A 232,612-nucleotide genomic window follows, 5' to 3' on the forward strand; every position below is an offset into this window, starting at 1 on the left:
CTCCTGAGGCGCCGGACGGTTTGCCAGAATTTCTTCGAGGCCTACCGATAGTCCTTCTACATGGCTTCCCCGAACTCCTCCCAGTTCCGAGTTTTTGCCTCCGCAACTGCCCAAGCTGCGGCACGCTTGGCCTGCCGATACCCGTCAGCTGCCTCAGGAGTCCCGGAGGTTAACATGGCCCAATAGGACTCCTTCTTCAGCTTGACGGCATCCCTTACTTCTGGTGTCCACCACCGGGTTCGGGGATTACTGCCATGACAGGAACCAGAGACCTTGTGGCCACAGCTCCGAACAGCTGCGTCTACAATGGAGGTAGAGAACATGGTCCACTCAGACTCAATGTCCCCTGCCTCCCTCGGAAGCTGGGAAAAGCTCTCCCGGAGGTGGGAGTTAAAGACCCCCCCCCCCCGACAGAGTGCTCGGCCAGACGTTCCCAGCAGACCCTCACCATACGTTTGGGCCTGCCAGGTCTGTCCGGCTTCCTCCTCTGCCAGCGGATCCAACTCACCACCAGGTGGTGATCAGTTGACAGCTCAGCCCCTCTCTTCACCCGAGTGTCCAAGACATAGGGCCAGAGATCAGATGAAACGACAACAAAGTCTATCATCGACCTCCGACCTAAGGTGTTCTGGTGCCACGTGCACTTATGGACACCCCTATGCTCGAACATGGTGTTCGTTATGGACAAACCGTGACTAGCACAGAAGTCCAATAACAAAACACCACTCGGGTTCAGATCGGGGAGGCCGTTCCTCCCAACCACGCCCCTCCAGGCGTCACTGTCGTTGCCCACGTAAGCATTGAAGTCCCCCAGTGGCACAATGGAGTCCCCAGTCTGAGCACTTCTCAGTACCTCTCCCAGGGACTCCAAGAAGGCCGGATACTCACTCTATACTGCTATTTGGCCCATAGGCACAAACAACAGCAAGAGCCCTCTCCCCAATCTGAAGGCGCAGAGAGGCGACCCTCTCGTTCACTGGGGTAAACTCCAACATATGGCGGCTGAGTTGGGGAGCTATAAGCAAGCCCACACCAGCCCGCCACCTCTTACCATGGGCGACTCGACTCCAGAGAAGTGGAGAGTCCAGCCCCTCTCAAGGAGCTGGGTTCCAGAGCCCAAGCTGTGTGTGGAGGTGAGCCCAACTATCTCTAGCCAGTACCTCTCAACCTCCTGCACAAGCTCAGGCTCTTTCCCCCCCAGCGAAGTGACATTCCATGTCCCAACAGCTAGCCGCTGTGTCCGGGGATCAGGTCGTCGAGGCCCCTGCCTTCGACTGCCGCCCAATCCACATTGCACCGGCCCCCTATGGCTACCTCTGTGGGTGGTGAACCCACAGGAGGTCGGGCCCACATCACCTCTTCGGGCTGAGCCCGGCCGGGCCCCATGGGCAAAGGCCCGGCCACCAAGCGCTCGCATACGAGCCCCAACCCCGGGCCTGGCTCCAGGGTGGGGCCCCGGCTGCGCCTTACCGGGTGACATCACGGTCCTTGATTTATTCTCCATAAGGGTTTTGGTGAACTGCTCTTGGTCTGGCCTGTCATCTAGGACCTGTCTGCCTTGGGAGACCCTGACAGTGGCGTAATGCCCCCAACAACATAGCTCAGATCACCAATCCCCCTAATTCTGTGCCGACAAATAGTGGAGCAATATCAGAAAGGAGTTCGACAGTGTAAAATTGCAAAGAGTTTGAACTAGGGTGACCAGATTTCCTGAGTCTAAAACCGGGACACTTTGCACATGACCGTGATACTCGTGCACGCACACGCATTTTGATGTAAACATGCGTCAGCTCAAACCATGGCTCAGACAGGTGCTTTTATCATTTTGTAGAAGCTCACTTTTATCAACATTTCAGAGAATAATCAATTATTTTCTTGTTATCTACATGTACTTCTATTACAATTCAGTTAAAGTAAGAAAATAAGACAACAGATGTGGTGATAGAGAATAGGCCAATAGCCTAAATTTCAACTGATTTATTTCACCTTTGTGAAAATGCCAAGAAAATGCATTGCTTGCATATTAACATCAACATTTTATGCGATTAATTTTTTTTAAACAATAGGCTGTGCATTGTAACAGGAACGAGCACATGAGCCTAATCGTTGTCACCTCCGAACCTTTACCCAAAATGCCTCTGTTTAATCTTAACCAGTGTTGGCTATTAACTATTTTGAAAATGTGAACCCTGAGTTGACAACAGCATCAAACAAGTCAAGACAATCTGTGATACAGATTAAAGACAGATGAAACAGATAAAAGACAACAAAAAATGTTTCAGAAACACAGCCACCCAACTCACCCACCCTAAAGAAGATGCCATTTTATTGCATATATTTACATGATGAGTGAATTTGCTCCAGTAGCGCTTTATTGCCCGAGAGCCTGCTGGGAAACTGCGAGCAAGTATCGTCGAAATTGGCCTGGGTAATGAGCAAGGCTTCGAGAGTAGGCACGTTCATGCGATTCCTCTCGTCAGTCCAGGTGTTGCTCATGAGTGAAAATATTCGCTCAGCTGGAGCATTGGTGCCAGGTAGGCACATGGCAAACTGGCAAAGCTGGCTGACATTGCTGTAAGGAATCTCCCTACTCTTGAAGTGCGCAAACATCTCCGCCCAGTGCTCATCCGTTCGGCATTGTCGCGAAAAAAAAAACGTTATAACGCAGCCTCTATATTGCAACATTGTACAAATAGATACGTTGTAAGGTTGACTGCGCACACGCACCGCCATCTGCATGTTTCAAGATGGCGGCGCGCACACACGCAGCGGCTCCTCTCTGTCCCGACAGAATGGTGTTTTCGTGTTTTTTGTGTTTTAAAACAGTGTGTATCTGTTCATCTTTGTCGCGTCCATCAGTCTCAAGGCGCACATACTCCCGTGAGTTTCTGCTTGACATCCGCAGAACTATATTAACGGATATAAATCCAGCGGACGCGGAAGTGCTATGCAACTACGGTTTGCTCCGGAGGCCTGCTCAATCACCGACCCCCACTCCTGCATCCAGCCCGCAGTGGAAGTGCCACAGGCGGAACATGCAGAAGCAGAATAGGGGCAAGCACGGAGGTATCTGAGCTAGGCTAGCGGCTAGCCCTCACCGGCCGGCTATCCCTACCATCACTCTGGCCAACGTACGCTCACTGGACAACAAGCTGGATTATGTCCACCTGCTCCACTCATCTTTTAAGTCTGTGAGTGAGTGCTGTGTCCTTGTGTTTGTGGAAACATGGCTTAACGACAGCATCCCGGACTGTGCCATTCAGCTAGCCCGGCTAACATGCTACCGGTCAGACAGAGCGTTGAGGGGGGGAAGACTCGTGGCGGAGGACTCTGTGTTTACATCAGTGATGCCTGGTGCCGTGATGCTGTTGTGGTCTGCAAACACTGCTCACCACTGGTGGAGTTTATAATTATTAAGTGCTGGCCATCCTATCTGCCGAGGGAATTTACAGCCATATTGCTGGTAGCATTATACATCCCTCCCGGCTCCAATAACAACAGGAGTGAAGCACTGAATGAACTCTATCAGCACATCAGTGAGCAGCAGACAGCCCACCCAGATGCTTTCCTCATCCTGGCTGGGGATTTCAATCATGCAAACCCCAAGAGCGTGTTTCCAAAACTCTATGGACATATCAACTTTCCCACACGTGGAAACAATACTCTGGACAATGTTTACACCATGCATAAAGATGCCTACAAAGCCCTACTCCTCCCCCACCTTGGGGCCTCAGATCACTCCACTGTTATGCTAATGCCAGCATACAGGCCGCTGGTTAAAGTCACCAAACCAGCTACAAAACAGATACGTGTGTGGCCAGAGGGGTCCTCAGAGGAACTCTAGGACTGTTTTTCCACCACTGACTGGAGCATGTTCAGACAGGCGGCCACCTACAACAACTCCACAGATCTCCAGGAGTACATGGAGACCGTCACTGCCTACATGAGGAAGTGCATGGATGATGTTACGGTCACCAGAACCATCTCCATTCGGGCCAATCAGAAGCCATGGCTGACAGGGGAAGTCCACAGGCTCCTGTGGGCTCGGAATGCCGCCTTCAGAGCTGGGGACGAGGTGGGCCCGAGGACAGCTAGGGCCAATCTGTCACAAGGCATCAGGGTGGCCAAGAGACAGTATTCCAGGTACATTGCTGACCATTTCAACGACAGCAGAGACACCAGGAACCTGTGGCGGGGGATTCAGACCATCACAGACTACAAGCCCTCACTGCAGACCTGTGACAACTCCACATCTCTGCTGAATCAGTTGAACGACTTCTTCGCTCGCTTTGAGGCAGACAACAGCACCATGGCACAGAAGACCCCACCACCTCCCGGTGACCAGGTGTTGACGCTGTCCCCAGACAGCGTGAGGAGAGCTTTCAGGACGACAAATGCACGAAAAGCCCCGGGTCCTGATAACATTCCTGGTCGTGTCCTGAGAGACTGTGCCGAGGAGCTCACAGATGTCTTTACAGACATCTTCAACATCTCGTTGAGCCAGGCTGTTGTCCCCACGTGCCTCAAAACCACCACCATCATCCCAGTCCCGAAGAAGCCGTCTCCCTCCTGCTTCAATGACTACCGCCCTGTCGCACTCACTCCCATCCTCATGAAGTGCTTCGAGTGGCTAGTCATGCGGCATATCAAGTCTGCCCTCCCCCTGCCCTGGACCCTTTCCAGTTTGCATATCAGTCCAACCGTTCGACCGATGACGCCATCTCCACTGCCCTCCACTCAGCCCTCACCCACCTGGAGACAAAAGGCTCGTATGTCAGAATGCTGTTCACAGACTTTGTGTTGAATGCTGAGCTAATCATTCCTCAGCAGCTCATTCATAAACTGGACCAGCTGGGACTCAACACCTCCCTGTGCAACTGGCTGCTGGACTTCCTGACGGAGAGACCACAGGCTGTACGGGTCGGCAGCAACTCCTCCACCACCATCACATTGAACATGGGGGCTCCCCAAGGATGTGCGCTAAGCCCCTCCTCTTCACTCTGCTGACCCATGACTGCACACCAACATCCAGCTCTAATCTCTTCATTAAGTTTGCAGATGACACGACTGTGGTGGGTCTCATCAACAATGGCGATGAGACAATCTACAGGAGTGAGGTGAGCCGCTTGGCCATGTGGTGCAAGGACAACAATCTCCATCTGAATGTGGAGAAGACAAAGGAGATTGTTGTGGACTTCAGGAGAGAGCACACTCAGCATGCTCCACTGTCTATTGACAGTGCTGCAGTGGAGAGGGTGAGCAGCACCAAGTTTCTGGTTGTGCACATCTCTGAAGACCTGTCCTGGAGCAACAACACTGCATCACTGGCCAAAAAAGCCCAACAGTGTCTGTACTTCCTCCGCAAACTGAGGAGAGCAAGAGCCCCGGCCCCCATCATGCACACTTTCTACACAGGCACCATCGAGAACATCCTGACCAGCTGCATCACCGTGTGGTACGGCGCCTGCACCGTGTCCTGCTGCAAGACTCTGCAGTGCATCGTGAGAGCAGCTGAGAGGATCATTGGTGTCTCTCTCCCTTCTCTAATGGATATTTATAACTCCCGCCTCACCCACAAAGCCATCAGGATTGCAGGTGACCCCACCCACCCATCTCACAACCTCTTCAGTCTGCTGCCGTCGGGGAGGAGACTGTGGAGTCTCCGGGCCAAAACCAGCAGGCTCAAGAACAGTTTCTTTCACCAGGCGGTCAGGAGGCTCAACTCCCTCCCTGTTCTGCCCCTCCTCCCCCCTCTGCCCCCTGCCACAGATTCTGCTCGCACACCCCCTGCCCCCCCTTCAGCATCTGACATGTCACCCTCACAGTCCCCCCCCCAACACACACACATACATACACACATACATACACACATACAGTGGTGCTTGAAAGTTTGTGAACCCTTTAGAATTTTCTATATTTCTGCATAAATATGACCTAAAACATCATCAGATTTTCAAACAAGTCCTAAAAGTAGATAAAGAGAACCCAGTTAAACAAATGAGACAAAAATATTATACTTGGTCATTTATTTATTGAGGAAAATGATCCAATATTACATATATGTGAGTGGCAAAAGTATGTGAACCTCTAGGATTAGCAGTTAATTTGAAGGTGAAATTAGAGTCAGGTGTTTTCAATCAATGGGATGACAATCAGGTGTGAGTGGGCACCCTGTTTTATTTAAAGAACAGGGATCTAGCAAAGTCTGATCTTCACAACACGTTTGTGGAAGTGTATCATGGCGTGAACAAAGGAGATTTCTGAGGACCTCAGAAAAAGCGTTGTTGGAGCTCATCAGGCTGGAAAAGGTTACAAAACCATCTCTAAAGAGTTTGGACTCCACCAATCCACAGTCAGACAGATTGTGTACAAATGGAGGAAATTCAAGACCATCATTACCCTCCCCAGGAGTGGTCAACCAACAAAGATCACTCCAAGAGCAAGGCGTGGAATAGTTGGCAAGGTCACAAAGGACCCCAGGGTAACTTCTAAGCAACTGAAGGCCTCTCTCACATTGGCTAATGTTAATGTTTATGAGTCCACCATCAGGAGAACACTGAACAACAATGGTGTGCATGGCAGGGTTGCAAGGAGAAAGCCACTGCTCTCCAAAAAGAACATTGCTGCTCATCTGCAGTTTGCTAAAGATCACGTGGACAAGCCAGAAGGCGATTGGAAAAATGTTTTGTGGACAGATGAGACCAAAATAGAACTTTTTGGTTTAAATGAGAAGGGTTATGTTTGGAGAAAGGAAAACACTGTATTCCAGCATAAGAACCTTATCCCATCTGTGAAACATGGTGGTGGTAGTATCATGGTTTGGGCCTGTTTTGCTGCATCTGGGCCAGGACGGCTTGCCATCATTAATGGAACAATGAATTCTGAATTATACCAGTGAATTCTAAAGGAAAATGTCAGGACATCTGTCCATGAACTGAATCTCAAGAGAAGGTGGGTCATGCAGCAAGACAATGACCCTAAGCACACAAGTTGTTCTACCAAAGAATGGTTAAAGAAGAATAAAGTTAATGTTTTGGAATGGCCAAGTCAAAGTCCTGACCTTAATCCAATGGAAATGTTGTGGAAGGACCTGAAGCGAGCAGTTCATGTGAGGAAACCCACCAACATCCCAGAGTTGAAGCTGTTCTGTACAGAGGAATGGGCTAAAATTCCTCCAAGCCAGTGTGCAGGACTAATCAACAGTTACCACAAACGTTTAGTTGCAGTTATTGCTGCACAAGGGGGTCACACCAGATACTGAAAGCAAAGGTTCACATACTTTTGCCACTCACAGATATGTAATATTGGATCATTTTCCTCAATAAATAAATGACCAAGTATAATATTTTTGTCTCATTTGTTAAACTGGGTTCTCTTTATCTACTTTTAGGACTTGTGTGAAAATCTGATGATGTTTTAGGTCATATTTATGCAGAAATATAGAAAATTCTAAAGGGTTCACAAACTTTCAAGCACCACTGTACATCTCAACGTTCATCAACACACTGAACTCAAGGACCGCACATCTCACTTTACCTCACTCATTTGCACTATTCCGCACTACCTCATCTTAACAGCTGCTAGTTTGTTTATACTGCTTATTTCATGTTTACCTGCTATACCTCAAGTGCCCTTGACTGTTTGTTTATTTGCACCAATTTACGTGTGTGTGTGTGTGTGTGTGTGTGTGTGTGTATATATATGAGTGTTTAGTCTCTCTAGTTCTTATCTACAGTGTTTATACTGTTTATATTGTTTGTTTATGAGTGTTTAGTCTAGGTCTAGTTCTTATCTAGAGTGTTTATACTGTTTATATTGTTTGTTGTTTTTTTCAATTATTCTATTTTTATTTATTGCATTGCCTGTTTGCACCGTGGGTCAGAGAGGACTGAAATTTCATCTGTGCTGTATGTTGAGCATGTATAGCATATTTGACAATAAAGTTGACTTGACTTGACATTGATGCTGAATTGTTAGAAGCTTTATTGACATTGCATTGGCTATATATGATCACTGTAACCGGGACAGTTTGTTCATGTTTGGTGTAAACCGGGACATTTCAGCGTCCTGACGGACCTTTGTTGGGACTGGGGACACGCAACTCAAAATCAGGACTGTCCCGATGTCTGGTCAAGTTAGTTTGAACATATCATCATCTACAGTGCATAATATCATCAAAAGATTCAGAGAATCTGGAAGAATCTCTGTGCGTAAGGGTCAAGGCAGGAAAACCATACTGGGTGCCTGTGATCTTCGGGTCCTTAGACGACACTGCATCACATACAGGCATGCTTCTGTATTGGAAATCACAAAATGGGCTCAGGAATATTTCCAGAGAACATTATCTGTGAACACAATTCACCGTGCCATCCACCGTTGCCAGCTAAAACTCTATAGTTCAAAGAAGAAGCCGTATCTAAACATGATCCAGAAGCGCAGATGTCTTCTCTGGGCCAAGGTTCATTTAAAATGGACTGTGGCAAAGTGGAAAACTGTTCTGTGGTCAGACGAATCAAAATTTGAAGTTCTTTATGGAAATCAGGGACACCGTGTCATTCGGACTAAAGAGGAGAAGGACGACCCGAGTTGTTATCAGCGCTCAGTTCAGAAGCCTGCATCTCTGATGGTATGGGGTTGCATTAGGGCGTGTGGCATGGGCAGCTTACACATCTGGAAAGACACCATCAATGCTGAAAGGTATATCCAGGTTCTAGAGCAACATATGCTCCCATCCAGACGACGTCTCTTTCAGGGAAGACCTTGCATTTTCCAACATGACAATGCCAAACCACATACTGCATCAATTACAGCATCATGGCTGCGTAGAAGAAGGGTCCGGGTACTGAACTGGCCAGCCTGCAGTCCAGATCTTTCACCCATAGAAAACATTTGGTGCATCATAAAACGGAAGATATGACAAAAAAGACCTAAGACAATTGAGCAACTAGAATCCTACATTAGACAAGAATGGGTTAACATTCCTATCCCTAAACTTGAGCAACTTGTCTCCTCAGTCCCCAGACGTTTACAGACTGTTGTAAAGAGAAAAGGGGATGTCTCACAGTGGGAAACATGGCCTTGTCCCAATTTTTTTGAGATGTGTTGTCATGAAATTTAAAATCACCTAATTTTTCTCTTTAAATGATACATTTTCTCAGTTTAAACATTTGATATGTCATCTATGTTCTATTCTGAATAAAATATGGAATTTTGAAACTTCCACATCATTACATTCCGTTTTTATTTACAATTTGTACTTTGTCCCAACTTTTTTGGAATTGGGGTTGTAATTTATTAGGGATAAAACTGGTTCATATGTTTAAAGTCTTTGTCACAGCCCAGCCCAGAACATCTTGGTCCTGATCCAGGTCTTACACTCAACTCCTTGTTTTTCCCCAAGCCCTCCCTGGGCGGCACACCTGTCTCTCATTGGCTCATCTATGGCTCTATATTACACCGCTTGGAGATTCTCTCAATGCGGAATTGATTTTGCTTCATGTCAAGTTTTCGCCTGTATTTTTGCTCTGGTTTTCCATCAGACTCGACTCTTTTTGCTACTTTGCCTTCCCTTTGGATTATCTCTTTGCTTACTGTTTTCTGGACTGCGAGCTCATTCTCCTGCTGTGGTTTGGACTCTTTTTTAAAAATTTTTTTTCTCTGCATCTGTACTCACTGAGGATTATTTATTCTCCATGTTCTGAACTGGCACCCTTTCTCATCATCTCTGTTTCTGATTTTTGTGTGGCTGCTGCACCTCTCTTTCTGTGCTTCGTGTCAGATTCATTAAACACTCTTTTCTATAACTTGTCCACGTGATCTTTAGCAAACTGCAGATGAGCAGCAATGTTCTTTTTGGAGAGCAGTGGCTTTCTCCTTGCAACCCTGCCATGCACACCATTGTTGTTGAGTGTTCTACTGATGGTGGACCCATAAACATTAACATTAGCCAATGTGAGAGAGGCCTTCAGTTGCTTAGAAGTTACCCTGGGGCCCTTTGTGACCTCGCCGACTATTACATGCCTTGCTCCTGGAGTGATCTTTGTTGGTGGACCACTCCTGGGGAGGGTAACAATGGTCTTGAATTTCCTCCATTTGTACACAATCTGTCTGACTGTGGATTGGTGGAGTCCAAACTCTTTAGAGATGGTTTTGTAACCTTTTCCAGCCTGATGATCATCAACAACGCTTTTTCTGAGGTCCTCAGAAATCTCCTTTGTTCATGCCATGATACACTTCCACAAACATGTGTTGTGAAGATCAGACTTTGATAGATCCCTGTTCTTTAAATAAAACAGGGTGCCCACTCACACCTGATTGTCATCCCATTGATTGAAAACACCTGACTCTAATTTCACCTTCAAATTAACTGCTAATCCTACAGGTTCACATACTTTTGCCACTCACGGATATGTAATATTGGATCATTTTCCTCAATAAATAAATAAATGACCAAGTATAATATTTTGTCTCATTTCTTTAGCTGGGTTCCCTTTCTCTACTTTTAGGACTTGTGTGAAAATCTGATGATGTTTTAGGTCATATTTCTGCATAAATATAGAAAACTCTAAAGGGTTCACAAACTTTCAAGCACCACTGTAGCAATATTGCACTAATAAAATACTGGCGACTTAAATAGAAACTGAAATATTGCACCAGGTAACGAATATTATCGCATAGCATAATATAACTAACAAGGATGGAATATGTGAGTAAAGTAAGCAATAAATGACAAAAAGCACAGGCTATGGACATAACTGTACACAACAATTATGAGAGTGAGACATGAATAAGAAAACACTTGCAAACAAAAAGGATATTGTACCAAATAGTAATATTGTTGCACAGCATAAGTAGAAGATGGCGATGAGATGCGGAATAAAGTGACAAAACGTGATAGTGACTTTGAGAAACAGTGCTGCATTACACCAGGCTGTCATTGAAAAGTCTGGCAGCAGTTGGGATGAGAGACCTGTGGTAGCGTTCCTTCTTGCACCGTGGGTGCAGCAGCCTGCTGCTGAAGGAGCTGCTCAGATCACCAACAGTCTCGTGTAGGAGGTGCGAGGCGTTGCCCATGACTGACATTAGCTTAACTAACGTCCTCCTCTCACACACACACACACACCTCCTCAGTGGAATTCAGAGGGCAGTCCAGGACAGAGCTGGCCCTTTTCACCAGCTTGTTCAGTCTCTTCCTGTCTTTCTCTCAGAGCTTCCACATCCCCAACAGACCACGGCGAAGAAGATAGCAGATGCTACCACAGTGTCGTAGAATGTCCATTTAGTATCCTCAGATCCCACACGATTAAAAAGTGTTATTAAAAGGAAAAGTGATGTAACACAATGGTAATAATGTCTCTGTCCCAACTTTTTTTGAGTGTGTTGCAGGCATCAATTTTTAACTTTGGTTTATACTGTATTTGCAAAATACAATTTAGTTGGTCAGTAAAACTACTGAAAATCTTTTCTTTGTCATTTTGACAGTTAAATACAGGTTCATGTGGATTAACAAATCACAGATTTTTCTTTTTATTGCATTTTGGAAAACATCCCAACTTTTCTGGAAATGGGGTTAGTAATTGCTGGCGTTGTATACACAGTATGTTGACGTGCCCACTTATGTTTCATCACTCTGTGGCCCTCTGAAGCCACTGCAACATCGTGGCCTTCTCCTTTTCTGTTTTTCTATCATGAATTAAGCCAAGAAGCCTTTATTTGTCACACGTACGCTCAAGCACAGACTAAGCACACAGTGAAATTTAACCTCTGCATTTAAGCGAATGCATGTCGCTAGTAAGCCTACAGTCTACTCAACAGCTAGTGTGCATCAATTCATACTTTTTAAACATAAATATCTGTATTTTTGACTGATGTTGTAAGAAAGATACTTTAAAATAAAAGAAAATATGGTAGTAGTGGTAGAAAGAGAAGCAATAATAGTAGCAGAAGTTGGTAGGGAGAGGAAGATGAAAAGGGGGAAAGGAATTGGAGGAAGAAGAGTCGTAAGAGTGAGGGGGAGGAGGATTAATGGTAGGAGGATGAAGAGGTGGGGGAGGAGGAGCAGGAGGAGGATTAGTAGCATACTCCCTAATTAACATCCTCACTTAATAACACGAGTTAAAAACAACTGCAGCATTCTGTCTTTTTTTTATGTGATGGCAAGTAGCTAACATTTGCTAATTAGCTAACTCTTAAACAAATCAGGGGTTTATTCAGGCCCAGTTTTTTGACCCACGTTGCCCTCAGTAGTGTCATCAATATGACCAAATAAATGTATTTTTTGTTCGGCTTCAGTATTTTAGATGTTTTAAACATTTTGTATTATTACTGCACTGATGTATAGTTTTAATATTGACACCCCAGCTTAAATTCAGATTGTGTATTCAGGTAAAGAGGGCTGATCCTCTGTAGTTAAAGAAATAAATACAGTCGCTGTATATTTGTGAGTGTGATACGTTTTCATGGTCGAAACAGTTTGTCATGAAGAAATCAGTTGCTTAGACTGTATCAAGTCTTAACTGTAAGCTGCTTTGCATGAGACTTGTTTTCAGTTTAATCAGTGGAATGTAACATGCTAGTACAAACAGGTCAGGGTTTAAGAATATGACTAAGCTAAACCCTGTCAGAGAGGCTGTAGTATGGGTTAGAACAGCAACCAAAGCAAGGCGAGGGTATTTATTTATTTATTTATTTATTTATTCATTCATCATCTGTACAGTATTTATAGCTTGGTAATTGTATAACTCTATTTTTCTGAGTGTAATTGGAGATCTAACAGTGCAGTTTGACTCCAGACACAAAGCTTCAAGTTGGATGACTTTATATACAGCACTGTCCTCTCATGGTCAACTTTATAATTACAAGTTAAGCAACATGAATAAAATGTGCACACAAACCATAGCATAATTTAAAAAAACAAAAACAAAAAAAACATAGCATACCTATAATCAGGATTTATGCTGGGCTGCCAACTCTCACGCAATGAGCGTGAGACACACACATTTGATTGTCTTCACACGCTCACACGCCATACCTCCGATTTCTCATGCTAGAAAAAAATCTAGTTTATCTATCTGATCTAGGCTACCCATTGCGTCATGCCAACCACTTGTGATTGATCAATTACGCCTTACGCACGGCTAAACAGGCAGAGAGGTGTTCCCTTCTGTACACACTCCCCTATGGTAGGTGGCGCATCTAATGATGCTGCACTCACCGGAAGTTGGATAATTGCCTACCGTCAATTTAGAGGAAGAGGAGAGAGAAGAAGGTATCCGAGTTGAAGACGGGTGTCTCAGACAGGTTTGTACATATGCACGCCGATGTGTGGCGTTACTGGCGTAATTATGAACTTATATAAAGTTTCTGAATCGTTTTAGCCTATAAGTGTTGTGAGAATATTTAATACCATATCGAGAGCTGTGTACTAGGCATGCTAAATCATTATAGGCCTACTGCCGTGCCACAGCCTCTATCTTCCCCAACAAGCAGCACAGGAGAGCACCTCCTTAGCACACGGTTATTAAGGCGCATTTTTAGTTTGTTTACTGTATGTTATCATACTTTATGACTTTATTTGAAGCCATACTGGAAATGTTGTAAAATAAAGCAAGTAAGAGATAATATTACAAATGCAAGAAGAGCCATTAGCCACCATACCTATTGTTTATTTACAGGGTATTTATTTTTAATTATTTATGATGTATGTAATTGCTCAGTTATAGTAAATAAAGCATGGTCACCTGTAATATCAAATAACTTGAACTTGTGAATAATTAAAAAAAAGAAAGAGAACAATATACTGAGGAGACAGGGTTTCAAAGAGGGCAAGACAGGTAGAGAATATTTGTCAGATAACAGGCCCTGACGAATGCTCTATTACTAATAAGAAACATAGATAAGAAATAAATTAATAAGAAATATATTAATATAGCTTATTTAAGTTATAACCCTATAACCCTAACCCTAACCCTGTTGACCTCCGGGACTCCTGAGGCAGCCGATGGGTATCGGCAGGCCAGGCGTGCTGCAGCTCGGGCAGTTGCGGAGGCAAAAACTCGGAACTGGGAGGAGTTCGGGGAGGCCATGGAGAAGGACTATCGGTCGGCCTCGAAGAAATTCTGGCAAACCGTCCGGCGCCTCAGGAGGGGGAAGCAGTACTCTGCCGACACTGTTTACAGTGCGGGTGGGGAGCTGTTGACCTCGACTGGGGACATTGTCGGGCGGTGGAAGGAATACTTTGAGGATCTCCTCAATCCCACCGTCATGTCTTCCACTGAGGAGACTGAGGCTGATGACTCAGAGGTGGACTCGTCCATTACCCAAGCCGAAGTCACTGAGGTGGTTTGCAAGCTCCTCGGTGGCAAGGCACCGGGGGTGGATGAGATCCGCCCTGAGTATCTCAAGTCTCTGGATGTTGTGGGGCTGTCTTGGTTGACACGCCTCTGCAACATCGCGTGGCGGTCGGGGACAGTGCCTCTGGAGTGGCAGACTGGGGTGGTGGTCCCTCTTTTTAAGAAAGGGGACCGGAGAGTGTGCTCCAATTATAGGGGAATCACACTTCTCAGCCTCCCAGGGAAAGTTTACTCCAGGGTACTGGAGAGGAGAATTCGACCAATAGTCGAACCTCGGATCCAGGAGGAACAATGCGGTTTTTGTCCTGGTCGCGGAACACTGGACCAGCTCTATACCCTTCATAGGGTGCTCGAGGGTTCATGGGAGTTTGCCCAACCAGTCCACATGTGCTTTGTGGATCTGGAGAAGGCATTCGACCGTGTCCCCCATGGTATTCTGTGGGGGGTGCTTCGGGAGTATGGGGTTCGGGGCTCTTTGCTAAGGGCTGTCCGGTCCCTGTACGAACGGAGCAGGAGTCTGGTTCGCATTGCCGGCAGTAAGTCAGACCTATTCCCAGTGCATGTTGGACTCCGGCAGGGCTGCCCTTTGTCACCGGTTCTGTTCATAATTTTTATGGACAGAATTTCTAGGCGCAGCCAGGGGCCGGAAGGAATCCTGTTTGGGAACCACAGGATTTCATCTCTGCTTTTTGCGGATGATGTTGTCCTGTTGGCTTCTTCAAACCAGGACCTTCAGCATGCACTGGGGCGGTTTGCAGTCGACTGTGAAGCGGCTGGGATGAGAATCAGCACCTCCAAGTCCGAGGCCATGGTTCTCGACCGGAAAAGGGTGGCTTGCCCTCTCCAGGTTGGTGGAGAAGTCCTACCTCAAGTGGAGGAGTTTAAGTATCTCGGGATCTTGTTCACGAGTGAGGGAAGGATGGAGCGTGAGATCGACAGGCGGATCGGTGCAACCTCCGCAGTGATGCGGTCGCTTTACCGGTCCGTCGTGGTGAAGAAGGAGCTGAGCCAAAAGGCGAAGCTCTCAATTTACCGGTCGATCTACGTTCCGACTCTCACCTATGGTCATGAGTTTTGGGTAATGACAGAAAGAACAAGATCGTGGATACAAGCGGCCGAAATGAGTTTCCTTCGCAGGGTGGCTGGGCGCTCCCTTAGAGATAGGGTGAGAAGCACAGTCACTCGGGAGGAGCTCGGAGTAGAGCCGCTGCTCCTCCACATCGAGAGGAACCAGCTGAGGTGGCTCGGGCATCTTTTTCGGATGCCTCCTGGACGCCTCCCTGGGGAGGTGTTCCAGGCATGTCCCCCCGGGAGGAGGCCCCGGGGAAGACCCAGGACACGCTGGAGGGACTATGTCTCTCGGCTGGCCTGGGAACGCCTCGGTGTTCTTCCCGAGGAGCTGGCCGAGGTGTCTGGGGAAAGGGAAGTTTGGGCTTCCATGCTTAGACTGCTGCCTCCGCGACCCGGTCCCGGATAAGCGGAAGAAGACGAGACGAGACGAGACGAGCTTATTTAAGTATGACCAAAATTTTTAAGCCCAACTTTGTGTGCACATTCCCACCTATGGCCAAGGTTCAGCTTTTTGTGTTTCAATACTGTTCAAACTTAATCATTTTAATGTTTCTTGTAGCACATGCACATTTTGCTTACTGTTTAAGCATTTTATTTGTTCTTTTGCTGTTGATATTTTTCCCCATGCCAATCTTCTGCTGAACCCAGTGGTGGGGAAAGCCCTTAAATGCATAATGAATAGTCAGTGAGGGACAATCTTATTTTTGCAACAGTTATTTAAAACTTAACATTTAGTTTCAATTCAGAAGGTGTTTAGGCTTAGCTGATGAAATATTTTCAAACATGAACTTGCCTTTAAATCTGAAACACAGGTCTATAGGGCTACAGGAACATTGGCAGTCATCTGTAGTTTTCTAGTGAGGGGGCTTTTAAGCCAAAACTTGGTGCTTTTGTTGGCCACAAGCTGAAGGCCTGGCAAGTCAGGGTGTGTAAGAATGTAGGTATGGCACAGCAGGCCACTCCAAAAATCCACCAGAATGCAGGAACATCTACTAAATCCAAAATCTCAAACACCCCCCCCCCCCCCCCCCCCCATTGTCCATCTCCAGCTGGACGACCCACAAACAAAACACCAGAATGCAGGGGGACAAGTGAATATCAAACTGAATACAAAATTCCCACTTACTGCGTGGTGTGCGGAAAAATTTTGCTGTCGACCCCCCCCCCCAAAAAAAATCTCACTCCAAGGAATTTTGAAAAGTTGGCAGCCCTGGTTTTACTCCTTTTCTAACATTGAAATTGAGGGTATGGAGAGATTAGATTATTCCAAATTAGACTTTATATTGAATTCACTTCAATCATTATTAAAGGGCATTTATGAAAAGAGAAGTACTTTAAATCAGAGACACCAACACTCAGGTGTAATTCCTTTCCAATAAAGCCACTGGATATCAGAAATAATGTTATGGTGTTTAGCATCACAGGGCACCATTAAAACACACATTCACGCCTTTAGGGCAATGTAGCATAGCCAGTCCACCTATAGTGCTGAGCGTAAATGAGTGCACCCCCTTTGAAAAATGACATTTTAAACACTATCTCAATGAACACAAACAATTTCCAAAATGTTGACAAGACAAAGTTTAATATAACATCTGTTTAACTTATAACATGAAAGTAAGGTTAATAATATAAACTTAGATTACACATTTTTCAGTTTTACTCAAATTAGGGTGGTGCAAAAATGAGTACACCCCACAACAAAAACTACTACATCTAGTACTTTGTATGGCCTCCATGATTTTTAATGACAGCACCAAGTCTTCTAGGCATGGAATGAACAAGTTGGTGACATTTTGCAACATCAATCTTTTTCCATTCTTCAACAATGACCTCTTTTAGTGACTGGATGCTGGATGGAGAGCGATGCTCAACTTGTCTCTTCAGAATTCCCCATAGGTGTTCAATTGGGTTCAGATCAGGAGACGTACTTGGCCACTGAATCACTTTCACCCTGTTCTTCTTCAGAAATCCAACAGTGGCCTTAGATGTGTGTTTAGTCATGTTGGAAAAGTGCACGACGACCAAGGGCACGGAGTGATGGTAGCATCTTCTCTTTCAGTATAGAGCAATACATCTGTGAATTCATGATGCCATCAATGAAATGCGGCTCCCCGACACCAGCAGCACTCATGCAGCCCCACATAAGGACACTGCCACCACCATGTTTCACTGTAGGCACCAGGCATTTTTCTTTGTATTCTTCACCTTTGCGACGCCATACAGTTTTGAAGCCATCAGTTCCAAAAACATTTATCTTGGTCTCATCACTCCAGAGTATAGAGTCCCAGTAGTCTTCATCTTTGTCACCATGGGCCCTGGCAAACTCTAGGCCGGCTTTTTTGTGCCTGGGCTTTAGGAGAGGCTTCTTTCGTGGACGGCATCCATGCATGCCATTCCTCTGCAGTGTACGCCGTATTGTGTCACGGGAAATAGTCACCCCAGTTTGGCTTTCTACTTCTTTAGATAACTGCAGTGAACTTGCATGCCGATTTTCTTCAACCCTTCTCATCAGAAGACGCTCCTGTCGAGGTATTAGCTTCCGTGGAAGACCTGGACATCTCTGTGAGATGGTTGCAGTTCCATCTTTCTTAAATTTTTGTACCACTTTTGCTGCAGTATTCTGACTGATAAGTAAAGCTTTGCTGATCTTCTTGTAGCCTTCACCTTTGTGGTGTAAAGAAATTATTTTCTTTGGGGAATTCTGAAGAGACAAGTTGAGCATCACTCTCCATCCAGCATCCAGTCACTAAAAGAGGTCATTGTTATTGAATGGAAAAAGATTGATGTTGCAAAATATCGCCAACTTGTTCATTCCATGCCTAGAAGACTTGGTGCTGTCATTAAAAATCATGGAGGCCATACAAAGTACTAGATGTAGTAGTTTTTGTTGTGGGGTGCAGTCATTTTTGCACCACCCTAATTTGAGTAAAACTGAAAAATATGTAATCTAAGTTTATATTATTAACCTTACTTTCCCGTTATAAGTTAAACAGATGTTATACTAAACTTTGTCTTGTCAACATTTTGGAAATTGTTTGTGTTCATTGAGATATTGTTTAAATGTTACTTTTCAAAGGGGGTGTACTCATTTACGCTCAGCACTGTACCTGTATGTTTTCAAACAGTAGAAGGAAACCAGAGAACCCAGAGGAAACCCACATGATTATGAAGAGAACATGGGAAACTCTGCACAAACAGTAATCCAAGCTCAAGTGTGAACCAGGGACCCTGTGATACAGAAACACTACACACTGCACCACTGTCTCGCCATTTCTCTGTATTAGTCTTTTTTTCATTTTTAAATGGTCTCTTGGTTTTACATTAAATTCTATTACATTTGACAGCAACAGCAACAACAACAAAAAACCTATCTCCTTCTTCAGTCCACATTTTCTGTCCATTAGAGCTTGTGGTCTAGATGCTACTGAAATATCTGAATACCAGTAACTTTACCAATGTGGATATTGCAGAGCTGGACAGTAACAAAGTACATTTACTTGAGTACTGTACTTAAGTACACTTTTTGAGTATCTGTACTTTACTTGAGTATTTTTTTTTTTTTGCAAACTCATGACTTTAACTTCAGTAAATCTGAAAGGCAAATATCGTACTTTTCACTCCACTACATTTCTATCAAGGTCCTCGTTTCTCGTTACTATGAAGTAGCTTTAAAAGTGGATGTTTTTTTCTTTTCTTTTTTTCTAAAACGTGAGTGTTTTTTCACAGGTGACACTGAGACAGCCGATCAGTAATCACTAGGGTCATGTCATGCCCATCCATCCATCCATTATCTGTAGCCACTTATCCTGTTCTACAGGGTTGCAGGCAAACTGGAGCCTATCCCAGCTGACTGTGGGTGAGAGGCGGGGTTCACCCTGGACAAGTCACCAGGTCATCGCAGGGCCGTCACGTTCATAAACTGTATAAAATCAAGATCGATGATTTCTCAGCATTATTTAACATGATCAGTTGATGGCAGAATGGAAGGAGGCAGTTCTTCTGGGGAACACACACTCATAGCTATAGCTAGAACCCATGTTTCAGTTTTCTGAAAGGATTAAAGATTCGTTTCATTTTAAACGTTTGCTTTGTTTGCCTAAAACAGAGAATATCACAACCTATAAAAACTTGCCATCCAACCTGCAATGTTTTATTTCAAGAGAAAGCTTGTAATGAAGTTGTCTGTGCTTTTAGAGCTAGCGATAACGTTGCAATAGCGATGCAGTCTGGTTAGTCAAATGACTTTCTATGGATTTGCCCACCAAGTTGCCATAGCCTTGTCCATGGCTAACACTTACACATGGCTAGTTAACTTGGACACTGTTAGTTAGCATGTAAAAATGCAGTTACTCTAACATGAATAACGTTAACTTATCTGAAGTGCTTTCAGAAATGTTTTAGCATAATCTTGCCAAATAAACAAAATGTAGAAATCTTTCTTTTCTAGTAATGTTACCTACCCAATATGATTTCGAGTTTGAAAAGCGTTTGCTAGCATGTCAGGTGGTGTTTCACTGACTAGCTAGCTTAAAGCATATATGCAGAACCATGGCCTCACTTTTTGTTTATAAATGCCTTGAGACCTCAAGAATGGCACAGGAATAGTTTTAAGCATTAACAATAAATCTAATATAGTAATTTTTACGATTAAAGTGATTTATATAGGTAGCGGTCTGAGCAGTGGCGGCTCCTGAATTTTTTTTCAGGGGAGGCAATTTTCCCCCGCTATGTCTACATGGACCATAAATGTCCACAGGACTGAAGTAAATTGATAGGTAGCAAGTCAATAGTCAACCAAACCCAGAAAAACACCACATTGACTGGAGCCCTCAGTTTCGTCTTTGCCTCGTAGAGCTAACTCGAACACTCCACAAAATTTCACGCATTGGGTGAGCCGGTTTAATATGTGCCTGTTCTTGCTCACCTCATCGTTGCGGCAGTGAACTGCTAGCCTGTAGCCCTCATCCGGTTGTGTAGCGATGTTCACTGTCAGGACAAACAGACGAGGACCCAAGAGCGCAAGTTAAATGTTGAATTTATTGATAGCAGGGGAAAGGGAGTTGGGAGGATGTGTGTGTGTGAAGTTCAGTGGCAGGAGGACTGAGAGACAGGGATGGCTGGTGGGAGCGTGGTGGTGACATCTGAGGTCTCCCATCCAAGTACTAACCAGACCCAACCCTGCTTAGCTTCTGAGATCAGATGGGATCAGGCATAGTCAGAGTAGTAAGCTGACAGCACTTGGTATTCAGGCGGTCTCCCAGCGAGCAGGCTCTCAGCAGACAGACAGGACAGCATGACAGACAGGAGTTTGGGAACAGGCTGAAACACAGAGTCACAGGTCAGGTAGCAAGAAAGGGGACAGAAATGCAGGGTCAGGTTACCAGGGCTGAAGAGTAGACGGAGTCAATGCCTTGAAAGACGATCTGACACTGAAGCTTGGGAGGACTGCAGTTTAAATATACACAGGGAAGGGAGCAGGTGATAGGAACCAGCCAATGACAGCCACTGAAAGTCAAATGAGGGTTAATGATGGTAATTGACAGCAGGTGAGCCTGATGGGGAAGGAGCATGTGGGCGTGGCAGGTAATACAGAGTGGAGAGGAGTGGAATGTTACCTGAAGAGAGGAAACCACAGGTAGGACCATGACAGAACCCCCCCTCAAGGGACGGCTCCAGAAGTCTCTAGACATAGATCCACCAAGACGGGCGGGAGGAGGGGGAATACCAGTGGAGGGTCAGAATTCCTCTGACCGGTCAGTGTCCATAGCCTCCGCACCATCTTCACTGTCGGAAGACTTGTCATCCAAGGGCCCCTGCCCAGGATTCGGTTCAGTGTCAGACTCGGACACTGGAGCAGAGGCAGGGTCCGGAAGTGGATCCGCATGGTGAGAACCCCTACGTCAACCCCGTCGGATGGAGGGCTGGTCAGGGTGTAGTCGATGGAAGTCGGCAATGAGGGCCGGATCCAGAATCCTTCCAGCAGCGACCCATGCCCTCTCCTCAGGACCATAACCCTCCCAGTCTACCAAGTATTGGATGCCCCTACCCCTTCGTCACGAGTGGAGCAGTCGCCGGACCGTGTAGACAGGTCCACCATCAATGAAGCGTAGGGGAGGGGGTGGTGGTGTTATCGGGACCAGGGGGCTCTCGTGCACCGGTTTGAGTTTGGAGACGTGGAAGGTGGGATGTATCTTCATGGTCCTGGGCAGCAGCAGCCGGACTGCCGTTGGACTGATGACCTTCTGTATGGGAAAGGGTCCAATGTAGCGAGGCGCCAATTTGCGTGACTCCACCCACAGTGGTAGGTCTCAAGCCGACAACCATACCTTCTGGCCAACATGCTAAACAGGTGCAGGGGTCCTCCGCCGGTTAGCCCCAATAGCATAGCTGGTACTGGATTTCAGGAGTGCGGTGCGGGCCTGGGCCCACGTGCGGCGGCAGCGGCGGACGTAGGCGAGAGCAGACGGGCAGGTGGCTTCTCCCTCCTGGCTGGCGAACAGAGGTGGTTGATAACCATAGACACACTGGAAGGGGGAGAGTCTGGTGGCAGAACTGGTGAGGGAGTTGTGGGCATATTCCACCCAGAGCAGATGTTGAGCCCAGGCGTGGGGGTTGCATGAAGCCACACACCTAAGTGCCTTCTCCAGTTCTTGGTTCATACACTCTGTTTGGCCATTTGACTGGGTGAAACCCAGATGACAGACTGGCAGTGGCCCCGAGGAGGTGGCAGAATTCCTTCCAGAAACTGGCGGAGAACTGCGGTCCCCGGTCAGACACGACGTCCCTGGGCAGGCCGTGGAGTCGAAAGACGTGTTCTCAGACGACCCGGGCAGTCTCCTTCGCAGCTGGCAGTTTAGGGAGAGGCACAAAGTGGGTCATCTTACTGAAACGGTCCACAATGGTGAGGATGACCGTATTACCTTCCGACGGAGGAAGCCCAGTAACAAAATCCAGGGAGACATGGGACCAGGGACGCATGGGTACTGGCAGGGGCTGGAGTAACCCGGCTGGGGGCTGACTGGGGGATTTGTGCTGGTTGCAAGTGGGGCAGGCTCTCACAAAATCCTGGATGTCCTTCCTCATCAACGGCCACCAGAACCTCTGAGACAGCAGATGGAGGGTGCGTGTGACCCCGGGGTGACAGGCCAGGTGGGAGTCATGTCCCCATTGAATGACCTGAGACCTCAGACCGGCTGGGACATAGAGACGGTTGGAGGGGCAAGCGCTGGGGCTTGGCTGGTCCCTGATGGCCTCTCGAACCTGCTCCTCGATGTCCCAGGTCAGGGCAGCAACGACACAGGGGCTTGGGAGGATGGGTGTAGATTCCTCCTTGGATGCCTCATCCCTCTGAAACATCCGGGAGAGTGCATCAGGCTTGATGTTGTGGGAGCCAGGATGGTAGGAAAGGACAAAGTTGAATTGGATGAAGAATAATGACCACCGGCGCTGGCGGGAGTTTAGCCTCCTGGCTGTCCGGATATACTCCAGGTTTTTGTGGTCAGTCCAGACCACAAACGGAACCCTAGACCCCTCCAACCAGTGGCGCCACTCCTCGAGGGTGAGCTTGACAGCCAGTAGCTCGCGGTTGCTGATGTCATAGTTGCTTTCTGCTGGGGTCAGTCTTCGGGAATAGAAGGCACAGGGGTGCATTTTGCCATCTTCTGCTGCTCGCTGGGAAAGCACAGCCCTGACTCCCATGTCCGAAGCATCTACCTCCACCACAAACTGCCGCTCGGTGTCAGGCATCCGGAGGATGGGAGCTGAAGTGAAATGGGCCTTGAGGGTTTCGAAGGCTTTGTCAGCTGCTGCAGTCCATTGGAACGGCTGTTTGATGCTGGTCAGTGCGGTGAGTGGGGCTGCCACGGTGCTGTAGCCCCGGATGAATCTTCTATAGAAGTTGGCAAACCCCAGGAACTGCTGCAGTTTCTTACGGCTCTCTGGAACCGGCCACGATGTTACTTCAGACACCTTCGCAGGGTTCATTTGAATGCTGCCCTCAGTCACCACATATCCCAGGAATGAGACAGGCTGAGCGTGGAACTCGCACTTCTCTGCTTTCACAAACAGCAAGTTTTCAAGCAGGCGGCGCAGGACCAACTGGACATGGTGAGTGTGTTCAGACAGGGTTTTTGAGAAGATCAAAATATCGTCCAAGTAAACGAAAACAAACTTATTGAGCATGTCTCTGAGGATGTCATTTACCAGTGCCTGGAACACTGCTGGGGCATTGGTGAGACCGAATGGCATGACAAGATATTCATAATGTCCCGTCGGGGTGTTGAACGCAGTCTTCCACTCGTCGCCTTCTCTCACTCGCACCAGATGGTAAGCATTCCGAAGATCTAGCTTGGTGAATACTGTGGCCCCTTGCAGCAGTTCAAAGGCGGAGGAGAGTAGTGGCAGAGGGTAGCGGTTCTTAACCGTAGTGTCGTTCAAGCCCCGGTAATCTATGCATGGGTGAAGAGAACCATCCTTCTTACCCATGAAGAAGAATCCAGCTCCGGCAGGAGAGGACGATGGATGGATTAGGCCAGCAGCCAGAGAGTCGTTTATGTAGTCCTCCATGGCCTTTCTTTCCAGGGCTGACAGGGAGTAGAGACGGCCCTTCGGGGGTGCGGTGCCTGGCAGGAGGTTGATGGCGCAGTCGTATGGTCGGTGTGGGGGCAAAGACGTGGCCTTGGACTTGTTGAACACCTCTCTCAGGTTGTGATAGCAGACAGGAACCTTGGATATGTCGGGGGCGGAGCTGGTGATCTCCTGGTTGGTTGGCAGGACGGCTCCCTTTAAGCAGGTCTGATGGCAGCCCCTTCCCCACTCTCGTATAGTGCCAGTCTCCCAGTCAAGTTGGGGGTTGTGTTGATGGAGCCACGGGTAGCCTAGGATGAGTGGTTGGCCGGGTGAGTGTAGGAGGTGGAACTGGATGGACTCCTGGTGGTTTCCTGACAGCAGCATAGTCACGGGGGTTGTGATGTGTGTCACTGTGCCGAGACGATGTCCACCCAGCGCTCGTACAGGAATGGGTGGAGTGAGATGGTGACGGCCCACACCCAGCTGCCGTGCGAACTCTGTGTCCATGATGTTAGCTTCGGCTCCAGAGTCCACCAGGGCGGCCAGGGTACGAGTGGTGTCGGGAAGCTGAAGGCAGAGCTGAAGCAGGGGTTTTCGGATGGAGGGAGACTGGATACGTGTCGAGCTCACCAGGATCTCCCCTACACCTGGTGAGCTCTGGCTTTTGCCGGGCAGGTGGTGACACGGAGGCCCTTCTCTCGTCTGCGGATCTGGATACGGTGATTGATGCGTACGGCAAGGACAATGGCCTCATCTAGTGTCGGGGGTTGCTCATGGGAAACGAGCTCGTCTTTGACGTAGTCCACCAAATTGTGGAGGAAGGTGTCCACCAGTACCGCCATGTTCCACGAACTGCGCCTCGCCAGGGTACGAAAGTCGATGGAGTAGTCCGCCACCGTCCGGTTGCCCTGACGGATACTCATCAGTGCTTGTGACGCCTCTGTTCTTGACAAGCCCAGGTCGAACACCTTTAACATCTCCTCGGCGAAGGCACTGAAGGAGGCACAGGCCGGGGTCTGCCGGTCGAACTCTGCTGTCCCCCACAGCCGAGCCTGGCCGGTCAGGTGAGTGATGACATACCCCACTTTGGCTCCCTCCGTCGAGAAGGTCCTGGGCTGCAGAGAAAACTGGATACGGCAGCTGGTCAGGAATGGCCGGACCTGGTTTGGGTCACCATTAAAATGTTCCGGATTACCAATCTTCGGTTCCGGGTCACCGGGAGCTAGAGGCTGTGCCGCCAGGACTGGAGCAACCAGATTACGAGGAGAAGCCACGGCAGAGGGGCTTGGTGGTGCAGAAACGGATGGAGTGGTGAGGTTGGTGAGTACTTGCATGACTTGAGTTAGCTGATGCTGCTGCTGGAACAGTTGTTGCTGCTGGTTGAACTGCTGTCATTGTTGGTGGTCAAGCTGGAGCAGAGATACAATGTCGCCGGACATCCGGTTTATGTCTCCCTCTGTGCGTTCCAGTCGCTGCAGGGCGGTCATTTCGGGTTCAATCCCCATACTGGTCGGGAAGGGCGCTGGGTCCATGATGGTCAGATCGTTCTGTCAGGACAAACAGACGAGGACCCAAGAGCACAAATTAAATGTTGAATTTATTGATAGCAGGGGAAAGGGAGTTGGGAGGATGCGTGTGAAGTTCAGTGGCAGGAGGACTGAGATGGCTGGTGGGAGTGTGGTGGTGACATCTGAGGTCTCCCATCCAAGTACTAACCAGACCCAACCCTGCTTAGCTTCTGAGATCAGACGGGATCAGGCATAGTCAGAGTAGTAAGCTGACAGCACTTGGTATTCAGGCGGTCTCCCAGCGAGCAGGCTCTCAGCAGACAGACAGGACTGCATGACAGACAGGAGTTTGGGAACAGGCTGAAACACAGAGTCACAGGTCAGGTAGCGAGAAAGGGGACAGAAATGCAGGGTCAGGTTACCAGGGCTGAAGAGTAGACGGAGTCGATGCCTTGAAAGATGATCTGACACTGAAGCTTGGGAGGACTGCAGTTTAAATATACACAGGGAAGGGAGCAGGTGATAGGAACCAGCCAATGACAGCCACTGAAAGTCAAATGAGGGTTAATGATGGTAATTGACAGCAGGTGAGCCTGATGGGGAAGGAGCATGCGGGCGTGGCAGGTAATACAGAGTGGAGAGGAGTGGAATGTTACCTGAAGAGAGGAAACCACAGGCAGGACCATGACAGTTCACTCTCCCAAAAGCTGAAAATTTCAGGCAGCTGCCCATGTGAATCTTTGATGACTCATGTTTTTTTATTTTCTCCGACAAATGATGCATGTCCGAAACTCCAGTGACCGTCCAAGCAGTGTTGTCCGTGGAGCCACCTCCAGCGTGGAAAAGTAAGCAGGGGGAGCAGAAAACCGCTGAGGCGTCCTTGCAGCCAGCTCGCGAAGATTTGCGCTGGGACCATGTTGAAGTAAAACCTTGAGTATATGATTCCCCCCATAGACATATAAACATAGACGCCGCATTGAGCTGGTGGCCCCGTTGCTGGGATACGTCAGAGTGTCCGCCATATTTGATGTGGCAAATCTTCCCTGTAAACCAATGCAAGTAAATGGACTGAACTTCATAAAGCCCCTTTCTACAATAATATTTAACTCGATGCCTTTTATTCACCCATTAAGACACACACGTATATATTTGGGAAACAAACAGGCATCAAAACAACACATATAACTTTTAATGTGATGGTTATAAATAGTGTGCGAAATACCCTGTACACTGCAAACTAGCGACAGATACGCGATAGATAGCTCAAGTAAGCTAATCAGTCAGCATACCGTAGCAAGCTACCAAAACCTGAGGCCACAATAACCAACCTACAAGACTGAATATGATAAATGATGGAAATAGTGGAAAAAATGGAAATAGTGAATGAAAATAAAAATTTACTGTTTTATTTATTGAGTCACCACACAGACCTGCTCTCGCTGAATAAAGTGAGCTGAATGAGCGCCAAACTGAGTTCGGCCAGGTTCTAACGTCATACCAAAACAAACTACATCACTGATTCCTTCACATTCAGAAAGGTTAAAAACATTCATCATACGTTCAAAAACGTTCATCATAGTGTGGCACTGTATTCTCTAATTCTCACTGCTTATAACTCTACACCTCCCCGGTGGAGATGAGCTGGGAAACTGAAGACTGAAGGAACAGCTCCCTCTCTGATCCTGACTGTCTGACCTGTTCTGTCAAAATCCTTCATATTAGCCACAAAGTCAGAAAAATCTGTTCGTAAAATTACGTTATAATGACCAAATACAATGAAAAGTATTTTTCCAGTCTCACCTGTGAAAGGTAATCCCATGTGATCTCGTTTGGACGGTAAACCTGTTGGTACAGTTAAACGCAGCACATGAATGAGGCATCTTTATTCTCAGCTACTGTCTAGACGCTATACCAGAGACGGTTGAAGAATCTCCACTTTGCCACATCCAATATGGTGGTGAGGATGATGTATGATTCTACGCAGAATGCGGTGTCTATGTTTATATGTCTATGATTTCCCCCCCGTCGAAATTTGTTTTATGTTTAGATTTGGTCAAGGGGGCTCCAGCTTGTTTTGTTGCCAATTTAGCTCGATTTGATTGCTGACTAAATGGAACTTCTTTTAAGGACCACACTGAATTGCTTTCCTCATCCATCTCACCTCAGAAACTGAGCGGATCGAACGCAACTTTGCCGCACTTCGCAGTGACGTAAGCACGTTAGGGCAAGCCCCCCCGGAACCCATAGAGATTGCATTGAAGTGTCAGTCAGGAGAAAAAAAAAAATTAACATGGGACTCTATCAGTGAACTCTTGGGCGATTTTCAGCGTGACTGAAATCGCCCCAAAAGGGGCGGTACTCTAGAAGCAAGACCACCCTGATTGGACAATGATACCCAGAGACAGATTAAAACGGCCTCGAGCAGCGCTGGTGAAAGTTTGTTTTAAAAAAAAGAAAAAAAACTTTTTTTTTTCGTTTTGGCAGTGCGTCGCCCAATCGCCCTTATGCACCAGCCGCCCTTGGGTCTGAGTGAATGACCTTGACGTCCGTAACGTCACAGCAGGAAGTCTATCGGTCTCATCGCCATTTCCGCTATACTAAAACACAGAGCTGACGGCAACTCCGATCCTCCATTTTGAGCTAATTTATCGCCATGCCACGTAGATGTGTTGCTGGAGGGTACAGCAACATGACAGAAGGTGGATTTGCGTTGCATTCATGGCCCAAGAATGTTCAAACTGCAAAGATCTGGGCGCGTTTTGTGAGAAGTTCACGGGCAAATTGAGCGCCTATGAAGTGGTCTCTCCTCTGCTCTGCACTGCACATTTTACTGAAGACTTGTACGACCTCTGATCTGTTGAGGAGTGTTGGCTATAAGCCCGTATTGAAAGAGGGTGCAGTACCAACAATTAAAGGAAGAAAGTAAGTTCAGTTGCACCAGTTCTCCCGGAGTGTGAGCCGAGGGTTGTTGCTAAAACCCAGGATGGAACGGGACGTGACATATTATCGCTCAGGCAGTGACCTCCCTGCAGTCATTGCTAAAACCAATGACGTCCCGTCCCGGGTTTTAGTAATTGCCTGAGCTGAGCAGTAATGGCTGAGTACTCAGTATGAAGAAAAGTGAACGAGTGGAGCAGCAGTCTGATTTCTAAACTGGATATCGCTGCCATCTCGCCCTTACGTGGAAGAAGCGAATGAATGGAGAACTGAACGAACAACTGAAAGTCAGATTGTTTCAAAACAATCGGCCACAAGATCGGCCTTCAAGAAGCGAGAACACAGACGGGTAAGCTCCAACTCTCATTTGGATATAAAACAACTCGTTGTTTACCTGTATTTAGATTAATCCATGTAACTTGTATTGTGTGTTTAAGTTAGCGGTATAAGATTATTTAATTTGCTTCAGAATGTGATTGTCTCAGTTCATCTGATTATTTAATGAGCCTTTTACGTTTTATCAGTGAAAATGCATGCATGTACATGTACGTTGCATAAGTTATAACACCCATCCTGTTTTAATGAGAGTCAACCCACAATCAGTGAAGTCAAATCAGTCTTAGTTGAGCGAGTCGGTAACGCTATTTCTTACTTTTACCATAAATTTTTATTTATATGACTTTGGTCTATACCTGTAAAAGGCCTCGGCCTTAAAACCGGTTCCCGCTGTGACATCACACACTCAGGGCTGGCTCAGCGGGGCAGCTCCAATCACAACTTAGCGGTCGATTTTAACTCTCAAAAATATATATTTTTATTCCCATTTATGCAGCATACAAGAGTCAAGGATGGAGATACTATCCATTCAGAAATTTATTTAAAAATAAAGGTTCTGCGTATCTGCTTTAACGTTAAACCACCATGATGACACAGCACGCGTTCATTTTGTGAATTCACATTTCTGTCTTGGTAATGGCGTTAGGTTTTGTAAGCGTTGTGGCAATAATACAACAATGCGTTGACAGAAAATGTACTTTTAATACTTAAGTATTTTTAAAAGCAAATACTTCAGTACTTTAACTTAAGTAAAAATTTGACTGTACAGATTTCACTTGTATTGGAGTAACATTTAACCCGTGGGATCTGCACTTTGACTTAAGTAATGAAGTTGGGTTCTTTGTCCACCTCTGGAATATGGACACAAATTCTGGACTCAAAATCACCAATTCTGAATATTCATAGACTAAGTGCTATACTTAAATATCATACATAACTGGATTTTTGTAGCGTAATATCTTTTGAAACGTGCATTTAAAAATCACTGTGACTTAATAAAGTATTTGGTGGAAATATTACAATGGACCCAATGGTGGCTCTACTAGGTCTATTACCAAGAGGCATCGAAGGAAGAGCCAAAAAGTATCTTTTACAGATACTGCTAGCAACAGCAATTAAATGCATTACAGTAAGGTGGTTGAAACCTGACCCTCCAACATACAATATGTGGACGGAAAAAAATAAAGGAAATATATCAAATGGAACAAATAACATATTCCCTGAGACTTCAAAAAGATATATTCACTAGAAGGTGGAGCCCTGCCATGGGTATACTGTTATAGTGTGGAACCCATACAATATGAATCCGATCTGTATTATTAATCTGATTTTTAAAAAATTCTATTTCTTTTATCTTTTTGTGGCAGCGGGGGCGTGGTCAAGCGCCGGTCTGTGACAGGAGGGCGGAGTCAGGGAAGGTGAGTGGCAAAATCACTACACCTGAGAGCAATTAACCTGTGTTTGTGTCTTCCCAGTGACCGTGCCCTACTTAAGGAGGGAGAGCGAGAGCAGAGGGGCTGATCCCTGAACCAGACGCCGGTTGTGTGTGTGTCTATTTGAGTGTATGAATGATTGTTAGACTGAAAAGTCTAGCAATAAAATACACTGTCAAACCTGATCTCTGTCCTGCCGTCCTCTGTGCTCCACCCACGAACGCTGAACTGTTACAGTGGTGCCGAAACCTGGGACCTGGAGCACAGCAGCCTCTCAGCCCCATGGAGTCCTCCCTGTTCGCTGAACTGATCCACGCCCTCGCCACGGCCCAGCAAAGCCAGCACCAGGTGCTACTCACCCTCCGAAAGGAGCAAGAAGAGCGGTTCGAGGCCCTGGTGTTGGCCCAACAAGAAGATCGCCAGGCGTTCCGGCACCTCCTCGCGTCGGCGGGGCCCACCAGCGCTCCTACCGCGGGCCCGTCTCCCCTCACCGTCACCAAGATGGGCCCGCAGGACGACCCCGAGGCATTCATCACGCTCTTTGAGCAGGTCGCCGAAGCCTCGGGGTGGCCGATGGAGCAGCGCGCGGCGCGCCTCCTCCCCCTGCTCACGGGAGAAGCACAGCTGGCCGCGCTACAGCTCCCCGCCGACCGCCGGCTGGCCTACGCGGACCTCCGCCGGGCTGTCCTTCAGCGCGTAGGGCGCACCCCAGAACAGCAGCGCCAGCGCTTCCGCGCGCTGCGCTTGGAGGAAGTCGGCTGGCCGTTCGCGTTTGGCCAGCAGCTCCAGGACGCCTGCTGGCGGCGGCTGAGGGCCAACAACCGCGACGCCGAAGGAATCCTCAACCAGGTGGCGCTGGAACAGTTTGTCGCTCGCTTGCCAGCAGGAACTGCGGAGTGGGTCCGGTGCCACCGCCCGGCGTCGCTGGATCGAGCAGTCGAGCTGGCGGAGGACCATGTGGCGGCTGTCCCGGTGGCAGGACAGCAGATGGCATCTTCTCTTCTCTCCTCTTCTCTCTCTCTCTCTCCCCCTCCTCCTGTGTCCCGTCCTCGCCCCATTCCCCCTCCGCGGAGGCGGGGGCCAGCACCCCCCCAGCTGGCCCGCCACACCCGCGGTGCCTTCCCGTTTCTCCCTTCTGTGTCTGTCTCTCCCCCACCTCAGGTGAGTGAGCCCCAGATCACCGGTGCAGAGGGAAAGCCCGGGCTGGTTTGCTGGCGCTGCGGGGAGCCGGGCCACCTTCAACAGCAGTGCACAGCAATGGAAGTGGGCACGGTGGTTCGGATCCCCGATGCGCCAGAGGCCGCCCTCGATCGGGCCGGAGCGTATCGCATACCGGTGAGTATCCAAGGGGCTACATATCAGGCGTTGGTGGATTCTGGTTGTAATCAGACCTCAATTCGCCAAAGCCTGGTTCAAAACGAGGCATTGGGGGGAGCACAAGGGGTGAAGGTGTTATGTGTGCACGGGGATGTTCACAGCTACCCTTTGGTGTCGGTCCACATTATTTTCAGAGGGGAAAAATTTATAGTGAAGGCGGCGGTTAATCCTCGCCTTACCCACTCTCTAATTTTGGGGACTGATTAGCTGGGATTTCGGGGTTTAATGACACACCTAGTCGAGAGTGGGTCCTGCCATTTGACAGGGGGAGGTCCCGGTGTCGCTTTGGCGGGAGCAGCTGTCACAGAGCCGTCTACGTCATCTCCGCGTCAGAGTGAGGAGCCGCCGGCTCCTCCTCTCTCTATTGGGGAATCCCTCGCGGATTTCCCATTAGAGCAGTCGCGAGACGAGACTCTGCGGCATGCGTTTGACCAAGTGAGAGTAATCGATGGTCAAACGCTCCAGCCGAACGCCACCCCGTCCTTCCCCTACTTCAGGATAGATTATACCAAGTGACGCAGGACACTCAAACTAAAGAGCGCATCACGCAGCTTTTAATTCCGAAGAGCCGCCGGGAATTGGTATTCCAGGCGGCTCACTTTAATCCCATGGCTGGACACTTGGGGCAGGATAAAACACTAGCCCGAATAATGGCCCGATTCTATTGGCCGGGGATTCGGGGCGATGTCCGTAGGTGGTGTACGGCATGCCGCGAATGCCAGTTAGTAACCCAGTGGCCATTCCAAAAGCACCTTTGCGCCCTCTACCGTTAATCGAGATCCCATTTGAGAGAATTGGGATGGATCTCATCGGGCCATTAAATCGGTCAGCACGAGGGTACCACTTTATATTAGTTTTGGTGGACTATGCAACACGATACCCGGAAGCAGTGCCTCTGCGCAATATCTCAGCACGCAGTATTGCAGAGGCACTCTTCCGCGTCATCTCCCAAGTTGGAATCCCGAAAGAGATTCTGACTGATCAAGGCACTACGTTTATGTCACGAACACTGCGCGAACTGTATGGGTTATTGGGGATTAAGCCGATGCGCACCAGCGTGCATCACCCACAAACGTACGGTTTAGTGGAACGATTCAACCGCACCCTCAAAAATATTATTAAGAAATTCGTAAGTGAGGACGCACGTAACTGGGATAAGTGGCTTGAACCCTTGCTGTTCTCAGTGCGAGAGGTCCCCCAAGCCTCCACGGGGTTCTCCCCGTTCGAATTATTATATGGGCGTAAGCCGTGCGGCGTCCTGGACGTGCTGCGGGAAAATTGGGAGGAGGGACCTTCACAAAGTAAGAACGAAATTCAGTATGTTATGGACCTGCGTGCAAAACTCCACACGCTCACCCACCTAACTCAGGAGAATTTGCGGCAGGCCCAGGAACGGCAAGCCCGCCTGTACAACAAGGGCACGCACCTTAGAGAGTTCACACCGGGAGATAAGGTACTCGTACTGTTGCCCACGTCGAGCTCCAAATTGATCGCCAAGTGGCAAGGACCCTTTGAGGTCACACGGCGAGTCGGGGATGTCGACTATGAGGTGAGGCGAACGGACAGGGGTGGGGCGCTACAGATTTACCACCTCAATCTGCTTAAACTCTGGAACGAGGAGGTCCCCGTGGCGTTGGTGTCGGTGGTTCCGGAGAAGGCGGAGCTGGGGCCAGAGGTTCAAAAGGGGACATTGGCATCACGTACCTATCCAGTCCCCTGTGGAGACCACCTCTCCCCGACCCAACTCATGTAGGTCGCCCAGTTGCAGGCCGAGTTTTCGGATGTGTTCTCGCCCCTGCCAGGTTGCACTAACCTCATAGAGCACCACATCGAGACGCCCCCGGGGGTGGTAGTGCGTAGCCGCCCTTACAGGCTACCCGAACACAAAAAAAAGGTGGTTCGGGAAGAACTTCAGACCATGCTTGAAATGGGCATCGTCGAGGAGTCCCACAGTGACTGGAGCAGCCCGGTGGTCTTGGTACCCAAGGCTGACGGGTCGGTCCGGTTTTGTGTGGACTATAGGAAAGTCAACGCGGTGTCTAAATTTGACGCGTACCCAATGCCTCGTATTGACGAGCTGCTCGATCGACTAGGCACGGCTCGCTTTTATTCAACACTGGATTTGACGAAGGGATATTGGCAGATCCCCTTGACTCCACTATCCCGAGAAAAAATGGCCTTTTCCACACCATTTGGTTTACACCAATTCGTCACACTTCCGTTTGGGCTGTTTGGGACGCCCGCTACGTTTCAGCGGCTGATGGATCGGGTCCTCCGCCCCCACGCCACCTATGCGGCCGCCTATCTGGATGACATCATCATATATAGTAATGACTGGCCGAGGCACTTGGAACACCTAAGGGCCGTCCTTGGGTCGCTGAGGCGGGCGGGTCTCACAGCCAACCCAAAGAAGTGTGCGATTGGGCGGGTGGAAGTACGGTATCTGGGCTTCCACTTGTGCAATGGGCAGGTGCGTCCCCAAATTAATAAGACCGCAGCGATTGCGGCCTGCCCGAGGCCCAAGACCAAAAAGGGGGTGAGACAGTTCCTGGGGCTGGCTGGCTATTATCGTAGGTTTATACCTAATTATTCGGACATCACCAGCCCGCTGACTGATCTCACTAAAAAGGGGGCACCAGATCCGGTCCAGTGGACGGAGCAATGCCAGCGGGCTTTTTCAGAGGTAAAGGCTGCACTGTGTGGGGGGCCACTTCTACACTCCCCTGACTTTTCTCTCCCCTTTATGTTGCAGACCGATGCGTCGGACAGAGGGCTGGGGGCGGTTTTGTCCCAGGAGGTGGAGGGGGAGGACCGCCCCGTCCTGTATATAAGCAGGAAGCTGTCGGTGCGTGAGGGGCGCTACAGCACCATAGAGAAAGAGTGTCTGGCCATCAAGTGGGCGGTCCTCGCCCTCCGGTACTACCTGCTGGGGCGCCCTTTCACCCTCTGTTTGGACCACGCGCCCCTCCAGTGGCTCCACCGCATGAAAGATGCCAACGCGCGGATCACCCGTTGGTATCTGGCACTCCAACCCTTTAATTTCAAGGTGGTCCACAGGCCGGGGGCGCAGATGGTCGTGGCGGACTTCCTCTCCCGCCGGGGGGGGGGGGGGGGGGAGTCGGCTGCAGGCCGGACGGCCGCCCGGCCTGAGTCAGGCGGTGGGGGTATGTGGCAGCGGGGGCGTGGTCAAGCGCCGGTCTGTGACAGGAGGGCGGAGTCAGGGAAGGTGAGTGGCAAAATCACTACACCTGAGAGCAATTAACCTGTGTTTGTGTCTTCCCAGTGACCGCGCCCTACTTAAGGAGGGAGAGCGAGAGCAGAGGGGCTGATCCCTGAACCAGACGCCGGTTGTGTGTGTGTCTATTTGAGTGTATGAATGATTGTTAAACTGAAAAGTCTAGCAATAAAACGCACTGTCAAACCTGATCTCTGTCCTGCCGTCCTCTGTGCTCCACCCATGAACGCTGAACCGTTACACTTTTGTTTTATTCTATTTTGTTTTATATTTTTCTTTGTCATTATAGTCTCCGTCTCCCTTGTTGTATCATAGTTGTTACCATGTGTATTGAAAAACAGCAGTTATGATAAATATGATTCTGTATATATGATTTTGAATGAAACTGAAATAAAAACTAAGTTAAAAAAATCACTGTGCATTCATTTATTACAATAATGTCATTACAGGTTCAAAACAATATACACACAATACACACCATTAATGCATACATGTCACGACTGATGCATTTTGTGAAAGTTAAACTTATTCAACATTTACAATTATGGATGTCTGTTCATTTCTCTGTTCATCAGTCACTGATCAGTTTACAGACGAATCTTTTACTCAGAGATTGTAACTAATTAAAAGAGCAATTTCACAATCTAAGAATGAGAAATGCATGAACATTATCTTTTGAAATGCAATTAAAGTCAGTGATAAGGCCGTAGTATGATAAACTCACAAAACAAAGTACAGGGATATGATAAATACAGGGTGTGGCTCAATATTATTGTTTCTTACCCCATCAGTGGAACATTTTCTCTTGAAGGAATCCCCATTTCCTTTTAAAGCTTTTCTTTGTTAATTTGTTATTTAAAGGTTTTACATTGTTCAATGGCAGTGCTATAAAGAGCCTTTCATTTGTACAGGACTCTCAGAGGCAAGACGGTTCCAATCAACCTGGATCTTGACTTCATAAGCAAGACTTAATTCGTAGGAATTGCAGTCTGATGTAATTTCCTTTTATGAAAGGCAAACTGTGTTTTAAATGGGATACTCTGTATGCTTTATGTTTGTAAGTAATGTGCTCACATGGGCAAAATCTACCAGATTTGTGCAGACATCAGAAAAATCTAGGGTTAACTTTATTAAATGGGGAAGCCATAGCCTAAAGGTTAGAGCAGCTTTGGGACCAAAAGGTTGCTGGTTCAATTCTCTGGACCAGCAGGAATGGCTGAAGTGCCCTTGAGCAAGGAACCTAACCCCCACCTGCTCCCCAGGCTGCTCTGGGTGTGTTGTACGTCACTCTGGATCACTCTGCATCTGCTAACTGTAATGTAAATTATCTCTACAACATGAAAGTTGGAACTGGGCGTTTTTAAATTGGTGGCTATTTTTGCAGAAGCTGGTTTTTATGTACAGTATATAGTCAGGTATTCCATCTCTACATGACAGATGACATGTAAGTAACTTAGCTGGATAGTGATGATGGTATTTATGATAGTAGTTAATTCACTTAGTATAGTGTAGTCTGAAAGAAAGATCTGTTCCAGTCACAGAGAGTCCTTTTTAATACTAGATCCTGAAGGTTTCCGTGATGAAATCATAGTGATGCAAAATGCTAAATTCCTCCCCTCATACCTCAAAAGGTCACTTGTGTGATGTAAGACAGATACAGTATTTATTCCATATTTATGATCTCCAGATCATACAAACTCATTAAGAATAGCTGACAGGACAGAAGTATAAAGAATACACTTAATGTATGTTGCTGTAGATGGTAACAAGGCCTGTAAGGGTTAAAAGAGTCCAGATGACTTGCAGATGGTTTGCAGAGGACAGAGCTTTGGGTTTGGTATATATGTAAGGATGCTCCTGTGAAGGAAATGCAGATAAATGTGAACATATTAACACAACAGAGGTTTTGTGGTGAAGATTCAGAAGCACTGTTGCTCTTACCCTACCTCTGATGGACAGATGAGTTTTACAGGCTCTGAGAAGGTCTGGATTAACTCTTTCTTATCTGCAGGTTGAAACTATGAGAGATAAAGACTGAAGGTCAGTTCTGGCCAGGATGTACATGGATTATGTAAGAAATAAACTTGTAGGAAATAAACACAGGGCTGCACTATTTTAGGAAAATAATCAATGACGGAGTGGTGCAATAGACAAGACAGTGTTTTATTGTTACCACCAGTCTGAAGGGGATTTGTTTTATACAACAACACATTGTAAATAAGTGCTCTTCTTATTCCAGAGCAATTTACTAATGATTCAAGTCAAGTTTATTTGTATCGTGTTTTTAACAACACTTTACAGAAAATTAAAGACTTTAAACATGTGAGCTAATTACATCCCTAATACATTTCTTTATTCCTGATGATGAAGCCTGTGGGTGATGATGGTGAGGAAAAAAACTCCCTCAGATGACATGAAGAAACCTCGAGAGGAACCAGACTCTAAATGGAACTCATTCTCATTTGGGTGATAACAGATAGTGTGATTATAAATAACTCACTTCTACAGTGGTGCTTGAAAGTTTGTGAACCCTTTAGAATTTTCTATATTTCTGCATAAATATGACCTAAAACATCATCAGATTTTCACACAAGTCCTAAAAGTAGATAAAGAGAACCCAGTTAAACAAATGAGGCAAAAATATTATACTTGGTCATTTATTTATTGAGGAAAATGATCCAATATTACATATCTGTGAGTGGCAAAAGTATGTGAACCTTTGCTTTCAGTATCTGGTGTGACCCCCTTGTGCAGCAATAACTGCAACTAAACGTTTGCGGTAACTGTTGATCAGTCCTGCACACCGGCTTGGAGGAATTTTAGCCCGTTCCTCCGTACAGAACAGCTTCAACTCTGGGATGTTGGTGGGTTTCCTCACATGAACTGCTCGCTTCAGGTCCTTCCACAACATTTCCATTGGATTAAGGTCAGGACTTTAACTTGGCCATTCCAAAACATTAATTTCACTCTTCTTTAACCATTCTTTGGTAGAACGACTTGTGTGCTTAGGGTCGTTGTCTTGCTGCATGACCCACCTTCTCTTGAGATTCAGGCTACATCCACACGACAATGGCAACAAGATTTTTTTTTTTTAAATATCGCGTCCACATGGGCAACGGATCAGTAAAATATCAGGTTCATATGGCAACGCAACTCTTGCTGAAAACGATGCAATACACATGCCACACCACTACGTGCGCTGTAAGACGGTCCCATCGGAGACACCAGAACAATAGAAGTAGATGCATGCGCACCTGTCACTGTCACACGCACACACTTTCTCACTCCCTATCCTATGGAGTCCCTTTAAATCACGTGCTTGTTTTTTGAATGGAGACGCGGAAAGAGGAATGAACGGGGGTAGATGGAAGCCGGTACGCCAACATTCTGATATCCTCCAGAATTCTTTAATGGTCCGGAATAAACATCTGAAGAGGTGAGATCGCTCCTTTTTTTCCCTATTTTTGCTGGCGGGATTGACTCTGCCCTAAGGGCTATTCTCTCTCTCTCTCTCTCTCTCTCTCTCTCTCTCACTTTGCACCATTACACAATAAATATTCACAGTGAAAATATTTTGTAAGCGCGTTTCATGAACCAAGGTATAGGATTTGTTGACAACTCGCATCGAGTTCATTACACTTCTACCCGGCGTGAAGCACATGTGGTTGTGACGTCATCGTAAACAAATCCGTTCTACTCATCCAGACGATTTCGCAACGGCTCCGTTGCCAGATTTTTTCACTCTGGAACCCGTTCTCAAAAGATTTCGTTTTGGGGCACCCAAAACGCCAGTGCCGTGTGGACGCCAGGCCGAAACGATAAACAATTTTATCAGATTCACCTGAATCCGTTGCCGTGTGGACAGGGCCTCAGTTCATGGACAGATGTCCTGACATTTTCCTTTAGAATTCACTGGTATAATTCAGAATTCATTGTTCCATCAATGATGGCAAGCCGTCCTGGCCCAGATGCAGCAAAACGGGCCCAAACCATGATACTACCACCAACATGTTTCACAGATGGGATAAGGTTCTTATGCTGGAATGCAGTGTTTTCCTTTCTCCAAACATAATGCTTCTCATTTAAACCAAAAAGTTCTATTTTGGTCTCATCCGTCCACAAAACATTTCTCCAATAGCCTTCTGGCTTATCCACGTGATCTTTAGCAAACTGCAGACGAGCAGCAGTGTTGTTCTTGGAGAGCAGTGGCTTTCTCCTTGCAACCCTGCCATGCACACCATTGTTGTTCAGTGTTCTCCTGATGGTGGACTCATGAACATTAACATTAGTCAATGTGAGAGAGGCCTTCAGTTGCTTAGAAGTTACCCTGGGGTCCTTTGTGACCTCGCTGACTATTACATGCCTTGCTCTTGGAGTGATCTTTGTTGGTCGACCACTCCTGGGGAGGGTAACAATGGTCTTGAATTTCCTCCATTTGTACACAATCTGTCTGACTGTGGATTGGTGGAGTCCAAACTCTTTAGAGATGGTTTTGTAACCTTTTCCAGCCTGATGAGCATCAACAACGCTTTTTCTGAGGTCCTCAGAAATCTCCTTTGTTCATGCCATGATACACTTCCACAAACATGTGTTGTGAAGATCAGACTTTGATAGATCCCTGTTCTTTAAATAAAACAGGGTGCCCACTCACACCTGATTGTCATCCCATTGACTGAAAACACCTGACTAATTTCACCTTCAAATTAACTGCTAATCCTAGAGGTTCACATACTTTTGCCACTCTCAGATATGTAATATAGGAAAATTTTCCTCAATAAATAAATGACCAAGTATAATATTTTTGTCTCATTTGTTTAACTGGGTTCTCTTTATCTACTTTTAGGACTTGTGTGAAAATCTGATGATGTTTTAGGTCATATTTATGCAGAAATATAGAAAATTCTAAAGGGTTCACAAACTTTCAAGCACCACTGTATAACTGTGTTCTGTAGAGTCACAAAGTATAAATGTGTCACCAGGAAATTCATTATAGTTTAACATGAAGTCTGTTTTGTTGAAGTTATAAACTGAACATTTTTTCTGTTGTTCAACTGTTCCAACTGTTCTGTTGTTCAATTGTTCCTATTGGTTAATGAATGTCATGCTGTAATCTTGAAAAAAAGTTAGCTCTTGTTATCACTTACATTATAGCAAGTATAAAGAGTCATTCCTTCACCAGCTTCTCTTTTTCTTCTCTCGATGTTAATAAGACAAAAACTGCAGCTTGTCACGTTACAGAGAAACTTTTTCAAAGTGCTGAAACTGGAGACTCCTTCCACAAATAAACTAAATTAAATAAATATTTCTGAACAGAAAACATTACTCTATTGACAACTGGATGCTTTGTTATATAACGGCACATTTTTAAATGAGTTAATTATCAGGCTTCGATTATGAAGATCAGCCATCAAAGAAGTCTCTGCGAATGAGCTCTTACTACAGAAACAAACAGTGCATTAATATTAACATGTGACTTGAATTATAACGGATTATATTGTCCGAGCTGCTGCTATAAGGCCGTTACCTTCTGACCAACTTCATGCTGCAGTATAAAAGTAGTTAATAACAGATGAAATGTACCATGTTGTTCCAGAGACCCTTGGCGAGCTCCTCGTGACCCTTTATGGTGAAATGGAAACAGTCTGGAGCGAAGTAACTAAAATCGATTTTGCCATCCTGTAAGAAACCCCAGAGGAAATACATCAGGAGACTAATGTGCAAATTTAAAACCGGAAACAGCTAACGGCTGTTACACCATTAAATTATGATGACAGATTCTTTAATTGATTTGTTCCATCAATTTCTGACGACAGATTTTTATATTCAGGCTTAAAAATTTACTCACAGCCAGTCTGGGAGGCTGGGCGTAGGTTGCATACGGCTGCAGAACCACAGCAAAATCCTCTTTAAAGTAGCGATCATTGCTGTTCAGCAGCTCCTCCAGTCTCCTCTAGCAAACCACATCACACACACACACACACACACACACACACACACACACACACACACACACACACACACACACACCAGCTGCTAACTGAACTGTGGTGGGTTTCCCAAAAGCCTCTTAACGCTAAGAGCGTCTTAACTAGGAGAGAGAGCGTTCATTGTATTGCTCGCTCTACCATTTAACGATGATCTTTGTGCTGCGATGCTTTTGGGAAACTCAGGCCTGTGTGTTGCACAAATTGCTCCTCACTCAGAACAGAGGCTTTCAGGGTCCCGTGTCCATGAAGTGCTCTTACTGCTACTTTAAAAATACACTGACCCACCGGAATTCTCATGACATCTCACTCCAGAGTCTATCCTGTCCTTGCAATAAAACCCTCATGTGTTCAGCTGAAAAATACTGAAGTGTGACTTTTGTGTTGATTTTCCGCCAGAGCATGAGTGCCATGATGTCCAAAGAAAACATGGGCACACTTTCACTGCAAGAAATTATATCTTAGCAAGTAAAAATATCATGAACCTCGGCTAATTCAGCAAATATTTCTCTTTATTACATTATTATGCCTACATGTGTGCAAGCTTGAAATTGCTTGCAAATCTATTTTTTTTTGGCAGATCATTGGTGTTTATTTCTAGAAAGAACCCAAATGTTCTTCCAAGAGACCAAGACATTTCTGAGCCTGACATCAGCAAGCATGTCTATAAATAGGCTTAAAGCTGTATTGCCTTTCAGATTTTTCAAGTGTAGGTCATAAAAAGAATTTTCCCCGACACCCAATTATTTTTGTTTAGTGACCGAAAGCTACTGAATTTGGATCACAGACTTCCAATTTTGTTAGTTTTTTTTTTTTTTAAATAGAACAATTAACGAGTTGTGACGCCACGTGGCCCTAAATTCTCCGCTATTTTTTCCTGCTTCACCATGACCCAATTCAAGATACTACGTCATGCATCACGTGGTGGGCTTTCCCCATTCACGCAATGCGTTGTGGGATATTAATTTGAAATAGGAGAGAAAAATGGAGGGCGTGAATGTGCAAATGAAACGTGAAAGACCGACTACAGTAACGGAAAGCGAGAAGAAAAGACGTCATGTTATATACGAAGGAAAGGAAACGCAGGACCAAACTAATAAATATGGGTGCTCAGCGAGCACCTCGGTGTGATCAGCTGTTCGTTTAGTGACAGAATGACGGAACTGTCAGTGCACGCTCAAAGGGAAACCTGTAGATGGCAGTAATGCAACACTGTGGATGCCAGCTGCCGTAAAAACCAAAAGAAGAAGGTAAACCTGCGCATGCGCACACGGACTTCCTCTGTCTGCTTGACTGCGCCAAGCGAGCTATTTCATGCACATTATTTGCTTTAATCCCCTCAAATTAAATAACTTCCCAGCCACAGAATGGCCTGATATTTTGTGAGATATTACAGAAATAAACAGATATCACAATCACCACATTTCAGAGGGAAATAAATTTCACCGAGTTTATGAAATCGAAAGGCCGTCTAGCTTTAATGGTCTTATATTTGTTAAATAATACTTTCATAAGGAGAAATATCTGGTAACTTTTCCTTTATTCAAGATTTTTTCACATGCTATCATTTTTTTTAGTGTTGTTTGTGCTGTCTGTACGAGAGTACTTCAAAAAGTTCTCAGCCTCCCTCACCCAGAAAACGTCATAGGAGGAAGATTATTTTTGCGTTATTTTTCAACATCGTCTCCTTTAACTTCAATGCACTCGGTCCACTGATGTTCAAGCTTCACTGTACCTTCATGGAAGATCACATCTTGAGCCTCCAGTTCCTCCTCTACAGCACAGATGACTTCATCATTACTCTGAAAATGGCGACCACGTGAGCGGGATTTCAGTTTGGGAAACTGATAAAGTTCAGACAGTGCCAGGTCGGGTGAGTAAGGTGCATGGGGCAACAGTTCAAAGCCACATTTCTGCCCCCTGTGCTGTGTGGATGGGAGCATTGTCCTGGAACAACATCACACGAGCTCGAAGCGTTCCTTTCCTTCTTTCTTTGATCGTGTCTTTCATTTGAGTTTTTGTGGACAGTGATATAAGGCTTTATAATATACAGTTATGACCCAAAATGGGAGTTTGCTGGTGAGGCTGAGAACTTTTTGAAGTACCCTTGTATTAACTAGGGGGCGCTGCGTTAAATAATTCTGTGCCTCAAAATGCATTACTTCTCAAACGAGACCAAAAACCAACCAACCAAAAAAAAAAACCGAACAAAAAAACCCCCACATTTGTCCAGGGAAAAAATAAAGCCTTTAAATTCTGTTATGAAAAGTGTAAGAAATGTTATTTTGTAGAAAAAAATAGTCGTTGTGTTCACTGAATTGACAATCATTTTACTCGTGTACACAAAAAGGATTACATCATATAAGTCTCAGTTTGTAGATTTGTACATTTACATGTACAACAAATGCAGAATATACTCTCATGAAACAGCCAGTTTGTCCACTTGTCATGGTTTTGCTGTTTACAAGCTTCTTAATCATCTTTATTAGGACATAATTACTAGAGTATATTACAGTAACTCACACGTGAACAGGTCTGTGACTGAATAAATACATACCTGGAATTCAACATTGACTTCACTCAGCTCTGCCAGTTCAGTGGAATTCTCTTCAGGCAAGACCAAGCACGAACAGAAACTTCTACAGAGTGAGAAAGAGCACCAGACAGACAGACAGACAGACAGACAGACAGACAGACAGATTACAGACTGATTAGGGGAAATCTGTGGGGGGGGTAAAAGAGTTAGTGAAAGAAAACGCAAAAGAGGGAAAAGCAGAGAGAGAGAGAGAGAGAGAGAGTCATATCAAGGGAGAAAAAAGAAGTTTAAAGAGTTAGACAAAAAGAGGAGAGAAAAGATGGACACGAAGTGTGTGTGTGTGTGTCAGAGAGAGAGAGAGGGAGAGAAAGTCAGAGAGAGAGAGAGAGAGAGAGAGAGAGAGAGAGAGAGAGAGAGAGAGAGAATGAGAATACCTTTGGAGCTGGCAGCCAAGGCTGGGCTTCTGAACTTCCCTCAGAGGTTTCATCGTAAAAATCTGCACCATGTTCACAATCAGTCGAGGAACCTAACAACCAAAAATATGATAAACTCCATCCATCCATCCATCCATCCATCCATCCATCCATCCATCCATTATCTGTAGCTGCTTATCCTGTGCAGGGTCGCGGGCGAGCTGGATCCTATCCCAGCTGACTACGGGCGAAAGGCGGGGTACACCCTGGACAAGTCGCCAGGTCATCACAGGGCTGACACATAGACACAGACAACCATTCACACTCACATTCACACCTACGCTCAATTTAGAGTCACCAGTTAACCTAACCTGCATGTCTTTGGACTGTGGGGGAAACCGGAGCACCCGGAGGAAACCCACGCGGACACGGGGAGAACATGCAAACTCCACACAGAAAGGCCCTCGCCGGCCACGGGGCTCGAACCCGGACCTTCTCGCTGTGAGGCGACAGCGCTAACCACTACACCACCGTGCCGCCCCAATGATAAAAATATCTATTTTATAAATATAATAAAACATAAATGGCTCTATGATCTATGTGCATGTAACATCAATAAATCTGTTATTAGCGACATTTCCATGAAAGTGCTTCAGAGTAAAATAAAAGAAAAAAAAAATGAAGCACATCTCAAAACAATTGATTTTACTGAATTAAAACTTCAGCATGACAGAAAAATAAACAAAAATGAATATATAAAAACGAAAAACATGAAATTATGAAAATCTGTGCTTAAACATTTTAAAGGACTTAATAATTAAATTTTAAATTAGTGTATTCTTCTGTAAAATGCTCTCTCAAAATTACTGGCACCCCAAATTAAGAGCATGATTCCCAGTAAATTAATAATTGGTGAAGAAAGAATAACAGCCCTGAGTCTTGTCGGTGTTTTTAACGCGTATGAAACCACATGCAAACATCAGCATACGAGATTAACAAGCTCCAAGCAGTGCAGCGTGTTTCAGAGTGTTACAGAGATATGGTACTGATCAATACGGCTTGACATATCTCCATCTTACTCACAAATCCAATAACTCTCCCAAAATACAGAGATGCTGTGGTGTTTTTTATATATAATCACGTACACAGTCATGATCATTAATTATTCACGTTAAACAAAACAATGATGTTGATCTTATTCAAAGTAAGTGAAGTTGATTCTATTCAAAGTAATAATGATCATAATTACAGTAAACAAGTAAAGACAGTAAAGAAATTGAGACTGATCTTACTGAAAGGTTGTTATTGCCAAATATGATTTTCTGTGAAGTCATTCTGAAGTGTGTATTGTTCTTGTGTTGTGCTGAGCTGCACACCTGCATCATCTAGCTTTTTTTTTTTAATCTTATGTTATGCAGGTTTGGCCAAAGTTGTTCTGAATCATGTACTGTACACTCTGAATAGTGTGTTGTTCAAGATGTATCACTTCTTATCATGTGTTTTAACTCCTCCTGAAGTGTGCATTCATGTTCTGGAATGTTTGGCCCAGTCGATTAAAAATATGAGAAGTGTGAGATGTACTGATGAGGTTTAGTGAAACACATTAACCAGTGAGATTACTGAGAATAAATGGTGTTATTTTGAAACTGCATAAAATGAGAAACACAATGATGTTATTTTTTATTTAATATTTCCTTCATATCTATTAATTTATATTCCATTCTAATCAAGGATCTTTAATTTTTTTTGGTTGAGAATAACAGTTAGGATTCTCTTTCTAAGTTTTATAGTATACATTTAAGATTTATCGTTTATATTTAAGATTATAGATAGAAGTATATATTTCAGATTTTATTCATATTTATTTATTTATAGCTAGTGTCCCCAATTAGTAGGCTACTTGTGGCCAGCTACAAATTTGACACTTTAATAGTCTTGTTGATCATATCTGTTGATTTGGACTCATTGTCTTGTTAAAAGATTCACCCATAGCTTAGCTGTAACCTCCTGACAACCAAGAGGCAACCAGGAGAACAAATGTTTTTGGTCTAAAACATCCTGTTATTCAGTAGAATTCATGAAAGAGCTCCTGAACCACAAAACAGCCCCAAAACATCATTAGGTTGTATTCAGTCATGTGACTTTTGTTTGCGAGTTTCCTTCCGGTGAATGAAGTGATGGTCAGGGGAACCGATTTGGCCGCCGTTATATAAAGAGCGAGTGAAACCGTCTCCAATTATTTTCACAGTTTAGAAGCAATTGCACGGTCAAGATCCCTTCAGAAAGTTGCTCGTCGTGATGGGATTAGATCCTTACACGTTAACGAAGAAGGATTTTTTCCTACAAGTTGGAAAATTATCCATCTGTTGAGTTCCCCGACATCTCAGACTACCTGGTGCTGCAGACATCGTTCTACACGGACACATAGATGAAAACCTCAAAGAGCCTGCAGAACAAATTTTAATGTGTGTCTGGGTTAAAGATCTGAGGATCAGGACACTACAAGATAAATCTTGTATCGTTTTTGCCTGGGTAAGGAGGAATTTCTGGGCTTTTTGTACGTGTCTTTGCGATGGTTGCTAGGATGCTACAAGTTTTAGTATTGTGTGAAAACAAACCACTGCAGCTTGATTCCCAATCCTCCCTGCTCTTCTCTTCCAGCTAAATCATTCACAAAGATCCACAGAAACCCCTTTAAAGTCCTGGGGATTGGTGAAACAGGATGGAGAAGTGATCACGGTCCTCTGTAACTGCACAGCCGGGGAAGCAGTTTCATGCTGTTAAAGCCTCACTCACAACCTGCCATAAATGTTTTGGATACGCAAGGTAGGGGTTTGGTAGCTCACAGCCGTGCCGCAGGGTCGCGGTGAACCCGGGGGAAAGTTTGGGGGAGGAGTACGGGTAAAGTGCTTGTCAAGTACAGGTTGCACACCTGACTTCCTCAAGGTGTGGGAAAAATTGTGCCGTTAGCCCGTGGAAAGCGTATGTCTGATGCACGTGATCAGTGTGTGTTCAGTGAGTGTGGAGTGTGTGTGACTTGCATTTTACCAGTTTCCTGCGCTACGAGTTCGGGCCGCACTTGTGAAGCGTGTGTGACGCATGTGATTAGCACGTGACAATCACTCATAACTTGCGTGTGACACAAGCCAGGAGTGGGTATAAAACCAGCATGTCTGCAGCACTCTGCATCTGTCTTTCAACTGAAGAACATTGGATATTTTGTGGGAAAAATTTAAAAATTTTCAGTTTAAAGTTTAGAAAATGGGACCCAAGAAGAAGCGAGCAAAAGTGAAATAACCCAGCCTGAAACAGCAGAGGGGGAGGAGGAGGAAGAGTTTGATGATGATGGTAGCAGCACCGGCGAGCCCTGCACGGACAGGGAGAAGTTTGCCTTCAAGCCAGCAGAAGGCACAGCAGCCCGCCAGAGGGATTTCCACAGGTAAATACACATGCTTTAAAACATTCATTTCGGTATCTATATGCTTATGTAATTAATATTATATATGCTGATTTTCGGCGGCACGGTGGTGTAGTGGTTAGCGCTGTCGCCTCACAGCAAGAAGGTCCTGGGTTCGAGCCCCGGGGCCGGCGAGGGCCTTTCTGTGTGGAGTTTGCATGTTCTCCCCGTGTCCGCGTGGGTTTCCTCCGGGTGCTCCGGTTTCCCCCACAGTCCAAAGACATGCAGGTTAGGTTAACTGGTGACTCTAAATTGAGCGTAGGTGTGAATGTGAGTGTGAATGGTTGTCTGTGTCTATGTGTCAGCCCTGTGATGACCTGGCGACTTGTCCAGGGTGTACCCCGCCTTTCGCCCATAGGTCAGCTGGGATAGGCTCCAGCTTGCCTGCGACCCTGTAGAAAGATAAAGCGGCTAGAGAGATAATGAGATGAGATGAGATGAGATGCTGATTTTCATGTAAGTTTCAGCTAACGACACCCGGACGTGAGGACACTGCAATCCCATCATCGCTGTCAGGCCATTGTGCCATGCTCAGTGATGAGGACAAGGACATCCCGACACCCCGTCCCACCACTCAGCAGGAGCAGGACAGCAGCTCGGAGTCAGAGTGTGTTTCAGTGCTCAAACTGTTGGGCTATTTAGTTGGGATTTTTTACAGTGTAATAAAATGCGTTATTCCCTTATACTCATGTTTTATTATTTGACGTTTGCATGGTAAATTAACCTATACTCAAATAAAAACAGCAAATGAGGTGGTCTTCTTCCTTTCTACAATGCTACACACTACATGATTGGTTCCTTGGTTCCTCCCCAATATATAGACCCAGAGTCTTGCCCCTCGTGTTGTGTACGGGTCGTGTGCAGGTCGTGTGCACTGCTTGCACACCACACATAGGGGTAGAAAGTGAGATGTACTTCTGTCTTGCGCGCCGCACAAATAGCAAGTGTGGAATACTTGTGTAGGACTTCTGAGGCACGTCACTCGTACAATGACCGTGTTTCACTCATGCGTCTTACTGTCATCACAAAAAGCCCCTACTAGCCGCGCTGCTGACTTGGTTCAGGCGTACAAAAGGAGTACGGATCCTGCACGTAGTGTATGCGTTCTTGATTTGTTGCAAGACCCGTAGAATTTGCATGTGCAGGACCAAAAGTCTCCACAGGCAGTCTGCGACCTTCTAGAGTGCTGAACACACGCAAGTGTTGCACAAGTCTCAAGCACGGTTTTGCCAAATTTTTTACCATAGATCACCCTTAGCAGCCCATACAGCAGGTTGTGAGTGAGGCTTAACTCGTGAGCTCTGCTTTTGTGTTTCTGTGGATCGTCTTGATTATCTTCTCTCTAGTTCAGTGTAGGAGCCCAATCTACATTATCGTCCCTGTAAAGATCGCTCAGACATCCTGATAAAGTGAAAACACATGCATTAGTTTACAATATGGTGACCACGATCAAACAGGAAACAAAAACACATCTGAGAACTGAAGCGTCTCCTGAACTTCAAAATATCACAAAATAACAGAAAATGGCGAGAAAAGTGATTTTGTGAATCCAAATGAAATAAATCAGAGGAATTTACAAACCTTTCCTGAAGTGATCACTGCAAACTTAAGTGTTCTTCGACTCGGCTCACTTCCATCACAGAGAAAAGTTCAAGAGCCACCTCTCTCATCGTCTTTTGGTAAAATCCTTTACCTTTTCACCCTTTTTTATCACTTCACAGGGAACCCGGAAGAAACTTTTAGCAGTTTGACGGTTTGATCGATTTGAACAGCCCAAAACAACACAAGTGTAGGGCAATTTAACGACTAGCGAGGCGCCCCAGTGATAGTAACGCTTGGTGAACCGTGAGCTCAGCTGACCACCACTTCATGTCTTGTATATCTCATGTGATGTTGGATGCAGCCCACCTATAATCTATCAGCATGTTTTACAGTGGGGTCTCGGGTGTTTTTCCAGTCTACCTTTTTCACCAAACATGCAAATGCTGTTCTTTGGCAAAAAGCTTGATTCTGGTCTCATTTGACCATCATATAATATTTTAAATATAATTGAATGACGCTTGGCGAAGCTCAAGTATTCACAATTCACAAAAAAACACAGCTGCATGGAGCAGGTTAATGTGGGTATCTATGGAGGGAAAAACAGAAGTAAATACATAAAGAATCACCTCATTCTTCATCATATCGAGCGATTCTGTGAGGTACTTGATGAAGTTGTCAGGTGTAAACAATTTCTGCAATGAAAAAAAAAGCACACATCAAATGAACATATCCTGAAATATTGTGGCATTTTTGCTTCTTAATGAGTTCAATTCATTCACATGGTTGATTTAAAGTGACCCATTTCAATTATTTGTGTACTATCCACTTACGAGTATGTAATTTGAGCTGTATTTGATTTTATTTTTTGTATTTTATTGTGGTTCGTGACAAAAAGATGCATAATTACAATAATTAAAATGAATACAACCCCCCCAGAATTAAATACAACCAAACACAAAACAATAAATAGAAAGCAATAAACATGGTGGCAAGGGACAATAACAGGGCTCACGCCCCAACTGAAAATTGCCCCTTATGCTAAAAAGGGAAAAATATATATTTTAAAAAAACACATAAATATCGAAATACAATAGTACAGAAAACTAACAGTATTAATAATAAGATAATGCTGCAATGAGTGGAAGAATGGAAGAATATAACAGGCTGATGTAAATATATTTTATATTATTCTATCCACATTCACTGGATATGAGCAATTGCGCGCTCTGATTGGCTACTCTACTACTAGGATATCAGCTCATATACCATGAGTAGAGAAAAACAAAATGGCGGAGCATGTTGCTGAACCAACTGAGGATGAAATAAAAACTCTACTCGAAAACAAAACCACAAAAATACAAAAAAGCAACAAAATATGGAATGAAAATATTTGATGCTAAGAACATATCTTTTTTTATTTTTAAAGAATTATTATAGGATTTTTCACAAATTGCTCCTGTCATTTCGCTGGTTTGTTTACATTCTATGCGGAAATGATTTTGTCGGATGTTTTGTATAAAGTTTTTATTTATCGAATTTGCAAAAAATAAAAATGCTCTGTTTCTCAAAATCCAGCGAATGTGGATAAAATAAAACAGTTATTCCACTCAATCTCATCGTACATGGATTATAGACAACTCGGTGCTACGCGCTTCATCACCCATCAGCTCATGTACGACTCGATTTCATGGAATAACTGTTAATTATACTTTGAAGTATGTAATCAAGTGTTTTAAAAAGTATAATGATAACAGTAGGATTCAGGAGGCTGATAATTCCGTTGTTTGTCTTTCGGAAACTGCAGTAAGGCAGAATTCAATGAACTTAAAGTTGTACTACTTTTGCATGAAGTCGGCAGATTGTTTCATAAGTTTACAGCTCTGGGGAAAAAAACTAAATCTAAAGTAATTTTGTTTCTTGTGGTTGATGATGCATAAATTATTTGAATTATGACTCCGAGTGTTTATAGTGAGAAATTTAAAATACTTGTCACAGTTAATATGCATCATAACAGTTTTAAATTTGAAAATAATAATCGTATTATTTCTGTCTCTGTGATATTCAAGAGGCAGCAAGTTCAATGTCAAAAGTCTTTCTTGATAAGAAACATTAGCTGGATGATTAAGGATGAATTTTGTCGCACGTCTTTGTACATTTTTTATAAGACTGCGGTGCTATAGTGTAATGTATTGGCTTATCAGAATGATTCATCTAATATTGGTCTAATTTGCCTTGCATTTGAGCTCCCTTACATTTTGCACCAATAAATATAGAACAAATAAAATAATTAACAGTTATTCCACAAAATCGAGTCGTACATGAGCTGATAGGTGACGAGGCGTGTAGCACTGAGTTGTCTATAATCCATGTACAATGAGTGAGTGGAATAACTGTTTTATTCTATCCACATTCACTGGATTTTGAGAAACGGAGCATTTTTATTTTTATTTTTTGCAAATTCGATAAATAAAAACTTTATACAAAGCATTCGACAAAATAATTTCTGCTTAGGTGGACTTCTTAAAACCCATCGATGGCTGCATTTTTCCTCCATGCTCTCACGGAAGGCAGTCGCATCTCTGCTCTCCTCTCCTCTCCTCTCCTTTTTTTCCTGCTTGTGCTCTTTGTTCATCTCGTCTGCCTATACCTTTTTTTTTTGAGAGACTCTCTCCGCATTGAATTTCCAAAGTAAAAAAGCATGGATTTGATAAACTGGTCTCCCAACGAAATTGACACAGTTTCTGGGTTTGGGGGAACCCACCTGTCCTGCCGGAACGTCTGTGGAGGACATTGAAGATATCTACCTATTCGGAACCATGATTACAGGACTTTTGCTGATTGGATTAGGCATTTCCCTGGTATATGGAGGAAATCAGACAACGGTGACAGCTGTTCAAAGCCCCACAAAGCTGCCCGATGATTGGAGCGGTGGGCAAAGCTGTTGGCACTTGGACTGTGGACATTCAGAACTTATCCACAAAATGGTTGTTATCTCGGAGCAGCTTTCAGCTTTGCAAGGAATACGTATTTCGGAGACCAAATGGAATTGAATTGAACAGAATGGACGTAATGGACAGATATGGACGAGTGGTGTGGATGTGTAAAGACTGCGTCTGTTTGAAAGACTAAACAATCTCTATCTTATCGACATTCGGCTCCCTGAACAGCACCGACCTCAATCAAGGCCGTTGCTGGGGTAATATTTCCCCCAGAAGGTCACTGCTGGGAGACACTCTCGCATTCCTTCCCCAATTTTCTGCGGTCGCCGTTTTTCACCCCCAGTGTGATGAGCGGGTGCGTGACCAGCGCCGTTTGCATGGCTGCAGGAGCGGACGGCTGCTTGCTTGCACTGGGTTACCCCTACCTCCCCCCCTCCCCTCCTCCCCCCCTCCCCTGATTACCCCCTCCTTCCCCCCTTCCCCCCCTCAAGTCCCATGTTTCAAAGTGTACTTGTGTTATTGTGTGCTTTTGCGGAGGTTTTTAAATGTTCCCACACTGTACTCCTGATAGGAGCATAGTGGGGGGTGTTCTTTTTTCCTCATCTTTCCTTTTTTTTCTTTTATCCCTGTCTTCCTGTCCTGTTCCCCCTCTGTAAGGACAGGTTGATGGTCAATTTCACTGGTAACAGTGACAATAAAGGGTTCATTCGATTCAATTATTTCTATTTAATGGTTTTTGCACTAAGGGTTTATTTCTAGTTCATGGTTTTTGCACTAAGGGTTGATTCTAGTTCATGGCTTTTTGCACTAGGGGTGTTTTCTTGTTTTTAGTTTCTTGTCCTAGCATTTTTTGTCCTTGCCTGTTTTGTGTTTTTATCTAGTTTTCTGTCTCTTGTTATCTGGATTATTTTTGCCATTTGTTTTTGTCCCGTTTGTTTACCCTTGTGCCACGCCCTTTTCCCTGGATTAAATCTCTCTATTTATTTGATTACTGTCTGTGTTCTCCTTGTGGATCCTTATCTCACCATACCTCCACCACCCCTAACAGTACATTCTGGCCAACATGGATCCAGCAGAACTGACCCATCTGAGAACGGCTATGCAGCAGCAAGGGACTCTCTTCGGGACCCACCAACAAGACCTACAACAAATTACCCAGAACCTCACCACCCTGTCCAACGCACTCAACCTTCTCACCATGCAGAAGCCGTGCCTGTCAAGCCGTGCCTACCCCTTCTCAGCCATCTCCTACTTCAGCTCCTCCCACCGCCTTTCTCCATGAACCGAGACTTCCAGCACCTCAGCCCTACAACAATGGAGAACCAGGTACTTGCAGATTGTTTTTGTCTCAATATTCATTGACCCTAGAACTGCAACCTCTGGCCTTTCCCACAGAATGCTCCTGGGTAGCATATACAATAACGCTCCTCACTGGCAAGGCCAGAGAGTGGGGAACAGCGGTCTGGGATGCCAATGCACCCTTTTGTTCCAGTTTCAAGGATTTCTCCGAGGAGATAAGGCGAACTTTTGATTAGTCTCTGTCCGGACGGGAGGTGGCCAGAGAGCTCATGGAGCTGCGGCAGGGGTCCCGGTCTACCTCGGATTACGCCATTGAGTTCCAGACGTTGGCGACTTCATGCGGTTGGAGCGAGAATGCCCAGATCGACGCGTTCCTGCACGGCTTGTCCGACGCCATCAAGGACGAATTGGTATCGCGGGAACTGCCGTCAGACCTCTCCAGCCTCATGGACCTTGCCAACTGCATCGATGCTCAGATCCAGCAATGGAGGAGAGAGAAGAACTGCCCCAGATTCACCTCCTCTCCACCTCCCGCCACGTCCGTCGAACCCATGCAGGTAGACCAGGTTCGGGTGTCAGTGGAGGAACATCACCGGTGGAGCACTGGGGCCTGTTTCTACTGCGGTCAGCGAGGACACACCTGCCGAGCCTGCCCGCTAAAAGGACGAGCCCCACCAGTGAATCGAGGGGCCCTAGTGGGTAACACTCGGAACCAGTGCCCCGCTGATCGACCGTTACTCCCTGTCATCATTATCCACGACAACCAGCATCACCATCTCCAGGCCCTTGTCGACTCAGGGGCAGACAGGAACCTAATCTGCTCCGCCACTGCCAAGCGTCTGGGAATTCCGCTACTTGCCTCGACGTCCTTCTCACAGTCCTGACACTTAATGGCACCGGCTTGACCACCATCACCCACATTACTGCCCCGCTCACCCTGAGGATTTCTGGTAACCACTCAGAAACCATCCAGCTCCATGTCATGAACAACCCCCACGTACCCATCATCCTAGGATTACCCTGATTAACGCTGCACAACCCTCACCTAAACTGGGCCAATAATGCCATCCTAGGCTGGAGCCATTCCTGCCTAGCTTCCTGCCTGAACTCCGCTCTGCCTCCTGCCAGACCACCACAGCCTCCAGCCAGCGAGTTTCCCGACCTCTCTCATGTGCTTCCGGAATACCTGGACTTAAGACTTGTTTTCAGCAAGACCCAAGCAGTGTCCCTCCTTCCTCACAGATCCTATGACTGTGGAATCAACCTCCTGCCCAGGACAGAGCCACCCAAAGGGTGACTCTACTCTCTGTCTCCCATTGAAAGGCAAGCTATGGAGAAGTACATCTCCGAGTCTCTGGCAGCTGGGATCATCCGCCCTTCTTCCTCCCCAGCAGGGGCGGGATTCTTCTTCGTGGATAAGAAGGACAAGTCGCTCCACCCATGCATTGATTATCGAGGTCTCAATGCCATCACAGTCAAGAACCGCTACCCACTACCGCTCATGACTACAGCCTTTGAACTACTCCAGGGAGCCAAGATATTCACCAAGTTAGACTTACGCAATGCCTACCATCTCGTCAGGATCAGGGACAAGTGGAAGATGGCCTTCAACACCACCACTGGCCACTACGAGTACCTCGTGGTCCCTTTTGGCCTGACCAATGCACCCGCAGTCTTCCAGGCACTCGTCAACGACGTCCTGAGGGACTTTCTCAACATCTTCGTTTTGGTGTACCTGGATGACATCCTGATCTTCCCTCACTCCCTGGAGGAACATCAGGGCCACGTCCAGCAGGTCCTCCAGCGCCTGCTAGAAAATAATCTATATGTCAAGGCAGAGAAAAGCTAATTTCACCAAAGCTCCGTCTCGTTTCTGGGGTTCATCATCTCCCTGGCTAGGATCCAGATGGACCCCCTCAAGCTTGAGGCAGTCGCTGACTGGCCCACCCCATCCTTGCGACAAGAGCTCCAGCATTTCTTGGGATTCGCAAATTTCTACAGGTGCTTTATCCGCAACTTCAGCACAGTGGCTGGACCTCTCACAGCTTTAACCTCAACTAAGACCTCATTCAAGTGGGGGGAGGACATGGAGAGAGCCTTCTCCATGCTCAAGCACAAGTTCACCACAGCACCCATTCTCACCATACCCGATCCCACAAAAGAGTTTATCGTGGAGGTCAACGAGTCCGAGTCTGGGGTCGGAGCCATCCTCTCCCAGAGGGCCAACGATAACAAGGTCCACCCCTGCTCCTTCTTCTCTCACTGGCTGTCCCCTGCTGAACGAAATTATGACATCGGCGACAGAGAGCTGTTAGCCATCAAGCTAGCCTTAGAGGAGTGGAGGCACTGGCTCGAGGGATTGGGTCTCCCCTTCCTCATCTGGACTGACCACAAGAATCTGGAATACCTCAAATCCACCAAACGCCTTAACTCACGGCAAGCCCGATGGTCTTTCTTCTTCTCCCGTTTCCAATTCACGCTCTCCTACCACCCAGGCTCCAAGAACGGCAAACCCGACACCCTGTCCAGGTTATTCTCTGCCCACCAGGAGGAGTCTAGCATGCCTGAAACCATCCTCCCTCCACGCTGTCTGGTGGGGGCCGCCCTACTTGAGGTAGAGACATTGGTGCAGAAGACCCTGGAGCAGGACCCCGGAGAAGGTAACTCAAGCAACATACCACCTAACCATCTGCTTATTCCCTGTTCTGTGTGAACCCAGGTGCTGCAGTGGGGTCATGGCTCCAAGTTGGCTTGTCATCCGGGAGCTGCTCGAACCCTGGCACTCATCCAACAGCGCTTCTGGTGGCCATCCATCAAGGAAGATGTCCAGGAGTTCGTGGCAGCCTGTGACACATGTGCCCAGAACAAGACAGCCAATCGACCCCCTGCCGGCCTGCTAAGACCCCTCCTGATTCCTCATCAACCCTGGTCTCACATCGCCCTGGAATTCGTCACAGGACTCCCCAACTCAGGTGGCAACACATGCATCCTCACAGTTATTGACTGGTTCTCCAAGACAGTCCATTTTGTCCCTCTGCCCAAGCTTCCCACAACTAAAGAAACTGCCGAATTACTCATCCTTTATGTTTTCCGCCTACACGGACTCCCCACTGACATCGTTTCTGACCGGGGTCCTCAGTTCACTGCGCAATTCTGGAGGACCTTCTGCAAACTCATCGGGGCCTCCTGTAGCCTCTCCTCAGGGTTCCATCCTCAAACCAACGGCCAGGTGGAATGGGTGAATCAAGCTTTGGAGGTGGCACTCAGGTGCATGACGTCCAGGGATGCTGCTTCTTGGAGTAAGTACTTACCTTGGGTCAAGTATGCTCACAACACTCTCCCTTCATCTGCCACAGGCCTCTCGCCCTTACAGTGTTCCCTATGTTACCAACCACCACTCTTCCCCAACCAAGAGGAGGAGGTCACCATACCCTCAGCCCAGACCTTCATATGCCACTGCAGGAGGACGTGGGCATCGGCTTGGAGAAGACTCATTCACTCCACCCTAGCATCCAAGAGGCAGACCAACAAACACCGCTCTAAGGCACCCACTTACCAGGTGGGGCAGCGAGTCATGCTCTCCATGCGCCATCTGCCACTCAGAACTGTCTCCCACAAGCTGGCACCCAGATACCTAGGACCCTTCCTCATCAGCAAGGTAATAAATCCATGTTCCGTCAGACTGGCATTACCACTCACCATGCGACGTATTCACCCCACTTTCCATGTGTCACAGCTTAAACCTCTGGTCTCTAGTTCTTTGTTTCCACCCTCCAAACCCCCTCCTCCTCCCAGGCTCATTGATGGCAGCGAAGCCTACATGGTAAAAAAGCTGCTGAAGGTGCGGCGGCGAGGCAGAGGACTCCAGTATCTGGTGGACTGGGAGGGTTACAGTCCCGAGGAGAGAAGTTGGGTCTGCGCCAGGTTCATCTTGGGCCCAACCCTCATCTCTGACTTCCACCAGCAACACCCTGATGCTCCTCCTAAAGCGCCTGGAGGCGCTTGTTGAAGGGGGCGGTACTGTCATGCTCCGCTCCGGACATCCACTCTGGAGATTACGAATCTCTTACGCCAGCGGCGATCCGGAACGGGAATTCCTTCATGCCTGCATTCACTTCCTGGTTTTCTCTGCTGTTATAAAAATGCTGTTCTCAGGCAGGAACTTTGCCAGAATGTCTCGCTTTGCTTCTAGCCATTTTTATGCCTCTGTTATGTTTCATGGTTGTTTGCTCAAGCTCATTTTTTCTATTTCATGGTTTTTGCACCAAGGGTTTATTTCTAGTTCATGGTTTTTGCACTAAGGGTTGATTCTAGTTTATGTTTTTTTGCAGTAGGGGTGTTTTCTTGTCTTTTTTTTCTTGTCCTAGCATTTTTTGTCCTTGCCTGTTTCGTGCTTGTGGCAGTGGGGGCATGGTCAAGCGTCGGTCTGTGACCGGAGGGCGGAGTCAGGGAAGGTAAGTGGCAGAATCACTGCACCTGAGGTTATTTAATGTGTTTGTGTGTCTTCCCCAGTGACCGCGCCCTATTTAAGAAGAGAGAGCGAGAGCAGAGGGAGCTCTCTCCCCGACCAGACGACTGGAGTGTGTGCGTGCGTGTGTGGCTGAGAGTAAACTTGACACTGAAAAGTGAAAATAAAAGTTTTGTGAACTCAGTTCTGGCCTGCCGTCCCTCTGTGCTCCACCCACCCATACGAACTGCTACAGTGCTTTTGTCTAGTTTTCTGTCTCTTGTTATCTGGATTATTTTTGCCATTTGTTTTTGTCCCGTTTGTTAACCCTTGTGCCACGCCCTTTTCCCTGGATTAAATCTGTCTATTTATTTGATTACTGTCTGTGTTCTGCTTGTGGATCCTTATCTCGCCACACCTCCACCTCCCCTAACAGAAGTACTTTTCCACACAACAAAAGCGAAGAACTGTTTGTTACTGGTATGATAAGTGTACAAATGAATGAGTGTATACTGGATCTGTTTTCCATTTTAAAAATGGAAGACATTAAAAACACCATAATGACAGTGAAAATGTGCAGTGAATAATAATAATAATTTATGATCTCTCATCAATCATAGTTGTTAATTAGTAATTTACATGGAGCATATTTAAAAAGACATTTATATGATGTAATTATATTTATATTTGCATATCACTGTAGACCATCAGATGTCATTCCTCGGATCAGTGCTCATTTGTTTTGGCTATTGTCAATGCCCATTAACCAGATCAGATCAGACCCTGCTGACTTACTTTGTCCTTGCAATAATCACAGATGTCATTCATGCCTATTAAAATGGTCACCAGCTTCCAATCTTCTATAAAGTTTAACCCCTGAATAAAAAGGATGAAATACATGAAGATTAAAAACTATATGAAAGCAGACTGCAGGAATTTTACTACAATGAGTTGTAATGTATTTATATTCCATATGAGGGTCAAAATGACCAAACTGAAATCTTACTGGATAGGTTTTGAAGGTGTCAATCATGTTCCTGGCCTGTTCAGAGAAATTACTGTAAAACATAGGCAATTGTATAGTAAGGTACACAAACAGAAACAACAAGAAGATAAATATTCATGCTTATACAGTAGGGGAGAGTGGGAGAGTTGGGACAGTTTGTACTCGCAGAAATGAATTTCATCCAGTCAGGTTTTAGATGACATCAGAAGTTTGATGTTGCCCCTGAGAGTAACCAACTTCCTTTGGAACCATGAAGTTTGACCCTGCAGTAAGGCCTGTATAGTTCAATATTTCTCCACCTCCATTCTATGGTGTAATGTACGCTGGTGAATTCGGGGTTTGTTAGGAATAAAAGTATGGAGCCTCAAGTTACCGGATATAGTATTATTTATTAAAGTTAAATTCTGGGGAAAAACATGTAAATAATTTTTTTTTAAAAATGTCCAGATGGGGGGAGTTGGGACAGTTCATCCTGTTAGTTTTTTTTTCTCATGGTTTACAAATATAAAATTGTTTAAAAAAGTTTGCTAAAAATGTTTGCGTGTCCCTGCATGAGGATTAATCTTATTTTGTTCCTTCTTGAGAATGGAACTGTTTTGTCGAGTCAGGTTTTGGGTAAACTGACATTTTTCTATCGCTGTACCAACATTGTGTGTTCATACAGTTCATATGGGACAAGTTCGGATAATAAATAAAAATTAAACATGTAAGATTAAGCTAGGTCTTTTATTTTTGTTCCAGGTCTCCACATTATGTCCCAAGGCTCCCAATATAATGTCCCATAATGTCTCCCTTCAATGTCCCATGTCTTACTGCAAAAAATAACGACAGAGAAAGTGAATCCTGAAGGCCGGTGTATGTGACGAGCTGAGAAACTCATGCTGTGGTAAGAGCGTACAGTAAATCCTCTCTAATGCAGTATGATGCAAAGAATTTCACATGATCTACAAAAGCTGAAAACTTGTCCCAAGTCTCCCTGCGCTTCCCTATATTTGCATATACTGCATATGACAAAAAATTGCCTTTGAATAGATTATATTGATGAGATAAATTAAACATCTTAAACAGTTTAGATTTTGTAGGTATATACGCATATGTGGGGTTTTGTGTGTGTGCGTGCATGCGTGCGTGCGTATCTTTTTCCCTAAGGTCATATTTATTATGCTTATCACATAATTATGCTCATTACATTTCAGCACAGAGTTCATAAACACCAGAGTTATTTCATGCACGTGTTCATTCATTTTCAATAAGCACTTGTTTGAATTTGGTGTCTACTCTGGGAACACTGGTGAGAACACACCCTCAATGGGTTGCCTGTCCATCTCAAGGCAGTAAGAATACACACACACACACACACGTTTGCCAATTCATTTACTGACATGTTTTTGGAGGGAAAGAAATACTTTTGGGTTATTTTTCCCTCAACGATTATTATGGGATGGGGTTTTGAAGAGGTTTTAATGCTTTGGGAGTGTCCATTTACTTAAACTTTTATGTCCACATACTATTTCAGTAAAGAGGTTGAAATCAACATCATTTTAATTACACCACAGTGTGGGTTTTTAGGGTCTGAGCACCGGAGGGCACTGCAGCGAGGTGCAAGGCTGTATTCTTTTCCTAAGGATTCTTATTATATTCTGCTTCCTCCTCTTCTTTTTTTTCAAGACTTGGCCATTTTTGAGGTGCTTCCCATGAGCAAAACCTCATGAAATATGGTACACACATCAGTCCTGGCCATCATGACTCAAGGATAGAGACTTGGCCCCGGGTGTGTCCGGGGGACTCCATAGCACCTCCACATGTCATTGAGGCTTTTTCCCAGTATATAGTTTCACCTCTCCATGTCAGATTTGGTAGGTGTGTGGGGAGCCCCAAAACGAATAAAACTGTAATGTACATTGTATTAGCCACACTCAACAGGAAGTGAGTTATTTTTGGCTTTGTGCGTTTTGATACGTGTTACATTTTGATGTTCTCCTCCAAGGCAGTTTGTTGGATTCATGCCAGATTTGGTATACTGGAGGTGCTCGGGCCCTTCATCGCTGCTTGCGGCTATACTTATTATTGTTGTCATGAATATTATTGCTGTTGAAAAAATTATGTCAAAAATCATTTTCAGCATTTATTTGCATGCACTGTAAACTGGTTGACCAAATGGTTGATCAGGCACAGGATAAGTGTTCATCAAGCACATCTTCCATTATGACCCTAAACAGTTGTTGCAGATTAAATAAAAGGATAAAGATACGGTTGCTTCTACAGTCCTCGTTAACTGTCAAAAGGTCAATGTTTCATAATAGGAGATATCACTTTATTATTTATATTACAGTAATAAAGCTAATCTAGAAATGCAGCTAAATTATTCTGGATAATTAGACACATGGGAAAACTCTGCGGTAGCTGTGTTGCTATGGTTACACCGTGAAGGTACAATGTGTGCTACTTGTGTGTGTGTGTGTGTGTGTGTGTGTGTGTGTGTGTGTGTGTGGTGTGTGTGTGTGTGGCCTAAGCATTTCCTTTAAAACAAATTCCAAACAACAAATGTAACCGATATTCAATAAAATCTTGACTAAATCTGATCTTCAAGCACAACAAAAACATGACACTACATACTGTACTGTTCTCAAATCAACACTGATTCATTCATATGAGCACACTGATATTTAAATATAATTATTTCTGTGAAATTGGAGAGGCATGCAGTGTTTGAACGTTGTACTTACACTGTGTTGTGACCAGTGATGGCTAAATTAAAGCCGGTCATGTTAATATCTGCAGGATGTCCGTTCAAGGTTACTTTCGGTGCTGGAAAAATCACATCTGGGTTAAAGAGTTTCACAATGTCTGAAAGAAAGAGTGAGAGAAAGAGTGAGACAGAGTGAGAGAAAATGAGAGCAAGAGAGAACTATCCTCTGTCTGAACCTGAGATAACGTATCTTACTTGCGAGAGTGATGACATCGCGGTATGTTCCATGGCCTCCAATGCTGTACACAGCAAGATAAAGTTCTGCTGTCAGTAAAGCTCATGGGATGAATTTGTTAAAGGCATGTGATCATTTAAACAGTTACCTCTCATTTTATTAGTGAGATCATTGGGTTATTCAGTCAAACTTCACCCAGTTAATCTACTTATAGGGCTAGAGGAGCTATTAATGACATCACATTTAGAAGATGAAAGTGCATGTGTGAGAGAGAAAGAGAGAGAGAGAGAGAGAGAGAGAGAGAGAGAGAGAGAGAGAACCCGAGAGATACTGAGTGAGAGAGAACCTGAGCGAGACTGAGAGAGAGAGAGAGAGAGAGAGAGAGAGAACCCAAGAGAGACTGAGAGAGAGAGAACCTGAGCGAGACTGAGAAAGAGAGAGAGAGAGAGAGAGAGAGAGAGAAAACCCAAGAGAGACTGAGAGAGAGAGAACCTGAGCGAGAGAGAGAGAGAACCCGAGAGATACTGAGTGAGAGAGAGAAAGAGAGAACCTGAGCGAGACTGAGAAAAAGAGAAAGAGAGAACCTGAGCGAGACTGAGAAAGAGAGAGAGAGAGAGAGAGAACCCAAGAGAGACTGAGAGAGAGAGAACCTGAGCGAGAGAGAGAGAACCTGAGCGAGAGAGAGAGAGAGAGAACCTGAGCGAGACTGAGAAAGAGAGAACCCAAAAGAGACTGAGAGAGAGAGAGAACCTGAGCAAGACTAAGAGAGAGAGAGAGAGAGAGAGAGAGAGAGAGAGGTAAAGACAGGCAACTTCCCCAGGTGAAATGGAATTGCATTAAAATTGTTTTGGGTAATTTTGTAAAATTGACTCAGTATAAATCACAGTGTATAGATTAATATTTATGCCACTAGGATTTGGATATGAGTGTTGTATGAATGTTGTATGAATGTTGTAAATCAAGTTTATACTTTATTTTGAAAGTGTATACCATGTATCAAGTTGAATTCAGGCAATTTAATCAAATTTAATTGTAAAATAATTGGATGTAGAGAGAGGCGGAAGCACAATCATTTATTGATTGCTGATTGGCTGAAACAGTAATGACAGAACCTGACTTTTTTTTTCTAAAATGCCCTGATGTAGCACTGTAGAATTTTAAATCTTTATTTGATTAGTTGACTTAAAAAAGCTGATTAAACAACCAAAAAATTATTTCTTTTTTGCAAAAAAAAAGTATTAAAACCTTATTTAGAAATGTACATTACGAAATGCAAATATGAAATGCTACAATGGCTGATATACAAGTTCAAAATGAAGCACGCAAATTCAGATAGATGCAAATACACAATACAGCTCTACTGGTTCCAAAATTATTATAAATTATAAATTAAGTTCTGTAGAACAGGATAAAGCAGCTAGAGATAATGAGATGAGATAAATGAAGTTGATATATGGTGAAACTGAACAGCCATGCTCAGAATATTCAGTACCTCCATGACACATCACGATACTCGAATGGCACTCCGATGACTGTAGACGCATTGGCACCGATGGCTGTCTGATAAAAAGACAGAATTTTTAAAGTCAAATAAGTAGCAGTAGTGAGCCACGAAAGTGGGAGATGAGTTAAGGGGGCTCGCTCACCCTTCTCAGAATCCTCTGCACCAAGTAGTGAGTCACTACGTTCTATCCAAAAACAATCCGTCTACATCCGAGACCATAAATCTTAAATTGTAATCTGAAATTGAAGATATTTTGCCAAAGGATCGATATTTTAAACTATTTCAACTGATCCATTCCATTTTTGCATGGTTATTCCATTGTAATGGACCCGAACTGGCCTCGGCTGTCTCACCCACAGCCTCGAAGGAAAGAAAAGATAAGGTATATTTCGTTCCAAACTTCCACGTATGACAGAGATGAAAAAAAGTTTGAGATGGATGTCAAAGAGATCATTCACGATGAATTTGCAGAGGTTTTGTTGCAGAGAGAGAGAGAGAGAGAGAGAGAGAGAGAGAGAGAGAGAGAGCGCTAGCAAGTAGTGTTGCTTTCACATGCTTTCAAAATAAAAACAATGAATTGGATTCTGGGAAGGGTGAATTGGTCCTTTAACCTATTCAGTTTCAAAGGTTTATTAGCATTAAACTAAAACCTACAGCACATATATACAGTGCCGTCCACGATTATTGGCCCCCCTTGTAAAGATCAGTAAAAAGGGTTAGAAAAAAAATCCACCTTTTGGTGAAGTCGCTTCATCTCACACTGAAAAAATGAGAAAAATCCAACTTTTAATTAAAATATAAATAAAAATATTTATTAAGAGAAAAACAAATTTCTCGTCAAGAAAATATTATTTTCAACAAAAACAGAAACTTGATTCTGTGCTCAGTGAACCATTTTAGTGTTGATTTGAACAGATGCTTCGGATCATCGTCCTGCTGACAACCCGGTTTTAGTTTCCTGGCAGAGGAGCCAGATTCTGATTTAAAATGTCCTGGTGTTTCATGGAGTCCATGATGTCATGGACCCTAAAAAGGTTTCAGGGCCTTTGGAGGAAAAACAGCCCCAAAACATCACAGAACCTCCACCATATTTTACAGTTGGGATCGGGTTCTCTTCATTATAGCCGTCCTTCTGTTTACTCCAAACCCACCGCGAGTGTTTATCGCCAAAAAGCTCAGTTTTTGTTCCATCAGACCAGAGAACACAGTTCCAGTCAAAGTTGTTGTAGCGTTTCGCAATCTTCAGGTTCTTATGTTTGGGGTTAACTGACAGAAAAGGCTTTTTTCTGGAACCTTCCAAATAATCTGTTGGTATAGAGGTGGAGTCTGATGGGGGTATTGGAGAGTCGGAAACCAAGATTTTACTTTTTCTTGTAATTCACCAACAGTGACTCTTGGGGATTTTTTGCCTCTCTTACCCTCCTCACTGTCCGTGGGGGTAAAATAAGCTCAGATCCTCTTCCAGGTGAGTGTGGAACAGTTCCAGCTGGTATCCACTTTTTTTTAATTTTTGCCCTAACAGTAGAAATGGACATTTTCAGGTGAGGAGCTGTTTTTTTTTTTTAATCCCCATTCCCTGATTTATGAAGGTCAACACACTTCTCCCTCATTGGGTTTGTGTGTCTCTTATCTTTCCCATGGTGATGTTGAGGGAATTTGGCCTCTGTGCCGCCTCATATTTGTTCCCCAGTTAATCAGGAAGTCATGGATTACAGCTTGAAAGTTCCTACACACTTCAATCAACTCAAACACATCCAATTTAAATGGAAACACTTCAGTTACTGTACATTGTGTTCACGATCATTTCCAGGGATGCCAATAATAGTGGTACATATGTTTTTGGAGAAAATAATTATTTCGTGATGAGGGATTTGTTTTTCTCTGAATCAATTTATTTCAATTACAGGTTGGATTTTTCTAATTTTTTTTCAGTGTGAGATGAAGCGACTTCACCAAAAGGTGGATTTTTTTCTAATCCTTTTTACTAATCTTTATAAGGGGTGCCAATAATTATGGAGGGTACTGTTTGTAAATTTTTACTACCTGTGGGTACAAACAAGGTGAATGTACATTTGTAAATGTAATTTACAACAGTTGTGTTTAAGGATAATTATGTAATTTAAATGACATTAAAAATACATTAAAGATTCTTTCAATCTTCTATTTAAAGGGCAAAATACACAGATCTTTGAGGTCACCATCTCACTGATAAAAAAAAAAGCCTGATGTGCATTTTTCAGAGTGTAAACAGAAAAGGAGATTAAAATCTGCTGACAGGTGAACAATAACACTCAAAGCTGATGTGCTATAAATAATGGGTGGTGGCAAAACACAGTCGAATTTTGACAAATTCTACTATAGTTCTGAAACTATAAACTTTCCTTCACTGAAATATGTTTCTCCTTCCTTTGCATCGATCTCAACCACATGTAAATGTTCCAACATTTTAGCACCTGTTTACCCCCAAAAGTGAAAAGGAGAAAATAGCGTTTAAAGTTTTCATTCCAGTTCCACATCTACACTTATTGTAACCTAATCTACTAATGCTTTTAAATTTTAAATAACAGCATGGTTACACTAGGAAATGATTTTTTTATTAGGACATTTAAACATTTTACATCTTTGTTGTCATCTGGAAAGATTGTGTTAGCATTCTTCTCGGTTTTAACAATGGTATTATTGCAGAGGCATCAGACATTTTGGTATCTGATTACAAACTAAATCATATTTTGGACAGCCATGGCCTAAAGGTTAGAGAAGGTCAGGTCTGGGACCAAAAGGTCACTGATTCGATTCCCAGGACCAGCAGGGAAAATATGTGGGGTGGGGGAGTGAATGATCAGGGTTGGGCTTCCTGAAAGCCTCTTAAAACGAAGAACATCTTTAATTTCCTCTTAAGATCCATCGTTAAGCTAACATTGTTTTCCCAAACAACATCGTAGCCAAAGTAGTCCATTAGTTCGTTCTTAATTTACGATGGACCTGGATCACTCTTTCACAACAAAGAGCATCTCCTCACAGCTGAATACACAGAATACATAGTTTTCACATGACGTCACAGAGTCGGGGATTCCCTAGTGGCGGCCATCTTGCAGGTCAAGCTTACCGTACGGGTCACTGAGCACACATTGTAACGCGTGAGTACAAAGTCTTCAAAAGAACCCAAGCAGGCTATTTAAAGCTAGCAATGGTGCACACCTGTTGTATTCATGGCTGTCGTAATAGGTCAGATGATGACGTCAAGCGGAGCTTTTATGGAATTCCCACTGTATGGGAGCACGAAGGCGAGCAAACAAAGAAACTCAGCATACAAAGGAGAAATCTATGGCTTGCGAGAATCAACCTCAAAGATTATCAGCCTTCCAAACACAGCAAAGTCTGCTCCGATCATTTTATAAGTGGTAAGTTGTTTAAATAAACAATCAATTGTGTTTAAGTTTGTTTTTGGAAACCAAAACATCGTGTAAACAATCTCTGGAGAATGCCTAACTGGAACTGCTGAGTGTACGTTTACATTGTAATGTACACTTAATATCGCTCATTTGTCACATTTCTATTTCTATTTCCAATGTTTACATACCTGGGGCGGCACGGTGGTGTAGTGGTTAGCGCTGTCGCCTCACAGCAAGAAGGTCCTGGGTTCGAGCCCCATGGCCGGCGAGGGCCTTTCTGTGCGGAGTTTGCATGTTCTCCCCGTGTCCGCGTGGGTTTCCTCCGGGTGCTCCGGTTTCCCCCACAGTCCAAAGACATGCAGGTTAGGTTAACTGGTGACTCTAAATTGACCGTAGGTGTGAATGTGAGTGTGAATGGTTGTCTGTGTCTATGTGTCAGCCCTGTGATGACCTGGCGACTTGTCCAGGGTGTACCCCGCCTTTCGCCCGTAGTCAGCTGGGATAGGCTCCAGCTTGCCTGCGACCCTGTAGAAGGATAAAGCGGCTAGAGATAATGAGATAATGAGATGTTTACATACCTTGGCTGTAATTAGGACACGACTGTCACTTGTTTTTATATGGTGGACTTCACGGACCCAGCCACAGACAAAATAATTGTATGACTCCAGCGACTTGTATGCTTTGAGGTCGTCAAGTGTGTAGACACTTTTACTATTCACGAAATAGTTCACAATATCAGGATATGATATGGATGGCAGCCCTGCATAGTCACTTGAAAATGCTTCTTTGTCCACTTCGTAGGGGTCAATTCCCCCAATCAAGGCCAGTTTGGCTGCATACCGTTGTTGTTAGATGTCGTCCAATGTATCCATATACTTCCGTTTGCTTGATTTTGCCGACATTGATCTTTATTTTAGAAAACTGACTATATAACTTCATAAATTCGTACGAGATAACGTAGCCGGTAATAGCGATGGTCCATTTTGTTTGCCCCACAATATGGCGGCTGGAGGGCGTTCCCCGGAATGCCGTGACGTCAGTGAAAGCTATGTATATGCCTCCAAGGGACTCTTACAGTCAGTGGGCGGAGACTGGTGTTGAATCTGCTGCCGGTGTTCAATTATTTTTCTTGTACATTGCAAGTACATAGAGTTAATTATTAAATAATTATTTGCAAAATATTATGAATATATTTCAATATGTTACGGAATTAAGTATGAATATCAGCATGTCACACTGATATCGCCACATTTTAATCAAATTGAACTCCATTAGGTAAGTGATTATCTCATTTAGTGTTATAAATGAGACACATTTCTGCACCTCTAACATTGTGTGTGTATAAGGAAGAACACTGCCAACATGGCATTGTGGATAACAGCTGAAATGATCCTGACTGTGACAGGATAAGCGGCTACAGATAATGGATGGATGGACGGATAATCCTGACTGCATGACTGGGTAATGATGAAGTGAGCGAACATGGGGAAAACATTTTACTTAATTTTTTAATTTAAAAACACACTCGTCTTTAACTGCCTCTTAAGATCCAACATTAAGCTAACATTGTTTTCCTGAACCACATCGTAGCCAAAGTAGTCCTTTAGTTTGCTCTTAATTTACGATGGATCTCTCTGGTGGGGAAGGAGCCTGAGCTTGTGCGCGAGGTTGAGAGGTACCGACTACATATAGTTGGGCTCACCTCAACATAGAGCTTGGGCACTGGAACCAATTTCCTGGAGAGGGGTTGGACTCTCTTCCATGCTGGAGTTGCCAAGGGTGAGCGGTGCTAGGCAGGGGTGGGGCTATTGGTAGCCCCCCAGTTTGGCGCACTAACATTGGAGTTCTCCTCAGTAAATGAGAGGGTTGTTTCCCTGCACATTCGGGTCAGGGAACGGTCTCTGACTGTCATTTGCGCTTATGCACCAAATAGTAGTTCAGAGTACCCGGCCTTCCTGGAGTCCTTGAGCGGGGTACTAGACAGTGCACCACAAGGGGACTCCATTGTTTTACTGGGGGACTTCAACACTCACATGGGCAATGATGGTGAGACCTGGAGGGGTGTGTTTGTGAGGAACGGTCTACCCGATCTGAAACCGAGTGGTGTTCTTTTGTTGGACTTCTGTGCCATGCACGGTTTGTCCATAATGTACACCATGTTCGAGCATAAGGGTGTCCATAAGTGCACATGGCACAAGGATGCTTTAGGCTGTAGATTGATGATTGACTTTGTAGTCATTTCATCTGATCTGCGACCGCATGTGTTGGACACTTGGGTGAAGAGAGGAGCAGTGCTGTCAACTGATCACTACCTGGTGGCAAGCTGGATCAGATGATGGGGGAGGAGGCCAGACAGACCAGGCAGGCCCAAATGGGTAGTGAGGGTATGCTGGAAACATCTGGCGGAGGCTCCCATCTGTCGGATCTTCAACTGCCACCTCTGGCAGAGCTTCAACTGCATACCAGGGGAGGATGGGGACACTGAGTCTGAGTGGACCATGTTCCATACCTCCATTGCTGAGGCAGCCGTGTAGAGCTGCGGCTGCAAGGTTGTTGGTGCCTGTCATGGTGGTAATCCCCGAACCTGGTGGTGGACACCTGTGGTGAGGGGAGCCGTCAAGCTGAAGGAGTCCTATTGGGCTTGGTTAGCCTGTGGGTCTCCAGAGGCAGCTGACAGATACTGACGGGCCAAGTGGAACATGGCTCTGGCAATCGCTGAAGCAAAAACTCAGGGATGGGAGGAGTTTGGTGAGGGCATGGAAAGCAACTTTTGGTCAGCCTCGAAGAGATTCTGGCAAACCATCTGGTGGCTCAGGAAGGGGAAGCAGTACTCTGTCCCTACTGTTTACAGTGGGGATGAAGTGCTGTTGACCTCAACTGGGGACATCATCCGGCAGTAGAAGGAATACTTTGAGGATCTCCTCAATCCCACCTTCATGTCATCTGAGGAGGATGCAGAGTCTGAGGGTGCTTGGAAAGACTTGCCTATCACAGGGGCTGAGGTTGCCGAGGTGGTTAAAAAGCTCCTCAGTGGCCGGGCTCCAGGGGTGGATGAGATTCATCCTGAGTTCCTGAAGGCACTAGATGTTGTTGGGCTGTCTTGGCTGACACACCTCTTCAACATTGTGTGGAGGTCGGGGACAGTGCCTCTGGATTGGCAGACTGGGGTGGTGGTCCCCCTGTTTAAAAAGGGGGACCGGAGAGTGTGTTCCAACTATAGGGAATCACACTTCTCAGCCTCCCTGGGAAAGCCTATGCTGGGGTGCTGGAGAGGAGAGTCCGGTCGATAGTTGAACCTCGGATTCAGGAGGAGTAATGCGGTTTTCATCCTGGTCATGGAACACTGGACCAGCTCTTTATCCTTGCAAGGGTACTGGAGGGTGCATGGGAGTTTGCCCAACCAGTCTACATGTGTTTTGTGGACCTGGAGAAGGCTTATGACCATGTCCCTTGGGATGCCCTGTGGGAGGTGCTTCAGGAGTGTGGGGTTCAGGACCCACTGCTGTGGGCCATTCGAACCCTGTATGACCGGAGCAGGAATTTGGTTCGCATTGCCAGCAGGAAGTCGGACTCATTTCTGGTCATGTGGGACTCCACCAGGGCTGCCCTTTCTCACCGGTTCTGTTCATAACTTTTATGGACAGACTTTCTAGGTGCAGCCAAGGGGTGGAAGGTGTCCAGTTTGGTGGCATCAGGATCGTGTCTCTACTTTTTGCGGATGATGTTTTCCTGTTGGCTTCATCAATCTGTGACCTACAGCATGCACTGGGACGGTTTGCAGCTGAGTGTGAACCGGCTGGGAAGAGGATCAGCACCTCCAAGTCTGTGGCCATGGCGCTCAGCTGGAAACGGGTGGAGTACCTACTTCGGGTCAGGGGGGAGTTGCTACCTCAAGTGGAGGAGTTTAAGTATCTCAGGGTCTTGTTCACGGATGAGGGTAGGGGGGAGCAGGAGTTGGACAGATGGATCAGGGCAGCATCAGCATCACTGCTAAATTGGTCTGTTGTGGTGAAGAGAGAGCTGAGCCAAAAGGCAAAGCACTCAATTTACTGGTCCATCTACGTTCCCACTCTCACCTATGGTCATGAGCTGTGGGTAGTGGCCGAAAGAATGAGATCGCGGATACAAGCGGTCTAAATGAGTTTTCTCCGCAGGGTGGCTGGGCTCTCCCTTAGAGACAGGGTGAGAAGCTTGGTTATTTGAGAGAGACTCAGAGGAGAATCACTGCTCCTCCATTTCGAAAGGAGTCAGTTGAAGTGGTTAGGGGACCTTGTTAGGATGCCCCCTGGACGCCTCCCAGGGGAGGTTCTCTGGGCATGCCCCACTGGAAGGAGACCCCAGGGCAGACCAAAGACACTCTGGAGAGATTATATCTCTCGGCTGGCCTGGGAATGCCTCGGTATTCCCCCAGAAGAGCTGGTGGAGGTGGCCAGGGAGAGGGAAGTCTGGACTGCTCTGCTTAGGCTGCTACCCCTGCAACCCGGACAAGCAGCAGAAAATGGATGGATGGACTTGGGATAAAAAGAAAGCTATTGTACCAAAAATGTAAAATAGTTTCAATCATTAATTTCCACGTTATATATGTAATACTTAATGATGATACAATATATTAACATATTTTAACGCTTTATATTTCATTGTTCTTTGGTTAAAAATGAATGCCATGTGACCTCATCGACTGGATTTAGCAACTACTAATGCCTTCAGCAACTACAATATGAATGCCTTTAGCAGCTACTAGTGCCTATATCGAAGACATGCATTGCAAAGATACTCTTAGCAAAGTCACTGTTAAGACTCCTGCTTATGAGTGAGTTCGGGAAAGCCATGTACAGAGACAATGTTCGTTGCTTAAGAGCATCTCTAAACTCGCTTGTTCTCCCTTAAAGTGCAACACTATCAGTAAACCCACTCCAGTGCTTTCCCCTTCCTCTACACCCATGGCTGAAGTGCCCTAACCCCCAGGTACTGCAATGCAGCTGCCCACTGCTCTGGGTATGTGTGTGTTCACTGCTTCAGATGGGTTAAATGCAGGAAAAGAATTTTACTTTGCTGTAATGTATACCTGACACATTACATTATAGGCATTTAACAGATGCTCTTATCCAGAGTGATGTACAATATACCCAGGGGTTAGGCACCTTGCTCAAGGGCACTTAAGCCAGTCCTGCTGCTCCAGGGAACCAAACCAGCTACCTTTTGGTCCCAAAGCTGCTTCTCTAACCTTTAGGTCATGGCTTCCCCTCCAGATAAAGGCTTTCAAAAGCCCTGTTCATCTTCTTCTTCTTCTTCTTCTTCTTCTTCTTCTTTTTCTTCTTTTACAGCTAGGGCAATCCATGAGATGTAAAAGCAATAAGGGACTCAGAAGCCACCAAGCCATAATCTTTCAAAGCTCCTACTTACAGTCAGAGAGTCTCCCAAAGCTGCGATGACTTTAATGTCAGCTGCCTTCACCTTTTCCACTGGAACACCAAAACATGCAGGTTAGGTTTGAAAAACAGTGAATAACCAACAAACATGATTGGTTTGGAAAAAGGCTATTAACACAAAACCAAAGTAAGTAAGGACAGTGAAAGTAAGCGACTTCATTACTACAGTACAGAGATCAGAGTTTAAAAATGTAGGGGGTTGGAATCATCATGCATGTATATTATACAAGTCAAACTCAAACGGCAAAATATTAAATGGAAAAGACTAATGTTGATCAGGTTATGTTATTGAGAATCAGGTGTTCTTGAAATGTTATACCACAGCACTTTAGTTTGAATGATCAAATTTGGTTGGTCAAAAGGTGTTGATTAATTTTCTAAAACAGCAGCTCTGTCAGTAGTTCCAGCTGCAAGGAAAATTACAGTTTTATAATAATGCACCCATTCTATAGTATATTGCTTCATTCCAGATAGTAACAGATAATACACCAGTGGCGGCTCCTGAAATTTTTTTCAGGGGGGGCAATTTTCCCCCGTTATGTCTACACGGACCGTAAATGTCCACAGGACCGAAGTAAATTGACCTAGGTAGCAAATCAATTGGCCGAACTTGTTTTTGCCTGGTAAATTCAGATATCAATATAGACAATATCTCTTCTCTCCACTAGGTGGCAACACTGAACACGTTAAAGGTGGCAAACTAAGGTAGCCTAGTAAACTAGACCCACCTGCCTAGCGGCCAAAAATATTTTTGCCTACGAGTGGCAAATATTCACATTTAGTCTGGCTTGCCAGGCTAAAACTAAGGAAGATTCATTGTGAAGCCTTCAAAGCAAAACATCTGGCATCACAATCAATTAATATTACATTACTCATTTATTTTCTCATATTATTCCAGTATTCTATAATAAGTAGACACAAATTCTTAATTATAAACATATTCTAAAGAATGCAATTAAAGTGGCAGGATATAAATCCAAAACAAGTGTTTATTTAAGTTTTGAAAAAGATGAAGAAAAGCATAACCATCAAACATGTGCAGCTTAATTATGTGGGTTTTTTATATGGAATTGCACCATTTTAACAACAAATAATTCTAAATAAATTCTGCAGTTTTTTTTCCCCAAGAATTCCTCCAGAAAGCCATGCCTTAAGAGGAAATTTAAAGTATTACAAGCATGCCGATGAACACAAAAGGCTTTAGTTAGTTATTTAGCTATATACACACACAAGGTTACACAAGGTTTTGTAGTCAGTACAACTTGGCTTAACAAGTTGGAAAAAAGGTAAGGTGCTGCTGGCTCCAATGAACACATATACTGTACAATATATAAAAACTGAAAATATGCTTAATTTACACCAAGGCAGAGAGAACTTGAGGCTACTGAAATATTCCAAGCATGGCAATGTTAAACTGCCATTGGTAAAACAAAAACATGGCAATGTTAAACTGCCATTGGTAACACACACACACACACACACCTTTTGCCTAGTAAATTCAAATATCAGATATCACTGTACCATCTGCTGTGCTACTTCCAGGGTGGAAGAGAACGCAAGGGTAGCAAAAAAGAGCATTGACTACATCACAGCCAGCTAGCCAAGTTTTGCGGTGGCACCAGTTCTTGTTAAAACCTCTTGAGTAGGTCTTCTCCCCCTTCGTAGACACTTGCTTGATGTTTAAATTCGGTCTAGGAGGTCCTAGCTGTTTGATTGCCGTTTTCTCCTCATTGGTACGACGACTAAAGGGAACTTTTCAGAGACGCTATCGTATTGTTGCACTCAACACTCGCCGCCATCTTCATAGAATGTTCACACATTTCCCGCGCAAGTTGTGTTTTCCAGCCCAAAATTATATGTACTTAAAACCAATCTGGCAACACGTGCACGGCGCAACAGGTGTATGACGTAAGCACGCTGCTTGTGCGAGCACATAAAACCTAATAGAAAATGCATTGGGAGCAGGATTTTCGAAAAAAAAACGTACGTACCATTAGTGTCAATGGGAGATTTTGGGGCAAATCTGAACCTGACAGAAATCGCCCCAAAAGGGCGTGGCTACACCAGGTGCGACCTTAACCTGATTGGACAATGACATTACTGTTGGTAGTAGGAGTAGATAAAAAAAGAAAAGAAAAAAAAAATCTCCCTCCCTGTTTGGGAGTGCGTCGCCCAAATCGCCCCCATTAACGAGCCGCCAGTGTAATACACAATAACTTACTGTATACAGCCCGTTCTATAACTGCGAGTACATTTCAAGTGTTGACTCTGTTAGTCATTGCCAACTCTGTTATCTTTAAACTGGGCAATCCATTCCCAGAATTGACGATAACAGAGTTGACATTTCCCACCATTTTGTGTCTTAACTCCACATGCTAACCTCAAACTAGCTCCCATATGGCATGTATAAAAACAGAATTTTATGGATTTTAATCCTATTATTGTTTTTAAAAAATGAATGAGAGATTCACTCCAATATCACAATAACAGAATTGACGAATAATTAATCTACTGTTGGTGTAAAATCAACATTTTGTTCAAATTAATGAGCGAAGAAACAGAACATACTGCCTTTCTGAAGTTTCCCGCCAGAGGAAGTGACATCACTCAGTGCAGGTGTCATGTGTATTATTAAACATCTTTGTGGATTTTATGCAGTTTTATAACAGAGTTAACAAGAACATTGGGACAGATTTTTTTTTTTTTCATGACTGAAATTTCACATAATACAGAAAATAGACTTTCTGTGCAATTGATTTAATAACAGTTAATAGAATAAGCCCCAAAAAACAGAGTGTTAGACTGAATCACTTCCTGTTTATTGGAGTTGAATGGATGAATCAGGAGTTGAAGACGGCCAATAATGTGGGGGGAGGGGTGGGAGTCATTTAGTTAATGCTTTACGGATAAGTTGGGTCTAAAATGTACATCAAGCATCGCTATTGGTCAAAGTTTGTCATAATTTTAATTATTGTTCAAAACTGATTCAATAAAGTTTTCTTTTGTGGAAAATAACAAAAGGTTTATCTCAGAGATGCGAAATGTACCCCGAATTCTAGAATGACCCACATGGCAGAAATTCACATGACTTACATCAAACAATAAACTTCTTTTTGATTATTTATGGCTCAGGAGGCCCTCAGTAGAGAGCTATATTGGCAATATAGAAATCAGAATTGTATGACATTGGTAGTGACAACAATATTGTGTTTTAGTCATGATATCTCGGTCAGGTGAGCCTCAGTCCATAAGCACCGTGTGCTCTCTGATGTGAGTACAGAGATCAGTGTTATTTGAGAATGCAGATAAGCATGTGGGACTGAGTCCAGTCTCTTCTCACGCAAAATTAGTATGATTTGAAATGACTGAGCATAACTGCAAGCCAAAACAATTTTTAATGTCATCCCAACAGAGGTGGAAAGTACACTATATGACCAAAGGTTTGTGGACAACTGATCATCACACACATATGTGGTTCTTCTCCAAATGGTTGCTTCAAAGTTAGAAACAGAATTGTTAATTGAAACTGTTACAATTACAATTTCCCTTCACTGGAACATAAAGGCCCTTACAAACCTGTTCCAGCATGACAATACCCCTGTACACAAAGTGAGCTCCATGAAGACATGGTTTGACAAAGTTGGAGTGGAAAAACTCAAGTGTTCTTCACAGAGCCCTGACCTCAACCCCACTGATCAGCTTTGGAATGAACTGGAACATTGACTGCACCCCAGACCTCTTCACCAACATCAGTGCCTGATCTCACTATTGCTCTTGTGGTTGAATGAACACAATCCCCACAGCCACACCCCAAAATCTAGTGGGACGCCTTCCCAGAAGAGTGGAGCTTATTATAACAGCGAAGGGGAATAAATCTGGACTGAGAAGTTCGACAAGCACATACTGTACGAGTGTGATGGTCAGGTGTCCACATACTTTTGGTCATATAGGGTATGTAAGTAATTGTATTTTATCATGACATTTAAGTATCACTTTAGGAACATAAACTTAGAGTTCAAATTGGATGGAAATGTTAATTTTAATGAAATGGTTTAAATAAAATTGTGTTACTGATTCTTTTAAGTTCGTTTCTTAAGACACGTATTTTTAAGTATGTTACCTCGCTTGTTGACAGTTACTGAGCCCAACAAGGTCCTTTAAGGTGAGCGTGTGATCATTTAAATGCTGTTGCACAATGCTAAAATGCTAAATGCTAAAATAAGGTACCATTAAAGGGGTAGGCTCACCCTTCCCAGCAGAATCCAATTTGTATTTTTGGTTCTGAAAGCACGTGACTGTTACTCTAGCTCTCTGTACAACAAAACCTTCACAAACTCACTGTTAGTGATCCCTTCTAAAGCTGTATTGAACTTTATCTCCAACTATGTCATACGTGGAAGCTTTGAACACAATATACCTTATCTTTTCTTTCCTTCATGGCTGTCCATGATACGGCTGAGGCCAGTTCAGGTCCATTACAAAGGAAGAACCGCATGAAAACTGAATGAATCGGTCAAAAATCTCTCTTTTTATCAGACAGCCATAAGTGCCAATCCATCTACAGTCATGGCAGTGCCATTCAAGAATTGAAAATGGCAACTCACTACTCGGTGCAGAGGATTCTGGGAAGGATGAGTCGGCCCCTTTAATGTTCGGAAACATTAGCTTTGTAACTCCATGTCTTGACTGATTGATGACGTTTTAAGTCAGGACAAAAGGCATTTTTATAACAACTGATTGATGAAGTCTTACAAATTTGCAATTGAAAGACCATTTTGCTTCATCAGATAAACCTCAGTAAGAGAGACCGATATAGCGACTGGTGATATCTCTGGTACAGATTTCAAAAGGCTGGAAGATAGAGATACTGGTCAGAGTCAATCCCTATTTCATGCAAATTCCTGACAAGCAAAAGCCATTTTCTTATTGCTTTTTTATAAAATGTAAAATTGTAGATACATTTTTTTAAAATGGTCCTATTTAAAAGTAAAAGCTGTAGCTCCTAAACCAGGGGTGTCCAAACTTTTTGCAAAGAGGGCCAGATTTGGTGAGGTGAAAATGTGTGGGGGCCGACCATTCAGCCTGACATTCTTTGAACCATTAACATTCAATGCAAATGAACTCATTCATTTTCATTATCTGTAGCTGCTTTATCCTTCTACAGGGTCGCAGGCGAGCTGGAGCCTATCCCAGCTGACTACGGGTGAAAGGCGGGGTTCACCCTGGACAAGTCGCCAGGTCATCACAGGGCTGACACATAGACACAGACAACCATTCACACTCACATTCACACCTACGCTCAATTTAGAGTCACCAGTTAACCTAACCTGCATGTCTTTGGACTGTGGGGGAAACCGGAGCACACGGAGGAAACCATTAAATAGTGCAAATGAACTATTTAATGAAATGTTTATTGCAAATGGCATACTTTTCTTCACATAGAACACAAATAAATCTAAACAAGTTTTTACCAAAATCACTCTGCCTTTCATATTTGAAGACTACATAAAATGAAGTCTGACTGGAAAAAAAAAAAACTTCCGGGAAGATGAAACATAGAGGTTCATTTCAAACATTACATATTATTCACTATTAAATGCTCACTGTAAACTTCTAAATTCAAAACATGTGAACAGGAAAATAACACTAACAGTTATCTTATTCAGAAGTACAAAACATTGAGGGCCATATGAATCAGTGTATCACTCGTTCTTTCGTTTTTCAATTGACAATCAAAAATCAAAAAACGAAAATGTTATTTGACTTTGAATCTGATATCAGAAACAAAAAAGACCGTGTTTTTCATTATTTCAATTTTAAACTCAGATCAAAAATACATAATGGAAAAACGTGCTGCCGGACCAACTTTGGATTTAATATTTAATTTGTCGTGTTTACGAGACCCAGTTTAATTGTCAATTGAAAAACGAAAGAACAAATGAGGGCGGCACGGTGGTGTAGTGGTTAGCGCTGCCGCCTCACAGCAAGAAGGTCCGGGTTCGAGCCCCGGGGCCGGCGAGGGCCTTTCTGTGTGGAGTTTGCATGTTCTCCCCGTGTCCGCATGGGTTTCCTCCGGGTGCTCCGGTTTCCCCCACAGTCCAAAGACATGCAGGTTAGGTTAACTGGTGACTCTAAATTGAGCGTAGGTGTGAATGTGAGTGTGAATGGTTGTCTGTGTCTATGTGTCAGCCCTGTGATGACCTGGCGACTTGTCCAGGGTGTACCCCGCCTTTCGCCCGTAGTCAGCTGGGATAGGCTCCAGCTCGCCTGTGACCCTGTAGAACAGGATAAAGCGGCGACAGATGAGATGAAATGAGAAGAACAAATGATATACGGGTTGAAAAGACTCAGTGCATATTCAAAACTGTGGTTTTGCTCATCAAATAAAAAAAAAATCAATTTACTGAGATTTTAGAATTTATTCATCTCAGTAGACTAAACAAATAATTTGCCTGCACTAATGTGAAGGGTGATACTGAGATCTCGACTGCAGTAAGTAGGCCAGGTCTGGCTCAAAGACAGTGGTTTTGATGCGCAAGATGTCACGCAGGTGAGAGTCACTTATGGCCCTTTTCCACTACCCTTTTTCAGCTCACTTCAGCTCGCTTCAGCTCACTTCAGCCCGACACGGCTCGCGTTTCGACTACCAAAAACCAGCACGACTCAGCTCGCTTCAGCCCTGCTTAGCCCCTAAAACTCGCACCGTTTTGGAGTGGGGCTGAAGCGAGCCAAGCCGTGCCGAGTGAGGCTGGGGGCGTGAGCAGACACTCCCCTGTGCACTGATTGGTGAGGAGGAGTGTCCTCACATGCCCACACACGCCCCGCGAGCGTGCTGGGATCTGTAAACACCGCAAACCCAGAAGGAGAAGAATTACGAGAATTTCTGAAGCCTTATGTGCCTCGCCTCATCTATACGCTCTTGCCAGTATTTGTCCGCGTTGTCGGTGACAACAAGCCACAGAACCAAGACCAGCAACACTAACAACTCCATGTCCTCCATGTTTATTGTTTACTATTCGGGTCGTGAGACTACCGCTTAAAATATCACTGATGTCACTGTTTGCGCTGCTTAACAACATCACGTGACGTCCACCCACTTTCGCTAACTCCACCCAATGTGTCCACCCACTTCCAGCCAGCACGGTTCAGCGCGGTTGTAGTCGAAATGCAACTCCAACAGCCCCACTCAGCCCGACTCAGCACGGCACGGCTCAGCCCGACTCAGCCGCGTTTGTAGTGGAAAAGCGGCATTAGTCTTGTCCTCACGCGGTTCTTGTTAAGGTTCATAACCTCGCACAAGTATGTCGAGCCAAACAAGCTCAGCATTTTCTTAGCAAATGTTCGAATCTCTTGGAAACAAAACAGCTTCCAGTTGCTTCAATTTTTAGCCTCATTCATTCTCAGTTAGCATGTTTCATCTGGTAGTGCCTCTTGATATTGAATTCCTTGAAAACAACCACAGTCCCTTGGCAAATTAGGCAGACACAGTTGTTTTGTATTTCAGTGAAAAAAATACTCCAATTTCCACTTGTCCTGGAAGCGGCGGCCCTTGCTGTCAACTTTCCTTTTTTTTAGTTACAGTCACTATTTTAGAAATGGGCTGGAAAGGTTCACACAAGGGTCACGCGGCGAGAGTGCGGCCACAGGTCTGCTGCGATCTTCTGGTGAAATATAAAATAGCTTTTTTGTACGTGTGTATTTTATGTTATTATTGATTTTATCACAGAGGCAATTTGAACACGGACCGCAATTGGCCCCCGGGCCGGACTTTGGACATGCCTGTCCTAAACCATTCCTCTCAACTTCACTGAAGTGTAAATAAACTTGTCTCATAGATGTTCTATTATTATAGAGTTCTGTGTTACCTGATGTGGGTACAGTGGGAGACGGGGTCATGTCTGGACAACTGAAAGGTGGGTGCTGGAAATTCTGCTGCCGAACTTTATCTGGGTACTCCTGCAAGAGCAAAGTGCTTAAGAACACCAACAAAAACTACATGTCATTAGTTCTAGAACAGTAAAAGGGTTTTTCGATGCCTCAAATAATCCCTCAATGACTCTCAAGCATTTTGAAGCCCAAGACCCATTTAACTAACTAACTAACTAACTAACTAACTAACTAACTAACTAACTAACTAACTAACTAACTAACTAACTAACTAACTAACTAATATCCTGGTTATTTTTCTAATCCATAAAGCTTTTAATTCCTGAAATTTGCACTTGTAGAAGTAATTATTAAATCTGTCATGAGATTCATATTGACATTACTTATTGACCAACTTGGTTTTGAGTTTGGATTAAAGCTATTCAATTCAACTGACCAGTCAAACAGGCTAATAACTATAAGAACTCAATAATTATAATAACTGGTTGGATTAATAGATGGTGGATTGTCATTTGTCATGACCATAACAATTGATTTTAAATCATGGATCCCCTGGCTTTGGTTTGAGGATCTAAGGAGTTCCCAGACTGCACTTTAAGAAGCATGGCTCTACAGGAACCAGCAACCTCCTGAAGTCTCAGATTATTATTCAGTCATTTCAGGCTCTTCACATACATGTCAACCTTTGGTCAATCAAACCTGTATAACCAACCTCCAAAATCCGTATTTCCCTTATAAAATCTGTATAAGATGCAAATTAAAATAATTTACCTAAAATTTGAATGATAATTAACAATGATATATCCCAGTTACTTTTTATTCAATATTAATAACCATAAACCTTCAGAATGAATACAAAGCTCCAATGTTCGACAAAAACACAAAGTGTTATCAGCGTAGTTACGAAGGAAACACTTCGCTGTTTGGAGACAGGTTTCACTGAGCAGCTATTATGCGCGAGACTTCATATTAGCCACAAAGTCAGGAAAATCTGTTCGTAAAATTACGTTATAATGACCAAATACAATGAAAAGTATTTTTTCCAGTCTCACCTGTGAAAGGTAATCCCATGTGATCTCGTTTGGACAGTAAACCTGGCGGCGAGGATGACATATGATTCTATGCAGAAGGCGGCGTCTATGTTTATCTAGGACTTCACGGTTGGAGGGATTCTCGCAATGCGGCACGCACATGATCAGGGGCGATTCTAGCATCTGATCTTTGGGGGTGCTTAGCCCCCAGAGCTGACAGAGGCACCTGGCTTGAACGACAGTGTTTCCACGTTTATTCCGCATTTAGACTAGACTTAACTAGACAAGAAGACTAGACTAGACAAGACTAGACTTATGCAATGTTTTAACAGAAGCTGACCCAATAAACTATGATATCTACACATTTACAACCACTGACACAGATATTTACGTTATATTTTTAACTAAACAAGACCTACTACTGCATTTGTAATGTTGGAGCTATTCATTTAGAACAGTGGTAATTGTTAATTAATGTGTTATTGTGTATTGTGTAATAATAGTGTGTATTATTATGATTTTACATTAGTTTACATTAGTTTATATTTTTTGTTATATTTGTTATATTTTGGTAGTGTTCTTTTGAAAATGTAGGCTATATCCAAACCACACTCACTGTCCCCCCAGACAATGACCAGGGTTTGGATTTGTGAATGATAAGCAAACATAAACGCTATGCTACATTAAATAAAATTGACTAACACACGGTGGTCTAGCACCGTAGCACTTGTACAGCTCTGCACAAAAGTATCTCGATATCATATCGAGATACTTTTGATGATCGATGATAAATGTCATTTTTATCATTCTGTTCATAGACCAGGGAACATCAATATTGCATTATGCATATTATTGTGTTGTGTTTAACAACTGTAACTCCAGTTCGTACCTTCACATCTCGCTATGCCAGTAATACTCAGGTGCTACTTCGAGTTCCTCATCAGCGTGGAATCCAGTTAAAAAAAAACACCATGTCGTAGCAAGCACTCGCGCGGACAGGCAACCCAATCAGAGGGGACGCAAGGAGGAGAGGGATTTTACTGCTCATAGAGCTATCACGTAACAGGTGAATTCAAGAACACACACACGCCCGCGCACACATTCATTGCGCAGTGCGCAAGGGCACTTATTTCTGAAAATTACGTCCAAAAGCAGTGTTTTTGAGGGTGCTGAGCTAGGGGGTGCTGAGCTCGTTTTTGGGGGTGCTTGAGCACCCCCAAAAATAGGCTAAACACGCCCCTGCACATGATCAAAAGTGGAATGAAGTCTGGCTACCACAAGATAACGCGCGATTTCATAAGACTCTTTACTGGCTGTCTGTGGTGTACAGTACGTTTGTAAATGTTATGCGCTCATCGTGGGAACTGATTATAGCTCTAAATTAATATTGAAGTTTTTTTAAAGAATCCGTATAACTTTATTTATACGCCCGTATACTACGTTTATTGAATCAAATCCGTATAAAATACGGACATTCCGTATAGGTTGACATGTATGTCTTCAAATTTTCTTAGAATAATGAAGGGTCCTGAGTTTCCTAGAAGGGTTTTTCTGTAAGGAAATGTTTAGGTGTGGGTTCAATATAAAGCCCCTATTTTTTCATGTTATTTGTCTTTGCATATTATTATGTCATGAGTATTATTTATTCAGTACCTATGTGAGGAATGTGAGGCTGGAAATCAGAAGGGTCCTGTGCTTGAAGTGCCTATATGTAAAACCCTACAACAGAAAAGCTTCTAAGTAGAACCACTTAGAAATCTTAAAGTGCATATCCTGGACCAATTTCGTGGTTTTTTTTTTATATGAAAGTATGTCCCTTTACACACTCATCCAGAAGGGTAATTTTGCACAAGGCCATCTGTCTACAGCAGAAAAAAATAAAATAAAATGCGTCTGGAAAAATCCCAAGTGAGTCTGGAGCCAGATTCGTGACGTCACGTGCGGATCCGCCAGCAGGCTGCGAGAGCTTGCACGGCTTCAGTGCACAGCCTGTGTAGACCAAGTTTAGCAGCTAGCGATTTTGCATTGAAATATGGAATTGTCACCTGAGCTTCTAAACCCATGGATTCATGCATCAATGCTCATCTATCTATTGTTATATAAATCATATTTTTTTCTAATTACTATTATGTATTTATATATTTCTTCATTTAGAAGAGTACTGGCTACTGTAGGAGAAAGATTTCATAAGCTACACACATGGAATCGGCTAAGCAGGGTTGTATATACATTTAATGTGTTTGACAGGTCCCAAGATCTCAAGCCCTGACACGCCGTATATCCCTTGATACATGTGAAGTAAGTGTATCATCGCCCAGCGCATTCGTGTTGTTTACTTTTGTGTGTGTGTCAATAAATAACATTATCCGTGTACCACACAAACACAGGAACACCTAATTTAGAGTATAGTTTCTCTTATTTCTTACCCTGGCAACAGTCAGCTTAAGAATTGCCAATTTTCTTGGTCTTTTTCTCGGCTCTGCTTGGTCCTTGGCTTTTTCCAGGTGCCTCACATGAAGCGCTCCCATTTCTCTCTCATTGTCCGGTCTTTTGGAAAACGATGAGTACTAATCCCATTAAGGTTGGTGTTGCTAGACCCTCCTACGATACGTCTGTTAACCATTTTAATAATTACGTGATAACGTTGAAGAAATTTGCAGAAAACCACCTGGTCGTTTTCTCATAAACAAACCAGCGCTGACGTAGGATTCAGAGGGAGGCGTCCCGCACGTGAGGTCACGAAAATCAATGTTTGCCAGGAAATCCAAATGCCAAGTTTTCGCCTCAAATGGCTTGATTTCAACTGAATTTTTCTGGTATTGCGCAAGGTTAAAAAAATTGCACAAAATGCAAAATGTGACAGATTTGACCAAAGTTTAATATAAAATAGGAGAATTACATTGATCTTGCTCCTGAATTTACCCATGATGTGCACTTTAAGCACTGAAAGAATCAGTGAGGATCCTTTTTTGTAGCTCAAAGCAAAGTCACAACAGAAACCCAAGGATAGACTTTTGAAGAAGTTGTATGCTTTTGCAGATATTGAAACACATGTCCTTACTGTACTTGGTGCAAAATATTAGTAAAGATGTAGCAAACTATTGTAATGCATATAAATAAGGATCTTTTACCTGATAGAGCTTCTCCTGACTGAGGTGCTTTATGCTTTCTTCATAATCCTCCCACCAGTTTCCTTTTAGACAAACAAGAATATTGTACAATATTATGCATGTATACAAAACAACAACAAACATGCCATATACTGTTTTTTATTAATCAGGCATGCCTACTCTATAGGTGTACATGTTATAGGGACATAATTATTGACTGTAGTCTATCTGACCAGATATTATTTAGTTGATCAATTGTTATTAGCACAGCAGCTGTGTATGTTGTACAGCAGTGTTGCCATTTTTAAACACCTTAGTGTCACTGATTATCTGGGAAACAGACCAACACACAAAAATCCCCAGCTAACAGCTAACAGCAGTGCCGTGATGAGAAACTAACACTGATGAAGGATAGCAGATCATTAACAAACACTGCGCATGGAAAAAAAAAGACAGACTTTTTTCTAACTATACCTATGCAAGGTGCACTATGAAGGTAGATGTTTTATAAAGTGGTCAGTCAGTGATCACAGGTGCATGATCCAGTTGTACCAGCACCACAGGGCTGTATCATTCTACTGCTATCATTTCAGACAATTGATTCAAGGAGAAAAATTTCAAGACAAACCAGTTACTGTCATTTGATTTTATGAGCAAATAAAATGAGCATTAAAAAAAAGGACAAACCCCAAAATGTTGCATAATAGATATCTATATGCTATCATTAGTTTTCTTTTTTCACTCACCGTTCACGTGGCACAGAAGCACGTATGTGGTTAGAGCAAAGAGAAAAAGCTTCATGATTCAAAATAATTAGTTTCCTTTTGTTTCAGACATGTAAGAGCTTTTCACCTTTACCTGACTTGTTCCGACGGTGTAACTTCCGTCTTCATCAGAGTGACGTGCCTTTATAATCAGCTGATGTTGCGGAGGTGTGACCTGTGACCTCCCGCTGTCAGTGTTGCCCCCTCAGGACGGCGCTCCAGGTGTGGGAGAGCATGGACGCCCCCTCATCCCTGTTTATTGCTCTTGGGCTCCGCTTTCTGATTTCTGTTGACTCCTTGATCCAGCGGTGGTATCTGTTGTTCTCTTGCTGTATGATCTGAGCATTGTCCCAGTCCATTATAGGATTTTCCCTTCTGCAGTGGTCCGTTATTGCGGCAACATAAAATTCACGCACGAAGAGGAAACAGAAAAATCAATAGCATTTTTGGACATAAAAATTCATCATACAGACGACGGAGACATCAAAATAACAATCTACAGAAAACCGACACACACTGATCAATATCTGCTCTGGACGTCCGAACACCCCATCGCACACAAACTGTCAGTTGTCAGAACTCTCTACGAACGTGCAGCAACCATAACCGACCCCACAGGACGCGCAACAGATACGGCACATACGGCAAGCTCTGATCACATGTCAATATCCACCATGGGCCATACACAAAGGCGCACAACAAGTGAAAACAAAAGAAAAGACACTGAAAAAAGGAAGAAAACAGACAACCCAAAAACAGGAAAGTAAAGCAGTAGTGACTCTACCGTATGTCAGAGGAGTTACAGAACAAATCCAAAGAGCCATGAAAAAACACAACATACAAACACCCGTGAAACCACACACCAAACTACGACAGCTACTAGTTCACCCTAAGGACAAAATCTCATCTCATCTCATCTCATTATCTCTAGCCGCTTTATCCTTCTACAGGGTTGCAGGCGAGCTGGAGCCTATCCCAGCTGACTACAGGCGAAAGGCGGGGTTCACCCTGGACAAGTCGCCAGGTCATCACAGGGCTGACACATAGACACAGACAACCATTCACACTCACATTCACACCTACGCTCAATTTAGAGTCACCAGTTAACCTAACCTGCATGTCTTTGGACTGTGGGGGAAACCGGAGCACCCGGAGGAAACCCACGCGGACACGGGGAGAACATGCAAACTCCACACAGAAAGGCCCTCGCCGGACCCGGGGTTCGAACCCAGGACCTTCTTGCTGTGAGGCGACAGCGCTAACCACTACACCACCGTGCCGCCCGGACAAAATCGACCAACACAATAAATGCAATGTCATATATGAAATACCATGCCGGTCATGCAATAAAACCTACATTGGGGACACGGGCGCAGATAGAGGGGGGGACGGGGGGGGGGATTCGTCCCACCCAGGTTTAAATTCACCTCGTTCGGTCCCCCCCACTTATAGGGAGGAAAAACGTCTATGCTGTCTTTCTTTGCATAAGGCAAACCTCACGGAAAAATCAAAAGACTCATTACCATTCGGTTTATTGAGGTGCACAGCAGTACATTTTTTTTTTGATTGATTGATTGATTTCGCAATAGAAACATATACATAACATGTGAACATATAATATAAATATAAATATTGCGGAGGATAACACAAAAAGTAAAAATACTTATTTCCATTGTGGTCCTCGAAATACATGCATAGTTGCAACTGCGAGGTTGCGAGCTCGAGCTTGGTTGCTATGGTTACCGACAACCAGTTTGACAGGCATATCGGGGACAGCGCCTCCTAGTTCAGGACCCCAACACGGCATGATGAAGGGTGCCAAAAGGCAGAAAACGATTGCATCGTTTTTTCAAAAAAAAACGACTGTAAGTAAACTGTGCCTTACTTTATCATATCACCTTGCAATTTTTTGATCGTCTGTTCAAAGTAATGTCGTAGTGAAAGTAAAATCGTACGGAGTAGAGATGCCTTTCTGGTAGCCTCCTTCTTTCGGTGGTAGCCTGTAGATACAGTGCTCAGAAGGCAGTTTTAATGTGTAATCTGGCGTTCCCTGCCATAATTTCAGCGAGCATATTGTTTCATAAGGAAACTTTGTGAAGAGTTGTTGACTGACTGCCGCTCACGCAACACACAGGCATAGTTAGAAAGTCAGGATGCACTGGTTTACACTTTACACACACACACGTAGCCCAGCCTCTCGCTATGGTTAACAGTTGGAACTTAGCGGTTTTAAAACTAGTTTTGCAATTTCTGTGCGTGATGATAATGTGTAAACTTTGGATTTCCATAGGCTATGTTAAAATGTTATCATTGTCCTGGCCTGGGTGGCACGGTGGTGTAGTGGTTAGTGCTGTCGCCTCACAGCAAGAAGGTCCGGGTTCGAGCCCCGGGGCCGGCGAGGGCCTTTCTGTGTGGAGTTTGCATGTTCTCCCCGTGTCCGCGTGGGTTTCCTCCGGGTGCTCCGGTTTCGTCCACAGACATGCAGGTTAGGTTAAGGCTGCTGGGCCATAGAAGGTTCACGCTGCACGCGTGTAAAGAAAAGTGGACAAACGTAGCATGACTTGCTCTGGGCCATAGAACGGCGTTCACGTTGCACGCTGCACACTTCACGCGTGAAGCGTGAAATGAACATGCACACTTTTTTCTAGGCGTGAAGATGGAAATTCCAGTCAATGCATGCGGTCACCGCCGCGCCAGCCAATCAGAACGGGTCTAGGGAGATAACTCTATGCTTTCAGGGGAAAACTTCAGAAAAAATATAATTGAATGGTATAATTGAAAAATAGTTCTTCATCGGGATTGTCAAGCAGATTATAGAATGTTCGGTGAAATTCACCACGGGTTTCTCTCAGAAGGAAGTGTTCTCGGCTCCAAATTCTGTTCCTTTTTCTCTTCCTCTGTCTCAGTAAAAGCAGAATGAGGCAATCGTCGTCATCCGAAGAGTCCATATTGTTGGTTACTCGGTCAAAGTAGAACAGACGCAACACGTGAACATCCAAGCATGAAGTTTAATGGCCCAGGGTCCGGTTCTTCACGTGAACGTGTAGCGTGCAGCATGCAGCGTGCAGCGTGAACCTTCTATGGCCCAGCAGCCTAACTGGTGACTCTAAATTGAGCGTAGGTGTGAATGTGAGTGTGAATGGTTGTCTGTGTCTATGTGTCAGCCCTGTGATGACCTGGCGGCTTGTCCAGGGTGTACCCCGCCTTTCGCCCGTAGTCAGCTGGGATAGGATCCAGCTCGCCTGCGACCCTGTAGAACAGGATAAAGCGGCTACAGGTAATGAGATGAGATGAGATGTCCTGGCCTGCAGGTAGTTCCTGGTGATGGCAGTGAGGGAGGTGAAATAACATGTATACACACTACCGTTCAAAAGTTTGGGGTCACCCAGACAATTTTGTGTTTTCCATGAAAAGTCACACTTTTATTTACCACCATAAGTTGTAAAATGAATAGAAAATATAGTCAAGACATTTTTCTGGCCATTTTGAGCATTTAATCGACCCCACAAATGTGATGCTCCAGAAACTCAATCTGCTCAAAGGAAGGTCAGTTTTATAGCTTCTCTAAAGAGCTCAACTGTTTTCAGCTGTGCTAACATGATTGTACAAGGGTTTTCTAATCATCCATTAGCCTTCTGAGGCAATGAGCAAACACATTGTACCATTAGAACACTGGAGTGAGAGTTGCTGGAAATGGGCCTCTATACACCTATGGAGATATTGCACCAAAAACCAGACATTTGCAGCTAGAATAGTCATTTACCACATTAGCAATGTATAGAGTGGATTTCTGATTAGTTTAAAGTGACCTTCATTGAAAAGAACAGTGCTTTTCTTTCAAAAATAAGGACATTTCAAAGTGACCCCAAACTTTTGAACGATAGTGTACACACACACACACACACACACACACACACACACACACACACATATACACAAAATGGAATCATTTGCTGACAGCTCAGTCCCCCCCAGTTCAAAAATCCTATCTGCACCCCTGATTGGGGAGACAGGAAGGAGTTTTAGTACACGGAAAAAGGAACATAAAAAGGAATGTGAAAAAGAAACAGAACAGAGACAAACAAGAGCAATAAAAGAAAAAGCTATGCAAGAGAACCTGAAATCAGCAATAACGGACCACTGCAGAAGGGAAAATCATATAATGGACTGGGACAATGCTCAGATCATACAGCAAGAGAACAACAGATACCACCGTTGGATCAAGGAGTCAATAGAAATCAGAAAGCATAGCCCAAGAACAATAAACAGGGATGAGGGGGCGTACATGCTCTCCCACACCTGGAGCGCCGTCCTGAGGGGGCAACACTGACAGCGGGAGGTGTGACCGACCTGTCAATATTGACAGGGAGGTCACACCTCCGTAACATCAGCTGATTATAAAGGCACGTCATACACTAACATCCAGGTGACCCTCTGATGAAGACGGAAGTTACACCGTCGAAACATGTCAGGTAAAGGTAAAAAGCTTTTACATGTCTGAAACAAAAGAAAACTAATTATTTTGATTTAAAGAAGAAGACATAATGAACGTAATATATTTATTTAAGCTTCATGATTTCTGATCAGCCCTGTGATGACCTGGCGACTTGTCCAGGGTGTACCCCGCCTTTTGCCCGTAGTCAGCTGGGATAGGCTCCAGCTTGCCTGCGACCCTGTAGAAGGATAAAGCGGCTAGAGATAATGAGATGAGATGAGACAATGGTGGTTGAAATTTTGTGAACCCTTTAGAATTTTCTATATTTCTGCATAAATATGACCTAAAACATCATCAGATTTTCACACAAGTCCTAAAAGTAGATAAAGAGAACCCAGTTAAACAAATGAGACAAAAATATTATACTTGGTCATTTATTTATTGAGGAAAATTATCCAATATTGCATATCTGTGAGTGGCAAAAGTATGTGACCCTTTGCTTTCAGTATCTGGTGTGACCCCCTTGTGCAGCAATAACTGCAACTAAACATTTGCGGTAACTGTTGATCAGTCCTGCACACCGGCTTGGAGGAATTTTAGCCCGTTCCTCCGTACAGAACAGCTTCAACTCTGGGATGTTGGTGGGTTTCCTCACATGAACTGCTCGCTTCAGGTCCTTCCACAACATTTCCATTGGATTAAGGTCAGGACTTTGACTTGGCCATTCCAAAACATTAACTTTATTCTTCTTTAACCATTCTTTGGTAGAACGACTTGTGTGCTTAGGGTCGTTGTCTTGCTGCATGACCCGCCTTCTCTTGAGATTCAGTTCATGGACAGATGTCCTGACAGTTTCCTTTAGAATTGGCTGGTATAATTCAGAATTCATTGTTCCATCAATGATGGCAAGCCGTCCTGGCCCAGATGCAGCAAAACAGGCCCAAACCATGATACTACCACCACCATGTTTCACAGATGGGATAAGGTTCTTATGCTGGAATGCAGTGTTTTCCTTTCTCCAAACATAATGCAAAAAATTCTATTTTGGTCTCATCCATCCACAAAACATTTTTCCAATAGCCTTCTGGCTTGTCCACGTGATCTTTAGCAAACTGCAGACAAGCAGCAATGTTCTTTTTGGAGAGCAGTGGCTTTCTCCTTGCAACCCTGCCATGCACACCATTGTTGTTCAGTGTTCTCCTGATGGTGGACTCATGAACATTAATATTAGCCAATGTGAGAGAGGCCTTCAGTTGCTTAGAAGTTACCCTGGGGTCCTTTGTGACTTCGCCGACTATTACACGCCTTGCTCTTGGAGTGATCTTTGTTGGTGGACCACTCCTGGGGAGGGTAACAATGGTCTTGAATTTCCTCCATTTGTACACAATCTGTCAGACTGTGGATTGGTGGAGTCCAAACTCTTTAGAGATGGTTTTGCAACCTTTTCCAGCCTGATGAGCATCAACAACACTTTTTCTGAGGTCCTCAGAAATCTCCTTTGTTTGTGCCATGATACACTTCCACAAACATGTGTTGTGAAGATCAGACTTTGATAGATCCCTGTTCTTTAAATAAAACAGGGTGCCCACTCACACCTAATTGTCATCCCATTGATTGAAAACACCTGACTCTAATTTCACCTTCAAATTAACTGCTAATCCTAGAGGTTCACATACTTTTGCCACTCACAGATATGTAATATTGGATCATTTTCCTCAATAAATAAATGACCAAGTATAATATTTTTGTCTCATTTGTTTAACTGGGTTCTCTTTATCTACTTTTAGGACTTGTGTGAAAATCTGATGATGTTTTTGGTCATATTTATGCAGAAATATAGAAAATACTAAAGGGTTCACAAACTTTCAAGCACCACTGTATGTAGTAAAGTGCAATATCTTGACAATTATTAATTGTACCGTGCAATAGTCTGAGGCAGGATACAAGTGAATATACTCGTTTGTTTTATTAGAGGGTTATGCAGAAATAAAAGTCACTGTTCGAGGAACGTTTCAGCATTTAATCTCAGATATCACACATGGTCAATAAAAACAAAACGAAAAAGCACTGCTCACCAATCTGAGGACTATTCCACACACTGATGGAAAATTTCTGACATTAATAAAGATGATACAGTAATTACTGTCCTTATTTTTATCTCATGAAGAAAGAACTTGGCAATTATTATTAATTACTAATTCGTATAGCTTTTATAATTTACACAAAAAAAAGTCCTGAAGGCCTGCTCATGTCAGAAAATGTAATAAAGAAACAGATTTATTGCTGACTCTTATAAAGCACTGACGATGGAGACTCCTTCCACAAACGATCAATAAACATTCCATCAACCATTATTCCACGAAATCGATTCGTACATGAGCTGACAGCCGATGAGGCGTGTAGCACCGAGTTGTCTATAATCCATGTACAATGAGATTGAGTGGAATAACTGTTTTATTCTATCCACATTCACTGGATTTTGAGAAACAGAGCATTTTTTTTTTGCAAATTCGATAAATAAATACTTTAAATAAAATGTCCAACAAAATCAATCAAAGATGAAGAATGTAAACAAACCGGCAAAATGACAGGAACAATTTCTGAAAAATGCGATAATAATAATTCTTGAAAAATAAACAAAGATATGTTCTTAGCATCAAATACTTTTATTCCATATTTTCTTGCTTTTTTTGTATTTTTGTAGTTTTGTTTTCGAGTAGAGTTTTTATTTTGTCCTCGGTTGGTTCAGCAACACACTCCGCCATTTTGTTTTTCTCTACTCACGGTATATGAACTGATAGCCTCATAGTAGAGTAGCTAATCAGAGCGCACGATTGCTCATGTCCAGTGAATGTGGATAGTATAACAACAATTATACATGGTTTGGGCGGCACAGTGGTGCACTGGTTAGCACTGTCGCCTCACAGCAAGAAGGTTCTGGGTTCTGGGTTCGAGCCTGTATGGAGTTTGCATGTTCTCCCCGTGTCTGTGTGGGTTTCCCCTGGGTGCTCCAGTTTCCCCCACAGTCCAAAGACATGCAGTTAGATTAACTGGCTACTCTAAATTTTCTGTAGGTGTGAATGTGTGCGAGTGTGCAGAAAGGAAGTAGACACCCTACTGCGGCAATTTTGGCCAAGTCAGTCAAACATGGTTGACCTCAAGCCTGGATCGGGTTCAGCAGTGACGATGATGATGATACACGGTTTAATCTGTTTAAGTGGAGTGTCTGCGATACAAATAACAACACAATGATAATGTATTAGAATAAGAATTTAATATAAACCTGTAATTTGTCTTGCAACCAGAACAACTATAAAAGCTGCTGTTATTGAAAAGTAATCAACAACACCTTCTGACCAATCAGAATCAGGAATTTAACAGTGGTCACAGACAGTCTGCTAACATTTTGAAGGTTGACATGGAAACCTGGCACCCAGGGGTGTTTTCGGCTTTTTCTGTTCCTTGTGGATCTTCCAGATCAGATGTACAAAACTTGTGTTATGTTGCTTGGATTACCATGTATGCTCAAATACTCATATTTCAGTCCTAATTTTCCATCCTCTGACCAGAAAGAAGTGCAAGATGGCTGTACAGGAGAGATCTGGGGCAGGACTCAACTGCCCTGACTTTGATTTACAGTACCAGCTAAAAGTTTGGACACATCTTCTATCTAATTCAATGTTTTTTCTTTATTTAAAAAAAAAAAGTCACTTCCTGTCTTAAAGTAATGATGGATGTCGTTTCTCTTTATTTAGTTGTTTGGTTCTTGGCATAATATGGATTACTACAGTTATGAAATAGGGCTATTTACTGTATTTTTATTATTTACTGTTTGATCTCAAAGACAATAAGAAGGCAAGGAACGAGTCCACTAATCAACTTTAGACAAGGCACACCTGTTAAAACAGGAACATATTTTGTTTTCAACACTTTTTGTTTACTACATAATTCCATACATGTTCCATATGTTATTTCATAGTTTTGATGTCTTTGGTATTGTTCCACAATGTAGAAAATAGTCAAAATACCACAGAAAAACTGATGAATGAGTAGGGGTGTACAAACTTTTGACTGGTACTGTATATGAAAAGCAAGAAGTACTTACCTCTGGTACTATAGTTTGATGAAAACATAAATAATACCATGACATAATGATCACAATAATAAACATGATGTAATACAAATTCATATTGCTTTATAGAGAAATGCTTTCCGTTCAGAATGGTAGAAATGTATTGTTTCCATCAGGGCAGTGGTTCACTGCTGTATGAATTCAGTTGAATATTAAAGGAAAATGTGTTCATTGTTTTTTCTGCGATTCTGAAATAATTCTGATGCCAAAACTGACAAACAAGGAACTGTGAAAACAAAAGGCCAGACCACACGAAGCCTTATTTTAATTGACTCAATTTAATTGCATTTTATTTTTATTTCGAATGACCAAGCCAAGAATGTTCTCTTCTCTTCTTTTCCTCAACTCTCCACCAGCTGCACTTCAGTCCTCCATCACTGCAGAGGACTTTGCGGGTTTTTTTTGAGGAAAAGATCATAACCATCCACAACTCCTTCACCATGCCTGCCTCCCCCTCCCCACCCTGCCTGTCTCCCCCCCCTTGCTCTCTGCTTTTCCCCCTCTTTCCACTTCGGATGTCTCCCAGCTCCTGCTCTCTCACCGTCCGACCAACTGTACCCTTGACCCCATCCCCTTATCTCTCCTCCAGACCGTCACTCCTGACATCCTCCCATTTATCACCTCCCTCATCAACTCCTCCTTGTCCTCTGGATACTTTCCCTCCAGCTTCAAACAGGCCCACTGGAACAACCCAGGCTGTGTACTGTCTAGACTGAGGTTAACTATTGAAGTTTTAGTTTTGTCTATTTAGTTATACTTTAGGCGGCATGGTGGTGTAGTGGTTATCACTGTCGCCTCACAGCAAGAAGGTTCTGGGTTTGAGCCCAGCGACTGTTGGGGGGCCTTTCTGTGTGGAGTTTGCATGTTCTCCCCGTGTCCGCGTGGGTTTCCTCCGGGTGCTCCGGTTTCCCCAACAGTCCAAAGACATGCAGGTTAGGTTAACTGGTTCCTCTAAATTGACTGTAGGTGTGAATGGTTGTGTGTCTCTGTGTGTCGCCCTGCGATGATCTGGTGACTTGCCCAGGGTGAACCCCGCCTCTCACCCAGAGTCAGCTGGGATAGGATCCAGCCCGCCGACGACTCTGCACAGGATAAGCGGCTACAGATGATGGATGGATGATTATACTTTATATGGTTGGTTTGTGGGCGGCACGGTGGTGTAGTGGTTAGCGCTGTCGCCTCACAGCAAGAAGGTCCTGGGTTCGAGCCCCGGGGCCGGCGAGGGCCTTTCTGTGCGGAGTTTGCATGTTCTCCCCGTGTCCGCGTGGGTTTCCTCCGGGTGCTCCGGTTTCCCCCACAGTCCAAAGACATGCAGGTTAGGTTAACTGGTGACTCTAAATTGCCCGTAGGTGTGAAGGTGAGTGTGAATGGTTGTCTGTGTCTATGTGTCAGCCCTGTGATGACCTGGCGACTTGTCCAGGGTGTACCCCGCCTTTCGCCCGTAGTCAGCTGGGATAGGCTCCAGCTTGCCTGCGACCCTGTAGAAGGATAAAGCGGCTAGAGATAATGTGATGTGATGTGTGATGTGGTTGGTTTGTTTCCCTGACTGTTTGAATATTGGTATTTCAACAGAATATTTCACTTGGTATTGCTGTCATTTGTTCAGTTAGCACTAGAACTTTCTTGTCAAGAAGTTCAGCGCTTCGTGTACCTGACTTTTGCACTCACTGTACGTCACTTTGGATAAGAGCGTCTGCTAAATGCCATGTAATGTAATGTAATGTAATGCTCAAGAAAATCCACTGAGACAAAATAAAGAAACCTTGAGAAGAACCAAATTGAAAAGGGATCCGATCCTCTAAAAAAAGTCTAAAAAGAAATAAAATAGTAATACAAAATGAGTCTTTTTTTTCTGAAGCTGTAACATGATGTAAATAAAGCTGCATTTGTGGGAGGGAAGGCCCTTCAAGTAATCTAACCCCGATGGTGGGCGAGGCTGAACCTTGAACTGCTCTTGCTTCATGATTGGTCACCAAGGAGTCTCCTTTTTGATGTATGGTTACACATCTCATGTATAGTACACTCACCAGCCACATTAATAGGAACACCTATTATTATTAACATCTGCATAACTGTGGACCTTTAATTGTCTTTACTATTGCACTACAGTCTACCTACCTCACATTAGTACTGTATTTGTGGTATATTTCATATCATACCTCTGATTTAGCCCTGTGATGACCTGGCGACTTGTCCAGGGTGTACCCCGCCTTTCGCCCGTAGTCAGCTGGGATAGGCTCCAGCTCGCCTGCGACCCTGTAGAACAGGATAAAGCGGCTACAGATAATGAAATGAGATGAGACCTATGATTTACAGTCCTGTGCAAAAATCCTAGGCATCCTATATTTTTTTCCATAAAAACTTTGCTATAGATTTCTATTTTATGACTTCTACATTATTGAGTCAAAGCGTTGCAAAAACATTTTAGAGTCCAAGCGATCGTTTTCCAGCACAAAATTAAATGTTACAGAAAAAAAAAGTTTGTATCTGAGCAGTATATTCCATAAGAGAGCACTTTTCAGATGAAAAAGAAACCATAATGAAGGCTGCTGGGTTTTGGTGTAAAATGAAGAAGTGAGTGTGGCAGTCAAAGTGTCCAGAAGAACTGTGGCTGGTTCTGGAAGATGCTCAGGAAAACCTACAGATCATTTCCACATAAAACTGACCTCACTGGACCGGAGACGGATTTATTTATTTATTTTTTTTAAGCAAAGGGTCGTCTCACACCAAATACTGATTTTGTTTCATTGATTATGGCTCACTGATTACTGTTTATAGTATTTTTTTAATTTTGAAACATTTAATTTAATTATTTTTAAGCCACTTTTGATCTACAGCATTTCTTTACGTGTGCCTAAGGCTTTTGCACAGAACTGTACATCACGGCCAACATCACAGTGCGATTTTAACACACTATCTGTACAGACAGACTGAATAAGAACTTCACTGTGCACTGTCACTGCTTGTGCATATCACAGTAACCTCTTTAATCTTGTACCTATGCATTGTGCTGATGTGGCATGATTAGTTGATTGAATACTTGCATAAATAAGCAAGTGCCCAGGTATTCCTACCCTCTCGGAAAACAAAGTGCATCACTGTACCTTTAGGGGTACCACTGGCTTGTCACTGGAGCAGTAAGGTACTTATTTGTCCCATTTATATCCTGATTGAGAATATATAGGGGAGAGCGGGGTAAGATGAGCCACTTTTTACATTTTTCATCATAACTACATGTTAAAGCCATTTTTGCTTCCAGTCTACACACCATACCAAATTTCAAAGTGTACTGTTACTATCTGAGCAAAAAATAATTGATAAGCTCTTATGGTTAGAGTGATATTACCTCTTGAAAAAAAAATGTCAAGTGGCTCAACTTACCCCATGCACGGGGTAAGATGAGCCACTGTGTGGGGTAAATTGAGCCAACACAAAACATGTTAGGTTAACAAAGTAAACAACTTTTATTATTAGAAATGCAATCAGTGAATCAAGTCAAGTCAAGCAAGTGGGGGATAGGGCCGTTGCATAGAGAAGGGGAGATGAAGAGAGAGGTGATAGAACGAGATGGGATAGGGAGGGATAGAGAGAGATATATGCATAGATAGATAGAAAGAGGGATGGTTAGAGAGGGAATGAGAGATATACTATATTATAGAAATTACTAAAACAGTAGAACAGTGCCAAAAAATCTTATTTCTTTCAGTAGGTTAAAACATTGCTAAAACATGCAGCAATCATTCCATCAATCATTTCATCATTATTCAATGTTCCAAGCATTCAAATTGCAAGGGAACACCATTTGCCTCTCCCTCCGTGCTGTCCCCCCAACAGTAAAGGGGTGGGGCAATTTTTTCACAATATCCTGTCTTGACAGGACAGCCTTATCTTTCTCTTTGAAGACAAAGGTCGGCTTTCTTGCAGAGCCATGGCATGACCGGCTTCTTTTGACAAGTCTTGCCTCTATTTCGAAGACATCCAATTTGATTATCTGGCCAATGAAGAAATGCACTTTCTTCTTCCCCGTGAATTTTGCCACAACATAATCCCCCACATCTAACAACCGGTCTTCCTCATCTGATGTCATATATATATATATATATATATATATATATATATATATATATATATATATATATATATGTTGTCATATATGACCAGTAAATGTGAAAACTTAAGTGTCATCCATATTGGGTAAGCTCAGCCACCAATGGGGTAAGTTGAGCCAGTGGCTCAACTTGCCCCACATCTAATGGCTCGTCTTACCCCGTGGCCACCATTTTGTAGAAAAATGCTAATAAAGGGGATTAGGCTAATCAAAATTATTTTTATTAGCATTCATATCATAGCTTAGAAAGCCACTAACTTAACCCTAATGTGTCTAAATATTATTCTACTTTTGTCTTCTCTAAATTATCTTCACTGTGGACAAACATGGAATTGACTTAGAAAGCACAAAAACACATTTTTATAAATATCTCCCTCACCTAGTTTGACATGTGGTGCTCCTCTCCACAAGTGTAAGTAAATGGTCCCGCCCCCCTTTGAATGTGGTCACATGGTCACATTTGTTTACTGTTTCTTAGAAACAGGGGGTGGCTCATCTTACCCTCTGGCTCATCTTACCCCGCTCTCCCCTATATATATATATGTAGCTTTTTGACTCTGAAGAGGTACACATAGTTACCTTGAAGTCCAGTAATGATGCCTGAGGGTAGATTAGTGTAGGTTGTAGGTTGGGGAGCAGAGATGAACTCCTGCTGTACCCCTGTTCCTGACAGTGCAGTCAAGAGGCCTGTGACTGTGTGTTTTTAGGGTGTGGGGTTATTCTTAGTCAGTCATGCATTGGAAGTGTGCAACCGGGATTGTCTTTAGTTTTTGTGGAGATTTATTGGTGTATTATTATTATTATTATTATTATTATGTAATCCTCTAAAGCATGGTGTAAATAAATTACACCGTTTTGGGGGTTGGGAAGCCGCTACGTTTATGACGGGCGTGGCCTAACCTGCAAACGCTGAGGGGTGTAACCGTGCGTGCTTTGCTATTGGTCACCGAGGGCCCCATTATGTGATTGGACGGAGCTCGACTCCTCCCACACGGAGGGTTCTCTCCCCCCTCCCCTCACTGTTGAGTCGGGCCTCCGGTTGGCTGTGGTCACGTGACCAGCCGAATGCGTACGCGCCGGGACCAGCAGTGAAGATGGCGGACGAGAGCGCGGACGGGGATTCGGAGCAGAGTGGCCGCGGCTGGGCGGATGAGGACACGTTTTACGCCATGGAGAGTTTGCAGGCGACGCTGCAGCACCTCGAGGCCGCTCTGAGGCAGCGAGACATCTCGGAGGCCTCGTCCACGGAGTACTGCGACAACTTCTGTCAGGTAAAAACAAACAAAAACAAAAAAAAAAAAGCCCACGGCGCAGTGAAGCGGCGGATTGTTTCCCGGAGCGGCGAGGGCTCGGTTAGCTCCATGCTACTGCTGCTGCTGCTAAACTGTGCGGCTGAGGGGAGAGGAGTATACCGAGCTCTCTCTCTCTCTCTGTCTGTGTAGCTGCTGCAGATTTATACCGCGGCTCCGGATGCCAGTGCAGCTGCTTCATGCTGTACTGAGCGGTAGTTGTGGCTGTAGTTTTGACGCTGTGCACAAGTCCAGTTAAAGGAGCCGCTGTGCCATGCATTGGCCCTCACTGCGCTCTGCCCCTCACTGCGCTCTGCCCGCTCCTCACTTTTTATTGTAATGTCACTGACACGCTGTCCACTTAATTCTGCAACGTCTTTTAATACCAACCATGAAGGCTTTAGACACCACATGTATTCTATTCTATGTTTTTAATTCTATGTAGCTGTATGGTGGAGGCCAGTTGGTCAGGGTGGGGTGGAGTGGAGTGGAGTGGAGTGGGGGGTAACTGTGCGTGATTTTAGTCTGTGCATCCTTTTAAATTATAGTCAGGATCATCACTGTGGTCAGTCTGGCTTTTCATTTTTCCTCCTCTCTGCATGGTGCAGGTGCAACTTTCCAAAGTTGGCAAAGGAAAGTGTGTGTGTGTGTGTGTGTGTGTGTGTGAGAGAGAGAGAGTCATGTAGCAAAGCCATGCTGTAGCTCAGATCTTCATGCTGATCTTAAAAGTTACCCAAAAGTTTCCTCTTTTAATAGAGAGCAAAGTGAGAGTCAGCAACTAAATGGTGTTTTTTTTTTTTGAAAAACATTAAACTAGTTAAACATGTGTGCTACTAAGGTGCACTAATTTTTGCATGCAAGTTGAGGTTTTAATACAAAAAAAAAAAAACCTAACTCGTTTTTATGTTGACCAGGCTTGTGACAAACTATTTAAAGGAGACGTTTCAGGAAAAACTTCTTTTTCTTGTTTTTTTTTTAGTACCTTATATCATAATTTTGGGATATGTTGAGTCAGAGTGGACGGTTAATTTCCTCGTCTCTAACAACCATAGAAAAAAACAGGACGAAAGAAGTCAGTTACAAAAGTGCATGCATCTTGCGTATGCTCTTGTCACCATTTTTATTTAATTTTTAAATTTTTTTTATGGTATCACCACCCGTTAACGTATGATCCGCACGTAGTAGCCCGAATTGTGAAGATGTCCGACATCACCTACCTAGTTATCCAGCAAACGATGAAGGAACAAGTCCAGATGCCAGGAGGAGGAAAGCGCAAATGTGCCGTTCCAGGACGCACAAAAGAAGAAAACTGAGTGAGCCGTAAAAAAATCTGGAGGTTAGAGGGTGTAAGGTCTCACGCCGGGTCGTTCCCATCTCTGCAGCAGGTCCCCTAGGTGAACAGCCTCTGTGGTTTTGGTTGTGGCACTGGTTTGGTGTCCACTCCTTCATGGGCCTCTTCTGACCCGGGTTCGGACATGTTGGGCTGTAATTCTGGTGTGGAAGCCGCCTCACCTCTCAGTTAGCTAGAGTTCCACGTGTTGGCCATGAGTGTGGACGATGAATGAGTTTTTGTTTACAGTCTGACTATACCAATCAGAGTGAAGCTGATCGTACTATGCTGAGACAGCATGAGAAAAAAGAACCAAAGTGCTTTTTTTTAAAATTCCAATCAGACTTTTAGAAAAGCATCTCGGCCAATGATGATAATATAAAACAATTTAAAGGTGTATGGGATGTCCCCTTTAAAAAGAACTCCTAAAGAAACACACTTTTTTTCAAACGTACTGTAAGCAGTATGAATGTAGTGCATAATCAGATTATAACTCCTCCTAGTGTGATATTTAATTTTGCTTTAAGAATTAAATATACTCCCTGGAGTTAACGGGTCCTTCTTGGATTTTTTTTTTTTGTGTGTGTGTGTGTACCTGATGCATGCAACATTTGAGCAGATGTTCATGAAGGAAAGAAACTAATTGCAATTAAGGGAATTATTAACTTAGAATTTGCAAATGATGCACAGGACCATCATAGTTTGATCAAGTACGCATATTTCAGATGGATTTCAAACTGCCCTGGACCCCCACCACCCAGCCTGGGCCCCGGGCAGCTTCCCTCGAAGAAGGGGAAAAAAAGAAGAAAAAAAAGCAAGCCACACATGTGATTTCCTGTGTAAAATGTCCTGGCATGTTACAGGAAAATTACTGCGTGACTGAAGTACAGCTGCAAGTTAGTGACAAAAACATCACAACTGTGTAGTGTTGCGCAGTGTGAAAATATTATTACACTAAAATTAAGTTAAATTCCTGTTTGTTCTTGCTCAATATTGTTATTAAAAAAAATCCCCTTGAAGCTTAATAATATGAACTGGACCTAAAAATAAGAATGCGTAATTGATGGTACATTTATTCAGTGCTTTATCGAGTGATGGGTCATTTGGCCAAAACGTTTAGGAAATCTGTATTAATAGACTTGTTTTAGGTGACTAAAAGTGGATAATGGGCTCTGAAATGTCATCAGATGTGTGAAATTATGAATACAATTCAAATTGATCTTGTAAATGAATGAAAAATGGTGTGATGCTTTTCAAAGCAGTGAGAGGTTTATACTGGATAAACGATTGTGAGGAAGATGACAGGAATGAGAACTCAAGACTTGTAATGAAGTGTCGAGAGATTCTCACTCTTTATGAACAGGTAATGGATAGAATAAATAAGAAATATCCATAGCACAGTGTAGATCAGCAGGAAAATTGTATTGCCTCCAGTGAGTAGAGAAACAGTTATAATCATGAATGAGTGTCTTGGGAATGCAGGATGGAGTGTAAGGGATCTGAGTAGACTAATGGCAGCGAACGGATGCTGTTCTTGAATTGCGAGGGTTTAAGCAGCCGTGCAGTAACTTCGCAGGTTTGATCTGATGCCCCGATTCATGACGCTTTCACCAGGTGCCATGTCGTCGTCCTCACAGTTCCCTGTCTCTCTTCACAGGTGTCTCTGTAGGACAGACCCACTGAGATTTATAACCTGATTCACCCCACCTGCTGCTTTTCATTGTGCAAATATCACTCATTTACATCTAATCGGGCTCAGAGAGATTTGTGCCCTACTTTAAATTTACAGTAAGTGATACAAAAACCTGCATCAGCCTTGACGCTGTACAGTACATTTCCTTTCATTCGTGCTGTAATACGAGGATGTGCTAGGCATGGTGATGGTATAATATCGATTTTTGTGGTGAATTGTCGTGGTGCTATTGTGATATCGATTATAGGCATGTGATGATAAATCGCGATAGAAATTTGATGATTCGAATCGCAATTATCGGGCTAATGTGTTTTCCTAGCTGAAATTGCATTGTTTAGACAGCAGAGGGCACTACAGTATACAATAGAGGGAATGAGCGCGAGGTAAAAGCTCTAATGCTGCGAAAACGCACAAAAACCTGCTCTAAAATGTGAAAGAGCTGCTGTGTGACTGTGTACAAATAGATTTAACAAGAAATTGGAGCTGTCTCTTTACAGACTGCTGAAAGATAAAGAAAAGAGAAGCAAATGGAGAACAAATGTTCCTAAGTTTAAGAACAGCTTTATTAACTTAATTTTAGTTAATAGGCTATTATGTTTTCTTTATAAATGTTTCTAAATTAGGGGCGGCACTAGTCTGGCTAACGCGACTTCAAAGCTCTGCGAGCATTTGGTCTGGCAAAGATATTAAGCCCAACCGTTTCCCAGAGCCCGTGGTTGACCCGCCTCCCTGAAATGCCTCAGTTTGCTACTGGTTGAAGCCAGAAAAGGCTGTGACGAAGCTTAAACCAATCACATCACTCTTTCCTCTGACGTATGTGACGCGACAGGGCTAACTGGTAGATTAAACTCTTACCGAAGCCGGTCGGGAGCAAGGCGAAAACGTCCTTCCTTTCAATAAATACCTCCAGGGCTGCTCTTTGCTCTGTTTTCAGTGAGAACTTGCTCCATGTTCATAATGTTTCTAGTGAATGAAGCGCTTCCGGCATAGATTCTGTAAACAATCTATGGCTTCTGGTCGCAGTTCTACTACGTCACTGCCTTGAACACGCCTCTACCCAGGGCCGTTGGAGATGCTCAAAGTTGATTGGCTCCCGATTTTTCGGGAGCTTGGAAGAGCTGGAGATAGCCTGCCTGGCCAGACTAAGCTCGCAACAGGCCCTCGTGTTGCGTCACGCTTAGGATGGGCGGGCCCAGGCTAGGGCGGCATGGTGGTGTAGTGGTTAGCGCTGTCGCCTCACAGCAAGAAGGTCCTGGGTTCGAGCCCCGGGGCCGGCGAGGGCCTTTCTGTGCGGAGTTTGCATGTTCTCCCCGTGTCCGCGTGGGTTTCCTCCGGGTGCTCCGGTTTCCCCCACAGTCCAAAGACATGCAGGTTAGGTTAACTGGTGACTCTAAATTGAGCGTAGGTGTGAATGTGAGTGTGAATGGTTGTCTGTGTCTATGTGTCAGCCCTGTGATGACCTGGCGACTTGTTCAGGGTGAACCCCGCCTTTCGCCCGTAGTCAGCTGGGATAGGATCCAGCTCGCCTGCGACCCTGTAGAACAGGATAAAGCGGCTACAGATAATGAGATGTTTCTAAATTATTGTTGCTTAAGAAAATGAATCAATTTTTTTTTTTGTAAGAGAATATTATTTGATAAAGGAAAATAAATGTCAGCTCTTTTGGTAATTTTTATTTAAATAAAAAAAATTCTTGGAAAGTCAAGTTCTAAATTGGGTGAGTTGTTGCATGTCTAATCGATTGTACTATCTTATTTGAACAAATTATCTTTTATTAACAAATAAACACTGGTTGTAGTCCATTGACTTTTTTTTTTTTTTATTTTGCTTTTAATCTTTATCATGCAGAGTTTAAGATGCGTCATTTTCTGACACCAGAAACGACCGTTCTTAAGCAATACGGCCAGCTTCTTTTGAAAGTGTTGGCCTGCCACTTTGTGTTTTTTTTTTTTTTTTTTTTTTTGATGGATCAGGGTTGTAATTATGATGTATATTGGGGGGGGATGCGCATCTCTTCCCCCCCCCATAAAAAAATTGCTATGCTGCGATATTCAGCCATGCACAATTGTCTGAAATGATCATGAGCAAATGTGATCCTGGTTATAGCCAAACATAACACATTTGTTTATATTATTACTTTGGGTTTTACTGTTATGGTGGTTTGTCCAGGCGGTGTTGCTGTCGCTCCGCTCAGGTACTGTCTCGGTTTCATTACTTTCATTGCTGATTTGCGAGTGTTAATCAATCAACCGTCACTAATGTTAGCTATCATAGCTGAGGTACCTGGAAAGTTAATTCACCACACGGTCAACTAGCAGTGGTGCTCACGGGCATATTTAACTACCATTAATGTCTTTATGTTGTATTTGTCAGAAAGCCTATGTGATGTCTGAGTAAGGGAGAGGAGAGGGATAAGAGAGGAGGAGGAGATGGGACTGGACAAGAGCAGAGCAGAGTGAACGCCCCTGCTGCCCGCCCAGGTTTACTTGTAAATATGCAAATGGATACCGTATCTGGACTTGTCTTCATGTAACGGTGTATCGATTTGTTTACAGGGTTATGGTTGTACGTTATTAATCCCAAATCTCTACCAATACAGTGAAACGTGAGAGAAAAATTAAAAACAGTAGCATGATAGACTATTAGACATTATTCTAAAAAAAAAAAAAAGTGCATCTTGTGTTAGGAAAAGGCAAGACATGAGTTTTCAGACTTTGATTTATTTTTTTTTTCCGCCCTGAGGTTGACACTGTGGTTGTGGCCTTGAAAAAGAGCCAGAAAGCTCCAGAGGCTTATGATGTGAAACGTTACTTTTCATAGGTTTAAATAAGCCATTCAACAGATCGTATATCATAGAACTACCTTCTATTACTCCTCACACTGTTCATTATTCAGGGTTAATTAACCCTAGTGTTGACCTTTTTGTTGCCATTCCTATTAGTATATAAAACTTTTTTTTTTTAAACTTAATGGAGGATGAAATGTGGAGAATTATACCAGCTTTTAATAATACTACAAATTACTTCCATTTCTGGACTGATTGTAATTAGTGCTCCACCTTAAAGTAGATGCCTGGTGGTCCTGTCAGCTCTAAACAGTACAGTGTGGTGTGTTTTAAGTACAACATGGATAAAATGACGTACTTATCAATCATTATTGAAACTACCTCAATAATGGTCGTCACACACTTGTTAAGAATAACCTGGAAGGTTAAACACAGCACCCCAGTCTGTTCTCTCGTTTGAGTCTGCAGGCTAAGCTTTTGTCAAAGGGGATTCCGTGTGTGTGTTTAAGGGCCAGGGGGAAAATCGCACCGTTACCCAAGGTACATCCTCTCTGATCTCGAAGGTCCAATCAGTGCGCCACAGAGCAGATGGTTCGAGGTGAAAATGGTCAATGAGGGATTTCCTCACATACACACTCTCCTGAGTTTGGCAGCTCATTAGCTGCTCAGTGTTAAATCGCTCTCTTCTGTACAGTGACCGTGAGCTATCTGATTAGGGGTCAGTATTTGGAGTGCTAAATATGGCTGCTTCCGAGTGGCTGTTGTGTTTTAAAATGTAGGGTGAATTAGTTATATTTAAATCGTATGCAAATAATGAAATGGCTGTTGAGTAGCAGGATGTGGGACCTGGCTTGGTGGCAGAATTTCACCAAGGTAAAATTCTTGATCAGTGAAAACAAAACTTAATCTGAAATTTTTTTCACATCAGGCAGTGGGTTTTATGGATTGTTTGTGTAATGCACACACTTGTGCAGTCGAAAATGCCTTTTGAATTAAACTCTTGTGCAGATGCATTAGTGTGTTTTTGTAGCTTGACAGTAGAGGAAATGTGGCTTGTTGATTTTCTGCTACACTAAAACCTGTGTCACGGTTATTTTAACCACCATCTGACTTCTGTGTTATTTTGGGTCGGCCTGTCTGTTAAATTCATTTCCGGTGCAGTTGTGCAATCGTTTAAAAATGATCAACAGTACGTTCATTTAGAGCTGTACTGCCTTTCTAATTTTGTGTAGGTCATAAAAAGAATTTCCCCGACACCCAGTTATTTTTGTTTAGTGACCGAAAGCTACTGAATTTGAATCACAGACTTCCAATTTTATTATTTTTTTCTTTTAATAGAAAAATTAATGAATGTATCTCCACGTGTCCTTAAATTCTCTGCTATTTTTTTTTTTTCTTTCTTCACCATGACCCAATTCAAGATACTACATCATGCATCACGTGGTGGGCTTTCCCCGTTCACGCAAGGCATTGTGGGATATAAATTTGAAACAGGAGAGAAAAATGGAGGATGTGAGTGTGAGAATGAAACATGAAAGAGCGACTACAGTAACGGAAAGAAAGCGAGAAGAAAAGACATTGTTATATACGAAGGAAAGGAAACGCAGGACCAAACTAATAAATATTGGCGCTCAGCGAGCACCTCGGCGTGATCAGCTGTTCGTTTAGCGACAGAATGATGGAACTGTCAGTGCACGCTCAAAGGGAAACCTGTAGATGGCAGTAATGCAACACTGTGGATGCCAGCTGCCGTAAAACCCAAAAGAAGAAGGTAAACCTGCGCATGCGCACACGGACTTCCTCTGTCTGCTTGACTGCGCCAAGCGAGCGATTTCATGCACATTATTTGCTTGAATCCCCTCAAATTAAATAACTTCCCAGCCACAGAATGGCCTGATATTTTGTCAGATATTACAGAAATAAACAGATATCACAATCACCACATTTCAGACGGAACTAAATTTCACAGAATTTATGAAATTTGAAAGGCCGTACAGCTTTAATTCAGAAACTGGTTCGCAGTTTATAGCACAGCACTGCTGAATTCACTATACTGATTGGTCTGAAGGTGTTGATTAATTTTCTTCAACAGCAGCAATGACCGTGTTGGTTACAAGGTAAATCCACTGGCACCCCGGTTGTGTTAAAAGCCTTAAAATAATTCAGTTTTTATTGCAGAAACATAATCTCACACTGAAAATTTTAGAAAACTGTAACCCTTAACTCAAGTGAATTAAAAAAAAAAAAAAAACCCTGACTAAGAAATAATTATTTTTCATAATCACCTGTTCCACAATTATTGGCACCATAGCAATTCCTAGAGAATAAATGTAATTGAAGCATTTCTATCATTTCTACTGTAGTTTATAAAGTTGATCAGAGTATCTAGGAACCTTTAATTAGTAATTCATCACATCCTGTTTCTCTGGGGTATAAATATGATGTGACACAGAGGCCTATTTCTCTTATCCACTCTTCAACATGGGGAAGACAAGAGAACACACCATTCAAGTCAGGCAGATGTGTGTCGACCTTCATAAGTCAGGCAATGGCTACAAGAAAACAGCCACTCGCCTACACCGGCCCATATCTACAGCCAGAGGAATCGTCAAGAAGTTTAAAACACCTGGAACAGCGGCAAACAAGCCTGGACGAGGATGCAAGTTTATCTTGCCACCACGCACAGTGAGGAGGATGGGAAGAGAAGGAAAAAGTTCTCCAAAGCTCACTGTTGGAGAATTTGCATCAAAGAGGAGCATCTTGGGGTCACAAATGGCCCTTTTCCACTACCCTTTTTCAGCTCGCTTCAGCTCACTTCAGCCCGACACGGCTCGCGTTTCGACTACCAAAAACCAGCACGACTCAGCTCGTTTCAGCCCTGCTTAGCCCCTAAAACTCGCACCGTTTTGGAGTGGGGCTGAAGCGAGCCAAAGCGAGCCGAGTGAGGCTGGGGGCGTGAGCAGACACTCCCCTGTGCACTGATTGGTGAGGAGGAGTGTCCTCACACGCCCACACACGCCCCGCGAGCACGCTGGGATCTGTAAACACCGCAAACCCGGAAGAAGAATAATTATGAATTACGAGAATTTCTGAAGCCTTATGCGCCTCGCCTCATCTATACGCTCTTGCCAGTATCTGTCCGCGTTGTCGGTGACAACAAGCCACAGCACCAAGACCAGCAACACTAACGACTCCATGTTCTCCATGTTTATTGTTTACTATTCGGGTTGTGAGACTACCGCTTAAAAGATCACTGATGTCACTGTTTGCGCTGCTTAACGACACGTGACGTCCACCCACTTTCGCTAACTCCACCCAATGTGTCCACCCACTTCTAGCCAGCACGGTTCAGCGCGGTTGTAGTCGAAATGCAACTCCAACAGCCCCACTCAGCCCGACTCAGCACGGCACGGCTCAGCCCGACTCAGCCGCGTTTGTAGTGGAAAAGCGGCAATAGTCTCCATAACAACCATCAGGTGCTATCTACATGCCAACAAGCTGTTTGGGAGGCATGCACGGAAAAAGCCTTTTCTCACTTACAAGCATAAACGTAAACGTCTGGAGTTCGCTAAGCGGTACTGGGACTTCAACTGGGACCGTGTGCTTTGGTCAGATGAGACCAAGATAGAGCTTTTTGGCAACAAACATTCTAATACATCACAAAAAATGAGTATGCGGAAAAGCACCTCATGCCCACTGTGAAGTATGGGGGAGGATCGGTGATGCTGTGGGCCTGTTTCTCTTCCAAAGGCCCTGGGAACCTTGTTAGGGTGCATGGCATCATGAACTCTTTGAAATACCAGGACATTTTAAATCAAAATCTGGCGGCCTCTGCCTGAAAACTGAAGATGGGTCGTCACTGGGTCTTTCAGCAAGATAATGACCCTAAACATGTGGCCGAATCTACACAAAAATGGTTCACCAGACACAAAATCAAGCTCCTCCCATGGCCATCTCAGTCCCCAGACCTCAACCCAATTGAAAACCTGTGGGGTGAGCTGAAGAGTGCATAGGAGAGGACCCAGGACTCTGGATGATTTACAGAGACTGTGCAAAGAGGAATGGTCGAATATCCTTCTCTCTCTGTATTCTCCCGTCTTGTGAAATGTTATAGGAGACGATTAAGTGCTGTCTTGTTGGCAAAAGGGAGTTGTACAAAGTATTAACATCAGGGGTGCCAATAATTGTGGAGGGCGCTGTATATAATGTATATATTTTATGTGCTCCATGTTTGTTTCTATGTAAATTTGAAATGTACGTAATATAAGCAGATAAACAGCTGTGTGGTGGGTGGAGGTTTTTTTTTTTTTTTAAAAGGCTGGAGGGCTTTTCAGTTTCTCAATGTCATGAAAAGAGGCATTTTTCATCTTGCTTCAAGGGAGAAAAAGAGAGGTTGATGTAGCAACTATTTAGAGCTGATGGAACATGAGTAATAGCAGGAACTGACTTGTCAGCGTGAAATATAAATACATGAATAGCATGATGTGGGTCCTTAAAAAAAACAAAACAAGTTAACTGTCTTTAGCCTCATGCATGTGATTCCTGACGGCGAATAGACAAGCCTGTAGTTTACGTTAAGGACTGTGTGCGCTAACTCATGAGCTGTAATAAGCTGAATAATGATTTTATTTTTTGGGGGTTCTCTGCAGGCTCTCATGCACTATGCCGGGAGTCGGAACTCGGTCGAGCACGGACTCACGCTGCTGGAAGTCTACTGTCTCTCCATCAACTGCTTTGCGTCAGCCAGGCCACACCTAACGGCCGATTCGTCCAGCGTGGCCCTCGTGCTGAAGAGACTTGCGCTGTAAGTACTGCTTTCAGTAATCATCAGCACCAGGTCGTTATCAGGGCTCTGACCATGGATCGTAAAGGACGGATGGCATCGGTTACGTTATAATGCCTCAATTAAAACATCACAGCACGATTGTGGAGCTTGTGGATTTAATTTATTTCATTCTTTTCTCTTTTAACTTTATTCCTTTCATCTTCTGTCATGGCTGAACTATGGGACTGGTGATGATACTGATCCCGCTTTATTTCTTGAAAAGAGTAGTTCAGGCAAATTCTGCCAAGGTTTGGCTGAAATGAGACACGTCATGATACTGAGACACGCGCTGTCCACTTTAATAGGAACACCTGTACACCTGCTCGTTTATCCGGTTATTTAATCAGCTGATCATGTGGCAGCAGCAGCACACCGTGTAAAAGCACGCAGATACAGGTCGAGAGCTTCAGTTAACATTCACACCAAACATCTGAATGCAGAAAATGTGTCACATCTGTGACTTCAGCCATGGCATGTTTGTTCCTGCCAGATGGACTGGTTTGAGTGTTTCAGAATCTGCTGATCTCCTGGGATTTTCACACACAACAGTCTCTAAAGTTTACACAAAAATGAATATTTAAAAAAAAAAAAGTAAAAGTATCGCGTGAGCGACAGTTCTGTGGGAGGAAACGAACGCCTTGTTGATGAGAGGTCAGAGGAAAATGGCTACACGATTGATTTGAGCTGCCAGGAAGGATATCGTGATTAATCACTCTTTACAGACGTGGTGAGCAGAAAAGCATCTCAACAAGCACAAAACATCAATCCTTGAGCTGGAGGGGCTAGAACAGCAGAAGACCGTGTCAGGGTCCACTCCTGTCATTGAAGAACAGGAATATGGGGCTATAATGGGCTGAGGCTCGAAACTGGATGGATGAAGATTGGGGGGGGGGGTAGTAGTAATCACCTTTTTCTTTTTCCAGTCTTCAACTGTCTAGTTTGGGTGAGTCTATGCCCCGATAGCCTCAGATTCTCAATCGACAGGATTGAACCTGATGTGGTTTCTGCTCTTGTAGCTCATCACCTCAAGGTTTGATAGGTTGTGTGTTCTGAGATGCTTTTCTACTCATCACGGTTGTAAAGAGCGATTGAGTTAATACAGACTTCCTGTTAATTCAGACCAGCTTTCCCATGTTCTTTTTAAAAAGTAACTTGACTTTATCGCGCTGTGATATTTTTAATATTTTGAACATGTTCAAAGGGATCCTCCAGTGGATTTATTCTCAAAATAGTTACAGATTTCAAAAATCAAACTTTCATTTTTGGAGACCCAGTAGTTGTTAAGAAATGAACGAATTTTCTTTAAAATACCTGATGGGTTTCCTGCGGTGGTGACGTGTGCGATGATGTCAGGTAGCGATTGCTTGGAGCGACTCAGCTGTTTATATACTAATGGCCCTTTTCCACTACCCTTTTTCAGCTCACTTCAGCCCGACACGGCTCGCGTTTCGACTACCTCAGAGCAGCACGACTCAGCTCGCTTCAGCCCTGCTCGGCACCCAAAACTCGCACGGTTTTGGAGTGGGGCTGAAGCGAGCCAAACCGAGCCGAGTGGGGCTAGGGGCGTGAGCAGACACTCCCCTGTGCACTGATTGGTGAGGAGGAGTGTTCTCACATGCCCACACACACCCCGCGAGCACGCTGGGATCTGTAAACACCGTAAACCCGGAAGAAGAAGAATTACGAGAATTTCTGAAGCCTTATGCGCCTCGCCTCATCTATACGCTCTTGCCAGTATCTGTTGGCGTTGTCGGTGACAACAAGCCACAGCACCAAGACCAGCAACACTAACGACTCCATGTCCTCCATGTTTATTGTTTACTATCCAGGTCGTGAGACTACCGCTTAAAAGATCACTGATGTCACTGTTTGCGCCGCCTAACATCACGTGACGTCCACCCACTTTCGCTAACTCCACCCAATGTGTCCACCCACTTCCAGTTCAGCGCGGTTGTAGTCGAAATGCAACTCCAACAGCCCCACTCAGCTCGACTCAGCCCAACTCAGCCGCGTTGGTAGTGGAAAAGCGGCAATAGACCTCTTGCAGTCACGTGACCGGAATGTAAACAGCTGCCATCTTGTCGGTAAAAAAACACCGCTGAATACTGCTGCACTCGTGTACAAAATGGATCAATTTCAACCGACGGACTACACGGCTCATTTTTCTAATGAACAGATAACTAGATATATGTCTAAAATAAACGACCTACAGATTAGTGACCCTTATCGATTACCGGACGTAGTTTTCACGACCGTGTCAGTGGATATTGAACTGCCAGAGGTGGAATACCCAGATGTGTATAAATACCTCATTAACTTTCCCTCGCTGTTCAGTGGTGAAGCACTGCGTGCTTATAAATCTCTGCACAGTTATCTTTACAGAAATTCAGGATTTGTCAGCGACTCAGATGTGGCATCTTGTAAACAAGAAAATAACTATCCTCATTGGACGGGTAAGTCACTTAAGTACTGAGACCCCGCTGGTCTCGCTATCTCGTGCGGAATGTTGTGCATGCGATGGAAATCACTACAAACCGTCATTTTCTGCTGGAAACCAATGTTAGATCAAGTATCAGTAGTCTCTCACTATTACTGTATATATGGTATACTTGATAGCAGCAATCCGTTTTGCACGCCTGTCAGGGTCCCGTGGCAGCCTACTGTCAAATGCATGTGAGCATCATGGGTTTCCCACACTTGAAAGGGAAGGACTCGGACACAGGATTCCACTCGTCTTATGTTTTATTGATTTTCAGTGGAGTTGACGTTGTAGTAGAGTTGTATATAGTAGGGTTTTCCAGAAGAAAAGGTAGAAGCAGAAGTAGAAGGCGGAAATATGGCGTTTGACCGACAAGGTGGCGTCTGTTTACAATCTGGATCGGCTGTGACGTCACATGCAAGTGCTCCATTCTCTGTTTACATCGTGGTTTTAGGAGCATCTTTACCAAACTTATCAGTTTTTAAATAAGTATGCCTCATTGTGTCGCATATAAATACCATGATGCTAAAAAGCACAAGCTGGAACTCGACTGCATTTCCACACAGAAAACGCAGAGTGTGCTTGATCAGCTGGAACAGAGGCTCACCGACAGAAACTGGATCAGACATGAGACCTCGCGCTGCAGAATCGTTTCACATGATCTACAGAAAGGGTGTGGCAAAGTGGTGTGTGGCTGCGCTCTCTAAAATCGCGGTTTAAAATGGCTCAACTCGCAGCGTGACATGACACTTTGTGCTCAAAAATCTTTTTTAACATGATCTACAGCTGGTGCTGGGGAGATTAACAGAGAGCATGGCATGGTTTAAAACCGAGACTTTAGAGCACGCACGCATACGCTTTCTGTAGATCTTTTGAAAACGGATATAAACAGCTGAGTTGCTTGATGCGACCACTACCTGACATCATCGCACGCGTCACCACTGCAGGAAGCCCATCTGACATTTTAAAGAAAATTCATTTTTCTCGAACGCTATTTGGTTTCCTGAAAAATGAAAGTTTAGGGTTTTTGTTTGTTTGTTTTTTTTAAATCTGAGACTACTTCGATTTGATTTAAATAAGTTTGAGAATAAATCTGCTGGAGGATCCCTTTAAGTATCACAGTATGATATTTTGATCATATCCATCTCTAGTTTGCACAAAGAGATGCAGCATGTTCACTAGAACAATCTGAAATGGTTGCATCTCTCTTCCAAATCCATATCTCTATACATTTAATTTGCATATTTCTATACATTTATGGTAATTTTATGTTTATTTTAAAAAAAAAATTGAATTCCTCGCCTGAATTCACTTGGATGTTTTACAGTCAGCCCTAACCTGTGTGTATGAGGTCACCTGACCATTCATGCCATCTTTCTTTGCTCTATTACTGACTTTTTTTTTTTCTCTCCAGCATTGCCTAAATGCTGCTCTCTTCTGCTTTATTTAGGAGCTGCTTTGAGTTGCTTCTGTCTGTACCTCAGAATGAGATCCCACTTGAAGCCTGGCTGCAGTTTCACGGCTCTGTTCAGGTGAGACGCGACACTCGCTGCACGGTCTCTTCACCTGCTGCTTTACAAAACCACTCACGAAGAGTGTAAAAATAATACTGAAACCTGAACTGAAAATGCAGAAGTTAAGAGAGCGTCTGTCTGGGGAAGAAATGCACCCCCTCTTCCTTCTGTATGGATTTACAAAGTCTGTTCTTATAGAAAACTGTGCATGGGAATAATTTCTTCATCTGTGTGTGTTTACAAGATAACTAAAGCACACGGACTTTCAGTGTCTAGTTGATTTCATAAACTCTACTTTAATAAAATATTTCTCTTAAACACTGTCCCTGATTTTAAAGATTTCCCACCAGTTGACCGTAACCACAGATCCACATGAGTTGAATGAAGTGTTGGGGATGGGATGCAGTACTTCAGTACATCTGCATGGGTGCAAGTTTTCCGGCATGTGCCGGAAGCTCCGGTTTTTTCGGTTCTGAAAGTGTCATTTTTCCAAATCGTGTAAATCCGTTAAGATTTTTTTTTCGTGGGGGGTGGCCCTCTCACTTTTTCACTCTCATAGGGCCAATGATTTTCCGCGATTGCGGAAAACGGACGGAAATTACGGAATTTTTATAGTGAAACATTGCTCGCGTGTCAAAGTGTAACTGCTGCAGAAAGGCTTCTGCGTAGCTGCCGCTAACGCCCAAGCAGACATGCCTTTCCGGTCAAGGCAGCTTTGTCGGTGATTGTGATTGGCTTGTGGCACACCCAGCCAGCCAACGAGCTGCTTGTTTACAGGTTCGCTCCCCGTGTCGCAACCAGAATGGCGACTGCAAAAAAAAAAAAAAACGAATGCTCTGGTGGCCAAGGACGCCATATGGTTGCCAGTGGCGCGTGTGGACGTTGAGCGCTCCTTTTCCGTGTGTAAACCTCTTCTAAATGACAGAAGTTTCAGTCTCACGGAGACCAACACTAAACAACTTACGATGCTCGATCATAATGGCGATATCGAGCAGCGTTTCCCGGTACTCTGAGAGCGTGCAATGATTGATCTGCAAGGAATATTCAGGACTGTCATTACAATCGAAGTTAAACTATTCTCGTCTGTTTGAGAGTGCGTTCTGTGTTCTGTTAGGAAACATTTGTTTCATGAGTTTGTGGTGGACTAAAAAAGATGGATATAGAGTAATATTTTAAACAGTCAGTTATGAGTATTGTCATTACAGGCTCAGTAAGTATTACTGAATATTAATTTATCCCTATTAATTTATCAGTACTGTCAATATTATATTGAGATTATATATGCTATGCTATTGCATATATTATATATGAGATGGGTTTTTAGTTAACGGTGATCCTAGTTTCTTGATTTATCTGTTACCAGTACGTCAAGTAAAATATTTTGAGTTGTCTCAATCTGTGATTCCACTTTAATTTTTTTTATTAATGCAATTTATCAGCCTACTGTCAGTGTGATTTTTTTTTTTTTTTCATGAATGACTTCATCATTGCAAAGGACCATTTGTGTCTAGAGATGAATACTTTGAAACCCAAGTAAAATTATGCCAGCCAGAATTACTGAATTGGAGCCAAACAGAACAATTTTGAACTGAAATTGTGAAACGGAATTTTTCATTGTCTGAAACGGAAAAAGCCAGATTTTGAAATGGAAAATCATTGGCTCTACTCTCAGCGTATTACTGCGGTACAGTCTCTGCACGAGACAAATCTTTTCATCTCGTCTTCGCCACAAACCTCATCCAATTTATACGCCGCTCACCGCCAAGCGGTCCTGACTAGCCCGTTGTTTCACGGTGTTATACATGTGGTATGTTTCACGCACGTAGCACGTTGTTCGACCAAATCAACACCGCTATTCCAGTGTATATATTGTAAAAAAGGCATCGCAGCAAAAGCATATTTAAAAAATGGTTGTTTCAACATTTTAAATTAGTAGTTGCTAGATGTTTTGAAATATCAAGCCTTGTACTTGAAATATTATTTCAGATGAATTGATGAAATGTATTAAACATTTGATGTGAATATGCAAATCATATAACTATTAATATTATAAATATATTATAAATGTTTGCATGAGAGACAACCATTTTAACTTGTAATTTAAATTTTTTTCGAGCCCTAAGGGGGGCTCACCTCCCTTTGTAACCCCCCCTGCGTGGCTGCACCATGCATGTCTGATCTTGTCAGACTTTTCAGGTTTTTGAAGATTTTATACTTGCACCCATGCATCTGCAAGATGTGCCAGAACTTGTCTATAATGTACATTATTCAGTAGTCACTGAATAACGTAACCCGAAGAGCACTGACCTGCAGCCTGTTTCTGCTCCTTTTTGTTCTTTGGGGAAATTGACACCCTCAATCCCAGCACAGAGACTTCTGATTTATGAGGATTTAGAAAAAGGGACACTTATTGATTTAGGTGTCTATATGTAATTGTGTGTGATGAATTGTTAATTTTGTTGAATTTGTCAGTGGCCCTTTTAGTAGCAGAGCCAGGCCGTTTTTTTTAAAGTAGTAGTCATAGTGTTGTGTAGTGTATCAAATTAAAAAGCGTGAATATCTGAATTGAAAACTTGTTTAATTTTGTAAATGTCTTTTAAAAAAATAGTAATGAACATTTGAAAATCTGTTTTTTTTTGTTTGTTTTTTTTAAATAAAATTTCCGTTTCTGTCCATTGCCCCGGTCACAAACCAGCAACCATTTTCCACTGGCTTAATTTTCCATTCATGAAGGGAAAAAAACTCCAACAACCTCAATTAGAAATTAACAGGCCAAAAACAGAGATTTTGAGTATCAGGGTAAGTATTACAGATAAAGGCTGCTTCTTGTTTATCACAATTCTGCACCTAGAAGGCTTAAAGGCAATAAATCGGTGAAATTGGTCCGTCCTTTGCGTTTAAATATAAAAGCCAGAATTTATCGGGTATGTTCACCTTAAATTGTGGACACTGAGCGTGACTAATGACGGCAGTGCCTGAATGTGCTGTGTATAAGAGGCTCAAACTTTTAATTCTCTTCAAAACCGGATCACTGATATTTATACACCTTCTTATTTATTCCTTTTCTCCATGAAAAAAATAGGAAAATCATTACTTTTTAGGAAGGATACAAAATTTCCCTCAGTGAGCCGATCTTTCGCAGGCACGAGACAGCAAAGTGTTCAGCTGATTTATTTTATTTTTTTTTAATTGGAAAAACAAGTCAACATGAGGGATTCAACCACTAGGTGGGAATCATGAGTTTCAAGCTGATTGAACCAACAGTGAGCTGGAAGCAGCAACAAAACGCACGGACCGGTGACAAATATCACTTAAAAAAAAAAAAACGCCGAGATGGCGGTGCCTGTGAGTTTTCGGTGTAATGCATCACACCAAACAACGTTAAACACTTCAAGTCACAACACTGCACAAAGTTAACACTATATTTTCCGTAAATGTTATTTATTCTTGAATCGACACTAGTTTTATGTAGATTAAACGCATTTTTTTTATTTTTTAATGTCTTTAAAGGCCAAACAAAACCATGCTGTTCTCCCATACAGATGTACAGGAGGTTCCTCAGCGCAGTGGCGTGCTGTCAGGTCTGCTTTTAGATGAAAACTATAATATCCAAATGGCTCACCTTTCTGCTAAAAACCTGTCAGTTCAACTTTTTTGTATTAGACTCTTAAAGGGATCCTCCAGCTAATTGATTTTCATACTTTTTTTAAAATGTAAAATTAGTCATAGATTTCAAAAATCAAACTTTAATTTTCAGAGACTAAATAGCTATTGAGAGATGGTTTTGTTTTTTTTTTGAATAACAGATGGGTTTCCTTTGGTGGTGGCGTATGTGATGTCAGGTAGCGGTCACTTGGAGCAACTCTGCTGTTTATATTCTCTGTTTACGTCATAGTTTTACAAGTTTTACACTTATTTAAAAATAAGTATGCCTCATTGTGTCGCATATACAGTGCCTTGCAAAAGTATTCATACCCCTTGAACTTTTTCACATTTTTCCACCTTACAACCACGAACTTAAAAGTTTTTTATTGAGATTTTATGTGATAGACCAACACAGAGTAGCACAGAATTGTGAAGTGAAACGAAAATGATAAATGGTCTTCAAAATTTTAAACAAATAAAAATCTGAAAAATGTGGTGTGCATTAGTATTCAGCCCCCTGTCCTCTGATACCTCTAAATACAATCCAGTGCAATCAATTGCCTTCAGAAGTCGTCTAATTAGTTAATAGAGTCCTACTGTGTGATTTACTCTCAGCATAAATACACTTGTTCTGTGAAGGCCTCAGTGGTTTGTTAGAGAACAGTGAAGAACAAACAGCATCATGAAGACCAAAGAACTCACCAGACAGGTCAGGGATAAAGTTCTGGAGAAGTTTAAAGCAGGGTTAGGTTATAAAAAATATCCCAAGCTCTGAACATCTCAAGAAGCACTGTTCAATCCATCATTCAAAAATGGAAAAAGCATGGCACAACTGCAAACCTACCAAGACATGGCCGTCCACCTAAACTGACAGAGCGAGCAAGGAGAGCACTGGTCAGAGAAGCAGCCAAGAGGCCCATGATCACTCTGGAGGAGCTGCAGAAATCCACAGCTCAGGTGGGAGAATCTGTGCACAGGACAACTATAAGTCGTACACTCCACAAATCTGGCCTTTTTGGAAGAGTGGCAAGAAGAAAGACATTGTTGAAAGACAGGCATAAGAAGCCATGTAGGGGACACAGCAAACATGTGGAAGAAGGTGCTTTGGTCAGATGAGACCAAAGTTGAACTTTTTGGCCTAAATCCAAAGCGCTATGTGTGGCGGAAAACTAACACTGCTCATCACCCTGCACACACCATCCCCACTGTGAAACATGGTGGTGGCAGCATCATGCTGTGGGGATGCTTTTCTTCAGCAGGGACAGGGAAGCTGGTCAGAGTTGATGGGAAGATGGATGGAGCTAAATACAGGGCAATCCTGGAAGAAAACCTGTTGGAGGCTGCAAAAGACTTGAGACTGGGAAGGAGATTCACCTTCCAGCAAGACAATGACCCTAAACATACAGCCAGAGCTACAATGGAATGGTTTGGATCAAAGAATATTCATGTGTTAGAATGGCCCAGTCAAAGTCCAGACCGAAATCCCATTGAGCATCTGTGGCAAGACTTTAAAATTGCTGTTCACAGACGCTCTCCATCCAATCTGGCTGAGCTTGAGCTATTTTGCAAAGAAGAATGGGCAAAAATTTGAGCGTCTAGATGTGCAAAGCTGGTAGAGACATACCACAAAAGACTTGCAGCTGTAATTGCAGCAAAAGGTGGCTCTACAAAGTATTGACGCAGGGGGGCTGAATACTAATGCACATCATGTTTTTCAGATTTTTATTTGTTTAAAATTTTGAAGACCATTTATCATTTTCATTTCACTTCACAATTCTGTGCTACTCTGTGTTGGTCTATCACATAAAATCTCAATAAAAAACTTTTAAGTTCGTGGTCGTAAGGCGGAAAAATGTGAAAAAGTTCAAGGGGTATGAATACTTTTGCAAGGCACTGTAAATGCCACAATGATGCTAAAAAGAGAGCACGAGCTGGAACTCGACTGCATTTCCACAGAGAAAACGCAGTGTGTGCTTGATCAGCTGGAACAGAGGCTCACCGACAAACTGGATCAGACATGAGACCTCGCGCTGCAGAATCTTTTCACATGATCTACAGAAAGGGTGTGGCAGGGTGTGTGTGGCTGCGTGCTCTAAAATGCTGGTTTAAAATGGCTCAACTCGCAGCGTGACATGACACTTTGTGCTCTAAAATCTGTTTTTTACATGCCGTTTTAATGAACATGTGAGAGGCGACAACAAGAAAAACTTGGGCATTATACGCTCCTTGTCTCATTGAGTAGCATGGAGACACACACACACTGCTAGATCTGTCTCCTCTGATCTGTGTGTGTGTGTGTGTGTATCACTTTGTGCTTGCAGAATGATTGTCGCACCTTGTTTAGTAACATTAGCAGCCTTTCTGACAGCTGTTACATTCCCACATGATGAGCATTCTATACCTTTATTTTTGTAGCTTCTGTCTTATTTGGTTTAAAATAATGCTCCATTGCATTGCAGAACTAGCATTACTGCATGACTCCTGCATAAAGTTACTAAAATTAATGTAATGTAACTTGAAAATTTAATGTGCATGTCTGCAGGCAGCCCATGAAGCGATGCTGGAGTACGGAAGCACCGACCTCCAGGCGCTGGTCCAGATCACTGGAGAGGGAGGAGCATGGAGTAACCCCGCTCTCGTCGCCCTTCTCACCGAACAGCCTACAGAAGCAGATGAATGTCAGCAGCTTTGCATTTCCTTTTTATACGTTTACAGCTGCAGTGTGCAGCTCTGTGGGTTTTTTTCTGTTTCACACCTGATTCACTTCATAATCTGTTAGTCAAGCCTGAGAGAAACTCTGGGGAGAAGCTGATTGGAGAATTTGTGGTGTCAAATAAAGGGCTTTGCCTGCTAAATGTTAATATCTTACAGTAATTAACCCTTGCATTGAAATGCTGATGGGTCATTTTGTGAAGTGCAGTTTCTATCATTGTCTATAGTAGGGGTTTGCAAACTTTTTGCAGCCAGGGACCACTTTAACTGGAAAAAAAATTACTTCTACATGCGTACAGCACTTTACGGTCAATATGGTGAACTGAGATAAATCTGTTTCTCTTCCAAACAGTAAATGCCTACCTGGGTCTGGAGGGAGGGGATTTTTTGGAGATGAGGATCAAGCACCTGGAGAAAGTAGGAGAGGTTGAGAAGGCTCTGATCCTCACTAAAGCCTGTGGCAACTGCAGCTTGTTGCCCAATCAGGCCACCTTTCGCCAAACTTATGTCACACAGCTCTGTCAGCAGCTGCCCAGCGAGGAGGCCATTCTCGAGGTGATCAGCTCCGTCCCTTTGTTTGCAGGTTTAGCACTGAATGTAAGGCCCAGTGCCTGTGGTCTTAATACACAGTTACACACAACACATACAAACAAACATGCAAAAGCAGTCCTGTAGAGAAAACTCGGGTTATTTATGGGCAGAGTGTGTGACGTTGGAGATTGGTCAGTGTTAATAAACACATTTAAGTTTGAAGGTGGTATGAGAGAGGAGATGCTCAGTTAAGTGTTTTTATCGTGAGCACAGTGCAAGTTTCTGCCATGAACACACTGAGGGGCTTCACTAACAGAGGCTTAAAAATTAAAGGTAAAATAACGGCGCGTGGTTACATTCCGCAGTGTGTTTCCTGACGTTTTCCTGCAGCTGAACTTGAAATGGTGTTTGTAGGGTGTGCAACATCTTTTGTCATAAGTAGAGAGTCAGTTGAGATTGGGTCTGACTGTGTTGGAGTTTTTGTAGTAACTGGTGTAATTTTGTAGGATGTATATTATTAGCTCATCTGTCCATAAGGCTGATGCAGGGCTAGAATTTCGTGAAAATTTGCAGGAATCTGTTTGGATTCTCGCAAAACCGTTTTGTGAGAATCCAATAAAATAATTTCAACAACTTTTGTGTTTGTTGTGACTGTGCGTACGAGTTTGAATTCTTTTCACAGGCAGTCAGTTGGCCTCCAACTCAGCCCTCAAACCACAAATACAGTACCGGTTACAGTAATTAAAATACACATTTATACACACTATCAAACTCATCACTTTTTATTTCACTCCTTAATCATCAAGTCAACAACTGAAGAATGGAGCCGAGGACAACATCTTCAAAAGCCTGCCGCAAATACAGTAACCGTTACAGTAAACATTACAATACAGAGTTATTCACAGTAACAAACTCATCACTCTATTTCAGTCCTTTAATCATCAAAAACTGAACAACACAGAACATCTGAATGTCAGAAACCGAACTGCACCAATGTGTCGGGGTCATGCCAAACTATCCTTTAGTTTACTCTGCGTCATCACTGACAGCTGAGTCTGAATCATCATCACTATAGCAGCCACACTAGAGTCAGGCTCAGGATGCACAACAGCATACAAGTCAGTACTGGCAGGAGTAGAGCTTGCACTGTCTGAGTGACATTCTGGGGTGAAGCCATGGAGGATCTGGTTTCTCATGTCAGTAACCTGTATTTTTGTGTGTTTATCATATATTTATTCATTTTCATTGGTTTTGTCTTTCTGATTCCAAATGACTGCACGTGTGTGTGTGTGTGTGTGTGTGTGTGTGAGACCTGTATAGGCTATATATCATTATATGCGTGACGATCATCGACCGTGAAACAGAATGCCCACCGTGCTTTGATTTTGTGCAGGCTGCATGTCTTACACCTCGCCTCGACCGCAAAATCGTCTTCAAAGTCATAATTGTCTAGTAGGTCATCCCACGCCTGTAAACTGCGCCATGATATTCTTTGTTTTTTTTTTCAACGGATTTCGAGGCGTTTTGCTGACTATCACTTGAGCTGGAGTACGCCATCTTGTTAATCTTGACAACAAAAGCCACCTGGCGAGTACTCGGCGGACTACAGTAGATGCAAGCGACACCAAGCGAGTGAAACACACTTTGCACATGCGCAGAACGTTTGTTTATCAAAACCATTTGTGGAATTTTTGTATTGGAGTGATTACTTTGATATTTTACAATAAAATTATATTTCTTGAATATTTTGCGCGAATCCGTGGTGATTCGCCTGGGGAACAATTTATGCGAATACTCACACAAATCGATTCGCACCAAAATTCTAGCCCTGCGATGGAGTTATTGCCATGGCGTGGAGTCCATTTGTCATCCACAGTTCAGTTAAATCGTGTCTCCTCCATCAGTTCTCCACGGGTTTCTGTTCCGATTGATTTGTTTGAAAGAACTCTTCACGAAACTTGGTCGTTGTTTTGGTAACGAGTTACTAATTAGGCCAAATTAACGAATTTTCCAGGCCTCTCACTAGAATTGTATCTCCTCTCTCATTTCTCATCTGATTCCAGTTCTGATTGATGTTTTGGGTCGAGCTTCTCTTGAGGAACAAAACTTGGTTGTTTGTTGATTTTCCTGTTGTAAACAATTTATTTACACCTTTTGTTTATTTTCGGTTAAATCGTGTCTCCTCCCTCAGTTCTCACTGGATTTCAGTTCTGATTGTTTTATTTGAAAGAACTCGACCTTCTGTGCAACACTCGGTCATTGTATTGTCAATTTTTGCTGACAAATTATTAATTACGTCACTTAAAGGTCATAGGCAAGGGTCAGAGGTGAAACATAGAATGTCAACTTTATTGTCTAGAAGAACGACCCGAAAAGCGAATTCAATCTTCCTGGTGTCTAATTTGCACCCTAAAATTGAATAAAACGGCTAAAATATACTGTTTTGCCCAATTTCCGAAGGTTTGTTTACATCTCACTTATGCGCGCTTTCACCGCCAGGGGCCCGTCGTCATGACGTCATTTAAGCCAAACAGACCGGGAGCAGCTCTGTGTTTACTTGTGAACCGAGCGCACGTGTACAGACTTTGGTCGTGAGAGGTTGTGTAAAATGTCTGAAAGTGAGGGCGATTTTGAAGTAGGAACTCTCCAAATTAAATATCGAGAGGTGAAGCCATATCTGTATGACCCTATGGCCGTTGCGAAGCACTCGGTGACTGTGGCTCACTAGTTTGACCGTGCGGCCTCGGAATCGGACAGCGACTCGGCTGACTCTGATCGCAGTGACCCCGGACCTCAACAAGACTCGCGCCCAAACGATTTATCCTGGTAGTTACGATAAATTCCTGCTTTCATCATAATACTAAATAAGAGCCCTTTTGAAGAATAATTAAGCCGCCCTCCCTAGTGGATATAGGGAACGATTACTGGACAGTGCGCCGGTAGGCCACGTTAGCCTGCCATCCGCGGCATTATACTATTTTATAGTCGACTCTAAGCGAGGAAATCTCCCTTTGTCTCATTTCCACAGTGATTGTACAGGATCCCTCAGGATTCTTGACTTGTCAATTGCAAGCAACAGTAAAAATGTTTATCTCCAATCTTCTCCTTTTTGCTTGAGCGTTGCTGCTCCGTTTCTTCTTTGACGGCTTGATTTTGTTTCACATGCACAACCCACTCTCTCCGCCTCGTCTCCTCTCCCGGCTTCACGCGCCCAATCCACTCTCTCCGCCTCGTCTCCTCTCCCGGCTTCACGCGCCCAATCCACTCTCTCCGCCTCGTCTCCTCTCCCGGCTTCACGCGCCCAATCCACTCTCTCCGCCTCATCTCCTCTCCCGGCTTCACGCGCCCAATCCACTCTCTCCGCCTCGTCTCCTCTCCCGGCTTCACGCGCCCAATCCACTCTCTCCACCTCGTCTCCTCTTCTGGAAGAAGGTAAAAGCTTCTTCCTGAACGGGTCCCGTTGTTACAGTTCACTGCACAATAAGGCATGGGGGTTTTTCTTTGGAAATTTCTGAACGCACGTCTGCACTCGAGCCGAACAGCAATGTAAGTAAACCGAAGTGGACTCAACTCAAGCGTTTTGTTTGTCTTGAATGACGTCACGCGCCAAGTGGTCACGAAAATCACTGAAATTCACCATGATCCGCACTTACTTATTATTACTTATTAACAATACTTCTTGGGACCAGAAGAAAATTACAGAGGTTTTTTTTAACATATAGTTTCAAATGTGCATAACATTAAAACCATTGCCTATGAGCTTTAACACATATTTTCTTCTGACTAGAGTTGTATCTCCTCTCATTTATCATGTGAATTCAGTTCTGATGGATGTTTTGGGTCGATCTTCACTCAGGGAACAAAGTTTAGTCCTTTCTTGATCTTGTTGTAAACAGTTTGTAGTGGAGGTCGGTCCTCTCTCTCTCTCTCTCTCTCTCTCTCTCACATCGTCACATTTCAGTTCTGTTTGATGTTTTGATGGAAGGCCGGATGAGATCCTACGCCCTTGACATTCTGGTTTGTACAGTAGTCTGCCATGTTGGGGTTAATTAAGATCTGCAAATGGGCAAGAGCAAAACTGTTAAACGGGTTCAGCTATATTCCTGAATAGCTTAGTTGGTTAGTTCAAATTCAGCAGTACATTTTTGTAAAAGCAGAAATAGCTTTGAGTGGGTGTGACTTCATAAACTGTTCAGTTTCACGAGGACTTGTCCAGGCCAATGTGGTTATGCTACAGTTGTTTCCTTCATTTTAACACACTTGTCTCTTCCTGGTTAGATTTCCAGGTTGGATGGAAAAGATGTCTTGGACATTATTTGCAATATGGAGACAGAAGGTGACGAGAACACGGCCTTCATTCTCTGCACCACATATTTGACGCAGCAGCTGCAGAAAGGAAGCCTGTACTGCTCCTGGTGTGTGTGTGTGTTTAAATACTTTTTAAACTTCACAAATCTCTTCTTGAGCTTGAAACTTGACCGAGAAACTTCTTTGTTGAGCAGAATTAATTAAATATGGGTTATTTTGTCTTTTTGTTTAACCTTCTTTCAGGGAGTTGACACTGTTTTGGAGTAAGCTGCAGAGGAGGCTCGACGGTTCCCCTGATTCGTTCCTTGAACGCTGTCTCCAGTTCGGGGCGATAGCGAAAACCGTCTACCATCTGATGTTCCTTATTCGAGTAATTCAGACTGAGGTGAGGAGCTGTTGATGGACTTGTATGTTTACTGTTTATCAGATTTAAACAGTTAAGTGATGGAACTGATAATGTGTGGGTCCCCCCCTCCAGGTAATGCACCTTGGTCTGGCAGTGTCTGTTGAACTTTGCGTGAAAGCCCTTCAGCTTCCCAGGCAGGAGTATCCAGAAACCAAAACCACTGTCTGCAAAACTGCAGCCTGTCTCCTGTTGGATGATTTGGAGGTGCTGCGAGCATGCCAGCTTACAGAGTTCCTTTTAAGCCCCTCTCCAGAGGCGTTTGCAGGCCTTGAGGATCTTTACAAGCGTCCTGATCAGAAGTATGACGAGGAGAACGCTATAATCCCAAATTCATTACGCTGTGAACTGCTGCTTGCACTCAAAGCCCATTGGCCATGTGACCCAGAGTTCTGGGACTGGAAGACTTTAAAGTGCTACTGTATGAAGTTGCTTGGCCTGGAACCTGAAGAAGAGGACAGTCCTGTGTTGGAAGACACCCATAGTGTGCCAACCGTGGTGAACAGAGAGGAGGAACATGTTGAAGAAAAGCATGAGGGTGACGAAAGCAGCAGATCTGAAGTGAAGAGTGAGCAGCACAAGACAGATGAAGGGACACTGCAAAGAAAAGGCTCAAAAGTGCTGCTTTGGACTTCGGAAAGATCCAAAAGATGGCTTCAGTACAAAGTACGCTGCGAGATATGCCAGAAGGACGTGATTGAGACACGGTTGTCTCATCATGCCAGAAAGCACGTGGAGAACGGTATGTGGACGTGTCCCGTATGCCTGCAAAAATGCCAAAGCAAAGATGAGTTTGTGCCACATTCCAAACAACACCTCCAGATGCCTCCGTACCATCTGAAAAGGAAGAAAGTTAAAAATAAGGTGAAAAACGAACAGGAAACAGGTGAACGTGAGTTGAAAGGCTTGGAACCTTGTGAGATAAACTTGGAACCATTCTCTGGTGTGTTAGACCGTGTCATGGAGCCAGCTGCCATTGTGCCTAATCAAGAAGCAGAAGCTGATGATGGTGATGATTACATCACATTTGATTACATAAATACGCACTATAAGTTACAGGATCGTGAGGTTTATGTTTGCCCTGCCACTAACTGTTCAAAAAACTTCAAACTTTTCAAGTACTTGGGTGTTCACTTGAAGAATGATCACGATGAGACAGACCCAAATGTCAAGCATTACATCGAGATGACTAATCGTCGAGAGAAGTGTACGTTCTGCCGACGAACGTTTATAACGGCCCATCACAACCAAAAGCACCGGTGTGTACATTACGGAGCTTGTCCTTACGTATGCGTCGTTGCAGGTTGCAGTGCTCGCTTTGAGTCAATCAACAAACTCATCATGCACAAGCACAGACACGGCTTTCGGCTGTCCTACCACTGCGAACTGAAGGGTTGTAGCCTTTCCTTCTGCGATCTGGGTCAGCTGTACCACCACGAAGCTCAGCACTTCCGAGATGCAGCGTACACGTGCACCAGCCCAGACTGCAAGAAGTTTTACTACTCTCGTCAGGAATTTCTGAAACACATGGACACCCATGGGATCACCTTCACAGAGAAGGACTTCGAGGCCCAGAGGGAGGCAAAAAGGAAACTTTTGGTGCCGGTTTTAGAAGAGGATGATTGCTTAAAAGCATCCGTTAAATCGAATGGTGAACAAACAAACCTCTCATCACAACACTTGGAAAGCCAAGATTCCAAGGGTGTACTGACTTGTGTCACTGTGTGTTTTGATGGTAAAAAATTTACCTGTGGCTTCGAAAAATGTGGAAGGACCTTCAGCAAAGCCCGAGAGATCCAAAAGCACTTGAAAATTGTCCATCCCAGCAAGTTTAAAAAAGAACATGCGGTATGCAGAATGGTCGAAAATGAAAAGCGCTCGAAGGCGAAACCCGTGAAGGAGCATGATGTTCAAGATAAAGGTCCTTCTCAAGGATCTGGTCAAGAACAGGTGACGGAGTCTGCGCCAACACTCGGCAGTCACGTAACTCCCGGTGAACTGGCTGGTGCGTTGACTGAAATCGTTCTAGGGCTTAATCAGCTAAGCCTTAATTCTACCACTTCCAGGAAAGTCAGTCGTACTTCATTTGCTTCAGGATCTAAAGTGCCACAGGTGACCTGTCCTGAAACTGTGAATGCTATATCGCAAGCCAAAGTAACAACAACAAGCAAACCGGAGTTAGGATCTCACCAAGCAGCTGCTGATTTGGCGAGACCGCCGTTAAAGGCTCAGCCGCCTCACAAGGCAGACTCGCCGCCTCACAAGGCAGACTCGCCACCCACGTCGGTAAAGGATCCTCCTTTAAATGGTGATAAACCGGATAACCGCTTGCACATAAGCAAACCTTTCATTTGTGAAGTTGAAGGCTGCTTCTATAAAAGTGTTACTAGTCATGCGCTGATGATGCACTATGTCAAAAAGCATGACTACACCGACGAGAAGGTGAAACAGATGGACATTTTTAACCCGCTCAAGTTCAAGCCTTTTAAATGTCACCTTTGCTCGAGGGGTTACAAGGAAAAGAAAGAGTTGAAGGCCCATTTGCGTCACAAACATAATATGACTAAAGATATGGCAGAGCAAATTATATGCTCTTTTGCAAGGAAGGAGGAGGATTCTCCATCTTCTGCTCTGAAGACAAAGGAGGTCCAGACTGACCAAAAGGAGGTCCAGACTGACCAAAAGGATGGTCCTACTGGGAACAATCGGCTTCTAAATGGTGACCACTGTGTTGGGAAGGGCAACGCTGGCAGAAGTAATGGCGAAATTATGACTGAACATGAGAGTTTGAGGGGTAATCACGTTTCACTGTCAGAAAAAGGCACTTCTGAGACTAAAACGGACGCGGATGGAGCCTCACCGAACACAAGGGTCAGTGCGCGTTTGATGACAAAAGTGAAGCCGGACGAAGACAAACCCTATTGTTGTTTACATAAGGGCTGTGGTGCTGGCTTCACTAAGAAGTTCAACCTTCTGCGTCACCTACAGCGTATACACCACCATCGCTCCAATCTTTGTTGGCAGAAGACTTTTCCTTGTAAGCATGATGGATGTAATAAACGGTTTAATCATCAATCCAGTCTGAACAGACATTACCGCAAAGGCCATCCCGTATCGGAGGATCCCATTCCGAGGTTCAGCTGTACCTTTCCCCAGTGCAGTGCGTCCTACCACCTGCAGAGCAGCCTTCTGCGCCACACCAGTCAAGCACACCAGAATCGGACTCCGCTGAAGTCCACGGCTCCGTCTTCATTCTGCAAGTTCGAAGATGTCTACAGGCGTTATGACCGCTCGGGTCCCCTTGTCGTGCGTCTAGAAAGTACGCACAAGAGAGACGGTTCAAACAGTGGCTGCCAAAAAAAGCTGGTCATCACATCCAGTTCTCCACCTCTGAAGGTCTCCAAAAGGCTGTCTTTACAATGCTCCCCTAAAGCTGAGGAGACTGTTGAACGCACTGAAGAAACCTCAGAGGAGGGACCAGATGTCCAATGTGTCAAACCAAAGAACGCGAAGATCGACTTTGCATACCGAACACCTGAGGAGGCTTTGCAGATGTGCCAAGACCGCTGCTTATCAGAGGCTTATCCATGCATGGTACAGAGCTGCAATTCTGTCGTCTCTAGCAAGCACAGCCTGCACCGACATTACTTAAAGTGTCACAAAATGCTTCAGACCAAGGTGAAAAACAGTAAAGACACACTTTTTTATACTGCTGAGCAACTAGAAGAACTGATACAAAAGAAATCCACGGTATCTGCTTTGCCAGATTCAGACAGGGCTCCTAACGGAGTCCTCAAAATGGAGTACCAAGCCAAGCCTGAGAACTCAAGGGCACCACACCTTCCCATGAGCCTCCATTCTATAAAAAGTGAACAAGTGAAACGAGAGTCATCTCCCTCGAGGGATCCGACTCCAGATTGCAGTGTAGTAATTGGCGTAGATGATGTGGTTCATAGGGAGTCTAATGGCCATGCAGAGAAGCAGCTGATCAACACGGAGAACCAAACTCAGAAGGAACGAACAAAAACTCCCTCTCCTGCACCTCCTCTGGTGCCCCCTCCACCCCTTGACCTTTCTCCACCATCTACCCTTAGAATAAACCTCAACAATGCTTCACTGGACCCTGTAAACAGAGAGAGCAAGGCTGTGAGTGTTCCCGCTACCATCTTTATACACACACACTCTTCCTTAACACGTCAACCTCTAAGGGGGAAAAATTCCAAGCTCTCAGAGCCGTTACCTTCCGCACCTCATCCACTGGTTCAAAAAGATGCCAGTCTCGGCCAAGGTGCGTTCGACGTAGCGGCTTACAAGCCATTGGGTTTCGAGTCCTCGTTTTTGAAATTCATACAGGAAAAGGAAGAGAATTCTCAGCCCTTGCGGGGAGTGGCAGTCTTAAAACCCTGCTATAACCCCGACGCTCCTCGCCGACGCGATTCCTTCCGACACAACTACTCTGTCAAGGAGAACAACTTGAGGAGATCCGGCATCAGTCACAGTCGGATGTCCTGCTTGCCCCCCCTTAAGTCCTTGCTTTCCGCAAAAGAATGTAGTTCTATCCAAAACCTGCGTTTTATCTTGGAAAGGGCCTTAATGGGTTGCGGTGACCAGGCAATAAAGCAGCTTCAGTTCCTCAAGCCTGTGGTGGTTCTGGAAAGACCCAAGTCCTCCGCTTCCCTGCTGGATCTTCTGCCCTCTGAAACACGAGCATAAACTGTGCAAACTGCTACTTAGGACTGTGTAGAGTTTTCACCTCATGGTTTTTTTTTTTTTTTGGTAATCCAAAATGGTTCCACTTTTTTTTTTAAATCATTAAAACAACTTCGTTTTTTTTGTTTGTTTTGTCCCCCCCCCCCCCCCCCCCCCCCCCCAAACTGCCAAGGTGTTGTTCCTTGATTTTTGTTTTCCATTCAAAAATAATAATAAAAAAAGCTCTTTCAATTAAGTTGCAAAGATGTTTGTTGCGTTATTTAGGTCCGAGCTCATTCTATATATACACTTCCATTTATTCTGCCAATACCCGTCACGTTTATTTAAACAGCTATTAAAATATATATTAATTTGTTGCATTCTGTAGTTGCTAGGTGAGATTGTAATTAAATGTTTACTGGTTCACTTGCTTTATTTTGGAAAATAATTTCTAACTTTAAATGCTGGACATTTTACCCAAAGCAAAAACTTTTCTCAGAGTAAGATGGATGGACTCCACAGAACACAACAGAATTCCTGTTGCGAGACCATGACAGTGTGTGGATTTGGTGCCTGTGTTCTCAAGCAGACAGTCGTTTCTCACCATGAGTGTCTCTGCAGCGCGCACGATAGTTTAATGCAGGAAACACACTACATCTGTGCAGATGTATTTAACAAACAAGCACAAAGCTGCTTTAGTCATGTCTTTGTGGGTTTCCTTTGGGTTCTCTGGTTTTCTTTCACCTTCCCAAAATGCCAGGGTGTGCGTGTGGACAGGGCTCAACGTTAACACTCGTCCGACTGTCCGGGACAGCTAAATGTTTGGTCTGGACAAGTCAAATCTGCATCTACCTCTCTGACAGGATAAGTTGAATTATTCCCAACTCTCCTGGAAGTTCCGTGAGTCTCATGTATAGCTGCTCCCTGATGTCTGCAAATTAGATACGATATCCCAGGAGAGAGAGGGAGAGAATCCTGATTAGCTCATGTTTTAAGTCGTTCAAATTCTGTAAAGCTGCTTTGCGACAATGTTTGTTAAAAGCGCTATACAAATAAACGTGATTGCTTGGTCTTGCTAAGTAGACCAATCAGTGTTTTGTGTGGGCGGGCTTTACGTCATCCCTTCCAGACCAAGAGTCCATCAGTTCGGTGTATCCAGGAGTGTCATGGCAGAGCGCCCCAAAAGACCAAAATGCAAAACCCACTTCACCTCTGACTACACGAAAGCGTCCCCTCACCTAATGGGGGTAAAAACTGATGGTATTTTGCGCTGTTCTGTGTAACAGTGAGTTGATCAGTGCCCGTGGTGGGGTAAACTGCTGAAGGGCATGCTGAGCGGACTTTAACAGGGTCATGTGTTTTGTGTGCAGATGTTTACACTCGCTGGCTCACTGCTAAGACAACATGAGACCAAACTCCGTGAAGACTTTGCTTAAAGTTGCAATCAAATATAAAATACAAGTTAAATAATAGTAATAAGCAGTTTATATAAATAGTATAAGTAGTTTACATATTTTGTCACATTTTCTACAGAAAGGCTGATCTAATTTGGTTTTACACATGAGTATTGCATACAGCCGCTCCAGACAGGAATATTACTTTACTTTTAGATCTTTTAGGGATTGTTGAAAATCACCCAAAAAATTTAATAATAATTATTCAAGAATTGTATCAATAGTTCCAACAAAACCAGTTCAATCCCCTCCGTGATCCGGCTGTGTTATTGTTTACGAAATTCCAGGGAAGCCGAGTACAGCAAGTGTGTGTGTGTAAAAATAACCATGGCATAATCTCTAATTATAGATGATTAGACTCTGAATTCATTAAAATCTGAGAAATTATCAAATACCTCCAATAAAATGTGGTGAATCTTCATTTCATTCAGACTTTCAGTGTTTTATTATTATTATTATTATTATTATTTTTTTTTTTTTGTATGGTTCACATTAACCATCACAAATATAAAATATTTCGGGGGAATTTTACGACAGTGGGGCGGCACGGTGGTGTAGTGGTTAGCGCTGTCGCCTCACAGCAAGAATGTCCTGGGTTCGAACCCCGTGGCCGGCGAGGGCCTTTCTGTGCGGAGTTTGCATGTTCTCCCCGTGTCCGCGTGGGTTTCCTCCGGGTGCTCCGGTTTCCCCCACAGTCCAAAGACATGCAGGTTAGGTTAACTGGTGACTCTAAATTGAGCGTAGGTGTGAATGTGAGTGTGAATGGTTGTCTGTGTCTATGTGTCAGCCCTGTGATGACCTGGCGACTTGTCCAGGGTGAACCCCGCCTTTCGCCCGTAGTCAGCTGGGATAGGCTCCAGCTCGCCTGCGACCCTGTAGAAGGATAAAGCGGCTACAGATAATGAGATGAGATGAGATTTTACGACAGTAAAAGCTGAACTCACTCTCAGTTTTTCTGTCCCCATCATCATGTCCAACTTGTTTTCGTTCAGTTTCATTTCTTTAATTTATGCTTCAGGTTTTAGTGGATTAATGAAGATGTAACTTTATTTCCTCCAGAAGCTTTGAGTTTGGGTGAGTCTAACTCTTAAAACTGTAGATCAGGTAAGAGGTTAGAACACACACACACACACACACACCATAACGGGGCTTTGGATAGATTTTGTTTATTGTTAAAGTTTGAGTTTTATTGAAACAAATCATTAAAGCATGATGATGATCAGAACTATACCTGCTTTTTGATAAACTCTGTTAATCACTTTCCTTTCACTGAACTCGTAAATACACAGGAATAAAAAGGCTACGGTCAGGACGAGTGGGACATCTTTGTTTGTCTGACTGGACGAATGAATTAAAGAGTTCCTGTCGAGCTCTGATGAATTTCTATAATGGACTGCTGTTCCATCCAGTATGTGTCTCTGCCTCATGCAAAATGTTCCCAGGGAGGTCACTGGTTCCACCTCGACCCTTATGAAGATTTACCAGTTGCTGAAGATGGAAGAAACAATGAAATGCTTCTGTAGTAAGTTTGCATTCGTATACAATTATAATGTCCACAGGCCGCCAAACTGGGTTTGCTGGACAGAATTGCTGTTGCAGTGACACAGTTCAGTTCAGTCCTGAGAAAATGCCTTTCTGAATTGCTGGTGGGGGGTCATCACACATTCCTGATGCGTCTGTGGGATTAAAGGTGAAGAGAAGGATCCCAGAGTTGTTTTTGAAGCAGACAGCTTTGTATATAAATGTGAGCAAGAAAATTGATTAATGGTCACTGAGCAGGACGACTGTAGTTTGATGTCGGATTTGTTTCCTCTGTACTGTTTAAAGTAAACCGTCTGAATTGTGTTGCTACTTCAATTCTTAAATGGTTGCATTTTGAGCTACGCGTTGCTCTTTCATTCTCAGTAGTCGGAGTTTGAACTGAACTGAAAGTTATGGACCCTTTTTGTAAGTGGAAAAGCCGCGGCCTTGTTGGTGGATCTGTAAATTATCCGTCCAGACTCGGTTTGTTTAGTCCAGAAAGACTAATGCGAGAGGTGGAGTGAATGCTCCCTCTGTTTTATTGGTTCTCTTTTTCACTTCACTTGATAATTGCTGGCTGTCAGGGACTATTTAAATAATACTGGCTGGTGTTGAGTGGTCTATCAGATATATTCCATTCAGCGAGCATGATACCGAACGAGTCGAAGACGAGTAGCTGAATGGAATATATCTGACATACCACAAAAAAGCTAGCCTATTATTATTATTATACATACACCTTCCTTTCGGGTGTTCAATGCATCTTTCCCTTTCAGAATCGGCCATTTGCAGGAATTGGTCACGTGTCCATTTTCCCCATAGCAACAAGCCCGTGGTGGGCAAGCTAACTTGACATTCCTTGACAACCATAAGAGTTTGACTGGCGATGCGAAGCAATCCGTTTCTATAACAGCTGTTTTTACCTTTTCTACTGTCTTTTTTGACCTAAATTTTTGTGTGTACTTAAAAGTTTTTTTAATTTTTGTCGTAAGTTAAAGCGAATCATTGGCTGTAAAAGAGTTTTTTGGACTCGAGCTGGTCGCTCGCCGCCGAGAGAAATTCACGTGCGAAATGGGAGATATAGCTGTATTTATTTAGCTGTATTTATTTTCAAGAATCTTCGCACATATTAAGCGAATGATAAAGGTAGAAAAGGAGAAATTATAAACATATCTGAGAAATCTGCTATTTCACACATGAATTTCTTTTGGCGGTGACCAACTTGAGTTCAAACTCTCTTTTATGGCCAATGATTCGCTTTAACTTATGACAGGAGTTAAAACCACAAACTTTTTCCAAGTACACATGAAAATTTGGGTCAAAAAAGGCTGTAGAAAAGGTAAAAACAGCTATTGTAGAAATGGATTGCTTCGCATCGCAAGTCAAACTCTTATGGTTGTCAAGGAATGTCAAGTTAGCTTGCCCACTACAGGCTTGTTGCTATGGGGAAAATTGACATGTGACCAATTCCTGCAAATGGCCGATTCTCTCAAAATCTTCCATATTTAATGAAGCAAACCTGGTGGCCATGTTTGTTTACAAATTGTCCCAGTCGCTCGCTAGTGTGGAAGTTTTACGTCTGTGTGATCATGTGATATTGTAAAGCATATTCAACGCTCATCCTCCATTGGGTAGAGTGATGTAATACACGTAGGATAAGCGATATGCTAACAATATTGCATGCTATCGAACCAAATGAATGAAACCCGCTAGAAGGGAATAGAACACGTTTTTATTCCCTTGAAAAAGTGACCTGTATGGATATTAAATATGCAGTCACATTGAGTTTTATTAGGAAAGATTTAAATTGTAAATAGAAACATGGGCTGTGTTGCTGTCATTACATGAATGGTAGTTCATTCTTGGCCATAAAACTTATGATTGTACACTACCGTTCAAAAGTTTGGGGTCACTTTGAAATGTCCTTATTTTTGAAAGAAAAGCACTGTTCTTTTCAATGAAGATCACTTTAAACTAATCAGAAATCCACTCTATACATTGCTAATGTGGTAAACGACTATTCTAGCTGCAAATGTGTGGTTTTTGGTGCAATATCTCCATAGGTGTATAGAGGCCCATTTCCAGCAACTCTCACTCCAGTGTTCTAATGGTACAATGTGTTTGCTCATTGCCTCAGAAGGCTAATGGATGATTAGAAAACCCTTGTACAATCATGTTAGCACAGCTGAAAACAGTTGAGCTCTTTAGAGAAGCTATAAAACTGACCTTCCTTTGAGCAGATTGAGTTTCTGGAGCATCACATTTGTGGGGTCGATTAAATGCTCAAAATGGCCAGAAAAATGTCTCAACTATATTTTCTATTCATTTTACAACTTATGGTGGTAAATAAAAGTGTGACTTTTCATGGAAAACACAGAATTGTCTGGATGACCCCAAACTTTTGAACGGTAGTGTATTTCGGGGGTTGGACTTTCCAATCCTGAGGACCACAGCACTGCAGAATTTAACTTTCTGTATCATTTTATTAATGAGATCTTTGTCGGAGGAATTTGGTATTTAGAAAAGAGAAAACTGATCTTTAGGGCTGTGCTCTCTCTGAGGTCTGACGCAAAACCCCCTAAGCACCACTTTCATGAAGGTGCGCAAACCAGCGCCCCTCTGAGGCCCCACCCAGGGTGTGTTCCTGCCTCACAGCCAGTGTTCCTGGGATCGAAGCAGGATCAAGTGGTTATTGAAAATGGATTTTTAAAAAAAATTGAGGTTTGATTATTTATTCTGGAATTCATTTCATCTTTGTGCATCTTGATGTTGAGATGCTAACTAGTTCATAATATTGTGTTAATCACACATTTAATCTGGCTGTGTCATTATACAGGCTAATCTATGATTAAAATATATAGAAGCTGATTTATTATTATTTTTAAATGAAGTCCTGAAATATTTTCATTTAAACAGATTTAGTTATTGTGACCAAGGCCAAATCTTATTAACTGTAATGATTTTCCTGGTTACACAGTTACAGAAGCAAATTATTTATAATCATGCTATCTGTTATCACTCTGATGAGGATGGGTTCCCTTTTGAGTCTGGTTCCTCTTGAGGTTTCTTCCTCGAGTCGTGTGGGGCAGTTTTTCCTCACCACCATCACCTCGGGCTTGATCATCAGGGATAAATAAATTTACTCGGCATAAAATCAGCTCATATATTTGGTCTTTTTTCTGTAAAGCTGCTTTGCGATAATGTCTGTTAAAAGCGCTATACAAATAAACTGACTTATGAGGCGCCTGCTGCTCTTGTCAGAAGGTCACAAGTGTTGTTTTTCATTCTTGAACTGATGGGCAGGACTCCGCTATGAGATATGAAAGTGTTCATGTCCAACTTATTTCATAAAGGGAATATTAAGACCTCTGTTTTGGTGTGGTTGGACTCTGGTCTTTTCTAGGAACATAGACACACTGTCCGTTAAAGTCAAATAAAAAGCAAACAATCTGCTTGGTGGTTTAATTTGAAACCGTAGACTTGTTCAGTGTTCTCAAAGGGGTCTAATTTAAAAAAGAAAAAAAATTAATGGTGGAAATCACAGCCCACGCTTATGTATTGAGTTCTTGTAGTTGATTGTTAGTGGTGTAAATATCAACCTCAGGCTTCTAGGGATAGTTTCAAAGTCTTAAAGTAACAATCTGACCCTGAACATCTATCCATTTTCTTTACCACTTATCAACCAATCCCATCTGACCTCGGGTGAGAGGGCGGGTCACAGGGCTAACACAGAGACGGCCATTCACACTCATGGGTATGTTCGAGAAGCTCACCTCATCTGAATGTCTGTGGACTGCAGAGGAAACCCCCACAGACACGGGGAGAACACGCAAAGTCACCAGGCAGCCATGAGGTTCGAACCCAGAACCTTCTTGCTGTGAAGTGATGGTGCTAACCACTGCACCACAGTGCTGCCCTTGTTTTAATAGCCTTTGATATCTGACCAATGATTAAATCACCTTCACTTGTCTATTTGTGCATTAGTGTACTGATTTGTATTCAATTATAATTAATTCAAGATTGTTGCCTTAATTCATCTCATCTCATTATCTGTAGCTGCTTTATCCTGTTCTACAGGGTTGCAGGCAAGCTGGAGCCTATCCCAGCTGACTACGGGTGAAAGGCGGGGTACACCCTGGACAAGTCGCCAGGTCATCACAGGGCTGACACATAGACACAGACAACCATTCACACTCACATTCACACCTACGCTCAATTTAGAGTCACCAGTTAACCTAACCTGCATGTCTTTGGACTGTGGGGGAAACCGGAGCACCCGGAGGAAACCCACGCGGACACGGGGAGAACATGCAAACTCCGCACAGAAAGGCCCTCGCCGGCCACGGGGCTCGAACCCAGGACCTTCTTGCTGTGAAGCGACAGCGCTAACCACTACACCACCATGCCGCCCTGCCTTAATTCATTTTGGACAAAAAAATATATATATATTGATCCAGATTGTGATTTACACTCCGTTATTATAGCTATTCGACCAACACCCCTGAGTTGAAGGAGTTTAATCCAAACCTCAGGAACTCAACAAGCCAATAACTAATGATGCCATGGACCAAATGTGTTCTCGGAGCAGAAAGTTCAGGAATAAAAAGCTCTATAATTAATAGACAGCGATTTATTATATGCTTTTAAATAATGCTCATGAAATAAATGTGTATTGGGGCGGCACGGTGGTGTAGTGGTTAGTAACATCACCTCACAGCAAGAAGGTTATGGGTTCGAGCCCCGTGGCCGGCGAGGGCCTTTCTGTGTGGAGTTTGCATGTTCTCCCCGTGTCCGCGTGGGTTTCCTCCGGGTGCTCCGGTTTCCCCCACAGTCCAAAGACATGCAGGTTGGCTACTCTAAATTGTCCATAGGTGTGAATGGTTGTTTCCGAAGCCCTGAAGTGGGAGGGTTGTGGCAGAAAAGGCATCTGGCATAAAACTATGCTCCAGTTAGTATGACCTATGGATCAATAGGTCATATTAATAGCAACAGTGCTGGACAAGGAAGAAGAAATGTGTGTTGATGGAGATCTGTGGGATTAATTTGCAAGTCCCTGGATCCCAGAACCTTTAGTAAGTCTGGGATGAATAGAAGTGAGACGTAATGCCGCTACACCAATGTCCACTGACCCCCCTCTCATATTCTGTTAAAGGGACTTCTCCTGGTGGTCTTCACAAAGTTTTGCTTTAAATTTCTTCATGAAAATGGAGATTATTATGAGACACTCTTCCTTGAGGTCTGGCTCTGTGGTATTCTGGGCCTGTAAAGTGAAACAGGACAAAAAATAAAATCTCATTGCTAAAAGAATAACTCTTGCTGAATTATATGTAGGATGCTCTTCTGTCCATTTAGTGTTTAAAGTTACGTACACGTTCCTGAAGGCTTCATGGGGTCGTGTGCTGCTTACTTTGAGCTAGAGATTGAACAAAATTGAATGCGTGCATGCACTGTAAATGTGTTCCTACAGATCCGTGGCAAAGATCTAGGATACAGATATAACAGACAGATTAGGCTGAGAAACACTGGAGTTTTCTTTAAGCAGAAAATTCTGTTTTAAGTCTAAATTGGTATTAAATACATAGCTACTAGGCTAAGAGTTATTGCATCATAATCATATTTTTTAAAAAAATCCAATCATGGTTCAAAGGGGGGGGGTGCAATTCTATTTTCAGAATTATAGACTCTGGATTTTAAGAAGCAGCCTTTATTTGCCTCACACGTTCAAGCACAGTGAAATTCCTCCTTTGCATTTAACCCATCTGAAGCAGTGAAAACACACACACACACACACACACACACCGAGCAGTGGGCAGCGATGCTACAGCGCCCAGGGAACAGTTGGGGGTTCGGTGCCTTACTCGAGCACTTCAGCCCTGATACAGAGGGAGGGGAAAGTGCTGTTCGTTCACTCAACTCCTCTCACCTTTTTCCTGCTGCTCCCGACAATCAAACTGATGACCGTTTGGGCCCCAGGCTGCTTCTCTAACCTTCAGCCCATGGCTACCTTCATCTCTCCATGAGGGTAAAATTAAAGGTGCTTTTGTACCTCTTTCTGTTGTTCAGTGATTTATTTTCACGTGAATACTATGTGTAGTAGTAGATATATATATATATATATATATATATATATATATATATATATATATGTGTATGTGGGTCATTCTAGAATTTGAGGTACATTTTGCGTCTCTGAGATAAACCTTTTATTTTCCACAAAATAAATCTTTATTGAATCAGTTTTGAACAATAATTCAGATTGACCACCTTTGACCAATAGCGATGCTTGATGTACATTTTAGATCCAATTTATCCATAAAATATTAACTAAAATATTTACCCCTCCCCCCCACGTTATTAGCCATCTTCGACTCCAATAAACAGGAAGTGATTCAATCTAACACTTTTTTTTCTATTAACTGTTGTTAAATCAGTTGCATAGAAAGTCTATTTTCTGTATTATGTGAAATTTCAGTTATAAAAAATTTTTTTTTATCCGTCTCAATGTTCGTGTCAACTCTGTCATACAACCACATATAAAATCCACAAAGACGTTTAATAATACACATGACACCTGCACCAAGTGGTGTCACTTCCTCTGGCAGGAAACTTCAGGAACGCAGTGAGGTGTGTTCTGTTTCTTCTCTCGTTAATTTGAGCAAAATGTTGAGGATTTTACACCAACAGTAGATTAATTATTCGTCAACTGTTATTGTAATATTGGCCTGAATCTTTTTTTTTTTAAACAAAATAATAGGAGCTCATTATCTGTAGCCGCTTTATCCTGTTCTACAGGGTCGCAGGCGAGCTGGATCCTATCCCAGCTGACTACGGGCGAAAGGCGGGGTACACCCTGGACAAGTCGCCAGGTCATCACAGGGCTGACACATAGACACAGACAACCATTCACACTCACATTCACACCTACGCTCAATTTAGAGTCACCAGTTAACCTAACCTGCATGTCTTTGGACTGTGGGGGAAACCGGAGCACCCGGAGGAAACCCACGGGGAGAACATGCAAACTCCGCACAGAAAGGCCCTCGCCGGCCACGGGGCTTGAACCCGGACCTTCTTGCTGTGAGGCGACAGCGCTAACCACTACACCACCGTGCCGCCCCATAATAGGATTAAAATCCATAAAATTCTGTTGTTATACATGCTGTGTGGGACCTAGTTTGAGGTTAGCATGTGGAGTTAAGACACAAAATGGTGGAAAATGTCAACTGTTATCGTCAATTCTGGGAATGGATTGCCTGGCTTTGCTGCTTCTTCTTATTGGTTATTTTTTTAAAGGCAGCATTCTTGTGTATTTCTGCCCTTTGTGTGTTTAGACAGAAGTATGAAGAGTGAAGACCCAGAATTATGGTCAATGAGATGATCTTCCAAATGAAGTAACGTGTGGTGTGGCTTGTGATTTTATAATAATAATAATAATAATTATTATTATTATTAACAACTGTAAGTTTTCCACTAGAGCAAATCTGCTTCATGGAAGTGTATGAACCACGCCTACCTGGCCATTAAAGACAGGTGTTTATATAGAGATTAAGAAATTCCAGTAACTTTGTCTTGGTGTATTTTTCTATGTTAATACTGTATAGTATTCTTCTAATGAGTTCCTCGTACATTATTCTGTCCTGCTGAAGAACATAAATCTCTTTGAGGCGTGGCAGTGTGTTCACTTTAATGCTGCATTCATGTGCTATGGGAAGATGATATTTTCCAGTTGGGAAGTGGTATTTACCAGTGTGTTGTGTTCACATGCTTTTGTTGTTGTTGACAAATTAAAGATGGTGGACCAGATTCAAGTTAGCAATAGTTAGTTAGCTATCGTTAGCAATAGCGTCTGCTCTGGATAGGTAAAAACAAACCATAACACATTTTTAAAGGAAACGGATTTCTAACGTATTATATTACACTTGTTAATGACGCAACATTGCATAGACACAAAAAACTACCCACTAGTACTAGGAAAAAAAAACTTTAGTAGCGTACAGTGCTTAACATTCAAGTGTCTTGTACCGCTCGCCGCCATGTTGAAAAGGTTAAAGGTCATCTCATCTCGGCAACTCATGTATCAAAATTTTCTACGAGTTGCCCAGTGGAAAATACCACAAGAGGGGGCGTTCATGTGTGCTTTCCATGTCGGCGTTTGGTATTTACCATAATTCCCATAGCACATGAACGCGGCATAAAACCTGCCTAAGTGGAATCCCATTGTGTTCATCCACGCTCTCCTGCTCCAGTCAGATTATATTAAAGCAGAAAGCCACAAGGGGGTGCAAGGTACTGTAAAACACACACACACACACACACACCTCTACCTCTGAATGGCTTTTATAACAAAACCAATGGAAATGCAGTGTTCAACTGATAATTTCATTGTTGTTAATGATAATATATGAAGAATTCTTCCACCACACAATGTGGACCGTGAGCAACATCATGGACAAAGATAAGATTCTCCTATGGACAGACCAACGGCTGGATTTCAACTGTTAAAAATGTTTCTACTTTGAAGTCAGCTAGTGAAATCTGACTCTCACCTGTTCACTAACTCCTAATGACTGATATGTTCACACTCACTCCAGGTAGCAGGGCTCGTGTAGAAGTAAAGCACTCGTTACACTTAATATTTTGGGAGAAACTCGAAACATGCACTGGGAACAGGTCTGACTTACTGCCGGCAATGCGAACCAGACTCCTGCTCCGTTCCCAGGATTTCATCTCTGCTTTTTGCGGATGATGTTGTCCTGTTGGCTTCTTCAAACGAGGACCTTCAGCATGCACTGGGGCGGTTTGCAGTCGAGTGTGAAACGGCTGGGATGAGAATCAGCACCTCCAAGTCCGAGGCCATGGTTCTCGACCGGAAAAGGGTGGCTTGCCCTCTCCAGGTTGGTGGAGAAGTCCTGCCTCAAGTGGAGGAGTTTAAGTATCTCGGGATCTTGTTCATGAGTGAGGGAAGGATGGAGCGTGAGATCGACAGGTGGATCGGTGCGGCCTCCGCAGTGATGCGGTCGCTTTACCGGTCCGTCGTGGTGAAGGAGCTGAGCCAAAAGGCGAAGCTCTCAATTTACCGGTCGATCTACGTTCCGACTCTCACCTATGGTCATGAGCTTTGGGTAATGACCGAAAGAACAAGATCGCGGATACAAGCGGCCGAAATGAGTTTCCTTCGCAGGGTGGCTGGGCGCTCCCTTAGAGATAGGGTGAGAAGCACAGTCACTCGGGAGGAGCTCGGAGTAGAGCCGCTGCTCCTCCACATCAAGAGGAATCAGCTGAGGTGGCTCGGGCATCTTTTTCGGATGCCTCCTGGATGCCTCCCTGGGGAGGCCCCAGGGAAGACCCAGGACACACTGGAGGGACTATGTCTCTCGGCTGGCCTGGGAACGCCTCAGTGTTCTTCCCGAGGAGCTGGCCGAGGTGTCTGGGGAAAGGGAAGTTTGGGCTTCCCTGCTTAGACTGCTGCCTCCGCGACCCGGTCCCGGATAAAGCGGAAGAAGACGAGACGAGACTCAAAACATCTGAGGGAAGATCTTTGGGAAGGATGATGTTCATCTCTAAGACTATTAGAGAGAATTGTAGACTCTGCCAAGATGCACTGAAGCTGTTCTGGTGGTCCAACACCTTACAACCCTCAACTTTTACACCTGACCAATCCTACAGTTAATTAATAAGTTGAGCTTTTTATTAACAATCATGAATAATATACAAGACGGAGTTCTTATGTAAAAGAGCCAACTTGTTTTGCCAATATGGAAATGTGGAAAGACAAATTGGGCTTCTTTGAAAAGGGAAATGAGTCCGTATACGAGTAAACACTACCTGCATGCTGTTTTAAATGATGTTTTATTCTAATAAAATTGAAGTTTGAGAGAGAGGCTGGTTGGTGAAGGATTGACTATCTGTCTATAACTGTTTAACAGAAGTAGCAACAGGAAGTAACTTCTTTAGTGGGCGTTCCAAGATATTAAATGTAACAAAAACTAGATTTTAATGTGGCTGGGTTTTTTTTAAAATTTTTGTTTTTTAAACAAATGTAAGCTGTAATTCAGTGGAAGTGATGTAACTCACGGTAAATAATCAACTTTTGCTCTGGTAACAGTAATCATCTCACAGCTTTTCCACTCCATGGTCCTGACTCGACTTGCTTTTGGTGTGAGGTGCTCTGTTTTCCACTGTAGATAAAAGTAGCTGCTCGTCGTCGCGACACCGCAGGAAACCTCCCTGAAGACATCGTCACTGTGATGCACAGGAACAGTGGAGGATATGGAAGGGAAGCTGATTCGTAGTACAGTATGTGGTTTTGTCACAGCAAGGAAACAAATTTTTGATTCTACATGGTTCCTTCTAAACTGAGATGTTTGAGATGTTCTCTAGAGGGAGATTGAGCACGAGACACCAGAGCACTGAAGCGCACAAGGATTTGAACAAAAAAAAAAACAGTCCACAGAATTTTCAATACATTTCTTTACACATTGAAGTGTGCTGTTTGTATTCCAAATGAAAGCGTTCCTTCAGTTTTATACTCTATGCAGTGTGGCAGGAGCAGGGACTACAGCTTCGCGACCCTTTTTTTCTTTTTTAGCTTGTTCAGGACGTCCTGTCTTTTCTCTCACACAATGACTGTGATTCTTTCTGACCAATCAGCAGCCTGCAGTGTTTAGGTATCACCTTTTGGCATTACATTACAGGCCATCTCATCCAGAGCAACATACCACAGGACCCTGACATATCTTGCTCAAGGCCACTTCAGCCATCCCTGCTGGTCCAGGGACTCAAACCAGTGACCTTTTGGTCCCAAAGCTGCTTCTCTAACCTTTAGGCCATGGCTTCCCTATGGTATTTCCTCAGCTCACTTGGAACCATGACAGAAGCGATACCAAAAAAGTACCAGATACAGTGGTGCTTGAAAGTTTGTGAACCTTTTAGAATTTTCTATATTTCTGCATAAATATGACCTAAAACAACATCAGATTTTCAGCACAAGTCCTAAAGGTAGATAAAGAGAACCCAGTTAAACAAATGAGACAAAAATATTAGACTTGGTCATTTATTTATTGAGGAAAATAATCCAATATTACATATCTGTGAGTGGCAAAAGTATGTGAACCTTTGCTTTCAGTATCTGGTGTGACCCCCTTGTGCAGCAATAACTGCGACTAAACGTTTGCGGTAACTGTTGATCAGTCCTGCACACCGGCTTGGAGGAATTTTAGCCCGTTCCTCCATACAGAACAGCTTCAACTCTGGGATGTTGGTGGGTTTCCTCACATGAACTGCTCACTTCAGGTCCTTCCACAACATTTCCATTGGATTAAGGTCAGGACTTTGACTTGGCCATTCCAAAACATTCACTTTATTCTTCTTTAACCATTCTTTGGTAGAACGACTTGTGTGCTTAGGGTTGTTGTCTTGCTGCATGACCCACCTTCTCTTGAGATTCAGTTCATGGACAGATGTCCTGATATTTTCCTTTAGAATCCGCTGGTATAATTCAGAATTCATTGTTCCATCAATGATGGCAAGCCGTCCTGGCCCAGATGCAGCAAAACAGGCCCAAACCATGATACTACCACCACCATGTTTCACAGCTGGGATAAGGTTCTTATGCTGGAATGCAGTGTTTTTCCTTTCTCCAAACATAACGCTTCTCATTTAAATCAAAAAGTTCTATTTTGGTCTCATCCGTCCACAAAATATTTCTCCAATAGCCTTCTGGCTTGTCCATGTGATCTTTAGCAAACTGCAGATGAGCAGCAATGTTCTTTTTGGAGAGCAGTGGCTTTCTCCTTGCAACCCTGCCATGTACACCATTGTTGTTCAGTGTTCTCCTGATGGTGGACTCATGAACATTAACATTAGCCAATGTGAGAGTGGCCTTCAGTTGCTTAGAAGTTACCCTGGGGTCCTTTGTGACCTCACTGACTATTACACGCCTTGCTCTTGGAGTGATCTTTGTTGGTCAACCACTCCTGGGGAGGGTAACAATGGTCTTGAATTTCCTCCATTTGTACACAATCTGTCTGACTGTGGATTGGTGGAGTCCAAACTCTTTAGAGATGGTTTTGTAACCTTTTCCAGCCTGATGCGCATCAATAACGCTTTTTCTGAGGTCCTCAGAAATCTCCTTTGTTCGTGCCATGATACACTTCCACAAACATGTGTTGTGAAGATCAGACTTTGATAGATCCCTGTTCTTTAAATAAAACAGGGTGCCCACTCACACCTGATTGTCATCCCATTGATTGAAAACACCTGACTCTAATTTCACCTTCAAATTAACTGCTAATCCTAGAGGTTCACATACTTTTGCCACTCACAGATATGTAATATTGGATCATTTTCCTCAGTAAATAAATGACCAAGTATAATATTTTTGTCTCATTTGTTTAACTGGGTTCTCTTTATCTACTTTTAGGACTTGTGTGAAAACCTGATGCTGTTTTAGGTCATATTTATGCAGAAATATAGAAAATTCTAAAGGGTTCACAAACTTTCAAGCACCACTGTATTATCCACAACCTTTGCTTCATGGAAAACCAAAAACGTAAGTGGACTTGAGCCCATACCATGCAGTGGAAAAGGGTTATTACACTACTTCATGTTGTGCTGCTCCATACCACTCGGTTATTGATTATTTTTCCCATAACAGCATGCCCCGAAGTGTTTTATTACAGACTTATTCCATGGACAGAACACCAACTAGTGACCTTGAATCAAATGAAGCAGTTGATGTAAGACTTGATCACTTCCAAACTTTATCATGCAAAAGCAAGTTAAAGGGATTGTAATATTGTGGCATTCCATAGTTACAGGGACAAAAAAAAAAGTAACTGGAACAGCCTTTTATATTCCTCTTGTATTTATTATTGCCATAGTTAAAGGAACTCTAATGGCAGATTTCATTTTTAAGTAGCAGTCTGCTCTCCTGTAGCTACTGGAAAGACAATAACGCTTTGAAGCCGTCTAAGAGACTCGTACAGAGATGTTCTCTTACTGTTTCCCCCTTTCCTTTTTATACACACACATTTATCAGCTGTTAAACTGAAGACCATCTGAATACAAGTCAGTCAGTCAGTCTTATAGCAGCACTAGAACTCAATCCATTTTTGTCATTTATTAAATTTCCCAAAAGAAATTAGTTGGAGTGAAAAATCCAGTCAGTTGTGAGTTCAATCCTTTATTATGTACAAACAGACTGTACGGTCATGTTTGTGTCCAGTAGTACAGTAAGGTTTAGCAGCTTTTAAAACAAACAAAACAAAACAAACTGTAAACCACATGACGATTTGCAGGAAAAAAAAGTAAGACACTTCATAAAAGTATTTAAAACAGACTGAACGCATGGTCATATCAGGTGTTTTGGTCTTTGACAAAGGCAGCTGAAGGGGATTTGAGCAGAGCTCAGTTGTTCAGTCTTACATACAAATTACAGGAAAAAAAAAACATTAAAAGAATCTATTCAGACCTTGTATTAACCAAGTGTCACAGTCCTGTTTTATTAACATGCATCCAATAGAAAAGAAATAAATGGATGTGTTCAAGGCTTTGGTCACTCACTTTGAGAAGAAAAACAATAAAATGGAGAAACAGGCCCCATCCCAAACGCTCGAGTCCTACTGCATAAGCCGACACCGAGAAACGTGAGTGCATAAAAGAATCCATAAAATCCATTTCATTAAGACTTGACAGTTTTTGATGATTTGTATGAAAGTCTGATGTGGAAGAGACTGCATTCCTGTGATGTGCTGTGAGAATACATCACATTTAACACACACACACACGTTTGTGGGATAAAATAAAGCAAAATGTTAGATGTGTTAGTGAAGCTAGTGGTTGTGTTTATTTTGTGATTTGTATATAGTTTCCAGTCGTGAGTCACCAATCAGGCTGTTAGCAAGAAATAACAGAATAGATGATGATGATGATGATGGATAGCAACTTTGGGATGCACATGTCATGTGTAGAGGACACGGCTCTAGGCTAAGGGACACTGAAAATAAAAAAAGTACTCAGGCTTTTAATGCTAAAGCTGACACACACACACTTCTCCACACGTATATACTTCACGCAGTCCAGTCCATGTTCTACTTTGAGCCTATGTTGCTCTGTAACTTCAGTAATTTCTAAAGCAGGTCGTTAATGTTATGAACTTGTACAGAAAACACAAACGCTGCTGAACAAAATTAAAGCTCACAGGAAGTCATCAATATAGAATGATAGCATGTTCGCTAACCCCTGATGATCCACTGCCATTATATTAAATACTTTTTAGAAACCAACATCATTGCTCATTGTAATCAATCAGGAAGTTTTAAACCCCAAAACCTCCCGATACATGGATTACACTCTCTCCAGTACAATCAGCTTTTCTCATCATTGCTTTTACAACTTGTAAACACACACACACACACGCACACACACACACGCACCATGATCCTACATTCAGAACACTTTGTTGACCTATGGCTCAAACCCAAACTCCGTATATGACCGTCCTGATAAACTTGAACTCCTGTTATTGCTCCACATGAGTCCATGAGACTCTGAGTGATTAAATGAACTCGTGTGAGTGTATTGCTCTCCGCCTGGGTGGAGAAGCTTCACTTTACAGCTAGCTCATAAAATACATCAGTTTGTAAGAACAAACATTTAACACAGGTTTTTCTCTGTTTTATAAAAAAAAAAAAAAAAAAAAAAACCCTAATAGCCATCAAGGGACCATTTTATTTGTAGTTATTTATGTATGTATAGCGCAGCCCTGCTATACATCTGTGTACTGCCAATTTAAAACCACAGGATTACTCAAATAATTAAATTATTCCACAAAACTGAGTCGTACACGAGCTGATGGTGCTACACGCCTCGTCACCTAGCACGGAGTTGTCTATAATCCATGTACGATGAGAGTGAGTGGAATAACTGTTTTATTCAATCCACGTCCATTGGATTTCCATAAACGGAGCATTTTTATTTTTTGCAAATTCAATAAATAAAAAAACTTCATACAAAACATCTGACAAAATCATTTCTGCTTAGACTGTAAACAAACCGGCAAAACAACAGGAGCAATTTGTGAAAAATGCGATAATTCTTGGGAGGAAAAAACAAACAAACAAACCACCAAGTACTTTCATGACTTTTTTTTGGTGGTTTTGTTTTTTGTCCTCTGTTGGTTCAGCAACCTGCGCCGCCATTTTGTTTTTCTCTACATGGTATATGAGCTGATATCCTAGTAGCAGAGTAGCCAATCAGAGCATGTGATTGCTCATATCCAGTGAATGTGGACAGAATATCCCATGCATCACTACTCTAATATTTTTAGTGAGTCCTCCTGGGAACGCGTGATTAAATAATCCCCAATAATTGACCCAAAAGGTGTTTATATATATATATATATATATATATATATATATATATATATATATATAAAAAAAAAAATCTATATATGTTTTGCTAAATATTATTGGCTTAGATATTTGCGCAGGTTCTCGTACGTCTGTTTTGCCCAGTACATCTCTCAATGCAGTTATATAATACGTTTTATGTATTTGTACATTAAGAGTTGAAATGAAGATCAAACTTTTAGTAAATGTTTGTTTGATAATTATAATCAGAAACGATAGTGAAGGAAAGGAAGTAAGATTGAAAGTTGGTTGTGACCTTAAACTAGATCACTTGTGTTTAAAATAAACAAATTCAAAGAGTTGAACTTTTATAAATTGTCATTACTAGCAATCAGAAAGAGAATGAGTTTGATTTAATAATTTTTTTTTTTTAAACGACGCATCACTGTGATTCTGTTGAAAAACGGCCATTTTTAGAACTATTCAAAAAACCCAACTTTAATTAGTACATGATTAAAGTTCACACCAAATGAATAAAAGGTCCAGCAAGTTCCACTTGTGATCATTTCGGTCGAGTAGCAGCTGCTGCAGAGGTGAATGACATCGTCAAAAAATCCCTCCCGTCCTCTCGGACTGGTTTCCACGCTGCTGTGCAGTGCGACTCTTACAAATCTCCAGGGTTTGTTCAGTGCAGGTTTGCATATTTCTTTGCATATGTTGTGCTCAAGCTGCCTTTCCTCAGCTCCGCTCGCATGCGGCTCTCTGCTCTTCAGGTGATTTGATGAAGTATGGAATACACAGGGTGTGTGTGTGTGTGTGTGTGTGTGTGTGTGTGTGTGTGTGTGTGTGTGTGTGTGTGTGTGTGTGTGTGTGAGAGAGAGAGAGAGAGTGGGAGAGAGGGAGGAAAAGAGGGAAAACAACTGGTAGAGCTTTCAGTTATACATGTGGATGAGTGGTGCTGAGAAAATCACTGGGGGAGAGAGAGAAAGAAACATGGTCTTTATTCATAAACACATTCATTCCTATCCATTCACATCATTCTTTCCACTCATCCCTTCATCTACCAACACTATCTGTATATCCATTCATTCTTCCATTCAACAACACTTTTCTACATTCCATCCATCCGTCTATACACCTTCATCCTTTTAGTGGCTGCGTGGGCCGACTCACTGATCAGTTATTGCTGAATTCTCTCTTTCTCCCGTCTCTGTATGTCTGTCTTTCTCTTGGACTCTCTCTCCATGTCTCTCTCTCTCTCTCTCTCTCAAAGTCTGTCTCATTGTCTGTCTCTGTTGTTGTCTGTCTCTCGGTGTGTGTCCATACATGTCTCTCTCTTGGTGTCCCCCCAACTTTGTCTGTCTGTCTCTCCCGGAGTCCGTCTCTGTGTGTCTGTCTCTCTCTCTCTCTGTGTGTGTGTCTGTCTCGCTCTCTGTCAGTGTCTCTCGGTCTGTGTGTGTGTGTCTGTCTCTCTTTCTCTGTGTGTGTGTGTGTGTCCGTCTCTTTGCATTGGTCTCTCTCTCTCTCTCTCTCTCTGTGTCTCTTTCTCAGAGTCTGTCTCTGTATGTCGGTCTCTCTCTTGCTCTCTGTCTGTGTCTCCATCTTTCTCACTCGCTCTCCGAGTCCATCTGTGTCTTTCTCTTTGTCCCTCCCTCCCTCCATGTGCATCTGTCTATCTTTCTCTCAGAGTCTGTCTCTCTCTCTCTCTCTCTCTCTGTGTGTCTCCATCTACCTGTCTCTCTCAGTGCATGTCTGTCTTCTTCTCTCTGGGTCCATCTCTCTCTGTGTGTGTGTGTGTGTGTGTGTGTGTGTGTCTCTCTCTCTCACCTGAGTATGTGAGGCAGTTGGGGACTGCGGTAGATGAACTTGTGCCTGTAGCCCTGAGTGCTGGGAAACGGAATAAACTGCACCTTGTGTCCATTCAGGCTCTTGGACTGAGCAGCGATATTGTACAGCTGAAGGACAGGAAAAGAGGGGGAAAAAAAAAAAAAAGAGTTCTTAGGGGAGGAAACATGCAGCAGGAAGTGACCCAACAGAGCAGTAAACAAAGCACAGTTAACTGAAGTTAGATATGGACTACTGAGAGAGAGAAAACACACTTTTGGAGGGGAATTGCAACAACCCGACCTTACGACCTTATAAGATAAGAAAAAGCCCAGCCCTGTTATTCAGGACACTGATAAACTGGATCGTATGTGTGTGTGTGTGTGTGTGTGTGTGTGTCTGTCTTACTTTCTTCCCCAAGTGGAAAGGGACGACAGGATCGTCTTCAGCATGGAGGATCAGGACTGGGCAGGAGATATGATTCACACTACAAGGGGTAGAAGACAGTAAAATAAATACATCAGGTACAGAGTTCCTGAGAGACAAAATCAGTATAAAGGTGCTTATTGAACAGAACGGGCCACGCACTGTTCACACTCTTCCGAAGGAAATGACTCGGGCCATTTTAAAAGCAGGTCAGAGGTCACGACACGGTTGTCATCACTGTTAGCCAACTACAAGTGAAGCTGCAAGTTTTTACACGCAAGGTTAAGAACTTTAACTGATGGCACCTCTTGGTAAAAAATAAAATAGTTTTTGGTATTATTTTATCCTTCTTCACAGTCCATTATCACAGGGATATTTATGCTCAATATTTAGTGTGTTCCACTACATGTGTAAATATGTGCCAGAGGTGATGCTGACGGTCTGTCGCGTAGAGACTAGAAAGATATTAGGCATGTCATTTTAAATAGTCTAATAATACGTGAAAAACTGACGAGTTTCATATTTTTACCAGTAAAAATTATTGCGTTTTTGCAAGCTTAACAAAATGTGAGGACTGAATATCAGAGCGGTGAGAGACTCGTTCTACAGGGGGATAAGGACAAAAACCGTACATCCCACCACACTGTTGCATGGCAACAAAACGCTCAGATGTCTGCTGCAATGCCTTTGCAAAGGCTGTGTTTTGCAGGTGTGTGTGTTCAGTGTGAGTCAGCTCGCCTGCCCTTAATGCAGACCATTACACAGTCTATAAATAAACACTGGTCAGTGATGCAAGAGCCAGCATTATTCAGCTACAGTTATATTAATAAACAGCAACCTGCGCAAAAACATGAGCTACATAAAGCTGTTCTGTTATCGAATGCAGTGGATTTCAAACTTTCAATATTCCCACCGTTTTATAGCAAAAACTGTTCAGTTAGTATTTGACAAATATTTAATCAAATCAAATCAAGTTTATTTGTACAGCGCTTTTAACAATAAACATTGTCGCAAAGCAGCTTTACAGAATTTGAACGACTTAAAACATGAGCTAATTTTATCCCTAATCTATCCCCAATGATGAAGCCTGTGGCGACGGTGGCAAGGAAAAACTCCCTCAGACGACATGAGGAAGAAACCTCGAGAGGAACCAGACTCAAAAGGGAACCCATCCTCATTTGGGCAACAACAGACAGCCTGACTATAACATTAACAGTTTTAACAGGTATTGAGGTATTTCACTCACGTGACCAAGTCACGTGATGCTGCCATTTTGGACGGCACGGCTCGAATCAGTTTGAATGCGAGGAAGGCGACAAACGAAAAACATAAAAGAAAAAGGAGCGAGATGCAGAAAACACGTTCACTATCCAGCGACGTAGGGCATTTACAGGGCGAGCAGAGGGAGAGGTATTTGCAAAAATTGAGGTTAGCAGGCTTAGAGAACGACGTTTACCTGCTTCCACCAGGATTGTTCACTGACGTACGGAAGTACACGAAGCCCTCGTCTTTACCTGACTTCGGCCCACATGATCTGTACACCTATGTCGTTAAAAACCCATCGCCATACACAGGTATTGATCTGAAAGCGTATAAGAGTTTGGATGCCTACAAATATTTTGTGTCAGGCTGGGTAACATGCCTACATCAGCGGGTCGTCCCTGGAGCCGGTGGTCGCCATCTGATTACAGCTAAGGTTTGTTCACATTTTCATTTACTTTCGGTCCTCAGGATAAACAAAATGTTATTAAATGGCATTGAAATAACTTCTTAGTCTGTTGAGACATGGCCTGTTATAAATTTGCTGTGACCAGGCAATGACTAAGAACTGTATTATTAGGGTCGGTGTCTGTGTTGTAGCAGTGTACTAGCAGCTAGCTGTTAGCACTAGCTAATGTCAACAACATAGCAGCTAGTATGTTACTGTAGCAATGTTTATGTTCAGTCATTTGGATGACTGTTAAAACCTTTCAGTCTCAAGTTTTTCCTTTACTGGATTTACTAGTTTACTGAGCTAGCGCGCTCTCCAGCCGAGCCGGGAGCCATCGCGCGCTCGGCGGCCGAGCCGGGAGCCATCGCGCCCTCTCCGGCCGAGCCGGGAGCCATCGCGCCCTCTCCGGCCGAGCCGGGAGCCATCGCGCGCTCGGCGGCCGAGCCGGGAGCCATCGCGCGCTCGGCGGCCGAGCCGGGAGCCATCGCGCGCTCGGCGGCCGAGCCGGGAGCCATCGCGCGCTCGGCGGCCGAGCCGGGAGCCATCGCGCGCTCTCCGGCCGAGCCGGGAGCCATCGCGCGCTCTCCGGCCGAGCCGGGAGCCATCGCGCGCTCTCCGGCCGAGCCGGGAGCCATCGCGCGCTCTCCGGCCGAGCCGGGAGCCATCGCGCGCTCTCCGGCCGAGCCGGGAGCCATCGCGCGCTCTCCGGCCGAGCCGGGAGCCATCGCGCGCTCTCCGGCCGAGCCGGGAGCCATCGCGCGCTCTCCGGCCGAGCCGGGAGCCATCGCGCGCTCTCCGGCCGAGCCGGGAGCCATCGCGCGCTCTCCGGCCGAGCCGGGAGCCATCGCGCGCTCTCCGGCCGAGCCGGGAGCCATCGCGCGCTCTCCGGCCGAGCCGGGAGCCATCGCGCGCTCTCCGGCCGAGCCGGGAGCCATCGCGCGCTCTCCGGCCGAGCCGGGAGCCATCGCGCGCTCGCTCAGTAAACTAGTAAATCCAGTAAAGGAAAAACTTGAGACTGAAAGGTTTTAACAGTCATCCAAATGACTGAACGTAAATATTGCTACAGTAACATACTAGCTACTGTTGTTGACATTAACTAGCTTGCCGTCCAAAATGGTGGACACCGGGGCGTCACGTGACCCTGTGACGTCAGGTGAAATACCTCAATAACCCTCAACTGTCCTCATGGGGCCGTCCTTCACTTCATTTACAACTCTCTGGGGGAGGGCTAACTGCCCTGTTCAGTATGTAAATGATGTAGCTCATTACTCACGTGTATATGTGTTCACTGCTTCAGATGGGTTAAATGCAGAGGTTAAATTTCACTGCGTGCTTAAATCTGTGCTCGAGCGTACATGTGACAAATAAAGGCTGCTGCTGCTTCTAAAATGTTTTTGTACTGACTCAATAATGTAGAAGTCATAAAATAGAAATCTATAACAGTTTGTATGGAGAAAAAAAAAATTTATATTATATATATATATATATATATATATATATATATATATATATATATATATATATATTGCCTAAAGCTTCTGCACAGTACTGTGTGTGTTTATTATATATTTTATATATAAAGCAATGTAAAGTCTCTGTGTGGTGCAGGGGATGTTTTTGGAGAAGTAACATGATCACATGTGATAAACTCTAAGAGTTACAAGCTACGAAAGTCTACGAGGCCAGTAGAGTGGTGATGATAATGACCTGTTAACAAGATAGAAGAAAGAATGGGAGAGTGAGACGACAAATGGACACGTACACAAACACTTACTTCTCATCGCTGGGAAATCGGATGTCATTGGCAGTGATGGAGTCCAAAAAGAACCAGTCGAAGCCTGGCAGGTACCTGTAAACCTACAACATTATACATGAAAAGCCAATTACAATCCCTTCTCTCATATATTAGTATAAATACGCAGGTGATTATAGGAAATCGTGCGCACTGATTGGTTGAGAAATTTGGATTATTTCTTGATAATCACCTCGAGCGACTCAGCAAAACGGCGTCCAATCGCTTCGTCACCGTAAGTGAGGAAGAATTACAGATGAAAGAAAATGCCGTTCCTAAAAGCACTGAAGACGCTCCGAAGTTTGGTCTAAAACTATTCAAAGGGAAGGCGGGGTTGGGATTTATTTTATCGGTTTCAAAACAAAGTATTTTATGTGACTCGGTGTCGATCAGTGACAAGTCTGCGCCGCAAAGTTATTACACTTACATGCTGCTTTTGACATTTGAAAAGCGATTTTTTAAAATACAATTAAAAAAAATAATCATCTTTGTACTATACTAAATAAAAATACTAAAACCATTATGTGGCAGCACGGTGGTGTAGTGGTTAGCGCTGTCGCCTCACAGCAAGAAGGTCTGGGTTCGAGCCCCGTGGCCGGCGAGGGTCTTTCTGTGTGGAGTTTGCATGTTCTCCCCGTGTCCGCGTGGGTTTCCTCCGGGTGCTCCGGTTTCCCCCACAGTCCAAAGACATGCAGGTTAGGTTAACTGGTGACTCTAAATTGAGCGTAGGTGTGAATGTGAGTGTGAATGGTTGTCTGTGTCTATGTGTCAGCCCTGTGATGACCTGGCGACTTGTCCAGGGTGAACCCCGCCTTTCGCCCGTAGTCAGCTGGGATAGGCTCCAGCTCGCCTGCGACCCTGTAGAACAGGATAAAGCGGCTAGAGATAATGGATGGATGGATAAAACAATTATCCACCTCAGGCTCAGTGAATATTGGTGAATAATAACCTCCACTTTGTCTCAGTAATTAGTCACTGATTCACCTTGCCTTCAACTGCTAATAATAATAATAAATTATTATTTCAGATAAATTTTACATTTCTTCAGGGATTTACTCCAGCACTATGATTACACAGTTAAGCAGAACAAAAATCACACAAGACTACTGACTTTTTTTTTCCTGTCACATGACAGGTTTTTGCTGATGCATGGTTTTCTAGATAATGCTTGTTGATGTAGGCCATGGGGTCGGTCAAATGTGGATTTTAAATTCAAAAATGAGTAGATGGCCTTAGAGTATTTATACAGGACTGTCTCTTGCACACAATGTAAGCAATGGGCTCACCATGGAGAAGGGGTGGCTCTTGGCCTCCTCCCTGATGTTGGTAAAAGGTGACTCCAGGATAACGGCGTCAGGTGGTGTTCCTGTAAAACACAGTGGGTGAGCACAGATTCAGAAAGAAACCATTAGTCTTCCACACCAGGAATAACCCCCCCCCCAACACACACACACTGCAATGAGTGTATAGAAATTAGTAAATCCGCAGTTTCATAATGTAATCAACAACCCCAATTCCAAGAAAGTTGGGACGCTGTGTAAAACAAACAAAAAACAGAATGTGAAGATTTGCAAATCATGGAAACCCTATATTTCATTGAAAATCGTACAAAGACATTACAATTTCTCACTTTCAAACTGTATTGTTTTTTGAAAAATATTTGCTCATTTTGAATTTGATGTCAGCAACATGCATCAGAAAAGTTGGTACAGGGGCAACAAAAGATAAAGTTGTGCAATGCTAAAAAAACCCCAAAACTAATTTGTTTAATTGTCAACAGGTCAGTAAGATGATTGTGTATTTTTAAAAAAATTAAAAAAAAAAAGCATCCCATGAGGCGGAGTCTCTCAGAAGTAAAGATGGGGCGGGGTTCACCGCTCTGTGAAAGACTGCGTGGGCAAACAGTGCAACAATTTAAGAATAACGTTCCTCAATGTAAAACTGCACAGAATTTGTGGATCACATCATCTATGGTCCATAATATCATTAAAAGATTCAGAGAATCTGGAGAAATCTCTGTATGCGAGAGACAAGGCTGAAAACTGACACTGGATGCCTGTGATCTTCAGGCCCTCAGGAGACACTGCATTAAAAGCAGACACGTGTCTGTAGTGGAAATCACTGTATGGGCTCAGGAACACTTCAGAAAACCCTCGTCTGTGAAAACCCTTCATTACTGCATCCACAAATGCAAGTTAAAACCAGATATTAACAATATCCAGAAACACCGCCCCCTTCTCTGGGCCCGAGCTCTTTTACGATGGACTGAGGCGAAGTGGAAAACTGTCCCGAGGTCTGACGAATCAAAAGTAGAAATTCTTTTTAGAAACCATGGACCCCACGTCCTTCAGGCTAAAGAGGAGAGGGACCATCCGGCTTGTTATCAGTGCACAGCTCAAAAGCAGCATCTGTGATGGTATGAGGGGGCGTTAGTGCACATGACATGGGTAGCTTGTACATCTGGGAAGGCATCATTAATGCTGAATGATATAAACACATTTCAGAGCAAAATGCTGCCATCCAGACTAAATCTTTTTCAGGGAAGGCCTTCCTTCTTTCAGCAAGACAACGCCAAACCGCTTTCTGCACATATTACAACTGCATGGCTCTGTAGTAAAAGAGTCCAGGTGCTAAACTGGCCTGCTGCAGTCCAGACCTGTCTCCCATTTAAAACGTTTGGTACATTATGAAGCGCAAAATACGACAAAGGAGACCCCGAACTGTTGAGCAACTGCTGAAATAAAATCTGTTTCAACATTTGATATGTTGTCTTTGTACCATTTTCAATGAAGTATAGGGTTTCTATGATTTGCAAAATTATCACATTCTGTTTTTATTTACAGTCTACACAGCGCACAGCGTCCCAACGTTTTTGGAATTGGGGTTGTAAAACTGTAGGACTTGTATAAAAGACGTATAAAATTAGAGGTTGACATCCATAATTCATCTTACAATTGGTATTTTTACATAAAAGGTAAGTTTCCTTCTCACAAATTTATGGAACTCTGACCTGCTCAATACCAATACAAACATTACACTCCCCCAAACTTTCATCATCTCTCAGCTAAATTAGTATAATCAGAATATCCATTACATGTCTGCGTCTTGAAGAATCAACAATAATTCACAAAATAATCCACCGTTCACCATGCAGTCAAACAGCCTTTAGACTTAGAGTTACAGTCAGTTTCACCACATCTGCACACACTCACCTCTGTCACACAGACGCCTGGCTAAGTTAGTGGCCACTCTGGAAAAACAGAAATGAACACACACCAGTCACAAGCTCACTCTCACCTTTCTTTCTTTTTCTTATGTTTCCGTCTAAACCCAGTAACCCACTTATTTTAGGGAACACTGGCGTAGCGCATCATTTCAGGTACATCGGACATTCTGGGAAATCTAAAACCTGAACACAATCTCCAGGAGCAGAGCAAAAATAAAACCCTTCAATGTCTGATTTCTGTCCTGTGCCACTCAGGTGGTGGAATAAACTTTGAGACTACAAAGTCTGGATAAAGGCATTTTCTAAATGGTGTAAATGTAAATTAGGGTATGGATGCAGCCATGACTGTAGAAAACTCCTGGAATCTTCCAGGATTCTTTAAAAGTAGAGCGAGACTCACCCGGTCCCCAGAGAGTGGCCCCAGATGTAGAGCGACTTGTTACCGATCCTCTGTTTCAGCCACTGGTAGAGGAAGAGAGCATCCTGGGTCATCCCTCTCTCAGAAGGACTGCCCTCTGAATCCCCCCATCCTGTTAGACACACACACACTAAAAAATGTAACTGCATAATAAGGAACTCCTAAGCAAGGTCTCTGTACAAGTTCTTTTGCTCCATCACTATAATCGTTATTTCACCAACACGCAAACTTTAGACAAGGCTTTAAAGAAAAGCAGAAAAACAAAATGACTTACCTCGATAATCAAATGTGACTACATGGTAGCCTAATGAACTAAGGATCTGAAAGACCACACACACACACACACACACACACACGAGTGAGAGTGACAGACAGACAGAGAGTGACAGAGAGAGAGAGTTTTCAGTATTAAGATGTTTCACAAATAATTTATAGAGAATTTAAATTGAAATATATTTGTGAGCCTTAAAGTCACCCAGCCCATGTTTGGAAAATCCTACGCTGTAAAATGTCATCAGAAATCCAGATAAAATATGCAAATACAACACAGAACCCTTTTTTCTGCCTTGTATTTTATTTTCCAATAAATAAGTTTCTTTTTCAATAATTTCAGCAGAAAATCAGCAACAAACCCACCACACTGAGCATTTATTCAGACTCAAACAAATCCCTTATAAAGATTCAACCATAAAAACACGCGTGAAAGTTTCTGGAGCTCAAACTGCTACAATCAAGTTTCCTGAACACGCACACCAGTGTGTTCACAGTGCTGGGGTGTGTGTGTGTGTGTGTGTCAGGTATTTTACCTTATAGAGCTGCACTCTGTGGTCTCCTCCCCTGAAACACACCCACAACCAAGTGAGACATCACCACACACACCCGACATACTGTTAGGTTTGTATTGGTCAGGATGAAATATCCTCACCACCGTTATTATCAGTTTGAATTTTTCATTAGTTTTTATTTAGTCGTTCAGTTTAGTTTTACAAGTGTGTAAGTAGTTTTATTTTTATTTCAAGGAACTGACTAGTGTTAGTTTAGTTTTTCAGGTATTGCACAGCCATATGGCCCTTTTCCACTACCCTTTTTCAGCTCACTTCAGCTCGCTTCAGCCCGACACGGCTCGCGTTTCGACTACCAAAAACCAGCACGACTCAGCTCGTTTCAGCCCTGCTTAGCCCCTAAAACTCGCACCGTTTTGGAGTGGGGCTGAAGCGAGCCAAGCCGTGCCGAGTGAGGTTGGGGGCGTGAGCAGACACTCCCCTGTGCACTGATTGGTGAGGAGGAGTGTCCTCACACGCCCACACATGCCCCGCGAGCGCGCTGGGATCTGTAAACACCGCAAACCCGGAAGGAGAATAATTACGAATTACGAGAATTTCTGAAGCCTTATGCGCCTCGCCTCATCTATACGCTCTTGCCAGTATCTGATGGCGTTGTCGGTGACAACAAGCCACAGCACCAAGACCAGCAACACTAACGACTCCATGTCCTCCATGTTTATTGTTTACTATCCGGGTCGTGAGACTACCGCTTAAAAGATCACTGAATCAGTGACATACAGAGCATCGTGGACGAGTTCGCGGAGCGCAAGGCTCGTCGTATGCCCTTCAAATAATGCGCGCAGTAGGCTATTGATGTTTTATTATGAGCCATGTACAGTATGTCGCCTAATGTTTTTTTGTTTCTGAGTTACATGTTCGTTTGAAGGACTTAATGTACAAAATAACATAGTTGCACCCCGTAGTGTTGAAATTGGTAAACACAGTGCATTCAGTGAGGTTTGCACCGCCCTCCTTTTATTTCTGACTCTTCCTGTCAGCGTTGCAACCTCTGAGCGCTCATTCGTATGCCCTTCAAATAATGTGCGCAGTATAGGCTATTGATGTTTTATTATGAGCCATGTACAGTATCCTAATGTTTTTTGTTTCTGAGTTACATGTTCGTTTGAAGGACTTGATGTACTAAATAACATAGTTGCACCCAGTAGTGTTGAAATTGGTAAACACCGCAGTTGCGGACATTTTGTAGCCTAAAATGATGTTATGATAAGCTTTAATAAAGGGCCCGGTCATTTGCCCCGCCCCCGGCCCGGCTCTGACTTGTTCCGCCACCGTCACTGATGTCACTGTTTGCGCTGCTTAACGACATCACGTGACGTCCACCCACTTTCGCTAACTCCACCCAATGTGTCCACCCACTTCCAGCCAGCACGGTTCAGCGCGGTTGTAGTCGAAATGCAACTCCAACAGCCCCACTCAGCTCGACTCAGCTCGACTCGGCACGGCACGGCTCAGCCGCGTTTGTAGTGGAAAAGCGGCAATAGATATCCCATAATAACTAGACAGGACAAGCTGTGTACGGTTTCACTGTTCCTTACATCGCTTGACTATATTGATGACAGTAGGTGTTTCAACACTGAGAAACTGCTTAGTGATAACGAAAACATGTGACTGAGGGTTTATGATCACCCTGAACGTGTCCAGCAGGAGTGTTGATGTGAGGCGAGAATGTTTCTTGCATGATTTTAGACAACATTTAAGAAATTCTCCCTTGTTCCTTACGAATAAAAACTTTATATTTCTAAATGTCATCAAGCATTGCTTTAATTTAAAGGGATCCTCCAGCAGACTGATTTTCAAACTTATTTTATGTAAAATTAGTCGTAGATTTAAGAAAAACAAACAAACAAATAAACCCTGTCATTTTCAGAGACCAAACAGTTGTCGAGAAAAATGCATTTTTATTTATTTAAAATACCAGACGGGTTTCCTGCGGTGGTGACGTGTGCGATGATGTCAGGTAGCGGTCGCTTGAAGCAACTCGGCTGTTTATATTCTGTGTTTACATCATAGTTTTGCTAGTTTTAGGAGCATCTTTACCAAATTTATCAGTTTTTAAATAAGTATGCCTCATTGTGTCACATATAAATATATATGATGCTGAAAAGAGAGCACAAGCTGGAACTCAACTGCATTTCCACACAGAAAACGCAGAGTGTGCTTGATCAGCTGGAACAGAGGCTCACCGACAGAAACTGGATCAGACATGAGACCTCGCGCTGCAGAATCGTTTCACGTGATCTACAGAAAGGGTGTGGCAAAGTGGTGTGTGGCTGCGCTCTCTAAAATCGCAGTTTAAAATGGCTCAACTCGCAGCGTGACATGACACCTTTGTGCTCTAAAATCTTTTTTAACATGATCTACAGCTGGTGCTGGGGAGATTAAGAGTGTGTGTCATGGTTTAAAACGATGGTTACGTATGTAACCGCGGTTCTATGAATTTCGGATGACCGCCAGAGGCGGTGCTTAAAGCACCTGGATGTTCATCACATGCGCATGCAGTTCGAGTGTATATACCAACAAAGTCGCTTGCGACAGGGGTGACGTATGCCGCTGCACCGGTACTTAAGGTGCGTTCACCCCGGAAGCGTTCTCTTGGCAGTCTTCTCGTCAGCCTTCCGAGTGACGGCCAAGCTCTGGCGGTCATCCGAAATTCATAGAACCGCGGTTACATACGTAACCATCGTTCTATTTCATTTCTCCTGACCGCCAGAGGCCGTGCTTAAAGCACCTGGATGACTAATACCAACAGGGTCACGAGGAAGACCTACTTACCCTACGAACGGCTGAAAAGGGTGGCTGTGGCCAGTGGATTGTGCATGGCCACATTAACCCTATAAAACCTTGCAAACATGCAAGTTGAGACCCATAAGGCAGCGGCGCAGATATCAGAGAGTGGAACTCCACGTAGAGCCGCCCATGATGCAGTCACACTCTGAGTGGAGTGGCCTCGGATGTGGGGAGGGACCGGGAGGCTGCTGCTAGTGTAGGCATGGCTAATGACCTCCATGATCCAGTTCGCTATTCTCTGTTTGGACAACGTGTGGCCGCGCCTATGTCCAGTGTGACACACAAACAGTGCATCCGACTGTCGGAATGCAGCAGTCGCTTCAATGTATGTCCTCAGTGCTCGAACTGGGCAAAAAAGGATGTGATCTTGGCCCTGCTCATTCTCCTCAGGTGGTGGTCTGAAGGCTTCCAGGCTGAGGGGCTGATTAGTGTACGAAGAGGAGAAGTTCTTGGGCAGAAACGAAGGATTAGGCCACAATGTTACACCCGTGCCATCGGGGCTCCATCGTAAGCACTCCCAGCCGATAGACAGGGTGTGTAGTTCACCCGCTCTCTTGATGGTGGAGGGTGCAAGGCCCTCGTCCAGACGAGACTGTAAAAAGCTGAGAATCACTGGTAATCGGGCAACATGCCGGTTCCTGATGGCGTGCTTGGCACCAACTCACAAAGAGCTTCCACCTATTGGCATAGAGCGCATTGGTGGAAGGTGCGCGGGAGCACTGGATGGTCCGCACAATGGTTGACTCACATTCTGCTAGCAGTGGGTCGGGCCCTTCAGAGGCCACACCCACAGCTGCAACCGTGCTGGGTTCGGATGCCAAATTTGACCCCCCATCTGTGAGAGGAGGTCCATCCGTGCAGGGAGACACCAAGGCTCCTTGTGCAGCAACCCATACAGGATAGGGAACCAGACTCTCCCCGGCCAATTGGGGGCTATCAACAGCACCCTGTGACCCTCCTTGAGGATCCTCTTGAGAGTGGGCAGAATTAGCGGGAGTGGTGGGAAAGCATACAGGAGCTGCTGTGGCCACTTGTGTGCCAGTAAGTCTTGGCCCAAGGGGCTTGATGTTTCTTTCAGTGCAAACCACAGGGGACAATGTGTCGTGGCCTGGGAGGCGAAAAGGTCCACCTCTGCCCTGCCGTATCGCAGCCAAATGCTCTGCACCACTTCCGGGTGCAGCTTCCACTCCCCCGGGTCAGGGTTCTGTCGTGACAGAAGATCCGCAGCAGTGTTCCTCACTCCTGGTAAATGCATTGCCCTCAGGCTCACCAGACGAGGGTAAGCCCATGTCAGCAGGTGCCGAGTGAGCTTCAGGGAAGGTAGTGACCTGGTGCCGCCCTGGTGGTTTATATGATAGACCACAGATGTATTGTCGGTCCTTATAAGGACATGCCGACCCGCTAAAACCGGAAGGAAATGTTTCAGGGCAAGGAAGACGGCCCGCAGCTCTAACACATTGATGTGTTGTCCCCGCTGTTGTGGGGCCCATACGCCCCAGGCAGTCCTGCACTGCCTCACTGCACCCCAGCCGATCAGTGATGCATCAGTGGTGACTACTTCTCTGCGAGAGGGTATGGACCCCATGGGGACCCCCCGCGTTAGAAAAGAGCACTCTCTCCATGGGCGTAGACATGAGGAGCAACTGGCCGTGATTCTGACTGACCTGTGCCTGTGATGTTGTGGATGTAAACCAAGGCTGTTCATCCAGATTTGTAGAGGCCTGAGTGTGAGGAGGCCCAACGGAACTACCAACGAGGCTGCGGTGAGCATACCTAGTAGTGTCTGGAAAGACCTGAAGGTCAGGGTTCATCACTTCCTGAAGCGATGTAACAGTCGGACAATATCGCTCACCCGTTGCTGAGATGGGGTTGCCCTCAACAGCTGAGAATCCAGCTGAAGGCCAAGAAATACAGTCTTCTGGCTGGGTGTGAGGGAGCTCTTGGCGTGGTTCACCCTGAGCCCAAGTTTGGTGATGTGAGAAACCAGCACGGCTGAGCGTGTCTACCCTCGACGGAGAACAAATCAACCAGTCGTCCAGGTAGGTGAGGATATGCATTCCCCTGCTCTGAAGTAGGGACAGTGCTGCCGCAACGAATCTCGTAAAGATTCTGGGTGCTAGGGAAATTCCGAATGGTAATACTCGGAACTGGTAAGCCCTCCCTTCGAAGGCGAAGCGGAGGAACTGCCTGTGATGAGGAGCGATGGGAACGTGGAAGTATGCATCCTTCAGATCGATGGCTGTGAACCAATCGTCCCGTCTGATGTTGTTTAAGACATCGGATGTGCGCAGCATACGGAATTTGAAGACCTTGAGATGGTCGTTCAAATGTCTCAGATCCACTATGGGGCGAAGCCCACCCCCTTTTTTTGGGATGATGAAATAGGTGGAATAAAACCCACTGTTTTGTGAAGGTGGATCTAATGGCTCGATGGCACCCTTTTCCAGGAGGGTCAAGACCTCCTGGCGTAGTGCCAGAGCTTTGGCCTGGTCTTTTACTATGGTCATTTTGACCCCTTGAAATCTCGGTGGTCGGCATCTGAATTGAATGCTGTACCCCTGAGAGAGGGTGGATATAACCCAGGGGTCCGATGTTACCACTTCCCAGTAGGCGAGTTGTTGACTGGTGAAGTGTCCGGCCGCCGGAGTGGAGTAGTCAATGTCTGCCTCCACGCCCCCTACGGCCCCTGGGGGGGGGGGGGGGGGGGGGGGGGGGAGTGGGAATTGTACCCCGACGTGCCTGGCGAAAGGGGCAGTTAGCAGCTGGCTGGTGGAATGTATCCGGCAAGGGTGCCCGTGTCTGTACAAGGGGTCGCGGAATTGGTGGAACAGTGGCAGGCGTCGAAGGTGGTCTTTGCGCCCGCGTGGACACACGCCTCAGGCTGGCAAACTGCTGCCTGGCTTGGGTCACCTGAAGGGTGCACTCCAAAGCCTGCTGTGTGGCAGCACCAAAGAGCTGTCCCGGAATCACTGGGAGAGTGCGGAGGGCCCTCCTGCAGGGCTCCGAGAGTGGTGACTGAGCCAACCATACCTGACGCCTGGCGAGAGTTACAGATGACATTAGTCTGCCCAGCTCCCTGGACATGAAGGCAAATGCCTGCAGCGAGGCCTCACTTAGGTTTTGCAGTGATGGGTCTGCTCCAGAAGACTGAAGGGCCTGAGACTGGGCCAGGATCAGGTGAGATAATGAATTGCCTATGCGTGCAGCCCGTGCTGCAGCATCATAGCTCTTCCCGATGAAGTCATCGGTCAAACGACACTGTGGCCGTGGACAGCGAGCGTTGGGTCTCAACGCCTCGTCCGGTGAAAGGATCAAGGCAGCAAGGGCCGGTTCGATCGTTGGCATGCTGACCAGGCCATGACTGGATGCGTCCTGCATGCTAGCCAGCGCCCGGCAGTCGCTAGGAAGGTGGGAGAAGCGCCTGGGGTCCGCCCAGCATCTCTGCAGCTCCTCAATAAAGGGTGCTGAAGGTGGAACAGTGAAAACAGCAGGGGGGGGGGGGGGGGGGGGGGGCTGTTTAAAAAAGGCACTCTGCATCTGTACTTCAGATGGCGCTGTGTCCAACCCCAGGTGGGCTAGCACCATTTTTACCGCGGGCTTGACCACTGATGTTCGGCTATCTACTGAGCCCCTCAGTGAACTGCGGCCAGTCTCTATGGAGTCGCCCCCAGAGCCGTGGGACCTGTCTCCCTGTCCGTCCTCCCATTCTTCCGCATCTAGGCTGTCAGATGCCATAGTGGAAAGCACGTCCTCCTCTTGAAGCTCCGTGGTCGGGGACAGCACCGGAGGCTGTGGCTCAGGAGGAGTAAATGAAGCTGCAGCGGCGAGCGCATCAGCAGGCCGTGTCTCAGGTGGTTGTAGGTTCTAGAGTAAAGCCTTAATCTCCGCAACCTCTGAAGCCAAGGTGTCCACTCGTTGCGCCAAAGGGTCCACCTTCTGGTGTTTGGGCCTACAGGGAGCCTCATGTGACGGCTGCTTAGGGCGCTTCCTAGACTTAGGAGACGGAGCGTAGTCGCTCAGTGCTGGGGGCAGTCGAGAGCCCAAACTGCTTTCCAGCTGAGCAAGCCTAGCAGTGCGTGCGGCTAAACTGAGGCAACTGCAGTTCATACATGCCTATTCAGTTAATCCCTGTCGTAGATGATCGATGCCGAGGCAGCTCGGGCATCGATCATGACCATCCTCTGGCTCAAGAGGGGCTTGACAATCAGCACAAACCATAAACATGGCCGCCGTCTATTCTACTTGCCTAAGTATGTGACGGTAAACAAGCAGTGCCAATACAATTTCAAGGACCACAATGGAAATAAGTATTTTTACTTTGTGTTATCCTCCGCAATATTTATATTATGTACATGTTTTTTATTGTGAAATAAATCAATTCAGGGCGGCACGGTGGTGTAGTGGTTAGCGCTGTCGCCTCACAGCAAGAAGGTCCGGGTTCGAGCCCCGTGGCCGGCGAGGGCCTTTCTGTGCGGAGTTTGCATGTTCTCCCCGTGTCCGCATGGGTTTCCTCCGGGTGCTCCGGTTTCCCCCACAGTCCAAAGACATGCAGGTTAGGTTAACTGGTGACTCTAAATTGAGCGTAGGTGTGAATGTGAGTGTGAATGGTTGTCTGTGTCTGTGTGTCAGCCCTGTGATGACCTGGCGACTTGTCCAGGGTGTACCCCGCCTTTCGCCCGTGGTCAGCTGGGATAGGCTCCAGCTTGCCTGCGACCCTGTAGAAGGATAAAGCGGCTAGAGATAATGAGATGAGATGAGATAAATCAATTCAATTTTAAAAAAAAATTCAGAGCCAAGTAAACACGAAATATTCGTGGCGGAGTCAGGAGCAAACACACACCCAACTGTGTTCAGGTAATCAACAATCAAGGCTGAAACAAACAAAAAAAACGCTACAGCGCGAATCACAAGCGCACAAAAACCCGAATAAGTAACACCCTTGCAACAAAACGATACTTGTTAGATCACTACAAGGTGAGAAAACACCCATACGATCGCAGTGAAACTGACACTTATAATCAGAAGTTGCTAGCTGCCGAAGCCAGAGCAAATTCACTCATAAACGGCTTAGTCTGAAAATGTTTTACTTACCTCAAAGCTTTGAGACAAAATCACTTAATCCAAATGGCAAATCGCAGTCTTAAGAGGGCGAAAAAAAAAAACCGCAGCTCCACCCCGTTAAGGGTTTGCAAGACTCCAATGCAATTGCTCTTAGCAAAATAATATTACTCGAAATAACCTGCTCTGCACGAGAAGATGCAAGAGAACGCTTCCAGGGTGAACGCACCTTAAGTACCAGTGCAGCGGCATACGTCACCCCTGTCGCAAGCAACTCTGTTGGTATATACACTCGAACTGCATGTGATGAACATCTAGGTGCTTTAAGCACCGCCTCTGGCGATCAGGAGAAATTAAATAGAACTGAGATTTTAGAGTGTGAAGTGCGATTCTGCAGATGCATCAGTGCGCAAGTGAAAACACACACACACACCTGGATCAACATATTACTGTGCACTCAGTTTTGCACATGTGCAGTCAGTCAATGTGAAATTTGTGTCGTCATGCACACAGTGCTCGGGCCGCGTCCGCTAAAGTATACTTGAGAGGGAAAATGAAACGAAAATGAAGTTGATTTTACCTGTAATTCTATTTCTTTTATTTTCTGTTGCATTGTTCATTGCAGTTTTTAATTTAGTTTTTTTTTTTTAAAAAACACTGTCGCTTTTATTTTTAATTCTTTTAATGAAATTATTTTTCACTGCTAGTTTTGGTGAACTATATGAACCCTGGTCCCTACAAGGATCTGAAATTATATCTGAAATGGACCTCATATGGACACTTGGATTTTTTCCCCTCCTTTGTTGTGTGCTTTTGCTGATAGAGGTTCAGGTTAGATTTAGCTGCAGCGATGGCATTAACTAGCTGCATTAACAGTTATATCAGTGGAAGGTCTTCACAAGGATAATACGACAAGTGTGTGTGTGTGTGTGTGTGTGTGTGTGTGTGTGTGTGTGTGTGTGTGTGTGTGTGTACCTGGTCCCTGCATTGCCATGCAGATAGAGCATGACGGGGTGAGAGGACGGGAGTTTGCTTTCGTACCAGTTTCCTTCTTTTCCCTGCGCCTCCTTCCACAGCAGGGCTGGTACTGTGTGCCTGAGAGAGAGAGAGAGAGAGAGAGAGAGAGAGAGAGAGAGAGAGAGATGCATTTTCTTACATTTTTGACAAATTTTAAGCAAACGTCCCTAAAGTTACCAGATGCAAATCATTGTATTTCCATCAGCTCCTGATAAATCCACAACATGACATCATCAAAAGAGTGCCATCCCAGTGATTGTGAAATACCCTCACTATCATTTTATCAGAAAATTAACTTGCAATTGCTTTCCCCTTTTCTGGCAGGTTCTCCTCATCATACAAGTGTAAACAGAGTGTAAAAATTACATTGCAGTTTTTACTACTTACACACACACGTTGCTATTGGCATCATTGTGACATTAAGATCATGTACAGTAAAGCAATACAAGGTTACGGGCCCACTACAGCTCACGATAGGTTTGCAAATACTTGGCAATGAAAAATCAGTTGCATCGCCACCAATCGTATGATGAACTGTGAACGTTTCACAAGTTGTTTTTTGGCGTGTTGCCGCCTCACGAGTGGCCAAAAACGTCACCAAAAAAAAAATAAAAATCAACGCATGCACTGAAATCTGGTGGCGATGTTTTCGTTGACAAGCTAAGCGGCGAATACTTGCGCATGGGCTGAGGAATATTTCCTGAAGCTCAGGGAAGCATCGCCACAAAACGCTTCATTTTCATTGTTAACCCTTCGCGAAGCATCGTGACCGTAGTCTAAAGTAGGGTCACGCAATAATAACTGTAGCCACCAAAGTTACCATAACAACAGTGATTAGCGAGATATTTAACAAACGTTATACTGGAGCTACAATGTGTTTATATTAAAGTGTGTAATTGTGCACACGGATATCCGTGTTCTTTTTATTTGAATAGAAAGCTGAGGTTTTGTATACACCATGTTAAAGGGTGTTTATTTCTTCCTGTTGGGTTTCCTCATCTCGAGGGTTTGAGGAGTCTGAGTTCAGCTGTACAGACCACTGGTCTCAGAAGAAACATATAAAAAATAAAAGAAATGAACGAATGCAATGACGCAATTTGTGCATGACGAAGCTCTTACCACACTCCGATATGAACCCCCTCCTCTGGCTGAAGGTAGAAGTTGTGTGTGTGGTTCAGGCCTTGATCAAGCGGCTTCTTAAGATCAATAAAATACGGCACTCTCACTGAAAAAAGACAGAAAGAGATTAACGCTAAACACACTAGCAACCCGTTTAATCTAACAGGACAGGACGTCAGTTCCACTTTCTCACAGTCTTCTCATTTTCAAGGGTTTTTTTTTTGGTTTAACTCAAAGCTTACATTTTTGCTCTGATTCAAACAGATAAGAGAAATGACATTTTGACTGCTGAGGTTTTAGCAATAATTAAAAGCCTCGTGATCTCAACCTCATTACTGCATGCGTCATATTGACAAAATTAGTCAAGTGAAAGAAAGTCACATGTCCTTGGCTTTCTGTATGTGCGTGCACACACACACACACACACTTTCACTTCCTAGGCTGCATCAGCAAGACTGTCTGCTTTACCCAATTCAGTATTTTTGAGTTCCCCCCCCCATGAATTCAGCAGAACCATAAACAGGGGCAGCATGGTGGTGTCGAGGATACTGTTGCCATCTCACAGTTCCAGGGTTCCTGGTTCTTTCCCTGCATGTTTTCTCCACGTCTACATCAAGGATTTGCAACATAAAGCCTTATAGTTTACAGCGTGACAGAAAAATCTGTTTTCTGCTGATCTAGTTGCAATTTCACACAGCCAATCCTGCTTGGTTGGGGTAGCATCAAGGAGTTCTCTCACATATCAAGCAGAGCCACGCCCCAGGTTCCCTCATGGGACGGCCTTGGGTTGAAGTACCCTTGAGCGAGGTACCGAACCCCTGACTGCTCCCCAGGCGCTGTAGTATAGCTGCCCACTGCTTCAGATGGGTTAAATGCAGAGGATGAATCTCACTGTGCATGTGACAAAGGTTTCTTCTTCTCGCCCACCAACTTTTTAGAGTTTAGAAATTAGTTGAAATCCTTGGAAAGATGAATTTAAATGCAACCAGGTTAAGGGCTGCTGATCAGAAGGTTGTAATTTTGAATCCTGCTCTTGTTGGGTACTTGAGCAAGGCCCTTAACCATCAGCTCAAATGCTGGCATGCAATTTTTTTTTTTTTTTGGGAGGGGATCCCCCCCCCATCCCAAAAATAAATAAATAAATTTTAAAAAAGAAAAAAAAAAAAAAAGAAGGTTTTGTACATGGCTACTTGAAATTGTGGCTTGATTGTGTTGCAGATATCGGGATACACCCGCTGTTTTTTTTTTTTTTAATGAATAAGGTTTTTCAAAAAATTTAAAATAAATGGGTTTTGTGGGATTCAGCTGAAGAGTTTATGGTATAAAGTTATATTTAATAGTCGGTTCTAACTTAGTTTTTTTTTGCTCATGACACGAATGCAGTGAAAAGTGAGCTGGGCGAGTCCTGTTGGATTTTAACAGGGCGTGGGAACTTCGTGCATCGACATAACATCCTGTATTCCTGGATTGCACTGTAGACTCCATGTAAAGGGTGTGTCCCATCCTTTTATGTTTGTGGTATTATTAACACGCATGTTCACAAGTCAAAATGATAAGATGCAGCAGGTTTACTGTGTGCATGCGCACCCCCCCCAGCTGTCTGGTTCCTGCTCGTATTCATTAACAGGGTCTCCCTGTACTCACTATACCCTGTGTATGTACATGGGACACGTGCAGTTTTGGGACGGAGCCTCACTTTGGTTTTTATGACCGTGACTGGATCGATATGTGCGAGATGTTGATTTTTGCAACGGCTCTGAAGAAAATCTGTTTGAAATCCCCCGAGTCTTGGGAACTAAGAGTTATTATAGGCAGGAGCTCAGACTGCAGTTACTAAAACCGTAATAACTTCTTGACAGGTGTTTGTGGTCAGTGTTCTACACTGTAGTGTGTCATGTGGTAATGCATTATATGACAATGCAACTTTCATAAATATGACCAGATATCAGTTGTAATTATGTTCTACATATATACCTGCAACTCCGACAATATCATTTACAGTGACGAATAAAATAGTTTTGAAAGTTCCTACTTTTAAAACGTTTTTGATATGGTAATTTTCTTTCAGAGATTTCATTTACATCATGTCTCTGACAGCTCACAATGCAACTCTAGGCATTTAAACACTGCAGAGCTTCTGGGGTCCTCTGGCAGACCCCCGGACTTCACTGGGTTGCCCCCCCCCTTCCCATTTTCCTGAACCTACCCCTGAAATGTAAGCTGCTTTGGACAAAATAAGTAAATGAAGCCAAGCTAACAAGCTAAGACTGGAAACGTACCCAGAGTCATCATAGAGCTGGGTGACCTTTAAAAAAATAACACTATTTTAAAAAAAAAATTGTGATAACAGATTATTCCTGAAGCAGACACAGAAGCACACAACATTAATCTGTAGCCTCCAACAATCACTAGGTTAATAATTCTTTCTTTCTGGTAAGCTGCTAAAATTTCTCTTATTTAAACAATATGTAAAAAGTGGAAATATTTGCAAGCTTTCACAAGCTATTTAAAAAAAAAAAAAAAAAAAAAAAAAAAAAGACACCTCTGCTTAGTTTTTTTTTATCCATTTCTGAAATAAGAGACCTGCAGTGTTGGGCTTTCAGTGATTTCTCTGAACTGTTCTTTTTTTGGTGGCAGAATGATTGTACAACATAAATCTTCAATAGAAAACAAAAGGAAATAAAAGAATTTGGTCCACAGATTTTAATTTATTTTGGGTTTTTAGACATACAGGGTCAAAATTATATACACACCCACTGAGATTATTAAGTCAGTGGTGCTGAAAGTTCCAAAAATGTCGTAACTTTCCAAGGCCAAGGTCTCTTATGTTGCTGTTCTTGATCATGATTGACTATAGCTGGTAGCTCCTCTGTACACAACCTATAGTGGTGCTTGAAAGTTTGTGAACCCTTTAGAATTTTCTATATTTCTGCATAAATATGACCTAAAACATCATCAGATTTTCACACAAGTCCTAAAAGTAGATAAAGAAAACCCAGTTAAACAAATGAGACAAAAATATTATACTTGGTCATTTATTTATTGAGGAAAATGATCCAATATTACATATCTGAGTGGCAAAAGTATGTGAACCTCTAGGATTAGCAGTTAATTTGAAGGTGAAATTAGAGTCAGGTGTTTTCAATCAATGGGATGACAATCAGGTGTGAGTGGGCACCCTGTTTTATTTAAAGAACAGGGATCTATCAAAGTCTGATCCTCACAACACATGTTTGTGGAAGTGCATCACGGCATGAACAAAGGAGATTTCTGAGGACCTCAGAAAAAGCGTTGTTGATGCTCATCAGGCTGGAAAAGGTTACAAAACCATCTCTAAAGAGTTTGGACTCCACCAATCCACAGTCAGACAGATTGTGTACAAATGCAGGAAATTCAAGACCATTGCTACCCTCCCCAGGAGTGGTCGACCAACAAAGATCACTCCAAGAGCAAGGCGTGTAATAGTCGGCGAGGTCACAAAGGACCCCAGGGTAACTTCTAAGCAACTGAAGGCCTCTCTCACATTGGCTAATGTTAATGTTCATGAGTCCACCATCAGGAGAACACTGAACAACAATGGTGTGCATGGCAGGGTTGCAAGGAGAAAGCCACTGCTCTCCAAAAATAACATTGCTACTCGTCTGCAGTTTGCTAAAGATCACGTGGACAAGCCAGAAGGCTATTGGAGAAATGTTTTGTGGACGGATGAGACCAAAATAGAACTTTTTGGTTTAAATGAGAAGCGTTATGTTTGGAGAAAGGAAAACACTGCATTCCAGCATAAGAACCTTATCCCATCTGTGAAACATGGTGGTGGTAGTATCATGGTTTGGGCCTGTTTTGCTGCATCTGGGCCAGGACGGCTTGCCATCATTGATGGAACAATTAATTCTGAATTATACCACCGAATTCTAAAGGAAAATGTCAGGACATCTGTCCATGAACTGAATCTCAAGAGAAGGCGGGTCATGCAGCAAGACAACGACCCTAAGCACACAAGTCGTTCTACCAAAGAATGGATAAAGAAGAATAAAAGTTAATGTTTTGGAATGGCCAAGTCAAAATCCTGACCTTAATCCAATGGAAATGTTGTGGAAGGACCTGAAGCGAGCAGTTCATGTGAGGAAACCCACCAACACCCCAGAGTTGAAGCTGTTCTGTATGGAGGAACGGGCTAAAATTCCTCCAAGCCGGTGTGCAGGACTGATCAACAGTTACCGCAAACGTTTAGTTGCAGTTATTGCTGCACAGGGGGGTCACACCAGGTACTGAAAGCAAAGGTTCACATACTTTTGCCACTCACAGATATGTAATATTGGATCATTTTCCTCAATAAATAAATGGCCAAGTATAATATTTTTGTCTCATTTGTTTAACTGGGTTCTCTTTATCTACACTGCAAAAGATGATGATATATTAGCAAGTGAAAATATCTTAAATAGTTGAAACAATCTAGCATTTTCTATTAAAAGAATACAAAACACCGATTCTGAGAATTAAACCTAGCTCTAGATTGCAACCAACTTATTCTAAGATGTCTTATCAAGTAAAAGTATCTGTCCATGCAGCAAAATAATTTCACTAGTATGAAGTAATTTTCTGCAGTGTACTTTTAGGACTTGCGTGAAAATCTGATGTTTAAGGTCAAATTTATGCAGAAATATAGAAAATTCTAAAGGGTTCACAAACTTTCAAGCACCACTGTATTGATTAATAATGAATACTACCTCAGTATTCTTCAGCGTAACCTCAACCCATCAGGTAGATGGTTGAAACTTGGACACAGTTGGGTTTTCCAACAGGACAATGACCCCAAACACATCAAAGCTGGTTGGTGAATGGATAAAGCTTTTGGAACAACCTTCCCAAAGTCCTGACCTCAACCCTGTTGAAAATATATGGACTGTGTTTAAAAGCAAAGTCTGTGCCAGGAAACCAACAAATTTTATTTAACTCTCCCAATTCTGCCAAGAAGAGTGGACAGATCTCCAACCAGAAGCTTGTTGATTGCTTCCAAAAGCATCTGGTCAAGCAAGGCGAAACTTTCTAAGGGACATTTAACCAAATATTAGGTGTGCTGTTTGTATAGTTTAACCCTGTGTTGATTTCAGAAAGACCAAAATAAATTAAAACTTGTACACCAAATTCTTATTTTTTTTAAAAAGATGTATGCTGTACAATCAAATCAATCAATCAATCAATCAATCAATCTTCCACAGAAGAACAACAATTCAAAGGGATCACTGAAGGTACAATATTGCCATGACATTCATGTCTAGTGTGAATGAGAGAGTGTACGCAAACTTCTGACCTCAACTGTACCAATTATTAAAAAGCTACTTTAATTATAAAATTAGCTACATCTAATTGCTGGTTTAGAACGATGAAATAAATGTAATTACTCACCAAAATTTAAAAAGACCAACTTGGCCTGGATGGAAGGACAGATTTTGATGACGAATGGAATAGCAATGTAGATCCCCAAAACCCAGAGGAAGATCCTCCTCAACCTTGACATCAATCCACGCCTGCAAATCACACACAAAATCAGATACGTCAGATAAAGTGTGCATCACCACCAGTGATCAGAACTCACGGCACAGGTACGACCCCTCACTGATCAGCGACTGGCTCTAGCCAATCAGCATTCAGGGTGTAACGTGCTGTGTATAGTTCTTCTGTTCACTATATGCAAAAACATTCAGAAATATGTATTTTTTTTAATACCATGGTAGAGCAGCAGAGGCCTAATATAACACATCTAATAACTCAACACACAATAAAGGCATTCGTGCAGTTATGAAAACCAGCCAAACCAAACCAAGCCCATACCTTTGGGGCAGTGATGAAGAAAATGAGATCGTCAACTTATGGGGGGGGGACTGAACAAGAATCATCTACATACAGTATTGAGAGAGAGAGAGAGAGAGAGAGAGAGAGATCACATGAAGGTGAAAAAGTCTAGGGCAAGTCATGAGGCCAGAGGAGTCAGGTTCTGCTCTCAGCTCTCATTAGACAGGAGATCAGTTACTGCACGCTTCCTGAATATATAGATTTCCCACTTGCAAGATGCACGTGCGCACACACGGGATGAACTACACCTGGGAAAACATCTTCCTGCTAATTTTGTGACAAATATTGATGTGCAATCATTCAGTACGTTTACATGCGCATCCAAATCGAGCTGCTGTCGGTAATTGAGCAAAGGGTCCCAGCAGGGGTGCCAGAGAAATCCAATCCTACATGCATACTGTGAAATCGAGCTATTGAGTGAGGTGCATTGTGCACCCGAGCCACAGGTGGCGCTACACGCCCCATCGTGTTGGTACACTTCCGGTTGTCGTCATGAAGAGCTATTCAAGAGTATAAACAAAGGGACTACAGGCGGAAATTAGCATGTACTGCTATAACCTGGTACAGACATCTGTCCTTACCACAAGGATAATGTTTAATTTGTGCACTGTCCCTTTTAAAAATAAAATAAACTCTAAACTCTAAGAAGAGTGTTTGTAGTTTGTATGTACGAACAGAAGTATTCCTAATAAAGTGGGCGGCTAAGGTGAAGTGTCATGCCGACCGAGGCTGTTGTGTTTCCCGCTTGTGGTCTCGTCACTCGTCACTTCCGGAAGGGGCAGTGCTGAAGTAGGTAGATCAAATACGTAGCTCGATAGGGTTTACATGCACTAAGTAGCTCGGCAGAAATCGCATAATCTAGGTCGTGTAGTTCGATTGCGAGAAATCAAGTTCGGTTCAATTTCAGCCGAGCTAAGGTGTTTACATGCCATTTAGAACTTCGATTTCAGACGAGCAACGGCAGAAATTCGATTTTCTCTATGTGCATGTAAACGCACTGATTGTCTAAAAACATGCTTGTTGTGGTGATCTACAAGAAAATGCCATGAAAGATGAGCTGTTGTCGGTATTAAAACACTATTATTCTCACACACACACACACACACACACACACACACACTTTTCTATAGTTGCCAAAGCAAAAATCACAAACTGAATGGCAGCTGGCTGTCGTCGTATTGTCCAGTTGCACAATGCAGTTGTCCGTAATGTTCGTCAGAACTTCAAGCTGAAACTGTTTTTCCAGGGGACTGTACACATGAAAACACTGCACTGGGATTTGCTGACATTTTTACAGCAAGTCTGGACAACTGATCACACAACAAACATGATTAATGCCCAGTGACACGTCAACCTTGAGTTCTGGAATTAGAGAAATAAAGAAAAACCAGGAGATACCAGAGTGCTGTTGAATTCTCGATTCTGATTGGTTCATTTTCTATAACGGCAGCTATGATGGCAGCTTTGGCTGCAATTTAAATTTCACTTGAAAGGGTCTTCATTACCGATTTCCTGAATTTGATCCAGAATGTGATGCTTGCTGTCTGCTCCACAGGAAAACCACAAACATGCACGCTGGTCACACAAGCGCATGTAACACAGGTCCCAATGTTGACCAGGGTATCATCTAGAAATTGAGAGAAGGGCGTCGGCAGGGGCGCCTGCTCCCCCGGGAAAATTTGAAATATTGAAGCAAATCTGGGGCCCTCTGGTGCGATCTTGGCATGAAAAAGCAGTTGAGAGAAGCTCTTAAAATAAGGTGTTTTACGTAGTGAATTTCTGAAAGAAGAAAAAAAAAAAGTGTCAACTCAAATAACTTCAAGAAAATTCTTTAATTTTATGCCGTTTTATAGCACCTGTAGCCTTTGTGCCTAATTTTGCAGTGCTCAGTCCTGATTAGCATGGTGTGGTAAATTGGTAATGGCTGTCCCAACCACACAAACTAACCTTTACATGTACAGTACACACTGGGCGTGTGTAAACATTAGAGATTCCACACACACACCTCAGATGAGGCTGCATGAAAAGTTCTGCAGTTTCCTCAACATGGCAACAACATGGTGGGCAGCTGAACCTGGCTGGAGTATGAAACAAGGACTATGGTTGGTTGCCATGCCGCATGCTGGCCAATGGGAGCGCGCCATCAGTTCTGAGCAGCAAATCACATCCCGCTTCAGAAATAAGGGACCGTACCAGAGAAACGCGTGTGGGACGCAGATTTATTGGGTTGTTTGGGGTCCCCACTCAACCACTGGTGTTTATTTTGATCTGCCAGTGCAACTAACACTGCTCGTTTTTGTTTCATCACGATTTTCTCTAATAGAGGCTTTGCACAGTCACCTGACCCCCATAGCAACGGTAACTACGCAGCCATGACAGGGGGCACACTTGTAGTGCTTCATGCAGCTGAGTTAGTTGTTACTGATCAGTATGGGAAGGTTTTGTTATGTTTTTGGATGTTCAAATCGTTTTGAATGAAACAAAGACATCAGATTTTTTAAATTTATTAAAAGTAATTCATCACCGGGGGGGATGTTCAGCAGGACTCCGTGTCGAATGGAGAGGTCAAAAACCCGATGGTGCCCACTTCATTTCCACAAAGGTAAGAATTCAAAAAAAAAAAAAGACACCACTAAATTTCAGACCTGGAGCAAGGTGCTCAATTCTTATTCAGTGAAGTGAAGAGTAACACAGCAGAGTCTCTAAACTTCACCCAGACTCAGTGCATTTACATTCAGGGATCCTTCAGAGCGCGTTGTGCTTGGGACTCCGTCATTATGGGAAACACCTGATGCTGATTTAAGTGCAATCGGCACGTGCATATAAGGACATAGAGGCTTTGGGAAGTATTATCATTATCGCGGTCACGTTTGTTTCCAGCCATGTTTATGACTCTGCTTTCGGTTTTGTAAATATCACACATGCTAATAAACACTTCCTGCACTTGGACCCGTCTACAGCTGGATACCTGACAGAACACTTCACAACGTCTCTGTGAAAAGTGTCCTTACATACACGTGCTGATTGTGCTCAAATCAGCATCAGGTGTTTCCCATAATGACTGGGTCCCAAGCATGCACATAACGCGCTCTGAAGGATCCCTGAATGGGAATTTAGAAGCCTGTTGTTGCAGAAAATTACCCGTCGACTTCTAGTACTGGCCGTCAACAAAACCAGGTCCCTAGAGAACACCTAGATGCTGACAGCACGATGCTATGTGGCATACTGAAAAAAAAAGTCTTAAAACTTTAATTCACTTGAAATAACCCCAGATGGCTAAAATGCCAGGCTGTCAGCTTTAAGGAAAGTGTCTGCTATCTAAGGTCAGACATTTACACACAAGCAGATGAACACAGCCTTTAATTTGACTTTGTACATTTTAAACCTTCGCTGTTTCAAATGTATAAACCCCTGACTGAATACTGACACGTTATTTCTTTTATCAACAATTTTTGTACGTGATTTAAAGACTCTTAAAATTGCTCATGATCCCATGCATTTAATTTGGACATTACACTCATTTTCACCAAACTAAACATTTGTTTTCAGCCCATAAGCTAAGGCAAGTGGTGTTTTTTTAAAATGGTACCACTGAAGTCAGTTCAACAGAACAATAGTGCATGTGTGTGTGGTAATACAATAAAGCTCTGTATACAGCACTTTATAGTCACTCTATTGAATAATGAGAATTATATTATGTCCTGAAATTCTGCCGCCTCTACACTGTGTGCAGCAAGAGTGTGTGTTCACTGCTTCAGTCATAAGGCTTATTTTGTTTGTGTGTGTGTGTGTGTGTGTGTGTGTGTGAGAGAGAGTGAGAGAGAGTGTAAAAGCACAGGATTTCCTCTCTGTATCGCTCTATTTACGTTCACACACAAACTAAAGACTGAAGACAGAAAATCAGATCAAATTTCTGACCAAATGTTAAAGTCGCATCCCACTGACCATCATTTTCCCTGCATTAGCATCCAGATTGCTGCCCATGTGTTTCGCCGTGCCGATCCACCGCCACTCGGATCTCAAAACAGCTGATCACTCGCTTACTGATATTTATGTACAATATCCATCAGAGCTAAACTAATTTCGAATGCTGAACAGAAAACTCATAACTCTTCTGTTTAAACCTTTAAGTCCTTTGTGTCTTTTGTATGATTTCTACAGTGTGGGGTAGAAAGAAATCAGCCTTAGCCTTTCAGTTTCAAACCATTCGGAGTATGCTTCTTATACATTAGTGATGCTGTTGCAGCGGGTTGGACAATCCTAAACAACAAATAATCCGACGTGGAGGGTATCCAGTCATTTCGCACAGAAGTCTTTTCACACAAATCTAAAATCATTTCGCACAATTGTTGTAAACAACCCTGCCCTGAAGGTGCCAGAGTGTGAAGCATTTGGGTGTAAAAAGAAGCCTGATCATTGAAGCAGTGAACACACACACACACACACACACAGGATATCCCCCCCCCCCCAAAAAAAATAAAAATTTCCTTGTATTTTTATGCAATATACTTAAATATTGCTCATAAATAAATATAAAATAAAACTATATTCAGTCGTAATCTCAGCAACATCCATTAAAAAAAAAAAACCCATCCAACATTTTTACACATGATCAGTCAGTATTTATAATAAATATTAAATATTCTCAGAACTTCTGGGAAAGGACTTTAGATTTGCATAAAAAGACTTTTGTGTAAAATGCCCATAAAACCATGTGGATGCCAAAAACGAAACCTTATGCTAATCATTTTACCTCTGAAAGAAAGGTGGGCGGAGCTCAGCTACCACATTTATATCCGTAATACACAACACACCGCTGTGCTGTGAATGTTTTAAATGAGAACTGAAGTCATTTTTAAACTTGCTTTATTTATTAATTAACGTGTTATTCAATTACGTTTTGGGTTTTAGTAACTTTATATCGTGACTCGTATTGGCAACTAATTGCAATTAAATATTATACTTATCAGCCTGTTCGGTTTTTAGCCGTGTTGAATTTAGTTCGTTTGGTCCACGGCAGGCGTCGCTTATCCGCGCGATCTTCACGAGACTTGTGTGAGACTTTGAAACGTGACGTGTCAGCCAGGTGTCAGTGCCGCCATTTTGAAAACTGTTTTCCAAATGAAATATTGCACAAAAACGAGTTTAAATGACGATTACTGCCTACTTTTTTCAAACTTTCCTGATTACTATCAAAACAAACAAAACTTCCGGCTTGATTACGTCAGCATTCGAAAGAGGGCGCGCGCGGCTTTTGACAACGGTGGCGGATGTTGGTCACTTTGATTTCCGCTGTACGTTTTACTTCCGTCCTACGATGTCTCGCACAGGTCTCAACGAATCTCATTTACAGCCGTTGCTCTGACATATGCTCTGTAATATATCAGTCCATATTTCAAAACACTCATAACTTTCTATAGCAGTGACAAAATAGCAAATAAAAAAAAGCATTCCTATATTTAATAAAATGAGATAAATAGAATTTTGATTAAAAAAAATTTGCCTTCAGTTCTCCTTTAAGAGGCTTATGCAATTTCCAAATTACACCTCGACACCCTGACTTCTGTAACAGGGAAGTTCTCCAAGTCTCCACCTTGCAGCAGAAACACCGGTCATGCAGGTAACACCGTTTCCAACACAGATGGGAGTTGGACTGGAGCGGTAACAGGGCCACACCGCGTTTTCTGTCCGGTCACACGGTTATCATCATTGTCAGAAACCTCATTTCACAAACAGAATGGTATGAGGAATTTCCAGTTTCAAGGGAAGAAGAGGAAACACTTCATGCTGAGCTCATCTTTCTGCAGAGCAAAACCACAGCTTTATTAAAAAGTCATGGCACGAAATTTATTTCTGAAGCATTTTGTTATATTTATTGAAATTCTCTTTACATCCTGACAGCAGTGAATCAAATGGTCTAACAAGCCAGTCATCTGTGGCAGTTGCAAGGGTGTAAAAAATAAAAAATAAAATTTTTTAAATAAAAAAAAAACCCCGTCCAATCATTTTGTTTGGGCGTGACCGCAGACATACTGCTACAGCTAGTGACGGCTGTGAGCACTAACAATAGCCATGTCTGTCATTTACATTCATTCGGATAACATTAGATATGACAGCAATGCACTATGCTACTGTGATCCTCCACCCAACACACACTCATGGACTCATCCTCCAGAAGTAGTCAGGCAGTGCGTGTTCATGTATTTTGGAGGAGTGGCTTTGGAGGAAGGGGGTGGGATTTTTTTTGGTTGGATACTTTCACAATCGAGCTTACTCCGACATGCCTACCCTACCTTTACGTTACAGGCATTGAGCAGATGTCCTTATCCAGAGTGACGTACAACAGGACCCTGACATACCCACAGCAGTAGGTAGCTCAGGGAGCGGGGGGGGGGTGTACAGTCACATTCCTGCTGGTCCAGGGAATCAAACCAGTGACCTTTTGGTCCCAAAGCTGCTTCTCTAACCTTTAGGCCATGGCTTCTCCCTTTAATTACATAAGAAATGGCATGACCCTGAACATGCCAGGCAGTAGTCAGGCAGTGCGTGTTGATGGGTTTTGGAGGCGTGGCTTTGGAGGGAAGGAGTGGGATTTCTCAGTTGGATACTTTCACAGTCCAGCTTACTCTTTGCTGGTTCCAACGTGCCTACCTTACCTTTAATTACATAAGAAACGGCGTGAGACTGAACATGGCTCCACTGACATGGTCATGATTCTCTCTCAAAATACCTTTACAACAGTTTGAGATATTAATAGCAATACAGTCTTAATATTATGCTATACTTGAGACAAGACAAGTTTTAAGTGGACATAAGAGCTTCATTACATTCAAATAACCACTTTAACTCAACCGATGATATTCACTATGGTTGCTACAAATCCTGCAGGTTTCATTTTAAAGGACGGCTCATTAACAGGTCGTGGCTTTCAGTGATTGATGATCATCTATTACAAATTTCTTGTATTCCTCAGGAGTCCGTTCGAATCTCAGGAGGCTGTCAAACAAGACAGCGAGGCATCAAGGACTGCTCGAAATGCTCATTCCCTGTGCTGTAAGATGCTTTCAAACTGCCCCTAGAATGTTCATTTTTGAAGGCATCATCGATGTTTTCTCAGTGATGTCCATTACCCAGAAATCTGTGCGGCAGCAAAATGATGGCAGACAAAACTTCATAGAAAAAGTGAATTTGTATACAAATGTAAGTTTTACAAATTTTTGTTGCTTAGATTTGTGAAATGTTACCTAGAAATAAACCTTGTACTCTCTTATAACCGTGACTGAAAACAGCTAAATTTGTTTGATATGATTTGTGAGGCGTCTGCTAACCCAGCGCGCTGACATCACGTTACCATAAACACGGTCTTACAAGATCATTTGAAACGAACGTTCAAGGATGCCTTCAGTCCAAAGTCATGTCTTAATGAAACACCCATCTATTACAGTAGTGAGGCAACAGGGCCACGTACGGATCCTCAAACGTGTCCACAGCAGACAGACAGAAATACATAAATACTGTTAGAACAGCACTTATGGATGTGTTTTACATAAACCACAACTACATTCACGCTCAACACCAGGCTTTAAAATCACTATTTTTCTGTAGGACTCTCCATCCAGACATCCACACCTCTCTCAACAATAAAAAGTGATAAACACTCTTCCTCTATCTCGCTGTCTGTCCATGTTCACACAGGCAGCTCAAATCTGATTTTTCTGCATGCTGGACGTGAACGGGAAAGATCTGCAATCTCATCTCATTATCTGTAGCCGCTTTATCCTGTTCTACAGGGTCGCAGGCGAGCTGGAGCCTATCCCAGCTGACTACGGCAAAAGGCGGGGTTCACCCTGGACAAGTCGCCAGGTCATCACGGGAAAATCTGCAATCTGAAGAGCAAAAACAAACAAAACAGTCTTTCAAATCTAATTCAATTTGCATTAATCTTAGAACACTGATCCCAGACTGATGGGCCAAAAAAAAAAGATTTATTGTTCTTTTTTTTTGTTACTCAGTGTATGCACTTCTCAACATCAGACATTTACTAAATACGCAGACATACATACGTGTGTGTGTGTGTGTGTGAGAGAGAGAGAAAGAGAGAGAGATACACACACTCTCTCTCTCTCTCTCATAGTGGTGAACCTTATATAACTGTAGTGCCCACGGTGAAAGCAGCAGCAAAGACATGACACACACCACCCACTTTAGCTTTCTGTAAGTGTGTCCTGAGCTCACCACAGCACTGGATATTACCATCGTGTTAAAAACGAGCCACTGCAGACCTGTTTGTCCAGATTACTATTTTGCATAAAAATATAATTCAGACGGTGACACGGTGGTGTAGTGGTTATCACTGTCGCCTCACAGCGAGAAGGTTCTGGGTTCGAGCCCCGTGGCCGGCGAGGGGCTTTCTGTGCGGAGTTTGCATGTTCTCCCCGTGTCCGCGTGGGTTTCCTCCGGGTGCTCCGGTTTCCCCCACAGTCCAAAGACATGCAGGTTAGGTTAACTGGTGACTCTAAATTGAGCGTAGGTGTGAATGTGAGTGTGAATGGTTGTCTGTGTCTATGTGTCAGCCCTGTGATGACCTGGCGACTTGTCCAGGGTGAACCCCGCCTTTCGCCCGTAGTCAGCTGGGATAGGATCCAGCTCGCCCGCGACCCTGTAGAACAGGATAAGCAGCTACAGATAATGGATGGACGAAATATAATTCAGTGTTTAATATTCCATGTTCTACTTTTGATCACTCAGCTCTCACAAAATGCTGACTTGTCGCACAGAACTCACTCTCTCTCTCTCACACACACACCTGTGCTGTTACTATAACAACCAATGTATACATGGGTAAACATGACTACAGTGTGAACATTCAGATTGAGTTTGGTTACTTGTATTTTGCATTACAGGTTTGAAAATGAGGTTTAAAAATAAATATCAGATTTGCTCTGTAGTCTGAGCATGGCCTTACAGCTCAGTGCTGGATCAGTTTTGACAGATATGCCCGAGTGAGTTAGTGCTCTGACTGGCCATCACACTGCCCCCCTTAATGTCCTCTGATTTTTCCCCCTCTGTTCCTCCCTTAAGGTTTCCTTTAAAATACAGTAACATGCAAAAGTTTGGGCACCCTTACTGAAAATGTCTGTTACTGTGAATAGTTAAGTGAGCAGAAGATGAACTGATCACCAAAAGGCATAAAGGTAAAGACGACATTTCTTTTCAGCATTTTATGTGAGATTTGTGTATTATTTTTGTTTTGTACAATTGGAGAGTGAAAAAAGAAAAGGAATGCCATGCGACAGTTCGGGCACCCCAATACATTGGAGTTCTCTGGTAACTTTTCCCAAGGTTCCAGACCTTAATTAGCTTATTGAGCTGTGGCTTGTTCAAATTCTTCGTTAGGAAAGGTCAGATGATGCAGATTTCAAAGCTGTATAAATTCTCTGACTCCTCAAACTTGTCCCTAAAATCAACAGCCATGGGCTCCTCTAAGCAACTCCCTCGCATTCTGAATAATAAAATAATTGATGCTCACAAAGCAGGAGAAGGCTACAAGAACGTAGCAAGGTGTTTTCAGGTAGCCGTTTCCTCAGACTGTAATGTTATTAAGAAATGGCAGTTAACAGAAACAGTGGAGATCAAGATGAGGTCTGGAAGATGAAGAAAACTGCTCGTTGGATTGTTAGAAAGGCAAATAAAAACCCGTTTGACTGCAAATGACCTTCAGAGAGATTGAGCAGACCCTGGAGTGGTGGTGCACTGTTCTACTATGCAGCGACACCTGAACAAATATGACCTTCATGAGAGAGTCATCAGAAGAAAACCTTTCCTGTGTCCAAACCACAACATCCAGCGTCTGAAGTTTGAAAATGAACATCTAAATAAGCCTGATGCATTTTGGAAACAAGTCCTGTGGACTGATGAAATCAAAATAGAACTTTTTGGTCATAATGTGTAAAAGGTATGTTTGGAGAAAAAAAGGTGCCAAATTCCAGGAAAAGAACACCTCTCCAACTCTGAAGCATGGGTGTGGATCCATCATGCTTTGGGGTTGGGTTGTGGCACAGGGCACATTTCACTGGTCGAGGGAAGCATGGATTCGAATAAATAGCAGCAAACTCTGGAAGCAAACATCACACCATCTGTAAAAAGCTGAAGTTTAAAAGGAAGAAAAAAAAAAAAAAAGAGGGCGGGTCCTACAATAAGACGATGATCCAAAACACACCTCAAAATCTACAATGGAATACCTCAAGAGGCCCAAGCTGAAGGTTTTGCCCGGGCCCTCACAGTCCCCTGACCTAAACATCATTGAAAATCTGTGGATAGATCTCAAAAGAGCAGCGCATGCAAGACAGCCCAGGAAACTTGTAGAACTGGAAGCCTTTTGCAAGGACGAATGTGTGAAAATCCTCCAGGTAAGAACTGAAAGATTATTAGCCGGCTACAAAAAGTGTTTACAAGCTGTGATACTTGCCAAAGGGGGCGTTACTAGGTACTAACCATGCAGGGTGCCCAAACTTTTGCTTCGGGCCCTTTTCCTTTGTCATTTTGAAAATGTAAAAGATGAAAATAAAAAAATTGTTTTTGCTTAAAATATAAAGGGAATGAGTCATCTTTAACTTTATGCCTTTTGGAGATCATTTCATCTTCAACTTGCTTAACTGTTCACAGTAACAGCAATTTTGATCGGGGTGCCCAAACTTTTGCATACCACTGTATATTAGTAGCCAGTGTTACAGCAAATACAAATAATTTCCATTTTTACTTTTATGTGAATGTGCTGAAGCTGTAATCTAAAGTAATCCCAGCCGATACACTGAAACAAATGCGTTACACATTCAGCAGCTACAGTAAACGTCTGTCTGTGTGATAACGGCCCTCTGAGTGTAGCTCCATCCAAAACCCCACGCGACTCGAACTACAGCGTGCCAGGAAGCACACCGCTGTCCCGTACTGTCTGTCGAGTGGTACGATTGAACAAGTTACGATTTTATAAACAACCGAATGCCAGGTGATTTGTGACCACATCCAAACCCATAAACTAGTGCATCTCAAAAATTATCGTGAAAGTTTGTTTTTATTTGTAATTTAGTTCAAAAAGGTAAACGTTCATATTTTCCATCTTCATTACACATAAGGCGAATTATTTTTTCGCGGTCCGGTTTCCATCAAATCCCGCGCTCTGATTGGCTGGCGAGTGGGTCCGTATCCTACGATACAGACCCCAGTTAGTGACCTCTGGCGACTCGCTCATTCACAACAACATAGTAGCATTTTTTGTCAACATTTATCTTTTTTTTTTTTTTTTTAGAAGATTTATTTACAAGGATTATCAAAAAAAATCTTATACATTTGCGCCAGCATTTCTCAGGAGAACAGCATTAATTTTACAGCATGGATAGCGATAACGACAATGTTCACAGCGAAAGCGAGTTTTACTACCCTGAGGAAGAAGAAATAAAAGAAAACATTTCAGGAGAAAGCTAAAAACCTCTAACTGTTGCTAACGCCGAGCAAAAACATGGCTGAATCCTGAATGACTCCTATTTGTATAAATAGGGGACTACGGTACATAGGCGGCAAAATGTAGTTTTTTCCTGCCATGGAAGTGCACTTGTATACTGAGGAGGAAGCCATTTGCATTACATCCGTGAATGAGGATTCAAAATGGCGGCTCGGCTCAGTTTTCCCTTTCGGGCGCTCTCGTTTTCTGTTAGAATTTGGTAAAGAAAAAAATAAACATTATTTACCAGCTTAAGGTCGGTCCGTATGGTGAAATACCGTGACCTCGACCCAGAGGGCCTCGCTCAGTACTTTCAAGACCTCGGTCACGGTATTTCACCATATGGACTGACCTTAAGCTGGTAAACACACACACACCAAGCTTTTTTTTTTTATGTTGTTGATTATGGCTTATAGCTCATGAAAATCAGAAATCCAGTATCTCAAATTTTTAGAATATTTCCTAAGATTGATCAAAAAAGGATTTACAATACAGAAAATGTCCAACTTCTGAAAAGTGTTCATTTATACACTCAGTACTCAGTTGCTGCTCCTTTACGAGGTGTATCAGCTGGCCGTGCTGTGAAAATTTTGCATGTGGATGCTCAAAATTTCCAAACCTCTCATTGCTTAACTCCTGAATATTTTCTATTGTGAATACTCTCATTAAAAAGCTTATAATCTCTGCTTCCCAAAGAAATGTGTCTGGTTAAGATCTGTTCAGTACTTTGGGAGTAACGGCAGGCTGAAGTCGGTACAACAGAGTGGCCTGAGGTTGGGCTGAAATGCCCTTGAGCAAGGCACCTAACCGGGCACCGTAGCATAGCTACACAGAGCAGCGGGCAGCTGTGGTGTGTGTGTTTCACTGCTTCACATGGGTTAAATGCAGAGGTTAAATTTCACTGTGTGCTTAAGTCTGTGCTCAAGTGTGTGTGAGATAAATAAAGGTTTCTTGGCTAACGGATTTGCCAAGGCAATCAGGAAAGATTCTGTAAGTAGGAGCCCTGTGTCCCGGGACACGTTAAAATTCTGAACATGCATTTTTGTGCATAAAAATGCATGATTTCAGCATTAATGCAAACCCTGTGTGCGCGCGCACACACACACACACACACACACACACACACACACACACACACACACACACACACCCTTACACAGGCTGTTACAGACACAATGAATGAATTTCTGAGGTGTTGTGAATTCTGTGATGTAGAAATGTAAGCCATGACATTTTTAGATGCAAAACGATCTTAAAACACATTAATACCACCTCACCTCTAAATATAAAAGCCTGTAATTTCAAGATGGCATTGAAACACTCAGCATACTAACTACATCTTTAAACTCCTTTCTCCTTCCTGCTGTAGTTTTTACAAAGGCAGCCCTCATTGTGAAGGCTCACTGCCCGGGCTATAAAGACCCGTCCTCACAGGAACAGATGAAATACGATGCTAAATCTGTATCATGGAGACGTCTCACAGGTCTGGAGTTCACTCTGGGGAGATGGAGGGTGACTCAGCATGCAGTGATGAAGAGCTTCATGTTCTCACACCGCAGAACAATTTGAGAAGAAAAGCAACCACCCGTGTGGCTTCTGTTGTAGAATTTGAGTTCAAAGTATGGAAATATAATAACAGTAATAAACTAAATTTCAATTCTCTACACTGAAACATTAGAGCTATTTCTGAAAGACAGTGTGGAAGTATTACATTCTTTTAAAATGGCTCTGATCAATGACCATTGTGACCAGACCATTTTCGAGGAAATTCAGATCATTTGAGACAACTTCATCTCTGATATTCCATACCAAATCAATTTCCAAATCACACTATATAGCATACTTCAACATACTTGTTCATACACTGTACATAGCATAGTAATCTGTGGTTGGTAGAAGAGAGCAACTGGACTTGCTTGAAAAGTCTTGAAGACGTTTCGCCTCTCGTCCGAAAGGCTCCCTCAGTTCTGTCTGTCTAATAGGGAGTATCCAGTATTTATCCTCTCATGGATCATCATAGAATCCAAATCAGAATGCTGATGGCTGCATTGTAGGTGGCTGATAGATGTCATAGACACCCACCTCTGTTCAGTGATGGTCGTTCCAGGTTGACAAAAACGAACGATCCTCTCTGGCTAAGATGTCCGCCAGTTTTCTGGAAGTCCTCTCATACTCCCGCACTAGTCGAAGGGAACTCATCCCAAAGTGCGTAGAAACATATCTGTGAAGATATGTTTCTACGCCATCAGCATTCTGATTCGGATTCTATGATGATCCATGAGAGGATAAATACTTGATACTCCCTATTAGACAGACAGAACTGAGGAAGCCTTTCGGACAAGAGGCGAAACGTCTTCAAGACTTTTCAAGCAAGTCCAGTTGCTCTCTTCTACCAAAAACAGATTACTATGTACCTGGATGACTGAGTATCTTCACAGATATACATAGCATATTATTCTCTTCACATTCACTGGATATGAGCAATCGTGCGCTCTGATTGGCTACTCTACTACTAGGATATCAGCTCATATACCATGAGTAGAGAAAAAAAAACAAAAACAACAAAAAAAAAACGGCAGCATGTTGGTGAACCAACTGAGGACGTAATAAAAACTCTACTCGAAAACAAAACCCCCCAAAATATGCAATGAAAGTATCTGATAAGAACATCTCTTTTTTTTTTCAAGTATTATCATCATCACATTTTTCACAAATTGTTCCTGTCATTTCGCCGGTTTGTTCACATTCTAAGCAGAAATGATTTTGTTGGATGTTTTGTAGAAAGTTTTTTTTATCGAATTTGCAAAAAATAAAAATGCTCCATTTCTCAAAATCCAGTGAATGTGGATAGAATAAAACAGTTATTCCACTCAATCTCATCGTACATGGATTACAGACAACTCAGCGCTACACGCCTCATCAGTTGTCCGGCCCCCCGTTTTGTTTTTTCATACAAACTCTTATAGATTTCTATGATTTCTACATTATTGAGTCAGTAGAAAAACATTTTAGAGTCCAAACGTTCGTTTTCCAGCACAAAATTAAATGTTACAGGGAAAAAAAGTTTGTATCTGAGCAGCATATTCCATAAGAGCGCACTTTTCAGATGAAAAACAAAACAAAACCATAATGAAGGCTGCTGGGTTTTGGTGTAAAATGAAGAAGTGAGTGTGACGGTCAAAGTGTCCAGAAGAACTGTGGCTGGTTCTGTAAGATGCTCAGGAAAACCTACAGATCATTTCCACATAAAACTGACCTCACTGGACCGGAGACGGATTTATTTTTTTAAGCAAAGGTTTGTCTCACACCAAATACTGACTTTGTTTAATTTATTATGGCTCACTGATTACTGTTTATAGTATTTTTTTATGTTAAAACATTTATTTTTAAGCCATTTTTGATCTACAGCATTTCTCTACACGTGTCTAAGGCTTCTGCACAGAACTGTATACATAAAAAAAAAAAACCCTCTCAATGTGTCTCACATCATGGAAATTCACAGTATTGAATATTACGTCCGCTGTGTTACAGGCTGCGTCACCATGTTGTCAGAGAGCCACATATTTCAGAGCATTAATCTGACAACTGCTTATTAACTGATACGATATCTTAATATCATATCGTATTTAGTGTAAATAGTTTTTATAGTTTATATTGTATACATTTATTTTAGTTGAGGGCCACAAGTTCATTAGCATCGCTATTTAGTGCTACCCTCATTATAAATAAAGTCTAAAAAAAAAAAAAAAAGACCTGCGAACCCTGAAGGGATATTAGATGACTATTTTTGAACTATTGTCTATACAGTTCTTTCACAAATGACTTGTTTAAGGTAGAAACTGCAGTGTGCATGTATAATTAAAACCGTCAGATGCTTGGGGCTCTCGAGGTTTCTTCCTCATGTCGTCTGAGGGAGTTTTTCCTTGCCACCGTCGCCACAGGCTTGCTCATTGGGGATAGATTAGGGATAAAATTAGCTCATGTTTTAAGTCGTTCAAATTCTGTAAAGCTGCTTTGCGACAATGTTTATTGTTAAAAGCGCTGTACAAATAAACTTGATTTGATTTGGGGGTAGGGCGGGGGGGTTCTAAAGGAAAGTAGAAAGTTAGTTATTTCCCCCTCCTATTCTAGGAAACAACTGGCAATTAATGTTTAAAAAAAAGTGATGAGTGGCAGCGCTCAAAGCATCTCCCGATTACTGTACAGCCCCTTACACATGTACACTCCAGTTTCTACCATAACCGTCTCGACCTCGCTGTTTGAAGGCATCCTGCAGGGAGTAAAACAGTGTATTAGTCACCGAGACGTGGGGACGAGGGCAAGGCTTCCAGCAGTTTACTTAACATTAGAGGGTTTAAAACACCTGTACAACTGTCAGTCATTCCACATTCACATGTTAATTGGCCTCTCTGCTGGATTTACTGGAGGAAAAAGGAAGACTGTTGTGTGTTTTTAAGTGATAACTTGTACTAATGTACTCTGATGAGAAAATGTGGCGTTCCTACTCAAAAGACTGGCAGGTTTGCCTTCGTAAATACACAATAAAATAGATTAGCATAAGCAGTTTAACATTTTGAATATGATGTTGGACCCAGTCATGGAGAATCTGTAACAAATCAGAAATGGCATCTTTACTGGCTCACCACAAAGTTTTTTGTTTTTTCCCTTAACTCAGCCAGATATAAAATCTACATGCTGAAATTCAAATACAATATTTGAACTTATTCTTTCCACATTCACTGGATATGAGCAATCGTGCACTCTGATTGGCTACTCTACTACTAGCATATCAACTCCTATACTGTGAGTAGAGAAAAACAAAATGGCGGAGTGTTACTGAACCAACCGAGGACGAAATAAAAACTCTACTCGAAAACAAAACCTCAAAAAATACAAACAACAACAAAACATGGAATGAAAAGTATTTAATGGTAAGAACATTTTATTTTTTCAAGAATTATTGCATTTTTTTCACAAATTGCTCCTGTCATTTTGCCGGTTTGTTTACATTCATCTTTAAGCATTAAAATTTGTTGAATTTTTTTTAGACTGGTTCAAAAGCTCAAAAGAAGTTTGAAAATTACAGAATTGAAATGTCTAAGGAAGAATTAAATGTCTAAAGCTATTCTATACCTCGGCACAACAGCAAGACGGCACTTTCTACAAAAGAGCAACACTAAACAGGCATGCCACTGGGGATATCTAAAAAAAAAAAAAAAAAAAAAAAGGGGGAAGGTCAAGCCAGGGGTGTGGGGGCGGGCTATGCCCCCACTGGGGTGCAGGGGCAACACCCTGCTGGGGGGGGGGGGGGGGGGATGATCAAGACCTTTTCACAGAATTCATAGCACGTTTTAAAATTTGAGAAACTTTTAGAATAAAATGCATGCAAACTTTCAAATTACAAGAACATAATTTTTCACACTTTCAAGAAATCTCATGACCACTGAGGAGTATTTCATCTGACTGGCTCCACTCCTCTGACTAGTGGAGGGCTACTAAAACTTATTAAAAATGGTAATGATGTTTGATAAGTTTATTTTCAGTAAATATTACTGAAACAGGATAGCATTTTTGAAAATTAGTTAATACAAAAACACAATGTACATTATTTCATAGCTCATAACTTTATTATATTGCTGAAAAATTACACATCACAAGTTGGCAGCATGCTTTTTCTTGGGTGGTTCACTGTCTTTAAGAAATGACTGCCTGTCTGATTCAGTCCATGAATCAGCTTGTAAGTTGCACTACTTCGTGCCATGTGAAGTGCATCCAAGGCTTTTTTATCTTTAGCTACTTCTTTACACAAGGCTACAGGACCTTCTACATCACTCATGGCCAGAGTTTTCTCTGCAGCAAAAGCAAAGATTAAAGCCTGAAAAAATAAGTTTTAAAAGAAGTTTAAAAAATAAATAAATAAATAAATAAATAAATAAATAAAAAAAACAGTACATATCTGCGGTCGAGTTGTAAAATCAAACCGGGGGGGGGGGGGGGGGGGGGTGAAATGTTTAGTCACATGTCGACCCATCGGTCGGTCTGTCGGTGGGAAACTGGTTTGCTTTTAGGAGGGTTTGCACACAACGTAGGACTGTGGACCTTGTTCATTTACCAGACATACAGTATTTTGTGCTGATAAAGTGTGTCGTGCACACTGTGTACCCTGTTTATTGTTGTAAAAAACATAACACTGGTATTTTACTGTAAAACATGCACAGTGTGGATGTCATGTGTCATATTTAGTCAGTCTCCTGGCTGACATACCCACCACATTCTCCATATTAGGGTGAAATGCAGATGACAAATTTGAAGTGTAACTTCATAGTCATGGTAGGCTCCTTTTAAATCGTTTGGTAAATAATTTATTAAAACCTCAGCAGGCAACGTAAATGAACAACTGAATCTTTTCATATCAAGTCAAAAGAATTTTTATTCAAAGCTGAACATTGGGAACATTGAGTTAAATACAGAGGTAGGTACAATAAGCTAAAACAAGCAACAGTAAATTGTAAATCTTCAGCTGTTGGTTCTCCTGCTTGCTCCTGTATCGTCTCCCACTCCGGGTCCTCCAGCTCTTGCCGCACTGTGTTGCAGTTGCTGCTGACTGTCATCTGGAATAAAGAGCAGTGGATAAAATAATTTAATTAAATATAATGTTATTTCTGATTTATTTATTATCTGAACGAGGATTTGAGCTTTGAAAAATGACCGGATTCTTTCTGTAACGTTGATTCCCGCTGTTATCTAGGTCATGTGACACCTTAACGTTGACGGTTACCAAGGAGCTGCCTTGGATACTTTGATACTTTGCTTCGATACATAGCAGCACTTTGATGCATACTGGATACAAGCTAGCAAAATGAGTTAAAAGCAGGCATGTTTGGAAAGTTTCTGTGGAAAGGGGAAAAGGCCCATTGAGGAGACAGAAGAGCCTGTGACGAAGAAAAAGAAAGCTGCATTTTAGCAGACACTGTCGAGTCCTACCCCAATCCGGCTCTGCCTTACATGTTGTGACCGGCTCTCTAATGAGGCAATGAAGCCTTCAAAACTGCTAGTGTCGTTTATTTTAGCCTTCCTGTCTTGAATAACACTTTCTGTTGCCTGAAGAATAACAAACGAACGTCCAGGCTGATTAAATTAATGGCCTTATACAAGAAATCAAAGCTAACATGAACCTGAGTAAGCTCTCGATAGCTGGCTAGACTCCAAACTAACATTCATTATGATAGCTGTGTTGTTATCCGCCGCCCACAAATCAGGCTCCATACCGGTAACTTTACAGCATGATAGTGGGCTCACAGAAAGTGGGACTGATATTCGTAACTCTTGACTTACTGTACCTCCTGAAATGTTTTTTCTTGCGATCTTAAATCCGAACTTGCTTAGGTCTTGCTGTGCACTCCGCTTGGCCATGATGCTGCAGTCCGCTGCTGTCACTGACGCCGAATGAAATAAAAAAAAAAAATAACGGAACCCCAACTGAATGTCACCTCCTCAAACGCTTCGCTTGCGCGCGCCCTCTCTCGCGGTCGCTTACTGTATGCTCAGTTTCAGCAGAGCTACGTGGAATGCATTTCTAATTCCAAATGTTAAATAGAAGTCATGTCCACATTTATTGATAAAATTGCTCAAGGGAAGGGGGGGGGGGGGGGGGGGGGGGGATGCCCGTTTTAGAGGGGGGATGATTTTGACCATTTTTTATTCCAGGGGGGATGGCATCCCCCCCCCATCCCCCCTCAACTCAAGTACAGGCTAATATCAGCATGTACAATATTTAAATTCGAGAAGCATTAAACCACAATGTTAACAGTTTCATGCAAAAGCATATCGGCCTGTAGTCTATTAGATTCACTAACTCTTCTATTGTGTATTACGAAGACTCACATGTACACTAAACTACATTTGATTAGTTAAACTTAGCCTGCAGTAGATCTAAATAAGTTTTATCTGCATAAAATTACTTTAGTGAGGTATTTTCATGATTTTGCAATTGTAAGTAACTCAAAACTAGATCTAAACGTCAAATCAGTAGCATTTCACTCTAAATTTGAAACTTTTCTCTATAATTAGGATATATTACATTCTTTGCATTGTTTGACAGTTAAGAGGAAAGTGCCAAAAACTTCGGCAAAAAGTGGTTTCTTACCTCTGCGTGCTTTCCCGTCCACAAAAGGTGTCAGACACCGAGACTGTGTAGCTGCAGACTTTCCTGAGGCCTGTAAGTAAACAGGGCTAATGCCGCATGTCAAATCTTGTTTTTGTGCATCTTCCCAGCGAAGAGTGAAAAAAATTACTCAGCAGTTGATGATTTGGCTGCTTTTCATACAGTTTTCGTGCGCGTCCTTTTGTTTTGATATGGTCGACCAGGGCAACGCAACTACGATCAGCATAGTTAGTCTCTGCATCACACAAGATGCACCTGCATTTACCAGCAACGTCAACTTTCCGGTAATATTCGCCCACAGTGGTGTCCATTTCTTTATCGTTATAAATGACTCTTAATGGTTTTGAACACCATTCCCAATTCCATTTCACCTCTGCACCCACTATCAACTTCCCTGGCTCGGTTTTTTCTTTTTGATCAATAATTTTTGCCATTGTTCAAAATATTCACTTTCTAACTTCGAAACGCTGTAAACAAGCGAGAACGAGCTACAATATATTCACGTCGCTGATTGGCTACATTACTAACGCTCGACACATTTTCTTCCAAATCACAAACCTCGTTACACACGCGTAATCAGAGTCAAGGTCAGTCCGTAAAACACGGAACGGGACACGGAATCAGATGCAAAATAGCAAATATTACGTTTGCACATTTACCACAAGTCAACACCTCTCCCGATTGAGTATTTTGGCATTTCACAAAATTTTCAAAATTTATTCAAATCCGGGAATTTTCGCAGATCCGCGACCAAACAGCATGCCTAAAGTCAATTCTTGCCGCCATCGACAGGTTTTTAAGAAGCCCGCCTGAGCGGAAATGATTTGACGTTTTGCATCAAGTTTTTATTTATTGAATTTGCAAAAAATAAAAATGCTCTGTTTCTCAAAATCCAGTGAATGTGGATAATTAAAAAAACCCACAGTTATTCCACGCAATTTCATCGTACATGGATCATCAGCTCATGTACAACTTAATTATTCAAGGTTCTCTCTGTTTTAGTGCACAAAAATTGGTATTAAATGTGTGGCCAAGAAGTCATGGCACAGCCTGTATACTCTCTCCCCTGTCAATCACAGTGACACTACCCAATCATGGGCGTCTGTGAGCACACGTATGTAGAAGAGGGCAGATAACGCCTTCCTCCGAGTGTGTTACGCTGCCCTATGATGGAGTGTGAGCAGCAGTTCAAAATGATGCACAAGGCTGACTTCACGTGTCTCAGAGAAAGCACACGTTAGTCTTTACCCTACCGCGGCAGGTAACCAAAAGAAGAAAATAATAAATCACAGTCTCAGCTCATTCCTCAATAAGAGAGAACCGTGTTCATTCTGCAGCACTTTAACTCAAACTACTAACTCTCCCTGTCTAATTTGTTTCTGGAGAAACAATAAAGAGTGCGTTAATATAAAACCTGTGACTTACAGCTGAAACTACTCTCAGAACTGCTGTTACAGAAAATGAACAGCTTCTGACTAGTCAGATTCAAGAAATGCTGTGGTATTAAAAAAAAAGGTTTCATCAGCTTATTAAAAAGGGCAGAAATGACATTTAAAACTTTCAATGAAAGTAAAGTTCACAGTAAACAAACAAGAAATTAAATACATGTTCAAGTTCAGATCCTGCGGATCTCATTTCATCTTCACTTCCTGCAGCGAGAAATAAACAATGCAAGCACAATAATGTTAACGCCATTACTATTTCCTGATGACAGTACACCCTTCGGGACAGCTGGCACTAGCAGTTTGAGTTTCAATTTCCTGAAGTGAACAAGGTTAAAGTGAACTTTACCTGCCTTGTGTCGTTACTTCACACCGGGACCTTTAGTGAATAATGACAGCGGGTTCGATTACAGCAGCATCAGAACAAGACTTGGCTCGTGTTTCAGTTCAGACCTGAAACCATGGTGGTGCATTACAGTAACAACTTACACTACGGCTCCCGCAATACAGTGATGCACTAATACGCCACTACACTGCATCTTTATTAGCCATCAGTCAACAACTAGACACCCGTTTCTGTACAGTAGGGCCCAAAGGTCAGACTAATATTCGGCAGAGGGAAGCCATGGCCCAATTGTTAAAGAAGCAGCTTTGGGACCAAGAGGTTGCCAGTTCGATTCCCTGGACCAGCAGGAATGACTGACGTGCCCTTGAGCAAGGCACCGAACCCCCACCTGCCCCCCAGGTTGTACATCAAATACCTGTAATGTAATATGGTGGGGGGTTTAATAATTGATAACTGCTCAAATTTATGGTGCTTATGATTCAGTATTCCTGAAGTATCAGGAGTGAGTGAATGATTTTTTTTTAATGCCATGTCAGCACCTGAGGCTACATCATGGCAAAAACATGAGCAGATATTACAATTACTTTATAAATAAACAAATAAAACCGCATAAAAACACAAATGAATAGATGGGATAGAAACTAACACTTTGTGTCATATGTGAGACACCTTCTTAAAATCATCCACGGTGTTCTGAGAGTAAAAGGGTTCTCATGGTGTTGAACCCAGAGCAGCAGAGTAAAACACGTCTGATTATCAGCATTTTGATAAAATGGCACGTTGGTGATTCTTCAACCTTCAAAAAAAAAAAAAAAAAAAAAAACCCCACTGTGGGTGAACCTTGAAAGTCCAATGTAGAATCAAGAAGGTTTAAAAGATATTCTGTACACGTTTATTTGATGAACACGATCCAACTGGTCACATTTCGATTCAATATTTAAATGTGGACTCTTCAGAAATTTGCTTGAGGCAAATATTAAGACTTTCCACCAACAGAACACATTTTTAAAATGGCCACTAGGTTTGGATTAAACCCATTCAACAAAAACTGACTAAACTATAAGAACTCCGTCATAAATAAAACAGAATAAACACTGATCATGGCAAATTGGTGATTTTCTCCTGCAGCAAAATGAACTGAATTCTGATTGTATCCGAGTGTGAACACAATCACTGATATGTTTAAGTCGAGAGAGAAGGGAACAGAAGACAAAGGAGGAGGAGGAGGAGGACTGTTACTGGCTGCACTAAAAACATGTAACTTTACCATTTTCAGTCATTTAAATTCAGAATAATGAAGCTGTTGTGGTAGTTTCAGGGCTCCCACTGGCACTCCTCATTGACGAATATAATCCATCCGTGATGGAGAAAATTACTAGCAGTCGTCACAGTGATGAGTGTGTGTGTCATCATAAATAAATAATCTTTTATAGAAATCCCTCCGTTTGCTGAAATCCAACCCCAGAGAAGAGATTTTGGGAAGCCAGAGTGTAAACAATGAGCATGTACTTGTGACCAATAAAAATCGACTACACAATGACCAAACGAGCGCCAAGCTTTTGACCAATCACAGTGCGTCTTAATCGACCTGGTGTGGGGGTGTAATTATCTCTGCGCGAGTCGAACAATGGCACAGTCTGAGCTGGCAAAGTTTTTTCTGGGTGGGGCTTCTTTAAACACTGAAGATGGGTTAAGGGCTGAAACAGCCACCAGGGGGCGCGCACACACAGAGCCCCAACTGTCCCCAAGCACATTGGACAGCGTCAGTAAAACACACTCCGAGCCCCGACCATCCCCGAGCACAGACAGCGTCAGTAAAACGGGCCGGTGAATGAATGAAAGAAAGCATAACTTTATTCATCACACACTTGTGAAATTCCTCTCTGCATTTAACCCATCTGAAGCAGTGAACACACACACAAAGACCACAAGCGGAGGCCATCCACATCGGATGTGCTTTAATATCAACAGATCTTTGATTAAGGGTACGTGAATCTTTTCATCATGGCACATCTTCAGCCTGTTCAGTGTGCTGAGTGCAGGATGTTTAGTCATTCTTCCTCTGTCGCAAGCGATAGCTTTATTTGTGATAAGTGCAAATTAGTTAGCTCTCTGACGGAGATTATACTGCTAGAAGTGTGTATCCAGGCTTTAGAGAAGACCAGTGAGCGTGAGAACAGTGTAGTTTCTGTAGGGGAAAGTCTGGATGCTCTAGGTGGAGTTAGCAATCCCCCAACTCCGGCATTAGAGCCCTTACAGCGGGGCGAATGGGTGATGACTTGGCGGCATAAGTGTAGAGCCAAAGCTACCACTGAGGCTCGCCCACAGGAGCACCACTCCCCTCCCCGTCATGCATCGAACAGGTTTGCTCTCCTTAGTGATGCACCCACTGAGAAATCTGAAAGAGCTCTGGTTATAGGGGACTATCATACGGCACGTGAAATTAGCTCAGCCTTTAGGGGCACCAGCAGCTTTAGTCAGGTGTATACTGGGAGCCAGGGTGCCGGACATAGCAGGTAATCTTAGGCAAGCACAAGTTCTCACAGATAGTTATCCATACAGGAGCTAACGATATACGCCTTCATCAGTCTGAGGTTACTAAGAGTAACTTTGTAGAGGTGTTTAAATTAGCGAAGGCGATGTCTGATGCTGTAGTATGCTCTGGCCCCATCCCAATGCGGCGTGGCGATGTAGCTTACAGCAGGTTATGGTCGCTGAACTGCTGGTTGCCTAGGTGGTGCTCTGAAAACAGTGTGGGCTTTATAGATAATTGGTCTAATTTTAAGGGCACTGCTGGCCTGTTAGGGTGGGACGGTATCCATCCCACTCGGGAAGGTGCTGCTCTCATTTCCTGCAGCATAGGTCATAGTCTCAGAACAGGTCTAGTTAATGTCTGACAATCCAGAGCCAAGGCCAGGGAGCAGACGAACAGGCTAAACCGACTGTCTGCTAGCTGCACAGAGTCGTCACTCAGGGTCCACTACATCGAGACTGTGTCTGTTCCCCGAGCTCAACAAAAAGGTAGAAATATTCAGAGTTTGTTCCAGTAACCTAATCAATATAAAATTAGATCAGACTGACTGTACAGCTGCTGCCAGCACCTTTGATCTAAAGGTGGGGCTATTAAATATTAGATCTCTTACATCTAAAGCGCTAATGAACTCATTACTGATCAGGAGTTTAATATACTTTGTTTAACTGAAACATGGATTAAGCCAAATGAATATATAGCATTAAATGAAGCGAGTCCTCCTGGATACAGTTATATACACCAGCCTCGTCTAACTGGCAGAGGAGGAGGCGTCGCGGTTATTTATAACGATTATCTAGGTGTAACACACAAACCTGGTTATAAATTTAATACATTTGAAGTTCTTCATACTCAATGTATGTAGCCTCGAAAAATAAGTCTACCCAGTTAATTCCATTGCTTATTATTTACAGGCCCCCGGGGCCATATTCTGAGTTTCTTTCTGAATTTGCAGATTTTATCTCAGATCTGGTTATTTCCTTAGACAAAGCTTTAGTTGTCGGAGATTTTAATATTCACTTCGATAACCCAGAAGACCCTTTGAAAGCAGCATAGATTCAGTAGGGGTTAATCAGAATATCATAGGACCGACCCATAATGGTGGTCACACCCTCGATCTAATACTAACATTCGGGTTAAACGTACAAAATATAGTCACACTTCCACAGTCTGAAGTTCTCAAATCATCTCATCTCATTCAAAATATGTCTGAGTAATAATATATGCACCTCACCACGCTACTGTATTAAACGTACATTCACGTCAACTACTGCACAGAGCTTTATAAATGATCTCCCAGAGTTATCAACTTTGATTGGGTCACTGTCAGCCCCTGCAGAACTTGATCAGGCAACTGAATGCTTAGAGTCAACATTCCGCCATACTTTAGATAATGTAGCTCCTCTAAAAAGGAAAATGGTCAGAGACAAAAAAAAAAAATAGCACCCTGGTATAATGATGACACTCACACTTTAAAACAGACCACTCGAAAATTGGAACATAAATGGCATCAAAATTGGTAGTGTTCAAATTAGCGTGGAAGGAGAGCTTCCTGAAGTATAGAAAAGCTCTTAGTGCTGCGAGATCAACATATCTCTCCTCCCTAATAGAAGATAACAAAAATAATCCTAGATTCCTATTTAATACTGTCGCAAAATTAACCAGGAATAAGTCCACTATAGACACATGCACACCTGCAGTATGTAGTAGCAACGACTTCATGAATTTTTTTAATGACAAAATTGAGAATATCCGACAAAAAACTCAAACTACTAATTTAAGGTCAGACAATGTAAGTGACCCTGTAGTTAACAATATAACTGTATCAGATCAGCAATTAGAATGTTTTACTCCCCTTAGAGAAACTGAATTACTTTCATTAATCTCGGCATCAAAAGCCTCAACTTGTGTACTAGATCCCTTACCGACACGTCTATTCAAACAGATAATGCCTGGAGTAATTGAGCCGCTTCTAAAAATAATAAATTCTTCTCTTATGATTGGCTATGTACCCAAATCCTTTAAACTAGCAGTTATCAAACCCCTGATTAAAAAACCTGACCTTGATCCCTGTCAGCTGTCCAATTATCGGCCAATATCAAACCTCCCCTTTATCTCCAAGATCCTTGAAAAAGCTGTGGCACAGCAGTTATGCTCATATTTACATAGGAATAACATCCATGAAATGTATCAGTCAGGATTTAGACATCATAGCACAGAGACAGCTCTGGTTAAAGTAGTACAACCCCGATTCCAAAAAAGTTGGGACAAAGTACAAATTGTAAATAAAAACGGAATGCAATAATTTACAAATCTCAAAAACTGATATTGTATTCACAATAGAACATAGACAACATATCAAATGTCGAAAGTGAGACATTTTGAAATTTCATGCCAAATATTGGCTCATTTGAAATTTCATGACAGCAACACATCTCAAAAAAGTTGGGACAGGGGCAATAAGAGGCTGGAAAAGTTAAAGGTACAAAAAAGGAACAGCTGGAGGACCAAATTGCAACTCATTAGGTCAACTGGCAATAGGTCATTAACATGACTGGGTATAAAAAGAGCATCTTGGAGTGGCAGCGGCTCTCAGAAGTAAAGATGGGATGAGGATCACCAATCCCCCTAATTCTGCGCCGACAAATAGTGGAGCAATATCAGAAAGGAGTTCGACAGTGTAAAATTGCAAAGAGTTTGAACATATCATCATCTACAGTGCATAATATCATCAAAAGATTCAGAGAATCTGGAAGAATCTCTGTGCGTAAGGGTCAAGGCCGGAAAACCATACTGGGTGCCCGTGATCTTCGGGCCCTTAGACGGCACTGCATCACATACAGGCATGCTTCTGTATTGGAAATCACAAAATGGGCTCAGGAATATTTCCAGAGAACATTATCTGTGAACACAATTCACCGTGCCATCCGCCGTTGCCAGCTAAAACTCTATAGTTCAAAGAAGCCGCCGTATCTAAACACGATCCAGAAGCGCAGACGTCTTCTCTGGGCCAAGGCTCATTTAAAATGGACTGTGGCAAAGTGGAAAACTGTTCTGTGGTCAGACGAATCAAAATTTGAAGTTCTTTATGGAAATCAGGGACGCCGTGTCATTCGGACTAAAGAGGAGAAGGACGACCCAAGTTGTTATCAGCGCTCAGTTCAGAAGCCTGCATCTCTGATGGTATGGGGTTGCACCAGAGCTTTTTTTTATTTTATTTCTTTTTCTATTTTTTTTTTCTGCGTTTGTGTAGTTTGATGTTTAAAGTGTTTTGTCCGCCGGCTGTGGTGTAGCTCCGGACCCAGTTTTGGGCGTCGGTTCCCTCCAGGCCTTGGTTCACCGTGGGCGATGCCTGCACTCCCAGCTATGGACTGCAGGGAGCTCGTTGCTCATTTTACATCATGGTTGTCCAGCGCTCTGCGCTTTAACGCTTGGCGTGATGTTCCGAGCGATGTTGCTCGGTGGTGTCGCAGCGGCTGTGCAGGCGGTTTGGGACACACCAGCGCTCCGCGTGGCGGCGCTTCGGTGCTCGCTTTGTGGATCCATGGCGTGGTGTTCGAGTGATGTTGCTGACGGCGTCATGGCGGCGGTGCTGGAGATGTGGGACTTGTTTTTGTGCGCCTTTTGGTGGGACTGTGGCTGCTACACCACCGGAATTACATCCTGACCCCTACTTGGTGGATTTTTTACTTTTTATTTATTTTTATTATCTTTTTTTTCCTTGTCTATAATTGTAAAGCTTCCTTGGGTTTTTTGAAAGGCGCTATATACATTTAAAATAATAATAAAAAATATTTATTATTATTATTATTATTATTATTATTATTATTAGTGCATGTGGCATGGGCAGCTTACACATCTGGAAAGACACCATCAATGCTGAAAGGTATATCCAGGTTCTAGAGCAACATATGCTCCCATCCAGACAACGTCTCTTTCAGGGAAGACCTTGCATTTTCCAACATGACAATGCCAAACCACATACTGCATCAATTACAGCATCATGGCTGCGTAGAAGAAGGGTCTGGGTACTGAACTGGCCAGCCTGCAGTCCAGATCTTTCACCCATAGAAAACATTTGGCGCATCATAAAACGGAAGATACGACAAAAAAGACCTAAGACAGTTGAGCAACTAGAATCCTACATTAGACAAGAATGGGTTAACATTCCTCTCCCTAAACTTGAGCAACTTGTCTCCTCAGTCCCCAGACGTTTACAGACTGTTGTAAAGAGAAAAGGGGATGTCTCACAGTGGGAAACATGGCCTTGTCCCAACTTTGAGATGTGTTCTTGTCATGAAATTTAAAATCACCTAATTTTTCTCTTTAAATGATACATTTTCTCAGTTTAAACGTTTGATATGTCATCTATGTTCAAGTCTGAATAAAATATGGAATTTTGAAACTTCCACATCATTGCATTCTGTTTTTATTTACAATTTATACTTTGTCCCAACTTTTTTGGAATCGGGGTTGTAAACGACCTACTGTTGGCGTCTGATCAGGGCTGTGTCTCGCTGCTTAGTGCAGCATTTGATACCATTGATCATTCCATTCTTCTGGATAGACTAGAAAATGTTGTGGGAGTTAAGGGAACGGCCCTCTCCTGGCTCAGCTCTTATTTAACTGATCGCTATCAGTGTGTTGATGTAAATGGTGATATTTCTAGATGTACTGAGGTAAAGTTTGGTGTTCCACAAGGTTCTGTCTTGGGTCCACTGCTTTTTTCTTTATATGTTACCTCTGGGTGATATTATTCGTAAACATTGTATTAGTTTCCACTGTTATGCTGATGACACACAGTTGTATGTTTCTGCAAAACCTGATGAGGGACACCAGCTTAATAGAATTGAGGAATGTGTGAAGGACATTAGACACTGGATGCTTATTAACTTCCTTCTGCTTAACTCTGACAAGACAGAAGTACTTGTACTCGGACCACATGCAGCTAGAAGTAAGTTTTCTGATTCCACAGTAACTCTGGATGGCCTTTCTGTTTCTTCACGTGCAGCAGTAAAAGACCTCGGGGTGATTATTGACCCCAGTCTTTCATTCGAAACTCACATTGATAACATTACCCAGATAGCTTTCTTTCATCTCAGAAATATTGCTAAGATAAGAAATTTAATGTCACTACGCGACGCGGAAAAACTAGTTCATGCTTTTGTTCCCTCCAGGTTGGATTATTGTAATGCCTTACTGTCTGGATGTTCCAATAAGTGCATAAACAAGCTCCAGTTAGTTCAAAATGCAGCAGCAAGAGTCCTTACTAGAACTAGAAAATATGACCCCATCACCCCTGTCTTATCCACACTGCATTGGCTCCCAATCAAATTTCACATTGATTATAAAATACTACTATTGACCTTTAAAGCACTGAATGGTCTCGCACCACAGTACCCGAGTGAACTTCTGGTCCTCTATGACCCGCCACGCCTACTTAGATCAAAAGGTGCAGGCTATCTGCTGGTGCCTCGTATAGTGAAGGCTACATCAGGGGGCAGAGCCTTTTCTTACAAAGCCCCACAGTTATGGAACAGCCTTCCAAGTAGTGTTCAGGAATCAGACACAGTCTCAGTGTTTAAGTCTCGGCTGAAAACATATCTGTTTAGTCAAGCCTTGTGTTAATGGTGTTTATGAGGTAAAGGAGTAGATCTGGAGGATCCTCAGAGTGTTTTGGTAAACTGGGATGTATGGATGCTGTCAGTCCCCACTCGCTTGCTCACTCGAGTTTGTTGACGGTGTAGTGGCTGCTGCTTTATGCCCCGGGGCCCCTCATGCCTGAGTTACCTTCTGGCTCTCCCCTTTTAGTTATGCTGTCATAGTTCCTGCTTGTGCTCGGTGCAATATGTATACTGTTCCTACTTATTCAGGTGACATTGGGCATACCTAACCACCTGTGTTTTCTCTCTCTCCCCCCCCAAATCTGTCCCTCTGAGTTACATGTCAATCCTGAGATCGAGATGCTGAACCTCTTCTGCTCCTCGGACCTGCCTGATCCATCCTGGTGCCCTGTGTCTGGCTGGAGTCTCATCACATCACTCCTGTGGAGGACGGCCCCATATGGACAGTTGAAAGTCACACTTGGAAGACGCTCTGGACTCTTACAGTAATGCTTTTATGGCTGAGGACTACAGTTGACTTGCTAACTTCAGGACTGCAGTTGTCATGAACAGTTTTGCACTCAAGTTTCCATCAATGAAGAGTTTATAACAATCAACAAAACTGACTTCATGTTGCCCAAATGAGGATGGGTTCACTTTTGAGTCTGGTTCCTCTCGAGGTTTCTTCCTCATGTCGTCTGAGGGAGATTTTCCCTCACCACTGTTGCCACAGGCTTCATCATTGGGGATAGATTAGGGATAAAATTAGCTCATGTTTTAAGTTGTTGAAATTCTGTAAAGCTGCTTTGTGACAATGTTTATTGTTAAACGCGCGACACACATGCGCAATGAGCGAGCGCACACACACACACATACATATATATATATATACACATTATATATATATATATATATATATATATATATATATATATATATATATATATACATATATATATATATATATATATATACATACACACACACACACACACCCAGAGCAGTGGGCAGCCATGCTAACAGCACCCAGGGAGCAGTTGGGAATTAAGTGCCTCACTCAAGGGCACCTCAGCCCAAGGCCGTCCCACATTATCCTAACCGCATGTGCACGTTGGACAGCGTCAGTAAAACAGGGGTCAGTAAAAACTACTAAAGTGAAAGTTATGTCAGCCGGCAAGTGAGTGAAGGGAGCTCTGTTTCAGGGCGCGTGGCATGTTGAGCTCCTGTGGTGAGCGTATGATGAAAATCGCGGTGTCATTCTGTGTTCGGTTTGTAAATTGACAGGAAATGCAGACTCCTTCACTGTCGTTTGTTCCCAGATTCTTCTCGACTTTGTTTAATTGTAAATCCAGTGTTGTGTTGAAGTAAAGGCTAAAGGGAGTCCGAATAGCTCTTTAGAATAATTCCCTGCTAAAATAACCTTCAGGAAGCTCAAACTAAAGAGGGTTATTTTAGCTTGATGGTGCACAGGGGCTCAAAGTCAACTCTCTCTCATTAGAGTCTGGAGTGGAGCCCAAATTTTAGATGGAATGGAGAGACCTCGCTTTATCTGTACAAATATTTGAACTGTGCCAGTTTGGTTGGTATAAACCTCTATCAAGTCCACTTTGATAAGTCGCCAACTAAGAAAAAAATAAAGACTAAGTGATGAAACAATAAGAAAAATTGAAGAATACTTCAACTTGATTTTTTAAGGAAAAAAAGTGGAGAATATTTTTCAGAACCCAGCAGGAACGCTGCAATTTGTTAATTTACTACGTGAACACACCTCCAAGCAGAAGAGAAGTCCAACTACAACAAAAGATAAAATACTATGAATCACCACTTTATTGTTCAGCACACACCATTTGGATTTATTTGTCAGCTGTTGGACTATGACTACATTCAGGACTTATCTAAAATAAATCTACAACAATGAAAGAAAGGAAAACCAGTTATATGGCTGTCATCATGGCAGGAATCCTGTTTCCTTGAAAGTGAATTCTTTCTAGCCAACCACCTATGCAGTTTATCTGAGCTGAACACACGAGAAGTGATTTCACAATTACCAACATATGAGAGAGAGAGAGAGAGAGAGAGAGAGAGAGAGAGAGAGAGAGACGGTAATACGCCTCACTTATGGTTCTTCATATTTGTTCCTATGTGCAGTTCCTGAACTAGGGCCATTATTAAAAAAATGTTCTGTTTCCGGTCCACCGGCCGGGTGAGTGCCGTTTGTGCGGTTGAATTTTTTTTTTTTAAGGGTTCGTAAATCTAAAATTGAACTTGACATTTACGCATTCCCAGGGCTTTCCACTAAGGCTCATACTAGCCAGCCATGACAAATAAGTAGCCAGCCAGGGGGAGTAAACACAAAATAAACTCCTGTGCACGCAGTTCCCAGGATTAAATGCATTTTCCACAGACCATTTATTTATTCATTTTACTCAAAGTAAAATGGCAGTAAATCAGCTTTCTTTTCTTGCGTATTGCATCATGAGGCGTTCCTGGCTTGTAAATCTCTTATTTTCGGTGCATGACACATTCACGCAGCTGAGCATGCTATGAATTAACAACGACAACGGTCTGCAGTGGGGCGACACAATTAAACACTCAGCCAACATTTCTCCATTTGTGTAAGAAAATACACTCCAACCACTCAGTTTGGGTTCATTTACAACCAACGGTGTCTTTTGATGCCAGCACGTAATTGAACGAGAGAAGACTGGTTTACCGGAGACAAAATAAGCATCATCTCTGCTTCTGTTCCCTCCGACACACGACTGCCTCCGCCGAGTGCGCACACACCGCATGTCAGGGCCGCGGATGAGTTACTCTCCCGTGATCAACGAAGTCTGCGGGGAATTTGTGGTTATTATCGGTACAAACAGCACGAATCACAACTTAAATGAGTGCGGTTCAATTTGACATTGTCAGTCCGTTAGATAAACATTTAATTTTATTAAAATCGAAAATTAATATTTAGAGCCTGTGGGCTACAAAAATAGTCATTAAAGTAGCCGGCTGGACTTAATTGTGTAGTCGGCTGTATGGCCGGCAGCCGGCACTTGTGGAAAGCCCTGCATTCCGTGCAGAATATAGAATCGAATCAGCTCTGCGCATGCACCGTGCGACACAAAAAAATGGCAGCCACCATGAAGGAAGGAGATCTGGAGTTTTCAAACATTTGCTTAAGTGTGAAATCGCAAAAATGGTATTCTGGCGAACAACAAAATAGTAAAGATTCAGAAAAACAAATCATTCAGTGATCATTTTAATAGTGTAATTTCATCCGAGCTAGGCCTAACGCTCGATTTAGAGCTACAAAAAGTCCGTGTGTCGGACATTTTAAGTACCTTTGTAAAAGTTTTGCAAATGTTGCAGTCAGCATTTAAAATGCTAACTTAAAGTTTTTGTACAAGTTTCAGTCGATTAAACCGTCATTTTATTAAATGTGTCTGCTTTTGTAATAAAAAAGTACTGAAAGAAAAAGCAAACAGCATTGCGATTTCTTATCCATCCATATATTAAAAAAAAAAAAATCCCTCCCTCCCGACTGAAAATTTTTTTGCTCACCCGGTGGACAGGAAACGGATTTTTTTTTTTAAAGGATGGCCTAGACACTGAGACTCTGTGCTGATACGAGCTCAAAGTGCCTGATTTAACCAAAATAGAACAGCACCAATATTTTCGCTGCTCTTTGTGGGAACACCAAACACTCCAAATCTGTCAAACAGACATGAGACAGCACTTGCAATACTTCATTCAGGTGGTAATGATGCATGTGATACACAAGTGTTTTCCTCTGGAATATGAATATATATATTTTTAAAACAGAAATACCTCTGATTTATGGTCAAGTTCATGGTTATGGATACATTCTATAACTAGTTAGGTCATTTGTGTGCAAAAGCCTGGAGCAATCCCTTCGCTGAAATGTGAATCATGACATACTGATCCTGTAGTGAGCTTTAAATCACTGCCTACCGTGGAAGAAAAACCTTTTTCACAACACAATTTGGGGTGGGAGGGGGGGGGGGGGGGAATCAGCTGCAGGGTCAGAGAACATGTTCTATAGTTAGAGTCGTGCAAGTGTGCAATCAGCAGGTCAGGTTTATCATCATCATGCTTCCATGAGCACGAGTTTCTTTTCTCTCAGATAAGCAGGACAAGATGTTTGTGCTTCTAAATTCAGGAGTGTTTCAGCTGATTGTGCAGCGTCTGCATGCTGAGCTCAGGCGGCCATATTGCCAGGGCGGAAAAAGACTCGCTGTCATGCTTACACACTTTCTCTCCTTTATCCTCTCTCTCTCTCACCTTCCAATCCACTGACTACTTTCTGTCTACAGGAGAAAGCATTTCTCTTTCCATCACACACCTACATAAGAATGAGCATCTTTCTTCCATCAATTAGTACCGATGAAAATTGAGGAAAAGATTTAAGAAAGAAATACAGCCTCCTTTCAGCCTCCTCTTCAAAGCAACTCCTCCGACATGCATACAGTACAAAAGCACTGAACATTAGTACAAGAGCTGGAGTTTTCTGACTCCTGGGCAAGTTCAGGTCCCTCCCTGTTACAGCTTGGGAGATCAGATATTTCATTTATTTTATTTTATTGACAGCTGCTGGATTGTGAGGGGAACTTCACTGCATGTTACAAAAGGTATTCCGTTTATTTAAAAAAAAAAAAAAAAAAAAAAAGGCAGTTCCCACTTTTAATTTCAAAACCACAAACCAGACATTTCAAAACCACCTTAAGTAATTTAATTAAGAGTACTTTCAGATACGCACTGTAGAGTCCATTTGAATCGAATGCTCGTGTGTGTCCCCCCAAATCAGTGCAGTTCATTTGAGCAGGTGAGGACACAGTAATCACACTCGGGTGTGAACCAGAACAAGCGGACCATTTGCGTCCGAGTGAGGTGCTCTGGTTTCTGTCCATTCCCAAGTGCACGCTAGAGCGGTTCATTTACAACGAGAAAGTGATCTGACTCTGAATCAACTCAACTTCATGAAGTGAACCAAACAAACCTGACATGCAATTTAGAACGGAAGCAGATTTTTTTGTACGTGCATGCTGTTAAACCATAGACTGTAAAAATAACAGACAGAGCCTCCATTACGTTACTCATAGGATTTCTGAAGAACAGGTTTGAAGTTCAAATAAGGAGGCTACGGGTGTCATCTTAGCAGCGCCGGACTCCAACTAACTCCTGGCTAGTCCATAAATGGAGAAGGGGGCGGGGATAGTGAAGCCTGGCTGCTGGAATAGTATGGCTGGAACACGCCTACTAACCTCGAAGCTAACAAGCTAGCTATGCAAGCTAGCCAATAAGCTACTGCCTAAACTGAAAGAAGCCACTCCCAGACCATAACCTCAACGGCCAGTTTACAAAAAAATAAAAATAATAAATAATCCATCCACCCATCCCCAGCTCCATAAATTATTTACATAAATCCATTATCTGCGGTGAAATTGGCTCGAGTTCTGAGGTAATGCCAGCTAGCAGCTAACAAGACGACACAAACCCAGCTGTCACTCAAATTGGCCCCGCCCCTAATTACGCATAAATGCAAGGCTCAACATAATCAACTTGGTTTTGGAGGCTGCCTCAAGTGGCCATTCGGGGAGCTGCAGATTTTCGCACTTCCACATTGGCTTCAGTTTTCAGGAGCGGAGGTTACCGCTTGTGTTAAACTGAACTGCAAGCTGAGAGCTGTACTGCTGCAGAAAACTCACATGCTCTAGACAAAAGTGACAGTCGTTTAAAGTAGGTATATAATATATAATAATTTACTGAGTACCAGCATGGTGTTATCCACACTCGGGCAATTTCTTCATACTTGGTAAAGAAAGGTTTCTGTTTCTGCATTTATGACAGCGAGTTGTTCATGTTCTCCACACTTCACGTCCCTCAGCCAAAGCTTTTTTGTTTTATGGCCTGTTTAATTATGTGTACTGTTAAACCAGACCAATGATTTTAGTGAAAACACCCCAAGTAGAGTTTTGAAATGCTTTTTTCTGAGCATCACGGGGCCAATACAATTCAGCAAAATGTGCAATATCCTGCAGTGGACATCTCGGCTGCTTACAGATTACAGCCAATACTGTTGATGCATTGTGTTGATACGGTTTTTAATTAATTTAACAAAACCATTTCAGAGAGACTGACTATGAGAATGTCATAACTGGTGCTGCATGCTATAAATGACATGACCTTGTGTGAAACTTCCAGACCGCTGAACATTTGCATATGTGGCACCTTTTCTTTGCAGCTTCATAACCTCAGGTCAGGTTGACCTGAAGAACTCATCAGCATGCATCAAGTTAACCACAAGCTAACAAAACATACACACACACACAAACAAAAAACAGGTTTGCAAAACTGAGATCACGAGACTGTTTACCAGGCAGTTTTGAGGAACAATGTTCAGAACTCAGTTCACTGCTGCCATACTCCAAATCTCTTTTGACCATCAGGTGCCCCCCAAGACTGCGTCCTTTCTCCTCTACTCTTCTCCCAGTGCACCGACAGCTGCACCTTCAGGTCATCAGTCTGTCAAGCTCCTAAAGTTTGCAGACGACACCACCCTCACTGGACTCATCTCTGATGAGGAAGAGTTTGCCTACAGGTGGAAGATTGACCATCTAGTGTCCTGGTGCAGGCAGAACAACTTAAAGCTTAATGCTCTAAAGACAGTGGAGATGATTGTAGACTTCAGGAGGAGCTCTAGCACACCCTCCTTCCCCCATCACCCTGTTTGACTCCCGAGTAACCTCTGTGGAGTATTTCTGCTTCCTGGACACTATAATCACTCAGGACCTCAAGGGGGAGATAAATACCTGCTCTCTCACCAAGAAAGCACAGCAGAGGATGTTCTTCCTGCAGCAGTTGAAGTCTGATCTGCCAAAAACAACAATGATGGTGCACTTTTGCACCGCTATCATGGAGTCCATCCTCACCTCCTCCATCACCATCTGGTACGCTGCTGCCTCTGCCAGGGACGAGGGCAGACTGCAGCGCATCATTCGCTCTGCTGAGAGGACGATCAGCTGCAACCTTCTGTCTCTTCAGGACCTGTACGAGTCCAGGACCCTTTTTTTTGCCAACTATTTTTATTGTTTTATGAATATTACAATTGACAGTACACAGTAATAAAGTTAATGCACATAAAATCATACAAACAGAATGTTAACGCCTGGCCAAAGGTGGCAGTGAAAGAACATGAACTTAAACACTGACTTAGGCCAGCTTTCAAGAAATACACGCGTGTTAAACTTGGGTATACATTCACACCGACAGATGTAACACAGATCACATCAGCATTTAAGTCTCAGCTGAAAACATATCTCTTGAGTCAAGCCTTGTGTTAATGGTGTTTCTGAGGTAAAGGAGTAGATCTGGAGGATCCTCAGACAGAGTGTTTTGGTAAACTGGGATGTATGGATGCTGTCAGTCCCCACTCGCTTGCTCACTCGAGTTTGTTGACGGTGTAGTGGCTGCTGCTTTATGTCCCGGGGCCCCTCATGCCTGAGTTACCTTCTGGCTCTCCCCTTTTAGTTATGCTGTCAGAGTTAGTTGCCGGAGTCCCTGCTTGTACTCAGTGCAATATGTATACTGTTCCTACTTATTCAGGTGGCATTGGGCATACCTAACAACCTGTGTTTTCTCTCCCCCCCCCAAATCTGTCCCTCTGAGTTACATGTTGGTCCTGGGATTGAGATGCTGAACCTCTTCTGCTCCTCGGACCTGCCTGATCCATCCTGGTGCCCTGTGTCTGGTTGGAGTCTCATCACATCGCTCCTGTGGAGGACGGCCCCATGTGGACAGTTGGGGGTCGCGCCTGGAGGACGCTCTGGACTCTTACAGTAATGCTTTTATGGCTGAGGACTACAGTTGACTCGATAACTTTAGGACTGCATGAACAGTTTTGCACTCAAGTTTCCATCAATGAAGAGTTTAACATCAACGAAACTGACTTCATGTTAAAAATGTTATAATCACGCTGTCTGTTATCACCCAAATGAGGATGGGTTCCCTTTTCAATCTGGTTCCTCTCGAGGTCTGAGGGAGTTTTTCCTTGCCACCGTCGCCACAGGCTTCATCATTGGGGATAGATTAGGGATAAAATTAGCTCATGTTTTAAGTCATTAAAATCCTGTAAAGCTGCTTTGCGACGTCTTTTTTTTAAAAGCACTATAAAAAATAAACTTGAAACTTGAGATTACAAATTAGACACACACAAAAACAAAAAAAAATAAAAATAAACAAAATAATTAAAAAGGGGGCCTGTGTGAATATTAAGGCCTACATAAAGGAAGCTTTACTTACAATCGAGGTAGAAAGGAGGCGGGTTTTTACAGTGTTCTCTACACTAATGTACAATACTCAAACTATGCAGGTGACACAAATATATAGATATATGAAGTGGATTATAAATTGGCAGAAAAGAACTGAATTGATTCCAGAAATTCAAGAAGAGGGTTCCATATCTTGTAAAATTTTGTGGTGGAGCCATGCAACATAGCCCTCATCTTCTCAAGATTGGAATAGAGCAAAAGGTCTCTTAACCAGTGAAAGATTGTTGGTGGAGTGGAAGACTTCCAACTCTAAGATTAATCTCCGAGCTAATAGAGTAGCAAATGCTATGAAGTCAGCCTTATATTTAGGGATCAGTAGGGTGGAGGGTAGAATTCCAAACAAAACACAGTTACTGGAATAGGATCAAAAGGTACATTTAATATAGTAGATAGAATATTGAAAATGTCAGTCCAATAACTGTGGAGAGAGGGGCAAGACAAGAACATGTGTATTGAAGAGGCTGGGGCTTGCTGGCATCGGGCATAAAGGGGGTTTGTGTGTGGGTAGATCTTCAAGAGCTTCTCCTTACTCCAGTGCGTACGGTGGAGAATCTTAAAATGTAGGAGGCCGTCTTTGGCACAGAAAGAGAAGGAATGTACTCTACTACTGATGTAGTGGTTAGCGCTGTCGCCTCACAGCAAGAAGGTTCTGGATTCGAGCCCAGTAGCCGGCGAGGGCCTTTCTGTGTGGAGTTTGCATGTTCTCCCCGTGTCTGTGTGGGTTTCCTCCGGGTGCTCCGGTTTCCCCCACAGTTTCAAAGACATGCAGTTAGGTTAACGCAGGGCGGCCTTGGGCTGAGGTGCCCTTGAGTGAGGTACCGAACCCCTGACTGCTCCTCAGGTGCTCTGGTGTGGCTGCCCACTGCTCTGGGTGTGCGTGTTCACTGCTTCAGATGGGTTAAATGCAGAGGATGAATCTCACTGTGCTTGAAGTGTGCATGTGACAAAGGTTTCTTCTTCTTCTTGATACAAGATTTTCTCCCAAGTGTCCTCAAAGCACCTCTCCAATGAGTCCAGGACCCTGAAGAGAGCAGAAAGGATCATGGCCGACCCCTCTCACCCCAGACACAAACTTTTCAAATCATTCCCCTCTGGTAGGAGGTTGTAATCCATGAGAACCAAAACCTCACACCATAAGGCCAGCTTTCTCCCCACTGCAGCTGCCTCATCAATACGGTCAGAGACCCCACTGACTAAACTCTAACCTCACATTTTCAATCTGTGACATTAATGCACTTCGTCTTGGAATTGCGATTTTGCACATCCCATGGTCATGTCCTGCATCTTCATTCTGTGAACTTTTATTGCACATTCTGGCTCACGCTTTATAGCTCGGTCATTTATTTAACCCACTGTGCATATTCTCTTCTTCTCACACATTCATGTCATGACTCTTCATTATGTGACCCATTTTTGCACATTCCAGGACATACCGTACATATTTTAGAGTCTTCTTTTTTTTTTTAATTCTTCAATCTTACCTGTTCAAGCACCAATCACCAAAGCAAATTCCTTGCATGTAAGAACGGACTTGGCAATAAACCTAGTTCTGAAAGTGTGAAATTCCTCGTCCTAGTGGCCACAACGATGAAGAAATGAATGGCTCCTTCACTTTATGATATGATAACCCACTGAATAATTACCTGATGAGATAATCATACGCATCAGAAAGAAAGCACTTCAATGTGCAATTCCCAGTCTCTGATTCTCCAAGATGACGTGGTTCAGGGGAATTTATTTTAAAATCTACACTACAGCTCTACTGTTAACCAAACTCGAAGCACACAGGGAGTGTTTGTTGTTAAGCTTTCACAGCACCGAAGTCCTCAGAGATCTATTTGCAGACAGATTAGAGAAATCACATCCTCCCAAAGAGGATGGTAGATTAACAAGCGCACAAACAAGCCAAGTGGTTCATGCTGAAGTTGCCTTCTCTTTACATTAGCACAAAGGTAATTAAATTATATACTGTATTTGTTGCAAAGATCCAACGTACAGCCGAGTCCCTTGTTTTGGTTGCCAAGAATCCTAAAAAACTGCATCTAAAAATAATCCAACAATGTACGGCAAGCTAGTTAGCTTCTTAAATGCGTTCGAGTGGATAGAGTGAGGGAAATGTATGGGTTTATGACTATTATCCTCTTCTAACAAAAAGTTTATAATGTAGCACATAAGGTTTGCACACGATGACCAAAAAAAAAAAAAGTCAAATCAAACATTTCAGCTCAATTTCACACAAATATTATAAAGATTTAATCTTCAGATCTGAGGAAGCACCAATCATGCTTTTTCCATTTTTAATTATGTTGATCACGCTCATCTCATCTTCTGTTCCTGAGTCATACGATTCAGCACAGGTGGTTTATTATAAGTGGATGGAATCAGAAAATGTCTAACCTCATTAATCCAGCGTTTCAGCCTTGATATTGAGTATTGAATCAGTACATTCCTATCTGTATCTTTAGATTATCTCATAAGTATACGCAGCTGGACCTGTACAGTCAGAAATAATGGTTTGCCCTCTGAAGTACAAACAAACATGATCATACCCTCAGGCACACATCAATAAGTCCATTTTAAGGTCCGGTTATGGTTCATTATAGCATTCCTGTACAATTACATGCAAGCAAAAGGTACAAAAGGCTCCTGTGGCAAGAGCTTGTACTCTAAATTGTCAGTAGCTTTTTTTTTTCTTCTTTTTTCCTAAAAAAGTGCATGATGTTCAACTTCAGTGTTTCCCCCAAGTTTACTGGTGGGGGTGCTGGATGAGGAGGGTCACCTGCAGGACCCCTCCCAGCGGCTCTGATTACAGAGCATTTAGACCTGAACAAAGTTAAAGGAGTCAACAGTTAAAGTCTCCACATTCATTTTAGAACAATAATTAGAACAATTTGTACAACAGAATTGCACTCCTGTTGTTTTGTTTTTCTCAGACCTTAAAATGTGTGTGTGGGGGTGTGGTGGGGGGGGGGCTCCTCCTCCCCAGTATAATGGTAGGGGAAACACTGAACTTCACTTGGGGGGAAAAAAAAAAAGATTCAAAGCTTCCAGAGGTTTTCACGGGAGGATCCATGTTTCAGTTGCTCAAGACATCCAGTTGTTCCTGACTACGGTGGAATTACGTTCACTCAACTCAGTGAGTAACAGAATTATTTACAAGTCCTCACAGTACTGACTTCTGAACCCTTTATCCAGGGACAAGACAGACTTTTAGAAAGTTCAATACGTACAAGCTTCATCAGTTAGACCAATGCTCACCGACGCTGTTCCTGAAGATCTACCTTCCTGGAGGTTTCATGTACAACCAAAATCAAAATCTAGCACATGCCTATTAGTTGATCAGGAACGTCTTAAGACATTAAGAACATTAGATGGTCAGGTGGAGCTAAAGTCTTCAGGGAGGAACAGGGTCGGTGATCACTGAGCAAGACTGTGACGGCATGTAAATGGCTTGTGGCTCAGTTAGGACTCACTGCTCCTGTTTGAAAATAATCCAAATTGAAAAACTACAAACTTCACCAAAGCTGGATGAATGGCTGAAAGAGCTGAATGGTCCAGTCAGATCTGATGAGAAGTTCAGGTCAGTGAAGGCAACAGATGCGATGCAATGCAATGCAATGCAATGCAATGCAATTTGACATTCAGTGACAGACTAGTGCAGCATCATGACTCTTCATTTAAAACAAGGTGCCCACATGCAGCACTGCACCGATTAATCGAATCGTGTTTCTTACCTTCTGCACTTCCGTCCCATGGCTTTCTCCGCCTCGGTCTTCCGGTCTCCCCTCTCCTTCAGATCCGCCGCCCGGTTCTGCAGCCTGTCGGTAACCGAGCTTCCGCGCTCCTCGGAGGGAGAGTTATTCCGCCTTCGCATCGCTGAGATGACACGAGCGGACCAGGTGCGGGGAGGAGAGGAGAGGAGAGGAGAGGAGGAGGAAGAGAGGACAGAAGATGAGATGACAATAAATAATACGAGTTCTTGAACCGATTAATCGTCCAGTTTCCGCATTAATAAAGACAGGCGGTGACTGTGATCCGAAGCTTCGCCCACGTCTGACGTTTAGCTCTCTCTCTCTCCTGCACTTCTCTCTTCTACATCGTTTTCACAAACTGCGATATGTGCTGCAGAGAGCAGCTGATCTATGCAACCTTTTCCCCAGGTTTACCAGGCAGCCAATCAAAGACGCGCAACTTATCTCCCACGTTCCTTAAACAACCAATAGAACACGCGCAACCTTTCCTCCAGGTTCCCGTAACAGCCAATCAGAAAAGACCTGCGGCAGCCATCTTGGCTATGGTAACACAGCGACAAGTGATATTCTTAACCCACTCTTTTTGGGGCAAACCCCGCCCCCTGAGCTATGACTCTATATGCGACACGAATACAGGCGGGATAAACATGCTTTGAACCGTTTCCGGATTTATTTGTTTGACCTGCATCGATCTGTCGGGATTTGTTCATTTTCTCAGCTGTTTTGAAGTTTAATTCGTCATTTTAATTACATTACCGAGCTAACAACAGGTTCAATCTTACTTTACGCAACTAGCTAACATACCTGACATCCGAGTAATGAGTGAAGTCATGAAATGTGAAAGCACTGAAATATTAATATTTATCGACTTATACATATTTAATTATAAACCATTAGGTAATGAGGTTATTAACTAACTAATGTTATCTCATATCTAATTTATAAGTTCTCCGTTGTCTCTATATAACCAGGATGAGTTTTAGTATCACGTTTCGTTATTTTACAAAACGTAAAGAAAATACAAGTCCTGTGTCACAAATAAACTACAGAAAAAACAAACCTGGAGCTCATTTTGTTTCGACTTCATCAAAACTTTGAAATATCTGTCCAAGTTACTCCGCAGTTCTCTTTTCTTTTCCCAGGACAGTTTCAGACAAACCGGTTCCTGAGGGAGCTTTGAGGGAGCAGTGGCTGACTCCCAAAAAGCTTCTCTCTCACTACACTGGTGTCCTACGTAGGGAACGAAATAATGATTTTTCTACCCTAACTAGTGCACTTCTTATACAGTAGTGAGCCATTTAGGATTCAGCCTTTGACTGTGCGCTAAAGTGCTCAAGGACCACATACACTATGGTCAAAAGTATACGGACACCCCTCTTCATTATTAACCTGCAGTGTTTCAGTCACACCCAGTGTTAGCAGCTGTATACAGTCAGTCTGGGCAGCTGAACTGGGCTTTGGAATTTGTTTATCTAATAAAACAAACGTCCGTGGCCTAATGGTTAGAGAAGCAGCTTTGGGACCAAAAGTTTGCTTGTTCGAGTCCCTGGACCAGCACAAATGGCTGAAGTGCCCTTGAGCAAGTGCCCTTGAGCAAGTGCCCCCCAGGCTGCTCTGGGTAGGTTGGACATTGCTCTGGATAAGAGCGTCTGCTAAATGCTGTTAATGTAAAACTCATACTGTATTCACTATATGGGCAAAAGTTTGTCGACACCTGACTATCACATCCATAATATGTGCTTGTTGAATATCCCATTCCATATTTAATCCCCTTTCCAGTTATAATAATGTTCACTCTTCTGGGAAGGCTTTCCACTCGATTTTAAGAAGAAAGAAGAAACCTTTATTTGTCACATGCACACTTCAAGCACAGTGAGATTCATCCTCTGCATTTAACCCATCTGAAGCAGTGAACACACACACACACACACAGAGCAGTGGGCAGCCACACCAGAGCGCCCGGGGAGCAGTCAGGGGTTCGGTACCTCGCTCAAGGGCACCTCAGCCCAAGGCCGCCTCACGTCAACCTAACTGCACGTCTTTGGATTGTGGGGGAAATCAGAGCACCTGGAGGAAACCCACGGAGAGAACATGCAAACTCTACATAGAAAGGCCCTCGCCAGCCACTGGGTTCAAACCTGGAACCTTCTTGCCGTGAGGCGACCGTGCTAACCACTACACCACCGTGCCGTGGTGGTGTAGGGATTCGTGGGATGTGGCTGTAGGGGTTTGTATTCATTCAGCCACAAGATCATTAGTGAGCTCAGGCACTGATCCTGAGTGCAGGTAGTTGGTGTTCCAGTTCATCCCAAATGTATTCAGTGGGGTTGAAGTCAAGGTTCTGTTCAGGACACTCAAGTTCTTGTACTCCAACCTTAGCACACCATGTGGTCACAGAGTTCATTTTGTGCACAGAGGCATTATCATGCTGTAACATGTTTGAACTCTTTAGTTCCAGTTAATTGTGAAAGAAGTATTCAGATTCTTTACTTTAGTAAAAGTACTGTACTAATACCACAGGATGAAAATACTCCACTACAAGTCCTGCATTCCAAATCTTACATCAGTGAAAGCGTGTAAATATTATCAGCTATCAGCAAAATGAATTTAAAATATGAAATGTAAAAATACTCATTCTGCAATAAAATGGTCCTTCTCAGTGTTTTATGATTGCATTAATGTGTATGTTGCATTTTACTGCTATAGATGTTGAAGGTTGAGCTCATTTTAATTGCTTTATATATTTTTTGTTAGTTTAATATACAATAAAGTATCCTATAAGATCATTATGTTTGTTGCATCACTGTCCTGTTGGAATGTGTATCTCTAAAAAGTCAGCCTTCAATGCATGCAGAAAAACAGCCCTGTTTTCATCTCTGTGACAATTCCAATTCCAGCTCAATGAAGGGAGTTGTTAAATAGTTTATTTAGTTTAAGAAGTACACATTCAGAAAATAAAGTGCATTATTGTTGCTTTAGAAGTGCACCGGCTTGTCACTGGGTCAGTATCCACTAAGGTACTTTGGCATTTGTACTCTTTATATACTGCTTGGGGTGTGTTGTGTGGCTTATGCCACAGGGTGTTGTGATGAGCAAGTGTGAGTGTACTGAGCGTATGTGTATGTCTTGTACTGTCCATACCTGTCCTCGCCGCTGGCTAGGTTTGGTCCCAAGCCGAAAAGGAAGCCGAGTGCGTAAGTCTTCCCTGCCAGTACATAGCCTCTCTAACATCAAGACTCTCACTGGACCTCCTCGTGGTGACACACGGTAACTGGGTACCCAGCGGCCCCAGGCTAGTCAGTGTGGGATCTCGGTGTACTCGGGGACCCCAGAGGTGCAGTATGTAAGGCCCATCGGCGTATGGACACGCCCTGCTACTCACCAACCCCAGGTCCGCTGCCTTGCGGGTAGGCTTTTGAGCCAAAGGCTAAGGGAGACAACCCCGACAGAAAACATAAGGGCAGGCTAGGCTCTTCATCCCAGCAAAGAAAACTGACCTACAGTAAGGGAGTCAACCCCGAAAGAAAATCTGGAGTGCAGTCCCACAGGCAGTCAAGAGCTGAACTCAGTCTTGTTCTGGCATCTGCTGCAGTCAACCTGGTCCCAGACATATTGGCCCGTCCATTCCTCTGGTTCCTACCAGCGAGACCTAGAGGGGGATTCTGCTGCTTGGGCAACTCAGTTTCTCCACAATTCTGCCCAGGCTTGCGCCCTGGAGAGGCCAGCTTCAGCTACAACTACACTGTAGAATCAAAGCGGGGAACAGCAGTTACCGGTTTTAAGTCACAGCTCAATTGGCGTAGAGCTAGGCGCCAGGGGTCGATCCCGACGGTGGGAGAGGTTATTTAACTTCATTGGATAGCTACCGCCCGCCTTAAGCTGAGCAGCCCTCAGCCAATAGGGTGTTGTCCCGCCACTGGTCACTTGTCTTACTGGGTGCGTAGGACTTAGGTTTCCCCCGAAAAGTGGTCAGTAATGTTTGCACCAAGCGACAGAACTATCAACTCAAAGAAATCAACACTCAAGCTAGGGTGTTGGAATGTCAGGACAATGCTGACAGGCCTTTCAGACAATGTTCAAGCTGTATCGGACTTACGAAAAACCGCTGTTATCAACAGCGAGCTCTCACGTCTAGGAATAGATATAGCAGCACTACAAGAGACCCGTTTAGCGGACTCAGGTAGCCTTAAAGAGTCCGACTACACATTCTTCTGGCAGGGTAAAAAAGAAGACGAACCAAGACAGCATGATGTTGGTTTCGCCGTGCGCAACACTCTACTCGACAAAGTACAGCTGGGTCATTCAGCGACAGACCGCCTCATGTCTATAATCTTAAACACTACCGATGGCCCAATCAATCTCCTATGCGTATATGCACCGACACTTACAGCATCTGACGAAACGAAAGATACATTCTATAGCGACTAAGACTACGTTCAGACTGCACCCTGAAACGACCCATAACCGATTTTTTTGCCCATATGCGACCTGTAGCCGATTTGTTATTGACAATCTGAATGACACAGATCCGATTTTTTTCACATGCGACCCAGGCCGCTTGGATATGTGGTCCTAATTTCGATGCATATCCGTTATTTTCACATGCGACTGCAGTCTGACCAGACAGGTCGCATTCATGCGACCTACACGTCATCAACAAGAGACAAATGTCACTATTCTGAATTGGCTAATCCCGCCTCTTTGGTGGAAACTTGAAGAGTGCGCTTTTTTTTTGTTTATGTATTATGTAGATGTGCTTATTACGTGTCAATTTGCGCATGCGGGACACTTTTGGGTTGTTTTCCATTCATATTGGAGATCACATACAAGTCTCATATAATTGGTAATGTGAACGGCCTAACAAAAAAATCGGATTTCACAACAAATCAGATATGGGTCGTTTCAGGTTGCAGTCTGAACGTAGTGTTAGAATTATTCCTCCAGGGCATCAGTAGACAAGAAAATCTCATCATTTTAGGCGATTTTAATGCTCGGGTAGGCAACGACAATGAAGCTTAGCCAAACTGCCTTGGTCAATTTGGAATAGGTAAATGTAATGACAACGGACAACGGCTATTAGAACTGTGCACCTTCCATGAGCTATGCATAACAAACACCTTCTTCTGTACAAAATATCACCATCGTGTGTCGTGGAGACTCCCAAGATCGAAACACTGGCACCAGCTAGACCTTATCCTCACTAGGAGATACTTCCTCCCCAGCTTCACCATCACCAGAACGTACCATAGCGCCGACTGCGACACAGATCATTCACTAGTGTGCTGCAAAGTCAAACTTCGACCGAAGAAATTTTATCGTACCAAGCAACCAGGGAAATCAAAAGTCGATGTCAGTAAAACTGGAAATCCAGACAAAGTCGCAGAATTCACTTCCACCTTTACCTCTCTATTCAAGAACACAGACAACCAGACCTCAGATCCATTGTGGAACAATCTTAAGACAGCTACATACTCTGCAGCTATCACAGCTTTTGGAAAGAAAAAAAAAGTAGGCAAACAAACGACTGGTATGAGGAAAATTCAGGAAAACTCGAACCCTTCATTGTAGCAAAACGTAATGCCCTGAAATCTTATAAAGATCATCCAAGTCAAGCAACACTAGCATCTTTAAGATCAGCTAGGAACACCATTAAACACACAGTGAGAAAATGCGCGAACGAGTTCTGGATCAACCTTAGTAGCACAGTTCAACAAGCGTCAGACACAGGAAATATAAAAGCGATGTACGATGGAATTAAAAAAGCAATTGGTCCCACCATAGCCAAAACAGCTCCCCTTAAAACTAAATCAGGTGAAGCGATTTCCGACAAAACAAATCAACTCGAAAGATGGGTCGACCACTACTCAGAACTTTATTCGGCAGAAAACACAGTTAGTCAAACCACCCTTGACGACATAGAACGCTGACCGAACTAGACGAACCTCCATCGTTAGAAGATGTCTCCAAAGCAATAGATAAATTTCCATCAGGCAAGGCTCCTGGCAAAGACTGCATACCTGGAGAAGTCATCAAAAGCGGCAAAGTTTGCCTCCTAGAACCGCTACACAAACTACTACTTAAATGCTGGGAGGAAGGTGCTGTTCCCCAAGATATGAGGGACGCCAACATCATCACACTCTACAAAAACAAAGGTGACCGCAGTGACTGCAACAACTATAGAGGCATCTCACTTCTGAGTATTGTTGGTAAATTGTTCGCACGCGTCATTCTGGTGAGACTTCAGGTCTTAGCAGAGAGAATATATCCCAAGTCACAGTGTGGATTTCACTCAAATAGATCTACTGTTGATATGATCTTTTCCCTACGTCAACTCCAAGAAAAATGTAGAGAGCAGAATCAACCCCTCTATCTGGCCTTCATTGATCTGACCAAGGCCTTTGACCTAGTGAGTAGAGACGGCCTGTTCAAGATGCTGCCTCTTATTGGATGTCCGCCTAGACTTCTCAGTCTTACTCGATCCTTCCATGATGGCATGATGAGTACCGTGCAGTTCGACGGCAGCATCTCCAAAGAGTTTGGGGTAAGAAGCGGAGTGAAACAAGGATACGTACTAGCACCAACCCTCTTTGGCATTTTCTTTGCTCTTCTGTTGAAACATGCTTTAGGTACATCAAACGACGGCGTTTTTCTCCACACAAGATCAGACGGCCAACTCTACAACATTGCTCGTTTGCGCGCCAAGTCGAAGGTGCGAAAAGTCACTATTAGAGACATGTTGTTTGCCGATGATGCTGCCATCGTCTCTCATTCTCAAGAAGGTCTTCAGAGGCTAATGGATGATTTCTCTAGTGCATGTGACCTGTTCAGTCTACGAATCAGCCAGAAGAAAACACAGATCATGGGCCAAGCAACACCAGCGCCACCAAATATCACAGTTCATGGGGAAAACTTAAAAGTCATCCGCCAATTCCAATATCTTGGGTCTACTACAACCGACACACTCTCGTTGGACGTTGAAATCAATAAACGTATCGGAAAAGCTTCAACAACGATGGCTCAATTATCAAAGCATGTCTGGGAAAACAAACACCTCACTGTCTCCACCAAAAGCAAAGTCTATCAAGCTTGCGTCATAAGCACTCTGCTCTACGGCAGCGAGTCCTGGACCACTTATGCATGGCACGAAAAGAAACTTCATGTTTTTCACATGAGATGTCTGCGTAGGCTTCTCGGCATCACTTGGAAAGACAAAGTAACCAACAACGAAGTGCTAGTTAAAGCAGACATACCGAGCATGTACACCTTGCTTCGCAAGCGACGTCTTCGCTGGTTGGGCCACATTCACAGGATGGATGACGGGCGAATCCCCAAAGACCTGTTATACGGGAAATTGTCAAGTGGTAAGCGCAAGGCAGGCCGGCCCTTCCTTCGCTTCTCAGGTGTCTGCAAACGCGACATGAAGGCGTGTGGCATCGACACCAACAACTGGGAGACCCGTGCGACAGACAGGTCAGTCTGGAGGTCTCTGGTGCACCACGGATTGACCAAAAGTGAGGGGAATGTGAGAGCCAAGGCAGCAGAACAACACCAAAGAAGAAAGGACAGGCAATTCCAACAGCAGCCCATCAATAATGCGACATTAATGTGTCCTCGCTGCAATCGACAGTGCCGATCAAGGATCGGCCTCTACAACCACAGTAGAGGTTGTACCTCCTAAAGCGCAACCCCATAGTCATCACTGACTGATGGATGCCAACAAACTATACTGCTTGGGAATGTTATATGCACCTTTCTGGCCCTAAAAAGGTACACATAGTTACTTCGAGGTCCAATAATAAGCCCTAGGGGGTACATTCGTGTAGGTTGTACCTTGGGGACAGAACTGGACTCCTACTATACCCCTGTTTCTGACAATGCAGGACAATTTTCTCAACCCATAAAGGAACACGTAATCCTTCAGTTCATAACAAACGTTCAAAATCACCACATTTGGAGATGAGCAGTTTTCACTGGACAGGAAAGGTATGAAAAATTGTAATCTGAAAAGTAACTAGTACCTAAAGCTGTTAGATATTTTCCTCTGAGTTACAGGTCAATTCTGAGATCGAGATGCTGAACCTCTTCTGCTCCTCGGACCCACGGGTGCAGATAGAGGGGGGGACAGGGGGGATTCGTCCCACCCAGATTTAAATTCACCTCGTTCGGTCCCCCCCACTTAAAGGGAGGAAAAAATGTCTAAATTATTTTTTCCCACTTATAGGGAGGAAACGTATTGTTTACGTTCCGTAAACGTCTAAATTATTTTTTCCCACTTATAGGGAGGAAAAAACGTCTGATTTTTCAGTGAGGTTTGCCTTATGCAAAGAAAGACAGCATATGCTGTCTTTCTTTGCATAAGGCAAACCTCACGGAAAAATCAAAAGACTAATTACCATTCGGTTTATTGAGGTGCACAGCAGCAGGGCCGTTGACAGCTTTGGCTGGGCCCGGGACAAAATAATCTGAGTGGGCCCCCCCCCCAAATAATCTGAGTGCCCCCCCCACACACACACACATACGCGCGCACGCACATCGCCACACAGCAACCACCCACACCCAACCCCTCTTTTCACAGTCTCCATTCACCCCAACCCTTAAATAACAGGTATTCCAAGCCCATTATAACAGTCAACCATTTTATTTCAACATTTCAACATATTTACAGTTTGAACATTTCCTTAGTCTGCAACTATTCATGTGAGTTTTTCAGTGTATTTTTTTGTCTTGTTTTTCATAAACGTCCTTTCCGTACTCGATTTAGAATGTTACAAAAAAAATTGACACCCTCCCAACCACGTAACATTAGCCTATCTGACCTGGGGGCTGACACGTTTATTACGGATAAACCAAAAGGATTACAACGTTCCCTGGATATAGAACTGGACCGAGAAGATTTCAAAATCTTAACGTGTAAGCAACAACAATAAAACAGAGGTTGTTTTATTCATTTAGGGCTTATTAGGCTACTTTCATTAATTGTGCTTTTCATACAGGCCTATCATTTTTCACTTGAGCAAGGGAATTGTTTGAAGAGTATCCAGTCTAAGCGAAAGTTTAATGTTTTGCAACAGACTAACCTCAAAACACCCCATTTATAGCCCATTCGTTACATTAAACTCTATCTAGCTGGCAATTTCACATGCCGTCGTATCTACACGGGATGATTTCCAACAAAATAAGGTTTAATTAACAAGAGGCAGCGTTCCACGGGCTTTCAGCTAACCGGAGTCCAGCTCAGCGCAGCTCAGCAAGCGTGCCTAAAACATTTGGATATGATTGCGGGCCAATGTGCTATTCTCTGCTTCATTGAGATATATGCAACACAGTGTTATTAAACCGATATGTTTATGAAATAATTCAATGCCCTGTGCATTTCAGTGTTCACTCAGTGTACCCTGCTATCCCCTACTTTATAATTATGAATGGCGTGTCGCGCGTGCTGGGGTTACATTACGGGGCTGGAAAAAAGTTATCTGTGTCTTACCTGGCTCAGCTGCCCCACTGTCTTCACCACCTGCTGCATCATCTGAATCTTTTCTAAAATATCTATGCAGTGAGCCCCTGAGGCTCTTGGCTTCTTCATCTCTTTTTCTCTTTTCTTTTCTTTTCTTTCCTCCTGATTTGTGCATGTTGGCAAACGGGCTCGCACGCTTATTGTCGAAGCGTTATGATGGAATAGTGCCGTGTTATTTGGCGCCTTAATCAAAGACCAAACCATTTCTGCATTAGGGGTGGTAGGTGGGTTCTTGAATCTATTTTCGAAGACAATAAAGGCAAAAGAACCAGAAATCATTCATTGAATGCAAATATAGCACATTTTTCTCCCCCAAATCAACACATTTTGAAATGAAACAGAATGATTAATGGCATCTTCATGAGGGACCAGTTCTGGGCCCCCCCTCATGCCTGGGCCCGGGACAAAATACCCGGTTGTCCCCCCCTGTCGACGGCCCTGCACAGCAGTACATACATAGTTGCAACTGCGCAGACTGCACGGGTTGCGAGCTCGAGCTTGGTTGCTATGGTTACCCAAAACAAGTTTGACAGGCATATTGGGGACAGCTCCTCCTAGTTCAGGACCCCAACACGGCATGATGAAGGGTGCCAAAAGGCAGAAAACAATTGCATCGTTTTTTCAAAAAAACAACGACTGTAAGTAAACTGTGCCTTACTTTATCATATCACCTTGCAATTTTTTGATTGTCTGTTCAAAATAATGTCGTAGTGAAAGTAAAATCGTACGGAGTAGAGATGCCTTTCTGGTAGCCTCCTTCTTTCGGTGGCAGCCTGTAGATACAGTGCTCAGAAGGCAGTTTTAATGTGTAATCTGGCGTTCCCTGCCATAATTTCAGCGAGCATATTGTTTCATAAGGAAACTTTGCGAAGAGTTGTTGACTGACTGCCGCTCACACAACACACAGGCATAGTTAGAAAGTCAGGATGCACTGGTTTACACTTTACACACACACACGTAGCCCAGCCTCTCGCTACGTTTAACAGTTGGAACTTAGCGGTTTTAAAACTAGTTTTGCAGTTTTGCAATTTCTGTGCGTGATGATAATGTGTAAACTTTGGATTTCCATAGGCTATGTTAAAATGTTATCATTGTCCTGGCCTGCAGGTAGTTCCTGGTGATGGCAGTGAGGGAGGTGAAAATAACATGTATAAACACTACCGTTCAAAAGTTTGGGGTCACCCAGACAATTTTGTGTTTTCCATGAAAAGTCACACTTTTATTTACCACCATAAGTTGTAAAATGAATAGAAAATATAGTCAAGACATTTTTCTGGCCATTTTGAGCATTTAATCGACCCCACAAATGTGATGCTCCAGAAACTCAATCTGCTCAAAGGGAGGTCAGTTTTATAGCTTCTCTAAAGAGCTCAACTGTTTTCAGCTGTGCTAACATGATTGTACAAGGGTTTTCTAATCATCCATTAGCCTTCTGAGGCAATGAGCAAACACATTGTACCATTAGAACACTGGAGTGATAGTTGCTGGAAATGGGTCTCTATACACCTATGGAGATATTGCACCAAAAACCAGACATTTGCAGCTAGAATAGTCATTTACCACATTAGCAATGTATAGAGTGGATTTCTGATTAGTTTAAAGTGATCTTCATTGAAAAGAACAGTGCTTTTCTTTCAAAAATAAGGACATTTCAAAGTGACCCCAAACTTTTGAATGGTAGTGTATATATATATATATATATATATATATATATATATACACACGCACACATACATATATACACAAAATGGAATCATTTGCTGACAGCTCAGTCCCCCCCAGTTCAAAAATCCTATCTGTGCCCCTGCTCGGACCTGCCTGATCCATCCTGATGCCCTACATTTGGCTGGAGTCTCATCACATCGCTCCTGTGGAGGACAGCCCCATATGGACAGTTGAAAGTCACACCTGGAAGACGCTCTGGACTCTTACAGTAATGCTTTTATGGCTGAGGACTACAGTTGACTTGCTAACTTTAGGACTGCAGTTGTCATGAACAGTTTTGCACTCAAGTTTCCATCAATGAAGAGTTTATAACGTCAACGAAACTGACTTCATGTTAAAACTGTTAATGTTATAGTCATGCTGTCTGTTGTTGCCCAAATGAGCATGGGTTCCCTTTTGAGTCTGGTTCCTCTCGAGGTTTCTTCCTCATGTCGTCTGAGGGAGTTTTTCCTCACCACCGTCGCCACAGGCTTCATCATTGGGGATAGATTAGGGATAAAATTAGCTCATGTTTAAAGTCATTCAAATTCTGTAAAGCTGCTTTGGGACCATGTCTATTGTTAAAAGCGCTATACAAATAAACTTGACTTGACTTTGTGGTATAGTGGAAAATAAGTTTAAAGTTGCATGAAATGGAAATATTCAAATAAAGTATAAGTACCTCGAATTTGGACTGAGAGTACTTGAGTAAATGTACTTACATTCCACCACTCATGGGCGTCGCCCCCATTGAATGTGAAGGGGGTGTATCCCCTTCACATGTCATAATTCTTCATTTGGACCCTCCCACATTTAACATAAAATATGAGTTCACCCAGCACCGTTTCTATTGCTTCATGAAAGAATCCATTCCACTTGATCGATAAGGGAATACACAGACCACTGAAAATCCACTCCGGGTTTTCCGGGCGTTACCGACAACTCACCGCGTGCAGGTGAAGTGAATCTCAGTGCAAGCAGAGGAATGTTGGTGCAGCTGCTCGAAAGTGGAGGAGGTGACGTCAGCCCCATCGCCACCTCACAATGGCTAGCTTTTGCTAAAACCTTATTCTTTTGTTATCTGCCCTCAAAATTAACCCTCAGCCACGTTCAATTAATGTTCAACTAAACAATGAAATAAGCTTAGCTTAATGGGGTATTCTTGGTTGATGATGAATTGTTTGCAGTATTTGCTCCTCCCCAGACACAATGGACATAAGGACATTCTTTACAAAGAAGCAGAAAGTCAGTCAGAATTTCCCCACAGGACAGGGTTTCTTTGTCCCAATGGAAATGTTAGTGCAGTTAGCTGGCTAGTCAATGTTAGGAGATGTATCAGCTAGCTTAATGTTAGCTATCATTTAATTCAAACCCAGTAGGCCTGCCTTATTGTAATGCCAAGAATGAGGTCAAGTCTGCTCTGACGATATTTATTGATTCCCTGTTGTGATTTGAAGAACTTGTTTTGTCTGGTCTTTGCCAGTTTTCTGGAAAGTAAGATGGGAAATCAGTGTATGGGGAAGGAATAGTAGAAAGGAAAGCGATGGAGAGAGATGGATGTTATTCCAGGTGGAGTGTGAAGGAAAGGGGGATAAAAGTGATGAAGTGGTAGAAATTGTGGTGGCACCAATGTCAGAAGGAGTTATATCTATAAATCTGTTTGTTGTACTAATCTGTAAATGTTACTGTAGCACCGCCATTGCATGTAGGCTGACAAAACTGCACTTGTTCATTGTGTGAAGTTCTCTTTTATGTGTCGTTGCTTGACACAGTGTGATTTTGTGTTATGAAGACTGCATGATGCCATGGCATTTTTGTTATGAGTATCACTAAATCGGAAAAAAGTAAAATGCACCCACTAAAGTCACTGTTGGTGGTGAACAAAATTGCACCTGTTCATTGTGTGAAGTTATTTTTTGTGTGTCACCGTTGCTTGACACAGTGTGATTGTGTGTTATGAAGTTTGCATGATGCCATGTCATGCCTGGTCATTGTGTGAAATTATGAATATTTTTATTTTTAAACAGACAGTTGAGTGTCACTATTGCTTGGCCCAGTGGCATGTTGTGTTACATCTAAAACTAAATAAAAAAGGAAACAGAATTAAAAGTAAAATGCACCCATAAAGTCATTGTTGGTGATAAATTGTGTCACATTCATCTCATTATCTTCGGCAGAGCAGTGGGTTTAAAAACAGGCTGATGAATATATGGACTAGTTGAATGAGGACTTATTGCTGAGTCTCTAAAATAGTCATTGAATTAAGTGACTTTTGTAGGTAAAATTATGTGTTTAACAACCTGATAAAAATACACCAGAATGCAGGAAATGGCATCTAATTAATTAAAAATGTTCTGGGGGAGGACCCCCAGACCCCCCACCAGTGTGTCCCCCCCCCACATTAAAAATGCTTCTGAAGCCCCTGCCACCACTGGTTCCAGGGAAAGGAACCTGTAATGTTAAAGCATACAAAGACATCCTATACAATTATGTATAACTTTCTGGCAAACAATTTGGAGAATGTCTCTGAGGAAAATTCATAATTATGTTACATAGATAAACTAGTTATTCTGGTTAGAGAAGCAGCTTTGGGACCAAAAAGGTTACCGGTTCGATTCCCTGGACCAGCAGGAATGGTTGAAGTGCCCTTGAGCAAGGCACTGAACCCTCAGCTGCTCCCCAGGCTGCTCTGGGTGTGTTGTACGTCACCATGGATAAGAGCGTCTACTAAATGTCTCTAATGTAATGAATTACAGCCTAAACAGTTTCCTTGAAGGTTTTTATTAAACTGTGCCTGGACGTTACTCTAAAAATGAATTAAAGGCTCACCACATTCACCTGTGAGTGTGAATGGTTGTCTGTGTCTATGTGTCAGCCCTGTGATGACCTGGCGACTTGTCCAGGGTGTACCCCGCCTTTCGTCCGTAGTCAGCTGGGATAGGATCCAGCTTGCCTGCAACCCTGTAGAAGGATAAAGCAGCTAGAGATAATGAGATGAGATGAGACCACATTCACCGTCCCAGGTAAAAGCTATAAAACTACCCTAAAATATCCTTGATGGTACCACACCAGCAATAAGGAAAGGTACACAAATGTGGTACTTTAAGTTTATTTCTGAAAGTGTATTGTGTGTTGGTAAATGTTATTTATTGCTATGGCCTACAATAGATTCTTATTTTCTTAACACACAGCTCTGTGCAAAAGACTGAGGCACGTGTAAAGAAATGCTGTTGACTAAAAATGGCTTAAAAATAATGAAATGAAATGTTTCAACATTAAAAAAATACTATAAAGAGTAGCCAGTGAGCCATCACACACACATCACATTATCTCTAGCCGCTTTATCCTTCTACAGGGTCGCAGGCAAGCTGGAGCCTATCCCAGCTGACTACGGGCGAAAGGCGGGGTACACCCTGGACAAGTCGCCAGGTCATCACAGGGCTGACACACAGACACAGACAACCATTCACACTCACATTCACACCTACGGTCAATTTAGAGTCACCAGTTAACCTAACCTGCATGTCTTTGGACTGTGGGGGAAACCGGAGCACCCGGAGGAAACCCACGCGGACACGGGGAGAACATGCAAACTCCACACAGAAAGGCCCTCGCTGGCCCCGGGGCTCGAACCCAGGACCTTCTTGCTGTGAGGCGACAGCGCTAACCACTACACCACCGTGCCGCCCGCCAGTGAGCCATAATAAATGAAACAGAGTCAGTACTTGGTGTGAGACGACCCTTTGCTTTAAAAATAAATCCGTCTGGTCCAGTGAGTGCAGTTTTATGCGGAAATGATCTGTAGGTTTTCCTGAGCATCTTACAGAACCAGCCACAGTTCTTCTGGACACTTTGACTGTCACACTCTCGTCTCGTCTCGTCTCGTCTTCTTCCGCTTATCCGGGACCGGGTCGCGGAGGCAGCAGTCTAAGCATGGAAGCCCAAACTTCCCTTTCCCCAGACACCTCGGCCAGCTCCTCGGGAAGAACACCGAGGCGTTCCCAGGCCAGCCGAGAGACATAGTCCCTCCAGCATGTCCTGGGTCTTCCCCGGGGCCTCCTCCCGGGGGGACATGCCTGGAACACCTCCCCAGGGAGGCGTCCAGGAGGCATCCGAAAAAGATGCCCGAGCCACCTCAGCTGGTTCCTCTCGATGTGGAGGAGCAGCGGCTCTACTCCGAGCTCCTCCCGAGTGACTGTGCTTCTCACCCTATCTCTAAGGGAGCGCCCAGCCACCCTGCGAAGGAAACTCATTTCAGCCGCTTGTATCCGCGATCTTGTTCTTTCTGTCATTACCCAAAGCTCATGACCATAGGTGAGAGTCGGAACGTAGATCGACCGGTAAATTGAGAGCTTCGCCTTTTGGCTCAGCTCCTTCTTCACCACGACGGACCGGTAAAGCGACCGCATCACTGCGGAGGCTGCACCGATCCGCCTGTCGATCTCGCGCTCCATCCTTCCCTCACTCGTGAACAAGATCCCGAGATACTTAAACTCCTCCACTTGAGGCAGGACTTCTCCACCAACCTGGAGAGGGCAAGCCACCCTTTTCCGGTCGAGAACCATGGCCTCGGACTTGGAGGTGCTGATTCTCATCCCAGCCGCTTCACACTCGACTGCAAACTGCCCCAGTGCATGTTGAAGGTCCTGGTTTGAAGAAGCCAACAGGACAACATCATCCGCAAAAAGCAGAGATGAAATCCTGTGGTTCCCAAACAGGATTCCTTCCGGCCCCTGGCTGCGCCTAGAAATTCTGTCCATAAAAATTATGAACAGAACCGGTGACAAAGGGCAGCCCTGCCGGAGTCCAACATGCACTGGGAACAGGTCTGACTTACTGCCGGCAATGCGAACCAGACTCCTGCTCCGTTTGTACAGGGACCGGACAGCCCTTAGCAAAGAGCCCCGAACCCCATACTCCCGAAGCACCCCCCACAGAATACCACGGGGGACACGGTCGAATGCCTTCTCCAGATCCACAAAGCACATGTGGACTGGTTGGGCAAACTCCCATGAACCCTCGAGCACCCTATGAAGGGTATAGAGCTGGTCCAGTGTTCCGCGACCAGGACGAAAACCGCATTGTTCCTCCTGTATCCGAGGTTCGACTATTGGTCGAATTCTCCTCTCCAGTACCCTGGAGTAAACTTTCCCTGGGAGGCTGAGAAGTGTGATTCCCCTATAATTGGAGCACACTCTCCGGTTCCCTTTCTTAAAAAGAGGGACCACCACCCCAGTCTGCCACTCCAGAGGCACTGTCCCCAACCGCCACGCGATGTTGCAGAGGCGTGTCAACCAAGACAGCCCCACAACATACAGAGACTTGAGATACTCAGGGCGGATCTCATCCACCCCCGGTGCCTTGCCACCGAGGAGCTTGCAAACCACCTCAGCGACTTCGGCTTGGGTAATGGACAAGTCCACCTCTGAGTCATCCGCCTCAGTCTCCTCAGTGGAAGACATGACGGTGGGATTGAGGAGATCCTCAAAGTATTCCTTCCATCGCCCGACAATGTCCCCAGTCGAGGTCAACAGCTCCCCACCCGCACTGTAAACAGTGTTGGCAGAGTACTGCTTCCCCCTCCTGAGGCGCCGGACGGTTTGCCAGAATTTCTTCGAGGCCGACCGATAGTCCTTCTCCATGGCCTCCCCGAACTCCTCCCAGTTCCGAGTTTTTGCCTCCGCAACTGCCCGAGCTGCAGCACGCCTGGCCTGCTGATACCCGTCGGCTGCCTCAGGAGTCCCGGAGGTCAACATGGCCCGATAGGACTCCTTCTTCAGCTTGACGGCATCCCTTACTTCTGGTGTCCACCACCGGGTTCAGGGATTGCCACCACGACAGGCACCGGAGACCTTGCGGCCACAGCTCCGAACAGCTGCGTCCACAATGGAGGTAGAGAACATGGTCCACTCAGACTCAATGTCCCCCGCCTCCCTCGGAAGCTGGGAAAAGCTCT

The 232,612-nt window shown here is 43.5% G+C and overlaps 3 protein-coding genes across 5 annotated transcripts; 1 reads left to right on the plus strand and 2 right to left on the minus strand.

Annotated features, from left to right (window-relative positions):
- Positions 1–35,256: 35,256 nt before the first annotated feature.
- On the minus strand, positions 35,257–84,643 carry si:dkey-177p2.18 (phospholipase B1, membrane-associated). 2 transcript variants are annotated; one of them, XM_060933192.1, is made up of 16 exons: positions 84,578–84,643; positions 83,741–83,802; positions 79,557–79,647; positions 71,666–71,724; positions 62,859–62,926; positions 61,387–61,430; positions 61,169–61,289; positions 58,443–58,494; positions 58,232–58,312; positions 49,378–49,443; positions 43,774–43,865; positions 43,361–43,442; positions 40,665–40,769; positions 40,400–40,495; positions 36,766–36,837; positions 35,257–36,676 (listed from the first exon to the last, which is right to left on the minus strand). In XM_060933192.1, exons 3-16 carry the CDS (start codon positions 79,585–79,587, stop codon positions 36,560–36,562), a joined length of 1,086 nt encoding a protein of 361 aa, XP_060789175.1. In that variant the 5' UTR covers positions 79,588–79,647; positions 83,741–83,802; positions 84,578–84,643; the 3' UTR covers positions 35,257–36,559. The 2 variants fall into 2 exon arrangements, with proteins under 2 accessions (XP_060789175.1, XP_060789174.1); XM_060933191.1 differs by having other exon boundaries at positions 84,466–84,599.
- A 13,544-nt stretch (positions 84,644–98,187) lies between these two features.
- On the plus strand, positions 98,188–129,617 carry rlf (RLF zinc finger). The gene is made up of 8 exons (XM_060934789.1): positions 98,188–98,429; positions 108,905–109,059; positions 113,010–113,091; positions 119,261–119,396; positions 119,783–119,985; positions 124,240–124,376; positions 124,513–124,654; positions 124,748–129,617. The coding sequence occupies exons 1-8, from the start codon at positions 98,253–98,255 to the stop codon at positions 129,383–129,385; spliced, it is 5,670 nt and encodes a 1,889-aa protein (XP_060790772.1). The 5' UTR covers positions 98,188–98,252; the 3' UTR covers positions 129,386–129,617.
- Positions 129,618–145,503: 15,886 nt separating this feature from the next.
- abhd12 (abhydrolase domain containing 12, lysophospholipase) lies at positions 145,504–216,619 on the minus strand. Of its 2 annotated transcripts, XM_060934790.1 has the most exons (14): positions 216,499–216,619; positions 215,421–215,562; positions 173,316–173,437; positions 167,910–168,015; positions 166,749–166,868; positions 157,890–157,920; positions 157,358–157,403; positions 157,066–157,195; positions 156,652–156,689; positions 154,726–154,805; positions 153,422–153,504; positions 149,919–149,997; positions 149,514–149,641; positions 145,504–148,656 (listed from the first exon to the last, which is right to left on the minus strand). In XM_060934790.1, exons 2-14 carry the CDS (start codon positions 215,558–215,560, stop codon positions 148,623–148,625), a joined length of 1,137 nt encoding a protein of 378 aa, XP_060790773.1. In that variant the 5' UTR covers positions 215,561–215,562; positions 216,499–216,619; the 3' UTR covers positions 145,504–148,622. The 2 variants fall into 2 exon arrangements, with proteins under 2 accessions (XP_060790773.1, XP_060790775.1); XM_060934792.1 differs by lacking the exon at positions 216,499–216,619 and having other exon boundaries at positions 215,421–215,815.
- Positions 216,620–232,612: the final 15,993 nt, after the last annotated feature.

The sequence above is a fragment of the Neoarius graeffei genome, chromosome 11 (assembly GCF_027579695.1).
Source record: "Neoarius graeffei isolate fNeoGra1 chromosome 11, fNeoGra1.pri, whole genome shotgun sequence".
Classification (NCBI taxonomy): domain Eukaryota; kingdom Metazoa; phylum Chordata; class Actinopteri; order Siluriformes; family Ariidae; genus Neoarius; species Neoarius graeffei.

What these genes read in the sequence shown, in the direction of transcription:
- rlf (XM_060934789.1), top strand. Translation starts at nt 98,253, where the DNA reads ATGGCGGACGAGAGCGCGGACGGGGATTCGGAGCAGAGTGGCCGCGGC. An exon ending in GCCTACAGAAGCAGATGAAT is followed by an intron (nt 119,397 to 119,782) that starts GTCAGCAGCTTT and finishes TCTTCCAAACAG; the next exon opens with TAAATGCCTACCTGGGTCTG. An exon ending in GCGAGGAGGCCATTCTCGAG is followed by an intron (nt 119,986 to 124,239) that starts GTGATCAGCTCC and finishes CTTCCTGGTTAG; the next exon opens with ATTTCCAGGTTGGATGGAAA.
- abhd12 (XM_060934790.1), bottom strand. Translation starts at nt 215,560, where the DNA reads ATGCGAAGGCGGAATAACTCTCCCTCCGAGGAGCGCGGAAGCTCGGTT. An exon ending in GGCCACTCTCTGGGGACCGG is followed by an intron (nt 156,690 to 157,065) that starts GTGAGTCTCGCT and finishes CTGTTTTTCCAG; the next exon opens with AGTGGCCACTAACTTAGCCA. An exon ending in CAGGCGTCTGTGTGACAGAG is followed by an intron (nt 154,806 to 156,651) that starts GTGAGTGTGTGC and finishes TGTGTTTTACAG; the next exon opens with GAACACCACCTGACGCCGTT.
- si:dkey-177p2.18 (XM_060933191.1), bottom strand. Translation starts at nt 84,520, where the DNA reads ATGAAGCTTTTTCTCTTTGCTCTAACCACATACGTGCTTCTGTGCCAC. An exon ending in GTCAGGAGAAGCTCTATCAG is followed by an intron (nt 79,648 to 83,740) that starts GTAAAAGATCCT and finishes TTGCTCTTGCAG; the next exon opens with GAGTACCCAGATAAAGTTCG. An exon ending in GTGATTATTGCAAGGACAAA is followed by an intron (nt 49,444 to 58,231) that starts GTAAGTCAGCAG and finishes TTTTCATTGCAG; the next exon opens with AAATTGTTTACACCTGACAA.